The following is a 233,638-nucleotide window of genomic DNA, read 5'->3' on the forward strand; positions in this document are numbered from 1 at the left end:
CATAAAAAATAAATGAGAGTAATGAACTACAATCTTTTGAATAAAATAGGGACAGATACAGACATAAAAATATATATAACCTGGGAGGAGCCAAGATGGCGGCGTGAGTAGGGCAGTGGAAATCTCCTCCCAAAACCATATATATTTTTGAAAATACAACAAATACAACTATCCCTAAAAGAGAGACCAGAGGATACAGTACAACAGACAAGCTACATCTACATCTGCGAGAACTGAGCACCTCACGAAGGGGGTAAGATACAAGCCGCTGTCCGGCGGGACCCGAGCGCCCCCACCCTTCACCCCAGCTCCCCGCGGGAGGAAAGGAGTCAGAGCGGGGAGGGAGAGGGAGCCCAGGACTGCTGAACACCCAGCCCTAGAGACTGGGGAGAATGGGTGGGAAGGGAGGGATAAAGTGGGGGGAAGAAAGGGAGCATTACGATCAGCATGTATAGTGTGGGGGGCGGGTATGAGGAGGGCTGTGCAACACAGAGAAGACATGTAGTGATTCTACAGCATCTTACTAAGCTGATGGACAGTGACTGTAATGGGTTTGTGGGGGGGACTTGGTGAAGGGAGGAGTCTAGTAAACATAATGTTCCTCATGTAGTTGTAGATTAATGATACCAAAATATATATATATATAACCTGAAAGTTTGATGAGTAATTAATATTTATATAGTTTTAAAATATCTCCCCCACAAAATTTTCATTTATTACAAAGTGCAAAGAGTAACTTCGCCAGCCTGGAGACACCACTGTAATCAAGTGATCAAAGTGTTATAGTAGGCAGATACCCAGACATAGGAAGGGAGAGTGAGGGGTACTTCAGTTGGATGTTTGCTTACATTATACACATTCTGTGCAAGCTGTTCTCTTCAGATGTGGAGTGAGAATATTGGTAACAAACTGGCCAAAACCAGGTAGGTCCAACAGAGGATAAAGTGACCCAAACTTCACCCCAAAATCCATTAACACATCATTAGCATAGCAAAAATCACACTTCCTGCACCATCACAGCTCCAATGGGAACCAAAAATTCAAGGATGTGAGAGTGGAGCAAGCCCCAACTCCAGGAAGACTCCACCTGCTGTTCCCTTTGATTCCTACCTCCACTTAGAATATTCTTCTCCCTTCATAAAAAAAAGTCTCCTTATTTTTTCTTGCACAACCCCCTCTGGGTCTGCCCATACCCCAACCCTTAGGTGTGTATTTTTGTCTTTTCCTGAACTTTATTCTCCAAATGAACTTTTTTTCTGTTTAACTACAAATTTTTTAATTGAAGAATCGCTGACACACAATCTTTTTTTTTCCCCTCAAGTTACTCACTTTATGACAATATAGAATGGGTTACTGCCCCCACCCCCAGCTATGCTTCAATTTAGATGAACAAATGGAAAACCACAAAGGTACAGAACTGACATGTACAGACTCACTGTGCCCCAGGAAGCCCTTATTCTTTTCATCATCATTACTCATTGATTTTTTGGCTTACTTTTTTGAAATCTTCATGTTACATGAGCAACCGTGAAATATTTATTATTTCTAGTGCTTTACTTAGGCAACATCCTTCAGTTTATTAATCAATTGACTGGAAAGTGCTTCTCTTTTTTTTATTTTTTTTTATTTTGGCATCATTAATGTAAAATTACATGAGCAACATTATGATTACTAGACTTCCCCCATTGTCAGGTCCCCACCACATACCCCTTTATAGTTGCTGTCCGTCAGCATAGTAAGATGCCATAGAGTCACTACTTGTCTTCTCTGTGTTGTACAGCCTTCCCCGTGCCGCCCCCTCCCCACATTGTGTGTGCTAATCGTAATGTCCCTTTTCCCCCCTTATCCCTCTCTTCTCACCCATCCTCCCCAGTTCCTTTCCCCTTGGTTATTGTTGGTCCATTCTTGGGTTCTGTGAGTCTGCTGCTGTTTTGTTCCTTCAGTTTTTTTCTTTGTTCTTATACTCCACAGATGAGTGAAATCATTTGATACTTGTCTTTCTCTGCCTGGCTTATTTCACTGAGCATAATACCCTCTAGCTCCATTCATGTTGTTGCAAATGGTAGGATTTGTTTTCTTCTGATGGCTGAGTAATATTCTATTGTGTATATATACCACACCTTATTTATTCATTCATCTACTGCTGGACACAAGTTGCTTCCATTTCTTGCCTATTGTAAATAGTGCTGCGATAAACATAGGGCTGCATCTGTCTTTTTCAAACTGGGCTGCTGTGTTCTTAGGGTAAATTCCTAGGAGTGGAATTCCTGGGTCAAATGGTATTTCTATTTTGAGTTTTTTGAGGAACTTCCATACTGCTTTCCACAAGCAGTATGGTTGAACTAATTTACATTCCCACTGGCAGTGTAGGGGGGTTCCGCTTTCTCCACACCCTTGCCAGCATTTGTTGTTCTTTGTCTTTTGGATGGTGGCCGTTCTAACTGGTGTGAGGTGATATCTTATTGTGGTTTTAATTTGCATTTCTCTGATGATTAGCGATGTGGAGCATCTTTTCATGTGTTTCATGTGCGTGTTGGCCATCTGAATACCTTCTTTGGAGAAGTGTCTGTTCAGATCCTCTGCCTATTTTTTAACTGGATTATTTGCTTTTTGTTTGTTGAGGTGCATGAGCTCTTTATGTATTTTGGATGTCAACCCTTTATCGGATATGTCATTTATGAATATATTCTCCTATACTGTAGAATGCCTTTTCATGTTATTGATGGTGTCCTTTGCTGTACAGAAGCTTTTCAGCTTGATATAGTCCCACTTGTTAATTTTTCCTTTTGTTTCCCTTGCCCAGGGAGATATGTTCATGAAGAAGCTGCTCATGTTTATGTTCAAGAGATTTTTGCCTGTGTTTTTTTCTAAGAGTTTTATGGTTTCAGGACTTACATTCAGGCCTTTGATCCATTTCGAGTTTACTTTTGTGTATGGGGTTAGACAGTGATCCAGTTTCATTCTCTTATATGTAGCTGTCCAGTTTTGCCAACACCAACTGTTGAAGAGGTTGTCATTTCCCCATTGTATGTCCTTAACTCCTTTATCATATATTAAGTGATCATATCTGTTTGGGTTAATATCTGGACTCTCTATTCTGTTCCACTGGTCTATGGGTCTGTTCTTGTGCCAGTACCAAATTGTCTCGATTACCGTGGCTTTGTAGTAGAGCTTGAAGTTGGGAAGCAAGATTCCCCCTGCTTTATTCTTCCTTTTCAGGATTGCTTTGGCTATTCAGGGTCTTTTGTGGTTCCATATGAATTATAGAACTATTTGTTCCAGTTCATTGAAGAATGCTGTTGGTATTTTGATAGGGATTGCATTGAATCTGTAGATTGCATTAGGCAGGATGGCCATTTTGACAATATTAATTCTTCCTACCTAAGAGCATGGGATGAATTTGCATTTATTAGTGTCCTCTTTAATTTCTCTTAAGAGTGTCTTGTTGTTTTTAGGGTATAGGTCTTTCACTTCCTTGGTTAGGTTTATTCCTAGGTATTTTATTCTTTTTGATGCAATCGTGAATGGAATTGTTTTCCTGATTTCTCTTTCTGCTAGTTCATTGTTAGTGTATAGGAATGCAACAGATTTCTGTGTATTTTGTATCCTGCAACTTTTCTGCATTCATATATTAGTTCTAGTAGTTTTGGACTGGATTCTCTAGCGTTTTTTTATGATATACCATCTTATGCTGGTTTCAGTTATACAGCACAGTGGTTCACCAATTCACCATATTATTAAATCCTCACCCTCACTAGTAAAGTTACTAGCTTTCAGCATATGAAGAGGTTACAGAATCATTGGCTATATTCTTCCTTCTGTACTGCCATCCCTGTGATCAACTTACATTATTATTGAGAATTTTTATGCCCTTTTATCCCACTTACCCTCCCCATCTACCACCCCAGCCCGTCCCCCATGGTAACCACCAGTCACTTCTCATGGTCTATGAGTCTATGGCCATCCAAATGAACTCTTAATGTTCCATGTCTTTTCTTCATTGGTTCTTGAATTCTTTCTCACAATAAGACCAAGGACCTGTCTCTGTTAACAAAAGTGAACATCATTAGTTGTGAGACAAATCAAAACTGTATTTCCTGATAGGAAAAGAACAGAACACAGCATCAGTTCTGTAATATTCCTCCCAAAGATGTATAACCTGAATCTAACCATGAGAAAATATCAGAAAAACTAAAATTGAAGGTCATTCTACAGAATAACTAGCCTGACGTTTTCAAATGTGTTGAGGTATGAGAGTTAAGGAGAGATTGAGTATCTAGCCATACTAGACTGAAGACTAAAGAAACAAGACAACTAAATGTGAACTATGGTCCTGGATTGAATTCTTTGTCTAAAAAGGACATTATTGAGACAACTTGAGCCATTCAACTCAAAACTTGAATGGTTCTGTGAGTTAGACAATAGTAATATATCAGTGTTAACTTCCTGATTTTCATGGTTGTATTGTGGTTTAGTAGATAAGTGTCTTTGTAGGAAAAACAAAATATTTCAGTTATGGACCATCATGTTAGCAACTTATCTCAAAGAGTTCAGCGGGGGAAAAAGTACTTTTCTGTAATTTTCCAAATGTTTCAAAATTTAGTAAAACATTTTTTAAAAATTAGCTCCGTTTTTAGGCTTGATGCATATTCTCTATGTTCTAGATCCCCTCCTTCCATTTTTCCACAAAGCAAATGTCTTGCCTTCCTCAGATGCACTGGAAACATTACTGGAGATGAAAATCACAAGTAATCGATTATTGAAAACTCTACATCTGATCTCAGAATGGTCGACAGCTTCTCCACATATAATTCCATTAACATGAGATAGATTTTTATAAATATGATCCATATTCATGATACTGCAAATAAAGCAGGTAAAATTTAGCTTCAATTGAAGCAATAAAATTCTTCAAAGCACATATCTTTCTCTGTGGAAGAGAGAAAAGTGAAGGAAGGCATGGAAAAGGAAAGAAAGGCTGAAACTTCTTTAATTAACATATTTATGAGTTTAAGGTGACATTTACATCAAAATATCTTGCTAGTGATGAACCAAGTTGGAGAAAATACTTTTTTTCCAGATAGTTAATGATTTCTAGGACAGAGGAAAAGTAAAAAGGAGACAGAGATAAAGAAGGTGAAAAGATGCACAATACTGTGCAAATAAAAACTATTTTATTATCTTTCATAAGTCTTTCTTTGAAAATATTGTTTTCATGATTCTCTTAACTGAAGTACCTTACAAAAATTACTTTCATCCCCCAGCCACTCACAGCCATCTCCATTGTTCTGTTATGCTCATATGCAGTAAGATTTACAAATCACACAGGATCAACTGCTTTCTGGCAACAGCTGATCATTACAGAGGAGTTAGAAAAATCTAATGTCTGAGTCACAAATTTCACTTATTTAGGAGAAAAGTGGGAGACTTCATTTGGAAATTTAGTATTTCTGAAAGTGAGTACTTTCTCATCCTAAAAGCATGTGCACACTCTGGAAAATAGTTTGGCGATTCCTTTCAAAACTAAAAACAATTTTAGTTCTCTGGGTTCACATAGACTTACCATACTATGTAGCAATGACACCCTTGGGTATTTATCCCAGAGAAATGCAGGCTTATTTTCACACAGAAATTAGTACATGAATGTTCATAGAAGCTTTATTCATAATAGCCCCAAATTGGAAACTACCCAAATGTTTGCACTTGATGAATGGTTAAACAAACAATGGTACATCTCTACCATGGAATACCACCCAGCAATAAAATGGAACAAACTATAGATTCATGCAACAAATTGAATGAAACTCCTAAAGGAAATTACGCTGAATGAAGAAGCCAGTCCCAAAGGATACATACTGCATGGTTCCATTTACAAAACATTTAAAAAATAGCATAATTATAAAGGTGAACAGAATAGTGGTTGCCAGAGGTTAGAAATAGTGGAAGGAAGGGAATGACTGTGGCTCAGAAAGGGATATTATGATCATGAGTCCTGTAATAGTGCAACTGAGCATCTTGATTGTAGTGGTGGTTTCTCAAGCCTACATGGGATAAAATTGCTTACAGCTACACACACACACACACACACACACAGTTACATGAATGCATATGTAACTGGCGAAATTTGAATAAATGTATATATTGGACCAATGTCAATGTCTTGGTGTTGATAATGTATTATCATTATGTAAGATGTTAACATTGAGGGAGGCTGCGGGAATAGTACTTGGGAATTCCCTGTAGATTGCTTTGCAGTCTCCTACAGATCTATAATTATTTCAAAGTAAAAGGTTAAAAAAAGTGCAAATATATATATAAACATTACATCTTTGCATTTAACGTGATTTACTTGAAATATGAAGACTAGCTGGGGAGCATGGCAATATGAGAGTATTTTCTATGAATAGCATATTTTTAACACATTAACTAAGATAAAAATGTGTCCTATATTCAGGGCTAGACTTAGAGTTTGAAAGAACTGATGCTAGGGCCTCAGCTCTGTGTTATACCTGCCATCTATCCTTCTGAGGATATAAGCATCTGCTAGAAGAAATGGGCTGGTCTTGGGCCTCTGACCACTTTTATCCAGTAAATCTGATCATGTGTATTTATCACAGAATTTTGATGTGTTACAGTTAAGTTTTTCATTACTATCTTTACTCTTTCAGAAGCTTGTTTCTCTAACAATTTTTTCCTAAGTTCCAAATATATTCCTCTGCGTGGCATTTTATTTAACACCATAAGAAAATCTTTATATCTTTTAAGAGAAATTCACATACCTGCTGTGTTTTCAAGAAAAAACTTGAAGTCTGTAGCTACATAAGACAGTATTCATATCTCTCAACCCTACTATGATTTTTCATATTCTCTTCTTTCGCTTAATTTTCTCTCCTCCCTTTGGTATGCTTTTCCTCTGCCCTTTTAGAGAAAGCAGTGTCTTCAGACTGGTTTCCAAAGCAACAGAGTCATTTTACATTTGGTTTTTTAAGGTTGGAGCATAGGTTTTTTAAGAGAAGAAGCTATTTGCCTTCAGGAAAAAACAGGCTACCATCTGATTCCTTGGATTTGGTATACTCTAGAATAAATCAACCATTCTCAATCTGGCTGTATACCATAAAAAGTTTTTAAAGAAAAAAAGAAAGAAAGTAAAGATGGAGCCTGGTTCCATCGCTAGAAATTGTTTCAATAAGTTGAGCCTGAGCCACCCTAAGTGACCCCCAAGTAATTCTAATAATGGAAGCGGGATTGAGAACTATTGCACCATATTAACTCAGAGGAGGTAATGCAAAAATTTTCCCCTAAAGAACAGGAATCATTAAGTTGTCATGGACTCAGAATTTTAATTTCTTCATTTCCTTAACTATTTGATTCATAACCATATATCTGCACCTAGAATCATGCTTGGCACTGAACATGCAGAACTGGACAAAAATAACTGGATTTATGTTGAATATCCAATTCTTTTTTAACCTTAATTGCATATCTATAAATAAGTTGACTTCTTTCAATTCCTCATATTCTTACTCTATCACTTTACATTAACTTCCACTTCTGAGACAAACCCAATAGTATGTTAAAACAAGATGAAATTTGAACCTCTTGAAATGCTTCTCCTTGGTTTGAAAGACTCTATACTAAGTCTATATATCAAGATTCTCTTCATTTTCATTTTCAGCTTTCTGGACTAATTTTATTCTTCTATATGTACTTTCCCTAAACGGTGGCAAAGTTTGCCTCCCCCAAATACGGCACCTTTGTATAAGGATTATTTTGAGATAAAGTTACTTTAAAAAACAGCCAATACAAAAGGGCATTCTAATCTCCCCCTTTCTTCCAGAAAAGAGGAGAACTGCCCTGTGAAAGAGGCCATCCCTATGTCAGAAGGAAAATAACATTCTTATCAAGGAGAAATTAGGATGGAAAGAATTCTATACAAACAGATCTTGCTAACATGATTATCTTCCTTTAACCTCACCACATAGTTTATTTTTCCACAATTGCTTCTCACTGTTCAACCTAATATAAAAGCAGATAGGTTTCACCATTTCTTTGGGTCTTTTCGTTTAGGCTCCCATGTCAAATAACACATAAATTTATTAACAGATAAACTTTTCTACAGTTTTCTGTCTTTTGTCAGTATAATTCTCAGGTCCAGCTGAAAAACTTTAAGAAGGTAGAGGTAAAATTTTTGTCACATCTACCTCCCCTAAACCTAAAGAAGTTCCATTCGCTCTGTTTCAAATGGAAAATTTCTGTATTTCTACATTTTTCTTTCATCCCATCACCTACTAAAGCCATCTCCATCTTAACGTGTAGGTCTTACATCTGAAATCAAACATCTAAAGATACAAATATATCCCATCAGAGATCAGTCTTCAACTTGAGTGTACCATGAATGGCTGCAGAATAATCTTTCAATAAAAATTTAACAATCTACCTAACTGAAAACCCCAGTGCAAGGAAACAGTACTCTAACGAAGAATCCGGAAACATCTATCATTAGTTATTTTAGATCATTTAATTTTTGCTTAGGCCAATCACATTCCTACCTAATGTTGAAAAGGAAAGGATGGGTTGTTCAACACGTTCACACACTTGGGGAAATAAAGTACTTTCATACTCTAAATAATGAGGCACTATATAGTAGGGCATATTTGGGGGGAAAGCTGCCAGCTTCAAAGTCTGAAAAGCAGCAATCAGTACTCATTTTTCCTGCCCACTGTAGCAGGCTCGTTTAGTTGGACAAAGAGGGCCTTGAAAAAACCTTTCACCCACCCTTCTCGCCCAGAAACCTGTTAAGAGGAAAAAACGAGGTGCCTTGTGGGCTTATCCAAGCCCTCTTTGCGTGGACTGTGTTAAAGCATTTGTCTCATGAGTAACTACAGCTTCTTTTACCCAACTTTCAGAGCCTTGCCTTTTTTTCCGAACTTCTTTCAAGCCCTAAAGGTCACTCTTGGCGTCTTAGGAATTGGGGACCGAAAATTACGCAGGCGCCCGTCAAGTTCACAGAACCCGCCTCCTGAGGAAACTCATCCAATCATGAGCCCAACCAGGATGCCGTCGCGCCGCACTATCTACGGATGCTCAACTTCCCGGGACCTAGCTCCGCCTGCGTCACGTGATCCAAGTCTACGCCTCCCGGCCTCTCCCGCGGAGGACGCCGGGAAGCTCCCCGCCTCAGCTGGCGCTCGCTGATTGGTTACTGCTTGCGCGGTCTCCTGGGTGACAAGAACGCTGTAGCCCTTTTTAGAGGAGACCGGGTGCGCCTGCGCACTTGCTAGGTCGCACTGCCGCTGGAGCCTTGAGATGAAGGTAAATAACTTACAAACCCCGGGGGGACTGGAAGACGCGACCACTGGCCCTTCCCTTAGCCAGCCGAGCTTCGCGTTGAGATAGGGGCGTGTGCCCCCTTCCGCTCTCGTGTGCTTGAGTCCTGGGGAAGAGAGCGAGGTGACCAGGCACGGCGGGGGAGCGCGGGCGAAGTTGAAGGAAGCAGGGGAAAGGGGTTAAAAATTGGAGAGGAGAAGGCGGAGAGGGAGGCCTCCCATTTCTGGGACCGCGGACGGAGTTGAAGCGGTGTGGGCAGAGGAAACCTGGCCATGGCCGGAAAAGAGCAAACTGAGTCTGAAGAGACCCCCGATTGCGCGCCGCGGAAAGAAGAGGACGTGTGAATACGTTTGGAGGTTGGCGGTGAAGTTGACTGGATCAAATGGAGCTGCCTTATTTCCTGCAGCTGAACCCCAGGCAACTGCCCGGCGCCCTGAAAAAAGTGAAAACCCTCCAAAAGAGTTGTATTGTCTGTGGCTGGTCCAATTTACAGATTACCTGGTGGTGAATGTACATTATGCATGGAAAATCTGCACTTGCATACGCGGGTCTCACGCTTAAGAGCGTCATCCTTTGCACGCATGGTTTATAGGGTTGGGCTTCTCTAGAACCCCCGCTCCCCGGTCACTAGCTGCAGGTCATTCACCCTTTCGCTTTACCACAGTCATACCCCCTATCCTGATCTGGCAAAGAAATGTAACGTTCAATTTTAAATTAATGTTTACGTCCTAATGGTTCCTCGTGCATCTTAGTGTGGAAATTGAAATTGACAGACCGGTAATCATAACTTCTATTTCCAAAGCGTTTCACAATTTATTAAGTATCAGAAGTGAGGAGATGCTCCTGGTTTACAGTTGAGAGTTCTGTGTTTGAGGCAATTCAAGCGACTTCTTTTAAGCCCCACAGCTAATAAGTAAAAAGCAAAATTTAAATTTTGGTCTTTTGGTTGTGGAACTAAAACTTCTTCCACTGCACTGTGTATGGATTATGTATATAGCGCCACTGAAGAAAAATAATAATGGAAGACCCCAGCTAGAGGAGGTCTACCCATGGAGCGGGTGAAATTCAAATTTAAGGATCCCTCACTTGCATGAAGAAATTCCAGGGCAATGTGGGCACCAAATTGCCAAAGTAAGATGCTTTTAGACTTTTGTTTTCCGTCAAGGGTGTCTTCATGCTCCACAAAACGTTGGATTCACCTGCTTTCGGTAGAGGTGGAGTTCATCTCTTTAACATTATAAATGGCTATTGACTGGCACTTAATTTTGAGCATCGGATGAGTTTTGTGTTGCCACTCAGGTTGTCAAGCTATCTGTAGTAGTATTTAAACAAGTGCCTAGATATGGGCATCATTATTTATAATTTAACCTAACATTAAAAATCTAAATATTTTCATTCAAGCTCTGTGCTTCTAAATGTTCTAAATTAGCACTGCTTGATATAAATCTAATGTGAGCCACTGTAGTCAAAAAAATTTAGCCACATTAAAAATGTTTTTAAAGAAACTGGTAAGATTGATTTTAATAATATATTTTATTTTATCCAGTATATGCAAAATATTTCAACATGTAATCAATATAAGAAAATTAACAGCGAGATAGTTTGCATTCTCTTTCTCATAGCCTGAAATCCAGTATGGATTTTGTATTTACAACCCGGCTAAGTTCAGACTATCCACATTGCAAGTCCTCAATAAAATTTCAAGTCCACGTGTGGTTTGTGGCTTTCATATTGGATACCACAGTTCTTGACTAAGTGAAAAGAAAGAATGACTTTTCAAATGATACACTGTCCACCCAATAGCCAAATTAAACACTTAATGATGAAGTAAATATTACTAATGGGTAAATGAAGAAAGTAATTTTGAAGGAAGTATAGGTGTTTTCCATCTCTCATGGTTAGGAGTTTTTAAACCTTAACAGTCTCGTTACATTTAATCCCAAGAAGCCCATGCCACTGATTATCTATATTCAAGTTTAAATTATTTTATGTAACATCTATAAAACACTAAAATTATAATTTTTATAAAATTTATGTTTAAAGACTAATAAGTTTTATTATCAATGCATACTTTACAGTAAACGATTGTGGTTTTTTGTTTGGTTGGTTGTTTAGTTATTTTGTTTGTTATTTTACTTCTTTTGGATAAGTTCCAACATAAGCCTTTACCATCCTGAATCTCGTTTTCATCATCTGTTTTGATGTCCTTTCTGACCAACCCTTAATTGTATGTTTTGAAAATATAAAAATTGTGTTTATTTTTTTAGCGTGTTTTCTCACTGTTAGAAAAGACTTGGCTTGGTGCACCAATACAGTTCACCTGGCAAAAAACATCAGGAAACTACCTTGCAGTAACAGGGTAAGAGAACCAGTGAATGTTTTAAGTGAATCTGACTCCAAATGGTTGTATGCCCATATAACAACACTCAGAGAAGTTCTTGTGTGATGGGAAAAGTAATATATTCAACTCCATTGACATAACAGTTCATAGAACCTTTACCTGGTAATAACTTTTTTAGATACAAATTATGAAGCTATCATGAAAGAGCACTGAAGTCACTTGGGTGGCAACTTAGTTTTTCATATATATAAATAAAAAAAACATTTAAATCACATCTCTGTGTTCTAATTGCTTTTAGAGCCGATCAGATTGTGAAAATCTTTGATCGCCATGGTCAAAAAAGAAGTGAAATTAATTTACTTGGGTAAGTACAAAGGTAGATCAAAAACTTTTTCAAGCTTTGTTTCCTAAAAGATAAAACAGTACTGTCTTAAAACCATAATCAAGTAGAATTTTATAACTTAATATATAACTTCTATGTCTTCTTTCTTTCTTCATTGGTAAAGGAATTTGTTTAATGAAATACATAGATATCTAGCATATGAGTTAAGAGTTTATATTACAAACACACATACATTCACAGGGAAGTGTTAAGGTAGAATTTTAAATGAGTCCATATGAAAGAATTCCAATTTAATTGTAAACAAGCCTAGAGTGTGTATAGGTAGATAAGACTGCATCACTGTAATATTTCTTATCTAATAAGTTATTGGAAAATACACATACTTCTTAAAGGACAAAGACAATCCATTTTTCAGGAAATTATTCTAGATTACACTAGATATAACTTAAACATTTTTAATGATTTAGTGTAATCATTACCTATATTATTATTTAACTGATAGCCTCAATGGCTATTAAGATATTTAGAGTTCCTCACCTAAGTGGTCTTCTGCGCCATGCTTTTTAAATTCATGTCTGCTTTCTATAGTTTATTGCCACCATCCTTGCAAATCAGGTTTACTTCTCTCAGTCTCCTACCAGCCTTTCCCACCTCCTGCTCTGCCACCACCCACTTCATGCCACCATTTTGGCATTTCCCATTTCATTTCTCTTTAATTATTGCTTCTGGATTCTATATTCTAGGAAACAGAGGTCAAAGTAGTAATAATTATGTCTAAAATAAAATAAGGCACTTAGTGAAAACCTGAATAAATTGTATGAGCTTTATTACATGATATCTGTGACATCTATTTTGGTAATGCAATGGCCTTATTTTTTAACTTCTAAAGTCTTTTGCTGTATTCATCTTAGTTGAATTCGACTGACAAAGGATCTCCAGATAAATAAAATGCCATTATATATTATCTTTAATTGACAGATGATTTTATTAACAATTTGAAAGCTTCCCTCTTTCATACTCCCAGAATTTCTGAAAATATTACTCAAAATTATGATCCCCGTTTGAATAGTTTGAAGAATAAAATAACTGAAGTAATTCCCAATTGCCTTAAATGTAAGTCTGAGTATGGCTTAGCCAATACCCAAGAACAAAGAATCTTAAAATAAAAAATAGCATTAGAGAAGTAGGATGTTTTTAAGTTATAAACATTTTGGACTAATTTTAAGCAGTAAGAAACATAAAATAGAGCATTTCCTATTTATAACTATTTTTTGTAACTATTTTGACATCTTAATTGAATCACTTTTCTTAATTGATTCACCACTTCAGGATTCAGTCTTTCCTTCTTTGCAATCCTACATCTACCCAATCTTGATCTGTTTCATACACAGTGTATCTAGATATAACTATATAACATCATTTCTTATCAGTATCTTTTTTCTCTCTCTGTAAATCTGAAATAACTTTTCAAAACTTGATCGTACAAATTACTTATTGATTCCAATGTGATTCCTTTGTGGAGGTGCTTGATGAATTTGTTTTTACCAAAAGGCCAGGTTCTTTATAGGATCTAAGAAAAACTGCTACCTTATTAGGTAAGATTATATTTAATATAGGGTATGAAAATGATATGTAAAATGTAGTTTACATCTTTTTCTATCCCCTCAACAATAACAAAACATTTTATTATTATCCAAGCAGTGAATAGTGAGCTGTGTTTTTCACTTTAGGAAGTCTATGACTTATTCAAAATAGATTGAAAGGTCTTGTTATAGACAAAAATCATAAATGGGTGAGCATTTAATTTCCTTCCCCTACTTAAAAAAAAATCTAAGTGATGTTTTGCTTTCTTTTTTAAAAGTAACTGTGTTGCTATGGATTGGGATAAAGATGGAGATATCCTAGCAGTGATTGCTGAGAAATCTAGTTGCATTTATCTATGGGATGCCAACACAAACAAAACCAGCCAGTTAGACAGTGGCATGAGGTAAGTATAACTTTTCTATTTTCTAAATCTTCACTTAGAAATGATTATTTGTAGCTTTGATGCTAACAATACTTATTACTTTCCATATAAAGATGCATTAATGAGTTATTTTCATAGAAGTCAATTCCTTTTTATTGTTATGTAAATTTCTATTGATTTTGTCCAATTAAAATGATTGTTATCATTATAAAAGGTGCTTTCAATGGAACAGACTAAAAAATCTAAAGATGAGACAAAACAAATGGGAAAATCTGGAGATGGGATTGGCTGCAGGCATGGCTAGATCTAGGAGTTATAATGATACAATCATTACTCTTTGTCCATCTCTGCGTTCTTCCTTTCTGAGTGGACTTCATTCTAAGTCATATTCTCTTCATGGCTACTGTCAGCTATTGGCTAATATCATTCTTTATATGGCAAGTTATACCAGAGAAAACAGCATGCCCTCTTGTCACATCATCAGTGTCCACTCAGTGCCTCAAAAGGTCTCTGAGTTGGTAGGCAGGGCCACAGAATTGATAATCCCACCAGGTAAAAAGTGGGGTGAAGGGTGGGACAGTTCCCAAGTGGACAATATACTGGACAGACAGAATAATTTACAGATCTCTGCTGAAATATAACTAAAATTTTACAATTTTGACCTTGGGCAAATTGCTTAACCTCTCTCTAAGCCTCAATTTCATCATCTGTATGAAATAGTTATAATAATAATAATAATAATACCTGCCTCATGCACGTTGGCAGGAAGAGATCACACACATACCATAAGTTTAAACTATAAGTTTCCAGTTTATTTATCAAGCAGTAAATGAATCCAGAGGCGGCAAGGTGACTGTGTAGAACAGGACCAAATATGACTCCTTCTTGACCCTTGTTACTTTCTGTCCAACATGTCATGCTTGGTCTGAAAACCTGCATTTCTTGCTCTGTCCTTTTACATGCTGGGTACACATCACTTTTCAGAAAGATTTTATATACTCTGTGCTTCCATTCAAGAGAAAGTTTATAAATATCAAGTACTGGTTCTTGAACCAAATTTGACATCAGGTCACATCCTCATCCAGAGAAAAATGCATAATTAATCCCAGGTGTTTCAAACTGGTGTATCCCTGCCTTCCACTGTCTTCCCATGGATCCATTAACTCACATCATCTCAGAGTTATTGTAATGTTAATTGTATATCATGGCCAGGCATGAATTTAAGATTAGAGTAAAATCAAGAATGTTTTACTATTGATATTGATATTTATTGTCTAAAAAACTTTTGCATATCCAAAGGTATAGCCATTACTGTTTGTTTTTAATTTAATGGTTGATCTATTATACTAACATATTTAATAAGCAAAATTTTGAATATCAGTTTTTCTTAAATATATTTATTTTCCAAACAATTAAATTTCCTTTAAACAATTTAAATTCCATTTACAAAAAGCAATGGACTCTTCTTTTAATGCAAGTATCATTGATACACAATCTTATGTTGGTTTCAAATATACAACAGAGTGGTTCAGTAGTTACTGAATTAAATCATATTATTAAATCTTCACCCCCTCTAGTGCGGTTACCATCTGCCAACATAGGAAGATGTTACAGAATCATCGTACATGCTCAGTGTTGTGTACTATCCCAGTGACCAACTTAAGGGATCACTGTTTATGGAGATGATGAACATCACATTGCATTTTAAGCAGTTGCTTGAGAGCACCTGAGCTCACTACAATAGCAACAGGAGGTGGCTATGCAGTTACTACAGCAGTACAGTGTCTATTGTAGTTAATTTAATGCAGTTATGATATAATACTGCATCTTTACATTTGATTACATTTCTCTTGACTGTGAATGGCATCATGTACTGTCTGTGTTTGTGTGCATAAGTTTTGATAGTTTGAACTTTTTAGTAACAGATTTTTGTATATTTTATTGTAGTAAATGATAAAATAGAGTAGTATCCACATATATATTTGGCATTCATGACATAACTTTTTCTTAAATTTTTCAATATCTCTAGGCTGCACAGTTCATCTACAAGTTGTTTCAGATTGTCACAAATCTTCAAAATTTTTTCCAATATATTTATTGAAAATAGTCCACTTATGAATGGACCCATGCAGTCCAACCCCACATTGTTCAAAGTTCAACGGTGCCATGATTCTTTTTTGAGCATGAGATGTCATCATCCATTAAGATTTTTTCCACATTTAGAATTATCAACTATCATTAGTAGACAAAATAGTAACTATCCCATCATGAGTCATGAAATTTGAGGTTTGTCATGAACAAATTGAAGTCTATATACATTACACATTTTTATATATATTTTAAGTCTAATCAACTGTATAGTCATTTTATAGTGTCTTCAAGATGTCTTTAGCACTTAGTCTTTGTCCTAAAGCATTATGTTGTAATTTTGTACTTCAGCTTCTAAGGAGATGTTATAATTATTCATGAAGTACTTATTTAAAGAACTATTTAAAGCTTGTGATTGTGAATTGCTTAGTAATTTATGTCTAAATGTTACAGGGACCAAATGTCTTTCCTTCTTTGGTCAAAAATTGGAAGTTTCCTGGCTGTTGGGACTGTAAAAGGAAATTTGCTTATTTATAATCGTCAGACATCTCGAAAGATTCCTATCCTTGGTAGGTTATACTTTATATTTGAGACGCTATACATAAATTTACTTTTTACTGCCTCAGATTTGCCTGATATTACAAAGGAAATTCTGTAGTAGTCAGACTCCCCTGGTCAAACCTTAACCTGTAGCTGTACAAGAAGATCACCCCTCTTCACTGCCTGCTAAGAAATACTCGGGCTACACAGACTGTGTTAATGTAAGGTGAGCCTGTGCCTTTGGACACCAGTACATCAGTAGCATGGCTTCCATTTGTCCCTTTCTCATCCGGATTGTACCTCTGGACATGGAGTAGCTCACGTGTATATCAGCACATGAGAAGCTGGACTAAAACTTTCGGTGATGGGTTGGACAGAGTATGTCCACTCCACATCCCTAATTCTGACCTCTCACACTCACCAGACAATTGGTTTAGTCTAGGTGTGGGCTATGAGTTGTATTTGCCTCGTGGTATATGACTCGGTGGGATTTGTGTTTGTTCCTTGTTTGACCTTCTTGGTTCAATCTCTGATTCCTACAACCTCTGGTCACTTAGCATCTGCCCTCTGAATACCCAAGAAGAAACAGTATTGATTCCTTTCAATTACTGTGACATCACGCTGGTGAATAGTGAAACTAGTGGGCTTAATTACATCCACGTGGCCAGGAAAGATGTAATTTACTGAATTCTGGAGGTGAGAGTACCCACAGAACAAATATGAGGAAGTGCCTTCCAATTAAGGACACTTCCGTTTTTTTCACATTTATGTGTATCTTTAATATTAATATTTTTAGTGCTTCAGCTAAACAGTAATGTCATTGACCCATTTGAAAAATTAAAACATTTTGAGTTACCAAAATCAACTTTCACCATATAAATTAATTTGTCTATTTGACTTCAGTTAGGCATTTTTTATATCCCACTTCATCTGGAGGTATATCCTATCAGTTAACTTTTAGGCTCCAGAAATTTGGACACCTGAGGTATATGAAAATTTGCCAAAGCATGAGTATTTGTGTCAGGTATCTGTCATATAGACATGATTTTATATGTGATGTTTGTATTTAATATGAATATTGATTCTGTCCTCAGCCTTATTTATTAACTAGGTAAAATGGGCCTGAAAAGATTCAAGTTTATGTACCTTAGGTCCTTTAGCTAAAAAAAATAGCTGCCTCTCTGAATTGGTTGCTTTTTTTCCTTTTAAATAACTTTCCTAAATCCAGGCCGTTTTGCTTCAGATAGCTGCTGCTATGGGAACCTGATCTGTCAGGATTTTATAATAAACTAAACTTTGTTACCCTGTTTCATCTTGCACTGATTTATTTCCTCCAACTAGACTAAATTCAGGCAGTTCTTACTTTTCATGAGTCTGATATACTTGAATTTACTATGATTTAATTAAATATTGCCAGTCTCCCAATAACATGGCCTAAACTTCAGTTACCATAGTATATTAACTATGAGTTAATATTAACTGAAAAACTCAATACATGTTAAGTGCCTAACATGTATTGAGTAAGCAGGCACATAAAGCGTGTTAACTGTTACAGTTGATATTAAGGCCAACTTGAGTTCTGAGTACTGGAAGCAAAAGGGCCTTAATGTATATAGGAAGGATGAGGAAGAAAGATTTTCCTCCCCCTTTTTTAGATATAGAAGGAAGTTTATCTTTGGCATCCCTCTACCTCTTGTCACATTCTCCTTTTTCCTTTCCTAATGCCCACCTTTTTGGATATCCAGTTCCCCCACTGTACCACCCAAGTGCCTTAATCTGTGATCAGCAAAATCTCTTATATCCCAGTCTCTTCTCTGAATGTTCCCTTCACTTTTGTTTCCTGGTCTCCTGATTTGAAATACTATCAACATCCTGATAACTCCCATATTTATCTCTTCCAAACTCTAGGCTCATATACAGCTGCTTACTCAACATCTTCAATGAGATGTCGAGTAAACACTTCAAATTTAACAACTCCAAAACCCTTTTGATCCACAGCTTTCCCTCTGACCAGTGATGACACTCTGTTCTTTTAGATCTTCAGGCCAAACCTTAGTGCCATCCTTGATTCGTCTCTTTCTTATATCCTCCATATCTAATTTGCCGGAAATTCCTGTGGGATGTACTTTCACATGTCTCTAGCATCAGCCCCTCCTGCTACCACTGTGGTGTGGGCCTCAAACATCTTCCACCTTGATTTCTACAGTCTCTAAACTGGTCCCTGCAATTCGTCTCTTGCTTCACTATAGAATATTCTCAGTGTAGAGGTCAGAGTGAGCCTTCTGTTCATTACCCTCCACTGGTTCTCCATCTCACCCAGAGTCAAAACCAAAGTCCTCACAATAGCCAGCCAAGCCCTGCCTGACCTGGCCCCTGCAAACTCTCTGACTTCATCTGATAATTTGCTCTCCTGTCTTTCTCTGCCCCAGCCATGCTGTCCTCCTTGCTGAGACTCTCACACACCAAGCATACACCTGCTTCAGGATCTACTCACTTAACAACTTTATTCAGAATCTACTTTCTACATAGGTACTGTATTAGGCTCTAAAGGGGTACAAAAAATTAAACAAATGTGGTCTCTGATCTCAGTAACAGCTCAAATAGCTGACACTTATATAGCGTTCCCTATATACCTGGCATTCTAAGTGCTTTAGCTCATTTGATCCACAACCCTATGAGATAGCTCCTACTACTATCCCTAATTTATGGATGATGTGATTAAAGAATAGAAATTTTCAGTAATTTATAGTATTTTGCAGTAAGTGGTGGAGCCAAGATTCAAATCCAGGCAGTCTGGCTCCAGAATATGTATACTTAACCATTCTGCTTTTCACTGTAGATTAATCTTTGATACTCAAGGACTTATCTATCCCATGACCTTCCACAAATGCTCACAATGTCAAGCATATGAGCTCCTTCCCCCCAAAAATGTAATTTTTGTACTGGCTGGCTTCCTGATACTCTAATACCTAATACCACTCACTAGTTCAATAACTCAATTCTTTTTCTTTAATTGAGGTATAATTGATAAACAGTATTATATTGGTTTCAAGTATACAACACGGTTGTTCAACAGTTATACACATTATTAAATCCTCACCCCAACTAGTGCAGTTACTATCTCTGAATGACTCAGTTCTTAACTCAAGTCTCACTGGGGTACATTCGTATTTGCACTTCAGTATTATCACAAATCATAGGTCCTTTAGTTATACACAAATAGTCAAAACTGAATGTAAATCTGCCAGGGGTCTACTGCGTCATGAAGCTGAATATAGTAAAAATAACGACAATGCTTTGGGATTTGCTTCTCTTAAGACATTATTGTTATGAGAAGTTTGGTTATATGGTAAACAAAGTTGTTGGGAAATGGAATATCTTTTTATGTTAGTGCCTGTGCTCATAATCCACATAAAATGTTGGAAGGAAAACAGTATTGTCTTTATATATCTTATCCTGATTCATAGTTTGGTGATAAACTTTTCAATAAGATTGCTTAAACACCAACTGCTTTGATGAGATTTGATAAAATTCCTTGCATGTTTAATTTCCATGGTGTATTACCTAAACTTTAAGATTGACACCACATTTTTTTTTTTAATTTTTGAGAAATCCATATATCTATACAAAAATGATCTTTTTTTCAGGAAAGCATACTAAGAAAATCACATGTGGATGTTGGAATGCAGAAAATCTGCTTGCTTTAGGTGGTGAAGATAAAATGATTACAGTTAGTAATCAGGAAGGTGACACAATAAGACAGGTAATACAGTAATATCTCTTTGATCTGATATTTTCACATTTTCCCTTAAATAAAATTTGTCTATAACAACTAATCTATAAAATTTAAAAATCTCTATGTGAAATATGTTTATAATTTCATATTCTAAACATCACAAACTTTTCTTTTAATGTATTTGAACATTTGTCCTCATTATGAGTACTGTCTCTACATATCCTCCTTTGTACATTTTCCATTGTCTAATATTAGCATGAATTATCAGCTCTGTGGTTATAGTCAGGCAGTATATTTCTGAGATAACTTTTACTTTATATATGTATATTTAAAATATAAATGTTAATAACTGGATCAGAGTCTGGTCTGCCTGATTCTAAAGCCCATACCTTTTAACTGGTCAGTTAAATTGCTTCCAAACTAACCCTAATGAAATTCAACTTTAGGATTAAATTTTACTACTGTCAAAATTTTCCAGTTCACCAGATATTCAGCAGCTCTTCCTTAAGTGAATTTGTATTACCATAGCTACATAATCTCACCAATGGGAAATTTTACCTGGACTATGTGGTTCATGATTTAGTATTGCTAGAGCAATATTGGCTAACACATTCTTTCAATACCTATACACGGCACTGTGCTATGTACTTTAGAAGAAATATGAAATATGGCCCTTTTATAATCTGTTTCTGCAAACTACCCCTAAAATTTAGCAGTTAAAACAATAAACATATATTGTTTCACAGTTTTTGTGGATGAAGAATGCTGGCACAGTTAAGCTAAGTGCTCCAGGCTCAGTGTCTCTCACAAAGCTGCAAATGCTGTAAGTTAAGGCTATCATCTCATCTGAAGGCTTGACTAGGGGAAAAATCTGTTTCCAAGCACACTCACATGATTGTGGACAGAATTAATTCCTTGCAGGTTTTTAGGCTCAAGACCTCAGTTCTTCTCAGGGTATTGATTAGAAGCCTGCATTATTTCCTAGCCACCTGGATCTCTGCATAGAGTGCCTCACAACACAGCAGCTGGTGAGAGAATGAGAGCAGCCATTCAGGACTTAAGCCACAGTCTCTTAATAAGTAACCTGGTATCAAAATCATTTTTTGCCATATTGTTTTCTCTAGAAGTGAGTCAATAGGTGCAGCCCACGCTCAAGGGTGCTGAGATGGGGATTACACAAAGGCATAAAAAGCAGAAGTGAGGATCACCGTGGACCATTGTAGAGGCTGCCCTCCATTGGCTGGTCCTTTACTCTTAAGAAAATTAATCATGATGAAACACACATGGCCTTTTATAACTAATTGACAAATCTTGTAGTATAGTTTACAAGTCCTATAACATTTGAGAGAGAGAGGAGATCAATGAAAGTGTCATTGTGAATCTTTAAAAAAGATAAGGTGATCTGAATCAATCAGGGTATAGGCTGAACTGTTGTAACAGAGAGAACCAAAATTAAAAGAGCTCTAAGAATATGGTAGTTTGGGTAGCTTTTTTCTCTTCCTCTTTTTCATGCAACAGAGAAACATAGGCAGGTTATCTGTGTATTTCTGCTTCACAAGTTTGTACGGGAGTTCCAGGTTCCTTTTATCTTCTACTCTGCCACTTTCTAGGGTGTTTTGCACTCATCTGTAAGATTAAAGTTAGCATACCAGCCCCAGGGAAGCGAGAAAGCGGAGTGGAATGCAAGAAATGTATAAAGGACCTGATCTGGAAGATGCATTTGTTATTTCTATTCATATCAGACTAGAACCTAGTGATGTGGTCACACCTAACTGCTGTTAGAGAAACTACAAATTTAGTCTGCCTAGGTCACCACCATATGCCCTGCCAAAACTTGTGTAGTGGATACCATAAATCATCTAGCAGTCTCTATCATTCAACCACGCAAAACAGCACGAACAAAGATAAGAAGAAAAACTTACTACAGCTTACTCATCATTTGTTCAAGATTGTTCAAGATTTGCTTGACTGAAGCTATGGACTTTGAGAATTTATAGAAACAAGGCTGAAGAAGAAAGTTATTTCCTGTAACTGAAAAGCTTTAAAGTTAGGCAGAAGTAAGTAACTCAGCCATGCTGAGCAAAACCATAGCATGATTAAAGTGATTCTTAAGATTAATCTAGCATTAGTATAAAACATACTTTATAGAAACCTTATCATTTCAATCATTGTGTTTTGGTGCCTTTTAGAATTATGGTAGATAGACAAAACAAATGCTTTATCTTCCCATTCTTTCTATCCATATCAGACATCATCAGTAGATACTGGCATTTTTTCTCCACTGACTCAAGACATGGCCTTAACAATATTTTTCTACATAACATCCCAGGAAGCCACTACTATTCAGCCATTATTCACATACAATATAATTGTTTCCCATTTCTGGTCTTAAGAAGTAGGTATCCAGAATTGGACATACTGCTTAAGTTGTCATGTGGTAAGCAAAGCATGAATTTATTTTCATTTCTCCTGCTGAGGACTGTCATGTTTCTTGAATCTGAAGATTGCTGTTTTCACCAGTCCTGGAAAATTCCTAGTCATTATCTCTTTAATATTATTTCTTTCCCTTCCGATTCTCTCCTTCTGGAGTGTCTGCTACATGTATGTTGGACCTTCTTATATCTCTTAGTTTCTCTTTCATATTTTCTTTTTCTCACTCTGTGAATCTTTTTTTTTTTTTTTTGAAGATAATTATTTTTTATTGAAGAGTAGTTGACACACAGTATTACATTACATTAGTTTCAGGAGTACAACATAGTGATTGAACATTTATATACATGATAATTCTAGGTACCAGCTATCACCATACCAAGTTGTTACAATATTTTGACTATATTCCTTATGCTATACATTACATCCCGGTTACTTATTTATTTTACAATTAGAAGTGTGTACTTTTTTTGTTTGTTTGTTTGTGAGGGCATCTCTCATATTTATTGATCAAATGGTTGTTAACAACAATAAAATTCTGTATAGGAGAGTCAATGCTCAGTGCACAATCCTTAATCCACCCCAAGCCTAATTTTCATAAGTCTCCAATCTTTTGAGGTATAACAAACAAGTTCTTACATGGAGAACAAATTCTTACATAGTGAATAAGTTACATGGTGAACAGTACCAAGGCAGACATCATAGAAACTTTCGGTTTTGCTCATACATTATGAACTATAAACAGTCAGTTCAAATAAGAATACTCATTTGATTTTTATCCTTGATTTATATGTGAATACCACATTTCTCTATTTATTATTATTATTTTTAATAAAATGCTGAAGTGGTAGGTAGATACAAGATAAAGGTAGAAAACATAGTTTAGTGTTGTAAGAGAGCAAATATAGATGATCAGGTGTGTGCCTGTAGACTATGTGTTAATCCAAGCTAGACAAGGGCAATAAAACATCCACGTATGCAGAAGATTTCTCTCAGAACAGGGGGGGTGAGGTTCTAAGCTTCACCTCTGTTGATCCCCAATTTCTCACCTGATGACCCCCCTGTGACTGTGCCTGTCTTAGATTGTTCCTCCCTTGAGGAATCTTACCCGTCTCTGGCTAACCAGTCATCTTCTGGGGCCATACAGGGAAATGTGAAGTTGGTAAGTGAGAGAGAAGCCTTATTGTTTGAAATGGTTAGCTTTTTATTTCTTTGCATATTTATGCCCTGTAGCTTCTATGCCCAGCATTAGTCTTGAGGTATCTTTACCACTTGGAAGAATTATGATACTCGGTAAATTTGATATGAGGCACGAATTCTATTTAAGGGTTGTAATTAGGAAGGAAGAAGAAAAGCTATAGAAGTAGCAGGCAGCAGAAAACATGGGAAGATTGATTATTTCTTTGACATATCTTCTTGTAGAGTAACTTCAGCATGTATAGGTTTTAAGCTACTACTTAAATTGCGCACACACATTCACATAATAGGAGTATAGTTACATAACCAAAGCATACCTGTAATTACCAGCCATATCCAGTGAAACCAAGAAAATCAGTTAGGCACCTTAGGCATTTGTGAAAACTTATCTATGATATGGTGGATATTGTCCAACTGAACTTGAACAGTCTGAGAGAAATCAGAATCAAACAAATTAAAACAACCCATTCCTGGGGAATGTTCACATCCCTTATGTTCTTTTAACAGTAAATAGTCTGTAGTTGTAAGATTTTGGAGCGCTACAATTTGCACTTCTCCTAATTCTTGATTGAGTTCCAACAGTATAGATCCAGTCAAATTTGTTGTTTTACTGTATGCACAGGACAGCTTAGATATCTCCTTCTTCATTCCCACGGCAAGTCCAGGAACTGGTGGGATGAGTGCATCTACAGCTGTAGCAGTGTGTGGACCTTTGTTAGGGTTTTTTGATGATCATCTTCTGGCATGAGTCTTCCAGAGAGTGCTGATGTTGGAAGTTCTTTTTCATATCGTATCTTAGTTCATTTTCGGGGTAGCCAAATTAGGCTTTGATCTTCTGTATAAACACAAACAGACCCTTTGCCTACACTTTTATATGCCCTTTATACTCTTGTGTAGAACTCATTGGAGGTTACCACACAGGAACTGCCCTTTTTTTGTTTTGTTTTGTTTTGTTTTGTTTTGTTTTTGGTATCACTAATCTACACTTACATGACAAATATTCTGTTTACTAGGCTCTCCCCTATACCAGGTCTCCCCTATAAACCCCTTTACAGTCACTGTCCATCAGCATAGCAAAATGTTGTAGAATCACTACTTGCCTTCTCTGTGTTGTACAGCCCTCCCTTTTCTCCTGCCCCCTCATGCATGTTAATCTTAATACCCCACTACTTCTCCCCCCCTTATCCCTCCCTACCCACCCATCCTCCCCAGTCCCTTTCCCTTTGGTACCTGTTAGTCCATTCTTGAGTTCTGTGATTTTGCTGCTGTTTTGTTCCTTCAGTTTTTCCTTTGTTCTTATATTCCACAGGTAAGTGAAATCATTTGGTATTTCTCTTTCTCCGCTTGGCTTGTTTCACTGAGCATAATACCCTCCAGCTCCATCCATGTTGCTGCAAATGATTGGATTTGCCCTTTCTTACGGCTGAGTAGTATTCCATTGTGTATATGTACCACATCTTCTTTATCCATTCATCTATCGATGGACATTTAGGTTGCTTCCAATTCTTGGCTATTGTAAATAGTGCTGCGATAAACATAGGGGTGCACTGATCTTTCTCATACTTGATTGCTGCATTCTTAGGGTAAATTCCTAGGAGTGCAATTCCTGGGTCAAATGGTAGGTGTGTTTTGAGCATTTTGATGTACCTCCATACTGCTTTCCACAATGGTTGAACAAGTTTACATTCCCACCAGCAGTGTAGGAGGGTTCCCCTTTCTCCACAGCCTCGCCAACATTTGTTGTTGTTTGTCTTTTGGATGGCAGCCATCCTTACTGGTGTGAGGTGATACCTCATTGTAGTTTTAATTTGCATTTCTCTAATAATTAGCGATGTGGAGCATCTTTTCATGTGTCTGTTGGCCATCTGTATTTATTTTTTGGAGAACTGTTCAGTTCCTCTGCCCATTTTTTAATTGGGTTATTTGTTTTTTGTTTGTTGAGGCGTGTGAGCTCTTTATATATTCTGGACGTCAAGCCTTTATCGGATGTGTCATTTTCAAAGATATTCTCCCATACTGTAGGGTTCCTTTTTGTTCTATTGATGGTGTCTTTTGCTGTACAGAAGCTTTTCAGCTTAATATAGTCCAACTTATTCATTTTTGCTGTTGTTTTCCTTGCCCGGGGAGATATGTTCAAGAAGAGGTCACTCATGTTTATGTCTAAGAGGTTTTTACCTATATTTTCTTCCAAGAGTTTAATGGTTTCATGACTTACATTCAGGTCTTTGATCCATTTTGAGTTTATTTTTGTATATGGGGTTAGACAATGGTCCAGTTTCATTCTCCTACATGTAGCTGTCCAGTTTTGCCAGCAGCATCTGTTGAAGAGACTGTCATTTCGCCATTGTATGTCCATGGCTCCTTTATCAAATATTAATTGACCATATATGTCTGGGTTAATGTCTGGATTCTCTAGTCTGTTCCATTGGTCTGTGGCTCTGCTCTTGTGCCAGTACCAAATTGTCTTGATTACTATGGCTTTATAGTAGAGCTTGAAGTTGGGGAGTGAGATCCCCCCTACTTTATTCTTCTTTCTCAGGATTGCTTTGGCTATTCGGGGTCTTTGGTGTTTCCATATGAATTTTTGAATTATTTGTTCCAGTTCATTGAAGAATGTTGCTGGTAGTCTCATAGGGATTGCATCAAATCTGTATATTGCTTTGGGCAGGATGGCCATTTTGACGATATTAATTCTTCCTAGCCAAGAGCATGGGTTGAGTTTCCATCTGTTAGTGTCCCCTTTAATTTCTCTTAAGAGTGACTTGTAGTTTTCAGAGTATAAGTCTTTCACTTCTTTGGTTAGGTTTATTCCTAGGTATTTTGTGTTTTTTTGATGCAATTGTGAATGGAGTTGTTTTCCTGATTTCTCTTTCTGTTGGTTCATTGTTCGTGTATAGGAAAGCCACAGATTTCTGTGTGTTGATTTTGTATCCTGCAACTTTGCTGTATTCCGATATCAGTTCTAGTAGTTTTGGGGTGGAGTCTTTAGGGTTTTTTATGTGCAGTATCATGTCATCTGCAAATAGTGACAGTTTAACTTCCTCTTTACCAATCTGGATTCCTTGTATGTTTTTGTTTTGTCTGATTGCCTTGGCTAGGACCTCCAGTACTATGTTAAATAACAGTGGGGACAGTGGGTATCCCTGTCTAGTTCCCGATCTCAGAGGAAATGCTTTCAGCTTCTCGCTGTTCAATATAATGTTGGCTGTGGGTTTATCATAGATGTCCTTTATTATGTTGAGGTACTTGCCCTCTGTTCCCATTTTGCTGAGAGTTTTTATCATGAATGGATGTTGAACTTTGTCAAATGCTTTTTCAGCATCTATGGAGATGATCATGTGGTTTTTGTCTTTCTTTTTGTTGATGTGGTGGATGATGTTGATGGACTTTCGAATGTTGTACCATCCTTGCATCCCTGGGATGATTCCCACTTGGTCATGGTGTATGATCCTTTTGATGTATTTTTGAATTCGGTTTGCTAATATTTTGTTGAGTATTTTTGCATCTACGTTCATCAGGGATATTGGTCTGTAGTTTTCTTTTTTGGTGGGGTCTTTGCCTGGTTTTGGTATTAGGGTGATGTTAGCTTCATAGAATGAGTTTGGGAGTATCCCCTCCTCCTCTATTTTTTGGAAAACTGTAAGGAGAATGGGTATTATGTCTTCCCTGTATGTCTGATAAAATTCCGAGGTAAATCCATCTGGCCCGGGGGTTTTGTTCTTTGGTAGTTTTTTGATTACCACTTCAATTTCGTTGCTGGTAATTGGTCGGTTTAGATTTTCTGTTTCTTTCTGGGTCAGTCGTGGAAGGTTGCATTTTTCTAGGAAGTTGTCCATTTCTCCTAGGTTTCCCAGCTTGTTAGCATATAGGTTTTCATAGTATTCTCTAATAATTCTTTGTATTTCTGTGGGGTCCGTCGTGATTTTTCCTTTCTCGTTTCTGATACTGTTGATTTGTGTTGACTCTCTTTTCTTCTTAATAAGTCTGGCTAGAGGCTTATGTATTTTGTTTATTTTCTCGAAGAACCAGCTCTTGGGTTCATTGATTTTTGCTATTGTTTTATTCTTCTCAATTTTATTTATTTCTTCTCTGATCTTTATTATGTCCCTCCTTCTGCTGACCTTAGGCCTCATCTGTTCTTCTTTTTCCAATTTCGATAATTGTGACATTAGACCATTCATTTGGGATTTTTCTTCCTTTTTTAAATATGCTTGGATTGCTATATACTTTCCTCTTAAGACTGCTTTTGCTGTGTCCCACAAAAGTCGGGGCTTAGTGTTGTTGTTGTCATTTGTTTCCATATATTGCTGGATCTCCATTTTGATTTGGTCATTGATCCATTGATTATTTAGGAGCATGTTGTTAAGCCTCCATGTGTTTGTGGTCTGAAAAGTTGGTTGGTACGATTTCAATCTTTTGGAATTTTCTGAGGCTCTTTTTGTGGCCTAGTATGTGGTCTATTCTGGAGAATGTTCCATGTGCACTTGAGAAGAATGTATATCCTGTTGCTTTTGAATGTAGAGTTCTATAGATGTCTATTAGGTCCATCTGCTCTACTGTGTTGTTCAGTGCTTCCGTGTCCTTACTTATTTTCTGCCTGGTGGATCTTTCCTTTGGGGTGAGTGGTGTGTTGAAGTCTCCTAGAATGAATGCATTGCAGTCTATTTCCCCCTTTAGTTCTGTTAGTATTTGTTTCACATATGCTGGTGCTCCTGTGTTGGGTGCATATATATTTAGAATGGTTATATCCTCTTTTTGGACTGAGCCCTTTATCATTATGTAGTGTCCTTCTTTATCTCTTCTTACTTTCTTTGTTTTGAAGTCTATTTTGTCTGATATTAGTACTGCAACTCCTGCTTTCTTCTCGCTGTTGTTTGCTTGAAATATGTTTTTCCATCCCTTGACTTTTAGTCTGTACATGTCTTTGGGCTTGAGGTGAGTTTCTTGTAAGCAGCATATGGATGGGTCTTGCTTTTTTATCCATTCTATTACTCTGTGTCTTTTGATTGGTGCATTCAGCCCATTAACATTTAGGGTGACTATTGAAAGATATGTACTTATTGCCATTGCAGGCTTTAAATTCGTGGTTACCAAAGGTTCAAGGTTAGCCTCTTTAGTATCTTACTGCCTAACTTAGCTCGCTTATTGAGCTGTTATATACACTGTCTGGAGATTCTTTTCTTCTCTCCCTTCTTATTCCTCCTCCTCGATTCTTCATATGTTGGGTGTTTTGTGCTGTGCTCTTTCTAGGAGTGCTCCCATCTAGAGCAGTCCCTGTAAGATGTTCTGTAGAGGTGGTTTGTGGAAAGCAAATTCCCTCAGCTTTTGTTTGTCTGGGAATTGTTTAATCCCACCGTCATATTTGAATGATAGTCGTGCTGGATACAGTATCCTTGGTTCAAGGCCCTTCTGTTTCATTGTATTAAATATATCATGCCATTCTCTTCTGGCCTGTAGGGTTTCTGTCGAGAAGTCTGATGTTAGCCTGATGGATTTTCCTTTATAGGTGAACTTTTTCTCTCTAGCTGCCTTTAACACTCTTTCCTTGTCCTTGATCTTTGCCATTTTAATTATTATGTGTCTTGGTGTTGTCCTCCTTGGATCCTTTCTGTTGGGGGTTCTGTGTATTTCCGTGGTCTGTTCGATTATTTCCTCCCCCAGTTTGGGGAAGTTTTCATCAATTATTTCTTCTAAGATACTTTCCATCTCTTTTCCTCTCTCTTCTTCTTCTGGAACCCCTATAATACGGATATTGTTCCTTTTGGATTGGTCACACAGTTCTCTTAACATTGTTTCATTCCTGGAGATCCTTTTATCTCTCTCTGTGTCAGCTTCTATGCGTTCCTGTTCTCTGGTTTCAATTCCATCAATGGCCTCTTGTATCCTATCCATTCTGCTTATAAACCCTTCCAGAGTTTGTTTTATTTCTGCGATCTCCTTTCTGGCATCTGTGATCTCCCTCCAGACTTCATCCCATTTCTCTTGCGTATTTCTCTGCATCTCTGTCAGCATGTTTATGATTCTTATTTTGAATTCTTCGTCAGGAAGACTGGTTAGGTCTGTCTCTTTCTCTGGTGTTGTCTCTGTGATCTTCGTCCACCTGTAGCTTTGCCTTTTCATGGTGATAGGAATAGTTTGCAGAGCTGGGACGAGTGACGGCTGGAAGAACTTCCCTTCTTGTTGGTTTGGGGCCCTCCTCTCCTGGGAGAACAGCGACCTCTAGTGGCTTGTGCTGGGTAGCTGCACGCAGACAGGGTTTCTGCTTCCTGCCCGGCTGCTATGGAGTTAATCTCCGCTGTTGCTGTGGGCGTGGCCTGGCTTGGGCAGCTGCTCCAAAGTGGTGGAGTCGCGTTGGAGGGGGAGCGGCTGGGAGGCTATTTATCTCCGTAAGGGGCCTCCCTGCCCCCTGCAGCCCAGGGGTTGGGGTGCCCAGAGATCCCCAGATTCCCTACCTGTGGATTAAGTGTCCCGCCCTGTCCCTTTAAGACTTCCAAAAAGCACCTGCCAAAACAAAACGACCACAAAAAAAAAAAAATTTTTTTTAATTAAAAAAAAAAAAAAAAACGTGGCCACTCGTTTTTCTTTATTCTCCGGCGCCAGCCTCAGGCATCTGCTCACCAGTCTTGCTGCCCTGTTTACCTAGTATTGGGGTCCCTATCCGTTTAAGACTTCCAAAAAGCGCTCATCAAAACAAAACAAAAAAAAAAAAACGAAAAAAAAATGGTCACTCGTTTTTCTGGTGTCCTTTGGCGCCAGGCCTCTGGTGCCCGCTCACTGTTCTTGCTGCCCTGTTTCCCTAGTATTGGGGTCCCTATCCCTTTAAGACTTCCAAAAAGCGCTCGCCAAAACAAAACAGCAAAAAAAAAAAAAAAAATTGGTCGCTTGCTTTTCTTATGTCCTCTGGTGCCTGGCCTCCAGTGCCCGCTCACTGTTCTTGCTGCCCTTATTCCCTAGTATCCAGGGCCCCCTGCGCACGGTCTGTCTCTGCGCTCTGGCCCGGATGGCTGGGGCTGGGTGTTCGGCAGTCCTGGGCTCCGTCTCCCTCCCGCTCTGCCTATTCTTCTCCCGCCGGGAGTTGGGGGGAGGTGCGCTCGGCTCCCGCCGGGCCGGGGCTTGTATCTTACCCCGTTTGCGAGACGCTGGGTTCTCTCAGGTGCGCATGTGGTCTGGATATTGTCCTGTGTCCTCTGGTCTTTATTCTAGGAAGGGTTGTCTTTGTTATATTTTCATAGATATATGAGGTTTTGGGAGGAGATTTCTGCTGCTCTACTCATGCTGCCATCTTCCGATCCCTCTACTCTGTGAATCTTATAGATAATCTCCTCAGATCAGTTCACTTATTCTTTTTTCAGACTTTTCTGAACTTCTCTCTGTCCCATTGAGTTGTTTTGTCTTGCTCTGTTTTGTTTTAATGACTACTTTTTACTTTTAGAAAGTGCTTTATAATTCTTTTAAAAATCTGTCTGGACTTTTAAAAATGTCTTTTCTCATACTTATGAGTCCTTTTATATCTTTCATCATTTTAAAGTATTATTTTGTGATCTCTCTCTGATAATTTTATTTTTAGGTCTCCTGACTCTTGTCCTTGAAGTATTGTTTTTTTGTGAGCTTTCTCATTTTGAATTGTGAGCTCATCTTCAGGAAGGCTTATCTGTGGAAACTTTTCGTAGCCTTGGAAGAGGCATTGGGTTTATTTTTTGCCAAACACTGCAGGGACTTTCTAGACCAGTTGAAATATAAATTTAAACCTTAGAGTACAATGTGGATAGGAGGGAATGTCTTTGATTTGAAAAGAACTTTTCCAGCTTTTTCTGACTCAAAGCTCAGCCAAGGTCAAGTGGGCTTCCTTATTGTCCCCTATCACCAGTTGTTCTGGATAGTTGTAGCATCAGTTTATACACATACTTTGGTTTTCAGTTTGATCTTTGCTGTGGTCCCTGGAAATTTTCCTTACCTTCTTTCAAGCTTATTGATCCATTTAATAAGATATATTTTGTCTCATCCAGAATTTCTAGATGTTTGCAGCAGTAGAATTTTCAGGTTGGTAGTCCAACATATAACAGAAATGAAAACAAGTTACCTATTTTATTAATTTTCAGAATGAATTTGAGTGTCATTTGGAGTGATAATATTTTTATTCCTACAGACACCAGTGAAATCAGAGCCTAGCGACATGCAGTTTTCCATGATGAAGACTGATGACCGGACCTTTGCTGCTGAAAACACAGTAAGAGTTGTAGATGAAAACCATGCCCAATTTTTCAGATGATTTTGTGGGGTATATTTTTTTCCTTTTCTAGAATGGCTTAGAATCTATAGTGATAAATAAATTATGGTCTATCAGTTATTAAACCATTGTAGACCCTAGTCTCTCAGGCCTAAAAGTTGTTTTTGCTGCTACTGGCTTTCTGGTATTGCAGCAGAGGAGGACATCTTCCTATTACAGTTGGTATTACTCTTCTCATTCTTGTGATAGCAAAAACAGTGAGGGTACCTTTATAAACAGAAGTATTGATTTCTATAAGGCTTTTTGTTTTCACCCTATCTGATGTGGTGACCAGAGCTCTGGAAATTGTGGTTTTTACTTTTTTAATACCTTATAAGCATTTTCCCTGCCACATTTTAAGATTATGATATCCAGATGATTTTCATAATAAGTATGAATATATTTAAGTGAAATAATGAGTCTATTTCTTAAAAAGCTGTTATTAAATTGATAGTAACTTATATTAATAGCACCTTAGAGTCAAGGAAATATATCGAGGTGTTTCTTTTTGTATATATATCTCCATCACCCTAATGTGCCCAGATAAGTAATATACTCTTTTCTATCCCCAATGCAGTGACACCCTCCACTTAGAATTACAGTCAAGTATTGACTCATGTGAATAATAGATGGACACTAGTCTAGCCACATTGACCAGTGACCTGCAGGTGATGGAAAGAGTGCTGATATAAAAAGCCAAGACTATGCTCCAAATTTGAATTCAATTTCAATGAAAATATGTCAGACTTACAGTACTATATTGCATGGTACTCTAATAAGAGGTATAGAGAATTTGAAAAAGGTATTCCACCAGCTATTTTCAAATATTTCAAAGAATATATTGGATATGTTTAAGACCAAGGACCCTTCCCAGACTGTATGTTAGTAAAATGTATTTTTCATCACATTTTCTTACTAATTGTAACATTTAACGCATGCTAAATTTGACTCATTGTTTTCCTAAATCACGTTCAGCTGTTTGAATTTTTATTAATCTTTTCATGAAGCACTAAGTAATTCATTTCATAATCTTTAAATCTTTTCTGACAGATAAGTGTGGTGGTTGGAAAGAAAACTTTGTTTCTTTTTAATCTGAATAAACCAGACAGTCCAATTGATCTGGAATTTCAGCAGCGCTATGGCAGCATTGTCTGCTATAGCTGGTATGTATAAACAGCTCATTACAGAAAGATAGCCATGTGTTTTTCCTTACTAGTTATATTTAATTTTTCCTGTAGCATTTTCACTTATACATATGCATTTTTCTGGATTACAGACTATGATGTAGTATATGAAACTTCCTAGTATATTTTCTGCACATGAGCCTTGATAAATTATATTCTCTAATTCCTTAGTTTTACAGTATTTGCTTATTTATTGTGTTGCCAATGATAATTAGTCTTCCTTTTTGCTATATTATTGTCTTTATGCTCTAGGTTTGGTGATGGCTACATCATGATTGGTTTTTCACGTGGAATCTTTGTGGTCATTTCCACTCATATTCGAGAGATTGGCCAAGAGATATTTCAGGCTCATGACCATAAAGATAGTCTAACCAGTATTGCAGTATCACAGACCCTTAATAAAGCTGCTACATGTGGCGATACCTGGTAAGTTACATTCACAAATTCCCAGGAAAGCTTACATTAGGAATATTCAACAAATTCAACAAGACTTTGATAGCTAATAGAAATCAGTCAGTCATACTTCCTTGTACTCTTAGCACGTGTTTGCAATTTGATTAGCTATACAAGACCTAAAATGGAGTATGCTTGAAAATCAATCTTAAAAATGAAAGAGGCTGTTCTGGGTAAGACAGCCTATGGAGTAAGCACACTTCACCCTGTCTCTCTCACTCAATACAGCTATAAAACCTGGATAGAATGCATAGAACAGCTATTTAAGGACTCTGAAAGGTAAATAGGATCAGGCAGATGGAAGGAAAAAACCAGAATTTGAAGTACCACTGAACCAGTGATGAGTCTCTTTCAGGACTCAAGGCAATCCGAAATACAAAGGAGGCATCAGAGCATAGACAGAGTGATGAAAGACATCCTCTAGTCTGGCTCAAGTTTCAGAAGAGAGAACTCCTAACACTCAATTTTCTTTCTCTCAAGCTCCAGCCACCAAACAATCACAGCATGGCACTGGGAGCAGCGGCAGTGGCAGCAGGAACCCACAGGCACCTAAAACTGATAGGGGGTGACCTTCCTCTCCAGACAGAGGAGATTTGGTCCCAAGAAGATTGGGCAAACTCCTGTTGCTTGTTTTTCTCTCAGTCATCTCACTGCTTGGGTGCTGATAGGTGATGTTGTGGGAAGTAAAAGGCAGAGCAGGGTAACCAGAGCCCCAGCTTTCCTGCTGAAGACCAAAAAGTGGAACTCCAGGGACCCAGAATGTACCAGGGAGATCCTGCAGCAGGAGGAGCTCTGGAAAGCAGCCCTGTAGATATTTATGGACACCCAGGTTCACTCCTGAGCTGCATATGGGTAGCTCATCCTAAACACATACCAAAGATTTTGAGAACTGAACTAAGGGATAGTTCTTACTCAAGTCCTATACTGGCCACCGTGCGGGCCATGCAGGGGCTTACCCAAGTACCCCTGCAAAGGCTTTGAAAATGGAACTGACATTAAAACCATAACCCTCAGAAGACTGGTTGAAACTTGTTTCCTGAACCCAACTGGGCTGATTGCCTCTGTTTAAAAAAAAAAAAAAAAATTAACCTTCTTCATGGGATCTAAATAAGACACAGAGTCTCATCACAAAATCTCAAAATGTCTAGAATATAATCCCAAATTACTTGACATATAAAGAAGCAGGAAAATTTCAACTCAGGAAAAGGCAACCAAAGATGCCAATGCCAAGAAGATGCAGATAGCAGCTATTATAAAAATGCTCCAAGAGGCAACAGCTAGCATTCTCAAAACAAGTGGAAATAAAGTCTCAAAAAGAAATACAACCTATAAAGAAAACCAAATAGAGATTTTAGAACTGAAAAATACAGTTAACGTAGCATACTTAATAACAAAATGGAGATTCCAGAGTAGAGAGTCAGTGAACTTGAAGATAGATCAATAAAAATAACCAATCTGAACACAAGGGAAAAAAGACAAGATGGAGTCTCAGAGCTATGAAACATACCAAAAGGTCTAATATTTAGGTCATAAGAGTCTCAGAAATGACTGGAAACTTCTCCTGTTTGGCAAAAGACATAAACCTATATATTATAAAAGCTCACTAGATAACCCAAAAGAATAAATCCAAAGAAATCTAGGTCCAAACACATAAAAATACCCAAAAGGGGGATAAATCTGAAGGACTCAAGGCCCAGACTGCTGTAAACTAAAGACAAAGTCTTGAAAATGGCCAGAGAGCATTTTGAATGACAGTGGATTTCTCACCATAAATCATTGAGGCCAGAAGGTAGCATCACATTATTAAAGTACTGAAGGAAAAGAACTGTCAAATGAAATATCCATCAGCAATGAAAGTAAAATAAAAACATTCTCAGATGAAGGAAAATGAAAAGAATTTATTGCTAGCACACTTGCTCTGAAAGAATTGGCTGAAGGAAGTTCTTCAGATAGAACAGATGATGAGGTAATTTGGGACATCAAAAATAAAGGAAGAGCAGCGGATATGATAAATAACTGGGGAAATAGACTATATTTTTCTTTTGAAATCTTTAACATGTATGTGGTTATTGAAAACAAAAATTGTATTAGTGTCTGTGTGTTCAGTACATGAAGATGTAATGTCTAAGACAATTAGAATATAAAGGGGAGAAGGTAAAGTTCTTAGGTGATTTCTACATTCTGCTTCAAGTGGAAAATACTACTTTTAAGTAAATTATGAAAAATTAAATACATATAATCTAGAATACCACTAAAACTATATGAAGAGATATATACAAAAATATAATAGATAAAATGAGAACTAAAAAAATGTTCAAATCTAAAGACAAGAAAGGAGAAACAGGAACAAAAGACAAAAGAAACAAATGGTAATAAAACATTAGACCTAAATTCAAAAATAAACTATATTAAATATAAATGACAAAATTATTAGACTATTAGAATGCAATTTTTAAATGACTGTATTATATGCTGTCATTAAGAAACTTCAAATCTAATGGTATAACTAGATAAAAGCAAAAAGATGGGAAAGATAGACCATGCAAACACTAATCAAAAGAAAAATGGGGTTACTATATTGATACCAGAAAAAGAGCAAAGAAGTTACTAGAGACAAAAAGGGATATTGCATACTGATTAGATATAATAATGCTAAATGAATATGTACCTAACAACAGAGCCCCAAAATACATGAAGTAAAAACTGACAGAATCGAAGGGAGAAATAGGCAATTAACACTAATAAGTGGACACTTCAATACCCCACTTCAGTAACGTATAGAACAAAGAGAGGTGATCAACAAGGAAAAAGAAGACTTTGTTATAAATATGTCAAATTAACACTAAGTGGAGCACAAGGTGTGGGATGGTTCAACAACACACAAGAAGAACTGAAGTAGAGAAGTTTTATTATTTACAGGTCCTGGAAGAAGTACTTGGCATTCTTCAAGGGGCCTCCCTGGGAGGTCAAGGCAGAGTGCAGAGGTGCAGAGACATGACCCAGGGCACATGCCTTTAATAGGGCTTATTGATGGAGTGCTTTAGGCTTCCTGGGATAAGTCTGGATTGGTCAATTCAAGCCAGAAGAGTAGGTTTGGTAATCCTTATAGGGGTCTTCTAAGGGGTTCATAAGGGGAAAGTGTTGGGAGGCAGGGGAGACTGTTGATTACAAGGGCTGTTGGGAAAGTCACCTCAGGAACTTATATTTATTTGTGACTCTGTGGGCTGCTATCCACAGCATGTACTTGCATGAGGGGCTAGTCTCAATTTAAGGTCACTTCAGGCCACTTAGCCAAACAAATGAATGCCAAGATAGCAATACCATGGAGTAGCTTAGTCAAAATCTCAACAGACTTGAAGAATGCTTAAATCATCTAGACCTAACAGACATCTATAGAACACACCACCCAACAACAGAATAGACATATTTTCTAAGAACCCATGGAACATGAACCAAGGTAGCTCATGTCCTGGGCCTTGAAACAAGTCTCAACAAATTTAAATGGAAATCACACAAAATGTGTTCTCTGACCATTATATAATCACACTTGAAATCAGTAACAGCAAGACAACAGCAAATTCTCTAAACACTTAGAACTTAATGTACTTCCAAATAATTCATGAGTATATCTCAAAGCAAATTCAAAAACACAGAACTGGATGAAAATAAAAATGCAACATATCAAAATTAGGGTGTATCAAATTAGAGGCAAGTCAACGTCAAATTAGAGGCAACTGCTTTTAAAGCAGTGCTAAGAAGAAAATTTATAGTTCTGAATGCTTACATAGGAAAGAGAAGAGGCCTCAAGACAGTAATCTAAGTTCCTACTCAAGAACTAGAAAAAGGAGCAAAATAAGTCCAAAGCAGAAGAAATAAAATAATAAAGAATAGAAATTAATGAAATTGAAAATAAGAAAATGAGAAAAAAATCAAGAAGGCTTTTTTTGAAAAAAATAAAATTCATAAACTTCCAGTAAGAATGACAAAAAAAGATTCAAATCACCAGTAGGAATGAAATAGGAGCATCTCTACAGATGTAGAAGCAAGTAAAAGGGTAATAAAGGAATGCTACAACCTTACACTCAGAAATTTGACAACTTAGAAGATATGGAACAATTCTTCAAAAACCACTAACTATCAAAACTCAATCCAGATGAAATAGATAATCTGGATTAGTCTTGTAACCATTTTAAAAAACTGAGTAATAATTTTAAAGCTCTGGAAAATAAATCTCCAGGTCCAGATGATTTCAAGAATTCTACCAAACCTTTTAAAAAAAGAGTTAACACTAATTTTACAAAATCTCTACAGAAAATAAGGGGGAACGCTTCTCAACTTATTTTACAAGGCTAGTATTACCCTTACACCAAAATCAAAGAGACAAAAAAATACTTTAGACCAATATCCCTCATGAACTTTACACAAAAATCTTCAACAAAATTTAGCAATCTGAATCCAGCAACATATAAAAAGAATTACACTTCATGACCAAGTGGAATTTATTCCAAGTATGCAAGGCTGTTTTAACATTCAGAAATTAATGCAATTATATGAACAGCTGAAGAAGAAAAGTCATATGATCCCATCAGTTGAAACACAAAAATGTTTCACAAAAATCCAACACCCATTAATGATAAGAATTCTCAGCAAATTAGGAATAGAGAGGAATTACCTCATCTTGGTAAAGAATATCTACACAAAACCTATAGCTAATATCATATTAATGTGAAAGACTGAATGTTTGCCCTCTAAGATTGGGAACAAGGCAGGGATATCCACTCTCACTACTCTAACTCAGCCATTAAAAGTTTAGCCACTGTGGTAAAGCAAGAAAAAGAAACTGCATCCAGATTTGAAAAGGAGGAGTAAAATGATCTCTATTTGCAGATGACATGATTGTCTGTCTAGAAAACCCCAAGAAATCTACAAACAAGAAAGTCCTAAAATTAAAACTAGTAAGTGAGTTTAGCAAAGTTGCAGGATACAAGATCAACATGCAAAAAACTATCACATTTCTAAGTGCTACCAATGATCATGTGGAAACTAAATTAAGAATATGATATCATTTTTAATCACTGAGGAAAATAAAATAATTAGACACTTAACAAATATGTACAGTGTCTCTATGCTGAAAATTACAAATTGCTGCTGAAAGCAAAGACCCAAATGAATGGAGAGACTGTGTTTGTAGGTTGAAAGATTCAATATAATAAAGATGTCAGCTCTCTACAAACTGATTTATAGGTTTAATTAAATTCATATCAGTACCATCAAGGGTTTTTTGTAAATAGAGACAAGCCTATTCTAAAAAGCACATATAAAAAAAAAAGTTGTAAGATAACTAAAAGTAATCTTTAAAAGAGAACAGTAAAGTAGGAAGAATCATTCTGTTACTAAAGCTTAACTCAAAGCCATGTCGTATTGGCAGAGGGAAAGACACAGATCAATGAAACAGAATAGAGAAGCCAGAAATAAATCCACACTAATATGTACAACTGATTCTTGACAGAGGTGGAAAAATACTTCAATAAAATTAAAACAGCCTTTTCAATAACTAGTGCTGGAGCAATTGGACATCCATAAGCAGAAAAGTCAAAAAAAAAAGAGTTTGAACCTAAACCTTGCACCTTAATCAAAAATTAAATTAATTCAGTGGGTCATGGACTTGAATGTAAAATGCAAAACTGTAACATTTTTAGATTAAAAATAAAATCTAGATCTAGGACTAAATTTAGTTCATAAGATTTGAAACTAAAACCATAATCTGTAGAAGGAAAATTTGGTAAATTGGACTTTGTCAAAATTAAAGACTTCTGCTCTGTGAAAGATTCTGTTAAGAGAATGAAAGATGAGCAGCAAAATAAGAAAAGCTGTGTAAACCACATATCTAACAAAGAACTGGTATCTAGAATACATAAAGAGCTCTCTCAAAACTCAAAAATAACAGTTCAATTAGAAAATGGACAAAAGACATACATTTCAGCAAAGAGGATAAACAGATGGTAAATAAACACATGAAAAGATGTTCAGCATCATTAGTCATTATGGAAATGCAAATTCAAACCACAATGAGGTATCACTACATATCTGTTAGAATAGATATAGTTGAAAATAGTAGTAACACCTACTATATTACTACTACTATAGTAAATGCAGGGGAGGATGAGAAGAAACTCATTCACTCATAATTGCTTGTAGGAATATAAAATGGAACAGCTACTCTGGAAAACAGTTTGACAGTTTCATAAAAATGAATATGCAGTTACCAACAATTGACCCAACAATTACACTCCTGGCCATTTTCCCCAGAGATGTGAAAACTGTTCACAGAAAAACCTGAATATGAATGTTTATAGCAGTTTTATATGTAATAAGTCAAAAACCTGAAACAATACAGATATCCTAAGTGGATGAATGGTTAAACATAGTGTTATGTCCATACCATGGAATACTATTCAGCAATATAAAGGAGCCAGCTTGCTAAACACAACTTGGGTGAATCTTCAGTGAATTATGCTGAGTGAAAAGTCAGTCTCCAAAGTTTGCATACCATGGTATTCCATTTATGTAATATTCTTGAAATGATAACATTATAGAAATGGAGACCAGACTAGTAGTGGCCAGGGGTTAGGGATGGGGGCTGTGGTGTGGAGAAGGGAGGTGTGCTTATGTAAGGGCAACAAAAGGATCCTCATGGTGAGGGAACTGTTCTGTATTCTGACTGTGGTTGGGATCTGAGAAATCTCACAGGTGATAAAATTGCATAGAACTAAATACACACACACATGCACACACCCAAAATGGGTACATCTGAATAAGACTCATGAGTTGTATCGATGTCAGATCCTGATGAAGGTAAGATACTATAATTTTTTATGATGTTACCATTGGGGAAAAGGCAAATGGTACACAGAATCTCTATGCATTATTTCTTCCAACTATCATTGTGGATCTACAATTGTATCAAGATAAAAAGTTTAATTAAATGAAAACAAAAAGGGAAAACACTGGGAGGAAGAAGAAGAGAGGCAGGAAAGAGAGAGGAAAGGAGACAAAGAGGAAAGAAATACCACAACTATTAGGTTCCAGCATTGTGCTACACAGTGTTCATTTGTGTTAACCAACTTATCTTCCCAGTAACCCTAAGAAGTAATATGTCCCCATTTTTCAGAGCTTTCAAACTATGCTTTGTGATTCCAAATTGAATGCTCTTGGAATTATACCTCACTTCTTTTTTTTTTATTAAGGTATTATTGATATACACTCTTACGAAGGTTTCACATGAAAAAACAATCTGGTTACTACATTCACCCATATTATCAAGTCCCCACCCAAACCCCAATGCAGTCACTGTCCATCAGTGCAGCAAGATGCCACAGATCCACTATTTGCCTTCTCTGTGCTATACAGTTCTCCCGTGATCCCCCACACCATGTGTTCTAAACATAATACACCTCAATCCCCTTCTCCTGCTGTCCCACACTCTGAGTCTGCTGCTATTTTGTTCCTTCAGTTTTGCTTTGTTGTTTTACTCCACACATGAGGGAAATCATTTGGCATTTGTCTTTCTCTGCCTAGCTTATTTCACTGAGCATAATGTCCTCCAGCTCCATCCATGTTGTTGCAAATGGTAGGATTTGTTTCTTATGGCTGAATAGTATTTCATTGTGCATATGTACCACATCTTCTTTATCCATTCATCTACTGATGGACACTTACGTTGCTTCCATTTCTTGGCTATTGTAAATAGTGCTGCGATAAACATAGGGGTGCATATGTCCTTTTGAATCTGAGAAGTTGTATTCTTTGGGTAAATTCCAAGGAGTAAGATTCTGGAGTCAAATGGTATTTCTATTTTTAGTTTTTTGAGGAACCTCCATACTGCTTTCCACAATGGTTGAACTAGCTTACATTCCCACCAGCAGTGGAGGAGGGTTCCCCTTTCTCTGCATCCTCGCCAGCATTTGTTGTTCTTAGTCTTTTCATTGCTGGCCATCCTTACTGGTGTGAGGTGCTATCTCATTGTGATTTTCATTTGCATTTCCCTGATGATTAGTGATGTGGAGCATCTTTTCATGTGTCTGTTGGCCATCTGAATTTCTTTAGAAAACTGTCTCTTCATATCCTCTGCCCATTTTTTAATCAGGTTCTTTGTTTTTTGGGTGTTGACACCTGTAAGTTCTCTATATTTTTTGGATTTTAACTCCTTGTCGGATATGTCATTTACAAATATATTCTCCCATACTGTAGGATGCCTTTTTGTTCTGTTAATGGTGTCCTTTGCTGTACAGAACTCTGTAGTTTGATGTAGTCACATCAGTTCATTTTTGCTTTTGTTTCCCTTGCTCAAGGAGATGCATTCAGGAAGAAGTTGCTCATGCTTATATTCAGGAGATTTTTGCCTATGTTGTCTTCTAAGAGTTTTATGGTTTCATGACTTACATTCAGGTCTTTGATCCATTTCAAGTTTACATTTGTGTATGGGGTTAAACAATAATCCAGTTTCATTCTCTTGCATGTAGCTGTCCAGTTTTGACAACACCAGCTGTTGAAGAGGATGTCATTTCCCCACTGTGTGTCCATGGCTCCTTTATTATGTATTAATTGGCCATATATGGCTGAGTTTATATCAGGGCTCTCTAGTCCGTTCTGTTGGTCTATGGTTCTGTTCTTGTGCCAGTACCAAATTGTCTTGATTACTCTGGCTTTGTAGTAGAGCTTGAAGTTGGGGAGCATAATCCCCCCAGCTTTATACTTCCTTCTCAGGATTGCTTTGGCTATTCGGAGTCTTTTGTGGTTGCATATGAATTTCAGAACAATTTTCTCTAGTTCATTGAAGAATACTGTTGGTATTTTGATAAGAATTGCATTGAATCTGTAGATTGCTTTAGGCAAGATGGCCATTTTGACAATATTAAATCTTCCTATCCAAGAGCATGGGATGTTTCCATTTATTGGTATCTTCTTTAATTTCTCTAATGAGTGTCTTGTAGTTTTCAGAGTATAGGTCTTTCACTTCCTTGGTTGGGTTTATTCCTAGGTATTTTATTCTTTTTGATGCACCTGTGAATGGAATTGTTTTCCTGATTTCTCTCTCTGCTAGTTCATTGTTAGTGTATAGGAATGCCACAGATTTTTCTATAAATTTTCTATCCTGCAACTTTGCTGAATTCAGACATTAGATCTAGAAGTTTTGGAGTGGATTCTTTAGGGTTTTTTATGTACAATATCATGTCATCTGCAAACAGTGACAGTTTAACTTCTTCCTTGCCTATCCGGATGCCTTTTATTTCTTTGTGTTGTCTGGTTGCTCTGGCTAGGACCTCCAGTACTATGTTGAATAGAAGTGGGGAAAGTAGGCATCCTTGTCTTGTTCCCGATCTTAAAGGAAAAACTTTCAGCTTCTCGCTGTTAAGTATAATGTTGGCTATGGGTTTGTCATATATGGCCTTTATTATGTTGACGTACTTGCCCTCTATACCCATTTTGTTGGGAGTTTTTTATCATGAATGGATGTTGAATTTTGTCAAATGATTTTTCAGCATCTATGGAGATGATCACGTGTTTTTTGTCCTTTTTGTTTATGTGGTGGAGATGTTGATGGATTTTCAAATGTTGTACCATACTTGCATCCCTGGGATGAATCCCACTTGATCATGATGGATGATTTTTTTAATGTATTTTTTAATTCAGTTTGCTAATATTTTGTTGAGTGTTTTTGCATCTATGTTCATCAGGGATATTGGTCTGTAATTTTCTTTTTTTGTGGTGTCTTTGCCTGGTTTTGGTATTAGAGTGATGATTGCCTCATAGAATGAGTTTGGGAGTATTCCCTCTTCTTCTACTCTTTGGAAAACTTTAAGGAGGATGATTATTAGGTCTTCACTAAATGTTTGATAAAATTCAGCAGTGAAGCCATCTGGTTCAGGGATTTTGTTCTTGGGTAGGTTTTTTATTACCATTTCAATTTCATTTCTGGTAATTGGTCTATTCAGATTTTCTGTTTCTTTCTGGGTCAGCCTTGGAAGGTTGTATTTTTCTAGAAAGTTGTCCATTTCTTCTAGGTTTTCCAGTTTATTAACATTATTTTTCATAGTATTCTCTAATAATTCTTTGTATTTCTGTGGTGTCCATAGTAATTTTTCCTTTCTCATTTCTGATTCTGTTTATGTGAGTAGACTCTCTTTTTTTCTTGGTAAGTCTGACTAAGGGTTTATCTATTTTGTTTATTTTCTTGAAGAACCAGCTCTTGCTTTCATTGATTCTTTCTATTGTTTTAATCTTCTTGATTTTATTTATTTCTGCTCTAATCTTTATTATATCCCTCCTTCTACTGACTTTGGGCCTCATTTGTTCTTTTTCTCATTTCGTTAATTGTGAGTTTAGACTGCTCATATGGGATTGTTCTTCTTTCCTGAGGTAGGCCTGTACTGTAATATACTTTTCTCTCAGCACAACCTTGGCTGCATCCAACAGATTTTGCGGTGTTGAATTTTTGTTGTCATTTGTCTCCATATATTGCTTGATCTCTGTTTTTATTTGGTATTGATCCATTGGTTTTTTAGGAGCATGTTGTCAAGCCTCCATGTGTTTGTGGGATTTTTCATTTTCTTTGCGTAATTTATTTCAAGTTTCATACCTTTGTAGTCTGAGAAACTGGTTGGTACAATTTCAATCTTTTTGAATTTACCGAGGCTCTTTTTGTGGTCTAGTATATCATCTATTCTTGAAAATGTTCCATGTGCACTTAAGAAGAATGTGTATTCTGCTGCTTTTGAGTGTAGAGTTCTGTAGATGTCTGTTAAGTCCATCTGCTCTAAGTTTTGTTCAGTGCCTCTGTGTCCTTACGTATTTTCTGTCTGGTTGATCTGTCTTTCTGAGTGAGTGGAGTGTTGAAGTCTCCTAGAATGAATGCCTTGCATTCTATTTCCCCTTTTAATTCTGTTAGTATTTGTTTCACATATGTAGGTGCTCCTGTGTTGGGTGCATAGATATTTATAACGGTTTTATCTTCTTGTTGGATTGACCCTTTTGTCATTATGTAATGTCCTTCTTTGTTTCTTGTGACTTTCTTTGTTTTGAAATCTATTTTGTCTGATACAAGTACTGCAACTCCTGGTTTTTACTGCTTATTAGTTGCATGAAATATCTTTTTCCAACCCTTCACTTTTAGTCTGTGTATGTCTTTGGGTTTAATGTGAGTCTCTTGTAGGCAGCAAATAGATTTGTCTTGTTTTTTTATCCATTCAGTGACTCTATGTCTTTTTATTGGTGCATTCAGACCATTTACATTTAGGGTGATTATTGATAGGTATGTACTTATTGCCATTGCAGGCTTTAGATTCATGGTTACCTTCCTTACTATCTAAGAGTCTAACTTAACTCACTTAATATGCTATTGCAAACACAATCTCAAGGTTCCTTTCTTTTTCTCCTCCTTTTCTTCCTCCTCCATTGTTTATATATTAGGTATCATATTCTGTAGTCTTTAATTTTTGCATTTACTTTGTAATTAGCTGTTCTACTTTCTTTACTGTGGTTTTATTTCCTCTGGTAACAGCTATTAAACCTTAGGAACACTTCCATCCATAGCAGTCCCTCCAAAATACGCTGTAGAGATAGTTTGTGGGAGGTAAATTCTCTCAGCTTTTGCTTATCTGGAAATTGTTTAATCCCTCCTTCAAATTTAAATGATAATCTTGCCAGATAAAGTAATCTTGGTTTGAGGCCCTTCTGCTTCGTTACATTAAATACGTCTTGCCACTCCCTTCTGTCCTTTCAAGTTTCTGCTGAGAAGTGTGATGATAGCCTGATGGGCTGTCCTTTGTATGTGATTTTATTTCTGTCTCTGGCTGCTTTTAGTAGTCTGTCCTTACCCTTGATGTTTGCCATTTTAGTTACTATATGTCTTGTTGTCTTCCTTGGGTCCCTTGTGTTGGGAGATCTGTGCATCTCCATGGCTTGAGAGACTATCTCCATCCCAAGATTGGGGAAGTTTACAGCAATTACCTCCTCAAAGACACTTTCTATCCCTTTTTCTCTCTTCTTCTTCTTCTAGTACCCTTATAATGCAAGTATTGCTTCGTTTGGATTGGTCATACATTTCTCTCAACATTCTTGCATTCTTAGAGATCCTTTTTTCTCTCTGTGCCTCAACTTCTTTGTATTCCTCTTCTCTAGTTTCTATTTCATTTATCATCTCTTCCATCATAGCAAATCTGCTTTTAAAACCCTCCATTGTGCTCTTCAACAGTTGGATCTCCAACTGGAATTCATTATTGAATTCTTGAATATCTTTCCCTACCTCCATGAGCATTTTAATGATATTTATTTTGAACTCGCTTTCATGAAGATTCATGAGGTCTATGTCATGTTTCTCAGGAGTTGTATTAGTAATTTTACTCTGAACCAGGTTCCTTTGGCATTTCATATTTGTGTATGGCACCCTCTAGTGTCCAGAAGCTCTATTCTGGAGCTGCTCAGCCCCTGAAGCAATGTCGGGGGTCACACAAGAGTGGTATTGGTGCCTTGGGGAAGGAAAGAGCTGTTTCCTGCTTCCTGGCTGCTATGCCTGTCTCCACTGCCTGAACCAGTGGGCTGAGCACACAGGTATAAGCCTCTATGCTTTGCATTTGTAGTTGCTGTAGACAGGCCTTCCCTCTTGCTGGTCTAATGCCAAGGTAGGGTTTGCTGGTTTGCGAGCCAGATGGGGCTGGCCAGGAGAAAGGTTAAGTAGGCTGCCTATCATGGAGGGGGTCCCTAGAGCTGTGTAGCAAGCCAGGGAGCTGAGTCACCTGAAAATCGTGAAAGCTCCCAACCTGCTGGGCAGAGTGCACCCAGACAGTTTTGTCTACCTGTGCTTTCTCCTGAACAGTAAGCTCTGTGCAATCCTTGCCCATTTAGCAGCCCTCTTGCCAAGGGCTTCCTTCTTAGGAAGTCTCTCAGACTGCCCACCTTTCTTTTGTCCCAGAGCAGCCAGATATGGATCCCTGCTTTCCACAAGCAGCTGGAATCTCAGTCTCTCCAGGAATTCTGCCGGCCTTAGCTTTCCAATCCCCTAATCACAAGAGTATCATGAAAGCACCATGAAATGTAGTTTGTATCTCCAGAGTTAGGTATTCAGCAGTCCCAGGTCTCCACTCCCTCCCCACTCTGTTTCTCTTCCTCCTGCCCCGTGAGCTGGGTTCAGGGAAGGGGTTGGGTCCCACCAGGCCACAGCTTTGGTATGTTACCCTGTTCCATGAGGTCTGCTCTTTTCTCCAGGTGTATGCAGTCTGGTGCAGTCCTCTTTCCTGTTGCTCTTTCAGGATTAGTTGTATTAATTATATTTTCATATTATATGCGGTTTTAGGAGGAAGCCTCTGTCTCACCTCTCACACTGCCATCTCTAATCCTCTGTCCTTATACTCCACTTCTTTTTGTATGAAAGAATTCTGGATGGTGGGGGGAGCACATTGCAAAGAAACATTTTCATGTTACAGTAATTCTGCTCAGGAGAATTATTTCCTATTCAATTTTTCTTCAGGGTAACTTAAACCTCCTTGTACCTGAAGCTATAGTAACTATAGAATTAAGCTGGTCACAATCCCTCAAAAAAAAAAATTAAGGTAAAATATAATTAAATACAGAAATTCTAATGTTTTCTTACCTTAACCCAGTAGATTAACCTGTACATCCCTTTTTGGAAAAAACTGATCTGTTCTGTAGATTATAATTTTTTGTGAATTAGAAGTTTTACTTAATATTTATTTAAAATATGTGTTTTTTAAATTTTTCAGCATTAAAATCCATGACTTGGCAGAATTAAAAGACATGTATGCTATAATCAACCTGGATGATGAAAATAAAGGTATTATTTTTTCAAAGCAGACTGACATTTTGTCATTGAAATGACAGAGAATAATGTATTTATTGTATGATTTGCATTCATTGTAGGAGGAATAAAATTAACATCTTTAACTAGAGTTCCCTAAAATAGCCTCCTTATTTTAGTTACTATGTTGAGTCATACTCACTGGCTAGAAGGATATAAGTCTACTTTGATCCAAAGAATTTTGGTGAATTTCATCCCAGTTTCAATTGTAAAATCTAAATTCTTACTTTCCCTTTGAGCCAATATTGAATGAATCAGTGCTCATGTTCATCGGTCTGTATTCATGATGAATTTCCTAGTCTAATAAAGAATAAACTATTAAAAACAACATGTGAAGATTTTTACGTCTCTGGTAGCTTAAGTGAAAATATTTGCTTGTTTGCCTGTAACAGTATATTTGTTTTTTAATAATCCTTTATTTTGTCAATTATTTCAGGGTTGGGCACCTTGTCCTGGACAGATGATGGCCAGTTGCTGGCATTGTCTACCCAGAGGGGCTCACTCCACATTTTCCTGACCAAGCTTCCCATACTCGGGGATGCCTGCAGCACAAGGATTGCGTATCTGACCTCCCTTCTTGAAGTCACTGTAGCTAACCCTGTTGAAGGAGTATGAAAATGCTGTAATTTTTATTTTATTCATCAAAACTGTTTTAGCTGTTAATTTACAACTGATACTTTTCTCTTACAGGAGCTACCAATCACAGTTTCTGTTGACTTGGAGCCCAACTTTGTAGCAGTGGGGCTTTATCATCTGGCTGTGGGAATGAATAATCGAGCTTGGTTTTATGTCCTTGGAGAAAATGGCAAGTCTAAATCCAGTTGTAGTTTTCTTAGCTAGCATATAATTTCTATTATTATTTGGGTGGTACCGAAGATTTCTTTTAAAACCAAGTCTTTCACTCTTTTTCCTTCAGACATCCCTTTCTTAGCTTACATGTTTTTGTGAATCCTCTAAAAAAAAATTGCATAATTTTTGGAATGCTTTGTAGTAAAGACAGCATGATATAATGGGCAGAGTATTACCTTTAGAATTAGGCCGTAGATTTACATTCCCCTTCTGCCTCTTAGGTAGGTGACTGTAGAGAAATTCTTTAGCCCTACTAGCCTTGTTTTACTCACTGGAAAATGAGGATTCTTGTTAAGGGTCCTGAGGAAAATGAAATGAAATGAAATGTGTGCACAATGACTTCCTTAGAAACTCCTTGGTCTGGTAGTTACTTAATAAATGTTGGTTCCCTTCCTCTTTTATTCTTTGATTAATGACCACTGCCATCGGTAGGGAGCCTGGCTTTTTCTTCCTCTCTCCCCTCCTCTCAACTCCATTCCTCAGTGGAGGTCAGATATCTCTCAGGAATAGAGCAAACCTGAGAATTATCCTTAAGTACAATATACTAAAGTTTATTGTCACTAAGGTTCAATTTTTGGTTGTTTTGAGTGTGATTTTTTACATTTGTTTCATGTGAAACCATCATAGAGCTCCTGAGGGCAAATTTATATGGCAACTAAACTTTTCTTTAGAATGGTTAAAAATAACAATTTTAGGTTCAAAATATGCTTGCAAAGGTACACATTTAAAAATAATTAGCAGATCTTTACATAAGTTAATTTTTTAAATGTGTTTTGTTGTTGTAAAATATTACTACAGCTGTTAAAAAATTGAAAGATGTGGAATATCTGGGGACAGTAGCCAGTGTTTGCCTTCATTCTGACTACGCTGCTGCACTTTTTGAAGGCAAAGTCCAGTTACATTTGGTAAGTATAATTTTGATGTCCTGGCGGCCTCAGGACTAGTGATAACTCAGTTAAGTGGTAAAGATGAACAGCCTAATAATGTCTTATTATCAAGAACTTTGGTCAGGAAGCAGCCATGTGCAGACTACCTAGAAAGCCAGGTGTGGAAGAAGGTTTAACAAAACTCTTCACCTTTCTGCATGAGATGTTCAGTTAACTTTCTAGCTCTCTTCCCAAGAAACCTGACAAAGCATCAACTGTGCCACTCACAACATTGTTTATGGTAAACTACGTCTAGAAGGAACTATAAATGAACTGTAAAACTGATGGGGATATCATACATCCAGGCCTCCTGGAAGGCACTGACTCATATATTGGAGCATGTCACTTGTGGGATCCTCAAAACTATGCCTGTCGAATTGTTCAAGAGATATTGGCCCCTGGAATATGGGGCTTCTAAACCAGGGCCTCTCCCACATTTATTTCTTGGCTCTTTGCTTCTGGGAGGCCAAAGAATTGACTACAAGACAACTGCAGAGCCTGCTGCAAAGTCTGGGCCCACCAAGAGGGGTGTGTGCTGCTGCCGTTCTGGCAAGCTGAGGGTCCTCTTTGATATCTTTCTGAGGAAACTGATCTGTGGTTGTCTAGTGAGTCTGAATGTTTAATTGACTCTAAGAAAAAGACTATCCTCTACCCGCTAGATGCTGCAAACCAGATTTATTCAAGTAAATCTATGAGCGGTTATTATGCTTTATGTTTCAGATAGAAAGTGAAATCTTGGATGCACAGGAAGAACGTGAGACTCGACTTTTCCCAGCAGTGGATGATAAGTGCCGTATTTTGTGTCATGCCTTAACTGGTGACTTCCTCATCTATGGTACAGATGTATGTACTATCTTCTTTAAGGACAATTACACAAAGTTAGTACTTTGCAGCAGAGGCAGAACTTGATCAAGATTCCCTGGTGTTTAATCCACTCTTTCCACTATGCCACAGGGCATTTTGAAATAAAGACTCAGGGTGTAATAGTCTGCCAATAAAGCAGCACCTATCTCCATCTTTTTCTTGAATGATTGTGTAAATACTTTTTTGAACTTCATTGAAGTACAGTTGATATATGACAAACTGCACTATTTAAACTGTATAAAATCTGGTAAGTTTTGACATATGTATACACCTGTGAAACACCATCAACTCCAAAATAGTGAACTTTTCTGTCATCCCCAAAAGTTTTCTCCTGCCCCTTTTTGACTCCTTCCTGTCGCTCCCTACTGAGTGTTTTCTCTCACTATATATGTGAGTTTGTATTTTCTAGAGTTTTTATATAAATGGATTCATATAGTCTGTGCTCCTTTTTATCTGCCTTCTTTTATTCAGTGGAACTATTGAGATTCATCCATGTTGTCTTGTCAGTTGTTCATTCCCTTTTCCTGCTGAGTACTATTCCATAACATGCATATAACATAATTTGCTTATCCATTAACCTATGGGTGGACATTCAGGTTGTTTCCAATTTGGGGTATTTACAAAGAAAGTTGCCGTAAACATTCAAGTTCAAGTCTTTGTAGATGGACATATGCTTTCTTTACTCTTCATAAATATCTATAAGTGGAATGGCTACATCATATGGCACGTGTCTAACTTTTTTAAGAAACTGACAAACTGTCCTCTAAATTGTCTCTACCATTTTACATTCCCATAAACAATGTATGAGTGTTCCAATTCTTCTGCATCCTCAAAAACACTTGATATGTCAATCTTCTGAATTTTAGCCACTCTAATGTGTAGTGGTATCTCATTGTGATTTTAATTTGCATTTCCCTAATTGACTAATGATGTGGAGTACCTTTTCATGTGCTTATTTGCTATCTGTCTATCTTGGTGAAGTGTCTGTTCAAATTTTTTTGGCTATTGCTTAATCAGGTTTTTGTTTTCATACTGAATTTTAAGAGTTCTCTTTATATATTCTTGATTCAAATCCTTTATCAGATATATGCTTGTAGCATTTTCTCCCAGTGCATAAGTTGTCTTGTCATTCTGTTACATAAGTGTCTCTCAAAGAGAAGATTTTTTTTTAATGATGAAGTCCAGTTTATGAGTTTCTTCTTTGCAGATTGTGTTTTTGGTGTCATATCTAATCTTTGCCTAACCAAGGTCACAAAGTTTTTCTCCTATGTTTTCTTCTAGAAGTTTTATAGTTTTACGTTTTACATACAGGTCTGTGATCCATTTTGAATTAACTTTTGTCTATACTGTGAGGTATGGGTTAAAGTCTATTTTTCTGCACATAGATATCCAATTGTTCTAGCACCATTTGTTGAAAAGACTATCTTTCCACTGGATCATCTTTGTATTTTTGTCAAAAATGAATTGTCCATAAACGTGGGTTTTTTTCTGGACTCTCTGTTCATTTCCATTGATCTGTTTGTCTATCTTTACTGGTATCACACTATTTTGATTATTGTAGCATAAGTCTTGATGAATCAGGTAGTGTTAGCCCTCCAACTTTGTGTTTCCTTTTCAAAATTATTATGGCTATTCTTAGTTCTTTGCATTCTCATTTGAATTTTACAATAAGTTTGTCAATTTCTACAGGAAACCTGCTGGGAATTTTAATGTGTGTAGGCTTTCTTAATGCATTTTGTCTGCTATTTTTTGTTGTTTTGGATGGGAGAGTTAATCCAGCCTGTTGCTCCATCTTGGCCTGAATAGACTTCCAGGATGGTATCATGTGTTTTCACTTTAATTGCAGTTTTTATTTTGGGATCACTGTAGGTTGACATGCAGTTGTGAGAAACAATACAAAGAGGTCCTATGTAAGAAACAAAGCAAAGCAGAGACCCTCTACAGACTTTTTGTAGTTTCCCCTAATGGTAACATCTACATTTCACAACCAAGATATTGATATTGATAGTCAAGATACAGAACAATTCTATCACCACAGGATCCTTTATGTTGCTATTTATAGCCACACTGACTTACCTCCTGCCCCGACCCTATCCTTAATCCCTGGTAACAAATAATCTGTTCTCCATTTCTGTAATTTACCATTTTTAACAATGTTATATAAATGGAATCATACACTATGTAACTTTTGGGGATTGGCTTTTTTTCCACTCAGCATAATTCCCTGGCAGTTTATCTGAGCTGTGCGCACCAATAATTTATTCCTTTTTATTGCTGAATAGTATTCCATGGTATGGAGGTACCTTTGTTTAACCATTCACCCATTAAAGGGCATCTGGATTATTTCCAGTTTGACTTACAAGTGAAACTTCTATAAACATTCACATACAGGTTTTTGTGTGAATATATGTTTTCATTTTTCTGTAATAAATGCCTAGGAGTAGATGTACAGATACAACTTCACATCCACTGTGATAGCTATAATCAAAGTCAGGTAATAACAAGTGTTGGTAAGGATGTAAAGGAATCAGAATTCTTCAACATTGGTGGTGGTAATGTAAAATGTTCAGCCACTTAGGTAAACAGTCTGGAAGTTCTTCAACAGGTTAAACATACAATTAACTTATGACCTAGGAATTCCACTTCTAAGTATCCCAAGAGAGATGAAAATATATATCCACACAAAAACTTGTATACCACTATTCATAGCAACATTGTTTTTAATAGCCAAAAGGTGGAGACAACCCAGATTTTCATCAACTTATAAGTTGATAAACAACATATGGTCTGTCCATACAATGCAATATTATTTGTCAATAAAAAGGAATAAAATACTGATACTACAACATATACATCTTGAAACATTGTGTTAAATAAAAGAAGGCAGTCACAAAAGACTACATAATGTTTGATTCCATTTATATGAAATGTCCAAAATAGGCAAATTTATAAAGAAGGTGGTTATGGTTGCCTAGGACTGGGAGTGGGATGGGGAGTGACTACTAAATGGGGCTTCTTTTTGGAGGTGATAAAATGTTTTAAAATTGATGGTGATCAAGTGTCCTACAACTCTGTGAATATACCAATATCCATGGAGTTGTACATTTTAAGTGGGTGGATTATATGGTTTGTAAATTATAACTCAATGGGCTATTATTTAAAAATAAAGTGTGGGCATCTCACAAACAGGAAAAAGAATCAGGCATATCTGAATGAGTCTGTTTTGGGCTTGTTTATTCTGTTTGGATAATCTGTGTGTCTGTTCCTCTACAAGTACTACACAGCCTTGATTACTGTAGTTATTAAAGTCTTGAAATTGGGTAGACTAATTTTCTTCATACTTTTTTAAATTCAAAATTGTTTTAGCTATTCTAGCTCCTTTGTCATTCCAGGTAAATTTTATAATAATCCTGCCTGTATCTATAAACAATCTTATTGAGATTTTTATTGGAATTACATTGAAACTGTGTATCAGTTGGGGAGAATTAACATATTTTCTATGATGAGTCTTCCAATCCATAACACAGTATATCTTTCCATTTGCTTAGGTCTTCTTTGATTCTTTCATCAGTATTTTATAGTTTTCAGCATACAGTCCTGTGCATGTTTTATTGCATCTCTACCTAAGTATTTCATTTTTTGAGTGATGGCAAATTTCTAAATTTTGGTGTCTACAATTTATTGCTACTATATAGAAATGCAGCAATTGTACCATATATATTGTACTATGTGTATTTCTAATACATAAAAATATATTGATTTCTTTTTTATTTTAAACTTAATCTTTTAATTTATCTATTAATTAACAGGAAAAATATTTAAAATAATATGATTTGCAAGTTACTCACAAACAGTATTTCCTACAGGTAGAAAACCTGAAAATCAATTATGCTTTAAGATCACTAAGAATATTGGAAAAAATCAACTGTTGAGTCATGTGTACATTCTCATTTTACTTTCTTGGGTCTACTTTTTACACAGTATATTCTTAAGACTCTTCCTTCATCAAAAAAATTTTTTTCTCTTAAAATTAAGAAGTTTGAACACTGAAAGTCAGTATTTTCTTGACAAACTTATTTCTGTGACTGGATTTTTTTTAGACTGGTGTCATTCAGTATTTCTACATCGAAGACTGGCAATTTGTTAATGACTATCGACATTCTGTTGGTGTGAAAAAGATTTTTCCTGACCCAAATGGGACCAGATTAGTTTTCATTGATGAAAAAAGTGATGGATATGTGTACTGTCCAGTAAGTCTAAAATTTTTTAACTGCTTGTTTTTTAAAAAAGGCAATATATGGAGAAAAGTATTTAAAAAATATATCTCATGTATAAAATCATTTTAAACAGTTCAGGGGTTGTACTAATTTGTTAACATTTGTGTTATCATTTTGTGATCCATTTTCATAGCTATTTAAATCATGAAAACCTTTTCCATTATTCTGCAATTTTTCAAAATGTTGATCCCAGAGGGATTTTTAATGGAAAAGTAGTTATATTCTATACCATTTCAACCTTATTTCCTGCTCAATATTACAGTTTATCTTTATGTACATGACTTTTCTCTCCAGATATGCAGTAAGCATTAGAGGGCTGGGACTATACCCTGTCCTTTCTGACCACCTCAGTGAGTTCTCTTGCCTTAAAGATCCTGAACACAAAGAAAACATATTTCTGTACTAGATGATTAAAAACAGATGTACCCATTTTTAGAATCAATTATTTATATTTTTACACTTCCCTCTTTGAAAATAGATTCAGAAAAAGGAAATGTGTGTTTACATGATTGACTACACTTGGATGTTTCATTTATTTTTGATATCCAGTTAATGATTTAGTATGTTCTTGGTTGTAGTTCACATAGCCTACAGCTGCTCTTGGAACACATCCTTAATGACAGTTCCCTGGTATCTGTGCTTTACCTTAGTAGCCACTCAATAAAGACACTTTATTGTCTATATCCCCTCACTATACACTTTCCCAAATACTAAGACTTGCTTCCTCCCTAACCTTCCCTTCATTTTTCTTCTTTTCTTTTCCTTCTTTGACAAATATAACAGGTCCCCACAGGAATGCCTTGATTATTTATGCAAAATTCCTAATGTGCTAGTTCTTACTCAACCCATTCCTCTCCTAATCACAAAACAAAGGAGGGGAAATGACACAAATATAAAGAAAACCTTGAGGGAACTCAGCCGTGTACAGCTTTCCTTTCTGTAACAGGATACTAGTTAGAGCTGCCTTGCGTCCTCCGTGTGAGTTCACTGCGGGAAGAAACAGCTGCTTTGACAGGCTACAGAGAGAGTGGTCAGGCGCCTGACAGGACTTAAAGTGGGAACTGGGGTCTGACTGCTTGGGAAAGGGTGAAGAGGAAGACCACCCCGGACAAGCTGATGCATTCTCCTTTCTCCTCCACAGTTCGCCTTCCCCTGATGATTTCTGTTAAAGAGGCTGTATGACCCCCCTCAGGGGGCTGAGATGAGGTTTCAGTGAGTTGGTTTTTCCAAACACATTATCAGGCACACTATATACTTTACACTTCCCTAGATACTAAGACTTGCTTTCTCCCTAACCTTACCTTCATTTTTTTTTGGTCTTTTCTTTTCTTTTCCTTCTTTGACAAATATAACAGGTGTTAAAGCCCTGCTGTCTTTACCACCCTTCAGCTCAAGTTCCAGAATTATCTCATCTTGTTGCTGTTCATCCCTGCTTCCGTTTCTGACTCTAACCCACAGTCAGTTAGTATTAGGAAGAAAAACCCTGGTAAAACAAAATCCACATGGGAGAATGACTCTGAGAGCACAGGCCCACCATAACCCACCATATAGGTGGGTGTTTGCTTTTATCCAAATTCAGATGTCATTGGTATGTTAGCACATTAAGTGTCTGGGCAAGATATCCAGTGGGAGTGTTGTGCCCACAGGAGTAAATTCCTCTTTTAAATAATACCCAGTCTTTTATATGAGTAAAGCCAGCTTGGCAGGGAGGGGACAGGAGGGCTCGTAGTGCAGAGCCTTCCCCACAGCCTAGGACCTGTGAGGAGTTCACAGACATGTTGCCCTGGAGAGAGGCGGCAGAGTGTAGTAGTCAAGTGCATGGGTTTTAAAGACAGACAGACAAACCTGGATTAATAGTAATAATATTTTTGAGCTGAGTACTCATATATCAATGATCTCTTTTACTTTTTCATTTGTATCGAGCAGCCCTAGATACAAATACTCATATTATTGCCATTTTATAGGTGAAGAAACTAAGGCACAAACAAGGTAACTTGTCCAAGGTCCCACAGCCAGCAATGTTGTCAGTGGCATGAGCCCTGCGTGGCTTCCTACAGAGCTTTCTCTGAATTCACTCCCCATTCCCCATCTGTAGAGTACATTCTGTTATAGCGTCTACTTTGTCAATTGTTGTACAAAAATTAAATGGGATGATGTGTGTAAAGCTGTATTTCTCAGCCCCATGTCCAGGTTACATACAAGCCTACTGCCAGAGTTCACAAGAACATGTGTATTGATTTTTCACATTATTGTAACAGTCCATTTCATGTTTGTTGGAATGCGTAATAGAGAGCTTTTTTTGAAATAAAACATACCTGATGGAGTTTATTTAAATTGTAAATCATATCTAAATTAATTTGTTTCTTTTCTAGTTGGAGCATTTCTATACCCAGGATTATTGAAAATTTTTTAAACATAAATGTGTTCATAGTTTACATTCCTGTCATTTTGAGCAATTTTTTTTCTGAATCTGAAGCTTATGTCCAGACTTAAGCTTTTCCTGAAAACTCACCAAATTTTTTAAACTCTTAATTTGCCATTTAAGGCAGTGTTTTTCAAGTCAGAACTAGTATAGAAATAAGAAAAGAAACTCCTTCCTGTTACAGTTGGAATGTTGTTGGGTTGAATATGAGCTGGTAAGTTTTACCAACTAAGTTTGCAAATGCGCTCCTAGCAAGACAAGTGATAATAATTTAAGTAGAGACTTGGGGCAAATCTGTAAATCTTATTTTATAGGTTAATGATGCTACCTATGAGATTCCAGATTTTTCACCAACCATTAAAGGTGTTCTTTGGGAAAACTGGCCAATGGATAAAGGTGTATTTATTGCTTATGATGATGATAAGGTATACACTTACGTCTTTCACAAGGACACTATACAAGGTACTTAATCACTTTTTCACACATTTGTTGATAAGTGAATTTCTATTGTAGTGAAATTAAAACATTGCTTTCCGGTTTTTGGGCTGAGTATTAGCTCTCAGCATTAAGATGTCTGTTTTATAACAGGATCCAGGGTCATTTTGGCTGGAGGCACCAAAGTTCCCTTCTCTCATAAACCTTTGCTGTTATATAATGGAGAGTTGACCTGCCAGACACAGAGTGGAAAAATAAACAACATCTACCTGAGCACCCACAGCTTCCTCAGCAGTTTAAAAGATGTGAGGCCTAATGACCTGAGAGAAATGCTGACACAGGCTTTAATGCTAAAAAGGTAGGGCTTAAAGCGCTTCTTGTGGAGCCTCTCATTTGCTTTTGTGACTTTAAAGGTCAAATCCTATTAAAATAGGTGTAGATAATAGTATTTACCTGCTCACTCACAGGATTTCTGTGAGGCTCAGATAAGATAATAGATATGAGAATGTGTATAAAGGAAACACTAGTGTACTTTTGGTGCTTTATTCCAGGGAAAACCCTTCCGAACAAAAAGGTTTCTGATTACCTGAATAGTGTAGTTATTGTGAAATTCTAATAAGCCTAATTATTTCAACAATATCTTAATTTCATCATAATGCAGTTGGATTTTGCTTTGCTTAGGATTAGGGTCACTGTGGATTCCTTTGTGGTTCTGGTTCTTCTGACCTTTTCTTAAGTGTTCCTATTCCTTGCGGTCCCATGAACTATCCTCTCTTCTTACAAATTATTCTTTCTGAATCAGTCTCCTCTATTTACATGACTTCAATACCATCCGTAGGAGTCTGACTCCAAAATATGCATCTTCAACTTAAGCCTGTATTTACCACTGCCTACCAGTCATATGTATTTGGGAGTCCATGAGCTCTTCAAACTTTCCCAGTTTACAATAACTCGTCATCTTCCTAGACCCTTCTACTCCCCCATCCTAATCACATATGCATATGCCCCAACACACACCCCAGATCCTTTTCCTAACTCGGGCCCTTACACGGATTAGTGTAGAATATAACCACCTCCTGACCGCTCTCTCCACCAGGAGCCTCATGGCAATCTAATCTGTTTCCCCACACTTGAAAATGTGAGTCTGATCCTCTCATTCGCCTCCTGAAGATCTTTCAGTGACTTCCCTTTGCCTTTAGGAAGAAATCTCTACTCCTGGGGGAGTTCAGCATGACATCCTAGGCCCGTGATGTCTAATGCCAGCCTCCACTGTCCCTTCTCTCCATTCCTTCTCTGTGCCATTGACTGCTTGAATTTGATTCTTTGCCTTGGTGTATACTGCTTTCCCTTCCTGGAATGCCTTTGCACTCTCTGTATGTAGTAACTCCTCCTCCTTCACCATTCGGGGGAACCCTCAGCTGCCCCACAGAGCCTTCTCTGATGCCCCGAGCGTTGGCAGTCTGGGTTGGGACCTTTCCCACCGGTTGCCTCAGGGCCAGGATGCAACACAGGAGGTGGTTTAGTTACCAGGAGATGACTTGGCCTAGTCATTTAACGTCTCTAAATCTCCTTTTCCTCATCTATAAAATACTCCTACTTAGTGGATAGGGTTGTTAGGGTAATCCGATGATAGAATTAGAATTTATACAAAGCAATTGGCACAAAGATGCATATATTGTAAATACTCTGCTACTCCTTTCATACTGTGTTATACTCACCTGCTGACTTACCTGTCTCTTCCACTGTCCCCAGTTAGGACCGCCTAAAGGATGCTGACTGTGTTTGATCATTGTATCTTGGTTCCAAGCGCAGTTCCTGGCATATGATCAGTGCTCAGTAAATGTGTTGGATGGAAAAATGCATAAGTGATTATATAGATGGACAGATGTAATATATCCATTAACGTAGCAATTCCACAAAAAAGTTTAATTGGCATTTATGGTCATGTTTTAAACCAGAGGTTGGTGAACTTTTTCTGTTAAGGGACAGATGCTGTTTCAGGCTTTAAGGCCATAGGGTCTTCGTCATGACTGCTCAAGTCAGCTGTTGCAGTGGGGGAGCAGCTGAGACATCCCATAACGAGTGGGCTAGTGAGTAGCCTTGTTCCACCCAGACTTTAATTACAAAATCAGACAGCTCCCTGGAATTGGCTTGCAGGCCATAGTTGGCTGATGAGTACTAATTTTATTAGACTTAATAGTCTAATAAAGGTGAAAACAAAAATAATTTCACCAATGTGTGATGTAAACTAAAAAATATATAAATAGAATTAGTTGTTAAAGAGGGAGAGTGGTTTACACAAAGTAGATTCAGATTAATAAAAGCAATTCAAGAAAAAACATTCATCTTTACAAAAATGGAAGAAAAGTTTATGTAATTTTTCATAACTTGGAAATGATTACAGATTAATAAATGTTTTACAAAGTTTATCTAGGACATAACATTAAATTACATATAATCTGAAAATTGCCTTAAAGGGGCAGGTAGAGCTTCCTGATAAAGTTTATATACTCAAATCCTAGGTTTTCTGATGCTTGGGAAATGTGCAGGATTCTGAATGATCAGACTGCCTGGAATGAGTTGGCCAGAGCTTGCCTACATCACATGGAGGTGGAGTTTGCAATCCGCGTTTATCGGGCAATTGGAAATGTTGGCATAGTGATGTCCTTGGAACAAATAAAGGTAAACAGCATCTTATGAGAATTATCAGATTAGGATTTAAAGGACATTTATTCATACATTTTAAATTTCTCCAGTTAATCTTGCCTAACTCATAGTAAGTTAATTGATAGAACCACTTTCTACTAAGCAAAGTCTTAAAAAAAGATTAAACCATTATATTTCTCCTCATTAAAACTGCTTTTATTTGTAGGGAATAGAAGACTACAATCTGTTGGCAGGCCATCTTGCCATGTTTACCAATGATTTCAACCTGGCTCAGGACTTGTACCTTGCATCCAGCTGTCCTGTTGCTGCCCTGGAGGTATGGCCGCAAAGAAGGATGGGTCGTTATTTGCAAAGGAGAAGCCCCCTTTTATAGAATTAAAATTTCTTAGCACTGTACACCACATGCTTTCTGCCTCCTAGAATATAGGCATTCCAGCTTTTTTATAACCCCTGAGTACTCATTAACTTCAAAAATATTTTCATTCTGCATTCTGTGGAGCCATAAAAGGCATGGTATTGTAGCATTACCAAATAATTTAAAGTCTAAATGTGCCTAAAGAGAACAGATTCTGTAACTTACAAAAAGGCATACACATAAAAGCAGCCTCCCTTTACTGAGTGCTCATGTGTGCCAGGCACTTTTCTAAGCACTTGACATATTTTAACTCATTTAGCTCTCACAACAATTTTAGGAGACAATACTATTATTTTCTATTTTCCAAATGGAGAAACTGAAGTACACCTATCTTTTACTTGTATGAAATTCTCTTGTGTGTTAAGAGGTAGACTAAGGACTAGGGTACCATCACTAGATTCCCATGGGTAAGCATTGCAAGGGAAGACCTAGTTCAACAAGCAGAAGAAGGGAGAAGTGGCTATATAGAATAGTGATTAAAAACATGGACTTTAGCATCAGGCATGTGTGGGTTTAAATCCTAGTTCTGTGTAACCTTGGACAAGTTACGTAATTTTTCTCTGTCCTAGATACTATTTCTTTAAAGTAGGGATAACACTGTCTAGCCCATAGGGTTGCTGCAAAGATTTAAAAATGAGAATTGATCTTTTGGAACAGTGCCTAATCAATAGTAAAGACACAGAAGTGGTAGCTGTTATCATTATTAACAATATTCCTCCTCAAACCAGTATTTCCACAATTACTTAGAGAACCTGTTTTGAAAACTTATTTGCTATTAATTTCACGACTTCCCTCTTTCAAATTGTTCTACAACCAATTTTAATTTAAAATTTTTAAATGAACCAATGAACTTTGTTTTGAGGAAAAATTTAGATTTTACAATTTTATTTGAGATAACTGGAGACACCCTGACAAATATTCAGAACTTGGATTGGTGTACACTGAGGTTAAGTGTGGCTGCGGTGTGAGGGCAGGGACTTCATCTTAGCTCTTCTGCTTTTAGCTGTGGACATTTGTCATGTGCTGCTGGACTTGTAAAGGATTTGGAGAGGGGTGATTGCACCCTGTGGTTGCTTTAACCTCACTCTGAAGGCTGATGAATTGGCTAGTTAAAGAGGTCATAGGGACAGCCCCTGCTCTACCACATACTAACAATGTAATTTGTGTACAAAACTAGCCTCTCTTTGCCTCAGTATCTGGATCTCTAAAATGGGTGCAAGAAAAGTTCAGCCTAGTTATGAAAAGCAAATAAGCTGAATGCCTAGAATAGTACCTGGCAGGAAATGGCACTTGAAAATGTTAGGTATTACCAGTTCTTTACAAAGTGGAGTAAAGTGAGAAGTGAACTCTAAAGATTCTTTAATGATTAGTTTATATTTAGAATTGTGTGCCAGACATAGATAAAAACCACAGGAGCCAGGAAGAAAGGTACATTCACATTTTACATTTGTATTTGCTATTTATGTTGTGATATAGCTTCAGATTTTCTTGGAAAATAATACCAAATCCTATAATAAAATATTTCTCACCTTGTTTTTTTTATCTCCCCTCGAAGGAGAAAAATTAAGTTTAATTCAATTGATTATTGGATTAACTTTAATTCAATTAAATTTTCCCCTATGGAAAAAAATTAAACACTAATGAGTAATATTTTGTTATGTAGGATTGGTTTTTGGAGGGCCACAAACCATTATAATAGTTAAGATGTTTTTGCTCACCAAGAACCAATTTCTGCCCCCGTGGGACCATCTTTACTGAGAATGTATGCTATGGTAATATATTATCCTTACAAAGATTGTTTCATTTTTTAGACATAGGGTTTTTGTAATTACTTTTATTAAAACTAACATTATATGGTGACTATACAAAGTAATTTGCTCATTTGAAATAAAGGTCTCTTTCTTCCTAATAGATGAGAAGGGATTTACAGCACTGGGACAGTGCTCTGCAACTGGCAAAGCATTTAGCCCCAGACCAAATACCATTTATATCAAAAGAATATGCTATTCAGCTTGAATTCACGTAAGTCCTCATCTTTATATGTTTCAGTAAGTAGCTAATTACTGAATATCTATTAATAAGGCACTCCATTGATTTAATAATTCTTAAGGAGAAAAATATATATTAATTTTACATTAAAAATGTCATTTCTAACTAATGTTTTATCCATGAATTTATCCACTTTCATTTTAAGGATCAAAATGTAAGTTTGGGTTTAATTAAGCCTTTTCTACATTTAGAGTCTAAATATTGTTTGGAATCACATTTAGCTAACAACAGCTATGCACAGCATCAGAGTGACAATGCTTTTCATAACCTATGCTCATGATCTTGATTGATCTCTGAATGCTTTGAGGATTTGCAGTGTAATTTCAAAGTGTAATGAAAAATACCAGGTTTTCATCTGTGTCTTCTGTTTGGTTAAAATTGCAGTTTTTCTGGAAAAAAAATTAGTGTTGAAAGTCAAGCCAGAACGTTTTCACAGGTAGTGCTTGAGTAATAATCCTTCATGTTTTACAAATCTCTGCTACCTTTGCAAATTCCATAACCTATTCCAAGAGATTTAGAATTTTCTAGTGCTTTAATTACTAGTCTTAAATGTCAGTAGTCTTAATTGACAGACTTTACATTTCATTTCAATGTTGCATAAAAATGTAATTCTAGAGGCATTCAAGATCCAGTTTTAAGCTCAATTCAGCCATAGTTAGTGTTACCAATGCAAATATCTGCAGAGACAATAAATGAATGATGTATTTGCAAATTTAACTTCACATATGTATGTGTAATAACAACTACATCACAACTGGACACTTTCTCTTGACATTTATTATAAGAAACAATCCAATTTTTAAAAGTTAAATGTAGAAAAAGATTGGTCTTTGAACAAAGAAAATATGATTCTAACATTTTTAAAACATTTTTATATAGTTCCACTTTATTTTCATGTAGACTTTGGATTCATTGAGGTTATTGAGACACAAATTATAGTTATAGAAGTTATTCTACCAAAAAGTACTCTTTCATTTATAACCAGGATACCTTATTTTAATTTTTTAATTAAAAAATTTTTATTTTTAATTGAAGTACAGATGTTATACAATATTATATTAATTTCAGGTGTACAACATAGTAATTTAACAATTCTATACATTATGAAATACTCACCACAATAAATGTAGTTACCATCTGTCACCATACAAAGTTATTACATACAAAGTTGTTATTGCCAGTACTTTTCATTTCCATGACTTATTTATTTATTTTTTATTATAGTATCATTGATATACAATCTTATGTTGGTTTCAAAGATACAACACAGTGGTTCAACACTTACCCATATTATTAAATCTTTACCCCGACTTACTTATTTTATAATTGGAAGTTTGTACCTCTTAATCCCCTTATTTGAAATTTTATATTTTGCAAATAAAAGTTTTGGAGATTTTATTTCTTCTTAGTCAATCCTGATTTAAATTTGTTACATTTCTGCCCCTTACAAACTAAATCCACATATTAAAAAGGACAAATTGAAATCTTAGTGCATGCATTACACAAGGGACAAGGCTCCAGTGTCCTGGCCCTTCATCTCTGTCCTTAGGGTGACAGGGTCTTAGAGTACAAAATGTCTGTGTTGAAGAGAAAAGGATTATTACTTTGGGGATGACCCACCATATCCTGTCCAAGCACAACACCCTAGTGAACATGCAAAAGATTTGATTTTTCTCTTCTTTCAAGGTAACAGAAGCTTTTGTACCTTCAAACTCTCAGCCTTTATCTCATTATAGTCACATGTGCTGAGGCCAACTGAAAGCCTATGCTTTCTTGTCAGTATTTTTTAACCTTTCTGCTCAATACTTGACCATGAAGCCACCAACTCCCAAAACTTACCCTGTTATTTGTATGCTGACTCCTTACCCTGATCTAGACACACACCACAGCCCCCAATTGTTAGGAGAGTTTACTTGTGACAATGGTAACTAACTAGGTATTATCCCCTCATCATCAATATCCTAGTAGCCACCAGCTGCTGATTTTGACATCTGATGCCCTCAGCCTGTGCTGAATTCTAAGTCTGGTTCATTGCGTAATCAAGACCTTGATTAGGTCAAAGCAGAGCCAGTCCATCAACTGTGGGAGGGATTTAGTTCTCTAGTCTGTGATTAAATTAATGAGCTAGATCCATATGAGCTCCAAAATAAAATACTAAGGTGAATAAACTAAAATCGCGAAAATAAAGTGAGAGTTCCAAAATATTAATTTAGCATCTTCTATTGGGCTTCCTCAGGGAAAACTTCAGGCTTCTAAAGGAGGAACTGTTGTTCCTGTTGTCAGGAGACATCTCTAGCTTTGTTGAGTTAATTGGGTCCAAATATTATTAGAAGTTTCTGCTTAGGAACACTGCTCACCATGAAACCCTGGGTTGTCCAAAACAGAGTTCTCAATGAGCAGTACAGCTTCTCTTCCAAAAAATTCCTTGTGCACCAACAGATGAGTGAGGCTTAGAGAGGTTGAATAGCTTGCCTCAACTGATAAGGTGGAGCTCAAGTGGACCTCAATGCCATTTTCAGAGCTGATTAATTTATTATTTGGGACATGGTTTCTTAGAGGAAGATGATCTCCAAATGGGTCTTAGACAAATCACTGATCTATTCTGTCCCAAATAGTAAAAACAATTGGAGATAAGCAGCATGTCATCTGGATGTGCAGATCAATGTTAGCATCAGTAATGGGAACAGGGAGTATTATTATTTATATTATGTGTAACACTTCTTTTCAGAGTAAGAACCAGGGCCTGTAATACACTGTAATCCTCAGCGTGTTCCTCTATTTCTACCCAAATTCTCTTAGCACATAGTCTACTTATAAATATTGGGCCTTTGGAAGATACATTTGTTTTTAATGGTAACATGATTGTCATTTAGTGCCCCAAAGGAGATAATTAACCAAGTGTCCCATAAAATGTAACATAGCTCCCCCAAATACCTAGAATACTAGAAAGTAAGTACCTTGTAGTCTAGCATAATCCAGCTTAATAATTATTTTTAAAGTACTGGAATAATAATGGACTGCACTTGAAAAAATGCTTGCATATATAGATTTTACATGTAACATCTTTTGTGAGCTCAAGCAACTAGTGATGAAGATCTTTTAACTCTTGTGTATGTAAATCAGATACTTAAATATATATTAAAATTCACTCTAATTTTTCTTTCAGGGGTGATTATGTAAATGCTTTGGCTCATTATGAGAAAGGAATAACAGGTGATAATAAGGTAACATTGAATAAAAATAAGATAAGCATGATTACCTTTAGGTTTGTTGTCAGTTTCATTTAAAAAATCATCTTATTTGCATTGTATTTAATATCTAGTATGTGAGCCTTTTTTTCTGTTTTTTAACAACCTTGCAAGGATATAGTTAAATCATTTAAAAACACTTTATAAACTCTTTAAAAACTGAAGATAATAATATTTCTGTTAGTCTGAAAAAGACATGTTTTATAAGTTTATTAAATATAAGCTTATTAAGGTTGGGAATAAGTTTTTTATCCCTTTCACTTACAGGCTAACCATGATTGTCACAAGCAACTTTCTACTCCTTTACTCTTCCTTTTTTTTCCTTTTACTATTTTAAATCATTTCAGTAATCACTTTGACAGTGAATTCCCAGTCCAGAATTCACTTTTCATTCTGACATTTCATCTCTAATGTTGTATCTTTTATGATGAACCTGGAAAGTATGTACTTTATCGACTATTCCAGCCCATTGTCCATCCCAGGAATTTTAGCTCAAGAAACTAAATTTTCCTATACAGCAATAAAATTTGATGTATTTTTAAGTTAGGTGATGTCTTGTAAAGATTGAAAATCTTTTTATTTTCTGTTTTATATCTAGCATGTTTATTACAACAGTAATACAATTTCATTATAGTCAATTAAAAAATTCGTCCATGTTAACAGAAAAATGAGAATCCTGTGTTCTCTTCTCCATCCACACCCCTTAATGATAACCACTGTCAATGATTTTATGTATTTCTATCCAGAATCTCTTCTAAGCATACAAATATGTATGTAATATGGATTTTTACTAAACATGAAATCATCTCTCTTCAATTAGCAGTGATCAACTGAGAATCCATTCTGTGAAAAACATCATTTTCTTTCTTGTGGTCTTTTCAAGTCAATACATATGACTCTGTTCTAATCTTATAAGAGCTTTCATATTCCATTGTCTGGATGTACTATAGTTTTTTTCATCTACTTCCTTGTCAAATTACAGTTTTTATTTTTGTTATTTTAACTATCAAAATGCTGCCTGAATATTCTGTGTAGTATATGTATTTTTAGCTACCTAAGATAGTATTCCTGAAAGATATATTCTTACAGGTAGGATTTCTAGATCATAAAATGTAGGTTTGAAATTTTTTATATTGCTAAACTTCTCTCCAAAAGGAAATATAGTGATACATACAAACTGTCAGTCATATAAGAAAGTGTCCTTTTCTCCCACATTCTCAGCAACACTGAATGTTATCAATAATTTTATCTCTACCAATTTGATAAGCAAAATATATGTAAATTTCATTTTATATGTTTATTAGTGAAGTTGAGCATATTTTATTTCTGTATTGACCAATTATACTTTTTTATGAATTGTCTGATTACATCCTTTGCTCATTTATATCATGGGTTTTTGACATTTTCTTTGGCTATATCTCTTTTAGTTCATTCACTATCTGCATTATCAAATAGTAACAGCCACACGTGACTAAATTATTTAAAACTAAATAAAATTTAAAATTCACTTCCTCTGACACACTAAGCATATTCCAAGTATTCAGTAGCTACTTGTGGCTACTGGCTACCATGTTGGACAGGGCAGATACAGAACATTTCCTTCATCACAGAATGTTCCAGTAGGTATGCTGCTTTACATAACACATAAACTTATACTATGTTTTACTAGTACAGATTCATTATTTGAAAAGTTATTTAATTATTTTTAATGAATTTAACAATTTTAAGTAAAGTTTTTAATGTCTAATCATGCCTAGTAGAGAAATCTTCAATTTGATAAATTGTTTTTCTCTGAATTTTATTCCTAACATTTATGCTGTGTATCCAGTGTATTACTTCTTACATAAAATTTTATACCAAGAAGACATACAAAGATATGCAGGGCATTATGATAAGAAGTAGTAGAAATTGTTCTTAAGCATAAAAGGTCTAGACTTTTGAAGAACAAAATAAAACTTTGTAGCAGATGATTTATAAAAAAAAGATTCAGTGTTATTTCAAAATCTTGAGATTTGCCTGAAGGAATTAATGGAAGTTAACCATAACCTTTGTGTTCATTTTAGATATAAATTAATTGTTTGGCTGAAATACATCATTTTAAGATAGGGTCTGATTTTTAGGTATTTACTTTATAATTACAGGAACATGATGAAGTGTGTCTGGCTGGAGTGGCCCAGATGTCCATAAGAATGGGAGAAATACGCCGAGGCGTTAACCAGGCCCTGAAGCATCCCAGCAGGGCCCTTAAAAGAGACTGTGGAGCCATACTGGAGAATATGAAGGTATACTTTTCTATGCATAAATATCCATGAGGTCTTATACATAATAAATTCAGTATTTTAATATTCTCATATCATTTTAGCAATATTCAGAAGCAGCCCAACTGTATGAGAAGGGTCTCTACTATGACAAAGCAGCATCTGTTTACATTCGCTGTAAGAACTGGTAAGAATTTGCTGAAACCTGGTGTGGAAATGAATGGTTCCTGATGGTCTGTTCCCGCTTGTTTCCTTGCTGCTGCTCCTACCTGTACGTCCTGTTCTCCCTGTATGGGCCTGCCCTCCATTTCCTTTTCTCCTTTCTTATATGAGTTCATATTAATAGTTCTTTTTCCAAAGAATAGCACATTCTATTGGTTTGGTGTGGGGACCTCCCTGATCAAATTACTAGGGAAAAAAAGCCTTATTGCCTCCAAAGAATTAAAGAACTAACCTTCATTTTCCCATGGGCTGGAGGGGGTGTGGGGGGTTGGGCAGAGGAATATGTCAAAGAAAAAGCAGTGAAATCTGCTTTTACCTGTAAGAGCCAAGAGATTTTTAAAGATCAATAACTGTGTCTGAATACTCAAAACTAACATCTCATTGTAGGAAGCTACTTGTGGCATGAATAAGATGCCGACAGTATTCTCCCAAACCTGCATTCTAGGGCAAAAGTTGGTGAGCTTCTGCCTCATGTTTCTTCTCCAAAGATTCACTTGCAGTATGCCAAAGCTAAAGAAGCAGATGGAAGGTATGTACAGCTTCTCAAATGTACAAATTTAAAGTAAGTTGGATAAATTAATCATTGATATTTGCAACCCTCTAAGAAAGTCAAAGCAGAGGAAGAGAACATCTTTACCTGTCCCCTGGCCTGAAGTGCCAGACTATTAAATTTCCCCCGGCCTTATGTACCTCAGTGAATCCTTCATTTATTCAAGTATAGACTACTGTCTCTTTTTATTTGAGGGGTAAATACTAGAAGATGATATTTTGATATGATATGTCATGAAAATGAAGTTAAGTGATAGTCATTGTAAAGGAGGATAACTTGAGGATACAGAGGGAGAGAATAGTGCAGGCACATGAATTCCACACCTATGACTGCACTGTTTAAGCTGCCAAACACCATTAAAATATAGCAACAGATAATTAATATCCTAAATATACAAGGATTTCCTGCAACTTAATATGAGAAACTCAAGGCACTAGAAGGAAATGGACTAAAGACAAGTGTGAACTTTCTTTCATGTGAACATGAAAAAGTTCTGTCTCACTAATAGCAATTAAATAAAGCAACAGTATATCATTTTAACCTACCATATTGGGAAAGATTTATTTTTAACTAATAACCATACTGTCCAAATATACTTGTTATGGACGACTGATGGGAGTATAAATTTCTATAGCCTTTAGAAAGTCATTTGGCAACATTTATTAAGAGATTTTTAAAGGTTAATACACTCTACTTTTGGAAAAGTAACCTTAGGAAATAAACACTAAATGTCCGCTTGAAATAGAAGGACCTAGAGAACTAGTGGTGACTGAGGGGAAGTCTTGAGCTCCATCTAGAGGTTGACACTCAATGATTTTATATATCACCAATAAGGGGTATCCCTAATTGTGAAAAATTCTGTTTCCTATTTGCTAAAATAAGCCTATGTTACTATTACAGTCTTACCATTCAAAAAAAAAAAAAAAAGAAACAAAAAACAGTAAAATGTAAAAAGTTATACATATATGAGAAACACAATTCAGTATTGGTATTTTACTGTTAGTTTATCAAGCCCCTAAAAGGAACACATTTTAGTGAGATGGTTCCTGGTATTCTTTCTGATGAAGGACAAAGAAGTTCAAGAAAAATAAGCAACCACCATTAATCATAGATAAAAGTGTTCCAAATATTTATTGACATTTTTCCCTAAAATGTGGCAGTGTTAAGAAAGCTCGTCTGAACTAAGTATTTCCTACAGATACAAAGAAGCTGTTGTGGCTTATGAGACTGCAAAACAGTGGAACAGTGTCATCCGCATCTACCTGGATCACCTCAACAACCCTGAGAAGGCTGTCAGTATTGTCAGAGAGACCCAGTCTCTGGATGGAGCCAAAATGGTAGCCAGGTAATGGCTTATACATAATGCATTATTTTTGGACTTCCAGAAATACTTCCCCATATCAAATAAATACATTCAAATGGAATATTTATTTTTTATTAGGTCTAACTGTTAAAATCCAAAAAGCTGTTTGTTGTGGTCAGCATATATGTTTTTCAAGTATGAGCAGATAGTGTAGAACTGCAGTTTACCTAACTAATACATTTTTATCTGTAGATGGTTTCTCATGGTTGAGAAGGATTTTAATTTTGTAAATGACACGCTTATTTTTTTAAATGAGTCAAGCTAATTAAGGTGCTTTATTTTAGGTTTTTCCTACAGTTAGGTGACTATGGGTCTGCCATCCAGTTTCTTGTCATGTCCAAATGTAATAATGAAGCTTTCACACTGGCTCAGCAACACAACAAAATGGAAATCTATGCAGACATTATTGGTAAGTATCATTGTTTTCCTTAATTTCTCTTAAAGATTTTTATTACAGAGACACTTTGACTCTTATGACCTAATTATCAGGTTGGTGCACCCATAAACACAGGCAGTATACCATTTATGCCCAGACATGCACATATCTGTGTTACTTGTTAGATTTCAAGATTCCTGCTGTCACCTTAAAGGTAAGATCATTTTCAAATGTAAGATTTTTTTTTGAGTGACTTCCAAGAGAGATCAGAGTTCCCAAATCCTACTATTTATCAACCCGAGGTAAAGCAGGGTTCCAAAGTGAAGGTGATGGGAAAAACAGAATGATTTTTGAAAGAGTAAATGTTTTCATCAGTTTTTAAAATTGAGTTACAAATTAAGAATATATGATTACTTTGATGAAGTGATATATACAAGATGTGGTTTTTCAGAAGAAAGTCCAATAGAGATCTCATATTCTGAGAACATCTGCTTATAGGTTTTCTTCCCATGTTTGCAATTACTCTTAGGAATTACTGACATTTTTAATTTTTCATTTTATGGGTGACACATAATATTATTTTGCGTTGTTTTGCTTCATTTTGTTTTTATTGTGGTAAAATATATGTAACATAAATTTACCATTTTAACCATTTTTAAATGTATAGTTTAGCCACAGCAAGTTGTCCACATTGTTGTGCAACCATCACCAGCATACATTTCCAGAACTTTTTCATTTTCCTAAACTAAAACTCTGTACCCAATAAACAATAACTCCCCATTTCCCTCAGCCCCAACCCCTACTACCCTACTAACCACTGTTCTACTTTCTATCTCTATGATTTTGACTATTCAAAATACCTCATATATGTGAAATCATTAAACATTCCTCCTTTTATGTTATTTTGGTTTTTAAAATTCACAAAATGACCATAAAGGTTGACAATAGGGTTCATGAGAAAGTTTTTTTCAGTCTTCAAGGGAAGAAATAATTAGAAGCATCTTCTAATATCTTAGGAAGTTACTCAGATAATTGGAGAGAATAAAGAGCTAAAGAAAAAAGGAAGTACAGATAAAAGCAACATTAGAATTATTAATGTTTAACTTAACAGGTGACATTTTTTTCCTAAAATCACCATTGCACTAAAGCATGTTAAGTTTTTCTAATTTCAAAAGGATGTGGCTTATCCTAAATCACACACACACACACACACATACACTTTCCCACCCCCAAAACACCACACACACTTTTCTCTACCTTTCTTTACCCACCTCTCTCATAAACTACGTGTCTGCCTTGAGCAGGAGGCTCAGGGCTGTTATACTTACCCTACTAGGTCTTCAATTCCCATACGTAGATGTTAACAATGAATTGAAACTCCAGCAGCTCTAAGGTCCTTCTTCCTCTGTGCTTAATATATTTAAGCCTAAAACCAAAAGAAAAACAGTAAATATCTTTAAATAGCATTTATGGGCCACTTGAATGTCATTTTCCTTACTAGTCTGACAAATACATAAAGACTATTGTTTAAACCAGGCATTATAAGAAAAGGAAATGGATTATATTTGTATTGTGGTTCATTTTGCTTCTGATTATTCTGAAAGTAGGCAAATTATGGTTCAGGTTAGAGTCGTAGTTGTCCCTGTTGTTTTAGGAAATGAGATTAAGACTCTTAACAAACGATAAAAGTTCCTAAAGGTAATGTCAAATCGTAACCTAGGTTCCCACAAAGCTTCATAATCTTTTTTTTTTTTTTTCCTGGATGATTATTTTTTATTGAAGGGTAGTTGACACACAGTATCACATTAGTTTCAGGTGTACAACACAGTGATTCAACATTTATATACATGATAATTCTAGGTACCAGCTATCACCATACCAAGTTGTTACGATATTTTGACTATATTCCTTATGCTATACATTACATCCCTGTTACTTATTTATTTTACAATTGGAAGTGTGTTTATATATATATATTTTGTTTGTTTGTTGTTGTTGTTGTTTTTTGTTTTGTGAGGGCATCTCTCATATTTATTGATCAAATGGTTGTTAACAACAATAAAATTCTGTACAGGGGAGTCAATGCTCAATGCACAATCCTTAATCCACCCCAAGCCTAATTTTCGTCAGTCTCCCATCTTCTGAAAAGCTTCATAATTTCATCACTAATTTCCTTTTACAGTGAAAAGAAGATGAAACACAGTTGATATTTGGGGTAATTATGATGAATATGTTTTGTGATGAAAACAGACATGGATAACATTGATATTTGCTGTTAAAAGTTTTTAATCACCTATTTTTAGATCACCTGTTTTTAGGTCTTATTTGTAGGTCAGCAATAGAAGGTAAACAAGTTTTCAGATATTTTACTCAATGAACTTCTGTTTTAGGTTCTGAAGACACCACTAATGAAGACTATCAAAGCATTGCCTTATATTTTGAAGGAGAAAAAAGACATTTTCAGGCTGGAAAATTCTTCTTGCTGTGTGGCCAATATTCACGGGTTAGTATTTGCCAAGAAAACATATACTGGACTCCAGAAGAATGATTTTAGGAAGTATTTAAAAATATATTAATGCTCCCAGACACCCAGATTCGAAGTCTTGGAGTCACCTTTACAATCTCCCTGTCTCCCACCCCCGATCACATTCTCCCGACATACTGTCTCAGACATTTGTCTCTTCATTCCAACGACCATCAGCTGAATCCAAACCTGGGTCACCTCACTTCAGATTATTGTAGTTACCTATTTTCCCTACTTTTAGTTTCTCCCCCTATAACTCATCCTTCATTTTTGTTCATTTTTCACGTTGCCCAATGGTACTTCATTCCTAAAGAGCCCCTAAAGCAGGAGTTACAGTATTAAAGAAGGGACAAAAATAAGTGAAGGTGTGAGGTACATTGTTCATTCATTGTGTGACAGGACAGGAACAGCTGGATGACACTTGTATTGTCTGAAGGGAGCAGCTACTGCTTACCTCTAGAAAACTGTTGCTATTCATAAATTTGGGCCCAGTAGTGCCAAATCATATGAGACACAAAAGTCTGGGTCTCCCAGTTTTAAAATACAGGCCCAAGATATTAGTATAATACCTTGCTGGCCAAAGAAATATGGCTGTGTGGGAAGTCAGCCTTCAGACCACCAATTTGCTTCTGGCCTCTTGGATAAAGTCCAAACTCCTTAGAGAATTTCCACGATTTGATCAACCAGCTTGAACTTCCCAGTCTTGCCCAGCCATTTCCACAGGATAATCCTTCATTCCTCCTAGCCTCTCCCATTCTTGTTCTCCATCTAGATTCCCCTCTGTCCTACCACAGACCTGTTCATCTTCAAGTCCTTTTTTCCTTGTGATACTTTTGGGGTCACCCCCATGTTTAATCATCTTTTCTCTCAGAGCACATATAAAAATGACTGGCCCATTTGTCTTTTAAGCTTTTATAACTTTAAATTTCTTTGTAGATGTGGTGGTCTAGTGCTAAGGAACTAAATAATTAAGACTTAAAGTAATTTGTTCCTTATAGTGTCATCACATCACACAAATCAGCCCAATTAGATTGTACATAATACAAAAAGAAGAACCATATTATATCCTTTCTAGTATTCCCCATAGCATCTAGCATAATCTCATATACAAAGTAGCAGGTTGTCAGTAAATCTTTGTTGAATGAATAAGTAACTGAAAATGGACACATTTTTCATTTTCATTTCATCAGAAATCATAAACAGATTCTTAGAGGATTAACTGAATCCTTCCATGTTCTAAAACTAAACTCAGCCTTTTAAAAGTATGTATCTTAAGACCCAAACTGTGCAAGCCCCTGGTTGACATGAAAATGCTTTCACAGATTCCTTTGTGTGAAAGCTTTGTTTTTTCCAATGTGAAAGCAGTCTGAAAAATTTTAATTGCTATACAATTCTCCTTATAGGCTCTTAAACACTTCTTGAAATGTCCAGGCTCAGAAGATAATGCAGCAATAGAAATGGCAATTGAAACTGTAAGTAAACTCTGTAATAAAACTTTCAAAAACAGCAATATTTTTTAAAACTTTATGAAAAAATTTCCAAACATATACAAAAGTAGACCAGTGTAACACACTTACCTGCACCCATCATCTAACTTCAACAGCTATCAACACATGGCTCATCTTATTTTATTCATACCCCCACCCCCTTTCCCTGTATTATTTTAAAGCAAATCACAGACTTCATTTCATTTGTGGATATAAACTCTACCTTTAAAAGATAACCTTTGGGCTTGCTTTAGGTGTAACTTACATACACAGTAAGTGCACAAATCCTAAGTATACAACTCATTTTTTTCATGTATGTACATACATATATGTACACCTCTGTAACTTTAACCCAGATCAAGCAATAGAACATTTGTAGCTCCCCAGAAGGTTCACTCATGTTGCCTCCCAGTCAATATCCCCTACCAAGGGTTACCACAATTCTGACTTCCATCCTTAAAGATTGGTTTTATCTATTTATAAATGCAGTCATACATATGTACTCTTTTGTGTCCAGTTTCTTTCAATGAACATTAAGTCTGCAGTGCATCTATGTTATTGCATGTAACAGTAGTTCATTCCTGTTCATTGCTGAAGTATTCCACTACAGATCTATTCCACTATAGAACTATATATAACCACAATTTATATACCTGTTATTCTGTTAATGGACGTTTGGGTTGTCTCCAGTTTGGGCATATTATGAATTAAGTTGCCATAAAGCTCTTCATGTCTTTTGGTGGATATAAGTACTGAGTTTTATTGGGTATATATCCAGGAGGATAATTATTAGGTCATAGAGTATTATGTATTTTTAGCAATAGTAGGTACTACTAAATATTTTTTTTCAAAGTAGTTGTGCCAATTTACACTCTAACAACAATGTAAAAGAATTTGTTCCTCCCCATTTTTGCCAACACGTATCAGTCTGTTTCATTGTAACTATGCTAATAGATGTGTAGTGGTATCTCATTATGGCTTTAATTCATTTTTCTAAAGTCTAATGATGTTGAACCCCTTTTCATAATGATTATTAGCCATCTTAATACCCTCTTTAGTAAAGTACCTGTTCATGAATATTTATTCTAGTTTTTAGTTGTATCATCTCATCTTACTCTAACTGATTTGTAGGACTTTATTATGTATTTTCGGTACAAGTCTTTTCATCAGATGTATATTGTAAAAATCTCTCAAGCCATGGCTTGCCTTTATATTCCCTAGTGGTATGTTGATTAAAATAAATTCTTACATTTCTATGAAGTCCAATCTTTTCTTTTATGGTTAGTGCTTTTTAGTCCTATTTAAGAAATCTTTGCCTATCCCATAGTCATGAAGATATTCCTCTTATGTTTTCTTCTAGAGATTTGATTTTTTAGCTTTATTATTTAGGCTTATGCCCATCCTGAATAATTTTTTGTGTATGGTGTAAGGGGGAGGAGTCAGGAAGCATTCTTTTCCATATGGATAGCCAGTTGATCCAGCACCATTTATCAAAAGACCATCCTTTCCCCACTGAAATACCATGGAGCATTTGTCATAGATGAAAAGACCATATATGTGTGAATCCGGTTTGGGGTTCTTTATTGTCTTCTATTGATTTGTTCATCCTATACCAATACCAACACTATCTGAATTACTATATTACATGTATTATGTATTCTACTTTCTGTCTATGGTTTTTATTCTAGACATTTCATATAAATGGGAATCATACAATATATGGCCTTTATGTCTGGCTTCTTTCATCTAGAAAATGTTTTCAAGGTTCAACCATGTTGTAGTATGTATCAGTGCTTCATTCCTTTTTATGGCTGAATAATATTCCATTGTACAGTTATATGACATTGTGTTTATTCATTAGTTGATAGACTATGGTTTATTTCTACTTTGGGCAATTATGAATAATGCTGCTGCTACAAGTTGTGTACAAGCTTTTGTGTGGAATATGTTTCCATTTCTCTCAGGTGTATACCTGTGAGTGGAATTGCTAGGCCATATGTTAACTCTATGTTTACATTTTGAGGAACTATCGAACTTTTCCAAAGCAGCTACACCATTTTATATTCTCAACAGCAATGTATGAGGGTTCCAGGTTCTCCAACAATAATTTCTTGACATTATCCAGTGTTTTGTTAAGGTGCAAATTTCCCCAGCTGTTGCATAAATGTTTTATCATATTTGGTTAGTTTATATCAGTATCCCAAAAATCTCCTTACATTGCATTTAGTTTATATGTTCTTTAAGAATAAGTTTCGTTTTAATATCTCTTCCCTCCCCTTTCCCCTTCTTCCCCACTCTTTCACCCCTAGCCATTTATTTAAGATAACAGGTCATTTGTCCTGAGGAATTTCTGACATTTAGATTTATTTGGGTGTACCCTTGTGGTATAGTTTAATTTCTTTTCCTACATCCTGTATTTCCCACTAACTACTAATTAAATCTAGATGCTTGATCAGAAATAGGTTTGATATTTTTAGAAAAATGACTTCATAGATGGTGCTGTCTGCTTCCTGTTTCATCATCTCATTAGGCCCATGTCTTAATCAGCTCAGACTGTCATAACAAAATACCACAGATGGGGGGCTTGAACAACAGAAATTTATTTCTCAGTTCTGGAGACTGAGAAGTCTAAGATCAAGGGGCCAGTCCATGTGGTTCCTGGTGAGGGGTCTCTTCCTAGCTTTTAGGCCACCTTCCCACTATTTCTTTAATGGTCTTTCCTAGGTGTGTGCAAGCAGAGAGAGATCTCTTGTTTTCACTTCTAAAACCATTAATCCCATCATGCAGGGCCCAGCCTCATGACCTAATACAACCCTAAGTATCTACCAAAGACCCATCTCCAAATGTTGGGTGCTAGGGCTTCAACATACGGATTTTTTATTCTCATATTTTATGGTGTTAAACTCTATTATTAGGTTTTGGTGTGATGAGCCTGATGCATCCGTTATAAGGTTTCCCATCAGCCTTTCACCTTATGATTTCAGCAGCCATTAACATTTTTTACCTAGATTCTTTATTTTATTAGGGGTTGCAAAATGGTGATATTCTAATCCTGTCATTCTTCTGAATTCCACATCAGCTATTTGGTTACCCTGAGATTAAGGAAAAGTAGAGTAAATACTTCATTTTTTTCTCCTTTATTTACTAGTTTTAAGAATAACAAGTTAGTTCCCAAGCACCCTCCAAAGGTGATCTCCAGAGGTGATCTTTTGTTCTTAATAATCATTATGAACTCATAGATTTTTAGCATATTTGATGTATTTCAATCCATTGCAATTGATATTTTTGATTTCCAAATGTCCCTTTAGATTGACTGTTGTTGCCTTTTGACACAATTCTTCTGTTCATCTTTGATAGCTTCCTTGCTCTCACCTACAAGATATTACAGATTCATGTATTTTTGTTTTGTTTTTTTTAATTTCAGTTTTATAATTTGACCTCTGTGTACATCGCAAAGTGATCACCACCACAGCTCTGGCTACCGTCCATCACCATGCACTTAATGCCCTTCACCCGTTTCACCTGCCTTCCAAACCTTTCCCTTCTGGTAATGACTAGTCCATTCTCTGTATCTTTGAGTTTATTTTGTTTTATTTTGTTTGTTCATTTGTTTTTTCTTATATTCCACATATGGGTGAAATCATTTGGTATCTGTCTTTCTCTGTTGACTTATTTCATTTAGCACATCAGTCCATCCATGTTGTTACAAAGGCAAGATTTCTTTTTTATGGCTGAGTGGTATTGCAGTGTAGAAATATGTCACATCTTCTTTATCCATTCATCTATCAGTGGATATTTAGGTTGTTTCCATATCTTGACTATTGTCAATAATGCTGCAGTGAACATAGGGGTGCATATATCTATTTGAATTAGTGTTTTTATATTCTTTAAATATTCAGAAGTGGAATAGCCAGGCCATATAGTTCTGTTCTTAATTTTTGAGAAATCTCCATTCTGTTATTTCTTGTCTTTTTCATAATAGCCATTCTAAAAGGTGTTAAGTGATATTTCATCATGGTTTTGATTTGCTTTCCCTAGTAATTAGTAATGTCAGCTATCTTTTTATGTTCCTGTTGGCCACTATGTGTTGTCTTTGGAGAAATGACTATTCAGTTCCTCTGCCAATTTTGAAATCAGGTTTTTGTTGTTGTCATGAGTTGTGTGAGTTCTTTATATATTTTGGATGTTAACCCCTTATCAGATATATGGTCTGCAAATATATTCTCCCATTTAATAGGTTATCTTTTTGTTTTTGTCATGATTTCCTTTGTTGTGCAGAAGCTTTTTAGTTTGTTGTAGTCTTGTTTGCTTATTTTTGCTTTTGTTTCCCTTGCCAGTAGAGTCAGATCCACAAAGACTGGTGTCAAGGAGCTTACCACCTGTTTTCTCCTAAGAATTTTATAGTTTCAGGTCTTACATTCAAGTCGTTAATCCTTTTTGAGTTAATTTTTTTACATAATATAAGAAAATGATCCAGTTTCATTCTTTTGCATGTGGTCCAGTTTTCCCAACATTTATTAAAGAGACTGTCCTTTCTCCATTGTATGTTCTTGGCTCCTTTGTCATAGATTAACTGTCTGTATATGTGTAGGTTTATATCTGGGCTCTCAGTTCTGGTCCATTCACCTGTGTGTGTGTTTGGTACCAATACCATACTGTTTTGATTACTATGGCTTTGTAGCATAGTTTGAAATCAGGGAGCGTGATACCTCCACCTTTGTTCTTCTTCCATAAGATTGCTTTGGCTATTCAATCTTTTGTAGCTTCATACAAATTTTAGAATTATTTGTTCTAGTTCTATGAAATATGCCATTGGAATTTTGAGGGATTGCATTGAATCTGTAGATTGCTTTGGGTGGTACGGGCATTATCACGATATTAATTCTTCTAATCTATGAACATGGAATATCTTTCCATTCATTGACTGTCTTCAATTGCTTTCATCAGTGTCTTATAGTTTTCAGTGTACAGATCTTTCACCTTGGTTAAATTTATTCCTAGGTATTTTATTCTTATTATTTAATGCAATTATAAGTGGGATTGTTTTCTTAATTTCTCTTTCCGACATTTTGTTATTAGTGTATAGAAACACCACAGATTTCTGTACATTGATTTTCTTTCCTGTAACTTTTAAAAATTTATTCTAAAAGTTTTTTGGTGGATTGTTCAGGATTTTCTATATATAGTATCATGTAATCTTAAAAAAGAGAATTAAACCTTTTCCTTTACCGTTTGGATGCCTTTTATTTCTTTTTCTTTCCTAATTTCATGGCCATATCCCATTTCTTGCTCTGGGCCTGGAATCAGCCATTTCTCTAAGGAATTCTAGTTCCTTTTAGTGAAAAGTATTATTTAGAAACCATAATTTGGGTGCTAGGAATATTCACTGCTTCTGAGTTGATGATTGTTTCTAAGGCTTTTCAGTAAGAAAGTTTGCATTTTTATTGTGACACAAAAATTACTATTAATTTCCCAGAGTATCTGAATTTGAAGCTGCATTGGAATCTCATGGTTGAGATGAAAGTGGGATCATTTCTCACAGGAGTTAAAAGAATATCAGACAAAATTATAGAAGGCCTTTGCAGCTATCAAATTTTTCTCCTTTTATGGTATTCTTTAATCCTTCAGTACCTACTTCTAGCTATTGTGCTATATTTTGTTAAATTATATTAATGTCAGAGACATGTAGTCTGTAAAACCATGTATTTGTATTTATTATCCATTATTGGGATTAGTTCATTCAGACAAGTTCATTCTGAACTTCTGAACTTCACTACTGGATAATGTTTCTTCTGAAGTCCAGTTTTGAATCATTTTATTCTCTAAATGCAGAACCTTTATAGCCCCCACTATTGCCTCCTAGTTTGTTCCCAAGCTGTCTTTCATGATCACAGAATCTTAGATACTCCTGCATGTAATCCAGTCTAACCTTTCATTTTATTGATGAGGAGACTGAGGCCCCAGATATGATATCACTAACCTAAAGACACCCAAATAGAAAGTTAATAGAGGTCATACTTAAACCTAAGTCTTCTTTCCAACCAAATTGCCTGTTACACTCCTTTAGGTCTGACCCTGTGCTATAGCAAAACTGCCCACCTTTACCTGAATACTTCAGAGCCCCCCTTCCTTTGTCCCTTCACTCTTGCTGACGCCTATACCTAGAACACCTGCCTCCTGCACCTCTGCTTTTCAAACTCCTACCCAACATGCAACCCACCTCACATGGCACGTCCTATGAAGACCTTGCTGAACTGTCCTCTGGATGAAATTTCACCATCCTTAGAATCCACGAAGTACTTTGAACCTCACTTACCACTGCAGTTAACCCCCTTCAGATTAATAGCCCCTCAAGGGCCCCATCTATTTTTAGGGTTTTAAACACATCGTGGATACTCGTAAATATATGTTGAATACATGTTGGCTCCCAGCTCCATGAAAGCACTAAATAGGTGATGACATTTCCTTCACAATCTTCCATTCCTTTCTACCTTGAGACCCTCTCCCCTGACTTGCTTTTTTTCACAGTCTATGCACTTTCACCTGCTAATTCTCAACAGAGAGCAAACCTCTTAATTATTTGAGAACATCTTAAAAATGTTCATACTTTGCCCATCTCACTCCCATCATCTACATCTCAAGGTTTTGAATGTGTGTTGGAGGCCCTCCTTACCTCTTTGGACTCAGCCTCTACCTTCTCCGTTCCATAAACCTTTTCTAAAAGGCCCCGCTTATCTCTTACTTGCTAAATACAGAAGCCTTTTCTCAGTCTTCACACTAGTCCACATTACAGTGGTATTTTACACAGTTATACTACTTCGGAAACTCTTACTCTCTTAGAACACTGCTTCTTCTGTTCCTCCATTTACTTCTCAAACGGTCCCTTCTCAGCCTCTTCACTCTCTCTTCTTCCACCTAAATGTAACTGTTCCTCAGCATTCTATCTCCATTCTTCTTTTAATTCTGAGTGTCCACATCTATTCCCTACAGGCTTACATTACATTTATCCTAACATTTTGGGTGTGTTCATCTGTCTGAAATTCTAATTTAACTGGGTGTCCTGTATTTTTTATTTGCTATATTTCACAACACTATCTGCTTAGCACCAGTCCAAGCCCTGTATGTGTATTGACTAATTTAATCCTTAAACAATTCTGTGAGTTAGGTATTATTTTCATCCTTATTGAGGTCCCAAGAGTAACCTTCTCTAAACATACAGGCAATCTTTTGACCTCTGGCAGGCTGACCCCAGACTCCATACTGGCTTCTTCACCCAAAGCCATCCACACTTCCATCAAGATGACAAGCTGTACCATTTCTCTTACTTACAGCATCCCTTCCTTATAGCAGTGGCAACAGATTTTTAAGAGCTTGGCTTGCACTGACCACCACCATCATCAGTGAGGTGTGTAGGGATTCTGCAGCCCAAAGAGCCTCTCCACCCAACAGGTTCACTGTGATCTCTTCTATGCTCAAGTCTCTGATCTCATCCTTCTTCTGCTGCACCAATAACTTCCAAACTGCTCCTTATACTTTTCCCTGAAGTATAGCAAGCTAGGCCATGTGTTACTCTGTCCCTAATGACAGTTTCCTTCATTTTCCCGTGGCTCCTCTCATGATACCATTAATACGACAGGATGGCAGTGCTGCGCCACTCTGTTCCCATTGGTTGAGCTCCAGTCGTGTTTATAGTTCACCTTTTTATAGACACAAGAATCTTAAACTTCCTAATCTTGTCAGTAATTATTCCTGCTAACTAAAATTAAATACATTGCCACCCTCCGATATGGTACATAATCTTTCCTGATCAACACACCCAGTACATCAGTGATTTAACTCTGACCTTTATGGAGATGACTCTGAAATCTAGACCTCCAGGCCCAGGTTCTTTCCAGAACACCCCACGTTTCTAGCTGCCGGCACTCTCTGGCCTCCTAGGGCCATCCTTCTTTCTACATTAGGTTACACATAGTTGAGGGCCAGTGTGTTTCCTTGGGACATGACTTGGTGGTGTGCTCTTGCATGACCCAGGTCCTGTGCTGAAGACGTTAATTCACCAGCTGTCATAGTCATGGACCTCAAGTTTTTATCGAAACATCCAAAAAGTATAGTCTCTCTGCATGGAGAAAAAAAGGTATTTTGATAAAGCACCTTCCAGCTATAGCTTCTAAGGGTGGATTTTTACTAAGAGATGCTCTACAAATAAATAAAGACTCTAAACTTATATCATGTTTCAGATATATGACAGTAGGTTTTTTTATTTTTTTATTCCCTTTCCTGAGCAGATTATTTCCTGCTAAGGAAATGGTTATTATTTTCCTTAGAAGATTATTTGTCCCTTTCCCTACTCTTTCTGGATTAAAGATGGTGAATTTACTGTTATTTTTCTCTTCCTAAACAGGTTGGTCAGGCCAAAGATGAACTACTGACCAGCCAGCTGATAGATCACCTTATGGGAGAGAGTGATGGCATGCCTAAGGTACTGAAAACGTTTTCTTCGCTTGCATTTTTAAGTGTCTTTATTATGATTTTACTTTATTCTGCCTTGTTTCTACCTATTATGGCTTTTGCATCACAGACTTATAAAATTTTCTCTCTGAATGTAGCCTTAGGTCTCCAGACAGAGCCTGCATTCCAGTGGATACCATGTACATGCACTCTCTGAAACTGGTACTGCACCTAGGAAGTAGCCACATCCCTCTAGATAACAACCCTCACCACCCACAATTTTTCTCAGGTGTTAGTTTTATATATTCCAGGAACTATGAAAAATGTTTATTAGAACTATGAGTTGGCACTAATCCCTAAAAATCTATACTTTGGTCTTATTTAAAAAATTATGACAATTAATAAAAATCATATTTAGCATAAAGGTAATTCACTATAAACATAAGGTTTTCAAAAATGTGACTCTTTTGGAGTTCATGCAAAAATTGGTCTCTCGGTCCTGATGAGGACAGTCTCCTTTATGCTCCCGAACTTTTTCTTCCCTTTTGCTTTGGTGTTTAAGGGAATCTGCTTGTGAAGGAAGTCGGGTAACTGATTTGGATGGTAAATAGGTTCACTGACTCAATTCCAATGTTGGCAGGGGGAGATTCCCCCCATATACAACACCAACTCAATTCTGACACTATCCACCTAGAGATAGCATCAGATTCTACAGGTTAAGGGTTCAGGCCTAGAGGCCTGCTCCCCGCAACCCCCACTTCAGATGCCAGTTGCAGGCCCCAGGTTGTTCCAGTGACCTCCTCCTTAGGGTCGGTTAATTTGCTAGAGCAGCTCACAGAACTGAGGGAAACATTACTTATGTTTGCCAGTTTGTTAAAGGATACAAATCAACAGCCAGGTGAAGAAATACATAGGGCGAGGTCCTGAAGAAGGAACTTCTGTCCTCTTGAAGCTTGGAGCCTGGCTCAGTGGCACACAGAAGCATTTTGGTTTTTTACGCATAGAAACTCTCCAAAAAGGGAAAAGGACCAAAAAGCTCTCCTCTTGGGTTTTTATGGAGGCTTAATTACATAGTCATGACTGACTACTCATTAGCCATTGGTTCATTCAACCTCGACCCCCTCTCCCCTCCCCAGTGGTTAGGGACTAGAACTGACAGTTTCAACCCTTTAATCACATGGTTGGTCTTCCTGACAATAAGCCCCCACCCTTGGGTGGGTCCCAGAAGTCACCTTCATTAATAACAAGACACTGATTTCACCTTTATGGCTATGAAGCATTTTTAGGAACCTTGGATGAAGATGAAATATATCTGAGAAATATATGTTAGTCATCTAGATGACCAAATACATATTTCCTAAAAATCATTATATCGTAGAAGGCACTAGAATGTCACAGCTGGAGAGGATTGTAGTGATCCTGATCCCAAGGGCATTTCCTGTATTTTACAGATGAAGATATTGAGACCCAGGGAGTGTTAACCTGCCAAAGGGCACAGGCCCTTAAACTGTTCCAAACCACTTACCCTTAATGTGTCCTTATTCTAATAATCAGGAAACCAGAATCAAGTACTGGAAACTAGAATCAAGTATTAGAAATTGTCCAGAGTTAAAGAGAAAGGAATGGAAAATGGTCAAAGGCCAAAGAAAATTTATAGGCCAGAGAAATTTATATAGGTGTAAAAATGTTTGAAATTTTGCAAAGTTGGTACATTGACTAAGAATACATTTAAATTTCAAGCACATGAGGATACCTCTGTGGAGCAGGGTTAGAAACACAGACTCTGAAGTCAGGTCACTGTGGTTCATGTCCTGCGTCTGGAGGGTCCTGCTGTGTTTTGGTTTTTCATCCATGAGTTTAGTATATGGTCGTGCCTTCCAGGAAGGGTGTGAGGATTTAAACAAGGTAATACTTCTCAAGTACTTAGAATAGTACCCAACAAATGTTAAATTCTGAGTAAATACTTGATAAATAATTTAATTCTTTATTCATTGGGTTTTTAAAAATAATATCAACCCTCAGTTACTGGAAAGTGAATGTGATTCTAATTGAAATGCAGAATTTTAGGTGTTTCTCCCCTTAGCTAATGAAGGAAATGACTTTTCTCTAATGGTTTGGGTGTCAGGATGCCAAGTACCTGTTCCGCTTGTACATGGCCCTGAAACAATACCGAGAAGCTGCCCGGACTGCCATTATCATCGCCAGGGAAGAGCAGTCTGCAGGTAGGTCCCCACTGTTCATGTTTTCCTCCCCAAATCAATAATAGAATTGAACTCCAACCCCTTCTCTGCCCAGGAAAGAGTAGCCTGTTTCTAATCTAGGCTTACTTTAAACCCGGAAGACTAGGGGGATGAGTATTCCTAGGTTTCAGAGAAGTAAAATAATTCACCGTTACACAGGGAACCCAGGATCACGCCCTCCTCCAAGGCCCCTTCCTGCTGGGCGCTGTTTCTCCTCCTCCTTCACAGCCTTGCCGTCCCCTGTGTGACTCCTCTGACCTCCAGCCTGCAGCCCTACTCCTGCATCTTCACAACACTTCCCTCCTATCCCATGTGTTTGGCCTTCACAATATAAGAGATAGTATTATTATTGACCTAGTTCTTCCTATAAATAGTCCTTGTATATTATAATCTCCAGAATGGTTCTGTTCACTTATATGTTAAATATTTATTGAAAAAGCCAGAGAATTAGTCTGATTATCTTCACTAATTTTTGCAAGGTGATTCTTTTAGATGTTCATAAATATGGAACACAATTTTGGAAAATATGGAATGAAAGCCATTACTTGGCTGATGTTTATCTAACACCTATTATCTGGCAGGTATGTGGTAGGAGCTCAGGATTCAAAGCAAAGAGCCACATTTCTGTCCTCAAGATGATTTGATGGGACAGAAAGTAAGTTCAGAGTTGTTATACACAGTGATAGTGCTAGAAGAGAAAGAATACATTAAAAGGGCACCAGGAAAGGGGCTGCATCTCGTCCTGAGGGTTTTGGGTAGGAGAAGTTGGAGGATGGAGATGAGAGAAGGCAACAGAAGCTTCAGCTGAGTTTTGAAAGGATGAGACGGCAGGAGATGAGGGAGACCAGGTGTGCAGGAAGGTGGCAGCATGTGAGGGCTCTTGCTTATTGACCCTGACTGAGCAAGAGGGGAGGACAAAGAGAAGGCTGGAGAGATAGGCAGACACAGGTCCTGAGGGCTCAGGTTCCCTGCTCCAAAATTCACACAGGTCCCCTAAGGCCTTTGGAGGTTCTCATGTAAGGGCGCCGCCTTGAGGTTTTGGGGTATGAGGTGAGGCTTGAGGTTTGGGCAAGAACGCTCTGACCCAGAGTGCAGGAGACGGAGCTGCGAAGGAGTGCTGATCAGTGCGCTACTTCAGAGAGAGAGGGCGAGCGCCAATAGCAGCGGGCCTGGGGAGAGGCTGGATTTGGGAGACTTGGAGGGTATTCTGAGAATTTGCTGATCCATCAGACTTTGGGACCAGGTGGGTGCTGAGGAAGAGATGTCTCAGATGACACCACCATTTTCTTCCTGAGATTGCTAATAAAGTGATTAGCAACATTCACTTGTAGAATGAGGGCCCTAGAAAGTCTTCAGATTTCATCCATTGTCATAATGTCACTTTACTACCTCTTACAAGGAAACTATCGGAATGCACATGACGTTCTCTTCAGCATGTATGCAGAACTTAGATCCCAGAAGATCAAAATTCCCTCCGAGATGGCCACCAACCTGATGATTCTGCACAGTTACATACTAGTGAAGGTGAGGCCCTCTGAGTGACTTGGGACATAATCTGCCCGATGTGCTTATCGCCTAAAGGGATTTCCTCTGGGTACCTCTCCATTGGGTTAGAGTAACTTCCTAGAGCTCCATACTGTCAGGTGAAAAGAGAAAGATAAAGAATAATTATACAATCTACTGCTTTTTGTGTACAAAAAAAAAAGCAAAAATAAGAATAAATATTCATTGCAAATAAAAATTTAAATATATTAAAAAAAACAGCAAAAGTAGTTTCCTAAAGGGAACAAAACCTGGGGCAGAGGAGGAGTGGAACCAAACTCCCACCAGGGAACACGAGGGTGAGCAGATTTCTCTGTGGATACCTTTTTATATTGTTTAGATTTTGAAGCATGTAAGTGTATTGTCTGGTTTAAAAAAAATTTACTTGTAAAACATTTTTGTTTAAGCAGAGTTTGCTAGTTGATTAATAGTAAGGCAGTAGATTTCATATAATGCCACTATTTTTATACTATTTAGTTTTCATCTGAATATAAAACTAATACATATTCACTTAGAAAATTTAGAGAATATAGAAAAACATAATGAAAAATAATTCTTCCTTCAAGCCCATCACCAGATATACCAACTGTTAACATTGTGTGCATATATATCCTCTATATTTCTATAAATACATGTGTATACCTTTTTTTTAAAATCACATTAGGATTATATTTATGTCCAGTTGTCGATCCTGATTTTTCAGTTGGGAATTTTCAATAAAAACAGAAGAATGTGCAAACCTCAAATATAGTACTTGTATGTACAGTTTACATAAATGTTATGTATTTCTATATATACATACACACCTTTGTAGAGATATAGGAAGATTCTAACTTACATATTTTCCAAATTTTCACTTATATCAAAGTACATCTTCCCATATTAATGCTAAATTGGTTTTTAGTCCAGTTCACAAGTGCTTATTTACTTTTGAAGATTATTACTTTTTTTTATTAAGGTATCATTGATATACAATCTTATGAAGGTTTCATATGAGCAACATTGTGGTTACAGTAGTCACCCATATTATCAAGTCCCCCACCCCCACCCCACTGCAGTCACTGTCCATCAGCATACTAACATGCTAGAGTCACTACTTGTCTTCTCCTTACTATACTGCCTTCCTTGTGACCTCTGAATGTTAACTCCTTATCTGTCATTTATGAATATATTCTCCCATACTGTAGGATGCCTTTTCATTCTGCTGATAGTGGTCCTTGCTGCACAGAAGCTTTTTAGTTTGATGTAGTCCCATTTGTTCATTTTTGCTTTTGTTTCCCTTGGCCCAGGAGATGTGTTCAGGAGAAAGTTGCTCATGTTTATCTTCAAGAAATTTTTGCCTATGCTTTCTTCTAAGAGTTTAATAGTCTCATGACTTACATTCAGGTCTTTGATCAATTTTGAGTTTGCTTTTGTTTATGGAGTTATACAACTATACAGTTTCATTCTCTTAGGTGTAGCTGTCCAATTTGGCAACTGTTGAAGAGCCTTTCATTTCCCCATTGTATATCCGTGGATCCTTTATTGTATATTAATTGGCCATGTATGTGTGGGTATATATCTGGGCTCTCTATTCTGTTCCATTCACCTGTCTGTTCTTGTGCCAGTACCAAATTGTTTTGATGACTGTGGCTTTGTTGTAGAGCTTGAAGTTGGGGAGCGTAATTCCCCCTGCTTTATTCTTCCTTCTCAGGATTGCTTTGGCTATTCAGATCTTTCGTGGTTCCATATGAATTTTAGAACTATTTGTTCTAGTTCGTTGAAGAATGCTGTTGGTATTTGATAGGGATTGCATTGAATCTGTAGATTGCTTTAGGCAGGATGGCCATTTTGACAGTATTAATTCTTCCTATCCATGAGCACGGGATGTATTTCCATTTATTGGTGTTGTCTTTAATTTCTCTCATGAGTGTCTTGTAGTTTTCAGGGTATAGGTCTTTCACCTCCTTGGTTAGGTTTATTCCTAGGAATTTTATTTTTTTGAGGCAATTATAAATGGAATTGTTTTCCGGATTTCTCTTTCTGCAAGTTCATCTTTAGTATATAGGAATGCCACAAATTTCTGTGTATTAATTTTGTATCATGCAACTTTATTGAATTCAGTTATTAGTTCTAGTAGTTTTGGAGTGGAGTCTTTAGGGTTTTTTGTATACAATATCATGTCATCTGCAAACAGTGACAGTTTAACTTCTTCCTTACCAATTGGATGCCTTTTATTTCTTTGTGTTGTCTGATTGCCATGGTTAGGACCTCCAGTACTGTCTTGAATAAAAGTGGGGAGAGTGGGCATCCTTGCCATGTTCCTGACCTTAGAGGAAAAGCTTTCAGCTTTTCACTGCTAAAAGTCTGATGTTGGCTGTGGGTTTATCACATATGGCCTTTATTATTTTGAGGTACTTGCCCTCTGTACCCATTTTGTTGAGAGTTTTTATCATTAATGGATATTGAATTTTATCAAATGCTTTTCCAGCATCTATAGAGATATATGATGTGATTTTTGTCCTTCTTTTTGTTGATGTGGTGTATGATGTTGATGGATTTTCAAATATTGTACAATCCTTGCATCCCTAGAATAAATCCCACTTGATTATGATGGATGATCCTTTTGATGTATTTTTGAATTCAGTTTGCTAATATTTTGTTGAGTATTTTTGCATCTATGTTCATCAGGGATATTGTTCTGTAATTTTCTTTTTTTGTGGTGTCTTTGCCTGGTTTTATTATTAGAGTGATGCTGGCCTCATAGAGTAAGTTTGGAAGTATTCCTTCCTCTTCTATGTTTTTGGAAAACTTTAAGGAGGATGGGTATTAGGTCTTCACTAAATGTTTGATAAAATGCAGTGGTGAAGCTCTCTGGGACAGGAGTTTTGTTCTTAGGTAGTTTTTTGATTACCCATTCAGTTTCACTGCTGGAAATTTGTCTGTTCAGATTTTCTGTTTCTTCCTGGGTCAGTCTTGGAAGGTTGTATTTTTCTAGAAAGTTGTCCATTTCTTCTAGGTAATCCAATTTGCTAGCATATAATTTTTCATAGTATTCTCTCATAATTCTTTGTATTTCTGTGGTGTCCATAGAGATTTTTCCTTTCTCATTGATGATTCTGGTTATATTTATAGACTGTCTTTTTTGGTGATACATCTGGCTAGGAGTTTATCTACCTTGTTTATTTTCTCAAAGAACCAACTCCTGGTTTTGTTGATTCTATTGTTTTATTCTCAATTTTATTTATTTCTTCTCTGATCTTTATTATGTCCCTCCTTCTACTGACTGTGGGCCTCAATTGTTCTTTCTCTAGTTTCATTAATTGTGAGTATAGATTGTTCATTTGGGATTGTTCTTCTTTCCTGAGTTAAGCCTGTTTACAATATACTTTCCTCTTAGAACAGCCTTTACTGCATCCCACAGGTTTTGGGATGTTGAGTTGTTTTCATTTGTCTCCATATATTGCTTGATCTCTGTTTTAATTTGGTCATTGATCCATTTATTATTTAGGAGGATATTGTAAAGCCTCCATGTGTTTGTGGACTTTTTGGGGTTTTTATTTTTTTTGCACAACTTATTTCTTGTTTCATATCTTTGTGCTCTGGGAAGCTAGATGGCACAATTTCAATCCTTCTGAATTTACTGAGGCTCTTTTTGTGGCCTAGTATGTGATCTATTCTGGAAAATATTCCATGTGTACCTGAGAAGAATGTGTATCCTTCTGCTTTTGGGTGGAGTGCTCTGTAGATGTCTGTTAGGTCCGTCTGTTCTGATGTGTTATTCAGTGCCTCTGTGTCCTTACTTATTTTCTGTCTGGTTGATCTGTCCTTTGGAGTGAGTGGTGTGTTGAAATCTCCTAAAGTGAATGCATTGCATTCTTTTTCCCCCTTTAATTCTGTTAATATTGGTTTCGCATATTTAGGTGCTCCTATATTGGGTACATAGATATTTGTAATGGTTATATCCTCTTGTTGGACTGACCCCTTTATCACTATATAGTCCTTCTTTGTCTCTTGTTACTTTCTTTGTTTTGAAGTCTATTTTGTCTGATACAAGTACTTCGTTTCCTGCTTTTTTCTCCCTATTAGTTGCATGAAATATTTTTTTCCATCCCTTCACTTTTAGTCTGTGTATGTCTTTGTATTTGAAGTGAGTCTCTTGTAGGCAGCATATAGATGGGTCTTGTTTTTTTATCCATTCTGTAACTCTATGTCTTTTGATTTGATTGTGAATTCAGTCCATTTACATTTAGGGTGATTTTTGATAGATATGTATTTATTGCCATTGCAGGCTTTAGATTCATGGTTACCAAAAGCTTAAGGGCAGCTTCTTTACTGTCTAACAGTCTAATTTAACTCACTTATTATGCTATTTCAAGTGCAATCTAAAGGGTCTTTTTTTTTTCTTCCTTTTCTTCCTCCTCCACTTTTTATGTATAAGGTGTCATATTCTATACTCTTTGTGTATTCCTTGACTGACTTTGAGGGGTAGTTGATTTGACTTTGTATCTGCTTAGTGATCAACTTTTCTACTTTCTTTACTGCAGTTTTATTTCCTCTGGTGACAGCTATTTAGCCTTAGGAACACATCTGTCTAGAGCAGTGCCTCCAGAATACACTGTAGAGATTATTTGTTGGAGGTAAATTCCCTCAACATTTACTTACTTGAAAATTGTTTAATCCCTGCTTCAAATTTCAGTGATAATCTTGCCTCATAGAGTATTCTTGGTTGGAGGCCCTTCTGTGTCATTGTATTAACTGTATCATGCCACTCCCTTCTGGCCTGTAAGGTTTCTGCTGAGAAGTCTGATAATAGCCTGATGGGCTTTTCTTAGTATGTGATCATTTTTCTCTCTCTAGGAGCTTTTGACACTCTCTCCTTGTCCTTGATCTTTGCCATTTTAATTATTTTATGTGTTGTCTTTCTAGAGTCACTTGTGTTGGGAGATCTGTGCACTTCCATGACCTGAGAGACTATTTCCTTTCCCAGATTGGGGGAGTTTCAGCAATTATTTCCTCAAAGAGACTTTCTATCCCTTTTCCTCTTTTCTTCTTCTTCTGGTACCCCTATAATGCTAATATTATTGCATTTGGATTGGTTGCCTAGAGCTCTTATTATTCTTTCATTTCCAGAGATCCATTTTTTTCTCTCTGTGCCTCAGCTTCTTTGTTTTCATATTCTCTAATTTCTATTTCATTTACTGTCTCCCCTACCTCATCTAATCTACTTCTAAATCCCTCCATTGTATTTTTCATTTCAGATACTGTATTTCAAAGTTTCTCTTTCTTGAAGTCCTCCCTGAGATCTTGAATATTTTTCTGTAGCTCAGTAAGCATGTTTGATTATTTTGAAATCTTTATGAAGAAGATTGGTGATTTCAGTATCACTTAGCCCTCTTTTTGGTATTTGAGGGATTCTGGTTTGTACAAAATTCTTTTGCCATTTCATAATTCTAATGATTAGTATGGAATAATAACTTTGTGTAGGCAGCACCCTCTAGTGCCCAGCAGCTCTACTCTCTGGAGCTGCCCAACACCTGGAGTGATGCCCGGGGTCACAGCTGCACTGCGCCAGCCCCTGCCAGGAAGAAAGAGCTCTTTCCTGCTTCCCAGCTGCGTGCCTGCCTCCACTGCCAGGGCCAGTGGGCCAGTGACTCAGGGAAGAGCCTCTGTTTTATTCCCCTGTAGCTGCTGTAGGCTGGGCTGTCCTACAGCTGGTCTGGCATGATGGTTGAGGCAGCAGATGTGTGGACCTGTGCTGGCCAAGAGGAAGGAGCTGCAGGCTATGTATTGCAGTGGGTGGCCTCAGCATGGCATTGCCAGCCAGGGGATAGAGCATCTGACGCTCCTGAAAGTTCCCAGCCTGCTGGGCTGTGTGTGCAAGGCTGATTTTGTCCACCTGCCCTTTCTCCTTAGCAGCAAGCTCTGTGTAATCCTTGCCCCTTTAGCACGCCTCTTGCTGTTGGGAAGTCTTTCAAAGTGCCCACCTTTCTTTTGTCCTGGAGTGGCTGGTTGTGGGTACCTGTTCTCCACAAGCGGCTGCAATCTCAGTCTCCAAGTTTTCTGCCTGTCTTTGCTTTCCAACTCCTCTAATCTCCAGAGCACCATGTAATGTGGGTTCATGGCCCTGGAGCAGATCTCCAGGGGTGGGTGTTTTGCAGTCCTGGGCTTTTACTCCCTACCCACTCTGTTTCTCTTCCTTCTGCCTGTGAGCTGGTGTTGTGGGACGGCTTGAATCCTGCCAGATCGCAGCTTTGCTATTTTACCCTTTTCTGTGAGGTCTTCTCTTTTCCCCAGATGTAGGCAGTCTGTTGCCTTCTTTGGGTCAGTCTTTCAGGATTAGTTGTATTTGCTGTGTTTTTGTGTTATATGTGGTTTTGGGAAGAGGTTTCTGCCTCACTTCTCATGCTGCCATCTTTTTTTCCTCTCTGTGAAGATTATTACTTTTGATGATAACCCAGGACAGAGTAGTCATGTTAGAATGATTTAGACCCTAATTATCATCTGTAATAGCATTTATCCAGTAGAACTTTCTACAACAGTACAGGTATTTTGTAACTGTGCCACCCAATGTGGGGCCACTAGCCTGGCTATGGAGCATTTGAAGTGTAGCTATGGTGCAAGTGATAAACTGCATTTTAAAATTTAAATAGCCCCATGTGGCTAGTGGCTGTCATATTAGGGTACACATGTCTGTAACACTGACTGTAAGGGGAAGTTTAGAATTCTAACTCGCAACCCCCTGGAAGTACATTTCCCTTCACAGCAGCAGAAGGATCCCTTCTCATGCAGAAAGGATAGGAAGGGGGATGGAGGTTCATGAGTGGTGCTTTCTCAGCTCCAGCTATGAGTGGAGCTACCATGTCCTGGTGGCACAGAATCCAGCAAAATGGAGCCTCTGGGGGTGGAGGAGAGGATAGAAACAAATTGGTAGAAGATGGGAAACACAAATAGGGAACCTGTAAAAGCCTTTCAAGACCATAAGCCATAGGGATGGTTCATAAGTCTTCCCTCTGGCCCCAAGAACTGGTCGGTCACTCCCATCAGACCAGATAGCCTCTTTCCCTCCCACTAAAAAGCACCCTTTTGACTTTTGCCCTTTGCTCTTGTTTCTTACACAATCACCAAACATTTTTAAGAGTTTTAACTGCTGTGGTATCAAAGGGAAATTATTAGACCTCATCAAGTAAGAACAAGTTGATGTAAAAATGTCACAGGCATCTCTGACACAAAGGATTGAACAAAGTCATCCCCATTTCAGGGGATACAGACTTAGGTCTAGTGGATGCCTCCCCAGAGCTGGGACAGGGACATCAGCTGAAGGACAGCCTGGACTTTTGGGTATGGACAGCTGGGCTGGGCAGTCTGAGGCCCAGAGAATCAGCAGAGGGTGAGAGAGGACAAGTCCCAGGGCTTCCCACCCCCTTCTTTAGATTCAGTTAATATGTATTCATTGTGTTGCAGAGCTCAGTAAATTTTACCATCATCCACTTGCTCAGACCTAATGCCTCTTGTTCTGTACTCACCTTTCACATTCTCACCAAATATCCTCGATTCTGTCTCCTCATCGGTACGCTCCTGTCCTCCCCACTGCCCCACCTTTGTGGGCTACCTCATCTCACCTGGATGATGGCAGTGATGTCACGGCCTGGCCCTGCCCACCTCCAGCCACAGCTCCTCCCAGGTGGACCCCTCCTTGCCTCACAGTCCCACATGTACTTATCTCAGGCCCCTCCAGCCACCACAGGCAGTTCTCTCTTCCTTAACCAACTCATCTTTTCTCTTTCTGCCTGACTAACTCAGCTTTTGGGTCTGACAACTTCATGACATTGGTATTACTAGTTTCCCAATAATGGTCAGTAACAGATGGACCAGAGACTTGAACTCAGTGTCAAGTGGCAAAATAAAAGGTGCTGCATAAAGCAGGAATGAGGCCAGTGAAGCCATGTGGAAGCAACAGCTGGAAGGAGGAAAATTAAAGGAGACAGCCAAGCGTCATTAGCCAAGTAAGGCTGCAGGGATGTGACAACCCTGTCTGGGTTGTAATCACGGAGTTAGTTGGGGGGAATAAAGCATTCATTAGAGTTATTCATAGTCTCTAAGTAGAGTAAAATATGTGTTTTATTTCAGATTCATGTTAAAAATGGAGATCATATGAAAGGAGCCCGTATGCTTATCCGAGTGGCCAACAACATTAGCAAATTCCCATGCCGTAAGTACTACCTGGGAAGAGACTATTGTCTGCATTGATACAGCTTTATAAGACCTACTCTCACCAGCTCTGCCAGACACTGTTTCCACACATATTAACTGCTTTAATCCTCATAGCAATCCCATGCAGTGGTATAACGGGTCCCCAGGACCACCCCCAGGTCTGATCACTCACTAGGACTCACACAACTCAACATGCACTAGTGCTAAAGGCTAAGGTTTATTACAGCCAAAGGATGCAAAGCCAAGTTGGCGAAAGGAAAGGGCACATGGAGAGAAGTCTGGAGGAGAACAGGTGCAGGATTCCAGAGTTCCCTCCAAGTGGAGTCCCACAGGACACACTTGATTCCTCCAGGAGTGACTGTCTTACAGCACATGTAAAATGGCATCTACCAGGGGTGCTAATGAGAGAACCAGTGCCTGGGGGTTATACTGAGGGTTGGTCACATAGGCTCCCCATTTAATATGTACCAAATTTCCAAAAAGCAGGTGTTCAGCACAGATCACATTGTTTGTACAAAGAGTTTAAGCACCATGAACTATTCTTATTAGTTCTGGGAATGGCAGGAACCCCCACCCAAATCTAATCTCCAGATGCCAGCCGAGAACCAACTTTTGACAGGTCTTTCTAAGCATTATAGTCTCAAGACTGCATACATGGGGACTATTATTACTTTCCCTCTTTTACAGGTAAGCAGATGGGGCAAAAGAAGTGAAGTAAGGCTTGCCCAGGACCACACTGTCAGCTAATAAAAGTCTGACTCTGTGTTCCCCCACTTTAGGCCATTGCCTCTGAAAAAGGTGTTATTCTAAAAGACATGTCATTATAATACTCTTCAATGAACAGACTTTGTCACATTCTGTGTCGGGGTCAAAAATCTTTGTGAAAGGTCAGATGTCAAATGTTTGGGGCTTGGTGGGACGTGTCTCTGTCACTGTTCAGCTGTTTTGGCATAAACCGTATATAAATTAATGAGCATGACTGATCAATAGAACTCTTTTTTGGACACTGAGATTTGAACCTCCTAATCAATTTTCATGTGTCGCAAAATATTCTTTTTTTTTTCGTCATTTAAAAATGTAAAAGCCATTCTTACTTAGCTTATGGGCCATACAAAAATTATATTCTTTGAGCCAGTAATTTAACTTCTAGGTTTCTGTCCTGAAGAAATAGATGCAGAGATTAGTGCATGAAGTTATTAACCTCCCTTGCCCCTTCATCAGTCCTGTCAAATGCAAAAATATATCTCATAGGTGTGGAAGGATACACAGAAAAGGCTTTCTCAAAGGGGTGCAGGTCCTGGTGTTATGAGGCAGAACACATATAATCAGGAAGACATTCTGATGAGCAGTGAACCTGATTCCACGGCTGTGCCCTTTCCTCATTAAACAAGTCAGATCTGGTTCTTTGCCAGAAAAGCACATTTAGAGAGGTGTTTCCTGGTTTCCTCCCGAACAGGGATGGAGTCATGCCAGTAGAGGCGTTGGGCACTTTCCGCTCTCCCACTTGCATTGCAGACATTGTGCCGATCCTGACATCTACGGTGATTGAGTGTCACAGAGCCGGCCTGAAGAACTCTGCTTTCAGCTTTGCAGCCATGTTGATGAGGCCTGAGTATCGTAACAAGATAGATGCCAAATACAAAAAGAAGATTGAGGCAATGGTCAGGTAAGCAGTGACATCTATTCCTATTATGTAATCACATTTCAAATGTATTTTTCAGAATGGAACTGCTCAAGTGCAGGCACAATAAGAAAATGGATTGAGGGTAGCAATTAGGATTGTCTTCAGCTACCAGCAGTAGAAAACGCAACAGCAGCTTGAGCAAGTCAGGATTTATTTGAGTCACACACAAGGCAGTGCAGTCCAGGGCTGGTGCTGTGTCCTCATGCCACCAGGGACAGATTCCTCTGTCTTCAAGCTTTGTGATCCAAAGCACAGATGTTTCTTCCTCATGGTCCCACAGTTTAGTTGTCTGTCACAACTCCTGGCATCATGTCCCCACACAAGGCAGGAAGACAGAGAAATTAAAAGACAAAAAGTTCTTGCCTTTTTCTTTAGGAAGGACATCATCCCCAGGACTTCCATTTATGTGTCACTGGCAATACTTTGCCACAGGCTACCTCTAGCTGCCGAGCACATTGCTGAGTAAAAACCAAGTTTTTACTTGTGAGCAAGAAGGGAAGAATGGCCATCAGGTAGGCAGCAAATATCATCTGCCTCAGAGGGACAAATAGTGACTCGATCTCAGTGTAGAAACTTCATCACTACAGAGCCTGTTGCCAGAGAGTTCGTGTCCAAACCCTCCGTAGCTCTAAAGGCTCCCAGGGCATAATTGTCTTCACTTTCAAAAGCAGTAGAATGGCCTGGTTTTCTAAAAGGAAAACTATGAAAAATTAGCACTGGTGTTCGCAGAAGGAGAAACTGCACTCATGCTGTACCTCTGCCTACCACTTGCTCAAAGCCGTGTGACCCTCGGACACCTGGTAGTCCCGTCACGACCGGGGAACACGGGTGTTCCTGAATGGTGACTTGTTCCTCGGCCAAAGGAGCTGGCTGCCCAGGTAATGGCAAATGGAAGCAAGCACCACTTTATTGTTAGCTGGGCTCCTCGCAGAGAACTCTAACCTGAATAGGGCTACATGGAACTCCTTTTCTAAAGCTGATAAGCCCAGGAAGCTCCAGACCAAACTGGTGTGACTCAGTGTACCTGCCAGCGTGGAGTCAGTGGGGATAAAATGCCACAGCGTGTTTACTCTGACAGGTCAGGGCCACGCCGGCAGGGCACCAGCTTAGAAGAAGTGCTAGTCCTCCTCTGCCCACATGCAGTGCTCCATAGCTGGCAGGTCTAATACAGTATCTCCTAAGCACATGTGGCTGTTTAAATACAAATTAAAGTTAAATAAAATGTATATTTAGCTCCTCACCTTACCCATATTTCAAGTACTCAAAAGCTTCATGTGTCTCATGGCGCCCATATTGGAGCACAGAACTAGAACCTTGCCATCATCAAAGAAAATCTTGTTGCACAACCCTGGATAGCCTTTATCACTTCAGTGCAGAAAATGGAGACAGAAAAGAATTAGCAAGTCCGCCATTCTAGGCACAGGAAGACACAGAGCAAGACGCCCCCACGCTTTCTGCCATTTAAAGTGCTACAAACACCAGCTCCCAAACGTGGCCCATGTAAGGCTGCAAACTAGCCAATGCCAATGCCTCTTCCTCCTCCCTGAGCTGGGCCAGTGGAGAGCTTTCAAGATCTCAAGTCTAAGTCTGACTGTGAGGAAGCAGGTGTTTCATGTGATTCTTCCTCACAGGAGACCCGATACCTCGGAGACAGAAGAGGCCACAACCCCATGTCCATTCTGTGAATTTCTTCTCCCAGAGTGTGAACTTCTCTGTTCTGGATGTAAAAATAACATCCCATACTGCATTGCAACAGTAAGTTCCCTTATAATAAATTCCCTTTCTTTGCATATATATTTACAATCCATTTGAATACTCAATGAGTCCACATTTTCCTCACTTCTGAATTAATATTATCCCTCAGATTTCCTGCAATATTTAGCATATATTTTTATTCAAGGCATATGATAATGAGTGAATGAATATCACAAAGGCACTATGGGGCAGTATAGCACACACTTGGGGACCAGGTTGTCCTGAGCTTAACTCCTTTTTCTGCCATTTATTGGCTGTATGACCTGATATAATTTGCTCTACATGCCAGGTCCATCCATGTTAATACCAGCCTCCTGAGATGAACTGCAGGTTAATGAGAGAACAGGCATGAAGCCTTAGTATAATACCTGGCATGCTGTGGCACTTAATCAATGGTGGTTTTTATTTCTGATTTTAATAGTAAGACCTATTGTTAGAAAACTTTGAATCAGATTATTTATTAATCACTAGGCTAATGTAAGCTTTATTTTAAAGGAAAATAAGTTGAGGTAATGATGTCACAGAATTCAAGGCTATTCTTTTATACACAAATCTGATAAATAAAATCTGGCTTTAGTCCTTTTGATGCCATCTCCTGGCATCATAAATGTATATAAATGTATTTTATCAAATCATAAAATGTATTTTATCAAATCAGTGGGCAACTTGTAAATTACCCACCTATGTGAAATAGCAATAATTTCACATTTGAGGGTCTGGCTTTTAACTGTAATTCATTATAATTGAGTAATGGTGAGGGGGTTCGAAAATAAAAATGAGTGTTACTCTTAAATGTACTGTTCCTAGGGTCGGCACATGTTGAAGGATGACTGGACAGTGTGTCCACATTGTGACTTCCCTGCTCTATACTCAGAATTTAGGACGTAAGTTTAAATCATTTCACTCAGTCACACAGATTTATCCAAAAATAAGCCTTCATTCAACCACTCTTTTATACTGAGGTCTCCTTATTCATGTTCCTAAAAATCTCTAAAGGTCCAAATTGTCTTCTTGGAAGAACCATCAATGAGGGTGATCTTGCATGAGACTGAACATTTCTAATTCTTAAATTGCATGATGAACACATACTAAGAGGTGTAAACAGAATATTGTTTTTCACATTAAAATAACCCAAAGATAAAGGAATATTTTATATTTACTCTTTTTTCTCTCCAAACAGCATGTTAAACACTGAAAACACTTGTCCTATGTGTTCAGAAAGACTTAACTTTACTCAACTGAAAAGAATCTCAGACTGTACCCAGTACCTGCAAACAGAGGTGGAGCCGTGAGGGCCATGGGCAGGTAAGTGCCAGACACCCCTCACCTTCCCTAGTGCACACGAGTCCTTCCAGGAGACTCAGCTGTTGCACATTGGCTTCTTTTTGTATATCATGTAACTTGTCAGATTTGAACAATCTAACAACAAATCTTTTAGGTATTTTTTTTCAGTGCTAAAATGCAGGTTGTACAGTTTCCAAGGTGTCAAAGGCTATTTGGCCAACTAGCATCATGGATTGCAACTAGCATGTATTTTATCAAATCAGTGGGCATCTTTCAAATCAGTCTATTGAACCTAGAGCCAGCTAGTAACAATGGAGTTGTTAAGAATTCTATATATTCAGGAGAATATGTTGTAAAAACTGTGGCTTCCATTCCAAAAAATAGAAAAGGAGGGAATACTCCCAAACTCATTCTATGAAGCCAACATCACCCTAATACCAAAACCAGGCAAAGACCCCACCAAAAAAGAAAACTACAGACCAATATCCCTGATGAACGTAGATGCAAAAATACTCAACAAAATATTAGCAAACCGAATTCAAAAATACATCAAAAGTATCATACACCATGACCAAGTGGGATTCATCCCAGGGATGCAAGGATGGTACAACATTTGAAAATGCATCAACATCATCCACCACATCAACAAAAAGGACAAAAACCACATGATCATCTCCATAGATGCTGAAAAAGCATTCAACAAAATTCAACATCCATTCATGATAAAAACTCTCAACAAAATGGGTATAGAGGGCAAGTACCTCAACATAATAAAGGCCACATATGACAAACCCACAGCCAACATTATACTGAACAGCGAGAAGCTGAAAGCATTTCCTCTGAGATCGGGAACAAGACAGGGATGCCCACTATCCCCACTGTTATTTAACGTAGTACTGGAGGTCCTAGCCACGGCAATTAGACAAAAGAAAGAAATACAAGGAATCCAGATTGGTAAAGAAGAAGTTAAACTCACTATTTGCAGATGACATGATACTGTACATAAAAAACCCTAAAGACTCCACCCCAAAACTACTAGAACTGATACTGGAATTCAGCAAAGTTGCAGGATACAAAATCAACACACAGAAATCTGTGGCTTTCCTATATACTAACAATGAACTAATAGAAAGAGAAATCAGGAAGACAATTCCATTCACAATAACATCAAAAAGAATAAAATACCTAGGAATAAACCTAACCAAGGAAGTGAAAGGCCTATACCCTGAAAACGATAAGACACTCTTAAGAGAAATTAAAGAGGTCACTAACAAATGGAAACTCATCCCATGCTCCTGGCTAGGAAGAATTAATATCGTCAAAATGGCCATCCTGCCCAAAGCAATATACAGATCCGATGCAATCCCTATCAAACTACCAACAGCATTCTTTGATGAACTGGAACAAATAGTTCAAAAATTCATATGGAAACACCAAAGACCCCGAACAGCTAAAGCAATCCTGAGAAGGAAGAATAAAGTGGGGGGGATCTCACTCCCCAACTTCAAGCTACTACAAAGCCACAGTAATCAAGACAATTTGGTACTGGCACAAGAACAGACCCACAGACCAATGGAACAAAATAGAGACTCCAAACATTAACCCAAACATAATATGGTCAACTAATATTTGATAAAGGAGCCATGGACATACAATGGCGAAACGACAGTCTCTTCAACAGATGGTGCTGGCAAAACTGGACAGCTACATGTAAGAGAATGAAACTGGATCACTGTCTAACCCCATTCACAAAAGTAAATTCAAAATGGATCAAAGACTTGAATGTAAGTCATGAAACCATTAAACTCTTAGAAAAGAACATAGGCAAAAATCTCTTAGACATAAACATGAGTGACCTCTTCTTGAACATATCTCCCCGGGCAAGGGAAACAAAAGCAAAAATGAACAAATGGGTCTATATCAAGCTGAAAAGCTTCTGTACAGCAAAGGACACCATCAATAGAACAAAAAGGTATCCTACAGTGTGGGAGAATATATTCATAAATGACAGATCCGATAAAGGGTTGACATCCAAAATATATAAAGAGCTCACACACCTCAACAAACAAAAAGCAAATAATCCAATTAAAAAATGGGCAGAGGAGCTGAATAGACAGTTCTCTAAAGAAGAAATTTAGATGGCCAAGACACATGAAAAGATGCTCCACATGGCTTGTCATCAGAGAAATGCAAATTAAAACCACAATGAGATATCATCTCACACCAGTAAGGATGGCTACCATCCAAAAGACAAACAACAACAAATGTTGGTGAGGTTGTGGAGAAAGGGGAACCCTCCTACACTGCTTGTGGGAATGTAAATTAGTTCAACCATTGTGAAAGCTGTATGGAGGTTCCTCAAAACACTCAAAATAGAAATACCATTTGACCCAGGAATTCCACTTCTAGGAATTTACCCCCAAGAATGCAGCACTCCAGTTTGAAAAAGACAGATGCACCCCTATGTTTATCGCTGCACTATTTACAATAGCCAAGAAATGGAAGCAACCTAAGTGTCCATCAGTAGATGAATGGATAAAGAAGATGTGGTACATATACACAATGGAATATTACTCAGCCATAAGAAAAAAACAGATCCTACCATTCGCAACAACATGGATGGAGCTAGAGTGTATTATGCTCAGTGAAATAAGCCAGGTGGAGAAAGACAAGTACCAAATGATTTCACCCATATGTGGAATATAAGAACAAAGGAAAACTGAAGGAACAAAACAGCAGCAGGAGCATGGAACCCAAGAATCGACTAACAGTTACCAAAGGGAGAGGGACTGGGGAGGATGGGTGGGAAGGGAGGGATAAGGGCGGGAAAAAAAGAAAGGGGGCCTTACGATTAGCATGTATAGTGTGTGTGGGGGCACAGGGAGGGCTGTGCAACACAGAGAAGACAAGTAGTGATTTTACAGCATTCTCACTATGCTGATGGACAGTGACTGTGAATGGGGATGGGGGGGGGACTTGGTGAAGAGGGGAGCCTAGTAAACATAATGTCCTTCATGTAATCGTAGATTAATGATACCAAAATAAAAATTTTTTTAAATAAATAAATATAAAAATTGTGGCTTCCACAAATTTCTTAACTCCTTTTTCTTTCTAAGTCTCATTTTTGTCACATGGAAGCTGCATATACCCTTTTCATTCTCACGTGGCCACACATACTGCAAAGGGAGGAGACAAGGAAATGTAGTCACTAGATGGGAAGCTAAAAGCACTGCAAAACTTGGAAGATCTTTAACTAAACAGAAAAAGTGAGTTTAGTCCCTGATACAGCATCTAACTTGACCTGGTTAAAATGGAACTCAGGGTTTTCCACAAAACCTACTCTCAGTCTCCCTCTTTCAGTAAATAGCAGCCCCATTCAACCAGTTGGTCAGGAGGGGAACATAGATGTTACCTTTAATTCATCTTGCCCCCAACCCCATCACCCAGTGTATGGGCAAGCCTTCTCAGTGTACCCACAGTGTGGTTCTCTTCCAAAACCTGGGGCATTTTATTGCACCTGAAAAGCAAACAGCCTACAAGACTCCATATGAGCCAGCCCCAGCCACCACCTCTGCTCAGTACGCCACAGCCCCGTCAGCCTTTTTGCTCTTCCTTGAACATTCTAAACTGCCTTCCACAGCTCCTGCAATATCTTACAATCCCACCAGCAGCATACAAAGATTCCAGTTTTACCACATCCTCATCAACACTTCTTATTGTCAACCTTTCTGATTATAGTTATCCTAGTAGGTGTGAAGTGGTATTTCATTGTGGTTTTGATTTACATTTCTCTAATAACTAATGATGTGTTCATGTAAAGGAATTAGGGATTTCACTGAATCTGTAGATTGCTTTGGGTAGTATGGACATTTTAATAATAACTCTTCCAATCCATGAGCACAGAACATCACTTAATTTCTCTTCCTGGTAGTTTATCATTAGTATATAGAAATACAAGACTTTTGTATATTGATTTTGTATCATGTAACTTTACTGAATTAGTTCTGTTTTTTTGTTGATCTTAAGGGTTTTCCATATGTAACCTGTCATCTGCAAATAGTGACAGTTTAACTTCTTCCTTTCCAATTTGGATACCTTTTCTTTTTGTTGACTAATTGCTCTGGCTAGGACCTCCAATACTATGTTGAATAAAAGTGAGCAAGAGTGGGCATCCTTGTCTTGTTCCTAATCTTAGAGGAAAATCTTCCAGCTTTTCACCATCAAGTATGACGACAGCTGTGGGCTTGTCCTATATGGCCTTTATTATGTTGAAGTACATTCCTTCTATACCCACTTTGGTGAAAAGTTTTAATCAAGAATGGATGTTGAATATTGACAAATGCTTTCCCTGTATGATCCTACTTTTATCCTACTTTATCTTACTTTTTATTAATGTGGTATATCACATTGATTTGTTGATGTTGAACCAGACTTGCACCCCTGCAATAAATCCCACTTGATCACTGTGTAATCCAATGTAATGTTGAATTTGGTTTGCTAATATTTGACAATTTTTGCAGCTATGTTCATCAGGGATATTGGCCAGTAATTTTCTTTTCTTGTGGGTGTCTTTGTCTGGTTTTGATATTGGGATAATGCTGGCTTCATAAAGTGAATTTGTAGGGGTTTCCTCCTCTTCTTTTTAAGTTTGGAAGAGTTTGAAAATGACTCATATTAACTTTTCTTTGAATGTTTGGTAGACTTCACCAGTGAAGCCATCTGGTCCTGGATTTTTGTTTATGAGATTTTTGATTACTGATTCAATCTCCTTACTAGTAATTGCTCTGTTCAGATTTTCTTTTTCTTCATGGAAAGTCTTGGTACATTGTATGTTCCTAGGAACTTACCATTTCTTCTAGGTTGGGGAGTTTGTGGGAGTATAACTGTTCACAGTAATCTCATGATCCTATGTATTTCTGTGATATCAGTTGTAATATCTCCTCTTTCATTTCTGATTTTGAGTCCTCTTTCTTGTTGAGTCTAAAGGTTTGTAAATTTTTTTAGGGAATCAACTCATTGTCATTGATCCCCTCAGTTGTGTTTTCAGTCTCTTATTTATTTCTGCTCTGATCTTTGTTATCTTCTTTCCACTAACTTTGGGCTTCTTTTTCTAAGTCCTTGAGTGCAAAGGTAGATTTTGAGATCTTTTCTTCTTAATGTAGGCATTTATTGCCATGAGCTTCCCTCTGAGAACTGGTTTTGCTGCAGCCTGTAAGTTTTAGTATGTTGTATTTCCATTTGTCTCAAGGTGTTTTTTAATATCTCTTTTGGTTTATTCTTTGACTCTGGTTGTTCAGTAGCATGTTGTTGAATCTCTACTTACTTGTGAGTTTTCCAGTCTCTTCTTGTAATTGATTTCTAGTTTCATACCAGTGTGGCTGAAGATGTTTGATAGACTGAATGTAAGTCATGAAACCATAAAACTTAAAAGAAAACGTAGGCTAAAAATCTCTTTAATATAAGCATAAGCAATTTTTTCCTGGACACATCTTGGGCAAGGGAAACAAAAGCAAAAATGAACAAGTGTGACTACCTCAAACTAAAAACCTTCTGTACAGCAAAGGACACCATCAGCAGAACAAAAAGGCATCCTACAGTATGGGAGAATATATTCGTAAATGACTCATCTGATAAGGGGTAAACATCTAAAATATATAAAGAACTCATATGCCTCAACACCCAAAAAAACAAATAACCTGATCAAAAAGTGGGCAGAGGACCTGAACAGACACTTCTCCAAAGAAGAAATACAAATGGCCAACAGGTACATGAAAAGATGCCCTGCTAATCATCAGGGAAATGCAAATTAAAACCGCAGTGAGGTATCACCTCACACCAGTTAGAATGGCCACCATCCAAAAGACAAGAAACAACAAATGCTGGCAAGGGTGCAGAGAAATAGGAACCCTCCTACACTGTTGGTGGGACTGCAAATTGGTGCGCCTGCTATGGAAAGCAGTATGGAGATTCCTCAAAAAACTAAAAATAGGAATACCATTTGACCCAGTAATTCCACTGCTAGGAATCTATCTGAAGAAAACAAAATCACAGATTCAAAAAAACATATGCACCCTTATGTTTATCGCAGCACTATTTACAATGGCCAAGACATGAAAGCAACCTAAGTGTCCATCAATAGATGAATGATAAAGAAAATGTGGTACATACACCAGTGGAATATTCAGCCATAAAAAAAAAAGAAATCCTGTCATTTGTAACAACATGGATCTAGAGGGTATTATGCTCAGTGAAATAAGCCAGGCAGAGAAACACAAATACCGTATGATTTCACTTATTTGTGAAATATGTAACAAAGCAAAACAGAAGGAAAAAAACAGCATCAGACTCAGAAACACTGAGAAATGACTATTGATTACCAAGGTGGGGGTGGAGGTGGAGGGGAACTATTGAAGCACTGTGATAAACATTTGATAATAAAAATAGTAATAGAAAGCTAAAAAAAAAAAGTTTGATAGGATTTGTCTTAAATTTATTGACTTGTGGCCTAACCTGTGATCTACCCTAGAGAATGTTCCATGTGCATGTGAGAAATATGTGTATTCTCCTGATTTTGGATGGAATGTTTTGTAAATGTCTGCTAAGTCCATCTAGTCTAACATACCATTTAAGCCTAGTATTTCCTTACTGGTTTTTCTGTGTGGAGAATCTGTTCTCTGATGAAAAGGAAGTTTTGAAGTCCTCTGCTGTTACTGTATTGTTATTTTTCCCTTTAGCTCTGTTAATATTTGCTTTATATATTCAGATGCTCCTGTGTTGAATGCGTAACAAATGTCATATCATCTTGTGGCCTGACCCCTTTATCATTCACTATATAATAACCTTGTCTCTTATTACAGTCTTTGTTTTAAAGTCTATTTTTCTGACATAAGCATAGCTCCTCCAGCCTCTTTTGATTTCCATTAGCATGGAATATATTTCCATTCCTTCACTTTTATGTCTTTAAATCTGAATGTCGTATAGCCAGCACATAGTTGGATCTTATTTTTTTATCCATTCAGCCACTGTCTTTTGATCAGAAGAATTTAGTCCATTTACATGTATTTATATGTATGGACTTATAGCCAGTTTTTAAATTGTTTTCTGGCTGTCCTGTAATTCCTTTGTTCCTTTTTTCCCTTAATCTGTTCTCTAATGATTTGTGTATCTTCTGTGTATATACTATAGGCTTTTGCTTTATGGATACCATGAAGCTTACATAAAACATAACAGTTTGTTTCAGGTGATAAAACCTAAGTTCAAATACATTGTAAAGCTCTACATTTGTACTCTCTACCCACCCCATGTTTTCTATTTCTGATGTCACAGCTTACATCTTTTTATCTTAATACAAATTATTTTCACTACTTTTGTCTTTTAACCTTCATACTAGATTTGAGTAACCCACCACCATTACACTGTTATTCTGAATTTAAATTTACCTTTACCATTGAGATTTACACTTTCATGTTTTCATGTTATTAATTAGCATCCTTTCATTACAGCTTTAAAAAAATCCCTTTAACATTTTTTGTAAGGTCTAGTGTTGTGAATGCCTTTAGTTTTTCCTTCTCTGGAGAACTTCAATTCTGAAGGATAGCTTTGCCAGGCAGAGTATTCCTTCATTTTTCTTTCAGCACTTTGCAGGCTAGAAAAGAGTGGAATAATATATTCAAAATTTCTGCTGAAAAATCTGATGGTTCTATGGGGGGGTTCCTTGTACATAAGTTATTTTTCTTGTGCTGCTTTTAAGAGTCTATCCTTGATTTTTAACTTGTGGCTATTTTTCTTGGTGTGGGTCTTTTTGGGTTCATCTTACTTGGAACTTCTGGGCTTCCTGCATCTGGATGTCTTTTCTGACCCCACGTTAGGGAAGTTTTCTGCCTCTGTCTTCTCCTTTGAGACTCCTGTATGGGATAACATCATGCTGATCAATATTCACAAGTTTCATAAGCTATAGTCACTTTTTTTCATTTCTTTTCTTTGCTGTGATTGAAGGAGTTCCACTACCCTTTGAGCTCAGTGATCCTTTCTTCTGCCTCATCTCATCTGCCTTTGAATTCCTCCTTCTTGTTCATTTACAGTATTCTTTCACTCTGTGATGTTTGGTACTTTCTTCATGTATTGCTCTCCTGACATTGGGGAGCATCTTTATGGACTATTATTTTGAACTCTTTAGCAGGTAAATAGATCACTTTCTCCATTTCTTTAAGGTCTTTTTCTGAGGTTTTATCTAGTTCTTTCATCTGAAACCTATTCCTCTTCTTCATTTTCCCTGGCTCTGTGTTGGTTTCTATGCATTAGATGAAACAACCACCTCACCCAGTCTTGGAGAGGTCTCGTGAGGAAATAAACCTGATATTCAGCCCTGCCCTAGCTTTTGGTTGGCTCTCAAACCTTTGTGATTATCCAAGCAGCCTTATTTGTTCTTGGTGGCCCCCAGTAGTTGAGGGTATGCCAAGACCTGCAAGTGTCCCAAAGAGGAGGATCTCAGTCATCACCTAGATGCAGGCTGATTGGAAGCTGGACCCTCAGGCCACAGCTATTAAGATAAGCAGATAGGCTTCTTTCATGGAAAGACTGTCACTTCCAAAAGTTAAAACCTTGCTTGTGTGTTTAATAATCCTGCATTGAAGTAGAGCCTTAGATGATGGTATCATAACTACTGGCAGGTAAGCTTCAAAGAGTTACTACATTTCAAAAAAAATCACTATAAATGTCTTATTATACCATGAATATTGGTCCATCCTCTACTATGTCATATACTTTATAATAGACGTTCAACAGTTTGCCCATACAATTTTAGTCAGTTCCAAGTCCAAGACTGAAACTCAGTACTTACAGACTAGAGATTTCTAACTTGAATGTAATGATCCTGCTCCATATTTGAAAAATGAGCAAAAAGTTTTAGTGTATTTGGCTTTATTACGAAGTGACAGTTGTTACTTGAAACCCTTCTAAAGGCATGTTTTGTTTTTTTTAATCCTTTCTAGATGATGTAATGTTCCTGAGAAGATAGCATTTTCCCACAAGAAGCTATATTTGTACCCCTGGATTTAGAGACATGCTTCCTGCATACAGAAAAAAAAAAGAGGTGACCTTTATAGGTCATCACTTTCAACTTCAGTAGAATGACAGAATGGTAACAATAACCTTGCTGTTTATTATACTTTGTATATTTCCTATTCAAAGTCTTACATGTGCTATGCTCTGTACTATTAATATAATGTATGACATAATTGTGAATACTCAACTTTTTGCAATAACTTTTATATTTTGAAATACCTCCTTTAAAATAAAATTATTGACTATATATTTGTAATGTTTTCCTGAATTTGGAGACGGAAAAAAAAGATAAAGGTAGTTTCAAGCTATCTTTACCACTTTATGATAAGTTTGGGCAGCACAGATGTTAACAGTGCTAAAGAAGATCTGAAAAGAGAAGTTTACACAAATGAAGGCTCTTTGACAGTAAAGTCAATAATTGAAAGAATGAATGAAGCTATAAGCTTCTATCTCCTGAGTTGTTATATTGCATACTGTGGAACTCCTATCACAAAATTATGTCATTTGACTTCCCCTGAAGACATCCATTATTCAGAATCTTCCCCGTATTACACCCAATACTTACCCTACATCAGTATATGCTTCCTTGCCGTCCAAGGTCAGTGTCACCATAGTCTGAGCAGCTGACAGAAATGAGTCATGTGACCTAGCTTTAGCTGATGTGATTTTACAATACAGCTGCCACCACCACCATGAGCATTACAGACGTAGGTACCTGCAAGCCTAGGGTGGAACTTAAAAGTGCCAACTTTTACAGCTTCCAGTACCCACATGCACAATGCCTCCAGCTTTATGATCTACTTTTGTTTTCCAAAGGTTGGGAAGAGAATAGGCTAGAGCCTTGGCCTTACTATTAAATCATTATTTCATTAAACCCACCCACTGTCCCATTGTTTTTCTGTTATCACTGGAGGTATAGTATAAGGTTATAGGAAGGAATAAGAGGCCTAGAGACTTGGAATCTGAGAGTAAGCACATTGTATTTTGAAAGTTATGGCCTTTAGACATTCATTAATGGGTATAACTGTACCAGAACCTATTTAGAAAGATTCTCCCTAGTACATGCAACAATGTACTCCTTGTTACCACTTCAAGAGGCCAAATAATAGACTACCAAAACTTAAAGAGATTAAGCATAAAGAAGAGTAGTTTGTTATAGATTACAAAACAGCCAAGACTAAATGACTCTCAGAAAAGAAGTATGCAAATTTATGCTGCAAGGATGATGGGTGGCAGCTAGTGGCCCCAATGAGGATTTATTGGATGCTCCAATAAATATTCAATCCCAACACAGACTGTTTAGAGTCACGTCCATACTGTCGTGGAACCACCAACTCCTACCTGCCGTTAGCCTCAGCCACACACTTCATGGTCGTCAGGGCTTCAGGAGGAACCAAACAGACCCATGTTCTCATCCTCCTATTTTAAAGAGCATACTTATAATCTCTAATCCTAAAAGAAAAGTTATTTATCTTATACACTGATTATGCCAATCATGTTTAGAGCATTTATACTTAAAAACAAAATCATAATGAATAAGGATACTATTCATTGTTGTGGCTACAGTGAAATTAGTCCCATTCCTGAGGAGTGCAGAACAAGTAGGCAAACATGACTTGCCTATCCAAAAGCAACAGAAATGGAACAATATGCATAAGAAAGCCATGCTAACCCCACTGGTGAGGTGAGGGAGTCACGGAAATCATCACTGAAGCAGAAGTTGCAAGCCTTACTCAAACAAAAAGAGGGGCACAGTTCAGTAGGCAAAGGCTTAAAGCAATGTTTTATTCCCATAATGAATGCAATCTACATGAAAGACATTTTTCATACTGGTAAATACACTTTAAATATCTCAAGAACTTTATGTCTCACCTCCCAAACAAGACTGTAAGTTCAAAAAGGCAGGGAGTAATATCCTGATTTTACATTCTTCTTAGTACATACCTCACAGAAGTAGCACATGCCTCTGAGCATTTACTAAGACTAAAAATTAGCTAGACACTTAAATTCCAGGCTAGTCTCAGCCTCAGGGCCTATTGTACAATATTATAAAGTTCCAGCAGGCTCTGTGGGAGCCATCACAAGGCAGAACCAGATCTCCCAGGGACAAACTAAACAAAGGCCAGTGTTCACTTTGTCCCAACCCAGAGTGACATTCAAGAGTCTGCCCCAGCCTAACCCCTACTGGTTTGGACCTGATGAGTGGAGAGTCTGGAAGTGTAACAATGTCTGAGAATCTTCTTACCACCACCCTCTAATAATACCCTCTAATAATAATAACAAGGCAGCCTCTCCATGAGATTCTCTTCGTAGCAGAGATATGGGTGGCATTCATAGAGGTAACAAAGTTGGAAATTAAAAGTTCTGACTCTTCAACTACCAAAGTTATGCTTCACACAATGAGTTAGTAAGAAATATAGTTAGCTTTTTATCTAATCATTTGCAAATTAATAAGGAAAGTGATATACCAACATATTTTACTGTACAAGATGATAATCTTAAGAATTTGTACATATATCATGTGGAACATTTTTATTTCTAATTTATATTTTGTAAGATATTTGACAATGTACAAAAAATACCCAGTTCTAGGTGGTGATTGTTCTGTATTATGATTTACAAAATTTCACCACTTAATAGTAACTACTTTAAAAAAAAAAAATACCAGCATAGGTCCTATAAAGGCCATAAGGATAAATTCTTAAGCCTACCAGTCACCTTAGTACCCCTGTTCCCAGGCATACCATTGTTAACTAAAATCTGACTTCAAAGCCCACATGTAGTTTCTGATTCTGATCACACACATTTGGAAGCACAATCTAATCAGATTGAAAGGGGACAGTGGAAGACCCGAGCAGGCCTACCAACCTCTATAAGAGGTGTGCATTGGCCCACTGGTTATATCCTCTCGCCGTACCACCATTTATTTATAATGGGACCACTAGGTTGCCCCATTATGCCAAAACATGGTTCCACTGGGGGAAAAATGAGGCATTCTCTAGACCAGCCAGACTGGTCGGCAGGGTGGGTAAAAAACGGCTGTCAGTGAGAAACAGTTTCATTTCTTTGGACTTTTTCCTTTTCCTTTTCTGGACGCCTTATCTTTTTCTGATCTTGAAGGCTTTGAAGATTTTGTCTTTTTCTGTTGGGAGGGAAAAACATACAAAATAGTTAGCTGCTGTGTTTATGAATGAGTAAATGAAGTAAGTTCATCTTCGTACACAGTAAGCTGAATCTTTACCTACAATTTGAGAACACAGATTGCAAATACCCAAACCTCGAACTACCACCCTCATGACCTTACTTGCAAATAACAACTAAGCTAGTTACAGCCTTTAACTACTGAAAAGCTGTTTAGAATCTATAACCACAATGTGTTCTGTGTAGTTTCTTTAGGAAAGACAAAATAAGCAACAGATAATTTACAAAAGGGTAATGTTTTCATGAAGAATTTCCTTTTTTTTCATTTGCAGATTAGAGAGCTAAACACCCTCAGCTTGAGAAGAGGAGAGAGGGAGACAACCTCCTATGGCTACACAAATTAGGGCTACACTAGAAGAGGCCTCTGTTCATATGCCTGTACATAGTTAACAGTATGTGGCAGAAATGAGGGGCAATAATCACACACACACACATACACACGCACACGTGCGCACGCAAAGGACAGAGGAGGAAAAAGATTAGATTCCTTTGCCTTGGCCAATGGTAAAGCATGGGCTGATACTATAAGTGATTTTCATCCTTCCTAGCAAAAGACAAGGATGTTATGCTCTGAGAAACTTCAACAGGCAGTTCAATGGCTATGGCAAAACACAACAGAAGAGAGAAATGGTTTCATTTAAAGTGCTTTTCTTGATTATGCTGTGGATATGTGTGCCTGTGGTAAAGCACACACCAGTGGCCAAATAAAAATGGCACTTCTAACCAAGCACACAATCATCAATATGATGGCCTCTTTTCTTGCTACTTGGCTCCTCCTCTGTACAATAAGCTGACTGCTTATAAAAATGAAATCTACACCTTCTCGACCCTCAACTTGACAAATAAAAAAACTTTAAAGTATTTTCCTCTGCTACTTGCTAAACAGGTCTGAATGATTTCAGAAAGCAAGTTATACATCAGAAAAGATAAACTATTCTGAAAGGAGTATCAGAGCTGCTCTTGTCCATAGCTTAAAATACTACCTTGATCATAGCATCAGTTTCCATAGCATCCTGGTCTTTCTCATCAGACTGAGAGTCATCTTCATGTAACTCATCATTGTATTCAGAATCCAGGGCTGGGCCTGTGCTGGATCTGGATGTCTTTACCGCCTGGAGTGAATACGGAGTAAGGTGCACTTCCTTATTGTACGCTCTTGTAAAGGCTGCTTTCACCTATAGGAAAGGAGTAGAGGGAGTTTTTAGAAAACCTACGTGCCAAGCAATCCTTTTAAACTCTACAGGCCTAAAGGCTTTAAGAGACCCTTGGAGCCACCTGAAATTTTTTCCAAAATACTTATGCGTGTACATGTGAGTGCATATATGGGCATATTTCTATTCTTTGTGATATTTTTAATAGAGCCCATGACTCAAAAAGTTAAGAATTGGTATTTGGAAATGTTAGGCAGACAAAAAAGGTCACTTTAAGTCATCACTTTCACCTATTCAGTCCTACAAATTATCATTATTAATAGTTATTCCAAAATACTAAGTAACTCGAAGAGCCTTAGCTTTAAGCTTCTAAACATAATTATAGAATTGGCCCATAGATTCTAACAATATATGTTTCTTGTGAGAATTTATTCACAACCATTAAGTCAGGTCAAAATTCTAGAGAAGGAGAGCCACAAAGAATCTTCTAAAATGGCACCAAATAAACAGGCACAAGGTTATTGGATATGACAAATTCATGTTTGTCACCTTAGTTCTTTCATGCCATTATATATAAAGAAAGTAGGACAGACTGTCCAAGTATAATAAATACTGAAATAGACTAGGCAGATTAAGAGAAAAGTATAAAAATCCTCAGCCAGTAAACACTTTCTTTTCATAATGTATTACCACCACCTCACTTTGACTTCCCTAGGCTCACCCGCCCACCCTTACAAAGAATACATTCATAGCTGCTCTTCCTATTTCATGCCTTACTTCTCCATTCAGTAATAAAGCAAAGATTAAACTACACATTGTAAAGTCTAATCAAGAAGTCTATTCTTAAAACTGTACTCAAATAATAACTTTGGAAAACACAGGCCATAAGAAGCAAAAATCATCCAAGAAAAAAATTAAACCACCTTAAGATATCTAAAACATCTCTGAAGTACTCCTAGCACAAACCTGGTAATTACGAAGTGATGGAGAACCAGTATGTTACGCAATTTACCTTGGGATCCAGCCTGGAGAAGGGACTAGGTGTGCCTCCCCAGCTGCTGATTTCCATGATATTCTCAAAGTCTTCTTTCATCAAGTAATATGTGTCCATACAAGTAACAACATCTTGTACTCCTTCAACTCCCTGTGAGGTCAAGGGCTGTACAAGTGCATCCCTTATATGTGACAGATAATCCATGTTTACAGTCCTTTTGCTGGAGTAAGTTCTTAAACCAAAACAAAAGACACACCTGTAGTTAATGGCAAACTACCACAAACTCAACTCATAGTGTGCTGGAGTTCCATACACTTTTTATAATGCTCAATGGAATGCCTACTATTAACAGCTGATACTCGCTAGTGCTTCACCACCAGGGTAAGAGATACACACTTAGGTGCTCAAAGCAAAGTTTCTACTTACCTCGATCAGTGAACAAAAAACACAAATGCAGGTTCTACTTCCATCCTATTCTTAAGGCCCAGGCAACAGTGTTTGTATGTGCTATACTACTTACAGCCAAAGATGATTCATTCCAAGTTCTAAATATAAAGAGCATCAAAAAGGCAGTGAGGATTCCTGCCTCAGGTGCCCCTGCCACTTCCTACCTGAGGGTCTATAACACCTTTGGAACTCTGATTATAGCATGCAAAATGACATATAAATGCTTTTCTTACATTCCCTAATGTAGTTAGTCTGAAATCTTTAGTTCTAGAGCAGGGTTTTCCCAAATCTAAGAGAACTGGAGAGAATGTTCCTGCAGAATCCCAAGTGGTCCACACCCTGGCAAGAGCAAGGTTTAGATAAAGTGTCCCTGATCCACCGAGAACCTGAATGTTATCATGAAATGGCTTTTTTTCTCTCTCTCTTAACTACTGTCATTTAAAGACAGAAAGCTGGTGAACAATAGTTCCAATGCCACCATCCTAAGTTTTTCCAACCCAGCTGCCGCTATCTTTAAATGAGGTAATTATATGCATGCACAGTTCAAACAGGAGACCTCAAAAGCTGCTGGTTTCAGAACCCACATTAAAATCAGAAAAGAGATGAAAAGTCCCTTTAAAAATAACTTATAGGCCCTGCCCCTGCTCCTGCCTTCAGGTAACTGAATGTCTGAATCACGAGAATCCATATAGTTCTCCTGAACAGAAATCTAGAACCTTGCCCCATGACGGTTTTATTACCTAAGCAAAAAGTTCAAAAAACTGTTTTAAATTTGCCTACTTCCTCTAGGTTCAGTCTTCCACAATCAAGCACACTAGTATGTTAAGTAGGAGACCATACACCGCAGTGCCCAAGAAAACCATGAAACCTTTTCCAAAATTATTCTTGCATTATGTTACATAATTGTTACCTTCTAGTGGAATCACAGAACATTAAACATAGAAAAGTCTAAAGGTATCATCTGATGTTCCTAAACCAAGGGTTCTTCACCCCAGAAATCTGTATTTCCCTTAAAATTATACTATATGTGCATTAGTACATTTTGTGGGGGAGTAAAGATTAAAGAGCTTTCAGATTCTTAAAAGCATCTATAACCCAAAAAGAGTTAACTAATAATAAAATCACACTTTCATTTTTAAAGATAAAGAGAAACTGAGGCCTCTAAAGTTCAGTGACTCAATCAGAGTTAAAAAGTTAAGCAGGAAGGTCCTAATTTATTTTAGAAATTGTGTAATTCATTATAGGTATCCTTGATGGTGACAATGTCCTGTATATCACTCATTAAGAAACCTTTCTTGAGCAATCTTCTGTGCTAGGTAAGTATGCCTCACTTCCAACCACCAGAAACATTCAGCCTAATGGCAGAAGGGGACAGACATGCACGGTGCAGCCGCACAGTGCAGCCACACGATGACAACAAAGGCCAGCGCTCACAATCTGCATGGATACAGTGGGAACATGAAAGAGGGACACCCCGAGGCACAGTGACACATCATCTTTGAGAAGCAGTAGGCAGAGAGCAGTAACAGAGCTGAGAGGAAGGCCTGGGCAATGACAAAAGCAGTGGGGAAAGCAGCCCTTCCAGCTTCTGGAGGCAGCCTCCATCCCTTGGCGCATGGGCCCTTTCTCCAAATTCAAAGCTGGCAGTGTAGCATCTTGTTTGATGCCGCTGCTTCCTTTTCTTTTTTTTTGGTAAATACCCTTATAATTACACTAGCCCATCCACATAATCCAGGACAACATTCCCATCTCAAGATGGTAATAAAGTTGCATTGCTGTAAGCCATTACGTTTTGGTAATTTGTCACAGCGTCAATAGAAAACAAATACAAGGGTGACAAAAAACAAAACAGAACAGAATAAACACTATGCCACAGGCTAGGAAGAGCACACAGTGGGAAGGAACAAACACTAGGCCACAGGCTAGGGAGAGCGCACACAGTGGGAAGGAACAAACACTAGGCCACAGGCTAGGGAGAGCGCACACAGTGGGAAGGAACAAACACTAGGCCACAGGCTAGGGAGAGCACACAGTGGGAAGGAACAAACACTAAGCCACAGGCTAGGGAGAGCGCACACAGTGGGAAGGAACAAACACTAGGCCACAGGCTAGGGAGAGCGCACACAGTGGGAAGGAAGATCTCACAGTGACAGAGAACTACCTCCACGCAGCTTTGAAAAGTTCAAGATAGATGAGTGTTTAATATTCCCTCCAGGGACCAGAAAGGGAAATAAGATTGCTCAAGTAGTTCTTCAGTTAGAAATGAATCCCTGAAGTTCATTTGTGTGCATGCATACTTTTGTAAGTTTCTAAACTTTAACAAAATTGTAGCAAATTAACAAGAATTTCCATACTTCCTTCAACTTCTCCAAGCACACTTGTTTTCAATCATCTGAGTACCTACCTCCTGTTATATGCTAAACTACATCCCCTGTCCTAAATGACTAGATCAGTTTACCACCTGGATGGGTAAAAGCAAGCTCATTTATTTAAATAGTCCCTTTTTTCTTACTAAATTATTTGGAAGCCAAGACATATTATCTGTGACTACTAGTAATAGACAGTCACAGTAACAATGAATAACAGCACTACCTCAGATTTATATAGTTTTAAAATGTATCTTAAATTTATGGTACATCTATCACCTGGCTTTATTCTCCAAAGTATCCTTTTACATGAGAAACAAGTGTTTTGTGATAACAGATAATAAAATTCAGGTCCACAAAAAATAAGGAACTTACCCAGGATCATTTATCTAACTAGTAATAAAATCAAAACTAAAACACAAATTTTCTAACTCATTTTATCCTTATTGGATAAATGCTAAAAACACTATATTCATAAATACCAGGCAAGGAGTAACACGGCTTACCTGAGACTCATATGTAGTGCTAGGTCCTGAACAATATGATTGTACTTGCCAGAAGATGAGTGCTTCCCCAACCAGCGTGGGAAGCTGGGAAACTGGGTCATGTACCCTCTCATTAACTCTCCAGGAAGAACACTGGCATAAACAGCCTGAAAAAAAATCAGTTGCAGTCCACAATTTAAATTCAGTACAGTTGCTTCATTAGCAGCTCTTGGCTTCCAAGCAGCCTCTGGGAAATGAAGCAGCAGCACTGTCCCAGGTACCTAATTCCACCAGTGCAGTCAGGCCCTTTCCCTCTGTCTCTGATCTGCTGGTATGGGCGACTTCTCCCAGAGAGAACTAACTGATCACAGTAAAAGCTCTGCTCTAAAACGTGTTATGGTCCTTGATCGTCTTGCCAACTCAGCGTCCTCAACCAACTGATCTCAGCATACCAGTTAGTTCATGATGCCACAGTCACAGAAAAGACTTTGACAGGAATATGACTGTCTAACATAAGCTATTGATAGCATGGATTGACCAAAGCATAAAAAAATGCAGTAACTGGAGAATCAAGTAAATTGGCACTTGAGAGAAGTTTTTTTAAAAGGTATCCTTGCATATCTCCTACATCCACAGTTTTTTACTTTTTTAAAGTTTATAAAAAAATGTATCCTTTTATTCTAATAATACTCTTTCATAAGCACCTTTCCATATTATATAATCTTTATAATTAATTTTAAAGGCTGCACAATGTTCCTTCAAGAGAATTTACCATAATTAATTATTCTCCTATTGCTGGACATGTAGATTTTCTCCAACTTTTTGCTATCAGAACTAACGCTTTAGGGAATATTTTTGTACATTAAGCTTTTCCTACGTTTAAAATTATTTCTTTAGGATAAATTCTCAGAGGTATAATTATTAGGAAAAAAAATGAGCACTTTTAAGACATAAGAGAAAGGAGTCTTTATAGCCAGAGTGAGTCTTTTATTTTTTGTTTTCAAACAATGTGTGGGAAGAATTAACAAAAGAGTAGGCCTTCCAGAAGCCCCTTGCTTATTACTCAGGCCAGTAATATTATATAAATATGCAAAACTCAAAAACAAATAACACTCAATTAAAGTTTGCAAAACTCTGATTTGAGTAAAGGTAGCAACCTAATAAAGTACCCAATATAAAGCTGCCTCTTTAGCAAGGAAGAAGAAAATCAGAATTCATGTATGAGAAAAGTGCTGCTCACCTACTCCGGCTACATTGCTTCAAGGAAGAGCTACTTAGTAATCATCTGGGAAAGCAAGATTAACAAAAAAAGACATGGATTCTTAAGATAAAACAGAGCAGATGAACCTTGTGATTCACATCTTAGTTATGACCAAAATCAAATGTTCCTATTTCCAATGTTCATTTACATAAAAACATTTTGAAAGACTGAAAAATGTGGCTAGATTAAGAAATAGAAAAGTAGTCAAGTATTTAATTTGTAACAGATTTTTGCCAAAACTGCCATAATGTTTACCTGGCATTTCAAATTACAGGAGCTAAAATTAGCTCTCTCTCTCTTAAACTAAAGTAGAGTCTGCACTTTAAGGAGCCCTGTGCTTACCTGTGTGGGCAGAAGACCCCAGTTTTGCTTACTTCTGATCTGACGGTCCACTAGGTCGCCATCACATATGCTATCTGCTGCTCTGCTTAAAAGCATCAAGTGCTTTTTCACATCACCCCTACAGGAAAAAACCAGACTGGATCACACGACTGTCCACACCCCACACCCCTCCATCCCAAGTATTTGGCCTTTCCAGGTATCTAGGAGGGCACTAATTCTACCCCTCACTAGCTCTGAGCACTCACCCTGCAGCTATAGGCTTCACATGTATGTAGTTCTCTTGGACAAAGAGGGGTGCTATTGAATAATCATGAAAAAAGAGATCTAATTTGTCCACAAGTGACATATGAGCAGTCTCCTCTCCAGTTGCAAACACTTTCCGGGCAACATCAAATGGGCCCTAAAAAGAGAGAGGGGCACACCTAGTAGTATGGCCAATATCCAAAACACTGACACCACCAAATGCTGGCAAAGATGTAGAACAACAGGAAATCTCATTCATTGCTGGTAGGAATGCAAAATGGCAGTCACTATGGAAGACAGATTTGCAGTTTCTTACAAAACTAAATATACTCTTACCATACCATCCAGCAATTGTGCTCCTTGGTATTTATCCAAATGAACTGAAAATATATCCACATAAAAAAACCTGCACATGGATGTTTACAGCAGCTTTATTCATAATTGCCAAAACTTGGAAGCAATCAAGATCTCCTTCAATAGATGAATGGATAAATTGTGGTACATCCAGACACTGGAATATTATTCAGCACTAAAAAGAAATGAACTATCAAGCCATGAAAAGATGAAGAAAACTTAAATGCATATTACTAATTGAAAGATGCCAATCTGAAAAGGCTATGACTCCACCTATATGACATTCAGGAAAAGGTGATACTATGGAAAAGAAATATTAGTGGTGGCCAGAAGTTGGAGGGAGGGAAGGATGAACAGGCAGACAGAGGACTTTCAGGGCAGTGAAGTATTCTGTATGATAGATACTACAATGATGGATATATGCCATCACGTATTTGTTAAAACCCACAGAATGAACAACACAAGAGTGGACCATAATGTAAACTATGGACTTTGGGTGACAATGATGTGTCAGTGTAGGTTCATCAATTGTTACAAATACACCACTCTGGTGGGAGATGTTGATAGTCAGGGGGAGGCTGTACAAGTATGGAGACAGTATATTGGGAAATCTCTGAACCACCTGCTTCCATTTTGCTATGAACCTAAAACTGCTCTTAAAAAGTTTACTAATTAAAAAAAGGTGGGGGGAAACACTACTTAATCATTATTCTAACTGTAATAATAAATCCTGACTAATGACTAGGTGAACTAGAACAGAGATCATTAATGTAGACCTCTAGTTTCAGAGAGGTCATTAACTAGAAACCATTTGAAAGAGATTATTCTGAACAGTCCCAGCACCATTCAAAACATGAAACCCATACAAAAGAGACTCCAGAAAACCCATTTATTTTATAACTGCTGAAGCATGAGTATAATTTAAAACTTCCCTTCCTCCAAATTTACAATATACACTGACAGTTCTTGAGGAAAAATTCATTTGAATAAGAAACACTTTTGACAGCTATCTATATCACTTTTAAGTATCTGGAGGTTCTACAGGTGTGTCCAGTACTATAATAACTATTAACTTAATACCAACAGAACAAGAAATACTTTGGCTTGAGAAAGTAACTAAGAAATGGAAATTTATTTTACCAGTTTGATATCCTTTCTGGCTCTATGAGAATCAGCCTTGGCCTGATCATAGGTTAGTGCCTTACTGCGTGCACACCACATACTCAGATTGTGTAATACCTAGGAGAGTCACAAATAAGACATAGTCAAGATGGGAAGATACTGCCAGTTCCCCTCCAAAAGGTTGAAGGCATTAATTCAAAAGAACCATCAACTGTTTTATCTTTTTATTTACCTGTCTGATATCTTGATTGGCTCCCAAGATTATTTCATTCAAAGCTGGAGGTGGGATCTTTAAACCCTCTTTAAATGCAATAGACATCATAGCACCCTGAAATTGACAAAGCGGAAGCTTCAATGATTTTTTTTTAACTCAAGATATTTAAAAAATATTTATCAGGTACATTTAAAAATGGATCCCAAAATAAATGGAAAAACAATTACAATCATCATACCTTAATCTGTTCAACTCGAGGCCTTTGAAAACGAAGATCAAAACAATAATGAACCAAAGAACGAATCTTAGGATGATTTCTATCATTACACATACAGATAATGGGGATTTTTGTGTGTTTTATCAGGCCAATTAATTCCTGAAAAGGCAAATTTGCAACACAAAAATAGTTAACAATACAATAAAATACCACATGTGTGCATTTTAAAAACCTTTTCAGCAACATGCTTTAACGGCCATAAATATCAAAGCATAATTCTTTAAATGTTTTTTTTAAACTAAAAATCAACAGTAAAATTGCAAAACTAGAGTGCTTTCATTACCTGAATTCCTCCCCTGTCCTCATTGCCTGCCATGCCATCTACTTCATCCATGATGAGAGCGTGTTTCATGCTTACTGAATGGGCTGCTCCACCTGGCCATTGAAAAGCAATGGGATGGGATAAGAACAAAATAACAATTGTTCAAACTGCTGTTTTATTATTTTTTTAATGTAACCATTTTAAACTGATAATATAGGTTGGTATAAAACCCAAAAGGTACAAGTATATAGTGAAAAATTCTCCTTCCCACCTTTGCCACCTAGGGTATCCAGTTTCCCTCTCCAGAGGCCAAGAATGAATACTCTCATGTATATGCTCTAAGAGATATTCTATATATATTTTAAACTGCATAAAAATATACAACATGGTTTTATCACTAAGTATATTTTGGTGACATGTACATTGTCAGGAGACATAAAACACCTCATTTTTTTTTGGCTGTTTAAAATTCCATTTTAGACATGTATAAGTAATCACTATATGTTGATAAAATATGATGTATACACAGTATAACAATTGTAAATTCCAGGAATTGGAACTTCTGGGGTAAGGGAATATTTATTTAATTTCACTTTGAAAAATACTGACAGATTGCTCTCCAGAGCTGTATCAATTTACACTGCCATGAGCCATGTCTAAGAGCAATGTTTCCTAAGCAAATTCTTTTTAACAATTTTCTACCACTGAAAGTACTAAGAAGTCTGGTAACCAGGCAACATACCATAGGTTCTAAACATGCACTATTTAGTCTGTAATTTGGGTGTCCTGTTTTCCCCACAAACTCTAGCCATGCCAGGCCGCGAGGGCCTGGGACACAGAGGCACTTTCATGCTGCACCTTTTTTCTCTCCTCCACTACCTTAGCCTTCATATCACTGTATTGATTAACCTCTTCCACCCACAAATGATTCTCTCTCTTACTCTTCAAGGCCCTTCAAACAAATCATCCTTTTATTAGTAAAGCTTCCCCCAGTGCCCCAAACAGAATCACTTCTCCATCTATAGGCCTCATTATCTCACCTATCACTCTATTAGTTATTTATTTCACCTCTTCATAGGATTCATCTGTGAATCCTCTAAAATGATATGCAAAATGCTTAAGAATGTTATTGTATACATTTTTATCACATTCTCAGAAAACTCTTAAGACCTAAAGAAAAAAGTAACCATTGTCCTGTAAGAGTTCTGTTAGAGGGCTTTCTCATTCCTTCATCAGTTCCAGGATTTAGCAGGGTGCCTGGCACATAGAAATGTCCAATACTGGTTACTGAACATTGAAATGAACTTGTTTTCTCATATAATCAAAAAAAAGAAGTTCAAAAACCCACATACCTGAATAAAAGCCCTTGATGCTGGTATTATTTAGTGATTCAGCAACTATCTCCTTTAAGCTGTTTTTACTCCGAGTATCACTTGCATTCAGTTCCACGTAACTATATCCCAATTCCTAATCAAAATATTGGAAACCATTACTATCACAATGCAAATTACCAACTCTCTCAAAAAAAGCAAGGCAACTGAGGAAGAAAGAGGATAGAAAACTCATAGAAGGAACCACAGGTAAAAAAAAAGACAAAGTTATGATACTAACAGATAATGAGATTACTTTTACCTCACAATATTAAGAAAATTTTTTAAATATCAGATATAAACATACCACACACACATAAACACAAACAAGTTTGGCCTTAAAACCTTAGCTGATAAATCACTCATCTGGAAGAATGTATCTGAGACAATTTTACTAAGTTTGCTTCTTAAAGTCCTATGAAGAATTAAATAGAATCACCCCATGATTTCAGTATCAGATATAGAATTACAAGAAACTAAAAGAAATTCTTGACTCTTCAAAATCAATTATAAAATTAAATCACTCTTCATGAAACTATCCCAATATACTATCTTCCTCTCAAATCATGAAAAATCAAGTTATTCTGGGGAGATTCAAGATGGTGGTGTGAGAGGTGAGGCAGAGAATTCCTCCCAAAACCACATATAGTATGAAAGCACAGTCAATACAACTAGCTCTAAAACAGCGACAGGAAAGAAGGCTGCACCAGACTGCATACAGACCTCATAAAGAGAGCAGATCTCATGAAACAGGGTAAAGTACAAAAGCCTTGATCTGGCAGGACCCAAACCCTTCCCCCACCTAAGCTCACTGGTGGGAGGAAGAGAAATGGAGCAGGGAGCGGGTGGAAACCTAAGACTGCTGAACACCCAGCCCTAGAGGTCTGCTTCGGAGCACAAACCTACATTGTGTGGTGCTCTGGAGGTTAGTGGGATTGGGGAGTGGGGACAGGCGGAGTGCTTGACAGACTGAGATTCTGGCCGTTTGTGGAGGACGGGGATCCACATCCGGCCACTCTGGGAAAAAGGAAAGGCAGGTGGTCTGAGAGGCTTCCTAGCAGTGAGAGGGCTGTTGAAGGGGTGGGGTTTTCACTGAGCTTGCTATGCAGGAGAAGGGATAGGTGGACAGGGTTGTCTTGGCGCACTCTTCCCAGCAGGTTGGACACTTTGAGGAGCTTTAGGTGCTCCATCTCCCTGGCTGCCTACTCAGCTCCAAGGCTCACTGTGACATGCAGCCTGCTGCGCCTTCCTCCCAGCCTGTCAGCAAACCAGCAGTCACTGCGCTGGCATCAGGCCAGCCAGAGGGAGACCCCACCTACAACAGCTAGAGACGACAAGCACAAAGGCTTACACCTGTGTGCTTGGCCCACTGGCCCTGATACTGGAGACAGGCACTGCAGCGGGGAATTAGGAAACAGCTCTTTCCTCCCCCCGGCGCCACTCCCCTATGACCCCCAACCTCACTCTAGGGGATGAGCAGCTCCAAAGAATAGAGCGTCTGGGCACTAGAGGGCACCACATAGAATTATGAAATGCCAAAGGAGCCTGGTTCAGACCAAAATCTCACAAACCCCAGAAAAAGGGCCAAATGAAACTGAACTCACCAACCTTCCTGAAAGAGAATTTAACATAAAAATCATAAACATGCTCATGGAGTTACAGAAAAATATTCAAGAACGCAGGAACAAATTTAAGACAGAGATTCAATCATTAAGAAATTCCGTATCTGAAATGAAACATACAATGGAGGGATTTAAAAGCAGATTAGATGTAGTAGAAGAGAGGGTAAATGGAATAGAAATTAGAGAAGAAGAATACAAAGAAGCTGAGGCACAGAGAGAAAAATGAATCTCTAAGAATGAAAGAATATTGAGAGAACTGTGTGACCAATCAAACAGAATAATATCCGCATTATAGGGGTACCAGAAGAAGAAGACAGAGAAAAAGGGATAAAAAGTGTTACTGAGGAGGTAATTGCTGAAAACTTCCCCAATCTGGGGAAGTAGATAAGTCTCTCAAGCCATGAAGATGCACAGATCTACCAACACAATGGACCCAAGGAAGACAACACCAAGACACATAATGAGTAAAATGGCAAAGATCAAGGATAAAGACAGACTTTTAAAAGCAGCTAGAGAGAGAAAACAGATCACATACAAAGGAAAACCCATCAAGCTATCATCAGATTTCTCAACAGAAACCTTACAGGCCAGAGAGAATGGCATGATATATTTAATGCAATGAAGCAGAAGGGCCTCAAACCAAGAATACTCTACCCGGCAAGCTTATCATTTAAATTTGAAGGAGGGTTTAAACAATTTTCAGATTAGCAAAAACTGAGAGAATCTACCTCCCACAAAACACCTCTACAATGCATTTTGGAAGGACTCCTATAGATGAAAGCATTCTTAAGGCTAAATAGATGTCACCAGGGGAAATAAAACTACAACAAAGGAGAACAATTAATTACTAAGCAGATGCAAAATCAAATCACTACCCACAAAGTCAATCAAGGGATAGACAAAGAGTACAGAATATGATACTAAACATATAAAGAACAGAGGAAGAAGAAAAAAGAGAAAAATAAAAAAAAAGAATCTTTAGGTTGTGTTTGTAATAGCATACAAACTGAGTTAAATTAGACTGTTAGATAGTAAGGGAATTACCCTTGAACCTTTGGTAACCACGAATCTAAAACCTGCAGTGGCAATAAGTACATGCCTATCAATAATCAGCCTAAATGTAAATGGTCTGAATGCACCAATCAAAAGATATAGTCACTGAATGGATTAAAAAACAAGACCCATCTATATGCTGCCTACAAGAGACTCACTTCAAACCCAAAGACATATACAGATTGAAAGTAAAGGGATGGAAAAAGATATTTCATGCAACTAATATGGAGAAAAAAGTGGGAGTTGCAACACTTGTATCAGACAAATTAGATTTCAAAACAAAGTAACAAGAGACAAAGAAGGACATTATATAATGATAAAGAGGTCAGTCCAACAAGAGGATATAATTATTATAAATATCTATGCACCCAACACAGGATCAACTACATATAAGAAACAAATGCTAACAGAATTAAAGGGAAAAATAGAATGCAATGCATTCATTTTAGGAGACTTCAACACACCACTCACTCCAAAGGACAGATCAACCAGACAGAAAACAAGTAAAGAGACAGAATCACTGAACAACATATTAGAACAGATGGACCTAACAGATATCTACAGAACACTCCACCCAAAAATAGCAGGATACACATTCTTTTCAAGAATATTTCAAGAATAGAGCATATACTAGGCCACAAAAAGAGCCTCAGTAAATTCAAAAAGATTGAAATTGTACCAAACAGCTTCTCAGATCACAAAGGTATGAAACTGAAAATTACACAAAGAAAATGAAAAAGCCCACAAACACACGGAGGCTTAATAACATGCTCCTAAATAATCAATGGATCAATGACCAAATAAAAACAGAGATAAAGCAACATATGGAGACAAATGACAACAATTCAACACTGCAAAATCTGTGGGAAGCACTGAAGGCTGTGCTAAGAGGAAAGTATATTGCAATACAGGCTTACCTCAGGAAAGAAGAACAATCCCATATGAACTGTCTAAACTCACAATTAACAAAACTAGAAAAGGAAGAACAAATGAGGCCCAAAGTCAGTAGAAGGAGGAACATAATAAAGATTAGAGCATAAATAAATAAAATTGAGAAGAATAAAACAATAGAAAGAATCAATGAAAGCAGGAGCTGGTTCTTTGAGAAAATAAACAAAATAGATAAACCCCTAGCCAGACTTATAAAGAAAAAAAGAGAGTCTACACACATAAGCAGAATCAGAAATGAGAAAGGAAAAATCACTATGGAAAATACAAAGAATTATGAGAGAATACTATGAAAATGTATATGCTAACAAACTGGATAGCCGAGAAGAAATTGACAACTTTCTAGAAAAATACAACCTTCCAAGCTGACCCAGGAAGAAACAGAAAATCTGAACAGACAAATTAGCAGCAACAAAATTGAATTGATAATCAAAAAACTACCTAAGAACAAAACTCCTGGACCAGATGGTTTCACTACTGAGTTTTATCAAACATTTAGTGAAGACCTAATACCCATCCTCCTTAAAGTTTTCCAAATAGTAGAAGAGGAGGGAATACTCCCAAACTCATTCTATGAGGCCAACATCACTCTAATACCAAAACCAGGCAAAGACACCACAAAAAAAGAAAATTACAGACCAATATCTCTGATGAACATACATGCAAAAATACTCAACAAAATATTAGCAAACCAAATTCAAAAATACATCAAAAAGATCATCCTACATGATCAAGTGGGATTCATCCCAGTGATGCAAGGATGATACACTTGAAAATCCATCAACATCATCCACCACATCAACAAAAAGAAGGACAAAAACCACAAGATTATCTCCATAGATGCTGAAAAAGCATTTGACAAAATTCAACATCCATTCATGATAAAAACTCTCAACAAAATGGGTAAAGAGGGCAAGTACCTCAACATAATAAAGGCCATATATGACAAACCCACAGCCAACGTTATACTTAATAGCTAGAAGCTGAAAACTTTTAAGATCGGGAACAAGACAAGAATGCCCACTCTCCCCACTTTTTTTCAACATAGTTCTGGAGGTCCAAGCCATGGCAATCAGACAACACAAAGAAATAAAAGGCATTCAGATTGGTAAGGAAGTCAAACTGTCCCTGTTTGCAGATGACATGATATTGTATATAAAAAACCCTAAAGAATCCACTCCAAAACTACTAGATTTAATATCTGAATTCAGCAAAGTTGCAGAATACAAAATTAATACATAAAAATGTGTTGCATTCCTATACACTAACGATGAACTAGCAGAAAGAGAAATCAGGAAAACAATTCCATTCACAGTTGCATCAAAAACAATACCAAGGAAGTGAAAGACCTATACTCTGAAAACTACAAGACACTCATGAGAGAAATTAAAGAAGATACCAATAAGTGGAAACACATCTGTGTTCATGGATAGGAAGAATTAATATTGTCAAAATCGTCATCCTGCCCAAAGCAATCTACAGAGTCAATGCAATCCCTATCAAAATACCAACAGCATTCTTCAATGAACTAGAGCAAATAGTTCTAAAATTCATATGGAACCACAAAAGACCCCAACTAGCCAAAGCAAACCTGAAAAGGAGGAATAAAGCAGGGGGAATTATGCTCCCTGACTTCAAGCTCTACTACAAAGCCACAGTAATCAAGACAATTTGGTACCAGCACAAGAAGTGACCCATAGACCAATGGAACAGACTGAAGAGCCCAGATATAAACCCAAGTGTATATGGTCAATTAATATGCGATAAAGGAGCCATGGATATACACTGCAGAAATGAGAGCCTCTTCAACAACTGGTGTTGGCAAAATTGGACAGCTATATGTAAGAGAATGAAACTGGATCACTGTCTAGCACCATACACAAAAGTTAAACTCAAAATGGATCAAAGACCTGAATGTAAGTCATGAAACCATAAAACTCTTAGGAAAAAAAACAGGTAAAAATTTCTTGGACATAAACATGAGCAACTTCTTCATGAACATATCTCCCCGGGCATGGGAAACAAAAGCAAAAATGAACAAGTGGGACTATATCGAACTAAAAAGCTTCTGTACAGCAAAGGACAACATCAGTAGAACAAAAAGACATCCTACAGTACAGGAGAATCTATTCATATATGACATATCTGATAAGGGGTTAACATCTAAATTATATAAAGAGCTCACGCACCTCAACAAACAAAAAGCAAATAATCCAGTTAAAAAACGGGCAGAGGAGCTGAACAGACATTTCTCCAAAGAAGAAATTCAAATGGCCAACAGGCACGTGAAAAGATCCTCCACATTGTTAATCATCAGAGAAATGCAAATTAAAATCACAATGAGATATCACTTCACACCAGTTAGGATGGCCAACATCCAAAAGACAAACGACAAATGTTGGCAAGGATGTGGAGAAAGGAGAACCCTCCTACACTGCTGGTGGGAATGTAAATTAGTTCAACCATTGTGGAAAGCAGTATGGAGGTTCCTCAAAAAACTCAAAATAGAAATACCATTTGACCCAGGAATTCCACTCCTAGGAATTTACCCTAAGAATGCAGCAGCCCAGTTTGAGCAAGACATATGCACCCCTATGTTTATCGCAGCACTATTTACAATAGCCAAGAAATGGAAGCAACCTAAGTGTCCATCAGTAGATGAATGGATAAAGAAGATGTGGTACATATACACAATGGAATATTATTCAGCCTTAAGAAGAAAACAAATCCTACCATTTGCAACAACATGGATGGAGCTAGAGGGTATTATGCTCAGTGAAATAAGCCAGGTGGAGAAAGACAAGTATCAAATGATTTCACTCATCTGTGGAGTATAAGAACAAAGAAAAAATTGAAGGAACAAAACAGCAGCAGACTCACAGAACCCAAGAATGGACTAATAGTTACCAAAGGGAAAGGGACTGGGAAGGATGAGTGGGATGGGAGGGCTAAGGGGAAAAAGGGGCATTACGATTAGCACATATAATGTAGCAGGGGGCACGGGGAGGGCTGTACAACACAGAGAAGACAAGTAGTGAATCTATAGCACCTTACTATGCTGATGGACAGTGACTGTAATGGGGTATGTGGTGGGGACTTGATAATAGGGGGAGTCTAGTAACCATAATGTTGTTCATGTAACTGTACATTAATGATAGCAAAGTTTAAAAAATAAAAAAATAGTTACTCTGATTCATTTCCCAAAATGCATCATTATATTGAATATAAGGAACTAAAAAAGGCTTTAATTCAATTCCCCAAAAAATTAATGATTACAATAAATGGAGCAAAGAATCATGTTCACAATCGTAGAGACTAAGGAAAAAAATATGTTTTTTCATGTTTTTTCAACTTAATAAATAGAAAGCGTCTTACATCAGCTTCTTACATCAGGCATATAAAATATTTGCATCTATTTAAGGGACTATAAGACATATTTATATTATGTGTAAGATAATGCACCGAAGGGCTTACTTAGCACACAGCCTGGCACAGAAGTAAATATTTTTTATTATTATAAATACCAATATTTTTTCAAGAATGAAAAGTATACAGAATTGTCTACACACAGGTTAAAATACATATCCCACACAATGCATGCACCTTTATCTCTTACACATGCCCATGCCTAGGTTACCTTTCCACCCACACTTGGATGGAACACCCACCTGACAAACCAGAGAAGCTGTGGTGGTTTTGCCAACACCTGGAGGGCCTGAGAGCAACGCTGCCTTAAAACTAGAGCCATCATCTTTGCCAGCGAATTTACCAAACTTTGCTGCTAGGAAAAAAAGTTCCAAACTGTTAATCCGTATTACTTAATAGAAATTCAGGAATGATTGTACATAAACTTAACATCAAGAACAGTCCTACAGTTCAGTTCTAAATTTGCAGAGTATTTTCTACAAGGTATAAACAACAATCTCTGGAGCATTTAGTGAAATTCTACTCCCTACCTCAGCTCCACCCAAAATAAAAAACTAAAACTGATTTGGAGGAAAAATTTCTTGAGTTTCCTTTCCTACAATAGCAGAGGTCATGGAGAGAGAATACCTGGGTCTGACCCTAACTCCATCACTTCTCAGCAGGAAGAACTGCAAAAGTGACTTACCCCTCTGTGCCTCTTGCCTCCTTTGCAAAATTAGAGTAACAGGACTGTGCCTGGTACTGATCTCTGAGGAAGAACATGCTGAGCACAGAGCTGGGCGTGCCTCAATAAATAGTAACAAACATAATCAGCTACATGATTTAAAAAAAAGTATGAAAATATTTCTGCAACTATCTTGCACAGCTCAACTCTAAGGCATTCTTCCTCCCCTTATCATACAGGTGCCGGGCACATAGAAGGTACTCAGCACATACAACAAAGAATGAGGGAGAGACGGCTAAACCCACTGTGGGCATGAGAAAAGAGGCTATAGCTCACCTGAAGGCTTAAAAAGACTTCTCCAGGACAAAAAGCACTTATAACCTCTTCTATGGTAGACTTTAGGTGGTTTTAGAACGAGAAAAGGAGTCAACTTATATTAACTGTGTTTCATTACAATTGTTATCATCTAATTGTTATAAATAAACTGGCATCGTAGGCCAATGTCTAATGACCACCTAGATGCTAAGCGAGTCATCACTGTGGGAATTCACCGCGATGCTCACTACACTTTGCCTTCTTATTTCTCATGCAGTATTCCCCAGGGCTGTGGCTGAAGCTCAAGAAAACACTAACACTTGTGATCCAAAACCTAGTTCCAGTAATACTTTGGACATTAAGTATACATTGTGACTGTTCATTTTCCATGAAAAATACATGGTCAACAAGCACAAAGACTAGAGAAGCTCAGGCCTGAAAGGCCTACCTAAAGCAAACATGCTACTAGGATTTTCAGGCTGTCCACTCCTTAGATGTCCTCAGCTATTTATTTGCACTTTTCCCCAAGTCCCCTTGGCACTCTCAAATCTCACTCTTACGTCTTCAGACCTTGGTATATGTATTTCCCCAGACCAACACCACCACCCCCTTCACCTAGTTAACTCCTACCTAACTTCCAAGTCTCAATTTAGACAACCCTTCCTCCAGGGATGAGAGCATACATCCTCATCCCTCACCACACACCTACTACATCCCCTCAGCACCCTAGTCTTACCACTATAACAGTACTCAGCACACACATTTTATTGCTGGCTCATATATGCATCCCCCACTGACTGTGCGCCCCTTAAGGGGTTTGTGTTTTGTTCATAACATCACCTCTGGAGTCTAGTAGAACACCTGGGCTCAGAAGCAGCATCTGAATAAACACTTGCTGAGGGACGGATGAATCAAATGTTATACTTTTTCACATATGTGCAACTGAGCAATTACATGGTGACAGACACACACACAAAAATGAATGAAGCTATAAAATCACCGCGTTTCTTATCTTCAGATGGGCTCCTGTGCCAGTGTTGGAGCCAGCGAAGGAGTTTGTTGGCACAGCTCTGGTCACCTTGCTGTCCAATTATGGTCTTGAGCGAGGTTGGCTTATATTTATCCACCCAGAGCAAATTTTCCACTTTGTTTTCACTGCCATCATCAGCAAAATTCCTAGTCCAGCTGTCACCATTTGTCTCCTCAGCCTCCTGCTCCTTGAAGTCCAGGCCTCTGCAAATCACATTTGTGTCCTTTTTTATGGACTTTGTAGAGCTGTTCCTTTTGGGAGTCAATCTGTTCTTTTTAGATTCTGATTCCTTCTTAGTAGGACTAATTTTTCTTTTTCCTTGGTCATTTTTTTGGGGTGTTCTTTCCAATTTGGACTTTTCTTTCTTCATCTTAGAAATCGGAAAAGTGAGGAAAAAAGAAACCTGATGAGTGATACAGAATTTCTGTCTTGCTAAGTGTACTCTACAGGGCAATCTGAAATATCCAAGTGAGCTGCCCAACCTGGGACTGTCTTTCCCCATGGAGCCTTATGTTTGTGGAAATCACCACCTTCCATACTTTATGAAAACTAGCAAGACACCAAAAAGCACCCAAATGCTGTTTTTAAAAATGAGAACATACTAGTTTTTAAAAGTAGTCCAAAACCAGTTTGAAAAAACAGGTGAAGGATTAAGAAATTTTGTTTCACTTTTCAATTAGTTCCAAGTTAATGCCTCCACAAAAACCTATGCACAAATGTTCATAATGACATTATGACACACATACACATATACATATATATGTAATTATAGCCCAAAAATGAAAACAACTTAAAATGACCATGAACTGAAAAATAAACAAACTGTGGTATATACACCCAATGAAGTATTAATCACCAAAAAGGGGGGTGAAGTGCTAATACAGTCTCTAACATAGCTGAACCTTGAAAATATCATGCTAAGTAAAAGAAGTCAGACGCAAATGGCCACATATTGCATGGTTTCTTTATATAAAATGTCCAGAATAGGCAAATAGAGACAGAAAGTAGAGCAGTGGCTGCCAGGGGGTGGGTGTGAGGACTAACTGCTAAGGTGTACAGAGTTTCTTTTGCAGGTGATGAATATGTTCTGGAATTAGATAGCAGTGAGCTGCAGAATCACTTGAACACATTAAGAATCACTGGCACACATTTTAAAAAGTGAGTATTTTGGTGTGTGCATAAGATCTCAAAAAAAAAGTTAGTGCTTCTTTACCAGTGAGTGGACGCTAAAATTAGTGGATAAATGTTTGAGTAGAAACAGGCTAAATATTTAGCACCGTATTAAAGTATTTTCCCAAGATATTTATCAATTACAAAGGGAAAAAGAGTCACTTTATTAGTGATTAGGAATCATCTTAACAAAGTAATCAAGGTTAATGTCACCAATAATAAGACATACTATATCACACACATCTGATACGATGCACTGAAAAGGACACTATCACTTCAAGGTATTCTTGCCAAAAATGAACAACCTCAATCTAATCATAAGAAAACATCAAACAAATCCAAACTGATAGACATTCTACAAAACAACTGACTAGTACTCACTGAAAATGTCAAGGTCATGAGACAGCAAGGAAATACTAAGGAACTGTCATAGAGATGGGAGGACACTGAGACGACGACATACCTAAATGTAACATGAGATTCTAGAACAGAAAAAGGACACTAGGGGAAAAATGTGAAGTTCAAATAACATGTAATTTTAGTTAATGGTATGCATCAATGTCGTTCCTGGTTTTGATAACTGCACTAGAGTTATGTTAAGTTCTTAACGTCAGGGACACTGGGTGAAAGGCCGATCCAAATTCATTCCCCAAGATTTTCTAACTGGAGTAAGTAAAGCCTACCTTGCCACTTGTTGACAAAGCTGAGGACAATGAACGCGGGCTGCTGACACCCCTGGCTCCCGCAGATGGAAAGGACACATATATATACAGGGACTATATACAGCAGGAATGAATAGGCAAACACTAGGAGAACCACACAGACACTGAAAGAGTCCTAAAAGCACTGTAGTCTCTAGATCCAGTAGTTCCTACACCAGACCCACCCTACCCACAGTTTAGTTATGTGAGCCAATATTTTTTTTCCATTTTAATCATTACTTTTATTGATAATTACATTCCTATCTTTCCAATATCTATGTGAGCCAATATTTGTCCCTTTTTGCTAGTTAGTATGTGCTGGGTTTCTGTCACAACTGAAAAGCCCTAATATAGTTCTAAATGAAAATGAATTTATCATGCCGATATCTACACCATATCCTTTAAAGAACACTTAAACAATAACCTTTGTGCAAAGGCACTGCAAGAATATGAAAAATACCGAAAGTTTACTAGACAGATATGGTATACACGTCCTCTCCCTCTCTCCTCATACTCCTTTGAGAAACGTAAAGAAATACACCAAAGAAGATAGCCCAAAGCAGAGCCCACCTACTCAAAACGAAATATGGTAGGTTCGTTTGTGGTAGAAGGGGAAGCTAATCTTTTAGCCAATAAACCTGTAGCCACCCAAGAAATGTCTGTAAAACAGGGAAGTTGCTGAATACACCAACCTAAGTAAATCAAGTTCATTTTATACAAACCTCAGCTTCAACTGCTATTTCATACTTGGACTTCTTGCCTGGCATAGTTCGAATCAGATTCAACAAGCCATCTTCATCAGTAATTTTTGTCCCCAAGGCTGCTGCCTATTGATTAAAAATACAAATCATTAAAACCACATCCAAACCATTACTTTCTGGAAAGAAAAAAATATGATCCTAGGGTCTGTTAGTAGGTGAAAACCACAGTTGCAAATTAGATAACACTGGAATACTTTTTTAAACCATATGCATGAAAAAGTGCCATTAAAAAGAAAAATGACACATCCCCTAGGAGTAATGGGTTGGCATCTGCAGTGGCACATTACCATCTTTGTGGATCGCTTTACCTTCCCCTCTGCCCTAGAAAGGGCAAAGCCATGTGGGCCAAAGTCCAGCTCCTCATGCCTTCTCCCAGGACTGACTCATCTAGCAAACATTTTTCCCCACCTTCTTCCTAACAGAATTTCAAATGTGTCCACTGCCAAGTGATGAATTATGATTGGTCTAAGAATCAGAAAAGTCACCACCCTCTCCCACTTCCTTCATAAACTCTGAATGGCCATGTGACCACTCTGGCCAATGACACTTAAGTAGAGTTATTCTCCAAAAGGTGTTTCCAAGAAAATTCTTAGGCCACTCACAGCTAGTATGACATCTTGCTGCTCCATTTTTCCTGTTTTGAATGTGGACATGAATGCCTAGAGCAGCAGCTACCTTGCAATGCAACGCAATATGCACAATGACCAAAGCTAACATGGTAGGGACGACAGAGGTGGAGCACAGAACTAGCCTAACTGCATTACTGAGCTGCTCAACCTTCCTCAGCAACTGTCTACCTCTGGAATTCTTGTTAGGTAAGGAAATAAGCAGCGATTTATCAAAATCACAGTTAGCCGGGTATTCTGTTATTGGAGCTAAACACAATCCTACCCAACAGACATATCAAGAAAAAGAGGTTCCAATAAAAAAACTTAATATGAAGTCTACAGTGGCAAATATGGGAATACTTAGGACTACAAGAAAAACAAAACTGCATTTGCTTTTATCTTCAAAAAAAGATTTAAACTGGAATACTACACTAAGAAAGTAAACTGTAACTGTGCCTTCAACTGGAAAACCAAAATTCTGGGGTTGAAGCCAACAACACATCTGTGGAGACGAAACAATGGAGGGAAGAAATTACTTTTCCTTTTTTTCCCCTTCATTTTGCTCTGTATAAAAAGCACTACAACAAATGGCCACAGCAAGCGCCTGCCAAGGCAAGCGGGCTGTTCACTGTGCTGGGAGCATGGCAGTACCTACCTTATCGCTCTTCGACTGTCCGCTATCACGACCCATGACAAGGTAGTTAGTTTTCTTGCTGACATTTCCTGTTACTTTCCCCCCATAACGCTCAATTAGAGACTTGGCCTCATCTCGTTCCATGGACTCCAGCACTCCTGTGATTACAAATATAAGGCCTTCCAAGCAATTTTCAGCTCCCTAAAATCCAAGATGTTCAAGCAGAGAGGAAATTACATGGTAGCTTTCCAAAGAAATATTTGGCATCAAAATTGCAGGAAGTTGATTTTTCTCATCTGACATCATAAATAATCTCAGCGGGAAAAAATTTGCAGGAAATTTAGAACAAACAAGCAGAACATGAAATTAAATACTAAGAAATTCTTATGTAAGTTAACATTTCAAAAACTTATAAAACCAGCAATGAAAAATATTACTCCAAAACAGCAAAACTTATTAAAATTATACATTCATACTATTCTATTTTTTTAAATATTTAAACCACTATGTAACATGCATAACTTTTAGTAAAGAATCAGGTGCAATCCTCCTCCAGAATTTCTCACTACTGTTAAAAAGGAAAGTTTCAATTCTGAACAAGCTACCCAAGTTTGAGCTCCTGCCCTTCTCTCCAGCTGCTTACCCTGTGTCAGCAAAACTAACAACCTGTAAGTAACTTAAAGGCAGAATCATATTATCTCTCAATTAGAAAGACAACTCAATAATACAAAAGCCACTGGCCAAAGACAGCTGAATGGAGGAGACATTTCATCTTAATTGGAACTACATGGCTGTAGACTTTATTTTTGAAATGGCTCAACAAAATGATACAACCAAACAAAATGAAAATTATGTAACCAATTCCAAGTTATTTACTACTCTTTGAATAGAGAACTGAAATCAACAGAAATTGAAAATGGGCCTGAAAAAAAGAAACCATACAAAATTCAAAGACTGCCTCAATAGAATTCAACACTTCACTATCCAGATGAAGAATCTTTCTTGGAGGGAAAAAATGGTTGTGAACCTGCTAGGAGAGAAAAGGTGTGATTAACAACATCTCAAGGTCCCTTCAAGCCCCATCATTCTAGGATTGAATTGATTTTGTGAACTCTAAGGTACTTACATTTTTCTCAACAAATTCAAAACAACCCTGGAAAACCCCACATGCAAGCCCTTATCTTATACCCCCATCGCCTACCATCTCCTGAACTATCACTGTGGCTCTGAATATCTTCTCATGCACCCAATCTTAGCACTTCTAGCCTCCCTACCAAACACTTCCACTCTAGAGCTCTTCCTGCAGGACCAGCAAACCACCCCATCTCCTCAACCTCTTCTCCAATACTCTCTCCACGGCCTCGCTTTCACCAAAACATGGCTATCCCCAAGGACACCACTTTACCTGAAGTCCTCTTAAGCAGAGGCACCTTGGCATCTTTCTTATACCATATACAGGAGGGAAGGTTGGCATCTTCCTCTAGCCTCCTATACAACCCATTAGCCCCTTGAAGTGGCTCATCTCCCCTCTTTTGAAGGGAACTAATCTCTTCTTGTGGTCTGAATCCCCTTCCCTTTTATCTTCTCAAAAATCTCTTACTGCTCGATTAACTTTCTTCTTCTTCTGGTATATCTTCAATCTGTCCCTTCTGGTAGATTGATCCCATCAGAAGCATGATGTAAGCATATCCTACCTTAAAATTATATGTCCCCCCTAAATCCCACCTTCCATCTGTAGCTAGAAGTCCTCTCTTTCCTCTTCCCTTCACAACCAAGCTTATCAAAAATATTATCTACTTATGCTGCTTCTGTTTTGTTTCCTCCAATTCACCCTTCAACCCACTTCCATCAGGCTCTGCCTCTATCACCATCCACCTGAAACTGCTTTCACTAAGGTCACTAAGGACCACTCATGTTGCTAAAAAAATGCATAATTTTCTTAACCATTTTTTAAAAATTCCTCTTCCCACTGCTTTTGGAACACCACCCTTATCAGACTTCTCTCCTACATTTGTTCCTGTTTCTTCTCAGTCTCCTTTTGGGCTTCACCCTCCTCTACTTCAGGAAGAAGTGAGGCTCAAAACCCTCTTCTCTTCTCATTCTATATTAGTTTGCCAGATGGTATCATTTCTTTCAAACATTATCTGCATGCCAGTAATGCCCAAGTTTTTATACACCATCTTGACATCTGAGCTCCAGTCCTGCACATCTACTTGTTTACTCAACACCCCCACATGGGTATCTCACATACATCTAGTCTGCAGCACAGTATAGCTAACGATGAACTCATTGCCACCACCCCACACCTGCTCCACCTCCAACGGCATCAGCACCTACCCAGCTGCACCACCGGAAATCACCCCTAATGCTCATGCTTTCTTATTTCCCACTTTCAACCACCCCCAAGTCCTACTGATCACACCTTCTCCATGAAGCTACTTCACTTTTCAGCACTTTTGTGCCACTACCCTAGACAAGGCAATTTTTTTTTACCATCTCTCCAAACGGATCTCCCTGTATCTGCAGTGTAGTATAGTGCATCTATAACTCAGCAGCCAGAGTGGCTTTTTTTTTTGAAATGCAAATCTGTTCATGTTATTCCCCAACTTCAACTCCTTCTCTAGGCGAAAGTCCTAAACGTCAGGCCCTGCAAAACATGGCATACTTTACTTCTTCGGCCACGCCCACCTCTTGGTCACTGTGTTCCAGCTACATTGTTTTGCTTTTAGTTCCTCAAACATACCATGCAAGATCCTTCACCCCTCAGGGTTTATCACACATCCCAGCCCCTCTGCCCAGTTCACCAAGCCATCACAGCTCCTTCACACCTGGTAAGTCCCTTTCATTCTGCAAATCTCCATTTAAATGCCACTTATTCTGCAACCCCACCCAGGACCAGTTCCTGCAGTGTACTCCTCAAGAGCATCTTGGATTTTTCCTTTATGGCACACATCACAATTACAATCAATAATAGTTTACTTAATATCTCTCTCCTGAGTCAGATCATAAGTACCATGAAAGCACAGAGCATTAGTCTTATGACTGCCGTATTCCTCAAAGATCAGCCCTTGTAGGGCTATGTATTACTTAAAGGAAAATTTTCCTAGGTATCGAGCAGGATTCATAATGTAAATAAAAATCCTTAAATCATAAAGATGATGACTAAGGCTTTTCTGTTAAGTTTCTAATTACTAGTTCTTCACTGCTGTAAACATAATGTATGTATGGACTCACTGGCCAGAGGCTTTGACAGAATGGCATGCCCTCTCAATACTCCTTACCTTTGGTATTTCTTTGGAGCCCAGAGCTTTGGGACCTTCTCGATTTAAGTAGCTTCGATAAGCTTGATAATTAGTGCGCCTCTTTTCAGAATCTTCAGGACTTATAGACTTTGGAGAGAGGGAAAAGAAATTGAACAGCCATGCAAAATTCATGTAAAATTAAAAATACATATCAATAAATAAACATTAAGTCACTTCTGTGTTTGGTCCTGAAAGTAACATTTTTAGATACACAACTATTCCCCAATTCATATGTCTGACTTAACAATCATCCTTGCATCAGCCCTTCTCAAGCCTTGACACTCTCTAAAAGCACACACCTCAGGGCAGACTGGGTGCATAAGCCAAGTTGCTAGCCTCAAGCAAAGAAAAAAGTTGTTTCATTTCAAAAATTCATATGAATTTTAAATTCCATACCATAATTGATCTTTGTGTATTTTAATGTAAAAATAAAATTTTCCCCAAGTAAATTTGATCACACAAGAAGGTATCTTATGAGTTTATACTGTGACCTCGCACACCCTTAAAACAACCTAAATGGCCCCAAATTTCTGGCTATTTGAGACTATCGTCTGCAAATTAATGGCTTCATTAAACCACTGGCTCAAAAAGGCAAGCTTTACTCCAAAAAGCAGAAACATTCTCTATGCCACCACTCTCCCTTCTAGGTTTAATGTCTCCTATTCAATTTCTCTCAGGGAATCTTACCTTGGGTCTATCTCAGAAAATCCTGGGGAAATTTTTCAAACTATATATCCCTGGACTTACTCCAAGTTTCTGATTCAGAGATATGGTGTATAGGTAGGGCTTCTGTATTTGGAGGAAAAAACAACCTAGATGATTCTGATTTAAGAACCACTATTAAGAATAGCCTGTGTTGTTTTGCCCACTTCCTATTTTACATTTTTTTTAACTTGTAAGCCACCTCGAATCCCTTTGAGAGTAGACAAAATATAACTTCTATACAAATAAATTATTTAATCAATAAAACAGATAAGCTAATTTGGTTAAGTTAGCTAGTCCTCTACCCTAACCCTACTTTTCAACAGTGGCTCTCACATACTGATGAGTACTCGAATGATGATGAGCTTATTTAAATATGCCTGCCCAGACCACATACCTTGGGAAACCAAATTTTTAACAAGCTTCACAAGAGAATCCAAAGAATACCAAAATGGGAAAGTTATTCATTTATAATATTAACTCTATGAAAAAATGATCGTGCATTGTAAACAACTTATAAAATAACTTTGAAGCATACCCATTTATGAAATAAAAATTATTTGACTGAGATTGAACTTATTAGACTTTTGATGTTCCCAAAACTGCTTAAGTAAAAGTTCCCTGAGTCGTTTCTATTCCACCTTTGAAATATAAGATGAAGAGTAACAGTATCATTTAAAGATCCTTTAACAAAGATAGACAAGCTTCTGTAAACTGAGTATGTTTAGTGTGCTTGACAAAAAAATCCATCTACCAGGTAAGTGTTTAGTGAAGAAAAATCTGAGACCAAAAAATTAATTGTTGCCTTAAGCATATTTATGAGCACTGACTGAATGGTGATGCTCTAGAAAGCATCACCATTTCACTGTTCTGTACTAACAAATAATGGTGATGAGCAGTTAAAATAGACAATATTCTGCTTTTGGTTCTAAGTTCTTAAAAGGATTAAAGGAATAATGGTTTCTTGTTATGAATCTAAGGTGGCTCCAAATTGTCAAGCCTAAGAAACCATTGAGTTCTCTCATATATATGAAAAAAAAAACACTTTTAAAAACCATTCTGCAGTATTTCACTGTTTTTTCCTTTGAAAATGATTTCAGTATCTCAACACTGTTATAAAACAGCAAAAAAGGAGTACATTCAGGACAAATCCAAAAACTAATTATTTTAATAATAATAGCAAAAATTAATAAGCACTTACCATGTATCATACACTGTTTCAAATGATTTTACATATTGACTCAGATACCAGGAAACCAAAACAGAGAGTGGGGGGAAGTAACCAGACCAAGGTCATGCATCTACTCAGTGGCAGGGCTATGATCTGAAACTAGCCTCAGAGCTACCGTGTCACACTGCTGTTTTGGGCCTCAGGGGACCTGAGTTCAAAGCTGCTTCTGCCTCTTCCTAGCTGGATGACCTTGGAAAATGGTACTTAGTTCAAGTCTGTTTCTTCACCTTTATAAGTTAAATAACAAAACTAAATATCTTACAGGGTTGTTGTGAAGCTTACATGAGATACCATATGTATTAGCAAAATATCTGATACACAATTAACACTCAACAGATATTGGCTATTTAGCTATGTTAACCTATATTATGCAACAGCAGCTAAATAAGATGGTACCTTAAAAGTATTACACATGATTTACAAAGTTAGAAATAAAACTTGAAAACCATCAAGCTCAGACAAACACATAGCCCCCAAATGGTACACTTGTAGAAAATTTCTACCTCTTTTTTAGTTGGAGAACTTTTGGTTTTCTTAGGAGTTTTTGTCTGTCCTTTTGATTCAATGACATTTTCTTTTCTTTTTGAAGTCATAGGCCCTGCTTCTTTAGGAGAACTTGATTCTTTTTTTTTCATAAGTGCTAGCTTGGAACTGGCTTTTGGAGAAGAAGTTTCTTCTATTTTGTGAGCTAATGACTTGGAATGTTGCTGAGATACTTTTGAACTTTCACATTTAGTTTGCTTCTTAGGACTACAGTTCTTTCTTTCATCTGAAAATTCTGTTTTTACTAGGAAGAAAGAAAAGATTATGATTGTTGTTTTTGGAAAATGATGCCCAATATCAAGGTTATTTTTTTATGTTTCAACTGAATTATCTTAGTAGCTCACACTGTCATGGGGTGATTTATTAACATTTACATTAAGATATTAGTTATCTTTTATGAACATTTATTTTAAAAATTAAACATTTGTACAGTACTACTTTGTATATAACCAGTTCAAACAATGTCTCTTTAAATATAAATTACTCATTAATTGAAACGATATGGTAAAGTACATCTAAGGACATGACTTTACAGATAAACTTCAATGATCTGAAATTTACTAAGAGAAAACTTACTAGCACATATCACATAAAAATTCTGTGTTTATAACATAGTCTTTAAAAGCTCCAAATCCTGAGATTTCAAGACAAAAAGGTACTATATGAACAGACTTACTTATAGGATTAAGCCCACCTCTACTAGATATCAGGTCCACTAAAAAACAAAACCTATACACAATCAGCAGGAGAGCTTCCAAGGATGTAGATACAATGAGGCAACTCTATGAGCTTGAAACAGAAGTTCACTGTCTTCATATATTGAAGTCCACATTACACTATACTTGGAAATTAACATGAAGTCAAGAGTTGTAATACATTTCTAAAAACAATCACAGAGCAGAGAGGCACTCTGTACCATCTAATATGCAAACAGCTTTCCAAGTGCCTAGCACAACATGCTTTAATATTCCTATGAGATAATGTCTGCCTAACAATACAAGGCAATTATTGAATAGAATGTTTAAATAAAGTTACCATGAATTTTCTTCTATAAAGATAAATGTTCCAGTTCACTTCTTTCTGTTAGTATTACCTTTATATGGATATTTATGCTTTTCTGCTTTACTTAAATTGGCTTGAACCAATGAAAATGTTTCTCTTTCTTCTGGGTCCTTTCGAACCTAAGAAAATTTAAAAGTGTCAAATGTAACAAATAGGAAAACTATTACCACAAAATACATTAATTAGATTAAAACTTTAGTTGATTTTGACAACTTTAAATTTTAAGATTAAGGGCCACCTTCCATGTAGCAGGGTAATACAATAAATTTTCATTTTTTCATCCACAGAACTTCTACAGCAAATGAAGCATAAAGTGTATAAAAAAATATATCTAAAAAATTATCCCAGTTGTCCCCAACTTTTAAGTCTGGAAAAGGAAACCTTATTTCTATTTCTTTCATCTCAATTCCCAAGTTATTAGAATTAAGCAGTTAAAAACTAAAATCTAAACCCAAAGACTAAATTAACAATCTAAAACTCAAAAGGAAAATAAGAGAACTTTCTCAAAAGAGAAAAAAAAAAATCCATTCTCTCCACTGCTCCTTCAAAACTCCATTTTACAGATAGGCCACATGTTGGGGTGCATGACACAGTGTTTTTTAAAATAATTATAATCTGAATGTCTTTAGGGGGAGTAAAACTTTTCAAATGATAAAGTCCCCACCACTCCCTATTGTCTTACCCCTGCCTGCTGTAAAATCTTTTAAAATAGTCAAATTTTGGTAGTGACAATATTAGCAGAAAGTGACTCAATAGAAATAGGCTAATTTTTGAAGATCAAGCTCTTCAAAAAAATCTTGACTCTTTTTAAAGATTGCCCAAAATATACTCATTATTTGAGATTGTCCTAATATATGTCTTAAAGTTAGCTAATTAGAAATAGCAAAATTGTGCTTCCCAGAAAGACAATAATTAATATTAGCTATCAAACTTTAGGTTTCATAGGGATCTTTATCAGGGTTATTCTCTGAACAGGTACACAAGAACCCCTTTGTAACAGAGTATGTAAAAGTTGCAATTCATTTTATGGAGAAGGATTCTAGCGGGCTTTGGCTCTATCAACCTTCCTTTGGGAAAAATAAGTTTCTCAATAAGCTTTCCCAAAAATATTTTATAAATTAAAATAATTTAGCTTCCTTCTAGAAGAGCTACTCCTGATTGTATCTCCAGAGCCTAGAATACACAGGTATGAAAGGGAACACTGATCTGTAGTGTATATTCAGAGTGCAAACAGCCTGGGTTAAAATGCCACCTTTTTGGTCTTGGGTTCTTCATCCAACATGGCTAATGTTCTGGCAAACTCTTCATCTTCGTGCAGTTGTCTCTCCAACTGTAAAAAGTGTCAACACAATGAGCTGCTTTTTTTCTTTTTGTAAATGAAAGTTGTTAACTGTTTGATCCATGATATGTAGAAGAAACTGGAAAAACACTTTCCAGAAAGCAACTATGACATTTCTTCCCTTAATATTAATAGCTAAGTATCACAGGTTTGTTTTATTAAGCCAAATTAGATTTCAGAACATATATTTCTAGTTTTGCAGGCATAATAGATAAACTGAGCACATTTTTAAAGTCAAAATTCAAAGTCTATAGTTTTTTCTTAATGGTCCCAATGCAACTTACAGATCTCTTATTTCAAATTTTTTTAAACTCTATTGAAAGAGCTCTGAACAGAATCCCACCCTAAAAGAAAAGTAACAGTCTGGAGGCCACAAAAAAAGTAAATCTAAGCAATCAATAAAATTATGTATTTTCTTTGCACACAATAGTAAGATAATACACAAAAGTAACTATCACTTATATCATCAAACTCTTATTTCCAATTACTACTTCAAATATATCTATTCAGACTTTTGAAAATTTAAGTCACCACATCAGAAGTTTTCCTAACATGTTAATATAACACACAGGCACTCTAGTGTTGTCTGCAAATATTTTCACTTTCAGCAAAATGGAGCTCTTCCAGAAGAGAATGTGTAGCACTCTCATTATAAACTAAATGGTTTTATGCTACCTGATAAAATGGCTTAATGTAATATCAAACAAAAGCTGCCTTATATTATTCAAAGGAAGTGACCTAAAAATTCACCCAATCCAAGAGAAAAGGCTTAGAAATTGGAATAAGTCTGATAAGAGCACATAACCAAGCCTTTTGTTTGTAAAATGAACTAACTCAAGCTACACAGAACTATAAGCAAGCCAGACAGATGCACATCAATACATACTCTGCACAGACTGACGGAAGGGACCAGTGGTTACCAAAGGGGAGGGGTTGGGGTGGAGGTAGAGAGGGAGAAGGGGATTAAGGGGCACTATAATTCACTATCACAATATAGGTAGGTCACAGGGAAGGCAGTACAGCATGGACAATACAAATAGTGACTCTATAGTGTCTCACTACCCTGATGGACAGTGACTGCAATGGGTGGGAGAGGACATGATTATACGGGTGAATGTTGAAATCACAATGTTGTTCATGTGAAAACTTCATAACATTGTATATCAATGATACCTTAATTAAAAAAATACATACTCTGCTGCCTAATATTTCTTTACCATGACTGAATGACACATCTAATTGCTAAAAACAATATGAAAAGTCTTCATCATAGAAAGATCCTTCAAACTCTAAGCCTCCAGTGGCCCCGCAAAGATTTCTGAACACTATACCATTTTTCCAAAATTTCATAGTATGCTTCTAGTAAAGAGGATTCTAAATGTTCTAGAAGACAGAAGAAATGTAAACACGTCTATTAGAAATTCATTATTAGTAATAATGACATCATATGATCCAAAGTCCTATACTTTAATTCAATGTTTAACACAGCAGATATAACATTGACGACACTGAACACACATTTCAATAAACAAAGAGATGAAAGTGAGGAGAAAAAAGAAACTCTTTGAGGGATAATTAGAAAAGACATCATCAGCCATTAACACCTTAAAAGTCCTTCATCAAATTACCCAAACAAGATTCTGAAAGAATGTGATAGAAATGGGTAAATAAGGGACTGTAATATAAAGTACCACACCTGGTTTGGAAAGGATGGGGTAAGCCTCCAGTATTTGGGACAGATGAGAAGTCAGGTCCCTAAAAATAACTTCACAATTTTACCTTGGCCATTTTGTACTATCTGAGTCATGTGGATACCTGTTTGTAGTTTATGTAATTCAGCATAATCAAATAGGATGGAAAAAGATTTTGAAAACAAAAACTATAAACTGCCAAGTTAGTAAAATTGTAAAAAATCAGATATATTCCAGAAGACTGGAACATTGTTCTCTCACAATATTTATCTAGAGGCTTTTCTATGCCAAGCAGTAAAATGAGCATTCTGATGTTAACAGTTTAGTAAAGACATAAATAGCCCTGGAGGGTGGGGTTTGGGACCTACATATAGGAATACACTTAAATAGCAATTACAATAAACGTTAAATGTAGCTATGATGGGGTGTGGCAGAGTGTATTAGAAGGGTTTCTAATATAGTTTAGCAAGTATGAGAAAGTGACAAACTAATAAACAGGAAAGGGGCTAAAACATCAGGTACCAATGTGCTACATACAGCCTCTGACAGAGATAAACACTCCTCCCTAAAATACTTAATCTGATGTCTGTAAAATACCAAGCTTTCCTGATTTTCCTCTTCACTAGCCACTCTTTCTTAAATCTCCTTTGCTAGATCATCTTGTCACCTCTAAATGTCAGAAGTGCCCCCAAAGCTCAATCCTGCGACTTCTTTTGTTTACAGTCCCACCCACAATCTCATCCAGTTACACTGGTTTTAAAAACCGTTCAAATGCTAATGACTGTCAAATATACATTTCAGCTTAGACTTTCCCCTAAGCTCCATAGTCCTTCATCCAACCACCCACTCTGCATCTCCATTTGGAAGCTTATTAGGCATCTCAAACTTAACATGTCCAAAACAGAATTCTTGACTTCTCTGTACCATGTTCCAATCTTAATAAATGATGTCACCATTCCTCTAGTTGCTCAAGCCAAAAAACATGGAGTCATCTTTGAATCTTCTCTTTTCCTCATACCTTACATCCAGTCTACAAGCAACAACGTGAAGACTGCACCTTCAAAGCACACAGATTAAGACCAGTTTTCACTCTCCCTCCTATTACCACTCTGGTAGAAGCCAACATCTCTCACCTATCCTACAGTCTCCAAACTAATCCGATTTTGCTCTTGACCCACCATTGTTTATTATCCTCACAGCACCAAAAAAATTTTCTTTTAAGATCCATCAAGTCAGGTCACTTCTCTACTCAACACCCCAATGGCTTCTCATCTCACAGAGACTAAAGTCCAAAGTCCTTATTAGCCCAAGTCCTTTTGTTAGGTACCAACGACTTGTCATGATTTATAGGATTGCTCCAGGTCATTTCTCCAAATTTGTCAAACTCCGTTTCTATCTCCAGATGCTTGTACTTGCTTTTCTCTGTTTAGAGGAAATCTTGCTCCATATAGGCAGCCCCCTGGCTCACCAAGTATCATTCCATTTTGTGCCCCAAGGTCACTTCTTCAGAGGGCATAAACCCTAATCCCTCTACTTAACATAGAACACTCATAACCGCACTGATCTCCCCAAAACTATCATCCCTTTACTTTTCTTCAAGGCACTTACGATGACTTGACTTTTTTTTTCAACTGCAGTATCCTTAACACCTAGAACTGTACAACACACTCAGTAAGTACTCCATAAATACTTGTTGAATTAATGTAACAAGTGTACTGCTCAAGAAAGCACTCTGAACTGGAGATAGATTTAGGGATCACCCACATATACATAGTACTTATAGATCCAGCAAAGGAGATTTAAGGAAGAGTGGCTAGTGAAGAGGAAAATCAGGAAAGCTTGGTATTTTATGGACATCAGATGAAGTATTTCAGGAGTGGATAAGACTGCCCATAGTGAAAAGAAAAGAGGTATGGCCAAATTAAATTATTTTAACTATACTTTAAGAGGCTTCTACTCAAAGAAATCTAATAATAAATCTTTATATAAATAATTATCCCCTATTCCCATCATTTATCCTCTATATAAACTTAGATTTTGATATATTAAATTTTAACTTATCTTACATGTAACTCTTACACTGAGGCTCAATCCAACATTAGACTAGAACAATCCTGACTGTTTGCCCAGGTAGACTAAACAGCAAGTCACAACACCAAGTCATTAATGATATCTAAACAAAATGCCAGTACCTCTGCATCTTCATCAAGTTGCAATTGCTTGGCGATGGCTGCATCACTTAATCTGGAATCATCTGTGATGGCTTCATTTTGTGAAGGCTAAATTTCAAAGAAAATCAAGCAAGATCAGCATAATCCTTAAGATAAAAATAATATACTTCTCTTTTTTACTGTAGCTGATTAAATACACTCATGAGAGATAAGTGTATCAGCTATAAAACAGTCTCAATGCACACCAGCCAAAAAATTACATTCACAGCTACTCCCTGACCATATCCAAATTCCTACTAGCAAATACCCTACAATAGATGGTTCTCACTTAACAACAACCAAAAGCCCCGTGGACTGACATCTTGGCTTCCATAGTCCACAGCACTGGCAAACCAGTATGTAAGGATGACTTACACTGTCCTATGGAGGCACTAAGGAAATCAACACACACACCTGACTTGGCAGGCTTTAACTCAGAGGACTACTTTCACTATAATTTATCTGTAGTTCTGCTTCCTAAATGTTGAGGAAAAGAAAAATCCAGTATTAACCAAAGTAGAGAAGACCAAAGTACAGCATAGGTAGGCTCTACTTATTTATAAATTACGTATTTCTGACCTCATTTGGGAACAAATTTATTGTCCAGTTTTGTCTGGAGGAAGTCAAAAGTAAAGTAAGTTGGCATTCCGAGAATTTAAATTCTAAGAATTACAATTTATTCTTATGACTTAAATGGTCTTTTCCCACTTTCAATTATAAAAAAATTAAATGTATGATATTTTAACTTTCTTATCCTCTAAAATAATACCAGTGTTTTAACGATAATTACAGAAAAATTATTTTCATCATGAGAAAATGTTGACTTATTTATAACATCCAAATTTCTCCTTTTATTAATAACAGTGAGTGGGCACAAATCCTAAACATTCTTGCTTGCATGCAGAACACTCACCTCTCTTCTTTTGCTTGCCACCATCTTCTTATCTGATCTTTGGACACTTCCTGTTCCAAAATAATCAAGGACTGATGTGGGGGTAAGTTTGATTGGTGATAAAGGCTTATTTTTGGTCTTAGTGTTTTCTTCATTCTTTTTCATGTTTGATGCTCCAAGATAACTATTTGTAGAAACTCCATTCTCTTTTGATTTAGAGACTGCCTTCTTACACACAAAGTCGTCATCTTCATCTTAAATGGAATATAACCAAATATGGCTTGATAAAACATCAATTCTAATTATATAAAGCAACCACTTCCAGCAGCTTTAATATAAGAGCTATGGGATGCTCATAATTTTTTTTCTTCCTACCTCTTGGGTTCAGCAATCATCCTCACATTTACCAGTGCTAGTTCTGTAATACACTATTTCCTTCAAATACCATCCCCAATTTCCCCCATTTGCAATCACAAATATGTTGCAGGGTATGCAAACATATTTACTCTTGTAGCCAACAAATATTTACTGAGCAACTATTATGTACCAGGCACTGAGGATAGAGCAATGAATAACACAAAATACCCACCCTCATGGAGCTTGGAGTCTAGACAAAGGAACAGATACAGAAATAAACAAATACAGACTGTCAAGTTATAAGTGCTAAATCAGGAAGAAAGCATTAAAGAGTGATAAGGATGATGTTTTAGAGGGAAAACCTCTTTTATAAGTAACATTTGAAAAGAGCCCTGCAACAAAGATTCCATAGGCAAGTATGTTCAGGCAGTGAAAATTACAAGTACAAAAGCCTTAAAGGGAGCATGCTTGGAGGTCTTCGTGACTGCAACACAATGAAAAGGGTACATCACAAGAGTTAAGGTGAGAGAGGCAGGGGCCAAATCCTATAGGATTTTCTAAATCATGGGAAGAATTTTAAGTTTTATTTTAGAATAAGAATCCAACTTAAGTCATGTCCTTTGAGGAACACACTGTCTAGGCAAAAAAAAGAATGCAAGAAGACCATTTAGGAAGCTACCATATAGTTCCAGAAGAAATGCTGAAGCATGGACTACTTAGGTGGTTTTTGTTGAGGTGGTAAGAAGTTGTCAGTCCAGCTATATATTGAAAGTGGACTACCTAGCAATACCTACCATTCTTTTAAGACTTCAAATACTTTGTTACATTCTAAAATGCACCCATAAAACATTAGGTTTTAAAAGTCTCCTCTATAATTTTAAGAATCTATAGATCATCATATAGAATGTTTTTAACTATTATACTCAATACTGGTGAGAATGTGATGAGTTTGTACTAATATAAACACTAATTATGAAACTGGGAACTAGTTTGACTTTTCTAGAAAGCAATTTGGCAAAATATACCTAAAACCTTAAAGAAGTTCATAACCTTTAGCATAGTAATTCTTGGAAATAATCAAAGATTCTGGGAAACATTTAAATACAAATATATTCATCACACTATTAATGAAATGAAAAATATAAACAACAGAAATAATCAAAATTGGGGAAGGACCATATATAATGTGTGGTCTAGACAAAGAATGGATTCATGCAGTCATTAAAAATAAAGCCCAAATTTCAAAGCTCAAAAAAAATTTATGAAAACAGTAAAATTAAGCTGGCAAAAATCCAAAAATGTATCACTGTGTCCTTTAAGGTTAGCCTTAACATTATAGGTATAAATGTCACCCCTAAAGGGGGTACCTCCTTTCTTGAGCCTATTATATCTCTTTATAATAATAGAGAACAGAGCCTTTCTCTGAATTTTTAGCTTAGAAGATATGAATTTAAACTTAATTCAAGCTATAAATCAAAAAAATATACCACAAACACTGACAAAACTTTATAAGCATTTTCATGATTTCTGAGTAAAAAATATGAATGTGTTCTGCTTGAAATTTCAAGTATGTTTCCATTGTGCTAATAATGAGCAAAAATTGCACATCAGGCTTCTTTTCCTCTGCTAACACAAAATAAACAGCTATCCAGACCCTTGGAAAGCAGGAGCAATACTAGTGAAATACAGTAATGAAAAGAGAAAAAAGATTGACTTGCTTTATTTGACACTTATTTAGTGACCCACACTTTATTTATGTACTTCCCTACACTTTATTACAGTTATAGGAAAAACTAACACCAAAAAAGTAAATTCATGATCCTAAGCACAGAGATATTTCTCATAGAGGATTACAGTAAGGCAAATATAGAAAAATAAAAATGGTATTCCATAAAGTCACAGGCATATCTGAAAGCACTGTTATCTTGCCATGATAAAACCAGAAAACCTAAAGAAAGCAGCAGTCTTACTGATTCTATGCTATGACTTCTGAATCAGTTGTCTTAAAACCCCTTTAGTCCTTAATATTGCAAAGTTTATATACTAAGACATTATGGAGAAAAAAAGCTAAAGAGGCCAAGGTGTTTGCAAGACAATCACTGCTGTGACCATCCTAACATAAAAAAAATTATTTTACAATCCCACACAATGTGTAGAGACAAAACATTTCAAGTAAAGTGGTGATTGTTTTCCTTTTATAACATTTGTCTCTGTTTTCTAATGAGCCTAAATCTGTTCCTGCCTTGTCTGAAGCCAAAGGCAAACTATGTTCTCTTCTCCCCAAAAACTTGTAATAAAATAATGATAAATAAATGTAAGTCAACTCTCTGAGACCTAGTTGAAAATCATGGGCAACTGAGCACTCAGAATCTCCCCCCAGGATATGTCTCCTTACAGAAACATCATTTATTTTTATTTACGTACAGCACAACCTCAAATGTTCCAACAATTACCAAGTAAACCAGCATTAGCTAACACACAGCAGAGGAACTGCCTAGGAGAGATGATTGCATTGCCACTCTGAGTTACATACATTCATTTATTCAGAAGGATAACAAATGAAAGGCAAAGAAAACAACACTCAGGTCCATACAAAATTTATTTACAATCAAGAAGGAAAAATATCTAATTTTTGAGTTCTTACTGTTGAGAGTTTCTGATTTTCTTTCCTTTGGTGTGGAACACACAGAAATCAAATTAATGGAGACCTCTAGAGATCTGTTTACAGAGATTAAAAATAGTCTATTTAGCAACAAGGTGAAACTACAAAGGGAATCTGAGTGTTTACAGCCTTTTTCTACAAAGTTCCTTTTCAATACTTCCTTGAGTCAAAAACCCAAACCGTCTTTTTGATTTCAGAATTAAAGAAAGGTTTGTGCATGTGCCAAGTCTTCAATAAACATTTGTTAATTAAGTGGATGCAAGAGAAACCAAATATGCCATCTTAGTACCATTTATGTGATAAATTAGACATTTTACACTTCAGTATAATGAAATTAGAGAACTCATGCTTTATCACCAAAATCCTCTTAAAAGCAAATGGAGGAGACAGATTAAAGATGGTGGCATGAGAGGAGAGACAGGGGATTCCTCCTAAAACTGGATACAATCAGAAAATATAGTTGGCACAACTAATCCTGAGAGAGCAACAGGAAAGAGGATGGCGCCAGACTGCACACACCTGGAGAAAAGAGCAGACCTCAGCGAACGGGGTAACGTACCAGAGCTGTGGCTCCACGGGACCTGAGCCCTTCCCCAACCCCAGCTCACTGGCAGGAGGAAGAGAAATGGAGCAGGGAGGGAGTGGAAGGCTTGGGACTGCTGAATACCTAGCTCAGGAGACCTGCTCTGGGAGCACAAACCTACACTTCATGGTGCTTTCATGAGACTCACATGACTACCGGGTTGGAAAGTTAATACAGGCAGAGTTCCAGGGGAGACTGGGATTCCGGCCGCTTGTGGAAAGCAGGGATCCATATCCAGCTGCTATGGGACAAGAAATCACACCTGTGTGCTTGGCCCACTGGTTCAGGCAGTGGAGACAGGCACAGCAGCAGGGAGACAGGCACAGCAGCCGGGAGGCAGGGAAAAGCTCTTTCCTCCCCTCCAGCAATCAGTACTGATCCCCTGCGACCCCGACATTGGTTCAGGGGCTGAGCAGCTCCAGAATAGAGCTTCTGGACACTAGAGGGCGCCATATACAAACATGAAATGCCAAAGGAACCTAGTCCAGAGTAAAATTATTAATACAACTCCTGAGAAAGATTTAAATGATATGGACCTCGTGACTCTTCCTGAAAGGGAGTTCAAAATGAAAATCATTAACATGCTAATGGACGTACAGAAAGACATCCAAGAACTCAGGAATGAATTCAGGTCAGAGATCCAATCGTTGAAGAGCACGATGGAGGGTATTAAAAGCAGGTTGTATATGGTGGAGGAGACAATAAATGAAATAGAAACTAGAGAAGAGGAACACAAAGAAGCTGAGTCACAGAGAGAAAAAAGGATCTCTAAGAATGAAAGAACATTGAGAGAACTGTGTGACCAATACAAGTGGATCAATATTCACATTATAGGGGTACCAGAAGAAGAAGAAAGAGAGAAAGGGATAGACAGTGTCTTTGAGGAGGTAGTTGATGAAAACTTCCCCAATTTGGGGAAGGTGATAGTCTCCCAGGCCATGGAGATCCACAGATCTCCCAACACAAGGGACCCAAGGAAGACAACACCAAGACACATAGTAATTAAAATGGAAAAGATCAAGGATAAGGACAGACTGCTAAAAGCAGCCAGAGACAGAAATAAGATCACATACAAAGGAAAGCCCATCAGGCTAACATAGGACTTCTCAGCAGAAACCTTACAGGTGAGAAGAGAGTGGCATGATGTATTTAATGCCATGAAACAGAAGGGCCTGGAACCAAGATTACTTTACCCAGGAAGATTTTCATTTAAATTTGAAGGAGGGATTAAACAATTTCCAGATAAGCAAAAGCTGAGAGAATTTACCTCCCACAAACCATCTCTACAGTCTATTTTGGAGGGACTGCTATAGATGGAAGTGTTCCTAAAGTTGAATAGCTGTCACCAGAGGAAATAAAACCACAGTAAAGAAAGTAGAACAGGTAATTACAAATCAAATGCAAAATTAAATTAACTATCCCCATAGTCAATCAAGGGATAGACAAAAAGTACAGAATATGATACCTAACATATAAAGAGTGGGGGAGGAAGAAAAAGGAGGAGAAACAGAAAAGAACCTTTAGATTGTGTTTGTGACAGCATACTAAGTGAGTTAAGTTAGACTCTTAGACAGTAAGGAAAGTAACCTGGAACCTTTGGTAACCACGAATCTAAAGCCTGAAATGGCAATAAGTACATACCTATCGATAATCACCCTAAATGTAAATGGACTGAATGCACCAATCAAAAGACACACAGTCACTGAACGGATAAAAAAACTAGACCCTTCTATATGCTGCTTACAAGAGACTCACCTTAAGCCCAAAGACATGCACAGACTAAAAGTCAAAGGATGGAAAAAGATATTTCATGCAAACAATTGGGAGAAAAAAGCAGGTGCAGTACTAGTATCAGACAAAACAGACTTCAAAACAAAGAAAGTAACAAGAGATAAATAAGGATATTCCATAATGATAAAGGGCTCAGTCCAACAAGATGATATAACCATTATAAATAAATATGCACCCAACACAGGAGCACCAGTATATGAGAAACAAATACTAACAGAACTAAAGGAGGAAACAGAATGCAATGCATTCATTTTAGGAGACTTCAACACACCATTCACTCCAAAGGACAGATCCACCAGACAGAAAATAAGTAAGGACACAGAGGCACTGGACAACACACTAGAACAGATGGACCTAATAGACATCTATAGAACTTTACACCCAAAAGCAACAGGATACACATTCTTCTCAAGTACTCATGGAACATTCTCCTAGAATAGACCACATACTAGGCCACAAAAAGAACCTCAGTAAATTCAAAAAGATTGAAATTCTACCAACCAACTTCTCAGACCACAAAGGTATGTAACTAGAAATAAATTCTACAAAGAAAGCAAAAAGGCTCACAGACACATGGAGGCTTAACAACATGGTCTTAAATAATCAATGGATCAACGAACTAATTAGAATAGAGATTAGGCAATACATGGAAACAAATGACAAGAACAACACAAAGCCCCAACTCTTGTGGGACGCAGCAAAAGCAGTCTTAAGAGGAAAGTATATAGCAATCCAGGCATATTTTAAGGAAGAACAAACCCAAATGAATAGTCTAATGTCACAATTATCAAAATTGGAAAAAGAAGAACAAATGAGGCCTAAAGTCAGCAGAAGGAAGGACATAATAAAGATCAGAGAAGAATTAAATAAAATTGAGAAGAATAAAACAATAGAAAAAATTAATGAAAACAAGAGCTGGTTCTTTGAGAAAATAAACAAAATAGATAAGCCTCTAGCCAGACTTATTAAGAGAAAAAGAGAATCAACACACATCAACAAATCAGAAACGAGAAAGGAAACATCACGACGGACCCAACAGAAATACAAAGAATTATTAGAGACTATGATGAAAACCTATATGCTAAGTAGCTGGAAAGAAATGGAACCTAGAAGAAATGGACAACTTCCTAGAAAAATCCAACCTTCCAAGACTGACCAAGGAAGACACACAAAATCTAAACAAACCAATTACCAGCAAAGAAATTGAAGCAGTAATCAAAAAACTACCCAAGAACAAAACCACCGGGCCAGATGGATTTACCTCGGAATTTTATCAGACATACAGAGAAGATATAATACCCATTCTCCTTAAAGTTCTCCAAAAAATTGAAGAGGAGGGAATACTCCCAAACTAATTCTATGAAGCCAACATCACCCTAATACCAAAACCAGGCAAAGAACCAACCAAAAAAGAAAATTACAGACCAATATCCCTGATGAACATAGATGCAAAAATACTCAACAAAATATTAGCAAACCAAATTCAAAAATACATCAAAAGGATCACCCGGAAGATGACTGGTTAGCCAGAGACGGGTAAGATTCCTCAAGGGAGGAACAACCTAAGACAGGCACAGTCGCAGGGGGGCCATCAGGTGAGAAATTGGGGATCAACAGAGGTGAGGCTTAGAACCTCACCCCCCCGTTCTGAGAGAAATCTTCTGCATATGTGGATGTTTTATTGCCCTGGTCTAGCTTGGATTAACACATAGTCTACAGGCACACACCTGATCATCTACATGTGCTCTCATACAACACTAAACTATGTTTTCTACCTTTATCTTGTATCTACCTACCACTTCAGCATTTTATTAAAAATAATAATAATAAAGAGAGAAATGTGGTATCCACATATAAATCAAGTATAAAAACCAAATCAGTATTCATATTTGAACTGACTGTTTATAGTTCATAATGCATGAGCAAAACCGAAAGTTTCTGTGATGACTGCCCTTGTACTGTTCACTATGTAACTTATTCATTATGTAAGAATTTGTTCTACATGTAAGAACTTGTTTGTTATGCCTCAGAAGATTGGAGACTGACAAAAATTAGGCTTGGGGTGCAATAATGATTGTGCATTGAGCATTGACTCCCCTATACAGAATTTTATTGTCGTTAACAACCATTTGATCAATAAATATGAGAGATGCCCTCACAAAAAAAAAAAAAAAAAAAAAAAAGGACAGACTTCCAATGGTAAAATAAATTAGTAACCGGGATGTAATGTATAGCATAAGGAATATAGTCAAGATATTGTAACAGCCTGGTAGGGTGATAGCTGGAACCTAGAATTATGTATATAAATGTTCTACCACTGTGTTGTACACTTGAAACTCATGTAATGTAATACTGTGTGTCAACTACCCTTCAATAAAAAATAATTATTATTAAAAAAAAAAAAAAAAGGATCATACACCATGACCAAGAGGGATTCATCCCAGGGATGCAAGGATGGTACAACATCCGAAAATCCATCAACATCATCCACCACATAAACAAAAAGAAGGACAAAAACCACATGATAATCTCCATAGATGCTGAAAAAGCATTCAACAAAATTCAATATCCATTCATGATAAAAACTCTCTACAAAATGGGTACAGAGGGCAGGTACCTCAACATAATAAAGGTCATATATGATAAACCCACAGCCAACATCATACTGAACATTGAAAAGCTGAAAGCTTTTCCTCTGAGATTGGGAACAAGACAGGGATGCCCACTCACCCCACTGTTATTCAACATAGTACTGGAGGTCCTAGCCATGGCAATTAGACAAAACAAAGAAATACAAGGAATCCAAATTGGTAAAGAAGTTAAACTGTCAGTATTTGCAGATGACATGATATTGTACATAAAAAACCCTAAAGACTCCACTCCAAAACTACTAGAACTGATATCAGAATACAGCAAAGTTGCAGGATACAAAATTAACACACAGAAATCTGTGGCTTTCCTATACACTAACAATGAACAAATAGAAAGAGAAATCAGGAAAACAATTCCATTCACAATTGCATCAAAAAGAATAAAATACACAACACAGAGAAGACAAGTAGTGATTTTACAGCACCTTACTATGCTGATGGACAGTGACGGTGAAGGGGTATGTGGGGGGGACTTGGTGAAGGGGGGAGCCTAGTAAACATAATGTTCTTCATGTAATTGTAGATTAATGATACAAAAATTAAAAAAAAAAAAGAATAAAATACTTAGGAATAAACCTTACCAAGAAGTGAAAGACCTATACCCTGAAAACTATAAGACACTCTTAAGAGATATTAAAGAGGACACTAACAAATGGAAACTTATCCCATGCTCTTGGCTAGGAAGAATTAATATCGTCAAAATGGCCATCCTGCCCAAAGCAATATACAGATTTGATGCAATCCCTATCAAATTACCAACAACATTCTTCAACGAACTAGAACAAATAGTTCAAAAATTAATATGGAATCACCAAAGACCCCGAATAGCCAAAGCAATCCTGAGAAGGAAGAATAAAGTTGGGGGGATCTCCCACCCCAACTTCATGCTCTACTACAAAGCCACAGTAATCAAGACAGTTTGGTACTGGCACAAGAACAGAGCCACACACCAGTGGAACAGAATAGAGACCCCAGATATTAACCCAAACATACACGGTCAATTAATATTCGATAAAGGAGCCATGGACATACAATGGGGAAATGACAGTCTCTTCAACAGATGGTGCTGCCAAAACTGGAGTAAGAGAATGAAACTGGATCACTGTCTAACCCCATACACAAAAGTAAATTCGAAATGGATCAAAGACCTGAAAGTAAGTCATGAAACCATAAAACTCTTAGGAAAAAACATAGGCAAAAATCTCTTGGACATAAACATGAGCGACTTCTTCATGAACATATCTCCCCGGCAAGGGAAACAAAAGCAAAAATGAACAAGTGGGACTATATCAAGCTGAAAAGCTTCTGTACAGCAAAGGACACCATCAATAGAACAAAAAGATACCCTACAGTATGGGAGAATATAATCATAAATGACAGATCCAATAAAGGGTTGACATCCAAAATATATAAAGAGCTCACGTACCTCAACAAACAAAAAGCAAATAATCCAATTAAAAAATGGGCAGAGGAGCTGAACAGACAGTTCTCCAAAGAAGAAATTCAGATGGCCAACAGACACATGAAAAGATGCTCCACATCGCTTGTCATCAGAGAAATGCAAATTAAAACCACAATGAGATATCACTTCACACCAGTAAGGATCACCACCATCCAAAAGACAGACAACAACACATGTTGGCGAGGTTGTGAAGAAAGGGGAACCCTCCTACACTGCTGGTGGGAATGCAAATTAGTTCAACCATCGTGGAAAGCAGTATGGAGGTTCCTTAAAAAGCTCAAAATAGAAATACCATTTGATCCAGGAATTCCACTTCTAGGAATTTCCCCTAAGAATGCAGCAGCCCAGTTTGAAAAAGACAGATGCACCCCTATGTTTATTGCTGCACTATTTACAATAGCCAAGAAATGGAAGCAACCTAAGTGTCCATTAATAGATGAATGGATAAAGAAGATGTCGTACATATATACAATGGAATATTATTCAGCCATAAGAAAACAAATCCTACCATTTACAACAACATGGATGGAGCTAGAGGGTATTATGCTCAGTGAAATAAGCCAGGTGAAGAAAGACAAGTACCAAATAATTTCACTCATATGTGGAGTACAAGAACAAAAGAAAACTGAAGGAACAAAACAGCAGCAGAATCACAGAACCCAAGAATGGACTAACGGTTACCAAAGGGAAAGGGACTGGGCAGGAGGGGTGGGAAGGGAGGGATAAGGTCAGGGAAAAAGAAAGGGGGCATTACGATTAGCATGTATAATGCAGGAGGGGGGCATAGGGAGGGCTGTGCAACACAGAGAAGACAAGTAGTGAGTCTACAGCATCTTCCTACGCTGATGGATAGTGACTGTAATGGGGTTTGTTGGGGGGGGGGACTTGGTGAAGGGGGGAGTCTAGTAACCATAATGTTCTTCATGTAATTATAGAATAATGATAATAAAATGAATTTTTAAAAAAGCAAATGGAGTCATTAAAACCAAAACCAGGCAAAAACACCACAAAAAAGAAAATTACAGACCAGTATCCCTGATGAACATAGATGCAAAAATACTCAACAAAATACTGGCAAACTGAATTCAAAAATACATCAAAAAAAGCATCCATCATGATCAAGGAGGATTTATTCCAGGGATGCAAGGATGGTACAATATTTGAAGACCCATCAACATCCTACATATCAACAAAAAGGACAAAAATCACATGATCATCTCAATAGATGCTGAAAAACCATTTGACAAAATTCAACATCCTTTCATGATGAAAACTCTCATCAAAATAGAGGGCAAGAAACTCAACATAATGAAGGCCATATACAACAAACACACAGCCAACATCATACTTAACGACAGAAAGCTGAAAGCTTTTCCTCTAAGATCAGGAACAAGACAAGGATGCCCACTCTACACACTTTTATACAACATAGTACTGGCGGTCCTAGCCATGGAAGTCAGACAACACAAAGAAATAAAAGGTATCCGTATTGGCAAGGAAGAAGTTAAACTGTCACTGTTTGCAGATGACATGACGTTGTGCATAAAAAACCCTAAAGAGTCACTCATTGTGAAGTATAACAAAGCAAAACTGAAGAAACAAAACAGCAACAGATTCACAGACTCCAAGAGGGGACTAGTGGTACCAACTGGAGGGAGGGTGGGGAAGGTGGGTGAGGAGGGAGGAAGAAGGGAATCAAGGGGTATGATCAGCACACATAATGTAGGGGGGGGCATAGGGAAGGCAGTATAGTACAGAGAAGACAAGTAGTGACTCTATAGCATCTTACTACACTGATGGAGTAGCAGCAATGGGAGTCTTGGAGGGGACTTGATAATATGGGTGAATGTAGTAACCACAATGTTGCTCATGAGAAACCTTCATAAGATTGAATATCAATGATACCTTAATTTAAAAAAAACCCTAAAGAATCCACCACAAAACTACTAGAACTAATAACTGCATTCAGCAAAGTTGCGGGATACAAAATTAATACACAGAAATCTGTGACATTCCTATATACTAGCAATAAACTCACAGAAAGAGAAATCAGGAAAACAATTCCTTTCACAGTTGCATCAAAAACAATAAAATACCTAGGAATAAACCTAACCAAGAAGGTGAAGGACCTATACTCCCGAAACTACAAGACACTCATGAGAGAAATTAAAGATGACACCAATAAATGGAAATACATCCCATGCTCATGGATAGGAAGAATTAAAATTGTCAAAATGGTCATCATGCCTAAAACAATCTACAGATTCAATGCAATCCCTATCAAAATTCCAACAGCATTCTTCAACAAACTAGAGCAAATAGTTCTAAAATTCATATGTAACCACAAAAGAAACCAAATAGCCAAAGCAATCATGAGAAAGATTAATAAAGCTGGGGGGATTACATTCCCAGAACTCAAGCTCAACTACAAAGCCAGAGTAATCAAGACAATTTGGTACTGGCACAAGAACAGACCCATAGATCAATGGAACAGAATAGAGAGCCCTGCTATAAACCTAAACATATACAGCCAATTCGTATACAATAAAGGAGCCATGGATATACAATGGGCAAATGACAGCCTCTTCAACAACTGGTGTTGGCAAAACTGGACAGCTACACGTAAGAGAATGAAACTGGATTATCTAACTCCATATACAGAAGTAAACTCAAAATGGATCAAAGACCTGAATGTAAGTCATGAAACCATAAAACTCTTAGAAGAAAACATAGGCAAAACTCTCTTGAATATAAACATGAGCAATTTTTTCCTGAATGCATCTCCTCGAGCAAGGGAAACAAAAGCAAAAATGAACAAATGGGACTTCATCAAACTAAAAAGCTTCTGTACAGCAAAGGATACCATCAGTAGAACAAAAAGGCATCCCACAGTATGGGAGAATATATTTGTAAATGACACATCTGACAAGGGGTTAACATCCAAAATATATAAAGAACTCACACACCTGAACACCCCAAAAGCAAATAACCTGATTAAAAAATGGGCAGAGGATATGAACAGACACTTCTCCAAAGAAATTCAGATGGCCAACAGGCACATGGAAAGATGCTCCACATTGCTAATTATCAGGGAAATGCAAATTAAAACCACAATAAGATATCACCTCACACCAGTTAGAATGGCTAACAGAAAAGACTAAGTACAAGAAATGCTGGCGAGGATGGAGAGAAAGGGCAACCCTCCTACACTGTTGATGGGAATGTAAATTAGTTCAACCATTGTGGAAAGCAATATGGAGGTTCCTCAAAAAACTAAAAATAGAAATACCATTTGACCCAGGAATTCCACTCCTAGGAATTTACCCAAAGAAAAAAAGATCTCAAATTCAAAAAGACATATGCACCTGTATGTTTATCACAGCACTATTTACAATAGTTAAGATATGGAAGCAATCTAAGTGTCCATCAGTAGATGAATGGATAAAAAAGAAGTGATACATATACACAATGGAAAATTATTCAGCCATAAGAAGAAAACAAATATTACCATTTCCAACAACATGGATGGAGCTAGAGGGTATTATGCTCAGTGAAATAAGCCAGGCAGAGAAAGACAAATACCAAATGATTTCACCCATTTGTGGAGTATATTAACGAAGCAAAACTGAAGGAGCAAAACAGCAGCAGACTCACAGACTCCAAGAAGGGACTAGCAGTTAACCAAAAGGGATGGGGGTTGAGAAGGGAGGGAGAAAGAAGGGGATTAAAGGGTATTACAATCAGCACACATAATGTAGGGGGGTCACAGGGAAGGCAGTACAGCACAGAGAAGACAAGTAGTGACTATAGCATCTTACTATGCTGATGGACAGTGACTGCAATGGGGTGTTTGGTGGGGGGGGACTTGATAATATAGGTGAATGTAATAAACACAATGTTGCTCATGTGAAACCTTTATAAGATATTGTATATCAATGATACCTTAACAAAAATTTTAAAAAAGCAAATGGAGTCAGTTACATTTTTTTTTTAAGACTGTAATTTGTGAGGTTACTGAGGTATGTGAGTAATGATAAATAAGAGAAAAGAAGTACTGGCTTGTGTTGTGATTTTATTCACCACATAGGTGCTGAATCCCCATCAGAGTAAAAGTAACAATTCATAGAAAGTCACAGCAGGTTTCAATTATTAACAAAAGGTAACACAGGAGGAGAATGTGGGACATTTTACTACTTTCTCTCCTCCTTCCTCCATGACCTCACAGAAGAAGAAAAAGTGGTGGTGGTAGGTATGGACAACTGGCCACAGGTACACTACCCAGAACTTCTAACAATTCTAAGGCATGAAACAGGCAATAGAAGGTAACCTGAGTGGCCAGGGGAGTTAAGGGAGTGATTCAGTAATGCAATTCCCCACGTCCATTCATATTCCACTTCTCCAAACAGGAGAGGAGGTAAAAATGCTTGCCTCAGTATTAAAGTCAAGGATAAATTACCTGTGTATCATTTTGTTAGCACTTAATGATATTTTCATAACATAATTCTACTTCCTTGGCATTCTGGAATACAATCCTGCGTCTCTCACACAAGTGCCTGATAGCAAAGTATCTATCACTAGAAAAACAGTCTGCTAATTTTCAAGATGCTTCAGAACCTCAATAATCATTCCAGATTCTCTAGGGCTTCATTATCCCCTATATCCTTTTCAGTCCTCCTTCTCCATACGCCACTTAATTTTTTAGGGCCTCATAATGTGCATTATTCAAAAAGGACTGAAGAACAAACAAGGCAAAAATTTTTTTTGAAAGCTTCTAGATCTTGTAAAGATGTTGGGTCAATGTGAATTTGTGAATAAAACTGCTAAAAGCAATATCAGTGGCCTCTGAATCATCATATAAAATGGAGTAAGTCCCTAAAGCTTAAAGAGGAGAAATGAAGTCCAAATCGTAGAAAAGTAAAAGGCAAATCGCCACCCACAGACCTATAGAAGAGGAAAGGTCTGGTGACAGTTCTGTGCAATAATATCAAGAGCAGGTCAAAAGGAGAGTATTCAACAGAACCAGACAGAGTTGCAAACTAAGAATAAACTATGCTGGCCTAAGCTCTCAGTTACTCTGAGTTACAGGACAAGTACATGAGATGAATACTAGAAACAAACATATTGTCCAATACACTGCTGTACATACAGAGTAAACACATAGGTTTGTTGAATAAATAAATGAAGATGCAATATAATTAAAGTATTGAATTTTAAAATAAAAAGAAATAGATGATAGAATCAGGATACAAAAGCCTGGAGTCAGTATGTACTCTAACAAGATAAAAAAGTAGGAGTTTATTTCAGATAAAAATTTAATAAGGATAAATATAAAGCTCCTTTTCTCAACCTGAGAAATAGAAACAGCTGACAATAGAAGCATATGTTAAAAAAAATTATTAGTGATGTTTCTATTCATAAGGTTAATAAAAGTCAAAAGGAAAAGGAAAATGCTGGTGGTGGGAGACCCTCATAAAAGCACTGTGCCCAGATGCAGAAAGTGGAAGCCCCAGCCCCTCCCTCTATTCTTCATAATATAAGTGGATAAATGACATTCTTAACCTAAAGAAATACTACTCTCTTCTAAGTGATCATTTTCTTACTGTGAACTGCTCATTTACTGATAGTTAATTATACTACAAAGAAGCATGAACTAGTAAGTTCACGTCAATAATCCAATCTCTAAAATAAGAACGTGAGAAAAAGTAAATGCACACTGTTAAAAGTTCTATGCAAAAGTGTAAAAGAATGAGATAGGGATCATTCCGTATTGAAAGAAAGAACAAAGAGACAGAGACTAAGGGAGGGACAAAGTGGAGGCAAGGAGGGGAAGGAAGGGAGGGAGGGAGTCAAAGACAGTTATGAAAAAGCAAGCTGCAAAAATTTCACAATAAAATGCCACTCAAATAAATACATGTGTGTGTGTATATATATATATATATATATATGTACATATGTGTGTGTATCATAGCTATGCAAGGTAAAAGGGAAGGATACGGGAATGAAAAACATTTTTATCTGAACTGTTTCTTTTCCAGTAAGAATGTGTTAATATGTTACTTAGGTAATTTTAAATAATATTAATCTATGTTTAACTCAACTTAGTTTCTTTTATAGAGCCTTAGTACACTAATCAATTCCTGAACAGTATAATCAAAGAAATGTTAATACACAGTTCTTAGCTTCCTTTCACTTCAAGAAAATTTTCTGTCTCAGTCACTCTGTATTTCCCTGAAAAAATCTAAGAAGAGCTCTCTATCCTATACAGAATCTATTCTTATTTGTCTGGCACACAAAACTCTGTCCTTAAAAATTAGCAGAAAGAACATTACACATACATCCCCAGTAATAATTTCTGCTGCTATTTTCCTAAGCCACAGGTCACTGATATTACATAGTAACCTAAAGAATACCACATTCCCAATGTTTTCCCATTTAAAATCTTGAAAATAATTATAATTTCAGAAGCACTAACTGCCTCTGTTATGTGCTCAATAAAAATTCCCAGTCATAATTCTCAAAACAGGGAAAACCCCCACCATTTTTGACCAAACACCAGCCCCTGATGAAACTGCATAATAAAAGGTCATCTTTGCCAAACAAAACTCAAGGTCTCTCACTTCATTAAACAGCTAAAAGTAAATATATTTACCCAGTAAAACAAGTATTTGGGTTTTTACCAACCTACAAGAACATTTTACTAGAGTCAATGGTTAGCTATGAAGATATTTATAAGCAACTTTTCCCCTTTCCTGTAATTTAGGAGATTAATGTAGTTAAAATACTTTAAAAATCAATAAGACAAGACAAATTTAATCAAACAGAGTGATGATGAAAAAACCATGTTATGGAGCTAAATGGCAGGCTTGAAGATCTGTATAATAATATAGCCTAAAGAATTGTAAAATAATATAAGCAAAAGCTCTCGAAGTAGGTTGTTTTATAAATTAAGGTCATTTCCTAAATATTCTATCATTTATAAAACACTGCGCAACAGGAATAAAATACAAGCTACATGTGTAGTTTAAAATTTTTCTCATAACCACATTAAAAAAGAACAGATGAAGTTAATTTGAATAATATATTTTATTTCACCCAATATACCCAAATCACTATCATTTCAACATGTAATCAATACTAAAAAATTTAAGATAAGTTACTCTTCTCTGACACTAAGTCTTTGAAATCTGCTTTATACTTACAACACTCAGTTTGAGCTAATCGTATTTCCAGTGCTCAACAGCCATGTATAACTAGTAATTCTCTAGACTGACCTCCTGGACAAAGCAAATCTACAACTTAAGTGGGTCAAATACAGTTTCTATATTTCTAAAGCAGTTTCATAATCAGCAGAAAGCCCTAAGTAGTTAAACAAAAGCAAAATGTCTTTAGCATAGTCTTTAAAGGCAGATGTAAGTATACAATAAAGTTGAAATATAAAAATAACAGTTAATACTTATTGCACATTTATTACATGCCAGACTCTATTTTAAGAGCTTTTCAAGCAGTATCTCATTTGACATTGCAAAAGCTTCTGACAAATGAGGAAACAAAGACACAGGAAGGTAAATGAAGGTTTTACTCAGGCAGTCTAACTCAGAAGCTCATGGTTTTCAACACTACACCTGCTATACTGCAAGAAAAATACAAAAAAAACAAAAACAAAGGTTGGATTACAAAGGATAAAATATGGAATAATGAAGCAAAAATTATTCCTTCTGGAACTAACAGGTTTTTAAAACTGAATCTTGTCATGTAATCCTTTTCCACAAGAAGCTGTAATCATCAAATAAACAACACAATTTTAGATTAAATTTTTAAACTATTATTACCACAAATATTTTACTTAACCTCATTATACTATTATACTTGTATATTTACAATGTGAGTATTTATTCATGACCCAGTATTGAAAAATTACAGCTTTAGTTTTTTAAAAAGTAAAGAATTATTTTAAGGTCAAGAATTTTCCAGTTAATTTATTAACTTTAAAAAGTCACATTTTTTCTTTTTTGAAACTCATTAAAGTTCTGATTTTATCATGCTAATTTTACTGTGGGCTTCTTTCCAACAGTCTCATTCTCTTTTAGGGAGGGAAAAAAAAGGGTCTATCTTCCTCCCATTCACCTATCATTTCACGGAATAAAAATATATGAGAAGACAAAACAGGAGAGAAAAGAGCTAGCTTCTTTTCTATATCTCAATTCTTAGAAAAAAAAAGTACTATGTAATATTGAGCATCATATTAGATGGGTGCATTGTACCTCAAAGTTTTAGCTAAAGCAAGGGGACAATGTTCACTTTAACATGTACATGCCATTGGCAGAATGACATAAACACTGCTAATGTTCACAAAAAGTTCAAATAAAATGCTATATATCTCTTCAGAAAATAACATTCAAAAAGACCCCGTCTGAAATAAACAATCTCGTGTTAAAGAAAAGCTGTATCAGAGCTTAAATTATCTGACTCTTCTGTGTACCTAAAATAACAAGATAACGATAGCCAACTGATCCACAGGTGAAGGCCATCACTGTCTGCACACTAACTTTGACGTTTTCAGGTTGTCACTGGAAAGCTTGATCACACCACCTTCAGTTACATAATACACCTATCATCACACTGTTTTTAGCTTCCCTCCCACAAATTCAAAACTTCACAAAGGTGGCCAGATCCAAGAGGGGGGTCTCCTGGAGAGTGAATTTGCACAATGTGCCTGAACAGATATTTAGCAATAGAACAAAAAGGTTAAAGAGTCAATCTACCTCCTGCCATAGCAAAGAAATACCTCAGCTTACCAAAAATTTTACAGAAACTGTTTACATCACTTACATTTTGTCTTTGATCACTGGAACAACTCTATTAAATCAATGTCTCTGAGAACCTACAAAGCTCATCTGCAGACTTCTTTTGTCTTTCTTTTTTTCCTTTTGACTGCCTATTATGTTTCAGGCATTGGGTCTTGGTCCTTTTTACATGCATCATCCCATTAAGCTTTTCCAACAAGCCAATTCAATTAGTGTTCCTGCTTTACAGAAAGGGAGACAGCTCACTGAGCTTTAGCCCAAAGTCACACAGCTGTTAGATGGGAACCAAGGATGTGTACCCTCCAGACAGGGCTTCCAACCTTGCAGTCTCAGGTTCCTTCTACAAAGCAAGGGCCTTCCAGTTCCACCCCCTGCTTACTGACCAAATTATCTACTATGAATACCTTCATACTCTCAAGTAACAGCCCACACATGTAAGCAAAGTTTTATCGTTACTTGTATCTCTGAAAATCTTGGCTTTTATCTGCATACTCCAATTACATTAAAATCTTAAAAGGTGAACTGTACAGTATGTGAATTACATCTTAATAAAACGGTTACTTTAAAAGCAAAAAAAACTTCAATCATGCTAGTGTCATCAACTCTCCAATTATCCTAATAAAAATAGACCATGGCATGGCTGAATGAAGCCCACACATAATCAGAAAACCTAATCTGTAACTCATCTCTCAAAATGTTCATACATCAGTCTCACTATTGCTAGCTTTCTAAGATTTTCATTACTTCACTCCCCGACCACCATAAATGCCTCTTGACCTCCCTAGTTATGGTTTCTCTATGCTCCATCTTACTCTGAATACTAAGAATCTAACAATCACCCTTCAATACCATTTTCATCATTCCACAACTCTGTTCAAGAACTTTAATGGCTCCATTTTCCCTGCTACGTTAAATCTAAATTAATGCATCTGGCTGTCAAGGTCTTCCCTAATCCTACTTCCCATTACTTCTCAACACATGGGCAAGCCATCTCTTCAGTATCCTATGAACTTCAGAATTCTATAAACATAAGCCTTGTGCTGGACACTGAGCCTTAAATAGTCCCATCCCCAACCTGACATGTTCTTCCCCTCCATCACCTGCTCATTCTTCAAGGGCAACACCAAATCTAGCCACTCCATCATGCCCTCTCCCTGACTGTTGCATACTGTGGCCTCAGGCCAGTCCACTACTTCGGAGTCTTTAGTCATCTTTTGTAATCTCCAGCACCTAATATCTGGGATGTAAAAGACATCCACTAAATATCTATGGAATATAAATAGTAACATGCTGTGCCAAAACAGTTATGCAGCTTTTACCCTGTCTCTTCAAACCAAGTATATTCACTTCACTAGGAGTACAAATGGCAGAGGGCTATTTCAGAGGTTGTCCTCAATATGAATAAACCAGTGAGGTATCAGATGCTCTCATGACACCTTCAAGCGTTTCTATATAGGACTCAACAGGCTCTGTGAATTTGAAGATTAATACAGCTGACCTTTTATTCCTATTATGATCTCCCCTGGGAGCTAAAAACAGTGGAACCAAAATGACTGTCCAAAACAACCATCTGAGTTTTCTCCCCTAAAATGACAATATAATTCAGGGTGACTCACCTTAAAAGATTACTATCTATGAAACAATTATTTATATCATGAAATCTTAAGAAGAGTGCACAATTATTTATAAATGTCTTTTGCTTTTTGACCACTCAAAACAGTTCAAATAAATAAATGTAAGTACAAAACAATTACTTTTTTTTAAAAACTAATGCTAAAATCATTAGTGTCTCCATAGAATATAAGGAATTCAGGTCAGATCTGTGCTAGATTATAATCACAAATGTGAATAATCATTATACACTTTTAACTTCAGCATGCAAGATTAAAAAATTACATTAAAAAAAATTTTTAAACAACCCAATAATATTCCCCTGTAACTGGCCCTTAACACACAGAAAATGCCAAAGATGATGACAGCCTTCCCCTGACAGTTATTCAACAAAGCAAAACAGGGAAGACAAATTCAACTCAAAGTGAAGAAGGTACATTTAGACACCAATGAGAAGCTCAAGAATATAACACACACTGCTTCTCTATAAAACAATACATATATTCAGTACCCTTACCTGTTTCTGAAATGTATGTAACAGGATCCTGGCGTAGAATTTTACCAGGTTTAGAAGACAATGGCAATTTTTCTGCTTGCTTTTTGGCATTTTTCACCTGCACTGTCTCCTCAGATTCTGAATCTGTACATGAGAAGAAAATAAAACAGCTCTGGAAAACAAATAATACGACACAGTATGTATTTAAGGTGGTTATTTTCAACCAATTTCTCAAGGCCCTTTTCAAGGAAAACCCCTTTTGCAAATTCTCATAGATTACTTCTACCCAGTGTTAAATCTTTTCTCTTGTTTCTGTAACAAATCTCCACAAAATTAACGACTTAAAATAATGCAAATGTATTATCATATAGTTCTGAAGGTGAGAAATCCAGTATGGGTCTCACTGGGCTAAAATTGATGTCAGTTTGGCTGTGACCCTTTCTGGATACTCCAGGGAAGAATCCATCTCCTCGCCTTTTCCAGTGTCTAGTGACTGCCAGCACTCTCCTGGCCCGCTTCCTCCACCTCTAAAGCAGCAACATCAGGCAAAGTCCTTCTCATGCTGTCATCTCTCTGGTCCTCTGACCTGTCACAGTGAAAATCTCTCTCACTCTTCTTTCACTTTCCTCTTCCTTGGGACTACATTATTGGGCCCACCTGAGTAATCCTGGATAGTCCCCCTATCTTAAGGTCATCTAATTATCAATCTTCTGGCCACCTACACCTTTCATTTCCTGTTGCCATGTAACCTAACATATCCATAGGTTATAGGAACTAGGGCATGTTGGGGGCCATTATTCAGTCTACCACACACCTAATCACTCAGAGCACTTAAATAGAAATCAAGACAAAGTGAAAGTATCTAGTATAGTCCCTGGTATGAAATAAGTTTCATAAACTTTGGTGTCGTTCGTCTTCCTCCGCACCATGCATTTACAAATCCTGTCTCATACTGTTCTAAATTGTATCAAACAATTAAATTTCCAGTTTCCTGAAAGATGCAAACTCCTAGGGAATGAGGTTATGTACTTATTTCAAATTCCTCAAAGTATAAAGCATTAAAAAACTCACAATAAACACTCAAGTACTTGCAGAACTGAGTCAGAAAATTTGCTATCACTGTCAAATCCTGACAATCTATAAATGCTTCCTTAGAATATATTTTTAATTTTAAGAATTCACACCAGATGGATCTTCTCCACAAAAACAAACCCTAAAACTTTCAGAGTTCTACCATTATTTTAACATAGTATAAAAGGCATGCACAAAAGAATTAAAAGTATATCCAAAGAAAAGCTTTTAAATTATTTGTTCCTTTCTAAATGCAACAAAAAAGGACCAGATCAAAAGCAAAAAATTAAATTCTAGGCTTTTGTTTTTAAAGCAATATTTAAGGCACTATCTTTCAAATTGTTTCAAAAAACCTCAGCTGGAAGAGAACATGACTACTTCAAAAAATAAATACACATAATCAAAGTAAGTTTGAGACATGCTACTTACACTGTATCCTCCTCTGAACAGATCTTTAATACATAATATGCTTAGGCTATGATCAATTTTACAGTATAATGAAAATGTTTTCAATTTGATTTGGGCACAGAGTTCTCTCCTCAGGCATCTATTAACATCACAAAGAGCTGTGTGTCTCGGAACATCAGTGTGGAAAACACTGTTCTAAGGGATATAAAATAATTTTCAAAATTAAAAGCTCCTCAGAAGAAGTCTTACCTGAATCATAGATGATCCTCTTTTTCTTATTTGGTTGCTTCTGTTTGGAGTCATCTTTACAAGAACTATTTACCTATGAATATCACAGTATAATTAGAACATGAAGAGGTCTATATAACTTAGCCATTTTTCATTATCTTGAGCTCAGTGATTTGCAACCAGGGGGAATTTAACCCACCAGGGCACATTTTTGCTTGTCCTAACTCAGAGCTGGGGGTGTTACTGGTGTCTAATAGGTAGACCAGGGATGCTACTAAACATCTTCTACAATGCACACAACAGCCCTCCACAACAAAGAATTATCCAGCCCAAAATGTCAATAATGTCCTAATTAATTAGGCTGTAGAATAGGCCAGACCAATCATCAAAAAGACAAAAAGATTACAAACGCTGGTACAGATGTGAAGAAAAGGGAATGAATCCTTGCACACTGTTGGTGGGATTGTAAATTGGTGCAGCCACTAACGAAAACAGCTGGTGATTCCTCAAAAAATTAAAAATAGAACTACCAAATGACCCAGCAATTCCATTCTGGGAAATACATCCAAAGGAAATGAAAACACTAACTCTAAAAGAGACCTGCCCTCTCATGTTCACTGTAACATTATTTACAAGAGCCAAGACACAGAAACAACCTAAATGTCCATCAATGGATAAATGGATGAAGTTGTAGTATATACAACAGTATTATTCAGCCATAAAAAATGAGGAAATCCTACCATTTCCAACAACACGGATGGACTTTAAAGGCATTATGCTAAGTGAAAATAAGTCAGACAAAGAAAGACAAATACTATATAATCTCATATGTGAAATCTAAAAACAACAACAACAAAAGCCCCACCAAATTCATAGAGACCAGATTGTTATCAAAGGTGGCGGGAGTGCAGGAAGGGGAAGGTGGTCAAAGCTACAAACTTCCAGTTGACAGATACGTTCTAGGGATACAACGCACAATATAATGTCTATAGCTAACACTGCTATATGATATATAGGCAAGTTGTAAGAGAGTAGATCCTAAGAGTTCTCATAAAAGGAAAAGTATTTTTTCTTTTTTATTTTATCTATATGAGATAACGGATGTTAACTAAACCTGTTGTGCTTATCTTTTCAAAACAGATGTATCATATTGTACACCTTCATATTGTACACCTCAAACTTATATAGTGATTGTTTGTTTGTCAATTATTTCTCAAAAAAAAGAATAGGCCAGACAATAATTGTATCAGATGGAAAAGAAAGAATTATAGGAAAAGCTGTATTATTATTCGGCTCCACTTACAACACTAACCTATATACAACAAAGAATAAAAGGATGTCATGTTACAGGCAAGTGCTTCCTCAAAACAAAAGAGAAAGAAATAAAGGCTGAGGAGTTATGAGACCACTAGTACCAAATGCCTACTAGAAAACTAAATAAAACCAAGGCAGAAGGTATTATTTGTATTTTTTAATTATATGTCACATTTCTAACATATTCAAAAGGTATTATTAATATTTTGCAGTTATACATCACACTTTAAACATACTCAAATTTTCCCAAAAAGTATCAAGAAAGCAAACAGCAAAAAAACTCAGTGTAATCAATTATAAGGTAGAAACATATACCTATCCATTATATTAAAACTTCAGAAACATACAAACAAGTAGCTTGCAAGAAAATGAGATGAATGAACCATTGTAATTCAAAAACATCACTGGACTAGAAGACAAGAGTTAGAAACTACAATAACTCAAAAGTAAGAGAAGAGTATCCCACACGGAGAAAAGGCTATGTAAAAACACAAGAAGGTAGCTATCTTCAAGCCAGAAAGAGAGCTCTCAAAGAAACTGAATTGTATGGAACCTTAATCATAGACTTCTTGTCTTCAGAACTGTAAGAAAATTAATTTCTGTTGTTTAAACCATCCAGCCTACAGTATGCTGTTATGGTAGCCCAAACTGACTAACACATGAGCCACCGACTCAAGAAAAAGGGCATTTAATAGAGACCAATTCTAATATAACCCTGATGCTAGAATTAGCAGATAAGAATTTTAAAGCAGCTATCATAGTAACACTGAAGATCATAAAGGGAAAAAACAAAAACTATGAAAAGGAACCAAATGGAAATTCTAGAACCGAAAAATACAATATTTAAAATATTCACTAAACAGGCTCAACAGCAAACTGGAGGTAAGACAGAAGAGTCAATGAACTTTAAGATAGTAACAGAGAAACTATCCAATCTCAAGTGCAGATGAAAAAAGAAAAACAAAAATGAACAAGCTTCAATGATCTGTGAGACTATCACAACTTTAAGATGTTTATAATTGGAATCCCAAAAATGCAGAGTTAATTAAGCAAAATATAGTTGAAGAAATAATGGCAAGAATCCCCAACTTTGATAAAAGGTATGTATACTGATACAAGCAGCACAGAAAACCCTGAACATGATAAAAACAAAAAAATCATATCCAGGCACATCATACTCAAAGCTAAAAACAAAAGGTAAAGAGAAAAATCTGTAATGCGGCACGAGAAATCATATTACATACAAAAGAAAACAAAATGAATGACTGCTAGTATCTCACCATGAAAAATGGAGGTCAAAAGACAGTGGAACATCTTTAAAGTGCTGAAACAAAAAACTATCACCAAAATTCCATATCCAGCAAAATCATCCTTCAAGAATGACGACAAAGACATTTTTAGATAAAAACTTACATAATTCATTGCCAGCAGACCTACACTACAAGAAATGCTTAAGAAAATCCCTCACATTTAAAGAAAATATTCAATGGAAATTCAGATAGACCCAGAAATATAAATGATCAACTTTTCCCTTTCAATTTTTTTAATAAAACACATGTCCCTTTGGAACAAAATTATTACACTGAATTTGGAATATTAATATATGTAGATGTAATACATATGACAACTAAGACATAAACGCTGGGGTGGTGGTAAAGAGACCTGTAGAATTGCAAAATTCTTAAATTTTACATAGACTGGAACAGTACTAACTGAGATTCATTATTGTGGCCATTGCCTGCTTTCCATAGTAAAGTTGTATCTTAATTTCTTTGAGGCCCAAGGAGGACAGGGAGAAAATAAAATTTTCCTCCAAAGCCATCCCTTGCCAGAAGTACACTATTCACCTGGGGCTCATGTCTCTATGACCAAATTTTGGTATTAAAACTGTAAAGCTTTCCATCTCTACTTCAGGAAAACACCAAGCTATGAACGTAGTAAGATATAATTATTAGAAGTGAGAAGCACCTTATTACTTTTTTCCCCTCTTCTAAATGAGTTGAAACTATATTTACTTGAGGCTCCCAATGTATCAAGTCTAGGAACTGAGTTGATTTAACCTTTTACACAATTCAGAATTATACCTGTAAAACTGACCTTGATTTCCTTTATTCCTTTCTTTGTTTTTAAAGTTTCTTCAGCAGACTTTGTCTTATCATTCTTCTTTACTGAGTCACTTACAAGGTTCTTTCCACTAGGTAGAGCCCCAAAGAATTTCCGAATATCCTAAAAGCAAACAAGGAAATTCATAAACAGTAACTAGACAAAATATAATTTTAACTGTCAAAAGGAACACACACTGGCTTAGCCTCAGTAATTTCTTCATAGCAAGACAGTTCAGTGTGCGCAACAGTATTATTTTTATATGCAAAAGTTAACTGGCAAAATTACCTAAGGTAAAAATAATTTGCCTAATGAAAAGCAATATTAATTCCCAGAATCGGGCCCAAAACGGCAAAAATAAGTAAATGAAATTTTTGTTAACAACAGCTAAAAAGCAATTACTAAGGAGGCAAGGAACAAGTACTTACTGATCATGCATGCACATACTCACCCCATCATCCCAGGCACAGCAGGAAAGAAAATAAAAATTGAAGATACATCTTTGCCCTATAATCAATCCTTGCCCATGAGATGTACATGAGAGAATAACACAACTCTTGATAATTTAAGACCTTTATAACTAAGAACCTTAACATTATTTTCCTTTATATTTTCTCAAACACTGAAATAAAAACATTTAAAACTTATTACAATATTCTCTTTAATTATTCTACTCTATGTTAAACTGTGGAGTTCAAATTAATCATACTGAAACAGTTACAATATTTTCACAATTTATAATGTGATTTATTATTAAAATCACTTTTCTTATCCATTGCATGTGCATTCTTCCCTACGTTCTGAGATTTTAGCTCTGAAGGAACTATGGTATAGAGAAAAGGGAATAGACCTTAGAATCAGAAAGCCCTGGTTTGAATCTCTGATCTAGTGATTTCTATCAGTGTAACCTTGAGCAAGTTACTCTAATTTAATCTGTTTCTTCATCAGTAAAGCAGGCCTAATACTACCTACTCTTTATTAAGATTAATTATGCATCTATCACAATTTTGCCTCAATAAAAACTTTCCTTTCCCTTCATTTATGAACTATTATCCCTTCACATCACTGAAACATCTCAATTTACAATCATCTGATTCACAGGCAAGGTTGTAAGGAAGACAGAATAGTGAGAACTTAGGATCTGAATTCCAAAGAATTGGGTTCAAAGAGCTTGTTTATAAGCCTGAGTTTTCAATAATTTTAATTGTTCCAACCTCTCTCCTTATTGTGGTGAGGAAAATACCTGTTAAAAGTATTTTGTGAAGTGTCAAAAGTTAACTATTATTTCCTAGTTCCTAGCAGTCATTGTCATACTCTTAAAATGTCAAAACAAGTATGTTAACGCACACACAAATAGCTTTGTAGCAAAGCCAATAAACAAAACAGAGAAATGAGGTACACAGACATGTTAAAATTTTTTAAAAGACTACAGACTTCCCTGATTTGATACCCTCTTCTGTAAATTTCTTAATATAGAAAAGTCACAAATTCATCCTCATAAGACCTAAGTCAAAAAAATAAACAGTTTACAGAATGGATACTTCAGCTATGAACTGAGACATTTGTGCCTGATGCTAAAGAAGAGATGGACAATAAAGAAAGCCACAATCTTCCCATAGTTTGCAAAGAATTGCGTTTGTGGCTGACAACTACTAATTCTATTGCTTCTGGCGGAAATGAGAGTTTTACAGCAGAGTTTCACTTTGAAATTACCAAGTGATTCTGGTTGTTTCAAAACACACACAGTGCATGTGCACCATGTAAATACCAAAACTGAATATTAAGAATCAGGTTAAAGTGAGTGGTGGTTTTCAGTCTGTATTAGGACCGTAAATGCTCAAGACCCCCAGGAAAAGAAAAACAAAACATAACTCAGGAAATGGAATTGTTGCTAACATTGAGCTCTCTGATTTTTATACCTCATTGACACTCCTCAATACTGTTACACAGTCTTTCTTTCCTAAGTGGTTCTTTCTAGCCACATCCTCTTTCATTTACTTTACTTCCCCTTTACCCTACTCCCCAACACTCCCCATGCCATTATAGTCTGATGGCAAAACATAAACTACAGAAATCTAAATCAATATACACTAAAAACCTAAATATTTAGAAAATAATTTTTATCAGAATGAAAGCTAATCTACTCACACTTTTAACATTATCTCCAACATGAGCAGCCAGCCATATTGTGTTGAGGCAAAGGTCACCAATTTGGCCTTAATTTATGGTGCTACTTCACCTTACTCCTCAATTAACATTCCCTGTCTAGTAAGCCAAGGTCTTTACAGATTTTGTGAAATGAAGAAGAACAAGTCTAGTGGCTAACCATGCTCCCAAATAATGGATTTAAACATCACTCTTACCTGCATGGAGTAATTCTACTGAGTATATGAGTAGAAAAAGGAACACAATTTTAAGTTTACTTTTATAATCATGGCAAAGGGAAGGCCTTCTAAGCAGAACATTAAGGCTAGAAACCATCCATAAAGACAGATTTGACTACATAAAAATAAAACAAAAGATGCCATGAACAAAGTTAAAATACAAGCAACTAACTTGAAAATATCTACAACATGTTATATATAAAAAGGTTCCTACAAATCAATAACAGATAACCAAGTAGAAAAATAAAAGCTACTAGTAGGCAAATCATAAAAGAAACATAAATAACCAAGAAACATAAAAAGATGCCCAACTTCTTCCCAAATAGTAAATAAATTCCGATTATTTTTCTCAAGTATTAAAAGGTCGATATTGCCCAGATATGTCAAAGATATGGGGAAACATGCTCACACTACACTGCTAATAAAAGGAAAAACTGTTACAGCCTTTCTGGAGGACAATCAGAAATACTTATCTAAATTTTAAATGTGCAAACCCTTTGTCCCAGGAATTCCATTTCTAAAAGAAATAAAGGTATTTTTTTTTATTTAGGGTAACTAAAAGAGAATAATTAACTCTCCTTACCTCTTCAACAGTTACTAATTGAACAAGCAGGTCAGTTCAAATAAGGCAAAGATATAGGCAAAAATCACATCAAAGTCAAAACAAAGCACAGACAGCTAATAAAAACAAGTTTTTCATGCTTTTACTTATAGCTACTAGATACAGATTTATCTCTTTGGATGATTCTATGAGGTAAATAGGGAAAACAGAATGATCAATTTCCATTTTATAAATGAGGAAGTGGAATTAAGTCAGACAAACACAGGCTTTTTGTCAGTTTTACCATTTACTAAAGGACACCTGGGATGACTTACTTAACTTCTCTGCCCCTTAGTTTCCTCATGACACTACTTGCCTCACAGATTTTTCTATGGAGATTAGAGGTAGCACACCAAAAACCCCTAGAATGGAACCTGGTCCTCTGACCCCAATCTCGTTTAGTTTTCCATTGACTCCCACTACCTCATAGTTTTCCCGTAACTCTAAGGACCTATGCAAAACTAGCCATACTCCACAATTAGCAATGTGACCTTCCCCTTATCATCGTTCCTGATACAATTTGATCTTTGTATGCTTACAGGCAGGCGCTGTGCCAGGGACTTAGGACACAAACAGGAAAATGCCCTCATAAAGCTACCTAGGAGACAAATTAGTATAATAAGAATTAAATACAAAACAGTGCTGAGACAGTGATAATCACAAAACCCCAAGGGCACCAGGACTACCTAATACAGGCTGTCTCAGGGATGGCTCCTCAAGAAAACCAACACCTGAACGGGGTCCTAAAATTATTAGTAAGAAATACTTTTGATAATCATAAAAATCTGAGTTTGAATGTACTGCCCTAAGCTCCATTCAACAGGCTATCTTACCACTGTATCTCAAATACAGGGCCAGTACCTCAGACTGGAAAGACAATTAATACTGATGGAACACACGGGCAGTTATTCCTAAGGTCACTGACCTTCACACCTGGGCTCAGAGGTTCTTGATTATGAAAAATGAAAATCATAATTGTTTTTAAAGACTGTATATTAAAATAATCTTTTTGTAGTTTTTTTGCTATGACTTAAAAATTTCTTTTTAAGAAATTTTAAGAAGGTATTAGCACTTATTGTATCATTTCTGAGCTAAATCATTAAAGTTGACTTTCTATAACTGACCCTTATAGTATGATACTCTATTGTCACATTACAGTATTGTAGCTGCAAAAAAAAATACTTTTCATTTTTAGTAGGATACTTCCTCTTCTTCAAATTTGTTTCACCAAATTATTTTTTTTTTTTTAGAAATCAAAAATATAAAATGAAAAAAAGTAAATGAAAAAAATGAAGCAAATGAAAAAAAGAAAAGTCTGAAAAATCTTTGAACAATAACAGGTTCTACCTAGGAAGAATTTTAAGGGTCTGCATTAACTTCCTTCATTCAATCATTCATTTAGTCATTCAACAAATATTTACTGAGAGGTTTCCATGTCCAAGAACTATTCTTGGTGTTTGATATAAAACAGAACAAAATCTCTGTTCCTACAGAGCTTTCATTTTACTTTCTGCTAACTGTCTTTTTGTCTTTAGAAAATAAAGCAAAGCATAGGAAATAAAAGAACATACAAAATCAATCACAGCACGGAAATAGAAATGGGGAAGAGATGATTATAGGAAGTACGGGGAACAGAAAAGAAACCACTTCCCCTATTCACGTATCCAGTCTACCTGAGATGCTGCTCCCAAGACAGTGAAAAGACCCATTTCCATTCTTAGTTGTGTCAAGGATGTAAGATTCTGAAAGTTGTAATACTTATATGATATGAACCTCAGACTACTCTCTCAATGAAATACTTTATCACAAAATTTCCAGGTAACTGATCCAAAAATAAAAAACCACCACTGGCAAAACTAAACAGAAGATGGAAATAATCACCTAGGTTTAAAAAAATTTCTCCTTCATACCTGCATTATTGGGATAACTGAAGCATGCAGGACTGTTTATGCCTCATCTAATGGTTTATTTGAATATTTTGACATTTTCACCAGGTTTCTATTCACTGAGAAGTCAACTTTTTACAACGGACTTCTGATCCAAAAATTAAAACTTAAATTACTTCAATGAACATAGAAATCAACTTGAAATAAAAAACAGACCTACTACAGAGGAGTCAACATGGCGGCGTGAGTAGGGCAGAGTAAATCTCCTCCTAAAACCATACATATTTTTGAAAATACAACAAATACAACTATTCCTAAAACAGAGACCAGAAGATACAGTACAACAGTCAGGCTACATCTCCATCTGCGAGAACTCAGCACCTCATGAAGGGGGAAAGATACATGACGCGGCCCGGCATGACAGGAGCGTGGCCCCCACCCCAGCTCACCAGCGGGAGGAAAGGAGCCGGAGCAGAGAGGGAGTGGGAGCCCAGGACTGCTAAGTACCCAGCCCTAGTCATCTGCACCAAGAGCACAGATACACAGTGCACAATGTGCTGGATATTAGGGAAACAGAACAGTAAAACCTGCAAGTGGGTCCCCACAGCCAGCGCCCCTGGGACAAAAGAAAAGCGAGTGCTTTTTGAAAGTCTTAAAGGGACAGGGGCTCCACAGCTGGACATAATTGTCCTGGCACACTCGGCCCAGCAGGCTGGTAATCCCAGGGAACTTCAGGCGCCCTAACCCCCTATCCAGCAGCGCAGCTCTGAAGCCCCTCACGGTGATAAACAGTCTCCCATTCATTCCCCCTCAGGGCCTTCCACAGCAGGGGAGCAACCTGAGAGCGGCCACGCCCACAGCAGCCACCCAGAGCCTCCTCCACAGCTGCCCATTCCAGACTCAGAGGCCCTGACAGCGCGCAGCTGCCCAGCACAGACAGAGGAAGCCGGGACAGGGCACAAACGGTCGCTATTATCACAAGAGAGCACAACCAGGACGGCTGCCACTCCCTGGAGGACTCTGGGCTGCCCTGATGGCTGCCACGCCACGGCGGCTCAGGAAATAAAACCAGAAGCTGCTCCCTGTATGCACATAAACGGCACAGGCAGGGGAGAAGGGCAAGGCAACCAGCAAGCAGGAAGAGACTTTGTTCTCCCAGATGACATATGCGCCACCTGCCTACGACTGCCTCTATCGCCATGAAACGGCAGACAAATTTGATGCAGTCCAGAATTACCAGACAACCACCAAGAGGGAGCCTGGAAAGATAGATTTAACCAATCTTCCTGAAAAAGAATTCAAAATAAAGGTCATAACCATGCTGATGGACCTGCAGAGAACTATGCAAGAGCTAAAGGATCAAGTTAGGAGGGAGAATACAGAAATAAAACAATCTCTGGAAGGACTTAAGAGCAGACTGGATGAGGTGCAAGAGACCGTTAAGGAATAGAAATCAGAGAACAGTAACACAGAGAAGCCGAGGCAGAGAGAGATAGTAGGATCCCCAGGAATGAAAGAATATTAAGAGAACTGTGTGACCAATCCAAACAGAACACGATTCGCATTATAGGGGTACCAGAAGAAGAAGAGAGAGAAAAAGGAATAGAAAGTGTTTTTGAAGAAATAATTGCTAAAAACTTCCCCAAACTTGGGGAGGAAATAGTCTCTCACACCACGGAAGCCCAAAGAAGTCCCAACAGAAGGGACCCAAGGAGGACAACACCAAGGCACATAATAATTAAAATGGCAAAGATCAAGGACAAGGACAGAGTAATAAAGGCAGCCAGAGAGAGAAAAAAGGTCACCTACATGGAAAACCCATCAGGCTATCATCAGACTCCTCAACAGAAACCGTACAGGCGAGAAGAGAATGGCATGATATATTTAATGCAATGAAACAGAAGGGCCTTGAACCAAGAATACTGTATAAAGCACGATTATCATTTAAATATGAACGAGGGATTAAACAATTCCCAGACAAGCAAAAGTTGAGGGAATTTCCCTCCGACAAACCACCACTTCTACAGGAGGTAATGGACTGCTCTAGATGTAAGTACACCTGAGGCTACATAGATGTCAACAGAGAAAATAAAATCACAGCAAAGAAAGCAGACAAACCAAATACTAACTAAAGGCAAAAAATAAAATCAACTGCACACAAAAGCAGTCAAAGGAAACACAAAAGAGAACAGAATAAAACACCTAGCATAAAAGAATGGAGGAGTAGGAATAAGAAGGGAGAGAAATGAGGAATAAGAAGGGAGAGAAATTAAGAATCATCAGATTGTGTTTATAATAGCTCAATAAGAGAGTTAAGTTAGACAGTTAGTTAGTAAACAACCTACCCTTGACACTCTGGTAACCACGAATCTAAAGCCTACAAAGGCAATAAGTACATATCTTTCAATAATCACCCTAAATGTAAATGGACTGAATGCACCAATTAAAAGACACAGAGTAATAGAATGGATAAAAAAGCAAGGCCTATTTTTATGCTGCTTACAAGAGACTCACCTCAACCTCAATGACATACACAGACTAAAAGTCAAGGGATGGAAAAAGATATTTTACGCAAACAATAGGGAGAAAAAAGCAGGTGTCGCAGTACTAGTATAAGACAAAATAGACTTCAAAACAAAGAAAGTAACAAGAAATAAAGAAGAACATTACATAATGATAAAGGGCTCAGTCCAACAAGAGGATATAACCATTATAAATATATATGCACGCAATACAGGCACACCAACATATGTGAAAAAAATACTAACAGAACTAAAGGAGGAAATAGAATGCAATGCATTCATTTTAGGAGATGTCAACACACCAATCACTCTAAAGGACAGATCCACCAAACAAAAAATAAGTAAGGACACACAGGCACTGAACAACACACTAGAACAGATGGACCTAATAGACATCGATGGAACTCTATACCAAAAAGTAGGAGGATACACATTCTTCTCAAGTGCACATGGAACATTTTCCAGAATAGACCACATACTAAGCCACAAAAAGAGCCTCAGTAAATTCAAAAAGACTGAAATTCTACCAACCAACTTTTCAGTCCACAAAGGTTTAAACTAGAACTAAATTGTACAAAGAAAGCAAAAAGGCCCACAAACACATGGAGGCTTAACAACATGCTCCTAAATAATCAATGGATCAACGACCAAATTAAAATAGACATCAAGCAATATATGGAGACAAATGACAACAACACAAAGCCCCAACTTCTGTGGCACACAGCAAAAGCAGTTCTAAGAGGAAAGTATATAGCAATCTAGGCATATTTAAAGAAGGAAGAACAATCCCAAATTAAAAATGTAAGGTCACAATTATTGAAATTGGAAAAAGAAGAACAAATGAGGCCTAAAGTCAGCAGGAGGAGGGACATAATAAAAATAAGAAAAAATCAATAAAATCGAGAAGAAGAAAATAGAAAAAATCAATGAAACCAAGAGCTAGTTCTTTGAGAAAATAAACAAAATAGATAAGCCCCTAGCCACACTTATTAAGAGAAAAAGAGAATCTATACACATCAACAGAATCAGAAACAAGAAAGGAAAAATCACGACGGACCCGACAGAAATACAAAGAATCATTACAGACTACTATGAAAATCTATACGCTAACAAGCTAGAAAAGCTAGAAGAAATAGACAACTTCCTAGAAAAATACAACCTTCCAAGACTGACCAAGGAAGAAACACAAAATCTAAGCAGACAAATTCCAGCAAGGAAATTGAATCAGTAATCAAAAAACTACCCAAGAACAAAACACCTGGGCCAGACGGATTTACCACAGAATTTTATCAGACATACAGAGAAGACATAATACCCATTCTCCTTAAAGTTTTCCAAAAAATAGAAGAGGAGGGAATACTACCAAACTCATTCAATGAAGCCAGAATCACTCTAATAGCAAAACCAGGCAAAGACCCCACAAAAAAAGAAAATTACACATCAATATCCCTGATAAACATAGATGCAAAAATACTCAACAAAATATTAGCAAACAGAATTCAAAAATACATTAAGAGGATGGACTAAAGATGGTGGTGTGAGAGGATAGACACAGGCTTCCTGCTAAAACTGGATACAATTAGAAAATATAGTTGGTGCAACTAATCCTGAGAGAGCAACAGGAAAGAAGACGGTGCCAGACTGCATAAACCTAGAGAAACGTACAGACCTCACCGAAGGGGGTAACATACCAGAGCTGTGGCTCTGCAGGACCCGAGCCTTCCCCCACCCCAACTCACCTGCGGGAGGAAGAGAAACTGAGCAGGGAGGGAGTGGAAGGTCTGGGACTGCTGAATACCTAGCTCTGGAGACCTGCACTGGGGAGCACAAACCTACATTTCATGGTACTTTCATCACACTCTTCTGATTACGGGGTTGGAAAGCTGGAACAGGCGGAGTTCCTGGGGAGACTGGGATTACAACCACTTGTGGAAACCAGGGATCCATACCCGACTGCTCTGGGACAAAAGCTTATTTATGTATGCTCGGCCCACTGGTTCAGGCAGTGGAGACAGGCACAGCAGCCGGGAATCAGGGAACAGCTCTTTCCTCCCCCCAGGCACCAATACTGCTCCCTGTGACCCCCAACATTGCTTGAGGGGCTGAGCAGCTCCAGAATAGAGCTTCTGGACACTAGAGGGCGCCATATACAAATATGAAACACCAAAGGAACCTTGTCCAGAGTAAAATTATTAATACAACTCGCAAGAAAGATTTAAATGATATGGACCTCGTGACTCTTCCTGAAAGGGAGTTCAAAATAAAAATCATCAACATTCCAATAGAGGTATGGAAAGACATCCAAGAACTCAGGAATGAATTCAGGTCAGAGATCCAATCGTTGAACAGCATGATGGAGTGTATTAAAAGCAGGTTAGATACGGTGGAGGAGACGATAAATGAAATAGAAACTAGAGAAAAGGAATACAAAGAAGATGAGGCACAGAGAGAAAAAAGGATCTCTAAGAATGAACGAATATTGAGAGAACTGTGTGACCAATCCAAACGGAACAATATTCGCATTATAGGGATACCAGAAGAAGAAGAGAGAGAGAAAGGGATAGAAAGTGTCTTTTGAGGAGGTAGTTGCTGAAAACTTCCCCAATCTGGGGAAGGACATAGTCTCTCAGGCCATGGAGATCCACAGATCTCCCATCACAAGGGACCCAAGGAAGACAACACCAAGACACATAGTAATTAAAATGGAAAAGATCAAGGATAAGGACAGACTGCTAAAAGCAGCCAGAGACAGAAATAAGATCACATACAAAAGGAAAGCCCATCAGACTAACATCAGACTTCTCAGCAGAATCCTTACAGGCGAGAAGGGAGTGGCATGGTGTATTTAAGGATATGAAGCAGAAGGGCCTGGAACCAAGATTACTTTACCCAGGAAGATTATCATTTAAATTTGAAGGAGGGATTAAACAATTCCCAGAAAAGCAAAAGCTGAGAGAATTTACCTCCCACAAACCATCTCTACAGTCTATTTTGGAGGGACTGCTATAGATGGAAGTGTTCCAAAGGTTGAATAGCTATCACCAGAGGTAATAAAACCACAGTAAAGAAAGTAGAAAAGCTAATGACTAAGCAAATGCAAAATTAAATTAACTATCCCCAAAGTCAAATAAGGGATAGAGAAAAACTACAGAATATGATACCTAATATATAGAGAATGGATGAGGAAGAAAAAGGAGGAGAAACAGAAAAGAACCTTTAGATTGTGTTTGTAAAAGCATACAAAGTGAGTTAAGGTAGACTCTTAGCTAGCAAGGAAATTAACCTTGAACCTTTGGTAACCAAGAATCTAAAGCCTGCAATGGTAATAAGTACATACCTATCGATAGTCACCCAAAATGTAAATGGACTGAATGCACCAATCAAAAGACATACTGTCACTGAATGGATAAAAAAAAAAGACCCATCTATATGCTGCTTACTAGAGACTCACCTCAAACCCAACAACATGCACAGATTAAAAGTCAAGGGATGGAAAAAGATATTACATGCAAACAATAGGGAGAAAAAAGCAGGTGCTGCAGTACTAGTATCAGACAAAATAGACTTCAAAACACAGAAAGTAACAAGAGATAAAGAAGGACATTACATAATAATAAAGGGGTCAGTCCAACAAGACGATATAACCATTATAAATATATATGCCCCCAACACAGAAGCACCAGCATATGTGAAACAAATACTAAAAGAACTAAAGTAGGAAATAAAATGCATTGCTTCATTTTAGGAGACTTCAACACACCATTCACGCCAAAGGAGATATCCACCAGACAGAAAATAAGTAAGGACTCACAGGCATTGAACAACACATAGAACAGATGGACCTAATAGACAGCTATAGAACTCTACATACAAAAGCAATAGGATACACATTATTCTCAAGTGCACATGGAACATTCTCCAGAATAGACCACATACTAGGCCACAAAAAGAACCTCAGCAAATTCCAAAAGACAGAAATTCTACCAACCAACTTTTCAGACCACAAAGATATAAAAGTAGAAATAAATTGTACAAAGAAAGCAAAAAGGCCCATGAACACTTGGAGGCTTAACAACATGCTCCTAAATAATCAATGGATCAACGACCAAATTAAAATAGAGATCAAGCAATATATGGAAACGAATGACAACAACAACACTAAGCCCCAACTTCTGTGGGACACAGCAAAAGCAGTCTTAAGAGGAAAGTATATAGCAATCCAAGCATATTTAAAAAAGGAAGAGCAATCCCAAATGAATGGTCTAATGTCACAATTATTGAAATTGGAAAAAGAAGAACAGATGAGGCCTAAGGTCAGCAGAAGGAGGGACATAATAAAGATCAGAGAAGAAGTAAATAAAATTGAGAAGAATAAAACAATAGCAAAAATCAATGAAACCAAGAGCTGGTTCTTTGAGAAAATAAACAAAATACATAAGCCTCTAGCCAGACGTATTAAGAAGAAAAGAGAGTCAACACAAATCAACAGTATCAGAAACGAGAAAGGAAAAATCACGACGGACCCCACAGAAATACAAAGAATTATTAGAGAATACTATGAAAACCTATATGCTAACAAGCTGGGAAACCTAGGAGAAATGGACAACTTCCTAGAAAAATACAACCTTCCAAGATTGACCCAGAAAGAAACAGAAAATCTAAACAGACCAATTACCAGCAATGAAATTGAAGCGGTAATCAAAAAACTACCAAAGAACAAAACCCCCAAGCCAGATGGATTTACCTCGGAATTTTATCAGACATACAGGGAAGATATAGTACCCATTCTCCTTAAAGTTTTCCAAAAAATAGAGGAGGAGGGGATACTCCCAAACTCATTCTATGAATCTAACATCACCCTAATACCAAAACCAGGCAGACCCCACCAAAAAAGAAAACTACAGACCAATATCCCTGATGAACGTAGATGCAAAAATACTCAACAAAATATTAGCAAACCGAATTCAAAAATACATCAAAAGGATCATACACCATGATGAAGTGGGATTCATCCCAGGGATGCAAGGATGGTACAACATTCGAAAGTCCATCAACATCATCCACCATATCAACAAAAAGAAAGACAAAAACCACATGATCATCTCCATAGATGCTGAAAAAACATTTGACAAAGTTCAACATCCATTCATGATAAAAACTCTCAGCAAAATGGGAATAGAGGGCGAGAACCTCAACATAATAAAGGCCATCTATGATAAACCCAAAGCCAACATTATGTTGAACAGCGAGAAGCTGAAAGCATTTCCTCTGAGATCGGGAACTAGACAGGGATGCCCACTCTCCCCACTGTTATTTAACATAGTACTGGAGGTCCTAGCCACAGAAATCAGACAAAACAAAGAAATACAAGGAATCCAGATTGGTAAAGAAGAAGTTAAACTGTCACTATTTGCAGATGACATGATACTGTACATAAAAAACCCTAAAGACTCCACCCCAAAACTACTAGAACTGATATCAGAATACAGCAAAGTTGCAGGATACAAAATCAACAAACAGAAATCTGTGGCTTTCCTATATACTAACAATAAACCAACAGAAAGAGAAATCAGGAAAAAAACTCCATTCACAATTGCATCAAAAAAAAAAAAATACCTAGGAATAAACCTAACCAAAGAAGTGAAAGACTTATACTCTGAAAACTACAAGTCACTCGTAAGAGAAATTAAAGGGGACACTAACAGATGGAAACTCATCCCATGCTCGTGGCTAGGAAGAATTAATATCGTCAAAATGGCCATCCTGCCCAAAGCAATATACAGATTTGATGCAATCCCTATGAAACTACCAGCAACATTCTTCAATGAACTGGAACAAATAATTCAAAAATTCATATGGAAACACCAAAGACCCCGAATAGCCAAAGCAATCCTGAGAAAGAAGAATAAAGTAGGGGGGATCTCACTCCCCAACTTCAAGCTCTACTATAAAGCCATAGTAATCAAGACAATTTGGTACTGGCACAAGAGCAGAGCCACAGACCAATGGAACAGACTAGAGAATCCAGACATTAACCCAGACATATATGGTCAATTAATATTTGATAAAGGAGCCATGGACATACAATGGCGAAATGACAGTCTCTTCAACAGGTGGTGCTGGCAAAACTGGACAGCTACATGTAGGAGAATGAAACTGGACCATTGTCTAACCCCATATACAAAAGTAAACTCAAAATGGATCAAAGACCTGAATGTAAGCCATGAAACCATTAAACTCCTGGAAGAAAACATAGGCGAAAACCTCTTAGACATAAACATGAGTGACCTCTTCTTGAACATATCTCCCCGGGCAAGGAAAACAACAGCAAAAATGAGTAAGTGGGACTATATTAAGCTGAAAAGCTTCTGTACAGCAAAAGACACCATCAATAGAACAAAAAGGATCCCTACAGTATGGGAGGATATATTTGAAAATGACACATCCGATAAAGGCTTGATGTCCAGAATACATAAAGAGCTCACACGCCTCAATAAACAAAAAACAAATAACCCACTTAAAAAATGGGCAGAGGAACTGAACAGACAGTTCTCCAAAAAAGAAATACAGATGGCCAATAGACACATGAAAAGATGCTCCACATCGCTAATTATCAGAGAAATGCAAATTAAAACTACAATGAGGTATCACCTCACACCAGTAAGGATGTTTGCCATCCAAAAGACAGAGAACAACAAATGTTGGCGAGGCTGTGGAGAAAGGGGAACCCTCCTACACTGCTGGTGGGAATGTAAGTTAGTTCAACCATTGTGGAAAGCAGTATGGAGGTACATCAAAATGCTCAAAACAGACCTACCATTTGACCCAGGAATTGCACTCCTAGGAATTTACCCTAAGAATGCAGCAATCAAGTATGAGAAAGATCAGTGCACCCCTATGTTTATCGCAGCACTATTTACAATAGCCAAGAATTGGAAGCAACCTAAATGTCCATCAATAGATGAATGGATAAAGAAGATGTGGTACATATACACAATGGAATACTACTCAGCCATAAAAAAAGGGCAAATCCAACCATTTGCAGCAACATGGATGGAGCTGGAGGGTATTATGCTCAGTGAAACAAGCCAAGCGGAGAAAGAGAAATACCAAATGATTTCACTTATCTGTGGAATATAAGAACAAAGGAAAAACTGAAGGAACAAAACAGCAGCAGAATCACAGAACTCAAGAATGGACTAACAGGTACCAAAGGGAAAGGGACTGGGGAGGATGGGTGGGTGGGGAGGAATAAGGGGTTGGGGAGAAGTAGGGGGGTATTAAGATTAGCATGCATGGGAGTGTAGGAGAAAAGGGAGGGCTGTACAACACAGAGAAGGCAAGTAGTGATTCTACAACATTTTGATATGCTGATGGACAGTGACTGTAAAGGGGTTTATAGGGGAGACCTGGTATTGGGGAGAGCCTAGTAAACATAATATTCGTCATGTAAGTGTAGATTAGTGATACCAAAAACAAAACAAAACAAAACAAAACAAAAAAAAAAAAGGGCAGTTCCTGTGTGGTAACCTCCAATGAGTTCTACACAAGGGTATAAAGGGCATATAAAAGTGTAGGCAAAGGGTCTGTTTGTGTTTATACAGAAGATCAAAGCCTAATTGGGCTACCCCGAAAATGAACTAAGATACGATATGAAAAAGAACTTCCAACATCAGCACTCTCTGGAAGACTCATGCCAGAAGATGATCATCAAAAAACTCCAACAAAGATCCACGCACGGCTACAGCTGTAGATGCACTCATCCCACCAGTTCCTGGACTTGCCATGGGAATGAAGAAGGAGATATCTAAGCTGGCCTGTGCATACAGTAAAACAACAAATTTGACTGGATCTACACTGTTGGAACTCAATCAAGAATTAGGAGAAGTGCAAATTGTAGCGCTCCAAAATCTTACAACTACAGACTATTTACTGTTAAAAGAACATAAGGGATGTGAACATTCCCCAGGAATGGGTTGTTTTAATTTGTCTGATTCTGATTTCTCTCAGACTGTTCAAGTTCAGTTGGACAATATCCACCATATCATAGATAAGTTTTCACAAATGCCTAAGGTGTCTAACTGGTTTTCTTGGTTTCACTGGAGATGGCTGGTAATTACAGGTATGCTTTGGTTATGTAACTATACTCCTATTATGTGAATGTGTGTGCGCAATTTAAGTAGTAGCTTAAAACCTATACATGCTGAAGTTACTCTACAAGAAGATATGTCAAAGAAATAATCAATCTTCCCATGTTTTCTGCTGCCTGCTACTTCTATAGCTTTTCTTCTTCCTTCCTAATTACAACCCTTAAATAGAATTCGTGCCTCATATCAAATTTACCGAGTATCATAATTCTTCCAAGTGGTAAAGATACCTCAAGACAAATGCTGGGCATAGAAGCTACAGGGCATAAATATGCAAAGAAATAAAAAGCTAACCATTTCAAACAATAAGGCTTCTCTCTCACTTACCAACTTTACATTTCCCTGTATGGCCCCAGAAGATGACTGGTTTTCCAGAGACGGGTAAGATTCCTCAAGGGAGGAACAACCTAAGACAGGCACAGTCACAGGGGGGTCGTCAGGTGAGAAATTGAGGATCAACAGAGGTGAAGCTTAGAACCTCACCCCCCATTCTGAGAGAAATCTTCTGCATACGTGGATGTTTTATTGCCCTTGTCTAGCTTGGATTAACACATAGTCTACAGGCACACACCTGATCATCTACATTTGCTCTCTTACAACACTAAACTATGTTTTCTACCTTTATCTTGTATCTACCTACCACTTCAGCATTTTATTAAAAATAATAATAATAAAGAGAGAAATGTGGTATCCACATATAAATCAAGTATAAAAACCAAATGAGTATTCATATTTGAACTGACTGTTTATAGTTCATAATGCATGAGCAAAACCACAAGTTTCTGTAATGACTGCCTTGTACTGTTCACTATGTAACTTATTCATTATGTAAGAATTTGTTCTCCATGTAAGAACTTGTTTGTTATGCCTCAGAAGATTGGAGACTGACGAAAATTAGGCTTGGGGTGGATTAATGATTGTGCACTGAGCATTGAATCTCGTATACAGAATTTTATTGTCGTTAACAACCATTTGATCAATAAATATGAGAGATGCCCTCACAGAAAAAAAAAAAGGACAGACTTCCAATGGTAAAATAAATAAGTAACCGGGATGTAATGTATAGTATAAGGAATATAGTCAAGATACTGTAACAGCTTGGTAGGGTGATAGCTGGAACCTAGAATTATGTATATAAATCTTTTATCACTGTGTTGTACACTTGAAACTAATGTAATGTAATACTGTGCGTCAACTACCCTTCAATAAAAAATAATTATCTAAAAAAAAAAAAAATAGTCTAACATCACAATTATCAAAATTGGAAAAAGAAGAACAAATGAGGCCTAAAGTCAGCAGAAGGAGGGACATAATAAAGATCAGAGAAGAAGTAAATAAAATTGAGAAGAATAAAACAATAGAAAAAAAAATCAATGAAACCAAGAGCTGGTTCTTTGAGAAAATAAACAAAATACATAAGCCTCTAGCCAGACGTATTAAGAAGAAAAGAGAGTCAACACAAATCAACAGTATCAGAAACGAGAAAGGAAAAATCACGACGGACCCCACAGAAATACAAAGAATTATTAGAGAATACTATGAAAACCTATATGCTAACAAGCTGGGAAACCTAGGAGAAATGGACAACTTCCTAGAAAAATACAACCTTCCAAGATTGACCCAGAAAGAAACAGAAAATCTAAACAGACCAATTACCAGCAATGAAATTGAAGCGGTAATCAAAAAACTACCAAAGAACAAAACCCCCAAGCCAGATGGATTTACCTCGGAATTTTATCAGACATACAGGGAAGATATAGTACCCATTCTCCTTAAAGTTTTCCAAAAAATAGAGGAGGAGGGGATACTCCCAAACTCATTCTATGAATCTAACATCACCCTAATACCAAAACCAGGCAGACCCCACCAAAAAAGAAAACTACAGACCAATATCCCTGATGAACGTAGATGCAAAAATACTCAACAAAATATTAGCAAACCGAATTCAAAAATACATCAAAAGGATCATACACCATGATGAAGTGGGATTCATCCCAGGGATGCAAGGATGGTACAACATTCGAAAGTCCATCAACATCATCCACCATATCAACAAAAAGAAAGACAAAAACCACATGATCATCTCCATAGATGCTGAAAAAACATTTGACAAAGTTCAACATCCATTCATGATAAAAACTCTCAGCAAAATGGGAATAGAGGGCGAGAACCTCAACATAATAAAGGCCATCTATGATAAACCCAAAGCCAACATTATGTTGAACAGCGAGAAGCTGAAAGCATTTCCTCTGAGATCGGGAACTAGACAGGGATGCCCACTCTCCCCACTGTTATTTAACATAGTACTGGAGGTCCTAGCCACAGAAATCAGACAAAACAAAGAAATACAAGGAATCCAGATTGGTAAAGAAGAAGTTAAACTGTCACTATTTGCAGATGACATGATACTGTACATAAAAAACCCTAAAGACTCCACCCCAAAACTACTAGAACTGATATCAGAATACAGCAAAGTTGCAGGATACAAAATCAACAAACAGAAATCTGTGGCTTTCCTATATACTAACAATAAACCAACAGAAAGAGAAATCAGGAAAAAAACTCCATTCACAATTGCATCAAAAAAAAAAAAATACCTAGGAATAAACCTAACCAAAGAAGTGAAAGACTTATACTCTGAAAACTACAAGTCACTCGTAAGAGAAATTAAAGGGGACACTAACAGATGGAAACTCATCCCATGCTCGTGGCTAGGAAGAATTAATATCGTCAAAATGGCCATCCTGCCCAAAGCAATATACAGATTTGATGCAATCCCTATGAAACTACCAGCAACATTCTTCAATGAACTGGAACAAATAATTCAAAAATTCATATGGAAACACCAAAGACCCCGAATAGCCAAAGCAATCCTGAGAAAGAAGAATAAAGTAGGGGGGATCTCACTCCCCAACTTCAAGCTCTACTATAAAGCCATAGTAATCAAGACAATTTGGTACTGGCACAAGAGCAGAGCCACAGACCAATGGAACAGACTAGAGAATCCAGACATTAACCCAGACATATATGGTCAATTAATATTTGATAAAGGAGCCATGGACATACAATGGCGAAATGACAGTCTCTTCAACAGGTGGTGCTGGCAAAACTGGACAGCTACATGTAGGAGAATGAAACTGGACCATTGTCTAACCCCATATACAAAAGTAAACTCAAAATGGATCAAAGACCTGAATGTAAGCCATGAAACCATTAAACTCCTGGAAGAAAACATAGGCGAAAACCTCTTAGACATAAACATGAGTGACCTCTTCTTGAACATATCTCCCCGGGCAAGGAAAACAACAGCAAAAATGAGTAAGTGGGACTATATTAAGCTGAAAAGCTTCTGTACAGCAAAAGACACCATCAATAGAACAAAAAGGATCCCTACAGTATGGGAGGATATATTTGAAAATGACACATCCGATAAAGGCTTGATGTCCAGAATACATAAAGAGCTCACACGCCTCAATAAACAAAAAACAAATAACCCACTTAAAAAATGGGCAGAGGAACTGAACAGACAGTTCTCCAAAAAAGAAATACAGATGGCCAATAGACACATGAAAAGATGCTCCACATCGCTAATTATCAGAGAAATGCAAATTAAAACTACAATGAGGTATCACCTCACACCAGTAAGGATGTTTGCCATCCAAAAGACAGAGAACAACAAATGTTGGCGAGGCTGTGGAGAAAGGGGAACCCTCCTACACTGCTGGTGGGAATGTAAGTTAGTTCAACCATTGTGGAAAGCAGTATGGAGGTACATCAAAATGCTCAAAACAGACCTACCATTTGACCCAGGAATTGCACTCCTAGGAATTTACCCTAAGAATGCAGCAATCAAGTATGAGAAAGATCAGTGCACCCCTATGTTTATCGCAGCACTATTTACAATAGCCAAGAATTGGAAGCAACCTAAATGTCCATCAATAGATGAATGGATAAAGAAGATGTGGTACATATACACAATGGAATACTACTCAGCCATAAAAAAAGGGCAAATCCAACCATTTGCAGCAACATGGATGGAGCTGGAGGGTATTATGCTCAGTGAAACAAGCCAAGCGGAGAAAGAGAAATACCAAATGATTTCACTTATCTGTGGAATATAAGAACAAAGGAAAAACTGAAGGAACAAAACAGCAGCAGAATCACAGAACTCAAGAATGGACTAACAGGTACCAAAGGGAAAGGGACTGGGGAGGATGGGTGGGTGGGGAGGAATAAGGGGTTGGGGAGAAGTAGGGGGGTATTAAGATTAGCATGCATGGGAGTGTAGGAGAAAAGGGAGGGCTGTACAACACAGAGAAGGCAAGTAGTGATTCTACAACATTTTGATATGCTGATGGACAGTGACTGTAAAGGGGTTTATAGGGGAGACCTGGTATTGGGGAGAGCCTAGTAAACATAATATTCGTCATGTAAGTGTAGATTAGTGATACCAAAAACAAAACAAAACAAAACAAAACAAAAAAAAAAAAGGGCAGTTCCTGTGTGGTAACCTCCAATGAGTTCTACACAAGGGTATAAAGGGCATATAAAAGTGTAGGCAAAGGGTCTGTTTGTGTTTATACAGAAGATCAAAGCCTAATTGGGCTACCCCGAAAATGAACTAAGATACGATATGAAAAAGAACTTCCAACATCAGCACTCTCTGGAAGACTCATGCCAGAAGATGATCATCAAAAAACTCCAACAAAGATCCACGCACGGCTACAGCTGTAGATGCACTCATCCCACCAGTTCCTGGACTTGCCATGGGAATGAAGAAGGAGATATCTAAGCTGGCCTGTGCATACAGTAAAACAACAAATTTGACTGGATCTACACTGTTGGAACTCAATCAAGAATTAGGAGAAGTGCAAATTGTAGCGCTCCAAAATCTTACAACTACAGACTATTTACTGTTAAAAGAACATAAGGGATGTGAACATTCCCCAGGAATGGGTTGTTTTAATTTGTCTGATTCTGATTTCTCTCAGACTGTTCAAGTTCAGTTGGACAATATCCACCATATCATAGATAAGTTTTCACAAATGCCTAAGGTGTCTAACTGGTTTTCTTGGTTTCACTGGAGATGGCTGGTAATTACAGGTATGCTTTGGTTATGTAACTATACTCCTATTATGTGAATGTGTGTGCGCAATTTAAGTAGTAGCTTAAAACCTATACATGCTGAAGTTACTCTACAAGAAGATATGTCAAAGAAATAATCAATCTTCCCATGTTTTCTGCTGCCTGCTACTTCTATAGCTTTTCTTCTTCCTTCCTAATTACAACCCTTAAATAGAATTCGTGCCTCATATCAAATTTACCGAGTATCATAATTCTTCCAAGTGGTAAAGATACCTCAAGACAAATGCTGGGCATAGAAGCTACAGGGCATAAATATGCAAAGAAATAAAAAGCTAACCATTTCAAACAATAAGGCTTCTCTCTCACTTACCAACTTTACATTTCCCTGTATGGCCCCAGAAGATGACTGGTTTTCCAGAGACGGGTAAGATTCCTCAAGGGAGGAACAACCTAAGACAGGCACAGTCACAGGGGGGTCGTCAGGTGAGAAATTGAGGATCAACAGAGGTGAAGCTTAGAACCTCACCCCCCATTCTGAGAGAAATCTTCTGCATACGTGGATGTTTTATTGCCCTTGTCTAGCTTGGATTAACACATAGTCTACAGGCACACACCTGATCATCTACATTTGCTCTCTTACAACACTAAACTATGTTTTCTACCTTTATCTTGTATCTACCTACCACTTCAGCATTTTATTAAAAATAATAATAATAAAGAGAGAAATGTGGTATCCACATATAAATCAAGTATAAAAACCAAATGAGTATTCATATTTGAACTGACTGTTTATAGTTCATAATGCATGAGCAAAACCACAAGTTTCTGTAATGACTGCCTTGTACTGTTCACTATGTAACTTATTCATTATGTAAGAATTTGTTCTCCATGTAAGAACTTGTTTGTTATGCCTCAGAAGATTGGAGACTGACGAAAATTAGGCTTGGGGTGGATTAATGATTGTGCACTGAGCATTGAATCTCGTATACAGAATTTTATTGTCGTTAACAACCATTTGATCAATAAATATGAGAGATGCCCTCACAGAAAAAAAAAAAGGACAGACTTCCAATGGTAAAATAAATAAGTAACCGGGATGTAATGTATAGTATAAGGAATATAGTCAAGATACTGTAACAGCTTGGTAGGGTGATAGCTGGAACCTAGAATTATGTATATAAATCTTTTATCACTGTGTTGTACACTTGAAACTAATGTAATGTAATACTGTGCGTCAACTACCCTTCAATAAAAAATAATTATCTAAAAAAAAAAAAAATAGTCTAACATCACAATTATCAAAATTGGAAAAAGAAGAACAAATGAGGCCTAAAGTCAGCAGAAGGAGGGACATAATAAAGATCAGAGAAGAAGTAAATAAAATTGAGAAGAATAAAACAATAGAAAAAAAAATCAATGAAACCAAGAGCTGGTTCTTTGAGAAAATAAACAAAATACATAAGCCTCTAGCCAGACGTATTAAGAAGAAAAGAGAGTCAACACAAATCAACAGTATCAGAAACGAGAAAGGAAAAATCACGACGGACCCCACAGAAATACAAAGAATTATTAGAGAATACTATGAAAACCTATATGCTAACAAGCTGGGAAACCTAGGAGAAATGGACAACTTCCTAGAAAAATACAACCTTCCAAGATTGACCCAGAAAGAAACAGAAAATCTAAACAGACCAATTACCAGCAATGAAATTGAAGCGGTAATCAAAAAACTACCAAAGAACAAAACCCCCAAGCCAGATGGATTTACCTCGGAATTTTATCAGACATACAGGGAAGATATAGTACCCATTCTCCTTAAAGTTTTCCAAAAAATAGAGGAGGAGGGGATACTCCCAAACTCATTCTATGAATCTAACATCACCCTAATACCAAAACCAGGCAGACCCCACCAAAAAAGAAAACTACAGACCAATATCCCTGATGAACGTAGATGCAAAAATACTCAACAAAATATTAGCAAACCGAATTCAAAAATACATCAAAAGGATCATACACCATGATGAAGTGGGATTCATCCCAGGGATGCAAGGATGGTACAACATTCGAAAGTCCATCAACATCATCCACCATATCAACAAAAAGAAAGACAAAAACCACATGATCATCTCCATAGATGCTGAAAAAACATTTGACAAAGTTCAACATCCATTCATGATAAAAACTCTCAGCAAAATGGGAATAGAGGGCGAGAACCTCAACATAATAAAGGCCATCTATGATAAACCCAAAGCCAACATTATGTTGAACAGCGAGAAGCTGAAAGCATTTCCTCTGAGATCGGGAACTAGACAGGGATGCCCACTCTCCCCACTGTTATTTAACATAGTACTGGAGGTCCTAGCCACAGAAATCAGACAAAACAAAGAAATACAAGGAATCCAGATTGGTAAAGAAGAAGTTAAACTGTCACTATTTGCAGATGACATGATACTGTACATAAAAAACCCTAAAGACTCCACCCCAAAACTACTAGAACTGATATCAGAATACAGCAAAGTTGCAGGATACAAAATCAACAAACAGAAATCTGTGGCTTTCCTATATACTAACAATAAACCAACAGAAAGAGAAATCAGGAAAAAAACTCCATTCACAATTGCATCAAAAAAAAAAAAATACCTAGGAATAAACCTAACCAAAGAAGTGAAAGACTTATACTCTGAAAACTACAAGTCACTCGTAAGAGAAATTAAAGGGGACACTAACAGATGGAAACTCATCCCATGCTCGTGGCTAGGAAGAATTAATATCGTCAAAATGGCCATCCTGCCCAAAGCAATATACAGATTTGATGCAATCCCTATGAAACTACCAGCAACATTCTTCAATGAACTGGAACAAATAATTCAAAAATTCATATGGAAACACCAAAGACCCCGAATAGCCAAAGCAATCCTGAGAAAGAAGAATAAAGTAGGGGGGATCTCACTCCCCAACTTCAAGCTCTACTATAAAGCCATAGTAATCAAGACAATTTGGTACTGGCACAAGAGCAGAGCCACAGACCAATGGAACAGACTAGAGAATCCAGACATTAACCCAGACATATATGGTCAATTAATATTTGATAAAGGAGCCATGGACATACAATGGCGAAATGACAGTCTCTTCAACAGGTGGTGCTGGCAAAACTGGACAGCTACATGTAGGAGAATGAAACTGGACCATTGTCTAACCCCATATACAAAAGTAAACTCAAAATGGATCAAAGACCTGAATGTAAGCCATGAAACCATTAAACTCCTGGAAGAAAACATAGGCGAAAACCTCTTAGACATAAACATGAGTGACCTCTTCTTGAACATATCTCCCCGGGCAAGGAAAACAACAGCAAAAATGAGTAAGTGGGACTATATTAAGCTGAAAAGCTTCTGTACAGCAAAAGACACCATCAATAGAACAAAAAGGATCCCTACAGTATGGGAGGATATATTTGAAAATGACACATCCGATAAAGGCTTGATGTCCAGAATACATAAAGAGCTCACACGCCTCAATAAACAAAAAACAAATAACCCACTTAAAAAATGGGCAGAGGAACTGAACAGACAGTTCTCCAAAAAAGAAATACAGATGGCCAATAGACACATGAAAAGATGCTCCACATCGCTAATTATCAGAGAAATGCAAATTAAAACTACAATGAGGTATCACCTCACACCAGTAAGGATGTTTGCCATCCAAAAGACAGAGAACAACAAATGTTGGCGAGGCTGTGGAGAAAGGGGAACCCTCCTACACTGCTGGTGGGAATGTAAGTTAGTTCAACCATTGTGGAAAGCAGTATGGAGGTACATCAAAATGCTCAAAACAGACCTACCATTTGACCCAGGAATTGCACTCCTAGGAATTTACCCTAAGAATGCAGCAATCAAGTATGAGAAAGATCAGTGCACCCCTATGTTTATCGCAGCACTATTTACAATAGCCAAGAATTGGAAGCAACCTAAATGTCCATCAATAGATGAATGGATAAAGAAGATGTGGTACATATACACAATGGAATACTACTCAGCCATAAAAAAAGGGCAAATCCAACCATTTGCAGCAACATGGATGGAGCTGGAGGGTATTATGCTCAGTGAAACAAGCCAAGCGGAGAAAGAGAAATACCAAATGATTTCACTTATCTGTGGAATATAAGAACAAAGGAAAAACTGAAGGAACAAAACAGCAGCAGAATCACAGAACTCAAGAATGGACTAACAGGTACCAAAGGGAAAGGGACTGGGGAGGATGGGTGGGTGGGGAGGAATAAGGGGTTGGGGAGAAGTAGGGGGGTATTAAGATTAGCATGCATGGGAGTGTAGGAGAAAAGGGAGGGCTGTACAACACAGAGAAGGCAAGTAGTGATTCTACAACATTTTGATATGCTGATGGACAGTGACTGTAAAGGGGTTTATAGGGGAGACCTGGTATTGGGGAGAGCCTAGTAAACATAATATTCGTCATGTAAGTGTAGATTAGTGATACCAAAAACAAAACAAAACAAAACAAAACAAAAAAAAAAAAGGGCAGTTCCTGTGTGGTAACCTCCAATGAGTTCTACACAAGGGTATAAAGGGCATATAAAAGTGTAGGCAAAGGGTCTGTTTGTGTTTATACAGAAGATCAAAGCCTAATTGGGCTACCCCGAAAATGAACTAAGATACGATATGAAAAAGAACTTCCAACATCAGCACTCTCTGGAAGACTCATGCCAGAAGATGATCATCAAAAAACTCCAACAAAGATCCACGCACGGCTACAGCTGTAGATGCACTCATCCCACCAGTTCCTGGACTTGCCATGGGAATGAAGAAGGAGATATCTAAGCTGGCCTGTGCATACAGTAAAACAACAAATTTGACTGGATCTACACTGTTGGAACTCAATCAAGAATTAGGAGAAGTGCAAATTGTAGCGCTCCAAAATCTTACAACTACAGACTATTTACTGTTAAAAGAACATAAGGGATGTGAACATTCCCCAGGAATGGGTTGTTTTAATTTGTCTGATTCTGATTTCTCTCAGACTGTTCAAGTTCAGTTGGACAATATCCACCATATCATAGATAAGTTTTCACAAATGCCTAAGGTGTCTAACTGGTTTTCTTGGTTTCACTGGAGATGGCTGGTAATTACAGGTATGCTTTGGTTATGTAACTATACTCCTATTATGTGAATGTGTGTGCGCAATTTAAGTAGTAGCTTAAAACCTATACATGCTGAAGTTACTCTACAAGAAGATATGTCAAAGAAATAATCAATCTTCCCATGTTTTCTGCTGCCTGCTACTTCTATAGCTTTTCTTCTTCCTTCCTAATTACAACCCTTAAATAGAATTCGTGCCTCATATCAAATTTACCGAGTATCATAATTCTTCCAAGTGGTAAAGATACCTCAAGACAAATGCTGGGCATAGAAGCTACAGGGCATAAATATGCAAAGAAATAAAAAGCTAACCATTTCAAACAATAAGGCTTCTCTCTCACTTACCAACTTTACATTTCCCTGTATGGCCCCAGAAGATGACTGGTTTTCCAGAGACGGGTAAGATTCCTCAAGGGAGGAACAACCTAAGACAGGCACAGTCACAGGGGGGTCGTCAGGTGAGAAATTGAGGATCAACAGAGGTGAAGCTTAGAACCTCACCCCCCATTCTGAGAGAAATCTTCTGCATACGTGGATGTTTTATTGCCCTTGTCTAGCTTGGATTAACACATAGTCTACAGGCACACACCTGATCATCTACATTTGCTCTCTTACAACACTAAACTATGTTTTCTACCTTTATCTTGTATCTACCTACCACTTCAGCATTTTATTAAAAATAATAATAATAAAGAGAGAAATGTGGTATCCACATATAAATCAAGTATAAAAACCAAATGAGTATTCATATTTGAACTGACTGTTTATAGTTCATAATGCATGAGCAAAACCACAAGTTTCTGTAATGACTGCCTTGTACTGTTCACTATGTAACTTATTCATTATGTAAGAATTTGTTCTCCATGTAAGAACTTGTTTGTTATGCCTCAGAAGATTGGAGACTGACGAAAATTAGGCTTGGGGTGGATTAATGATTGTGCACTGAGCATTGAATCTCGTATACAGAATTTTATTGTCGTTAACAACCATTTGATCAATAAATATGAGAGATGCCCTCACAGAAAAAAAAAAAGGACAGACTTCCAATGGTAAAATAAATAAGTAACCGGGATGTAATGTATAGTATAAGGAATATAGTCAAGATACTGTAACAGCTTGGTAGGGTGATAGCTGGAACCTAGAATTATGTATATAAATCTTTTATCACTGTGTTGTACACTTGAAACTAATGTAATGTAATACTGTGCGTCAACTACCCTTCAATAAAAAATAATTATCTAAAAAAAAAAAAAATAGTCTAACATCACAATTATCAAAATTGGAAAAAGAAGAACAAATGAGGCCTAAAGTCAGCAGAAGGAGGGACATAATAAAGATCAGAGAAGAAGTAAATAAAATTGAGAAGAATAAAACAATAGAAAAAAAAATCAATGAAACCAAGAGCTGGTTCTTTAAGAAAATAAACAAAATAGATAAGCCTCTAGCCAGACTTATTAAGAGAAAAAGAGAATCTACACACATCAACAGAATCAGAAACAAGAAAGGAAACATCAAGACAGACCCCACAGAAATACGAAGAATTATTAGAGACTACTACGAAAACCTATATGCTAACAAGCTGGAAAACCTAGAAGAAATGGACAACTTCTTAGGAAAATACAACCTTCCAAGACTGACCAAGGAAGAAACAGAAATTCTAAACAAACCAATTACAAGCAACGAAATTGAATCGGTAATCAAAAAACTACCCAAGAACAAAACCTCCAGGCCAGATGGATTTACCTTGGAATTTTATCAGATACACAGAGAAGATATAATACCCATTCTCCTTAAAGTTTTCCAAAAAATAGAAGAGGAGGGAATACTCCCAAACTCATTCTATGAAACCAACATCACCCTAATACCAAAACCAGGCAAATACCCCACCAAAAAAGAAAATTACAGACCAATATCCCTGATAAACATAGATGCAAAAATACTTAACAAAATATTAGCAAACCGAATTCGAAAATACATTAAAAGGATCATACACCATGACCAAGTGGGATTCATCCCAGGGATGCAAGGATGGTACAACATTCGAAAATCCATCAACATCATCCACCACATAAACAAAAAGAAGGACAAAAATCAAATGATCATCTCTATAGATGCTGAAAAAGCATTCAACAGAATTCAACATCCATTCATGATAAAAACTCTCAACAAAATGGGTATAGAGGGCAAGTGCCTAAACATGATAAAGGCCATATATGATAAACCCACAGCCAACATCATACTGAACAGTGAGAAGCTGAAAGCTTTTCCTCTGAGATCTGGAACAAGACAGGGATGCCCATTTGCCCCACTGTTATTCAACATAGTAATGGAGGTCCTAGCCACAGCAATTAGACAAAACAAAGAAACACAAGGAATCCAAATTGGTAAGGAAGAAGTTAAACTGTCACTATTTGCAGATGACAGGATATAGTACATAAAAAACCCTAAAGACTCCACTCCAAAACTACTAGATCTGATATCAGAATGCAGCAAAGTTGCAGGACACAAAATTAACACACAGAAATCTGTGGCTTTCCTATTCACTAACAATGAACTAACAGAAAGAGAAATCAGAAAAACAATTCCACTCACAATTGCATCAAAAAGAACAAAATACCTAGGAATAAACCTAACCATGGAAGTGAAAGACCTATACCTTGAAAACTATAAGACACTCTTAAGAGAAATTAAAGAGGACCCTAACAAATGAAAACTCATCCCATGCTCTTGGCTAGGAAGAATTAATATCGTCAAAATGGCTATCCTGCCCAAAGCAATATACAGATTTGATGCAATCCCTATCAAATTACCAACAGCACTGTTCAACGAACTGGAACAAATAGTTCAAAAATTCAAATGGAAAAACCAAAGACCCCGAAGAGCCAAAGCAATCCTGAGAAGGAAGAATAAAGTGGGGGGGATCTTGCTTCCCAACTTCAAACTCTACTACAAGGCCACAGTAATCAAGACAGTTTGGTACTGGCACAAGAACAGAGCCACACACCAGTGGAACAGAATACAGACTCCAGACATTAACCCAAACATATATGGTCAATTAATATATGATAAAAGAGCCATGGACATACAATGGGGAAATGACAGTCTCTTCAACAGATGGTGCTGCCAAAACTGGAGAGCTACATGTAAGAGAAGGAAACTGGATCACTGTCTAACCCCATACACAGAAGTAAATTCAAAATGGATCAAAGACCTGAATGTAAGTCATGAAACCATAAAACTCTTAGAAAAAAACAGAGGCAAAAATCTCTTGGACATAAACATGAGCGACTTCTTCAAGAACATACCTCCCCAGGCAAGGGAAACAAAAGCAAAAATGAACAAGTGGGACTATATCAAGCTGAAAAGCTTCTGTACAGCAAAGGACACCATCAATAGAACAAAAAGGTACCTTACAGTATGGGAGAATATATTCATAAATGACAGATCCGATAAAGGGTTGACATCCAAAATATATAAAGAGCTCATGCACCTCAACAAACAAAAAGCAAATAATCCAATTTAAAAATGGGCAGAGGAGCTGAACAGACAGTTCTCCAAAGAAGAAATTCAGATGGCCAACAGACACATGAAAAGATGCTCCACATGGCTTGTCACCAGAGAAATGCAAATTAAAACCACAATGAGATATCACTTCACACCAGTAAGGATCGCCACCATCCAAAATACAAACAACAACAAATGTTGGTGAGGTTGTGGAGAAAGGGGAACCCTCCTCCACTGCTGGTGGGAATGTAAATTAGTTCAACCATTGTGGAAAGCAGTGTGGAGGTTCCTCAAAAAGTTCAAAATAGAAATACCATTTGACCCATGATTTCCACTTCTAGGAATTTCCCCTAAGAATGCAGCAGCCCAGTTTGAAAAAGACATATGCACCCCTATGTTTATCACAGCACTATTTACAATAGCCAAGAAATGGAAGCAACCTAAGTGTCCATCAGTAGATGAACGGATGAAGAAGATGTTGTACACATACACAATGGAATATTATTCAACCATAAGAAAACAAATCCTACCATTTGCAACAACATGTATGGAGCTAGAAGGCATTATGCTCAGTGAAATAAGCCAGGCAGAGAAAGACAAATACCAAATGATTTCACTCATATGTGGAGTATAAGAAGAAAGAAAAAACTGAAGGAACAGAACAGCAGCAGAATCACAGAACCCAAGAATGGACTAATAGTTACCAAAGGGAAAGGGACTGGGGAGGATGGGTGGGAAGGGAGGGATAAAGGGTGTGGGGGAGAAAGGGGACATTATGATTAGCATGTATAATGTGGGGGGGGGGCACGGGGAGGGCTGTGCAACACAGAGAAGACAAGTAGTGATTCTACAGCATCTTACTACGCTGATGGACAGTGACTGTAATGGGGTTTGTGGGGCAGAATTGGTGATGGGAAGAGTCTAATAAACATAATGTTCCTCATGTAATTGTAGATTAATGATACCAAAATAAAATAACTGACCTACTACATAACAAATACTGTATTTCTCTGGGCTACATTACTCATTGTCATTAAATCTTCACAACTTAACATATAAAGGTATGCAGAAAGGGCTGGAGAAGATGCTTTCATATCAGTAAGTATTACATTCCAGTTGATTTTTCTTTTACTGGAAATATGTTTATTTTTACTTATTCATTCATCAAATATTTATTGAAAATGTAGCCTGCACCAAGCATTATACAGCAATTCCCTATCCTTGCAGTCCCTAACTTTGCAGAGCATATATGTTGGTATAGGAAGCTATCAATAACAGGATGCCTAAACTAATTAAAATAAGTAAACACGTGTGCTGAGGAAACAAAAAAGGTGGTCTTCTCACTAACCACTAAATAGTGGGTTTTCACACTTCTGCAGATCTGATGAAAGCCATGAATATGTTCCACAGAAATATGCCAAAACACAGTTATCGCATAATACAAAAATATATTTGGCCTTTATACTTGGGTCCTGGCACACAGCTACTAAAATCCTTGGAATTTCCTAAGTGATAGAAATGTCTTTTGTTATTCATAATCAGCCCTTTTTGATCACATCTGAGTTTATGTTAATGAAGTAACCTGGGCTGGAGCCCCTACATTGCCTTAGGATGATGGCTGACCACTGGAAAGGCCCAACAGGTGATTAGAGGGTGGGAACACTCAGCCCCACTGTAGACCAGCAGAGAGGAGGAGGGCTGGAGATTGGATTATAAAGTATTGAACCAAGCGATGTTTGATGTTTAGAGAGGTTGCTGGAAGGGTGGTGCATCCCATCCAAAGATGGCATGGATGCTCTGCGCCACCACCTTTCACCCCATAATATTGCCCGATGCATCTCTTCCTTTCATTTGGCTGCTCCTTAAAATAAACCAGTAAATGTAAGTAAAGTATTCTCCTGAGTTATGTGAGCAATTCTAGCAAACTACTGAATCTGAGGAGGGGGAGGAGGTCTTGGGATGCCCTGATTTAGAGCCAGTCAGTCAGAAGTACAGGTGGCCCAGGACTTGCAACTGGCACCTGAAATGGAAGAAGTCTTCTGGAAGTGTGCCTCTTAACTTGTAGGATCTGCACTAACTGAACAGTGTCAGAATTCAACTGAACTGTTGGACACCTAGTTGGTTTCAGAGAACTAGAGAATTGATTGGTGTCAGAAAGTACACACACCACACACAAACACACACACACACAAACTTTTGTGTGCAACTTTACAGGATTTTTCCTTAAGCCTATTAATGGCTCTCCATGCACCCTATGTTAAAAACTTCGGACCCACATATGCACACCAAGCAAGCTACTCACACCCATCTTCACCTCAGTACTACCTACATACACACTGATCCCTCCTACATCTTGCCACCACTCCAGATCTCTTCTGAGCTCCACCTCCATGTAGCCAGATACATATCTCTCTAAATGCCCAAAAGATGCCTCCAGCTCATGTCTGAAATTAAGCTTGTACTTCTCTGGGACTTGCTCCTCTCCCTTTATTTCCCACCTCAATGCAGAGTACTACCATTCAGCCAAAACAAAAATGGGCAGTGTTTTCACTCCTAATCATCCTGCCTATCTCCCAAATACAGCTGTCTTCTCCCCTCTAGTTCCATTCTAATGTACTGATGTAGGGCTTCATTTATTTACTAATTTAACAAACCCTTAAGTAGGACTTATGCTGTGCCAGGCAATTATTTAAGCACTTAAAAAATATATTAACTCATTTAATCTATATAACAACCTTATGAGATTTTTAAAATTTCAATTCTTAGATGAAAAAAAATGAGAATGGCCATAAGTCATTCTCTAGTAAAAGTTTTGAAATTTAACATGCTTTTAAATGTACGCAAAAACAGAGCGCTTGCAGTTTCCAACTGTAAGGTGTAACTAATAACTCCACTGCTTAGAGAGATGCACTGCTCCGGCAGGCAGCCCAAACACAATCTTAACATACAAGAGTCAAGACAAAGAAAGTACCAATCTTTGCCAAGTACCAAAAAAAAGGATCTTTTTAAAGTCTTTTACCTATACCAAGCTGTTTTTTATTAGTTGAAGTTAGAGGTGAAAAAAAATTTTTTTTGCAATAAATATTCCTAAACCAGCACAGAAGTAAGCCATCATAACAACCTTTAGCATTAGAAGGTCAAAGTACAAAAGCTAACATATATTTACTCTGAAGTATCACCAAACAGCTCTAACCACTTTTTTCCACTGCTGATGGGCTCAACCAACAAACAAGTTCTATTTGCCTATCAAAACTGTGAAGAGAAAGCAAGTATGTCACTGTGTTCACTTATCTTTGAAAAGGGCAAGATTTTATGCAAAGTAAGTACTGCAGTACTCTTATAGACTAACTGCCAAAATATTGTATTTTGGTTTTACTTCTCTATTTTGAAAGTAACAACTATAAGTATTTGATTAATATTTTTAAGTCATCCACCCAATCTGTAAGCAGAAATTACCACCCATACACTTCACAAAATCTACTGAAATTATAAATATCTTTTATCTTGAAAACCACTAACACGCAAAATTATGTCTGTCTAAAATATACACTGATGCAACTGGTGACAGCAGAGACAAACTGTGAAATAATTTAAAGTTACTTAAAATTATATTAAGGCCTTATACAGTTGACCCTTGAACATGATCTTCAACTGTGCCAGTCCACTTACACAAGGATTTTCTTCAATCAATATACTGGAAAAAATTTTGGAGGTTTACAACAATTTAAAAAAACTCACAAACCACACAGCCTAGAAGTATCAAAAAAAAATTAAGAAAAAAGGTATGTCAGGAATGCATAAGATACATGTAGATACTAGTCTACTTTATAACTTACTACTATAAAATACACACAAATCTATTTAAAGAGTTAAAATTTATCAGAGCTTATGTACACAAATACTTACAGACCATACATGGTGCCATTCACAGTCAAAGTAAGTGTGAAGACACATAGATGCAAAATTAAATCATAACCACATAAAATTAACTATAGTACATACTGTATTACCGTAAAAATTTTGCAGCTACTTCCTGTTGCTATTGCTGTGAGTTCAAGTATTGCAAGTTTCCTCTTAAAATACCATGACACTAATCTCCGCGTGAGCAGTTCATCTCCAGTGAACTGTGTATTGCAGTAAAAAGTGATCCCTCCTGTTCTTCCATATTTCCAGCATATCTAGTGCAATACTGTAAAACTTGAATAACACCAACTTGACCTATAAAAAGTGCTACTAGTGATGCTGAAGTGCTCCGAGAAGCACAGAAAAATCATAACATTACAAAAAAAGGGTCTGCTTGATATGTGCCATATATTAAGGTCTGCACCTGCAGTTGCCTACCATTTCAAGATAAATGAAACCAGCAATAAGGACCACTGCAAAAAGAAAATAGGAAATTCATGAACCCGTCACTGCAGCTACACCAACAGGTGCAAAAAATCTTGCACTTCTGCAAAATACCCTTTTATCTCGTATTGAAAATGCAACTTTTATAGGTATAGGATTGCTATAAGAAAGGCATACCTATAAACACTAATAACATTAGCGAAAAGGTGAAAGCACTATATGACAACTTAGAGCAGATGGAAGATACATAACCTAAAGCTGGGGAATTTAATGCCAACAAGGATGATTTGCCAATTTTTTTATGGTTTGGTGATTCTAGAAAGATGTTTAGCTTTAAAAATAACAAGATAACAGGAGAAGCAGCTTCTGCTGACCAAGAGGCAGCAAATTCCCAGGTACCATTATGAAAATCGTTGAGGAGAAAGGACACATGCCTAAACAGGTTTTAATGCAGATGAAAATGTCCTATTCTGGAAAAAAATACCACAAAGGATACAGTAAGGAAGAGAAGCAAGCACCAAGATTTAAAGCAGGAAGGGGATAGGCTAACTCTACTGTTTTGTGCAAATGCAGTCGAGTTTATGATCAATACTGCCCTTATCTTTAAAGCTGCTATCCCCTTAGTCTTGAAGGGAAAATATAAACACCAGCTGCCAGTCTTTGTGGGTTGTACAAAAAGAAGGCCAAGACAATAAGAACTTTTTGGGAGTTGGTTCCATCGATGCAATGTCCCTGAAGTGAGGAAGTACTTTGTCAGTAAGGGATCGCCTTTAAAAGTTTTTTTGATATTGGACAATGCCTGAGGCCACCCAGAACCCCATGAGTTCAACACTGAAGGCAAAAGTGTTCTACTTGGCCCCCTTCACAATGTCTCTAATTCAGCCTCTAGATTAGAGGGTCATAAGGACCTTTAAGGCTCGTTACACACGGTATTCTCTGTAAAGGATTGTCAACACTTTGAAAGAACATCAGAAAGTCTGGAAGGATTACACCACTGAAGATGCCATTGTTGTTACAATAAATTCCTGCTGCAGAAAACTGTGTCCAGATGTTAACATGACTTCACAGGATTTATGACAAAGCCAATCGAGGATATCATGAAAGAGACTGTGAATATGGCAAAAAAGGTGGGGGGACAGGTAAAGGGCTTCATGATACCTATCTTGGAGATATTCCTGACAGACACTACCCCAGAGGAATAAACAAAAGATGACTTGATGGAGATAAGTGTTTCCAAACTAGTGAAAGATGATGAGGAAGAAGACACAGAAGAAGCGAAGCACTGCCAGAAAAATAAACTGACATAGACAATTTGGCTAAAGTGTTATGATTATTCAAGACTGCTTTCAACTTTTTTTTACAATATGGACCCTTCTATGAGATAGGCACTAAAATTAATAAAGCAATGGTTAAAGAAGGATTGGTAGCATATAAAGAAACATTTATAGAGAAATAAAAAAGCAAAAAAGTCAGGCAGAAACTACAATGTATTTCCAAAAAGGTACACTAAGTGTGCCTGCCTCTTCTGTCTCCCTTTCCACCTCATCCACCTCTTCCACCAGAGACAGCAAGACAGCAAGACCAATCCCTCTTCCTCCTTCTCTTCCTCCTCAATGTGAAGACAAGGATGAAGACCTTCATGACGATCCACTCCACTTAATTAATAGTAAATAATCATCATGCCATACAATTAAGTCAACTGTTGGGTATGTCTTCATGTGAAAATCTGGTAACTGTATAAGCAAGAACTGTATATTTTTGTGTCACCAAAGTATTCATCATGTAGAACACCATGTGCAAGACTTGAATGGAAGTGGATAGGCTACCTTTACATAGGCATAAATTGAGTGGTATTAATATGAAATCAATAGTGTTAGTTTTCCTAATGTTTTATAACTTTGCTTTCAAAGAATTACACTACAATACAGTATACCTCTCTCTCTCTCACACACACATAATTAGAAAAACTGTGTATCAGCCTATCATCACAGGTAAATGTTTTTTAAAAAATGTAAGAATGTTTTCAATACCATATTATGAATGATTATAATACTGTATGCCACAAAAATGTTATGATTGATTCATTAATATATAGGTGAGGCTACTGTGAAGCAACTATTGATTACACTAGCTACTATAAAGCAATCATACTGTTACTTCATTATCAACATGTGAATTGTCATACCTATAAATAAATATGAATTTTTTTCACATTATCTTTTCATTTCTGATGTCTAGTGTTAATAATATATATAACATCAACAGTGTTTTGTATCATATAAGACAATACTGACACAGTACTAATAGACAATTCATCTTGTAAACAGAGGACATAACTTACAGTATGGATACAGTATACTACTGTAAAAATGTATTTTCCTTAAATTTTATTTTCTGTAGCTTTATTGTAAGATTATAGTATATAATAGATATAATATTCAATATACAGGTTAATCAACTATTTGTTATCAGTAAGGCCTCCAGTCAACAAGAGGCTATTAAGTTTTGGGGAAGGAGTCAAAAGTTATATGGGGATTTTCAACTGCACGGGGTAGGGATAGGGGGAATCAATACTCTTAACCCTGGCATTGTTCAAGGGTCAACTGTACTTTGAAAGCAAAAAATTGTTGGAACACTTCCCCTAAGATGAGGAAAAAGATCCACCCTTACTACTTCTATTCAACATTGTGAAGGTTCTAGCAAAAGCAATTAGTAAAAAAAAAAAGTGAAATAAGAGACACCTAGACTGGAAAGGAAGAAGTAAAACTGTATCTATTTTTGGATTTATAATTTTATATAGTGAAATTCCAAAGAAACCCACTATTAAACTTTCAAACTACTAAATAAGTTCAGCAAGACTGCAGGAAACAAGATCAATACGCAAAAATCAATTGTATTTCTGTACCTTTGAAATGAACAACCTAAAAGTGAAATTAAGAAAACAATTCCATTTACAGAATCATCAAAAAAAAAAATATATATATATATATATATATATAGAGAGAGAGAGAGAGAGAGAGAGAGAGAGAGAAAGAGAGAGGAATAAACAAAAGAAGTGTAAAACCCACACCTCAAAGCTATTCACATTGTTTAAAGAAATTAAAGATTTAAACAAATGGAAAGATAGCCCATGTTCATGGATCAGAAGACCTTATATTGTTAAGATGGTGATACTCCCCAAACTGATTTACAGATTCAGTACAATCCCTTTCAAAATCCCAGCTGGCTTCTTTGCTGATTCTAAAGTTTATATGAAAATTCAAGGAACCAAGAACAGGCAGAACAATCTTGAAAAACAAAGAGGACTGATATTTCCCAATTCCAAAACTTACCATAAAACTACAGTAATAAAGACAATGTGCTACTGGAATTAGGATAGACATATAGATCAGTGGAATAGACCTGAGAATCCAGGGGGGGGAAAACAAAAATCTTACACTTATAGTCAATGGATTTTTGACAAAGAACCCAAGATAATTCAATGGAAAAAGAATAGTCTGCAAATGGTACAGGGACAACTGGATATCATTACATGCAAAATAATAAACTTGGACCACTACACCATATACAAAATTACATACAAAAAGTGCCTCAAAATGGATCAAAGCCCTGAATCTAAGAGCTGAAACTATAAAATTCTTAGAAGAAAACAGGCATAAATCTTCAAGACTTTTGATTAGGCTAGTTTCTTAGAACAACAAAAGCTTGGATTAGATCTTGGATAAGGCCTTAAGTCTCGTGTGCTTAGTTCAACGATATGCATATTTTCAATAAACAATTATACCAGCCAACAAATATGTTGACTTCTTAAAAATGGCATGTCTCAGGTTTTATTTACATTTTCAGCAAATAATTAAATCCTCATAGCAATCCAAATTGTTTACCTGGCTTCTCTTTTTATTGTTTTTATTTTTATTTTCATTTCAATTGCTTTCACAGACATTATATTGGTTTAAAATTCGAAAGGGTAAAAAGTCTCTCTCCCAACCTGCCTCTCAGAGACACATTCCCCATCTTTGGACACTATAAGTGTTATCAGCTAGTTCCTTGTATATCCCTCCAGAAAACTTTTATACATCTTCAAGTAAATATGTATATATTCTTTTATTTTTCTACATAAAGTGGTAGATTACTTTACATATCATTCTGCACCTTCCTTTTTCAGTGAATTATCTTGGCAACTGTTTCCTTTCAGGGCATAAGGCTTTCTCCTTTTTTAATGGCTGCAGAGTATTCCATTTTGTGCACACAGTATTTTATTCCTTTATTTATAATTTTAATTGGAAAATAGTTGAGAAAAAATTCAGCTTCCACAGCAAGAGTTGTTAATCTTGCATCTATGCGAAGGCTTCAGAAGATACATGAATCCCCTTAAATGGTATGTATGTGCCCATCTGTATGTCTGTGGGCAGAAAATTTGCATACCATTCACCACATTATCAGAGGGAACTGGGGCTGAAACAAAAGAACTTCGGTACTACAATATAACTTTTGCACAGGTGTTCAATAAACATACATTGAAAAGAATTTTAGTCTTTAGTCTAGAGTTTTGCTAATTTTTGTACTAGAAATGGAAAGACTAAATTAAATACCAAACTTCTCATCTACATTATAGAACCTTTTCCCTTTAACAAACAACAAAAATGACCCATTTGACTCCTATTTATTTCTGAGAAGGGCTCTATTTTTCATCTGCACCATGAATAGGAGTACTAAGAAAGAAAAGAACCAAAATTTAAAGTATCTGATTGATCAAAAGTTGACGATATAAGCTGTTGTTCACTTTAACTGACAACATCAGAAGCATCTTTGATGCCCCTTAAAGTCTATGTAACATTCCATAGGGTCCTTCCTCAGAAAATTAAATTACTGGTAGTCATGTAGTTGTATGCCTACCACATGCCAGGCACCAGAACAGAAGCTTTACATATATCATCTTGTTTAATCCTCAAGACCATCACTTAAGGCAACTATATTTCCCCCCTTTTACAAGTAAGGAAAAGGAGGCTCAGAAAGAGGTTTAAGTTAAGCTATTTACTTGCCTAAAACCATATAAATATTGAATGGCAGAGCAAGACTAAAACATTACCTAACCCTCATTTTCAAGACTCTAAATCTCATCAACTTGACACAATACCATAGTGCCTGAAATCCAAATTTAATTAGAATCATTTTAGAGAGGCAGTATAATAGAGTGGTCAGGAAAACCTAGGTTTTAATTCTCATTCAACCATCTAGTTGGAAGACAAATTGTTTAAACTCTAAAAGCCTTCTTCATCTGTAAAACTGGACTGCTGTGTGGTTTAAGTGAGAAAAGGTGTGTAAAAGAAACAGCTCACATATTGACCTGAAGAAGATACTTAGTAAAAAGTGGCTATTATTTCATCCTTCTTTGAGAAGAAACACAAAGGGCTGCAAGGTTTCCCAGTTCGTCATTAAAATTTTCCCTCCAGAATGCTGGCATGGTAACAAATAACCTGAAGAATGATTGAAAAAAATGTCTGTTTGTTATGTGGATTCTGGTTAATGGAACATCATAAATTGTTCTTAAAAATATTTCAGACATAACCGTATCTGTTGCCATAACAGAATGAATGCCAGTTTTGATGGCTGCATAATTATTTCACTCTCAATTTAAATGCTTTATGCAGAATTATGCACTGAGGTTTTTTTAAAGATTTATAACATCAGGTGATAATTGATGACAGCTGTCAAATGTATTACATCTGCTTCTACCCGCTGTTTTTTGTTTTGTATTGTTTTGTTGTTTTCCTGGTAAACCGCGTTATCCCTTTGACTTTTACGAACTCATCTAAACCAAATAAAACATCCTCCCCATGCCCTCAGTCTCAAAATGGCTATGTGATGAACGTTTTATGGAGCTGTTAATGACTAAAGCTGAAGACCTGAGACAACTTTTTCATAAAAAAGAAAACTGTTACATTCCTCCCTCATGACCCAAAACTTGAGATCAAGGCTTTAGGCAGGTCTCAAACCGAAGTTCAGGGCAACGCTGAAAAGGAAAACAACTTCACCGCTGCATCCCAAAAATCACCTTCACCACTGACTTCCTTTCTCCCTTCCCCCAAGAGTAGAAAAAAGTGAAACTGCGGCGCAGCACCAAAAACCCTGGGCGCTGGCTGCGGCCGAGAGCCGCGGCGACCAGCGCCCGGTGTGTGGCTCTTCGCTCTGCTCCGGAGGCACGCACGGCCGTCCGCCCCCACCCCTCCAGCCAGGAGTGCCAGGTCCACACACAGCCCTCAACCCCAAGACGCGCGGCCTACCCCCAGGGCTCACCATCGCAGCCCGCTGAGTAAGGGGCGGGCGGGCAGGCCAGCCGGCTGCAGGATCCGTTACCGGAGCTCGAGACCCATTCGCGCCAACAACTTCTCCCGCGAAGTGGAAGAAGGTGGAGGCAGCGGCGCCCGGTGATGACGTCGAGGCGCACGGCTTCCTTAGGTCCCGGCCCGAGGCGGGAGGTGCTGCCTGGGCCCAGGTGCCTCACTGTAGGCTGTCCGGCCCCTGAGGCTGCGGGGAGCGACACGACCGCGGCCCGCGCGCAGGTTTGCGCCTTTGGCTTTCGGCAGGGGCGCTCGAGTCGGGGTTCCGAGATTGCTATCCTCAGAAGGTGTGCAAACCAGGGAGCAGTACCCTGTTACGCGTGCGGAGGCTACGCCGCCCGTGTGGTGGCTCTCAGGTGTTTCTCCCACTCGCAGTAAGACACATATTTTTGGTGTACGTTTCACATACTACATTTCAGTATCTATTCTGAAAAGTTTCATCAAACAGTATTTACCCTCATCTTTATTATTTTTAATGTTTGACCCACCGAATTGGCTTTTTCCTCTCCTGTTACGTGGAGACAGAGTTTGAAAATCACCGGGCTAACTGACAATTTTACGTTGTGTAATTCCAGAGCAAAAAAGACTTTAGTAAAATCATCTAGTCATCACCACCTACTCTTTTATAACTGACAAAATATGAGACCGAAGGAAGCCAGTGGGATCCAGGCTAGGAATCTAAGCCTCCAAATTCCCAAATCTGCTCTGGAAAATCCCCTAAAGAGTAGTGGTGTGTGAGAAGCCAAGGTATTAAACAAGGTGCATCGCCATAGAAACACAATGATTCCAAAAGGTCTGGAGTAAATAGGTTGTATATTAGTAGATATGCAACCGAATTGTGAAATCGAATGGAACATTTGCATACAATTTTAAGAGAAAGCATGAGACTCCAAGGAATTTAGTGGGTAGAGCAGTAACTCCAGCTTTGACCTAGACTTGCAAATTCTTACCCACCCACCCCCTATTCTGTCTTCTGTTTTATCACAACAATATCTGTACAATGAAAGATAGCAAAGCCTTCTGGAATAAAATGGAAGCTAAGCATGGAGAACCTGTATTTATTAAAGGCCCACTGTAATACCTGTCAGGCATGCAGCTATGAACTATCCTAGTTTAGATCATCTAATACCCACAACAATACTGGCTACTATTATTGTCCCCAATTTACAAAGGAGTAAACTGTTACTCATGAACAGGGCCTCATTGCATGGGACCCTCTGAAGGAGTATGCCAGCGGTCCTAGCTCTACCTCATGCTAATTGTGTAACCACAGGCAAGTTAGTATGCCTCCCTTTCCTCATCTGTAAAATAAAGGTAATAGTACTACTTCATAGACTTGTTATTGAACTGTTCCTGGCGCATAAGCGGATAATAATCTTTTTTTTAAGTCAGCTATTAAATCATTATTACACAAGGCTAGGTATTATCAAGGGAGATAGTTCCAAAAATGAACTAATCTGCCCCATAAGTTTGCTTAGGGAAATACTCAGTTGAGTCAGGGGTGGGGGGTTGTCATTAGATCCTTTGAGAAATCATTAAAAACTATGAACCTACTCCCCAGAAAAATGTACACAGCAGACAAATCACATAAATTTTTGCCTGTGATCTCAGAGGACCTAAATCAATTTAAAATAATCATTGTGTTGTAAATAAGATGGATATTAAAAGTTTTACATATCTTCTATTACTTTTAACTTTTGTATTTATTTTTTAACATTTTGAAGCCTTCCTTGAATTTAATGAGGCTTAAGTGAGAAGCCTGTAACTTCCAGAAAGACAGTGAACTGAATTGTTGGATTGTTTTCTATAGGAACATTTATTTTGAAATAGCCTATCTCCGAAATGTACCAGGCTAAAATGACTGTGTATGTTTTGATATTCCTCCCCAAATCTCGGCTGGCTTGTAACTGATATGACCAAAGAATACAGTGGAAATTATGCTACTGTGGTTCTAGACCTAAAGAGTACTAATGCAGTTTCCACCTTGCTCTCTTGGAGCCCAGAATCTAATGTAAAGTGCAAAAAGGGGCCAACTGAGCCCAGGCTTATAGCCATCTCCACCAGGCACCCAGCTTGTAAACGAAGCCATCTTGGACCTACCATATCAGCTGTTGGTGCATATCATCTGTTGGTGGAATCCCACTACTCCGCAGTGGAATTCAGTACTCCGTAAAGCAGAAAATTCACCTAGTCAAAGCTTACCCGAATTCTCTGACACAGAGCGGTGTGAGCCTAATAAAATGACTGTTCTTTTAAGGTACTAAGTTTTGGGTAGTTTGTTGTAAGTAATAGGTAAAAGGAATAGAAGTACTGAGGAGCTCAAAGTGTAACCAAAAAATAAGCATGAACAGAATATTCTTGTTCATTTTCTCCACTGTGGTGATTTGTACTGATGCATCATTCAACAAAGATTTATTGAGCATCTACTGTGTGTCAGCACTTTTTTTGTGCGTGCGCTGGGAACCCATAGTAAAAAAAATAGTCTCAGCTTCCGTGAAGTTTATATTTTTGAGGAAAAGAGAAAAACAAGTTTAGACAAAAATAGATTCTGTTCCTGCAGATCAGGGTAAGTGCTATAAAGAAAATAAAGCAACATAAGATTGAAGATAACTGGGGAGGAGGGTGTGGAAGTATTGTAAATAAGTGACCAAAAGACTTCTCAGAGGGGGACATTGAGCTGAGACATGAATGTTGACAAGGGGACAGCAAGATAAAAGCCCTGATATGGTTATGCGTTAAACATATTCACGGAGTAGAAAGAAAGCCAGTGTTATGACTGATGCAGCGTTAACTAGTAGAAGTGATAAGAGATTAGTTTGGGTGGAGAGATCAGTGAGGGGAGAGATCATATAGAGCCTAAAGTCCTAGCAAGAAGTTAGTTTTATTCTGAGGGTAATGGAAAGCCTTTATAAGATTTTAAGCTGAAAAACTGCTGTGATCCCATCATTCTTCAACTTTGTTTTTCAAAACCAAAAAAGATTACTATGTGTTTTATGGCAAAATATGATACCCATTTGTTTCCCATGAAGAGAAGTCTCAGAAGTGCTAAGAAGATCATCAGATATAATTTTTTTTAACTTGTCTATAGGGGAACGGCAGAGTCTCTTATCAAGTTTGTTTCTACATAATAACTGCATCTGAATTTTAACCCTTACTGGCCACTATTCTATTATAGTGTCTAGTTTGAATATTTTTCCAAGCAAAGGACCCACCTGTGGGCACCGTCGATCTCTACGTGGCCTTTCTTTGACAATGACAATAAAATGATAGTAGGTCATACCTCCATGTCTTGCAGTATTAATTGAAAAACTGCAATAATGCATCTCCAGAAAATTGAGAATATACAAGGAATACAACAAACTAGGTCTGCTGATTTTTAGATAGGTACAAAGAAGTCACTTGCTGGTGATATAAAACTTTAGCTAACAAAGATTCCTTGCATGTTTTCTTAAAAGTATTTTCATCAAAAGTTTTTCCTCATGCTCTCCTTAGTCATTATTTCAGCGCATCTTAGTGTATTTCTCAAGCCAGCTTATGAATAAATGAGACTAATAACACATTTGTAAAGTGATGTTGATAATGATAATAGAGTAACAGATAATACAGCAATTGCATAAGCACTGCAGTTTCCAGAATTAAATACATCTATTAAAAGATGAAAATACTTTTAATAATGATCTGAGACCTAACAGAGAAGACACATTTTTAAGAGGTATATTTCTTATTGGATCTGATCACCTGATGCTCACTTACTCCTTAAAAGAAAGGCCTTCGGGGAAAACTCAACAAAGCTAATTTTGTGGAAGTCAGGATCTCTTTCCCTCCCCCAGTAATATATACATCATGACACATATTATGAGTGGAAGAATTAGTCACATTCCATGAAGAACTCTTTACCTCAAGACTTAGAATATTGACATTAACATCTTTATTAGTATGTTTCTAAACTTGTGAATAATCAGATTTGCATGAAATAATTGGCTGTCTTTCCATAACATACAGCTTTAATTCATTGGCCTCCTAAAATGACTAAAAGTTTGTATTAGAAAGTGCATAATTTGAATTTTGGTCTTCCTTTATAATTTAACTAACTACTACTGTGTGTAAATGAAAAACAACTGCAAAGGTCAGTATAAATTATCAGTGTTAAAGCTTCGCCTTGGTTAACTTATCTGTGTGATAGGAATAACTCAACTTGGAGTCACTTTGGAACCCTTTCCAGGAACACAATAGTTACATTGTCTTTTCACATAGACTTTTTTAAGTCAACAGAAATCAATCGAATCTTCACCATGCAAGGATGACTGTGACTTTCTGCTCTCTGGATAAATATTAGCATGTCCTGCTTTGTGAGGGTTTACTGGAACATTTTCCTTATAGAAATAGTAGGTTTGGCAGCTTGTCCTTTTCTCTGATGACTGCAGATGTAGACTGGTGATGGGATTCTCTAGAAATCCATTTATGAACATAATAATTAAGTCATAATCTACCACCATTAAAGTGCACAAACTCTGATTTAGGAAATCAGTCACTATGACATTTATCTTAATTTTGGATAATATCCAATTAACTTTCTTAATATGATTATGCTTGAGAAATCTAAATTCATGCTTGAATAATGTAGAAGTCTGATTATTTTTATACCCTACAAATAATAAAAAAATTCTCCCAAGTAAACCAGTGTATTCACTTGGTTTGGAAGAAAAATTTACATTTAAAATAGTAAATTTAACAAAAAACATATAACTTTACTGCTGATGTATACATTTGAATAATATATATAATGTGTGTTAAATTGTGGGTTAATTCCTTAGAATATTCATTGGCAGTTTTAAGGGTGTTTATAGACAGAGCAACAAGAATGCCAACAGCATTTTGTAGTGATAATAGATTTTATGATTAGGATAATTATTCCAGTTCATTCTCCAAGTCCTACAAATCAAAGTTATTACAGAACTTTTATTGTTATTTCTCAGAAATAATCTTATAAATGAATACAAATCAGAATAGAAAAGACATGCAAAAAAGGAATTCTAATAAATTCATGTTCCATAAAATACATGGCAAAAATCTAAGTCTGATTCATTGCCACAAAAAGGATATAAACAATACTTCTTAACATACCCATTCAAACTGCTAGTTGCTATAGAGAGTGCTAACCTTGCTTAAGACAAAGTCAACTGCTTTGGACTCTACATTTTAAAATATTATACCTGGTTTGATGTCCTTATATAAATATTGTTATTAGCTCTGGGATGGTGGTAAACACTGTAATTGGTAAAGTAAATACAGCATATGATTAATACCTGGGATTCTCTAGAAATTTTTTAGAAAATGTTTATTTGAGTGTGATTTGCAAAACGTAACATTACTATATGTTGAAACTCACTACTATAGTTGACTTTCACTTTTCTCTTCTTCCTCCATGTGTGCATAATCCAACTCTGATCATGAGAAAACATCAGACAAACCAAATTTGAGACATATTCTATTAAATATCTAACCAGGATTCATCAACAGTGTCAAGGTCATAAAAGACAAGGAAAGACTGAACTGTTACAGATAGGAAAGGACTAAAAATATACAGTAACTAAATATAATGTGGGATCCTAGACAGGAAAAGGATTATTAGGAGGAAAACAGATAAAATTTGAATAAGGTCCATACTTTAGCCAATAGTAGCATAGCATAGTATTGTGGTTTTGATCATTGTAAATGACTATGTAAGTTAACATGAAGCAAAACTGACCAAAGTACAGTACAGAAAAATGTGACCTCTCTGTACTGTTTTTGCAACTTTTCTATAACTTCAAGTTTTAAAAAAAAGATGACCTCAAAGTGGGTAGCTGTTCTGTTGAACAAACAGGATTGGTTGTAGGAAACAAGAATTTGTTTTTGTAACGTATTAAGTCTGAAATGTCTATTACATTTGGGATGAAATAGTCATTAGCAACGCAAACAGAAAACTTGTATTTATGTCTAAATAATGTATAACATGGCTGTGAGTTTAATGAAATTTTAAAGAAGGATCCTTTGTTTAAAAAAACCTTGAAGATGCCATAAGAAAGAAACAAATCCTACCATTTGCAACAACATGAATGTTGCTGGAGGACATTATGCTCAGTGAAATAAGCCAGGTGGAGAAAGAAAAATGCCAAATGATTTCCCTCATTTGTGCAGTATAACAACGAAGCAAACTGAAGGAACAAAATGGCAGCAGACTCACAGACTCCAAGAATGAACTAGTGGTTACCAAAGGGGAGGGTTGTGTGAGGGCGGGTGGGAAGGGAGGGAGAAGGGGATTGAAGGGTATTAGGTTTAGTACACATGGTGTGGGGGATCACGGGGAGAACAGTGTATCACAGAGAAGGCACATAGTGGATCCGTTGCATCTTACTACACTGATGGACAGTGACTGCATTGGAGTATGGGTGGGGACTTGATAATATGTGTAAATGTAGTAACCACATTGTGTTTTCATGTGATACCTTCATAAGAGTGTATATCAATCATACCTTAATAAAAAATTAAAAAATAAAAATAAAAGGCAACAGCTTTGAAACAAACAAACAAAAAACCTTGAAGGTATAATTAATAAATTAATAATAACCTGGAACTTAAATCTCTGTGATTTCAACAAAACGTTTCTCCATGTGAAGTATTTCTTGATGAAATACTTTCTTCTATTGTTTTCAAGGACATCTGTAGTTTCCTGGTTTCCTTCTTCAATAGCCACTCCTCAGACTGTGATGTTCATTGCTTCCTATTTTCCTGTCCTTTTAATACTTGATTTCCCTAATGCTCGTTTCTATACTCACTGCCTGGTGATGTCATCCAATCTCACAGCTTTATATACTACCTGAATACTGTCACTTCCAAACTTCTACCAACTGCTGATTTTTCCTATAAACTTTACACTTGTATATTCATTTTCCAACTTCACATCCCACTTGGCTATCTAATAGATATATGAAAGTTAATATGCCCAAAACTAAACTCCTCATCTTCCCTTACAAACTTGCATTGCAGCTTAACACCTCCATCTTTCCATTTGTTGAGGCCAAACATTCTGAAGTAATGTGACTTCTCTCTCTCTCATTTCATTCTTTCCCTGTCTCCCTCTCTCTTACTCCTCCCCACCACACACACACATCAAAGCCATCAGCAAATTCTATTGGCTCTAACTTCATAACATAACTAGAACCCAACAAATCTCGTTACATCTACCACTACTATGCAGGGCCAAGCTACCATCATCTCTTGAGTGAGCACTCTGATTCTGCTTTATTCCCCTTTCAGTATGCCCTGAACAAAGAATCCAGAGTGATTCTTTTCAAATGTAAGTTAGATCATGTAACTCTCAGCTAAAAACTCTCCAGTGCTCCTCTTCTTACTAGGGGTATAAGACAAATTCCTCCCCATTCCCCTGTACCACTGGTCCCATTACCTCTCTGCAGTTACTTCCTGCAACCTCCAATCATTCCACTCCAGTCATAATAACCACTTCATTGTTTCTTGAAGGTGACAGACAAAAATCTGCTTCAAGGCCTTTTCACTCTCTAATCTCTATCCACCTGGACTGTTCTTTCCCCTGATAGCTGAAAGGATCACCCTTCATCTCTCCAAAGTCTCTGCTCACCACCTGAGATGTCCAAACAGCAACACCATGGATGAGAGGTGGCAGAAACAACAAAAAACAGATTTAGATTCCAAATGATTAGTAACTCAAAATACAGAATAAATATGTGTGGAGGAGAGAGGATTAAAGATGGTGGCGTGAGAGGAGAGACAGAGGCTTCCTCCTAAACCTGGATACAATTAGAAAACATAGTTGGCACAACTAATCCTGAGAGAGCAACAGGAAAGAGGATGGCGTCAGACTGCACACACCTGGAGAAAAGAGACCTCACCGAACGGGGTAACATTCCAGAGCTGTGGCTCCGCGGGACCCAAGCCTTTCCCCCACCCCAGCTCACCTGCGGGAGGAAGAGAAACTGAGCAGGAAGGGAGTGGAAGTCCTGGGACTGCTGAATACCTAGCTCCGGAGACCTGCACTGGGAGCACAAACCTACATTTCAATGTGCTTTCATCATACTCTTCTGATTACAGGATTGGAAAGATGGAACAGGCGGAGTTCCTGGGGAGACTGGGATTCCGGCTGCTTCTAGAAAGCAGGGATCCATATCCAGCTGCTCTGGGACAAAAGTTTATACCTGTGTGCTCGGCCCACTGGTCCAGGCAGTGGAGACAGGCGCAGCAGCCGAGAAGTGGGGAAGAGCTCTTTCCTTCCCCCAGGCACCAAAGCGGCTCCCCTGCAACTCCCGACATTGCTTCAGGGGCTGAGCAGCTCCAGAATAGAGCTTCTGGACACTAGAGGGTGCCATATACAAATATGAAACGCCAAAGAAACCTGGTCCAGAGTAAAATTACTAATACAACTCCCAAGAAAGATATAAATGATAGGGGCCTTGTGACTCTTCCTGAAAGGCAGTTCAAAATAAAAATCATCAACATGCTAATGGAGGTACGGAAGGCCATCCAAGAACGCAGGAATGAATTCAGATCATAGATCCAATCACTGAAGAGCATGACGGAGGGTATTAAAAGCAGGTAAGGCACGGTGGAGGAGATGATAAATGAAATAGAAACTAGAGAAGAGGAACACAAAGAAGCTGAGTCACAGAGAGAAAAAAGGATCTCTAAGAATGAAAGAATATTGAGAGAACTGTGTGACCAATACAAGTGGATCAATATTCACATTATAGGGGTACCAGAAGAAGAAGAAAGAGAGAAAGGGATAGACAGTGTCTTTGAGGAGGTAGTTGATGAAAACTTCCCCAATTTGGGGAAGGTGATAGTCTCCCAGGCCATGGAGATCCACAGATCTCCCAACACAAGGGACCCAAGGAAGACAACACCAAGACACATAGTAATTAAAATGGAAAATATCAAGGATAAGGACAGACTGCTAAAAGCAGCCAGAGACAGAAATAAGATCACATACAAAGGAAAGCCCATCAGGCTAACATAGGACTTCTCAGCAGAAACCTTACAGGCGAGAAGGGAGTGGCATGATGTATTTAATGCCATGAAACAGAAGGGCCTGGAACCAAGATTACTTTACCCAGGAAGATTTTCATTTAAATTTGAAGGAGGGATTAAACAATTTCCAGATAAGCAAAAGCTGAGAGAATTTACCTCCCACAAACCATCTCTGCAGTCTATTTTGGAGGGACTGCTATAGATGGAAGTGTTCCTAAGGTTGAATAGCTGTCACCAGAGGAAATAAAACCACAGTAAAGAAAGTAGAACAGGTAATTACAAATCAAATGCAAAATTAAATTAACTATCCCCATAGTCAATCAAGGGATAGACAAAAAGTACAGAATATGATACCTAATATATAAAGAATAGGGGAGGAAGAAAAAGGAGGAGAAACAGAAAAGAACCTTTAGATTGTGTTTGTAACAGCATACTAAGTGAGTTAAGTCAGACTCTTAGATAGTAAGGAAATTAACCTTGAACCTTTGGTAACCAAGAATCTAAAACCTGCAATGGCAATAAGTACACACCTATCGATAATCAACCTAAATGTAAATGGACTGAATGCACCAATCAAAAGACATACAGTCACTGAATGGATAAAAAAGCAAGACCCATCTATATGTTGCATACAAGAGAATCACCTCAAACCCGAAGACATGCACAGACTAAAAGTCAAGGGACAGAAAAAGATATTTCACACAAACAACAGGGATAAAAAACCAGGTGTTGCAGTACTAGTATTAGACAAAATAGACTTCAAAACAAAGAAAGTAACAAGAGATAAAGAAGAACATTACGTAATGATAAAGGGCTCAGTCCAACAAGAGGATATAACCATTATAAATATATATGCACCCAACACAGGAGCACCAGCATGTGTTAAACAAATACTAACACAACTAAAGGAGGAAATAAAATGCATTGCATTCATTTTAGGGGACTTCAACACACCATTCACTCCAAATGACAGATCCACCAGACAGAAAATAAGTAAGGAAACACAGGCACTGAACAACACACTAGAACAGATGGACCTAATAGACATCTATAGATCTCTACATCCAAAAGCAACAGGATACACATTCTTCTCAAGTGCACATGGAACATTCTCCAGAATAGACCACATACTAGGCCACAAAAAGAGCCTCAGTAAATTCCAAAATATTGAAATTCTACCAACCAACTTCTCAGACCACAAAGGAATGAAACTAGAACTAAATTGTACAAAGAAAGCAAAAAGGCCCATGAACACTTGGAGGCTTAACAACATGCTCCTAAATAATCAATGGATCAACAACCAAATTAAAATAGAGATCAAGCAATATATGGAAACAAATGACAACAACAACACTAAGCCCCAACTTCTGTGGGACACAGCAAAAGCAGTCTTAAGAGGAAAGTATATAGCAATCCAAGCATATTTTTAAAAAGGAAGAACAATCCCAAATGAATGGTCTAATGTCACAATTATCGAAATTGGAAAAAGAAGAACAAATGAGGCCTAAGGTCAGCAGAAGGAGGGACATAATAAAGATCAGAGAAGAAATGAATAAAATTGAGAAGAATAAAACAATAGCAAAAATCAATGAAACCAAGAGCTGGTTCTTTGAGAAAATAAACAAAATAGATAAGCCTCTAGCCAGACTTATTAAGAGGAAAAGAGAGTCAACACAAATCAACAGTATCAGAAATGACAAAGGAAAAATCACGACAGACCCCACAGAAATACGAAGAATTATTAGAGACTGCTATGAAAACCTATATGCTAACAAGCTGGAAAACCTAGGAGAAATGGACAACTTCTTAGAAAAATACAACCTTCCAAGAGTGACCAAGGAAGAAACAGAAAATCTAAACAAACCAGTTACCAGCAATGAAATTGAAGTGGTAATCAAAAAATTACTCAAGAACCAAACCCCTGGGCCATATGGATTTACCTTGGAATTTTATCAGATATACACAGAAGATATAGTACCCATTCTCCTTAAAGTTTTCCAAAAAATAGAGGAGGAGGGGATACTCCCAAACTCATTCTATGAAACCAACATCACCCTAATACCAAAACCATACCCCACCAAAAAAGAAAATTACAGACCAAAATCCCTGATGAATGTAGATGCAAAAATACTCAACAAAATATTAGCAAACTGAATTCAAAAATACATCAAAAGGATCATACACCATGACCAAGTGGGATTCATCCCAGGGATGCAAGGATGGTACAACATTCGAAAATCCATCAACATCATCCACCACATAAACAAAAAGAAGGTCAAAAACCACATGATCATCTCCATAGATGCTGAAAAAGCATTCGACAAAGTTCAACATCCATTCATGATAAAAACTCTCTACAAAATGGGTAAAGAGGGCAAGTACCTCAGCATAATAAAGGCCATTTATGATAAACCCACAGCTAACATCATACTAAACAGTGAGAAGCTGAAAGCTTTTCCTCTGAGATCTGGAACAAGACAGGGATGCCCACTCTCTCCTCTGTTATTCAACATAGTACTGGAGGTCCTGGCCATGGCAATTAGACAAAACAAAGAAATACAAGGAATCCAGATTGGTAAAGAAGAAGTTAAACTGTCACTATTTCCAGATGACATGATATTGTGCATAAAAAACCCTAAAGACACCACTCCAAAACTACTAGAAAAGATATCAGAATACAGCAAAGTTGCAGGATACAAAATTAACACAGAAATCTGTGGCTTTCCTTTACACTAACAATGAACTAATAGAAAGAGAAATTAGGAAAACAAGTCCATTCACAATTGCATCAAAAAGAATAAAATATGTAGGAATAAACCTAACCAAGGAAGTGAAAGACCTGTACCCTGAAAACTATAAGACACTCTTAAGAGAAATTAAAGAGGATACAAACAAATGGAAACTCACCCCATGCTCTTGGCTAGGAAGAATTAATATCGTCAAAATGGCCATCCTGCCCAAAGCAGTATACAGATTTGATGTAATCCCTATCAAATTACCAACAGCATTCTTCAACGAACTGGAACAAATAGTTCAAAAATTCATATGGAAACATCAAAGGCCCCGAATAGCCAAAACAATCCTGAGAAGGAAGAATAAAGTGGGGGAGATCTTGCTCCCCAACTTCAAGCTCTACTACAAAGCCACAGTAATCAAGACAGTTTGGTACTGGCACAAGAACAGAGCCACAGACCAGTGGAACAGAATAGAGACTCCAGACATTAACCCAAACATATATGGTCAATTAATATATGATAAAGGAGCCATGGACATACAGTGGAGAAATGACAGTCTCTTCAACAGATGGTGCTGGCAAATGTAAGAGAATGAAACTAGATCGTTTCTGGTAATGGGGGACTGTGTTCATGCTTTCCCCTGTTTAAAAAAAAAAAGAATACAGTATCTGAAATGAAATATACAATGGAGGGATTTAAAATAGATTAGATGAAGCAGAGGAGATGGTAAATGAAATAGAAATTAGTGAACAGGTATACAAATGAAAGAATATTGAGAGAATTGTATGACCAATCCAAATGGAACAATATTCACATTATAGGGGTACTAGAAGAAGAAGAGAGAAGAAATAGGAAGTGTCTTTGAGGATGTAATTGCTGAAAACTTCCCCAGTCTAAAGGAGATAGTTTCTCAGGCCATGGAGGTGCTCAGATCTCCCAACACAAGGGCCCCAACGAAGACAATACCAAGACACATAGTAATTAAAATGGAAAAGATCAAGGATAAGGACAGACTGTTAAAAGCAACAAGAGACAGAAATAAGATCACATACAAAGAAAAACCCATCAGGCTTTTATCAGACTTCTCAACAGAAACCTTACACTCCAGAAGAGAGTGGCATGATATATTTAATGCAATGAGGCAGAAGGACCTTGAACCAAGACTCTGTCCGACAAGATTATCATTTAAATTTGAAGGAAAGATTAAATAATTTCCAGATAAGCAAAAACAGAGAGAATTTACCTACCACAAACCATCTCTACAGTGTATTTTGGAGGGGCTGCTCTGGAAGAAAGTTTTCATAAGGCTAAATAGCTGTCACAAGAAGAAATAAAACCATAGTAAAGAAAGTAGATCAATTAGTAACTAAACAGATGCAAAATCAAATCAACTAGCCCCAAACTGAGTCAAGGTATAGACAAAGAGTACAGAATATGATACCTAATATATAAAGAATGGAGGAGGAAGAAAAAGAAGGAAAAAAAAGAACCTTTAGATTGTGTTTGTAATAGCATACTAAGTCAGTAAAATTAGACTGTTAGATAGTAAGGAAGTTACCCTTGAACCTTTGGCAACCATGAGTCTAAATCCTGCAATGGCATTGAGTACATATCTATCAATAAGCACCCTAAATATAAGTGGTCTAAATGCAGCAATCAAAAAACACAGAGTCACTGAATGTATAAAAAAAATACCCATCTATATGCTGCCTCCAAGAAACTCACTTCAAACCCAAAGACATACACAGACTAAAAGTGAAGGCATGGAAAAATATATTTCATGCAACGAATAGGGAGAGAAAAGCAGGAGTTGCAGTACTTGTATCAGACAAAATAGACGTCAAAACAAAGAAGATAACAAGAGACAAAGAAGGACATTATATAATGATAAAGGGGTCAGTCCAACAAGACAATATAACCATTATAAATATCTATGCACCCAACACAGGAGCACCTACATATGTGAAACAAATACTAACAGAATTATAGGGTAAATAGAAAGCAATGCATTCATTTTAGGAGACTTCAACACACCACTCACTCTAGAGGACAGATCAACCAGACAGAAAATAAGTAAGGAGACAAAGGCACTAAACAACATATTAGAACAGATGGCCATAACAGACATCTACAGAAAACTTCATCCAAAAGCAGCAGGATACACATTTTTCTCAAGCACACATGGAACATTTTCAAGAATAGATCATATAGAAGCCACTAAAGAGCCTCGGTAAATCAAAAAGATTGAAGTTGTACCAACCAGCTTCTCAGACCACAAAGGTACAAAAATAGAAATAAATAATTCAAAGAAAATAAAAAAGCCCCTAAACACATGGAGGTTTAACAGCATGCTCCTAAATAACCAAAGGATCAGTAACCAAATAAAAGCAGAGATTAAGCAATATATGGAGACAAATGACAACAATAATTCAACAGCACAAAATATGTGAGACCCAGTGAAGGCTGTGCTAAGAGAAAAGTATATTGCAATACAGGCCTACCTCAGGAAAGAAGAACAATCCCATATGAGCAGCCTAAACTCAATTAATGAAACTAGAAAAAAGAAGAAATAAGGCCCAAAGTCAGTAGAAGGAGGGACATAATAAAGATTAGAGCAGAAATATATAAAATCGAGAAGAATAAAACAACAGAAAGAATCAATGATAGCAGGAGCTGGTTCTTCAAGAAAATTAACAAAATAGGTAAGCCCCTAGCCAGACTTATCAAGAAAAAAAAGAGAGTCTACACACATAAACAGAGTCAGAAATGAGAAAGAAAAAATCACTATGGACACCACAGAAATACAAAGAGTTATTAGAGAATACTATGAAAAATAATATGCTAACAAACTGGAAAACCTAGAAGAAATGGACAACTTTCTAGAAAAATACAACCTTCCAAGGCTGATCCAGAAAGAAACAGAAAATCTGAACAGACCAATTACCAGCAACAAAATTGAATTGTTAATCAAAAAACTACCTAAGAACAAAATGCCTCACCCAGATGGCTTCACCGCTGAATTTTGTCAAACACTTAGAGAAGACCTAATACCCATCCTCCATAAAGTTTTCCAAAAGTAGAAGAGGAGGCAATACTTCCAAACTCATTCTATGAGGCCAGCATCACTCTAATACCAAAACCAGGCAAAGACACCACAAAAAAAGAAAATTGCAGACCAGTATCCCTGATGAATATAGATGCAAAAATACTCAACAAAAAATTGGCAAATAAAATTCAAAAATCAAAAGATCATCCATAATGATTAAGTAAGATTTATTCCAGGGATGCAGATGGTACAATATTCAAAAATCCATCAACATTATATACCACATCAACAAAAAGGACAAAAACCACATGATCATCTCCATACATGCTGAAAAAGCATTCAACAAAATTCAACATCCATTCATGATGAAAACTCTCAACAAAATGGATATAGAAGGCAAGTACCTCAACATAATAAAGGCTATATATGACAAACCCACAGCCAACATCATACTTAACAGCAAGAAGCTGAAAGCCTTTTTTTTAAGATCGGGAACAGGACAAGGATGCCCACTGTCCCCACTATTATTCAACATAGTACTGGAGGTCCTAACGATGGCAATCAGACAACACAAAGAAATAAAAGGCATCCAGATTGGTAAAGAAGAAGTTAAACTGTCATTCTTTGCAGGTGACATTATATTGTATGCAAAAAACTGTAAAGAATCCATTCCAAAACTACTAGAGCTAATAAATGAATTCAGCAAAGTAGCAAGATACAAAATTAATACACAGAAATCTGTGGCATTCCTATATACTAATGATGAACTAGCAGAAAGAGAAATCAGGAAAACAATTCCATTTATAATTGCCTCAAAAAAAGTAAAATAACTAGGAATAAACCTAACCAAGGAGGTGAAACACCTATACTCTGAAAACTACAAGACACTCATGAGAGAAATTAAAAACAACACCAATAAATGGAAATACATCCCATGCTCAAGGACAGGAAGAATTAATATTGTCAAAATGGCCATCCTGCCTAAAGCAATCTACAGATTCAATGCAATCCCTGTCAAAAATACCAACAGCATTCTTCAACGAACTAGAACAAATAGTTCAAAAATTCATATGGAACCACAGAAGACCCTGAAGAGCCAAAGCAACCTTAAGAAGGAAGAATAAAACTAGGGGAGATTACGCTCCCCAACTTCAAGCTCTACAACAAAGCCACAGTCATCAAAACAGTTTGGTACTGGCACAAGAACAGACCCATAGATCAATGGACAGAATAGAGAGCCCAGACATTAACCCAAGCATACGTGGTCAGTTAATGTACAATAAGAGAGCCATGGACATACAACTGTTGTTGGCAAAACTGGACATACAACTGTTGTTGGCAAAACTGGACAGCTATATGTAAGAGAATGAAACTGGATTATTGTGTAATCCCATACACAAAAGTAAACTCGAAATGGATCAAAGATCTGAATGTAAGTCATGAAACCATGAAGCTCTTAGAAGAAAACATTTTTTCCTGAACACATCTCCTCAGGTAAGGGAAACAAAAGCAAAAATGAACACATGGGACTACACCATGCTAAAAAGCTTCTATACAGCAAAGGACACCATCAGCTGAACAAAAAGTCATCCTAAGTATGGGAGAATGTATTTGTAATCGACATATCCAACAAGGGGTTAACATCCAAAATATATGAAGAACTCACATGCCTCAACACCCAAAAAGCAAATAACCCAATTAAAATATGTGTGGAGGATCTGAACAGATAATTCTCTATAAAGAAGAAATTCAGAAGACCAACAGGCACATGAAAAGATGCTCCACATTGCTAATTATCAGGGAAATGCAAATTAAAACCACAATGAGATATCACCTCACACCACTTAGGATGGCCAACATAGAAAAGACTAGGAACAACAAATGCTGGCGAGGATGCAGAGAAAGGGGAACCCTCCTACACTGCTGGTGGGAATGTAAAATAGTTCAACCATTGTGGAAAGCAATATGGAGGTTCCTAAAAAAACTAAAAATATAAGACCATTTGACCCGGGAATTTCACTCCTAGGAATTTACCCAAAGAAAACAATTTTTCAGATTCAAAAAGACATATGCACCCCTATGTTTATTGCAGCACTATTTACAGTAGCCAAGATATGGAAGCAACCTTAAGTGTCCATCAGTAGATGAATGGATAAAGAAGATGTGGTACGTATACAGACATAAGAAAGAAACATATTCTACCACTTGCAACAAAAGGGATGGAGCTAGAGGGTATTACGCTCATTGAAATAAGCCAGGCAGAGAAAGACAAGTCCCAAATGATTTCCCTCATTTGTGGAGTATAACGATGAAGCAAAACTGAAGGAACAGAACAGCAGCAGACTCACAGACTCCAAGAAGGGACTGGTGGTTACCAAAGGGGAGGGTGGGGAAGGGTGGGTTGGGAGGGGGGAGAAGGGGATCGAGGGGTATTATGTTTAGTACACATGTTGTGGTGGGTCACAGGGAAGACAGTGTAGCATAGAGAAGGCAAATAGTGAATCTGTAGCATCATACTACACTGATGGATAGTGACTTTAATGGGGTATGGGTGGGGACTTGATAATATGAGTGAATGTAGTAACCACATTGTTTTCATGTGAAATCTTCATAAGAGTGTGTATCAATGATAGCTTAATAAAATATTTGTGAGAGTGTAAATTATTACACTAAGAATTTTGTAGTAATCATTTCACAATATGTACACATACAAATTGTTATGTTGTATACCTTAAATTTTAATTAATGCAATGTCATAATAAACCTGGAAACTTTTATTTTATAAACAGTGAATTAATTGCATCAACTCCATTCATTCATAGACAATGATTAAGCATTTAGTCTGATAAGCAAAGATAACAATTTAGATAAGGGAGATTCTTACAATCTGGCGGAGGAGATGAACAATTCCAGGATTATATGATAAATGCAGTGATAGTGGTATACATAGTATACTATAAGTACTTTTATTCATTCAACATATACTATAGTGATTTACTAGGCCCCAGATAATATCAATAGGGAACCAAACAGGCATGGCTATTGTTTTTAAAAGAGAAAAGGAAAAGACAGAGAGAGAAAGAGAGATTATGGTCAGAGGACTTAAATAAATTTATTGTGACTTACTGATTTTTGTGTCATAATTGAGAAAAGCATGAGCTGCCATGGGAAGACAGAGGTGTTCCATCTAAGTCAAATCAAACTGGCTTTTTTCCTCCTTGGCTGCCTAAGGGCGGACTGTCATTATGAACCACACAGTCACCAGCCAGACCAGGAAGTTCATCACCCACTCCTCCAGTGGGAACAAATGGTCACTGACATCCTTCACCTAGAAAAGCAGGCAACAGTTCCAAAGACAGAAATTTGTGAAAAAAAAAAAAAAACCAGCGAAAATGTACAAGACCACACCAAATGTTATCTTTGTACTTGAATTCAGAATACATTTTGGTGGTGGAAAGACAACTGGCTTCAGCATGGTTGCAGTTCCTTGGATTACACCAGAAAGAAAAAAAGACCCTAAACATAAACTTGCAAAACAGGGCCAGTGAGAAGAAACAGCCTCAAGAAAATAGCGAAAGGAACACGAGAGCAGAATGAAGTCAGGGAGGTAGCAAAGGCCAGTGTTGGTACTGGCAAAAAGTGAACTGGAGACTGAACAGCACAATGAATAAAGATTCTGTGGTGGCTTTATCTGCCATGATTGTGCAGATTTTCATGATAGAATCAATAAGCTGCAAAACCTTTTAAAATTTTAAATAAATAAAATCAAACTGGGGAGTCAGAAAGGCTTTCCAGCGGAGGTATTGAACTTTTGAAGAACCGGTAGAGCTGAGCTAGATGAAGGGGCAGCACACACACAAAGGCACAGGGACAGGAGTGATCAACAGACATACAGATTATTTGGAATTGCTTGTTATGGCTAAAGGAAAGTGCTACACGTGTTAACTGAAGAGAAATAAAGCTAAAATGTAGGCAGGAGCCAGAACATAGTGTCTTTAATGCTAAATCCTGGCATCACTTCCTAAATAATAGTTCCCTTTCACATAAAAATAAGAATAATGTTTACTGAGCTCTTACTATGTATCAGTCTCTGTTCTAAATACTTGACATGTAGTAAATCATGTAATCCTCACTCTAATTCATCCAGTAGGTACTATTACTAGGCCTTTCACTTACTATGTATCAGTCTCTGTAGTAAATGCTTTACACATATTAACTCATGTAATCCTCACACTAATCCATGCGGTAGATACTATTATTACTCCTTTTCTTACATAAGGGGAAACAGATATGCGGGAAGTTTAAATAACTTGTCCCTAATCTCACAGCTATGTTGAAACTTGGACAGTCTGATTCCAGGGGCCAAACTATTAACAACTTTGCCTCTCGTTCATAGGTGATACTTCAAGTATTTAAAACATTAAAG

At 37.2% G+C, this 233,638-nt stretch overlaps 2 protein-coding genes across 4 annotated transcripts; one reads left to right on the top strand and one right to left on the bottom strand.

Annotated features, from left to right (window-relative positions):
- Positions 1 to 9,256: 9,256 nt before the first annotated feature.
- WDR19 (WD repeat domain 19) lies at positions 9,257 to 109,130 on the top strand. Of its 2 annotated transcripts, XM_057502155.1 has the most exons (37): positions 9,257 to 9,312; positions 11,595 to 11,686; positions 11,967 to 12,032; positions 13,873 to 13,998; positions 16,519 to 16,634; positions 20,253 to 20,368; positions 32,115 to 32,195; positions 33,285 to 33,397; positions 33,671 to 33,844; positions 47,650 to 47,720; positions 48,181 to 48,353; positions 48,435 to 48,549; positions 49,392 to 49,498; positions 50,240 to 50,362; positions 54,484 to 54,633; positions 57,397 to 57,544; positions 57,671 to 57,875; positions 60,040 to 60,199; positions 60,390 to 60,500; positions 62,512 to 62,621; positions 65,815 to 65,872; positions 68,038 to 68,178; positions 68,259 to 68,341; positions 68,822 to 68,905; positions 70,125 to 70,271; positions 70,574 to 70,698; positions 73,056 to 73,168; positions 74,593 to 74,661; positions 83,078 to 83,155; positions 85,250 to 85,346; positions 86,764 to 86,888; positions 95,016 to 95,097; positions 96,615 to 96,765; positions 98,415 to 98,538; positions 99,346 to 99,422; positions 99,719 to 99,843; positions 108,813 to 109,130. In XM_057502155.1, exons 1-36 carry the CDS (start codon positions 9,307 to 9,309, stop codon positions 99,828 to 99,830), a joined length of 4,029 nt encoding a protein of 1,342 aa, XP_057358138.1. In that variant the 5' UTR covers positions 9,257 to 9,306; the 3' UTR covers positions 99,831 to 99,843; positions 108,813 to 109,130. The 2 variants fall into 2 exon arrangements, with proteins under 2 accessions (XP_057358138.1, XP_057358139.1); XM_057502156.1 differs by lacking the exons at positions 98,415 to 98,538; positions 99,346 to 99,422; positions 99,719 to 99,843; positions 108,813 to 109,130 and having other exon boundaries at positions 96,556 to 96,691.
- A 1,514-nt stretch (positions 109,131 to 110,644) lies between these two features.
- On the bottom strand, positions 110,645 to 214,537 carry RFC1 (replication factor C subunit 1). Of its 2 annotated transcripts, none has more exons than XM_036908494.2 (25): positions 214,346 to 214,537; positions 174,414 to 174,542; positions 171,024 to 171,096; positions 169,317 to 169,439; positions 148,900 to 149,132; positions 147,969 to 148,055; positions 143,999 to 144,076; positions 142,778 to 142,865; positions 141,645 to 141,928; positions 139,188 to 139,295; positions 135,928 to 136,107; positions 134,626 to 134,730; positions 132,003 to 132,402; positions 130,266 to 130,378; positions 122,957 to 123,071; positions 121,626 to 121,717; positions 121,304 to 121,441; positions 121,084 to 121,179; positions 120,870 to 120,968; positions 119,378 to 119,532; positions 119,133 to 119,250; positions 117,551 to 117,696; positions 114,250 to 114,463; positions 113,070 to 113,261; positions 110,645 to 112,027 (listed from the first exon to the last, which is right to left on the bottom strand). In XM_036908494.2, the coding sequence occupies exons 1-25, from the start codon at positions 214,346 to 214,348 to the stop codon at positions 111,944 to 111,946; spliced, it is 3,453 nt and encodes a 1,150-aa protein (XP_036764389.2). In that variant the 5' UTR covers positions 214,349 to 214,537; the 3' UTR covers positions 110,645 to 111,943. The 2 variants fall into 2 exon arrangements, with proteins under 2 accessions (XP_036764389.2, XP_057358140.1); XM_057502157.1 differs by having other exon boundaries at positions 130,266 to 130,375; positions 214,346 to 214,498.
- Positions 214,538 to 233,638: the final 19,101 nt, after the last annotated feature.

This window comes from Manis pentadactyla, chromosome 5, assembly GCF_030020395.1.
Source record: "Manis pentadactyla isolate mManPen7 chromosome 5, mManPen7.hap1, whole genome shotgun sequence".
Classification (NCBI taxonomy): domain Eukaryota; kingdom Metazoa; phylum Chordata; class Mammalia; order Pholidota; family Manidae; genus Manis; species Manis pentadactyla.

Coding starts and splice junctions, on each gene's coding strand:
- WDR19 (XM_057502155.1), top strand. Junction 32,196..33,284: donor CCTTTGCTGCTGAAAACACA/GTAAGAGTTGTA, acceptor CTTTTCTGACAG/ATAAGTGTGGTGGTTGGAAA. Junction 33,845..47,649: donor GCTACATGTGGCGATACCTG/GTAAGTTACATT, acceptor TAAATTTTTCAG/CATTAAAATCCATGACTTGG.
- RFC1 (XM_036908494.2), bottom strand. Junction 136,108..139,187: donor GCTCCAAAGAAATACCAAAG/GTAAGGAGTATT, acceptor CTTGGATTTTAG/GGAGCTGAAAATTGCTTGGA. Junction 134,731..135,927: donor GACAGTCGAAGAGCGATAAG/GTAGGTACTGCC, acceptor TTTAATCAATAG/GCAGCAGCCTTGGGGACAAA.